At 37.0% G+C, this 288,358-nt stretch overlaps 4 protein-coding genes and 1 non-coding gene across 15 annotated transcripts; 3 read left to right on the top strand and 2 right to left on the bottom strand.

The window, feature by feature from the left end:
- The first annotated feature begins 27,574 nt into the window (after positions 1–27,574).
- LOC149774753 (uncharacterized) lies at positions 27,575–31,859 on the top strand. The gene has a single exon (XM_089944878.1). It carries the CDS (start codon positions 27,706–27,708, stop codon positions 29,689–29,691), a length of 1,986 nt encoding a protein of 661 aa, XP_089801004.1. The 5' UTR covers positions 27,575–27,705; the 3' UTR covers positions 29,692–31,859.
- Positions 31,860–36,270: 4,411 nt separating this feature from the next.
- LOC149774752 (E3 ubiquitin-protein ligase TRIM45-like) lies at positions 36,271–37,557 on the top strand. Its single transcript, XM_089944943.1, has 2 exons — positions 36,271–37,110; positions 37,272–37,557. The coding sequence occupies exons 1-2, from the start codon at positions 36,377–36,379 to the stop codon at positions 37,555–37,557; spliced, it is 1,020 nt and encodes a 339-aa protein (XP_089801069.1). The 5' UTR covers positions 36,271–36,376.
- On the top strand, positions 37,481–38,303 carry LOC149774751 (uncharacterized). The gene has a single exon (XM_089944942.1). It carries the CDS (start codon positions 37,647–37,649, stop codon positions 38,301–38,303), a length of 657 nt encoding a protein of 218 aa, XP_089801068.1. The 5' UTR covers positions 37,481–37,646.
- Positions 38,304–81,335: 43,032 nt separating this feature from the next.
- Trnap-cgg (transfer RNA proline (anticodon CGG)) lies at positions 81,336–81,412 on the bottom strand. Its single transcript has one exon. It is a non-coding gene; the product is annotated as a tRNA-Pro (tRNA).
- Positions 81,413–91,918: 10,506 nt separating this feature from the next.
- On the bottom strand, positions 91,919–252,866 carry LOC149774749 (uncharacterized). Of its 11 annotated transcripts, none has more exons than XR_016416740.1 (20): positions 240,086–241,723; positions 236,401–236,542; positions 229,116–229,257; positions 217,463–218,245; positions 214,183–214,443; positions 181,254–181,787; positions 176,493–176,599; positions 170,481–170,673; positions 167,848–168,002; positions 164,771–165,031; positions 162,674–162,792; positions 160,031–160,197; positions 153,484–153,611; positions 144,354–144,929; positions 141,637–141,667; positions 138,802–138,864; positions 116,948–117,207; positions 115,701–115,977; positions 95,913–104,032; positions 91,919–95,866 (listed from the first exon to the last, which is right to left on the bottom strand). XR_016416740.1 is itself a non-coding variant. In XM_089944865.1 (20 exons), exons 4-20 carry the CDS (start codon positions 229,186–229,188, stop codon positions 102,510–102,512), a joined length of 5,511 nt encoding a protein of 1,836 aa, XP_089800991.1. In that variant the 5' UTR covers positions 229,189–229,257; positions 236,401–236,542; positions 247,905–248,046; positions 252,728–252,866; the 3' UTR covers positions 91,919–102,509. The 11 variants fall into 11 exon arrangements, 10 of the variants coding, with proteins under 10 accessions (XP_089800991.1, XP_089800997.1, XP_089800990.1 ...); XM_089944865.1 differs by lacking the exon at positions 240,086–241,723 and adding exons at positions 247,905–248,046; positions 252,728–252,866 and having other exon boundaries at positions 91,919–104,032; XM_089944871.1 differs by having other exon boundaries at positions 91,919–104,023; positions 240,086–241,726.
- Positions 252,867–288,358: the final 35,492 nt, after the last annotated feature.

The following is a 288,358-nucleotide window of genomic DNA, read 5'->3' as shown; positions in this document are numbered from 1 at the left end:
GGTGGCCCTGAAAAGGGCCTTTGGGTTTATGTTAATGTATCCACTAACATAAAGGGCATCTGCGGCATCTTCTTGTCCTCAAGCTGCGTCTTACTCGAGGGCCATAAATCAGTGTCCTCTTGAGGCAACCTTGTCTTTCTACATACACTCTTCGTATCCACAGACTGGTGTCTGACTTGTCGACAACGGTCCACTTGGACCGGACATACATGAGTATGTCCGTCCTAAACATCATGGAAAACACAAGGGTGGATGATTCGACTGTGGTCCACATCTTGAAGCGACGAGAACAGGCGAATCAATGCAGTGAACTGCGCTTATTTATAGGTAGAGGAAGGATTGAAACGGATTGAGTTCATTCACCAATCCGAACACGCGTTACAAAATTCAGTCAGCCCGCATCCAATCTGAAGAGAGCAGTCTGTGACGTCACGTGGTCTATATAGATTCGCTAGCGCTTGTGTGCAGTCAATCTATGTGACAGTGATTCAACATGACGGAAACTCAGACAACGATTCATTGGGGTGCACCAGCAGTGGAGACCGCCCAAGGGAACCCGGACTTAATTTCAGAAGAGGTAAATTGGGATTTTGTGGATTTTCTTACCTCGCAAGAATTTGTTCCGGAACCTTCGTTACCTTCTTCATTACCGCGAGTGGAGAATTTTAGACAGAGACAGAAAGAAGAATTGGACAAATTTATACAACGACAAAAGGAAGCAGAACAAGCTTTTCTCCTACAGCAGCAGCAAGAAGAAGAGGTAAGAAAAAAACAACAGCAAGAAGAAGTAGCAGCAAAGAAACAAGAGGGTGAAAATCAAACGGTCACGGTACTGTTGGACATTTTAGTGGAGTTAAGAAGTCTGAAACAAATGTATCAGACTTCTTTATTACGACCGAAGAGAATACGACCTTCCCGAGCTAAACACGTTAACCCTGTGACTAAGCCTACCGTACCACCCTTAGTGATTTCAACCCAATCATCATCAACATTACGCAGTCCAGAAGTAGGCCTTGGCCGTGGCAAAGGCTTAAGGTAGTTAAAGTTGATTGCTTAAACTCACCTCTACACCAAAAAAAGGACCTTTTCAGGGCCACCCACATTTCTCGAAAAGAGATAGCCTTTCAATTTGCCAATAACTCAAAATAAACAAAAAAAAACATTTTACCCCCTATAGTACGTGTCTTTGTATGAGTGCGTGAGTGTACGTTCTTATTTTAAAATCATAACTCAAAGACACTTACCTTGTATCATTAATTTATTCTTTTATCCATTGTTACAATCCAATTCACAATTCACAACACAACACTTTAATAAAAAGTTCATTGACTTCTTCTTTCTCCTTGTTTAGTCTCTCTGTTTTTTGAATTTCTTCATCGTCACACCCTTTTCTTCTTCTTCCTCCTCGCTTTCTTCCCTTCTTCTTTTCTTCTCCTGTTTCTTTTTCTTCACCTGTCTGCTTTCTTCCTCTGAAGAATCCCTCTCTTCCTCTGAAGAATCCCTCTCTTCTTCTGAAAAATTCCTCTTTTCTTCTGACTCCTCTTGTTTCTTTTTTGGGCAATCTGGAGACCAATGTCCTTTTTCTTGACAATAATAACAGGTATCTTTACTTTTGTCTTTTTTAGTCCCTGTTTTTTTCTTTTTTGACGGTCTGGACACTCTGAAGACCAATGCCCTTTCTTCTGACAGATATAGCAAGTATCTTGACTTTTATCTCGAAAGGAAGGAGAGTAGTCCGTGGGCTGGTCTGAAGAGAATTTTCTAATGACCCCTCGCAAAGCTCTGACGAAACGTTCGATTTGGCTAGTCTCTTCCATCGTTGTGCTCGGCTTGAGAGTTAAATGAATAGTGAAAAGGACAAGACACACGCCCTTTTATATACGCTGGTCTGCCATGACTATAAATTAGTCTATATCGTTTAAACTTGAGTCATTTGACGTTTTGCATTCAAGATGAAACGATCCTGTTCTTTCGAGAAGAAAGAAGAAGAAGAAAGTAAGAGGCAGTAACGTGATCTATCGCCTCGTACCAGGGCTGAAATCTTGGCACAAATTCATGCCAGTGATTTTGAAGAGGATATGAGTGAACCAGAATCCGAACCCTCTAAACCAAGTTCACCACCCTTAGTCAACCCTGAAAAATACTATTCCATTCGAGAGACGGAAAAGCGCTCCTCTAGAAAATTTAGAACCACGGCTTACAAATACACGGTGAAGTTTAAGGATTTCAAGGCTGAAGTACCATTAGAGAAAGCAGAAGTGTTTATCACTGGGGTGTGGGATTCTTTGCTCACCGCACTCAAGCGACAATGTCAACCCAAAGAAGACGATCGCTTGAGACTTTCCATACAACATGACGGTTTGAAATCCCCTGTTTGGATCGAGTTTAGCACACCTGCAGAATTGACCGCTTCCAAAGTCATGGACAAGATTCAACACGTGCAACAATCTAATGACCAGTTTGACATCACCGATGGAAAAGCCACATTGGACATGACCCACGTATCTCCTCCTCAAGGGACCGGACGCAAAAAGATGTTATTGGTGAACGAGCTTCGCAGCATTAAGCGTAGCCTTGTCCAAATTCACAATCCTCAAGACCAGATGTGTTTAGCTCCAGCGATCGTGGTGGGACGAACCTATGCCAACAAAAACGACACGGTAGAATGGAAAAGAGCCTGGAAAACTATTCGACAATCGGACCGAGCCAAACAACGAAACGAAGCAGAACTCCTGTTGCAACAAGCTGGCCTGTCCAAAGACACACCCTGTGGCATTCCTGAAATGCAAAAATTGCAAGATGCCCTAGCTCCACGCTACACCTTGAAAGTGCACCCTCAAGAAATGCGCGGACCTCTGTTGTTTCGAGGCCAACATTTTAAGGACAGAAAATACATTCATGTCTATTATCACGATGAACATTTCGATACCATTACCACTATCACCGGATTCCTGGGATATGTTTATTATTGTGAGAAATGTGATTATTGTTTTAATAATCGAGAGCAACACAAGCATTGTGGATGGAAATGCCCAGGATGTTTGGCCTCTCCACCCTGTCTGAGCGAAGAACCAATGCCTTGTTAAACTTGTCTGCGCACGTTTGTCAGCCCTACCTGTTACCAACAACATCTGAAGACGCAAGGTTCACAGAAGAAATGTGCTTGTCAACTCCTGAGATTGCGCCCTACCTGTGGACAAGGCATACTTACCAATAATGCCAAGGCACACGTATGTCGAGGAAAGAAAAAATGTCACATTTGTCACCACATCGTGGACTTGGAACACCAATGCTACGCGCAAAAATACCAACCTCCACCAGAGAAAGAGGACGGTCACAAGAAGAAAGGCAATTTCATCTTTTTCGATTTCGAATGCATGCAAGAGACCGGCATTCACATTCCTAATTTCTGCGTGGCTCATCGAGCGTGCGAGAAGTGCATTCAAGAACCTATCTTCAGTCATTGCCCTCACTGCAGCAAGATTCCCGGAGGGCGTGAAAAAATCTTTCGGGGACCGAACACGTTCGCCGATTTTGCCCAATGGGTCTTAGACCCCATCGACAAGACATGGAACCAAGAGGACATCGAACGTTACGGAGATTGTCATCGTCATGCCACAGTGATGGCTCACAATTTCTCTGGATACGATGGACAGTTTCTTTTGAGATACTATACGGAACATGGCACCGAACGTCCTAAAGTGACTTTGAACGGAGCCAAAATCATTTTCATGCAAGTGGGACAAGTACAGTTTAAAGATTCGATGAGTTACTTGGCCATGCCTTTGAGTCGAATGTCTAAAACGTTTGGAATGACAGAAATGGCTAAAGGGTACTTTCCACACTTTTTCAATACGGAAGCCAATCAACACGCCGTTCTACCCCATTTACCTGAGGCTCACTATTACGACCCCGACAACATGCGTACCGAACAACGAGAAGCTTTCTACGCTTGGTACCAGATTCACGCCTCGGACCCTTTCGACTTTCAGGAAGAAATGCTAAAGTATTGTCGTTCCGACGTGGACATTTTACGGCGTTGCTGTGGAAAATTTCGAGAATTGTTCATGGAACACGGAGGGGTCGATCCTTTGAAAGAAGCTTGCACCATTGCCAAAGCGTGTTCCTTAGTGTATCGACAACGATTCATGCCTGAACACACCATGGCTGTCATCAGTCCTCAAACAACCCACTATGTCAAACGTCAATACTCGGTCAAAGCCCTACGCTGGTTACATTACTTGTGCGACAAGGAAGACAAGTGGATTCAGCATGCCCGCAACGGAGGGGGTGAAAAGACCATCGGAACGTATTCGGTAGATGGCTGGGACTTAGAAAACCCCAAGATCGTGTACGAGTTTAACGGTTGCTTATTTCACGGATGTCCCGTCTGTTCCCTTGATCGTAGCACTAAAAATCAGTTTTTACAACGAACCATGGAAGATTTGTACCAGGACACATGTCAGCGGCGCTTAAGGTTGGAACAGCAAGGATACCAAGTGGTGGAAGTGTGGGAACACGAGTACGATCACCGTATGAAAACCGATCCCGAGTTTAAACGCCTCGTGGAAAGTTGCCAGTTCATGGACCCGCTGAACCCGAGGAATAGTTTGCACGGAGGAAGGACCAATGCCACCTGTTTGCTGTACCATGCCGACGAAGAGAAAGGAGAAGAAATCAAATACTTGGACGTGTGTTCGCTGTATCCCTACGTGTGCAAATATTGTCGCTTTCCTGTAGGGCACCCGCAATTGCTGACGGAACACATCGACCTGAAAAACATTCGACAATACGAAGGCTTGATCAAGTGTCAAGTTTTGCCTCCCACGAACCTATACCATCCCGTCTTACCTCACCATTGTCAAGGCAAACTGATGTTTCCACTGTGCCGTACTTGTGCCGAAACGTGCAACCAAGACCAGCCTTGCCATCACACCCAGGAAGAACGTGCCTTGACGGGAACCTGGGTCAGCGTAGAATTGTTCAAAGCTCTGGACATGGGATACCAACTGTTAGAAGTGTACGAAATTTGCCACTTTCCCAAGACACAACAATACCACAAGGGTGACCCCAGTCAGAAAGGCATTTTCGCTGACTACGTGGATGCCTTTTTGAAACTGAACCAAGAAGCCAGCGGCTATCCGTCCTGGTGTCACACTCCCGAAGACCAAATACAATTCAAAGAGAAATACTATGAACAAGAAGGCATCTCTTTAGACCACATCGAGAAAAACGAAGGCAGGCGATCGTTTGCCAAAGTGATGTTAAATTGCTTGTGGGGTAAAATGGCACAACGACCGTGTTTACCCAAGACGGAATATTTGACAGAACCTTCCCGCTACTTCCAGATGATTCACGACAAAACCAAATACATGAAACACGTGGACGTCGTTCGCGAGGATTTGATCTTGGTCAATTACGAAGAAGATCTGGACTTTGTACAAGACGACCCTTTTGGAAATGTCATCATTGCGGCTTACGTGACAGCTCATGCTCGCTTAAAATTGTACGAAGCTTTAGAACTGTTAGGGGAATGCGTCCTGTACTTTGACACGGACAATTGCATTTACATCCATCACCCGAGTCAACAGCACCCTGACATCGAAGGAGACCGTTTAGGAGCCTGGACAGACGAGCATCCCGACGACAAGATTCTAAGTTTCGTCAGTGGCGGTCCCAAAAATTACGGCTACGAATACCGGGACAAACAAGGAGAAGTGCACACGACGTGCAAAGTGAAAGGACTGACTCTGAATTATCGTACCAGTCGAGTGGTCAACTTTGGGGTATTGAAAGAAGCCTTGCAATCGGGAGAGGATGGAAACTTTAAAGTGACCACCTCTCAACCGAACAAGATTGTACGTTTACCCACTCACCACATCGTCAGTTGGCCCTTGGAAAAAGTCTATCAAATCGTGTACCAGAAGCGAGTTCGACTTCCCAATCATTTCACCTTACCGTATGGACACGTTGGTATAAAACATTGGTTGTAAGAGGATAGTCACCCACCAGAAAGATGACTTCGCCACAGCAAGAATCGAGTGAGAAACCCGATGAGAACTCCAAGTTCAAACCCTACCATTTTCCAGTCTTCTTACCTGACTATTGTGATTGTGCGCGTCGATTGGACACGTTTCAGAAATGGCCTACGGATAGAGAAGGATTACCTTCTTCACATGTTTTAGCTAGAACAGGATTTGTCTACTTGGGACCTGAGTCAGGATTGGGATACGAGGTACAGTGTTTCGCTTGCGGACTGAAGTTACGAATGGATCTATGTATCTATAAAGATTCAGCTATTCTGGAACATACTCGATGGTCTCCGCACTGCCCTTACCTTTCTATGGCCTTTCCACCCATCACACTACGGTACAATGTTGACGGTACCTTAGAGACGGTACCTTCCAAAACAAGACATAAAAAAACATAAAAAGGGAAAGATGTACAAGCTGGAGACTGCATTGCGACTAGTATAAAAAGGGGCTATGGTCAAGATCGATAGTTCATTGTGACTACCAAGACCGAGTGAACAAGATGAATACTTTCAGAGAAACACAGAACAAGTTGTATAGAAAGGCACAATTCAAGTGTGAGGCTTCGGAAGTGGAATGCGATTCTGAGCCTTGCGATGGGTACGACGCTGTACGTTGTGACCTTAGCGATGCCGTAAAGCATCATGGGAATTTTGTTCTCACGACCCCTATCATGGAAAGGGATGCTGTGAGTGTCAAACCTGAGGGATGCGAAAGTGATGCCGCTCGTCCTCTTGGACATTTTACTGGGTTTCGTTTTAAAGGGGAATGTTCACCTTCACGTCTACCCCCCCCCCCCACGGATGTCATCCAGCCCTGAGCAAACTCCTGCCCATGTCACTGAACCCTCATCGAAACGAACCTGTGAAAGACGAATATTCGTTCCCTGAGCGTTTGTCAGAATACTGCGACTTTGAAAATCGTCTTCAATCGTTCAAAGGAAAATGGCCTAAGTATCTGGGAGGACCGACCCCCGAAGAATTAGCCAGAGCCGGATTTTTCTACCTGGGCGAAGGAGATAAAGTCAAGTGCTTCAGTTGCGGTGTGTCACTTCATTACTGGGAACCGCAAGATTCGGCCTACGTTGAACATGCTCGATAGTCACCGAATTGTCATTACTTACCCTTAGTGGGACCGAGACATTGAAGTAACTTACCATAATCTGTTCATGGATACTTTGCTAGAGAACATTCGCGCTTTGCCTGTGGAGTTGAGGGAACGCATTTACCGAGAGCTGGTCAAAATACAAGTGAAACGTAAAGAACAATTGCATCCGTTACGTCACCGGTGTTTGAACCACTGGTACCTGAATGCTATACAAGGACTAATTGAGTTGAAAGTGTTGCATTGGACAGACATTGATCAACGACCCCCTGGTTTTAAAAAGGAATGGTTTGGTATTGACGATTCTATCTACTACATTGTAAACGTACTGCATCGAATTCCAGAGGAAGAGTTAACGAATTACCAACATCTTGAACAAAATATCAACTTGGTGAAAGAGGAAACTTCTGAACGAATTGTAACGTGTAAATTAGTAACTAAACGATTTAGATTCGACAATGAATTAAAACCATGTCTGTGCAAACAGTACATTTCTTGTGTCAGACCAAAGAGGATTTAGTATGACCTATTCATGGATACTTTGGTAGAGAACATTCGTGCCTTGCCTGTGGAGTTGAGAGAACGCATTTACCGAGAACTGATCAAAATACAAGTGAAACGCAAACGCAAAGTTATTCAACCGTTTTTAAATTATGCTCTGTTCCAAAGTATAAGAAGACTGATTATGAGTGGATATTACATCAGGCACAAAGGTAAACGAGGCTATTGGCCACCACCCAAGGATTCCAAAAACATTGTATATACTTATGGATACTTTACAAGAGAACATTTTGGGCTTGCCTAGGAGTTGAGAGAAAGGATTTACCGAGAGCTGGTGAAAATACAAGTCAAACGTAAAGAACAATTGCATCCGTTACGTCACCAGATCTTTAACCACTGGTACCTGAATGGTATAAGAAAACTGATTCGTCAGAAATTGTTTCAATGGTCAGACATTGTTCAAAACTTTGAATTCGCCAATGATGTACATGTTCATAATTTTGGTTACTTCGAGATTCACTTACTGCAACGCATTGAGGAAGACGAGTTAAAGGATTACCAACATTTGTTACGTGGAATCTGCTTAGCGGAAGACGAAACTTCTAAACGAACTCTGACGTTTCGGTTACAGTATGTAACATTTAAATTCCCTACTGGAGAATGAAGATCTCTGGCTGGAAAGTACGTGTATTGCATCCGAAAAAAAGAGAATATAAAAACAGGCTGCCATGCCACGAAATATGTCACATGTCATTGAACAGATTCCGTGGAAGGAACTCAATGACCATATTCAAACCGTGGATCATTACCATCGATTATTACAAGAACTGTATCCATTCAATTTGGGTCGACAAGTGGTGTGTGTCTTAGTGACTTGTTTTCTGGGATTTCGTTTACCAGCCGATTCTTTGTGGACTCTTTACGATCAGTACTTACCACCTCAATGGCCTTAAATGGCACGAAAAACTCCTTTTGCTCAAAGCCTTGCGTTTTCATCTGGATACTTCTCGACCTCAACAGGAAAAAAAGATTCGTCAACTTTTAGCTACCCAAGACGTGTATGACGACGTGTGTGTAGCTTGTGACTTGCATCCCCATTGGACAGATGTCCGTGCCTGGAAAGAATGGGATTTTGAGATTTGGACCCAAGAAGTGGCCCAGTATGCACAAGAGTTGTTCAAGGAAAAAAGTTACTTTTCAACCCGTGTTAGTGACGGTGCCAGAAGAACAACCCGTCACCCAGGACGGGACTGTCGTGGACAGGCCTGAAAGACCCTTTCGGGAGGACACTTGTGTGACCTTACCCCCTACTATAGAACTGGTTAGAACATTACCCAAAACATGTTGTACATACACTTGTGTTTATTCCTCGTTAATGGTTATCATGTGCCTTTTATCCTTGTACTTAAGCCTTTGGCTTTTATGTATTTTTGTCTTTCGTATTCATGTTTGAAAAAACATTCAATAAACGTGTTCTGAAAAAAGTATATAAACTCTTGTCTTGTTTGTTTTCGTGTCACAAGTGACATTTCTCACACTATGGCTACCTCTTCTGTCTCTGCTCCCTCTTCCTCTACTGTCAAAGTCATCGACGAACACTTAGATCGTGCCAGTTGGGAGGCTTTGTATCTTCGCCATCCCTTTAACATGCTCATTGCCGGACCTTGCGGTTCAGGCAAAACCGAATTCGTCAAACGTTTGATCGAACATAAACATAATTTGATCGATCGGCCACCTCAACGGATCGTGTGGTGTTACAAAGAGTGGCAATCGGCGTACAGCCTCTTGCGAGAAAGTCAAGGCGATTCCATCGTGTTTGTGGAAGGCATTCCTCAAGAAGACGACGGCATCGTCTCTGACTCCCGTCAAACCCATTTGGTCATTTTTGACGACATGTTAGGAGAAGACGAAGAAGAAATTAATCTGTGGTTCACGCGCAAAGGGCATCACCATAATGCCAGTGTCGTTTACATCACCCACAATTTGTTTCAACAAAGTAAAGCCCATCGCACCATCAGTCTCAATGCGCATTACGTGGTCTTGTTTAAAAGCCCTCGAGATAAATCGCAAGTGCAAGTCTTAGCCAAACAGTTAGGAACGCCTTGGCTGACTCAGGCGTACGACGATGCCACTCAAACGCCACACGCCTATTTACTCGTCGATTTGAAACCTACGACCCCCGAGGATTTGCGATTTCGTACCCACTTGTTTCACCACTGGTGCCAAGACGGAGGGCCTGTCCTGTACACGTCTCCGTCCTCGACTTAATTTCACTCCACATAAAAAAAATCTATAAAAACCTCAGACCCTTTCTCGTCTGTCTCACACAACGTCAACATGACGTCCCTTCAGTCGCATCTTCCCGTCAAATTGATTCGTGCCTTGTATGGCATCAGTCGAGAAAAAAATCCACAAACACGAGCTCGTGTCTTAGAAGCTAGTCTCAAAGAAGTCTTACGATGATTCACGGTGACGGCACGTCAAATACTCCAAGGAATCATTCAGATTCCTCATCAAAGCAAACGCTTTTTCGATCGAAACAAAGTCACTTTGGTCCAACTGGCCGATCCCCGCATCGACACTCAAACCAAAAAACAAATCATTTTGAAACCTGGAGGGAGCGGTACTCTAGGAGGGGTCATCATTCGCTCTCTCTTAAGATGGGATCCTAATGCCCCCAAACTTCTCCCCAAGAAAAAAGTCCAACGAAGCCCCAAGAAGAAATAGAAAAAGACCAGGTCCCCAAGAAGAATAACTTCTCCAGTGGCAGGACCCTCCTCTTACCAGACACCACCACCCCGGAAAAAGAAAAGAAGCCCCCAGAAAAAGAAACAGAGAAAAAGTCCCCAGAAAAAGAAAAGCCCACAGAAGAAAACTAGTCGCAAGAGAGGCACTTCGGCCAGGACGCAACTTTACACTCGCAAACCACGACCTGCCACGGCGGTGACTGCGTCTCCGGCATCCTCACGTTCATCCACTTCTCCGTTGATGACACCAAGAACTGAAGAGTACTTGGAGACGTTGATCACACCAAGAACTTCTCCGTTGATGACCCCAAAAAGAACTTCTCCAGTGGCAGGACCCTCCAATTTAGCGGCAGTGGCTGCTGCTCATAAAGTACCTTCTCCCAAAATCAAAGTCCAAGAAAGATCGGGCATGTTACAAAGTTTACTGGATTTGTCCAAGCAAGAACTGGCTCGATTTAGTCCGTTACGTACCCCTGCACGACGTGTCATGCCTGTCCTCAAACTAATACGACGTAAAGACAATCAGTGGCGACGCGTTCCAGTATAAAAAAAGGCGTGTGACCAAGTAGGGTATCAGTGTTTTTTTGGTGCTCCTGAAGACTCAAAGATGTCACCCTCCAGAAAACCCCAAGGAAAGAAAAGGAAAGGACTGCCACCACGTTTAGTCAAACATGGGGACATGTTATCTGTCCTGTCCAAAGCTTCTCCACCTCTACGAAAAAAACTCATTCAATCGGCCTCCAAAGAGGTCATTGATACCGTGTGCGAATGTTATTTGAACGTCTTGAAAGGCACGATCCCTTTGTCCAAACACCAGAAACAATGCTTAGGCAAACATCGTCACGTTCTTCGCCAAATGGTTCAAAAGAAAATTCCCATTCGTCAAAAGAAGAAGATGTTGGTCCAACGTGGAGGCATTTTACCCCTCTTGTTAGGTCCCATACTGAAAGGAGTCTTGGGAACCATGTTGGGAGGACTGGTGGGAGCAAGATAAAAAGGCCCTCGGAAGTCCCAAGATCTCAGAATCGACCCCTGACAACCCCATGGAAGGACGAAAACTGGCTTTAGTGCCTTACAAACGATGGATGGAATACCATCGGTGGCAAGAACAACGCACCCCGCATTTACCTCCCAATCCCAATTTGAGCGAGATGTCCCAATTACAACACGAACTGCAGTCCTTGATGGATCGCCAAGATTTATCCGAAACAGAAAAATCGCAAAAGTACGGTCAACTCTTGCAACGACTGCAACTCTTTCACCAGAAAGCTTTAGACGAAACAGCTCTATCCACTCTGAAAGATTTTAAGACCTTGATGAAATGTCCAGCACCATCACCAGTACCAGTACCAGTACCAGTACCACCACTACCAGTGACCAAGACAGAAAAAGGAGAAGAAGAAGAAGGGTTTCAAACTCCACCAGAAAAAGTACGCAAGTTAACAACACCACCTACCTCCAGAATTGGATGGATTAAAAAGATGATGGCCACCCCTTCTTCATCACAAGAGAAAAAGAAAGTGAAGACAGAAGTGAAGACAGAAGTGAAACAAGAACCGATATCCCCCGCTCAGACATCCTCCTCTTCAACACCTATTTCCGGTCGCACACGCAAAGCATTGCAATCCAAGAAAATACCCCAAGAGAAAAAGAGTAGCATGCTCCAAGAGTGGGTGCCTTATTAACACACAAACACAAAAAATGGAAAAAGTCTTAGCCAGCATTTACTACGATCCCTCCCATCCTGCAGGATACGCAGGAGTTCAAAAATTGTATCGTGCTGCCAAAACGCGACTGAAAAGTCTCCGTTTACCTCAAGTGCAACGATGGTTACAAGAACAAGCTACCTACACTTTACACAAACCCATTCGACGCAAGTTTGCCAGAAGTCGCACCCGAGTGGAAGGCATCGATCATCAATGGCAAGCCGATTTAGCCGATGTCTCTCATTTGGCCAGCTACAATCGTGGCTACAAATATTTGTTTTGTGTCATCGACGTCTTTTCCAAATTTGCCTGGGTCGTGCCCTTGACTTCCAAATCGAGCAGCGAGTTAGTGCGAGCCCTGCAACGGGTGTTGAAACAAAGTGGTCGTCATCCTCTTCGATGGCAAACGGACAAAGGCACCGAATTTCTGAACCAAGCTTTCCAAAAAGAATTAAAGAAACGTGACATTCATTTTTTTACCACCGAGAATCCCGAAACCAAAGCTAGCATCGTGGAAAGTTTTCAACGCACTTTGAAAGAACGCATGTGGAAATATTTTAAGCATCACCACACTCTGAAGTACATCGACATCTTACCGCACCTGGTGCAAGCGTACAACCAATCTTACCATCGAAGCATCGGACGTGCCCCGCAAGAAGTGACTCCCGACAACGAAGTGCTGGTGTTTGAGCGCCTGTTTGGTACGTCCCCGACGAGGGCTGTCCCCAAGAAAAGTGGATAGTTGGCCGTAGGAGATTGGGTGCGCATTGGCAAAACCAAACGCACTTTTGACAAAGGTTACTTACCTAACTGGACGACCGAATTGTTTCGCGTCACTAGACGAGTGCATGGCCGTCATCCTACCGTCTATAAATTGGAAGACATGAACGGAGAAGTGCTCAAAGGAACGTTTTATTTGCCCGAGTTACAACGTGTCATCAAAAAAGAAGACGACGTGTACGACATCGAAAGCATTCTCGAACGCAGAACCGGTAAAGTGGGCAAACGACGTGTCAAAGAAGTCAAAGTACGTTGGAAAGGATGTCCACCCAGTTTTGATTCTTGGATCGACGCTTCGCAAGTCATCGACTATAAAAAGAAGTGACCATCATGCCCTTTCACACAGACGCAGCTACGTCGACCACTCCTCCTTCACCTAGTTCTTCTGTGCAAGATTTACAAAAACAACCCTTGTGGGTGTGGTGTGGTGAACGTGTGCCTAAAACGCAAATCGTCTTTTTCTGCCAAATCTTCGTGGTGTATTGTGTCATCGGGGCAGCCATCGCCAATTTGAGTTTGCAACAAGGAGACAAACAATTGTGGACCATTTTATTGAGCAGTTGCATCGGTTACCTGCTTCCCAATCCCTCCCTGAAAATCTCCTCGAACGGGAACCATGGGAACCTTGTGTCCAGTGCCAGTGTCAGTCACCACTCCAATAACAACCACAACAACGACCCCATTTTGAGCGGAGACACGCCTCTGACGTCCAGTAACCCCTCGGACAGCCACAGAACTCTGGAATTATGAGTCGAATTTGTACATCCTCACTATTTGCCGGTCAGCAAGTCGTATTTGGACACGGTCAACATTACTATAAAAGGAGATTTGGGACAAAATATTCCATTCACCAAAGGAAAAGTCACGGTGAAACTCCATTTTCGAAAACGGTTCTCTCACGACTCGTAAGTCATGTATCCAGTGTACCGAGGGGTTGCTCGACAGCGAGGACACGGTTTAGGAGATATGTTAAAATCGGCCTTTCGTTCGGTGGCTCCGGTGTTGAAACCGATGGTGACACGCGGATTGCACGCCTTGAAAGATGCGGCACTGACGCAAGGCAAAGAATTTCTCCAAAATGTCATCATCGACAAACAAAACCCTAAAGAAGCCTTCATGAGGGCAGGCAAAAATGTCTTGCTACAAACGGGCAAAGACATTTTAGGCCGACGAGACACACCTATAAATGCCCTGCACGCTACCGAGTCAGGCATTCAGCAAGGACAAGGCAGAAAGAGACGACGAAGAAAACACCCTTTCACCAGACTTCAAGCTAGAAAGGCCAAGAAAAGAAGAACCGTTCGAGACTTAGACGTTTTCGATTATTGAGAAAGAGACAAAAAATGATGCACCGAGAGTCTTGCGCTTGTTCCAAGACGGAACTGGATCTGTTTGCCATGCCCCCCCCCCCCCACCATGATGACGATGCAAGAATCCCAGTGGGTGGAATTTCACCCGGTCTCCTCATTGACCGATTCCGCTCCCATCGAGTTTGAAATCAAAGGACAGCCAGAAGATTACATCGATCTGAATAGCAGTTACTTGTACTTGAAAGTGAAAGTGATCGAACCACCCAACGCTGACATAGCCGATGATGATGTTGTAGCTCCCGTCAATAATTTCATGCATTCCTTGTTTAGCGAAGTGGACTTGTACTTGAATAACAAACTAGTCAGCAGCAGCATGGATACTTACCCTTATCGAGCCTACCTGGAAAATCTCTTGACGTACGGAAAAGAAGCCAAGAATACTCATCTGGATGCTTACGTGGTATGGAAACCTGACCAAGCGAATAAGTTCAACGGCATTACACTTGCTGGGGATGCTTCAAATCCAACGGGATTTGTAGAACGACGAAAGAAAATTCATCTAAGTCGTAGTTTAGAACTGATGGATCGCTTACATTTGGACATGTGGTTACAAGAAAAGTATTTGTTGAACGGGGGGATTTCGATTTCACTCCTGACCAAGGCAGCGACGAGGGACATTTCCACCCTATAAAATCCGGCCAGATTCGTGTGGAAATTCAGTTTGAGAGTGCACTGCCCCCAGAGAACACAGTGAACGTCATCCTGTATGCAGAATTTGATAATACCATAGAAATCAACAGCTTGAGAGAAGTCATTCTAGATTACTAGAAGCCATGGAAGACTGTTATCTCTCTTTGCCTAGTGGAGAAACTTTGGAAATGGAATGTGAGGAGACCGTGGAAAAAGAAGAAGTGATCATGATGAAGTCGAGATGACCAGAACAAGAAGCCCATTTAGTCTGCTGTCTTGCCAAACACTTGGCCGAAAAAATGACGGAATTGATCATGAAAAATTGCTATGGATGTCAAAACGATCATCCCAGTCAAATTCAACACGATAAATGCCTGATGTTAAGTCAAGAAGAAAAATTGGACGAGTATCTGGACGAGGCTTGGAGTCTCATCTCGGACGAAGACGTGTTGCATCAGTGGTATAAAGACTTGCGTGAACATTCTTGTCCACCATTAACCACTCAAGATATCCAGCGTATCGAAACTCTCCTGAATCAAAGTGAGGAGACGAAACGAAGAAACGGTTATTTGTCAGACATTTTCAAGCAAAAAGTCAGGATCGAATTGACAACGTATTATTACCTGTGAAGAAGAAAAAAAACACACAACACACAAATGGATACCTGGGAACTTTATTACCTTTTGAACCACAGTTCGTATACGGCTTCTTGGAATCCTGTCGTCTGTGCTAGAGATGAACTCCCTCATCGCAAACCTCAAGACCATCTAGCTTATGTGATCAACACGGACGACAGTCATCTCCCAGGAACCCACTGGGTAGCCGTCTACTTTCCTCAAGAAGGATGTGTGGAATATTTCGATTCGTACGGATTGCCCCCTTTGGAAGACGATATCATCGACTTTATGAGAAGAAATGCTCAAACCACCCGATTCAATAATGTGAAATTACAAGGCACAGATTCCTTGGTGTGTGGACAGTACTGTGTGTATTTTTTGCATCATCGCAGCCTGGGCTATTCCTTAGAACATTTAGTGACTCATTTTGATCCTCGTTCTTCTTCTAGAAACGATGTAAAAGTAGATCGATGGTTTTGTGACCATTATGCTTATCTTTTGTCGCAAGCTAGGAAACGTAGTGTCCATCAATGGCCTAATGATTTCCAACAGTGGAAATCACAATTTCATTCACAACGTTGTCAGCCCTGTTTAAAGTAGAGTGAGAATTGAGAACAAATGATTGTCATTAGAAAAAAAATGTTTGATGTTATAATGTTGGATTATTGTTAAAAAATGTTAGAGTTGTTGTTGGTTAGTGTTAAGTGATTTTTGAATAAAAATGTTGTGTTTTGAAAAAATGCCTTTGTCTTTTGTTTAGCTAGAAGAATGTCTGATTGATGCTCTTTAACTTCTTACTATCCCTCTCATGTCACTCATTGAACGTTGCGGCTCGAAAACCGTGTGGGGGATGTTTTCCTTCACGTCCGCGCTTTGACTTTAAGAACCGGGTTGTTTCCAGTCTAACCATCCATTGTTGACTCGTCCTCCTACGAAGATGTGCTCCAAACTAACTAAGCTAAACGACGCCTACGTGAATTTGCATAGGGTCAGACACAGTCTGATACCGAAGCCAGAAGAAATAGAGAATGTGAGAATGCTAAAAGTCACTGAAGACCTGATAGAAGAGCTCTTCAGAGAAGAAGTGAACAGGGAGAAAGAAGAATGGACAGAGAAGTACAGACTTCAGAGACAGCAGCAGCAACAGCAGCAACAGCAACAGCAACAACAGCAGCAGCAGCAACCTGAAGCTGACAGAGGCTTTGTCGATTGCCGTATCGACACCAAAGAGTTCTTCTTCTCTTTCCGAAGAAGCAGACCTATTGCCAAAAAGTCTATCCTCAGAGGACATCGCATTCTTAGAAACTAAAAAAGATTGCCATAGCAAACAAAAAAACAAAAAAACAGCCCTTTTCAGGGCTACCCAATACTCTAGAAAAGAAATAACCATCAACTTGCCAATGTGTGTAGGTAGAGTAGTGTGAATATAAACACTAACTCTTTTTTGAAAAAATGTGAGGGTATGTGTTTGTGTATAAGATTGTGTGTTTGTAAGTGCTCACGTACGTTGGTATGGATAGTAGATTAAAATGATGTCTTTTTTTTGGTGTTTGAGGTGTATATTTGGGGTTAGATTGGATTGCTTTGCGTATGTGGATAGTCTATTGAAGTGGTTAATAACAAAAATTTTTCACAATAGTAAAGGGTAGCATAAAAAGTGAGTGTTTCTTTTAGGTCCGCGCGTTGTTTTTTGGTCATGATCTAGGTAAGATCAATTTTATGTTTTTAGGGTGATGTTTTCCATCACGTCCGCGCTTTCAGTATAAATTGACACTCGCTCTGCAGTCTAGCTACCCTTGTTGATTGATCAACACCACCAGAAGAATGAACACCAGAATTGTGAAACTGCTAGAACTCCAGATGCACCTGGAATATGCCAGGCGCATAGTAAATGAACTATCCGCGGAAGCCATAGTAGAAGAAGCAAGAATAAAGAAGGAAGAGGAGGAGAGAAGAGAGAGGGAAGAGGAGGAAAAGAAAATAGGAGAGAGGATGACTTACAAGATACCAGAGACAGAGGATTGGGGTGCTGAAGCCAATCATCCCGCCTCTGCACTCCCAAGAAGAAAGGTGAAAGGAGACTGGGGAAGAAGATGCGTGTGTGGCGCCAGGCCAGGAAGGTGCCATTATTAGATAGGTGCATCTGGAGTTAAAAAAAACCAACAGCCCTTTTCAGGGCTACCCAATACCCTAGAAAAGAAATAACAATCAATTTGCCAATGTGTGTAGGTAGAGTAGTGTGAATATAAACACTAACTCTTTTTTCATAGTGTGAGTGTATGTGTGTTTGTGTTTGTGATTGTAACTGCTCATGTAAGTTTGTGTGAATAGTAGATTATGGGTTTGTTTATTGTTTCTTAGCGTATGTGAAGAGTATAGCTTGGGTTTTATTATAAGAAATGAGAAAGTAGGGGATGTTTTCCTTCACGTCCGCGCGTTTTTTGGTCATGATCTAGCTAAGATCAATTTTATGTTTTTAGGGGGATGTTTTCCTTCATGTCCGCGCTTTTGGTATAAGAACCCACAGTATTCGTCGTTCAAACCATTCTACGGAATAACAGATACAAGATGGAAGTGTCGGCGTTGTTTAATGACTTAAGAAATGTTTACTTTTGGATGATGGATGGAAAGTATACTATTGAAAGGATAGAAAGAGAATGGAGGTTGAGAAAAAGTCTTGACTATGTCAATGAACTACAATTAGCGAGGAAGATGATAGAGGAGATGATAGAGGAAGAAGTTAAGAGATTGAGAGGATTGATTCAACCAGAGTATGTAAGAGTGGGGACTATAAAAGAGTCTATGGACAAGGTAAAAGCAGTGAGATGCTATTTAGAAGAGCTAGAGAAATGGTCAGAGTGGAAGTTCGTGAAAAGGGGCATTGAACAACTAAAGAAAGCGGAAGAAAAGATGAAAAAGATAATAGAGGAAGAAGTGCAGAAAATTGACAGGTGGGCAAAAGATAGAAAAGAACAAGAGAATAGAAAGAAAAAAGAAGAATATGAGAGACTGAACAATAACTGGATAAAAATCCAACAGAAGTTCCGAGCCATGGGTCACCTGGACTGGATATCGGAAAATGAAAAGAAGAAGAAAAAAGGAAATTGGGGAAAGATTAGGGGCTGGATGAGTAAATGGAGGAAATAGAAGAAAGCCAAAGGCCCTTTTCAGGGCCACCCATATTTCTCGAAAAGTGAATGACTTTTCAATTGCCTACCCCTTTTTTTTAAAAAAATATTTTTAAAAAAAATCCCATGTTCAATTCCCCTTGTCCCTAAATAGACCCACACTTTATTCCCCCATGTTCAATTCCCTTTGAGGCTAAAGTGACCCAAGACTTTTTCTCCATGTTCAATTCCCCTTGAGGCTAAAGTGACCCAAGACTTTTTCTCCATGTTCAATTCCCCTTGAGGGTATAGTGACCCAAGACTATTTCCCATGTTCAATTCCCCTTGAGGCTATAGTGACCCAAGACTATTTCCCATGTTAAATTTCCCTTGAGGCTATATTGACCCACGATTTTTCTCCATGTTAAATTTCCATTGAGGCTATAGTGACCCAGGGGTCTCTGTAATGCTAATTCCCATTGAGGCTATAGTGCCCCACTTCACTACTCCTAAAGCTGAATACCTGTTGGGTGACTGTTCTTGGTAAAAAGTCTTCCACGTGGGACTACTACTACTAATCTGATTAAATAATCACAGTCCATACTACCAGCCCCTCAAGACACAGCCCATACTACCATCCCCTCATGGCACAGTCCATACTACCATCCCCTTAAGCCACAGTCCATACTACCAGCCCCTCACGGCACGGTCCATGGTACCAGCCCCCCAAGACACAGCCAGCAGCAGGGAAGTTCTACAGACCAGGTGGCTCAGATAAAATTAAGCCTCCCACACAACATTTCTCCGTACAAGCCTCAGATTTCAAAAATAAACCCTCCTGCGCAAATTAATCAGCGAAATTTCGACCCAGGATGCAATTTCAGGCATAAAAAAAAACAACAAAATTTGGGGGGGGGGGTATAGTAAGGTTTGTGTGTGATTGCAAGATTGGGCTGCAATTTTATGAATAAATTTGATCAAGACCAATTCGATACCTACTACGAGGATCATGAAGATTAATCGTGACAAAACCGTGTGGTGTTGCCTGAGCGTGACTGAAGAAATTTTTAAATTTATTTATGTCCATGTCGCCATTGCACCAAGTCTGATGAATATTTCTCAGCGTGTGAGTAATAACGCTATTGAAAACTGATAAAATATTACAATTATCTCTAATCACCTTTGGAATTTGCGTATATCGCTGCGTCACGTAAATCACATCGGTGTTCTTATGTCGGCCACGCGAAAATATCCTAGCTGGGTTAGTTTGCTTATCCAGCATCACATCATCGAAAACAACAAGATTATTAACATCACCGTCTAAATTTTCCACTGATGGAGCTTCATTGATATCCGTGATAAATTCTATTGTTCCATCTTCAGTATTATCGCTAAATTCCTTAAGTACCTGATAACATCGCTGATCATCAACAGATGGCGCAACCAAATATAATTTATCCCATTTCAACCATCTCATTATCAAATTCAACAACAACTGCGTCTTTCCAGAACCAGATGGTCCAATGATTATCATTCTGATCGAATTTGGTAATGCCGCGGTGTGTTTTACTTGCTCGCGTTTCTTTGTGGCTGAAAAATCAATTACATTCATGTTATTAGAATATTATGGATTCATATTGTGTTAAGTGTCGCACTCGAACTGCTACGATAAATCCAATCGAAGTCGTTACACGCAACAACAGGAATGCAATCAAGGGAGAATGTGAAGTTTGTAAGACAATTAAGTTTAGATTTGTAAAAAAAAAAGTAGAACCGGAGGAGATATCGCAACCTCCTTAACAAATCTACCTGGAGCTCCCTGGGCAAAATATCCCGGAGAGAAGCATCTACCAGGATATAATTACTGCGGACCTGGTACAAGGCTCGATATAAGACTTAACGATAATAATCAACCAAATCCTGGTGAAGATCCAGTAAACGCTATCGATAACGCATGCTACTATCACGATCTTGCATATCGTAGCGGAGATTTAGAACAACGACATCTCGCTGATATTAAATTAATTCACGCAATAGACGCAATTCCTGATAAAAATTTCAAAGAGAAATTGGCAACTTGGTTAATAAAAGGAGCAATGAAAGGTAAATTAGTACTAGGTGCTGGTAATTTATAATGGAGCAAATATATTATTCTCCGCGAGGATTTTGGCGAGGAAAATCAGCAATAGCTAAACTTGCCAAGGCAGCAAAAGTAAAGCAATCTGTCGCTGAATCGTGGCTATCGAGACAAGCAGTCTGGCAAATTTATCTTCCTCCGCCTAAGAAAATATCATATGCGAGTTTCTCTGTCAGCGTCCCTAATGAAGTCCATCAGGCTGATCTTATGTTTCTTCCTTACGATACCGTCGACGGAGTCACATATAAATACGTGTTGACGGTTGTTGATATCGCTAGCAGATACAAGGAAGCGGAACCGTTATCGAATAAAACAGCAACAGAGATTGCTAAGGCGTTTAGCGAAATTTATTCACGATCTCCATTAACATGGCCGAAGCTTCTCCAGGTTGATCCAGGTCGAGAATTTCTTGGCGCGGTTACTTCACTGATGAAAAAGAATAATGTTAAAATCCGTCGCGGTATTGTAGGTGTTCATCACAATCAAGCTATCGTTGAGAGATTCAATAAAACTCTTGCAGAACGATTATTCGGATATCAGTACGCGAGAGAATTTATCCAAGATAAACGATCTCACGATTGGGTAACAAGATTACCTCACGTGATTAACGCACTAAATAACGAAGTAACACGAACAATATCAATGAAGCCCGCAACTGCAATTACAAAACCAAATATACCACTAAAGCGAAGTTCCACAATTCCGCCTGTGCTAGGTAGCGTTATTGTAAGATATTTATACAAGGAAGGAGAAGCGGAGGGTGGCAGAAAAAGAGCAACCGATCCAACTTGGAGCGTTACGACACATAAAATATCAGCCGTAACAAGATCATCGGGAAGACCAGCAATTTATTTTCTAGATTCACTAGCTCCACAACGAGGATTTACCAAAGAAGAATTACAAATAATACCGAGAGATACTCAATTACCGCCATCGTCACTTATGTGAAATTTAATTCTACCTAACTGAGATAATTTTCTTACTCGAGACACAGCTAGATAAACTAAATTTGACCAGGAAATTCTATCATCGACGATCCAGACCTGGCCATCTACTGTTAATCCCTGTGATGAATGTATCGTTGCTGCGTATCCGAGTTTCCATGGCGATCTTTCCGCGTTTATTGCATCATTAACAAGATTAATATCAACGAAAATAATATCATTCAAAACTAATATTTTTCCTTCTCCGCGTGGCAAAGTAACATTAATATTTTGTTTCCTGGTATCAGCTGGCCTGTAACACAATGGTACCTGCAATGTTGGAAATTTCTCACAATGAAGTTTGAATAATATTTTCTGAATAGCATCGCGAACAATTTTTCTGCTAGCAACAATCAGATGATCTGGACGCCACAAATTTAGAAAATTATCCATCGAAGTCTCGTCGATTATTCTTCTCATTACATCGCATTGAAACTTATTAGGTTGCAACCGAATTATTTTTTTAAACTCGGTCAGTAAAATATCATTAGATCTATAATCAGCGTCAATTTCTTCATAATAATCTACAAAGTTTCTAAGCCACTTATGAGGAGATTCACCATCAATAGGATCAGGTTGACCGTGATCTCCGCACATTATCACAGCTGTGTTTTTTTCTTCTAGCCAACCCAGGATTGATTTTAACAAAACTAAATTTACTGTACAAATTTCATCAAATATTATAATCTTGTTGATATATTTGTTTCCCATTCGAGCCGAATCCCACAATCCACCGCTGTACTTAAAATAACTGTGATACGTGCAAGAATTAACACCACGTTGTATTATTTCTCGCGCTAATCTATGAGTTGGAGTCAACACGATCATATCAGATTTTGAAAATAAATTTATCGCTCGTGTTGTTTTACCACTACCACCAGGACCGTTCATGTATACAAATTTATTTCGTGAAATCGGATCAAATGCGGATGCAGCCGTTGATACTTCATCGCATTTATCTTTATGAAATTTATCGCAATCTTCAACATCCGCATCCTCACAATAATCTAGAATATCTTCGTTTTTTATTCTCCAAGTTCCCCAAGATCCGTCAGTGATTAAATTCTCCAATCTATACTGAAATTTTTTATCGATATAAAACGAATCCGTTGCAACCCTTACCGCGATATCAGAAAATTTATTTATCATTGATAGCAGATTGATACTTACATAGGCGAGCATTGATGATCTCAAATGAGTATACTGCGCTGATTCTCCATCGAGATAGCTAATCACGGTACCTAACTTCGTTCCATCAATGATAATATTTTCTCTGTTGCAGAATATTCCACGCGATACCGTATCGGCAATAATAAAATCCATCTCGGCATCATTGATAAATAACCTAGCGTGTCTGTTTATGATCAACTGATCCTCCTTGAGTAAATTTGCCAATAATTTTTCTTCCAATATCTTTCGCATTTTCACAATCTGTCGGCAACCACACCTCGGTCTGCTTTCTATACGATATAATCGCTTCACTTACCGTCAATGATATTAACATCGACGAATCCAACATAAATCTCAACAATACCGTAGGGACCCATCTTCGCTGAGATAAATGCCGACCAAACCAAATATAACAAATTTTATGCAAATTTTCAGCAAACTCGAACGAAGTAACATGAGCGAATCCGGTCATAACAAAATCAGGTAATGGTCCGTTAATTGCAACTCTCGTCATCTCGCTAGTAGGATGGCCAAATTTAGCAAAGTAATCCGCACAATCACCATATCCAAGGAAACTTCCAGGATAACACGCGCTCATGTCAACGGAAATCATATCCTCGAAATAATACTTGGTATTCCATAATCCTCCATGGCCGTATTCGATACAACTAAGTTGAATATCATTAAGAAACTCATTTCTCGTAGGTTTCCACGAATTTCTTTCTCTGGCAGCGTGAGCAGCAACAGATGGAACAGTAAAACAATTTGTCAGTAACTGATCTGGATTTGATGAATACTTCTCCGCGATATTTCTCATTGATTCATGTAATATTTCATCACGGTAAATATATCCTCGTGGCAGGATAAACTGATCGTATCTTTCTTCACTAGAAAATAACCAAATCGATATTGGATCGGACTTGGCTAATAGTTTGATAAACCTAAACATGGCATCGGAATTGTCTTTCCCAGATTCCACGGGATAAAATTTAACAGAACGATCTCGAGGAAATATCATCACTGACTGTGCCCATGCGTGCGAATTATGATCAACAATTTCGATTGGTGTTCCTCGAGAATTATACGGCGATGAATATAATATTTCTCCCGATAGTGTTTTAACCGTGATAGGAAATTTAAGTTTCGTGCTCAACGCAGCAACATCGTCAATCGATGCACCATCAACAACTGTTTTTGCCCACGTGTTAATTTTATCCAATCTCATTTGAGTCAGACCAGATCCTCGTCGTGCGTTTTTCATGTGCTCGATAACTCGCTCAGCAACGCAATTTATTTTCGGCGATTCTTTCATCGCAGGTAGATTTTTCGCATCAGGATTATTATTCAGCCGATAAATTCCATAAACAACAGCACTAGATGGATACGCCCTAGCATAATAAGGACCGTCAATTCCCAATAATAATCCCGGCTTCGAATTTTTATCAAAAACAACATTTTTCTTACCGCCACGTACTGGATCTCGTTTATCGCGAATGATCCAAGTATCATCGGGCATTTGTGCAATAAATTTTATTCCAAAGATAAATCGTTCTTCCTTGTGTTCAGATTTTATATGCTCGATTATCTTTTTTGCTCGCTCCAAATTCATCGTGGCATCAATGAAGTTAGTTTTCCAAGTTGACCAAACATGAATCGCTCCATCATCGAAAAATTCTCTCTTGGCACGATCGACCTCTGGAATAATATATTCTGCCTCGTCAAGATCAAATAAATCCATTATTATATTTTAGACAAATGTTTAAATTATATAATGCAATGTAAATGGATAACAGTCGGATCAACAAAATCATGCGATAAATCCTGCAGAGGTGAATATTGTGGAGCTCATATATACGCAATTCGACAAGGCAGCAAAGGACCACAACGGTGTTTAGTTTGCCAAGTTGGCACTCGAGGAAAAACTCGATTGTGTTTGTCCTGTGGAGGAAAAAAATATTGTGAGTTACGAAGATATTATGAAAGAAGATCTTCCTCAGTGATAAAATGCGAAGAAGATTATATTAATCGATTCAAAGCAAATTTCGATTTAAACAAAGAGAATATCATATATGGAAATGAAATCAGCGATTCCCACAATGAAAATCATGAACGAGTATAGATCGCATCCAACCATCGAGGGATACGAGGCATCTACCGATGGTGCAGTCAGAAATGCTAGAACGAAACATCGTGTTGGTAGTATTTGTAATTCGGGATATCTCAAATTTACAGTCCATAAAAGAATGGAAAGAACAGAATGTTATTACAATCACAGATTCATATACGAATGCTACAAGGGACCGATAGAAATTGGACTTGTTATCGACCACATTGACGGTAATAAACTTAAACTTTTACGAGAATTATATCTTCTCATTCCTATTTCAGTCAAATAGTCATTTCGAATAACAATAGTCATTTCGAATAACAAACGTATCTTCCGCAAATTGACCAATTTTTTCTAGACTATACTTATCAGGAGATACGTTTGTTGTTATTATTTCCCATCCCTCATCGGTAAAATTTTCTCTTAAATCATTGATATCAAACATCCTTTTTGATTCATCTCCTCCAGGTCCTCCTCCAGGTCCTCCTCCAGGTTTTTTCCCTCTAGGTCTTGCTCCAGTTTTTCCTTTACGACCTACTTTAAAGGCAATTGCAGGTTGTCCACCCTGTTGCGCTGCTGCTGCTGCTATTGCTAATCGATCGGGTAATGTTCGTGATTGCTCCTCAATACCTTTCAACGCGAGAAGAATTCCACGTTTCCTGACATCTGAATCTTTTTCGTCACCATATACAGTTTGTTCGATTGTTTTAGTTACTGGCTTCAACCATTTTGCTGAAGTTTCTGAAATTCCATATTGCATATCTTCGTAACCACGAACATTTCTCTTAAATAATTGTTTTGTCGGAATGAACTTCTTTAATGCGGCTAATTGCTCTCGCGCTAATCTAGCAGAATGAGGTTCTCCAACTGTACTAGCTTTCGGACTCATCTTATTTTCAACTATATTGTTTTATTGCGAGATAAAATTAGTATCAACAACCTTTCCTTGCAATCACACACAAACCTTACTATACCCCCCCCCCCAAATTTTGTTGTTTTTTTTTATGCCTGAAATTGCATCCTGGGTCGAAATTTCGCTGATTAATTTGCGCAGGAGGGTTTATTTTTGAAATCTGAGGCTTGTACGGAGAAATGTTGTGTGGGAGGCTTAATTTTATCTGAGCCACCTGGTCTGTAGAACTTCCCTGCTGCTCACAGCCCATACTACCAGCCCCTCAGTACACAGCCCATATTATCAGCCCCTCAAGGCACAGTCCATACTACAATCCCCTTAGGGCACAGTTCATACCACCAGCCTCTCAGGGCACAACCCATACTACCAGCCCTCAGAACACAGCCCATACTACCAGCACCTCAGGACACAGCCCATACTACCAGCTCCTCAGAAGAATTACGATAATGACAGATGAACAACGTCATTCTATTTCACACAGTTGTTTCCTTAAAAGAAAAAATAATACTTAAGAAAGACACGCAGCTGTCTGAGTGATAACTCGATTTCATTTTAGGAGTGGGTCAGAAATCAACGTTGAGTTTTGATAACAGACAATTCTACCATAAGGTCATAATTTCACCCGAGTTTGTGTGCATGTGTGAGTGTGTGATTTGGATTTTTAACGTAGCTTTAACAATTTTTCAGTCATATCGCTACGATATCTGTAGGGTTGCGGTATATAGTGAATCGTGCCGCAGACATGTAGCATGATGTCTCATCCAGTCATATTATATGGCCACCTGGCCGACCAGTCCTAACACTAGCCTCTTGATGCTGATCCTACGACTTCCCGCATCCGAGGCGGACGCTCTACCTACTAGGCTAGTCCTATAATGTAAGACGTACCACATATTACATATGTTTTAGTAGACGCCACAAACATAAATATCAGCGTCGAGGTCTTACATGTAGGACTAACCATTAGGCCAACGAAGGGGTAATTTCACCTAAAGGGGTTATTATTTACCAGGACATTAGGAAACAGGGTCAGTTGTTAACGTGAAACGTTGATCACAGCCGTTGAAAAATGACTCGACTGGTTCAAAATTCAACGAGGGTCAAAATTTAATACTACACCTGTACAATTATTTGATATCCGAAGCAGGGAATCATACTAGCGGCTACACGTATACAGGTGTCGATTCAAAAATTAACGAAATATATTCAGAACGACTAGTTGTTGTAGTGGAATCAAACAAAAAGGAGCGGATATAAATAACCTAATACAATAAAGAGATATCTAGTAGTGCTACGAAAGGGAACATGGCAACACCAAGAGCCGATTTTGAAACCGATGAGAAGCAAAACTGTCCCATATGTCTATACAAACATCTATATATATATATATATATATATATATATATATATATATATATATATATATATATATATATATATATATGCCGTAATATAGATGTTATCTGTTACATTGACAGCAGTTGTTTTTATCACGACATAAACGGAGCAAAGATTTAGAATACTTCTGAGAGCTGTAACCTGTTCTGATTTCTTAGCTGAAAACTCGTGAATTTTAAGCTTTTGTGTACACTAGACAAACAGTGACGATGATGTAAAGTTATAAAGCCAGTCTAAAGATCACGCGCCTACATGTACATATCAGCCTTCACTCGACCAGGAAGAAATATTCTCAAAGTGACGTAAGTTTGCAGTACCAAGAAAGGAAAACTAATCACAAGAAAACGAATAATATTACATCAAATATTCGAACGATATATCTTCTAACAGGACGAAGGTGACCATGGCAACTTCAAGAGCTGATTTTCAAACCGAGGAGAAACACACTTGCCCCATCTGTCTGGGTGATTTCAAGATTCCAAGACAGTTACCTTGCATGCACTCTTTCTGTGAAAAATGCTTACAGGACTACTTATCGTCTCAAGAGGAAAACTTAAAGAAACTGGAACAAATCAAGTGTCCGATTTGTAGGCAAGATGTTCGTATTTCTCAACAAGGTAAACCCTTATCGTGCTTGGCATCCCAATTTCCTATTAATTTGATTTTACAGTCGATTATAGGTGATAGTAAAGTGAAAGTAGTCCAGTCCTGCGATGCTTGTCATAATGCTGGAATTTCAAGCCAGGCACAAGACATCTGTGTGGTTTGTGAGGAAACAATGTGTAAAACTTGTTCAGCAGTTCATCGAAATCAGAAGTTTTCTAGAAATCATGTAATAATTTCCGTAGACGAAATTTTGAGCAATCCACAACATGTAATGAAGATTGCAAAAGGGTTCAGCTGCCCAGAACACGATGGGGAGGCTATTGATTTTTATTGCCAGGAACACAAGGCTGCTTGTTGTAGCAAATGTTGTATTGTGAGTCACAGAAACTGTGCCAATGTTTCTGACTTAAAGAAAGAATTGCCGAATCTACTGCAGGAAATGAATGCAGACAGTATAAATGAACAAATGAAGCAAATAGAGACTCATCTGATAACGTTCACCGAGGTCAATGAGTCTAACATCAATCAACTTGAGTCCCAGTTGAATGACTTCACCAATCAAATCAGACACCTAAGAAAGAAAATAAATGATGTCCTAGATAAACTAGAGAGCGAAATTAAGATGGAAGGACATAGAATTTGCAAAGAAGAGATACTAAGAAAACAGGAAGAAAACCACCATTGTCAAAGTCTAATCAGCTCAATTAGAAATTCATATACACTCTTGGAAACAGTTAAGAAATATGGAACAGACACACAGATGTTTCTTATGACAGAGAAGATAACATCACAACTAACTTCATACCTAGAACAGATCCAACAAAAGTATGCAAAGACAGAGACTACTACAGTCTTATTGAAAGTGGATCGCCAGGTCCAATCCATACTGTCAGCAGGCCCAGATAGCTTGGCAAAGATAATAAGCAGAAGGGAACTCCAGTGGATGCCTGTTCCACGTATCATGAATTCGCCCAGAAACTGTCTGGTTCAGATGGATAGAATTATTGAAATTAAAGATGATGATGATTCAATACCTAATTATGCAGGTATCGTGTATTTGTACTCGGGTCATGTGATGCTAACAGATTATACCAACAATAAAGTATGTCTGCTGAACTCCTCCGACAACTCTATGACCACCTACAAAGTGTCATGTGGCCCTTGCGAGATCTGTGTTGTCAATGATGCTGATGTGGTGGCTGTGACTTTACCGGCACTGAACACAGTCCAATTTTTCTCTCTCACAGATGGGAAGATAACACCCACAGAGAAGATAACAACGAGATATAGATATGATGGAGTTGCTGCTGCTGGAATGGGGAAAATCGTTGTGTCTGGTGAATATGCTGAAGGAGGCAAATACTACTGGAGCCTTATCAGCAGTGGAGGGAAGGAGGAGTTTTGTCATCAGTTTGATTGTCATTGTGACCCCTCATACACGTATGTCGCTCTGGACTCATCTTTTACTCGTGTCTACATTACCGTGGATATGGCAAATAACCTGTATTGTTTTGACATAAGTGGCAGCCAGAAGTTTGTTTACAATCATGCAAGTCTTGATGGTCCCTGTGGTGTTGCTACAGACAGATATGATAATGTATATGTTGTTGGATGTGGTTCTAGTAACATTCACCAGCTGACTCCTGATGGCCTTGTTCTTCAGGTCATCTCTGATGGGGTTCCAGATAGTCCTATGGCTATTTGCATTAGAAGGGACAATGACAAGATTCTGGTCACAAATGATTCAGACCAGTCGAAACTTTACCAATATCGACTGAGGTAAAATGCACATCTTTTTTTCCATCTGACTTGAGGGAATTGATTTTTCGAGATGTGAAGTGTTAAAATCTTCATTTTTAAATTGAATGTTAATGCTGTGCATATTTTCAGCTTTGTGCAAATGATAATTATACATCGAGCTATTTGTTTTCATTTCTAATCACAAATCTTACAGACAAGAGAAAACGCTTCCAATATTGATGAGAAAAGAAGCTCAGCTTTTATGTTTCTGAGCTGAAATGATTATTCTTAAATGGGTTGATATCTTAAGATATACATTGTTAGATTATTGATATTTAATTAAATAACATTAATAATGTGTATATTTTCACAAGTAAATGTAATCAGGTGTTTTACAACTGTGTTACGAGTCTATGCTCTTAAATTAAGTAAGAAAAAGGATGAAAGACAACAAGAATTTTATCAGAGCACTTCTGTATTTCCAGAGAAAGTAATCACTTGAATCCAGAGAAAGTAATCACTTGAATTCAATAATTTGAACAAATAAGGATTCCAGCCCAAAACTCCTGGTCACAACATATAATACAACTCAGAAGTGCTAGAAGTTAAAGCACGAATGAACTAATGAGCCTTGTTTACTTACAACACAATAACCTGTAAATTTCACTTAGAAATTTCCAAACATCTCACTCAGATAAACATATTTACTCCTTGTTTACCTGAATAATAATCCTGACATTAAACTCATGCACATAGAAACTAATTTAGCTATGATTAGTTGTTGACATAAAATGAAATTAATTTTTTTTTAAAAGTCAATCAGGTCAAACAGAAATGAATTCAGTTTCGGAGAAGGTCAAGTCCAGGACTCAATGTTACATTCCAATAACATACAATGAAATAAAAAAAAATTAAACCAATAAACAAACAATTAAATTAAATATACATGAACGAAATAAGTACGACAATTTCAAACAAAAATACTCAATACTTATAGATTGCACTGATTTGAGCACGTTGATATGTTTATCTATATTATTTTAAACTCAGATGTAAACAGTTTACAATCTTAATATCTGTCTCTCAATATTCATAACATTTTCATAATTTAATTTAAAGAAGGGATATTTCATTTATCAGGTGGAACATTTCAAATTCCTAGTTGTCTGCATGCATCATGGCTGGGTCAACATGTGGATCACCTGATGGGGTCACCCTAATTAGTGGACAGAGCATTTTCCTAAACTTCAAGTGTCTACATATAAACTTTCCAATACTAGTGCCCAGCATAATCATCCAGACAGATATCAATGTTTACCTAATTCGATTTTTACATGCATGATTTTGATAGCCGGATGAGATTTTACCAGACTAAGTAGGTCACCTATATAATATTTGCGATATACAATATTTGTAACTTTAACTACCTCTGCATCAAAACATGTATATACATTTGCTCAAATTAAAATGATTAAACACGGGCTCGTAGGAGCGGCAGGGAATTGGGAAATACACTTCATCATGATGACATATTTTGATAAATAGAAACGTATCACTGATAATAGATTAAACTGAAATAGCACATGACGTTTTTACTAAATTAGTTTTGTACATAATTGAATAAAATTGTCAGTGTCCTGATTTGTCAACAATAGTGCTTGACATATATTGTGGTATTCAGTTTAGAAAGTTGTGAATGTCTTGACTGGCAACATTTTTAAAAAATTCTTTGCAATTCATCGCTAGTTTATTTCCTTTATGAAATGAAATGTTAATGCGAAAATTGACAATAAAGCAGAGCATGTCTAGACTCTGAGCAACTAGATTTTATACATTGAGACTAATTATCTATCCTCTCTACATTTACTCCTTTTCTCATGTACAAAGCATTAACTTACTGTCTTTTCACATTAATGTGCAAAACAGGTGTTTCCTGTTTATTCAGTTCAAACAATTTTAACAACCCTCTCTCTACATATATTAACACACATATCTACAGACTTGCAAACATACTTGTACACATCTGTTTTCAAGTATATATCCCTGAATGTTCTCCTTTTTTCATATTCACATCACTACCTTCATACTTCTCTAGCTTTATACATGTATGCAAATTCATAGACAGAATCTAATCATTTTCCCAAAATGTATGATCTTGACGTTAATAAACATAAATCGTTCTGAATTATCAATAAATACATATAAAACGGTGCAGTTTTGTAGTTTTATTCGATACATATACATCGGTTCAACTTGTTTGATTCGAGGACCAGTATCAATCATTTCTTTCCACTTTGGTCATTATACCATCATTCATATCTAAATTACAAAAAAGTTCACCTGAACATCGCCCTTCAACCTATCAATCATTTGTTTAATCAGTTATCAATAACAGATTAGTTACATTGGTAGAAAGATGAGTGACTATATAACTAACAAAACCACTATAACGATTTCACAATGACCTTGACCTTTGCATTTAACCGCAAATTTCACCAGGCCTCTTCCATGTCTATCACATATATATCTAAAAATTTTATGCAAAAAAATACATTTTTCTTCTTTCCGTCAGTGACCTTGAACTTCAACTCCAAATGAACAAAAGTATGTCTTACCTAAGGTGTACATTATCCACAAACGTTGATATAAGTAGTTTTTTGATATTGGAAAAAAGTGTTAATAAACCTTTATTTATATAAGCAAAATGACCGGGACTTATGCCTTTTTCAGCTCAGGATCGTTAGTCTTCCTCCCTATCTCAATGTAGAGCTAATGTTATTGTGAGGACACCATGTTTATTTTTATTGTTGTCAAATTCAAACAGTCTTCTTTAAAGAAAATGCAGCCATCCACTTTTACAACTGTATATGGTGTAGAACACAAGTAATTAATTTTCTTCTTCTAGTCATAATCAGCCTTGATCAACAAAGCTTGGTAGTTTTAGACAGTGGACAACTCCATATTTTGTGTAGGAATTATTTTTCTTTCAGCCACAGTGATTTGATCTTTGACATTTTGATCTAAACTTCAAAATTGTTCCTTTTTACCTCGAGGGCAAGCCATCCCCATCTGGTAACTGTGGATGGTGAAGCAATTGACTCTCAGGAAACCTTTATTGCTCTTTCGGGCAAAATGACCTTGACCTTTGATTTTTTATGCAAAAAAATTCAGTAGGTTTCATCCTTACTCGTGTGCAAAACTCCACAAAGCTTGCTTACAATAGATGGTGCTTTGCTAACATTTGTGTGTAAACCACTTTTACGTCATAACAGTGAGCTGTGAAATCAGTAGAGCTCTTCCTAAACCGAAGTGCAAGGCATCCACTAAATTCGGCAAATGCTGATGTTGGAATCCTCTAGTCATTCTGTGGAAATCAAACTGATAACTGAGAGACTGATGGTTTCCTTGTTTTTGAGAGTTTTAATGGCACTATTAAGACAAACTTGGCGTTAGCAGGAGAGATAGATAAACAGTCAGAACATCCAGAATGTCAAACACACAGTCTGCCCATTGAAAACAACAAACATACAATGTTACCTTATCAATAGCATATATTCAAATAAAAAAGATTTTAAAAATACTAACAATGCAGTTTAAATAAGTATAGATATGTATATATCATTCCTAAAAATTATACAGCTGAGGCCACACTGAGTCACAAAACTCACCATAACAGAATTTTAACGAAAGATTTCCTTTTTTTGAGTGCGCCATTTATTCCTTAGAATGTTAAACTTACGGCCAATGTATGCCTGATATCGCTCACCAGGATTATTTAACTCTACAGTTGATCATTTCATTAAGCAGCTTCGTGTATTATAACCCTATGTAAACCATCTGCTAAAATTGACATGCCAATATTACTTACTGTCCTATATAATGCTAAAAATACTTTCATAAAATAAAGGCATAATTAATTTAAATAATTGTTCATTGCTGAACAAACTCATCCAGTATTTTGATTATATAAACATATCTACCAAGCGCTATAAAAACTAAATGGCAAATATAGTGGCCAGATCTAAAGATGAAACAAGCTCATGATATCTTATGCATATGCTATTTTTATCATGTTACGAATCTATGGTCACAAAGTAAGCAACAACAAAAAGCAAATCCAACAAGTTTTATAAAACTTAGCAAACAATTTAATTATCAGTCACAAATGAAAATGTGAGATGAAATTTCAGTATTATGTAGTCAATCCAAACTAATCCTTATAAAGGACTACGAAAAGTCCTAAATTAATGATTAATGAAAAGTTCCTTATAAATTTTAAAACCGGAAATGTGCTTCATGATCCGTGACGTCGTCAAGATGGCGTTGTCCAGAATTTCTAAGAATAATTTATCAGTTCCAGAATAATAGTATGGTCCAAAATGAGCACATTCTATTTTTAATGAACAGCCCAAACAAATATATTTCCTCTCGAATAATATCTAAGTCCAACATAAAACACGCATGCAGACTTAGAACAGGAACACAAGAAGTGAGAATGACTCCAAAATCGGAATGAATCTGATAGCTTAATTCTCTCCTTATATACACCGTCTTCTGTGACTGTATTTCACAATAGACACCACGTGACAATACACTACTCATTTTATGCTGATATTGGTTATTCACGTGACGCTGCCCAACTAATGGAAATTTACTGAATTTTTTCCAGACACCATCAAACCTCATGAGCCAATTAGAAATTAAGTCAATGGCACCATTAAGTCTTATTATTAATAACTGTCAACATATACGTAAACATCTATTTATAGATTCTATGTATTTTGCGTTCTTAACTGAGTCAGGTAACGTCCACAATTTTTTAACAAAAGATAGTATGTACGGCGTACAACCATGAATAAAAAATACGAAAATTAAATAACAAAATGTGCTAGGAGTTACAAAAAAATATAGATATATCATATACAAGACATATCGTCTAGAGTGGTAAAATCCCAACATCACGTCAGTACTTATCTGAGATCTTCTTGAGTGGTAAACTTCCAACATAACATCAGTACTCATCTGAGATCTTTCACATTTTTGCCAACTTCAAAATAAAATTGCTTTAAGTCCTATTTAAACGGGGATGTTGATCCCTACCAGATATATTTAGCTTAAAATATATTTATGAACTACATTCAAAATATATTCAAAAATATTGCCTGACAAGAAACTCTGCCAATCAGATTCAAGATCAATTTATTAATAAATATATATTTCACTGGCTTTTGGAATTTTGGGAGATCTTAATCATACAAGTCTATATTTCAAGTTTAGCAAAGTCCAGTCAGATTCACGATCACCCCTTTATTATGAATGGATGACACTCATTATCATGCCTGATCAAAAAAGTCAATATTCCAGATTTAATTAAAAATCATATTAAAAGATGTCTTCAAGATTGGAGACAAGCTCAACCAATCATATGCAAATTCACATCATTGATATGAATTTAGCTACCTTATTATCTAAATTTTGTGATACAGATATAATATTCCAAGTTTAATCAAGACTGGATTAAAAATATGACTTCCTGAGTGGTACAAGCTCACATAATCCGATGCAAGATCACCTAATTATCAAAAGCATTAAATATATTGATGATATATGCCAACATTTCAAGTCTGACCATCAGGCCCGTTCCAGTGGTTACAAGCACCTGCTGACAGACACACGACGAATAGTTACAACAGATGATGGCAAATGTATGATCCACACAGTGACGCACCATTATTCACTTGACTTTACGACAACAAGGCCACATAAGCAGGTAAACTAAGAATGTTAACGTCGAAATTAACCTAACAACATTAACACTAAACTTTCATATGCATGATCAAACAAAAGAGGTACTCAACAATTACATAAAAATTCTGGTATATGCAGTAAGTGCAGCGCTCTATATAGTCACAAAATTAAAGGTATGGGAGTGATCCGTATATTTGCCTGAAAAGTATTTTGATAATATTTGTAAGGATTGCACTGCCAACAAAATAATGCATCAAGGAAGAATAGAAATAATGTATCAATGAAGATTAGAAAATACTAAGAATAGAAAAATAATTACTAGAAGTATGAAAGCAGCCATTTACAATAATGCATCAAGGAAGAACAGAAAATACATACATATAATTCCCTCCATAATAAAGGGGTGGTAGCAGTGTTTTTTCAGTGTAAAAGTTATCAACACATCACTAAATTCGTTTAATATATTTAGTTGTTCATGGACAGTTCTGTTCAATCTTCTTTATCCATAGAAGTTATAAAATAAAGAGACATTATTTTTTCTTTATATATATATGCATATATATATATATATATATATATATATATATATATATATATATATATATATATATATATATATATATATATATATGCCGTGTAAAGATATTATCTGTTACGTTGACATCTGTTGTTTTTAAATAAACACAGCAAAGATTTATAATACTTCTGAGCTGTAACCTGTTCGCATTTCTTAGTTGAAAACTCATGAACTTTTTAACTTTTGTGTACACTAGACAAACAGTGACGATGCTGTAAAGTTAAAAAACCTGCCTAAAGATCACACGCCTACGTGTACATATCAGCCATCACTCGACGAGGAAGAAATATTCTCAAAGCGACGTAAGTTTGCAGTACCAGGAAAGGAAAACTAATCACAAGAAAACGAATAATGATACATCAAATATTCTAACGATATATCTTCTAACAGGACGAAGGTGACCATGGCAACTTCAAGAGCTGATTTTCAAACTGAGGAGAAACAATATTGCCCCATCTGTCTGGGTGATTTCAAGATTCCAAGACAGTTACCGTGCATGCACTCTTTCTGTGAAAAATGCTTACAGGACTACTTATCTTCTCAGGATGAAAAAGTAAAGAAGCTGGAACAAATCAAGTGCCCGATTTGTAGGCAAGATGTTAGCATTTCACACGAAGGTAAGTCTGGCCCAAATTTGGCATCTCTATTTCCAATCAATGTGATTTTACAGTCAATTGTAAGTGATACGAAAGAGAAAGTAGACCACTCATGCGACAGTTGTCACTCTGCAGGCATATCAAGGCCAACTCAAGGTGTCTGTGTACAGTGTGAGGAAACTATGTGTGAACATTGCTCAGAAGTTCATCAAAAGCAAAAGATTTCTCGAAATCATGTTATTATTTCCATGCAAGAATTCACTAGTAATCCACAGAATGTAATGAAGCTTGCAAAGGGGTTCAGCTGTCCAGAACATGACGGGGAAACCATTGATTTCTATTGCAAGGATCATCACACAGCATGTTGTGGAAAATGCTGTATTGTTAGTCACAGAAGCTGTTTTCATGTTTCAGATCTGAAGAAAGAATTACCAAGGCTACAACGGGATAAAAACTTAGATAATATAATTGACCACATGAAGATACTTGAGAATATGAAAAGAATTCAGCAAATCAGTGAGTCCAGTATCTTGAGTCTCAGGTAAATGGCATGACCCCTGAAATTAGAGAACTGAGGAAAAAGCTGAATGATGTGCTTGATGAGTTAGAGAGAAGAGTGCAGATAGAAGGAAATAGAATTTACAAGGAAGAAATGATGAAAAAAGATGAAGAAAGAAATTGATTTCAGTCCTTGATCAATTCGATTCGAAATTCACAAATACTTCTAAAAACAGTAAAGAAATATGGAACAGAGACACAGATATTTCTTATGACAGAAAAGATGATGTCACAACTTACTTCATACATGGATCAGATTCAAGAAAAGTACACAAAGACAGGGACCACTACAGTCCTGTTGGAAGTAAATCCCAAAGTTCAGTCCATACTGTCATCAGCAGGCCTGGATAGTTTGGCAAAGATAATATGCAGTAAAAAAATCAATATCTGCCTGGTCCAGTTTTCAGGAAGCCATCCAAAAACTGTCTGATTCAACAAAATAGAATTATTGATATAAAAGGTAATTATGATGAACCACCAGACTATGTTGGTGTCATCTATTTGTTCTCAGGTCATGTAATGCTAGCGGATTTAAACAACCACAGCTTGTGTCTGCTGGATTCGTCATACAACTTAATCACCAGCTACAAACTGCAATACTGGCCAGCTCAAATCTGTGTTGTGAATGATAATGATGATGTAGCTGTGACTGTACCATTTTCAGAAAGAGTCCATCTCCTGTCTGTCAAAAATAGGAAGATCACACCCACCAAGGAAATATGCACCAGACATGAATGTGAGGGTATTGCTGCTGCTGGAAATGGGAAAATCATTATATCTGGTTGCTGCGACGATGGGCAGAAATATTATTGGAGCCTTATCAGCAGTGAAGGAAAAGAGGAGTCCTGTCATATGTTTGAATGTGATTCATATGAATATTGCCTACAGCAGATCTGTGTTGTGAATGATAATGATGATGTAGCTGTGACTGTACCAGGTACGAAAACAGTCCATCTCCTGTCTGTCAAGAATGGAAAGATTACACCCACCAAGGAAATACGTACCAGTTTTGAATGTAAGGTATTGCTGCTGCTGGAAATGGCAAAATCGTTGTATCTGGTTACTGTGACGATAGGCATAAGAGTTATTGGAGCCTCATCAGCAGTGAAGGAAAACAGGAGTCCTGTCATATGTTTGAATGCGATTCATGTAACTCATGGATCTATGTTGCCCTGAATTCATCCTTCACACATGCAAATTCTTCAATTATTTTCCTAAAAGGTTATTAATGCTTTGTAGATTTTCAACTTGGTGAAATAACCATTTGATAATTAGGTTTGCATTTTTAAATGACTATGCTCAATACTTACAGGTTGTAGTGATTTACACTGACAAGTAATTTCTGTTTTTTGATTTAAATGTGAATGATCTCTCAAAAGACCCAAGTATCATTTAAGCATGTTTCCATGTTCATATTTTTTAAAATGTTAACCTAGTGAAACTTTCATGAATCACCATCGCCATTCCAATCCTTTGTACCACAATATTCCCCCTTCATTCCTTCCAAGTCATCTACTCACCCCCCTACCAGATTTTTACTCAGGGGTCAAAACACAAAATCCTCACATTTAAATGCATCTACATGCACTTTAGACACTTTGTCATTGAACTATAGCCTGTGAACTAGTGCGTGTCATAAATTCCAATATCCCACCAGCCGAAGTAATTGATTGTACTAATTATATATGTACAATTTAAAAATCATTATGGCAATATTCTTCATAAAAGTTTCACCACTTTCTTAAAACAGAACTCTGGCATACCAATATGATTTGATTTAAAGTTTTAAAAACATGCTTTAAAGTTTCAATTTTGCAGTTGCAAGAAATAATTATGCTGATTGCTGGGCAGATCATTCTCCTCAAATCTGATTGCTCAGCAGCCATCTTGAATATGCATGGTATGTTAATTTGAGCTTTCTCAAGAATCTAAATGGTCTTCAAACAATTAAGCTGGGCACTGCATGTTTCATTCAAATGGTTCACCCTAATTAGCTGATGGAGCATCACTCAGAGCCATCTCCACTAAGTATACACCTCCACTAGACATCTGGTCATTCTAGTTTTGGACATTGTCCATATGCTGAGTTCTTTATGTCACATTTTCCTGACATCAGGCCATTCAGTCCTAACACTAACCTCTTAATGCTGAGCGTCAAACGAGGCAGCTGCTAGTACCCTTTTTATTAGTCTCTGGCATGACTCAGCTGAGGTTCGAACCCGTGACCTCCGGTATTCAAGTCAGACACTCTAACCACTTTGGCCACCGACGCGGTTAGCAGCTGTGTTACTAAGCCTTTGAAAAATTTGTACATGACCACCTTACAAATGGATGATAAGAACGATTTCATTTTTGAATGACATTTTTGCAGCCAAACCTGAAATGGTATTAATGTGTATATGTTAAATTTAGCGGATATCATTCAGAATATTTTGAATTTATCCCTAATGCCTTGGCCAGTCACAGTATAGATTGTCTTTTTATTTAGGTCACACATTCAGCATAATTAGATTGGTAATTCTTAAACCTAATTTTATTTTGCACAAGAAACATAAAATGTAAGTAACTTTTTTCTAACAGTAGTTGTGAATAAACAGGCAAAATTATCAAAATCTGCACCCTTGACACTAGAGTAATAGCAATATCTGACAAGTTTGTAGACACTTTGTTATTATACACATGCCATTTATTTTATTGTATTTATTCATCTTAGTTATAGTCTGTCTGTGATACACTTTCTGTAATATGTATGTACATGCAAATATGTTCAACGGCACTTATTTATGTATGTATATATGTATGCATATGTTTCTTCTTTTTAAGAAAAAATAATTATATAAATGCCTAGTCTTACATCACTTGCATTGAAAACATGATCCAGTGATGTGTACCCATTCCAGCACCCTTCTGTTCCCATTGTCTACACATATTTTTGTGCATAAGTTAAATAAAAATTTTGCATCAGTCTTTCACATGTGCTGCTTTCTATGTCGTTGATAATATAGTTAAGGCAGAATAGTGACATCATTGATAATATAGTTAAGGCAGAATATTGATATCACTGATAATATAGTTAAGGCAGAATATTGATATCATTGATAATATAGTTAAGGCAGAATAGTGACATCATTGATAATATAGTTAAGGCAGAATAGTGATATCACTGATAATATAGTTAAGGCAAAATAGTGATATCATTGATAATATAGTTAAGGCAGAATAGTGACATCATTGATAATATAATTAAGGCAGAATAGTAATATCACTGATAATATAATTAAGGCAGAATAGTGACATCATTGATGAAGATCATGATGGTGACATTTTGAATGATGAAGACTGGTTTTGAATTTGTGATGGGTTTTACTCGAGACAAAAACTTACTGTACAACTGACTTTCAAATGTCTTTTCACCTAATGTAAGAAATACCTACTTATCTGTCATAGTAACTGTGAGACTGAGAGACAATAAAGCTTAGGAATATGATGTGAATGATGAATGATAAGTTTATCTCATTTTTATTTTCAAATGTAATACACTGAATGTGTGCAAGTGGATATAATTTTAATGTAGCTTTAACAATTTGAGTCATATCACTACAATGTCTGCAGTGTGGCTGTTGATAGTGATATCTAACAATGGGGCATCATGCCACAGACATTTGGTACCATGTCCCACCCAGTCACATTATTCTGACACAAAGCTGACCAGTCCTAAAACTTAAATGTTAATGCTGAGTGCCAAGCGATGCAGCTGCTAGTACCATTGTTATAAATCTTTGGTACAACTTGGTCGGGGTTCAAACCTGCCGTCTCCTGCCTCGGAGGCAAATTCTCTAACTACTTAGACCACCAGAGCAGTCTGTATTACATTGATAATGATGATGATGGTGGTAATGGTGGTGATTATGATATTTTCAATGATGAATACAATGGTTTCTCTCCATTGTTTCCAAAAGTGCAAACTTTGTTTCCATCCTAACATGTCTGCAACAGTTAGTTTGTCACCATTTTTAACTTATTTGCTTTCTCGTGTGGCCCTGGATTTAATATAAAGAAAAATGAGGTTTTGTTCTGTTCCATTTTTACAGACATAATTTTGGTGACCAAACATTTGTCCAACTGACTGGGTCTCCTGGACACATTTACATATTTGTATATACAAATGGTTATATGTTTACATATTTATTTGTATATTCACATAGTTATAACTCCAAAAGTTTTGACAAAATTATCTTACCTAAATGTAGTATGTCAACCATCCTGTACTTTTTGTCTTTGTTTTCATAAATAACTATGCCAATTGATGGGCAAACCATTTAGGGGAGATATGATTAATAATGTCAGAAAGACAAGCAATATTGTAATATCTCCATGCTTTACATTACGGTATTGTTATTAAAAAAAATCAAAGAGCTACAGCCTATTATTAAATACTTTGCACAGCACTTGGTGGGGTCTGGTTACTTTGAAGTGAAGGAAAAAAATGACCAAAACATAGAGCTAATATTGATATCTTTGGACATGGTTGCCATTGAAAACTAACTTGGTATAATTTCCTAGCTGGACTCAAATTAGAGCAATTATCAATTGTCCTTTTAAATTTTTAAATTTTCAGCACTTATTAACATTTCAGATGTTTTCATTTCGTAGCATTCATTAACCTTACAAATTTGTTAGTATCTAAAGTGGTTAAGATTTAAAGAGGACTTAAAAATTAAATATTCCTTGTGTGATCTTGAAATTCTTGGTGTGTTAAAAAAGGACACTTGGTTATCACTGAATGACTTCATTTATTTATTCCCCATAATATATATCAAGTTGTAAATATGATGATCACATTTTAACATTTTATATTTTAACAAATCCAGGTACTGGATTCTAATAAAATAATGGGTATATTGCATTCAGTTTTGCACATAATCTTGTCACTAGCTTGAATATCAGTGACTCGTTGGAATTCAATGCAACTTGATTTTATTTTCCTGTGCCTTATCTTAAATGAAATCCTAAATAACATCAATTTCGACAGGCTATACTCCTTTTAAGTAACTAAACGTGAAAATACCTAACTGAAAATAAATCCGTAAGTTTTTGTATTCTCAAACCAAATACACACATTAGCTCTAAACACTAATATACAAACGGCATTTACTAAATGCATACAAAATATAACAAGACTATCTCTCTCAAGATACTAAAATAATCATGCACATCTACCCTTAGGTAAACATGCCTAATGTTCTCCTCTTCTCATATACTGTCTGCACAGTTCGTTAGCTTTATAAATTCACGCATGATTCACACTCATTTTTTCTCAAGGAGGCTTGACTTGATTGGTAAGAAGCCTAAATAATTCTGCATTTTCATTAAAAGCATAACTGCTTTATTTGCTATTTGTATTAAATAGACTGATAAATTAATAAAGTTCCATATCCACAAATGATAAAAGAAATACTTTTTATCACCCTAGAATAAAACTTGAATCAATCAATCATGTAATCAAATTTTAACTCTGTCTACCTATATTTTTAATGAGAAATATAGTTCTAGTCGCAGACAGGTGAGTGATACAGAATATAACTTATCTAGTCTTCATCCTTAGAAAGCTGTAGGCAAGGCCTCTGCATAATGCTGGTACATGTTGTTATATAAAATAGTTGTCATGCTACTTAACATTATCGGAGTTACTTAGTAGCATCATCTGTAATGCATAACTTATATTTTAAATGTGAGAACTATGTTTATTTAATGTCTCAGTAATTTTTGGGGGTGTGTTTAATGACACAGCAACATCCACATGGTTATATTTTGCCAAGTCATGTAAAGTAGCCTGGCCAAGAATATGTAAGCAGTTTGTCTAATCATAGAAATCAAACCTGAACCTTGTAATGTTTTGATAAATGAATACCTCTATTATATTTAAATATCTATGTGATATTCAAAATGGATTTTAAAAGTATAATTTAAAAGGATAACCATGACATTCATGACCACGACATGAAAGACACCACATAGGAAAAGGCTGACATTTGTTACTACTGATAGGAATAGTTATTTCCCTTTGACATGGTGTACATGCATTGCACCTCATGTCCAGAAATTGGCGATCACACCACTATTAGAAGGCATCACATCAATGTGCTGACCAATGAAATCTTTATATATATATTTGATTAATTCATAACATTGTCAAGCTAAGAGACAATTACACTATAAGTGTATATACATTCTGCACAGCACTACATCATGCTACAAACTGTGTTGGCAATTACACTGGAAGCGTGTATGCATTGTATACATCACTACCTCATGCTACAATAATTGTGTTGGCAATCATACTGGAATTGTGAACACATTCTTCACTACATCATGTTAACAAACTCTTTTCCACATTTTCAGCCACAAATCATAAACTATTAAAGAACCTCAAAGATATATATATATATATATATATATATATATATATATATATATATATATATATATATATATATATATTATGCTTTTAACTTCAGAACATAGAAAGTGTTATTCTTGACACTATGCTTCAGAGGAAACACAATTACATAAAGGCGCATGCCTTTATTTCATGTTGTCTGTAAATACTGTATTGTTCTTATAGTTTATATTTGTGTACATATGACTTCAGTGTCAATAAATACCATGTAACTGTCGGAAATGTATTGAATACAGCTTGCCTTTATTTATAGCAGGCTTTTATTGTGTCCATGGTTTGTATTTGATGATAATAAAGAGTCATAAAAATGTATTGGCACTTGGCTAAAACTGCACATATTTAACTCAATACCCATTAAGCTTTATCACTAGATAATGAAAGTAAAAAAGCAAAAAATGTGCTTATTGCCAGTTTTTAACAGCATGAAATGTTAAGTTTCTAGAACATAGAAAATTAAAGAAACTTACTGCAAACCCTAGATTTCTGTGTGGTTTATGAGTGTCTATACTTTTGGGAACCAAAGATAGCTTATATAACATAGAAATACCAGAAACTATGAGAATCTCTTTTATTTGCCAACTGTAGCAACTTATGCAACATGGAGAAGTCAGGAAGTACAAGCATCTGTTCCTTGCCCAAAATGAAAGCCATCTACAAAGTTTGGTAAACTGTAAATGGTGGAAAAGTAATTTACAGAACCATTTCTTTTTCCAGTTATAGTAAACCTTGATATTTCCCCTCTGAACCCCAAAGTGAGTAAGCTTTTTTGTCATCAGTGAAAACCATTCACAAAGTTTGGTAGCTGAAGAAGGTGGAGACAGAATTTTTTCTTTTTTTTTCACAGGAGCAAAGACCTTTAACTTTTGCCTGAAAATCAAACAAGTTTTGTAACCTCAAGGACAAGTCATCTGTACTTGATAACTCAAGTAATTATTAGAAAATAAGTATTCACTTTCATTTTCAGATACCTTGACTTTTGATCTTTGACCTTTTGATGCAAACATGTACAGGTCTCTTCCTTTCCCCATATACAAGCTGTCCACAAAGCTTGGTAACTACAGTTAATGCTCAACTAGAATTTTTTTTTATGGAAAATATTCTTCCCTTATAACAGTGACCTTCAACTTTAACCTTTTGATTGTGAAATTAGTAGTGTTTTTCCTAAACCCAAGTGCATGTCATCCATAAAGTTTGATTACTGTTGATGTTGGAGATCTGTAGTTATTCTTGCAGAAATTAAATTTGTGAATGGCTGATTTTTGGACAGACATATGGATGGAAATTCCCATAAAAACCACATGCGTTCTGCTTTTGATAAACTGCGTAAATATAATGTCTATGCCAGGTCTGAAATGTGGGATAGTTGCACAAAGCAGGGTATGATGAAAAAACAAAACACACAACGAAATGACAATTTTCTCTTATTTATCATTACATTAAGATTATTATTATTATTATTATTATTATTATTGGGAAAGATAGCACAATGAATCTTAAAGTACAACTTTTACAAACGAAAAGCATATTTCTCTATTTTCCCTCTAGATGTATTCATCAAAAATTCTGAGTATAAGTGAGGGTTGTTTCTTTTATAACAGCCCAATTATGATAAACTAAACACTGTTCTGACATTTTACGATTAAAGCAATGAATTATAATTACGTGATGATTTAAGAATATCTTAATTTGAAACAACGACATGAATATTCATACAAAACAAGCATCATATGTGTGCTTTGAAAATTCATTGAACTATTATAAAAATAACAAACATTGTTTACCCTAAAAATTGTTCTGGTATTTCGTATTTCTGCATCTTTATGCTAAACCTATAAATATAGACCTATACGTTACAACTATTTGTATTTCTTTTAAAAAGTGGGTTAGAAATCAACAATGAGTTTTGATAACAGAAAATTCTACCATAGGATCATAATTTCACCAGTGTGTGTGTGTGTGTCTTTGTGTGTGTGTGTGTGTGTGTGTGTGTGTGTGTGTGTGTGTGTCTGATTTGGATGTTTAACATAGCTTTAACAATTTTTCAGTCATATCGCTACGATGTCTGTAGTGTTGCAGTTTATAGTGATGTCTTGCACTGGGGCATGATGCCTCAGACATGTAGCATGATGCCCCACCCAGTCACATTATCCTGACACCAGGTAGACCAGTGCTAACACTAACCTCTGTATGCTAAGCGCCTAGCAAGGCAGCCCCTAGTACCATTTTTGAAAGTCTTTGGTATGACTCGGCCTATGTTTGAACCTGCAACCTCCCTTATCCTAGGCAGACGCTCTAACCAGTAGGCCACCAGAGCGGTCTAGCCCAAAAATGTACTTTAGGAAGCTACTGGTTTTCAGTCAGTATTTTAGTCTGTTCACCCCAGTTGTGTCTACTATGATGCGCCTAAATTTATACCTATAAATATTGATGTATATGCTATACCTATAAATATAAACCTAACAACAACTTTCGGCATTCAGTGGCTGCTTTGTTACCCTCAGCACTCATCTAGTCTTCACCTCTGCGCTACAAGAGCCCTCGCATCTGCCTCTCTTTATATCACTAACACACCTTAAATCAGTTGTTGTTTCTAATTTCCCCCTTATTTTCCTGTTTATTTAATGTAGAATCTACTAATAAATATTATTTTTTATTTCTGCTTCCAGACAGACATCAAGTTTTTGATACAATAACTGTGCCCTTTCGTTCCACAAATATACCCCTTTTGCTAAATTTGGCACTCTTTCCTTCCACTCTGTTAAACATTCTTCGCTGTAATGCGGAAAGTACAGATATGTAATGCAACCTCATTTGGATTTCACTTATTCATGCTGAAAGAATCTTTTCAATAAAGACAAGTCAAAGATTTTTAAATGTTTACAATATTAAAATGTAATTACCCAAACATCAAATCAGATCATGTGACATGAATAAAAACATGACAACCAAACTTGACTACATCAAGTTATTTTAGAGAAATCATGCCAACAAATTTCTCTGCATGCATGCATCGATGTACGGATGTTTGGATCAACAGAATGATGGATGGACAGGACACAGTTATGACACAATTAATGTCCCCACTAATGGTAGAGAGAATGATAGATGGACAGGACACAATTAATGTCCCCACTAATGGTAGAGAGAATGATGGATGGACAGGACACAATTATGATGACCCACTAATGGTAGAGAGAATGATGAATGGACAGGACACAGTTATGATGTCCCCACTAATGGTAGAGAGAATGATGGATGGACAGGACACAATTAATTTCCCATATAATGGTAGAGAGAATGATGGATGGACAGGACACAATTATGATGACCCACTAATGGACAGGACACATTTGTGATGTCCCCACTAACGGTGGAGAGAATGATGGATGGACAGGATACAAGTATGATGTCCCCACTAATGGTAGAGAGAATGATGGATGGACAGGACACAATTAATGTCCCCACTAATGGTATAGAGAATGGTGGATGGACAGGGCACAAGTCTGATGTCCCCACTAATGGTAGACAGAATGATGGATGGACAGGACACAATTAATGTCCCCACAAATGGTAGACAGAATGATGGATTGACAGGGCACAAGTATGATGTCCCCACTAATGGTAGAGAGAATGATGGATGGACAGGACACAATTATGATGTCCCCACTAACGGTGGAGAGAATGATGGATGAACAGGACACAAGTATGATGTCCCCACTAATGGTAGACAGAATGATGGATGGACAGGACACAATTAATGTCCCCACTAATTGTAGAGAGAATGATGGATGGACAGGACACAATTATGATGTCCCCACTAATGGTAGAGAGAATGATGGATGGACAGGACACAATTAATGACCCCACTAACGGTAGACAGAATGATGGATGGACAGGACACAATTAATGTCCTCACTAATGATATAGAGAATGTTGGATGGACAGGACACAATTATGATGTCCCCACTAATGGTAGACAGAATGATGGATGGACAGGACACAATTAATGACCCCACTAACGGTAGACAGAATGATGGATGGACAGGACACAATTAATGTCCCCACTGATGGTATAGGGAATGGTGGATGGACAGGACACAAGTATGATGTCCCCATTAATGGTAGACAGAATGATGGATGGACAGGACACAATTAATATCCCCACTAATTGTAGAGAGAATGATGGATGGACAGGACACAAGTATGATCTCCCCACTAATGGTAGAGAGAATGGTTGATGGACATGACACAATTAATGTCCCCACTAATGGTAGACAGAATGTTGGATGAACATAACACAAGTATGATGTCCCCACTAATGGTAGAGAGAATGATAGATGGACAGGACACAGTTATGATGTCCCCACTAATGGTAGAGAGAAATATGGATGGACAGGACACAATTAATGTCCCCACTAATGGTAGACAGAATGATGGATGGACATGACACAATTAATGTCCCCACTAATGGTATAGAGAATTGTGGATGGACAGGACACATGTATGATGTCCCCACTAATGATAGACAGAATGATGGATGGACAGGACACAATTATGATGTCCCCACTAATGGTAGACAGAATGATGGATGAACAGGACACAATTAATGTCCCCACTAATGGTAGAGAGAATGATGGATAGACAGGACGCAAGTGTGATGTCCCCACTAATGGTAGAGAGAATGATGGAGGGACAGGACACAGTTATGATGTCCCCACTAATGGTAGAACGGGCATAATAAAATTAAAAATTTTAAAGGTCACGATCATTTTAAAAAATTCTCGTAACAAGTAGTGCAATAAAAACTGGGGGTGGGGGGTAATAATGGTGCAAGAAAATTGTATCTCTTCATCTCAAAAAAGCTTTCTGCATAGCAAGATTTTGTCTAGTGCAGATAAACTTCATTTAAATATTTATACAAAAATGTTACAGATTTTACATAAAAACTTTAAAATCATGTTATTGTGGAGTACATGATATATACATTATGAACAGCAGCAACAGTTATTTGGTGGGGAATCCTGTCAAGTTAAAATCGTGTAATGGTCCATTAATGGCCACTCGCCTCATCGAGTTCGTGGGGTGCCCAAATCGTTTATAGTATCCTGACCACTCTCCCATCCCGAGAAAACTGACAGACAATATACTTGTTTTGCTGAATCCGTCTGGTTTTCTGGTTCATCTGTATTTTTTCTGCGATTATATTTAAGAAATACAAAAACAGCAAATAAGCCACGCCCATCGCGTGTGGTATTCTTGAATTTCAAAGTATCAGTCAGTTTATATACCATAGGGTCCGTATCATATACCGGGGTTTTCGAAACTCAACAACAAAGACACATTTTCGCCATATCACCACGTGGCGGTGCATTTTTCACCTCACGGGGTTGATTTGGGGGATGGTGTGCAAATCTGTTGAGCGTATAATCTAACCCCATATCTGTTTGTAGAGTCCTTGTTGTAAATACCTGTAAATATATATGTTGTGCTGTCCTTACCATATAAAGTGTAAATACTATGTGTTGTGATGTCTCCAGAAACACGCCCTCTGGAGCCGCTAGACTGTTGTTTGACAGGTTTGAGGCTCACAACGGTGGTTTGTGTTTTGTAATGCCCCTGAGACTGGTAGGACGTTAGATAACACCCTAGAGGCTCATATGGGTTTGTGTTGTCCTCTGTCTACACCGTTCTGGACTTGCTAGGATGTTATATGAGCAACCTAGAAGTTCACATAATTGTGTAAAAAAATTTATTTTAACTAAATAATATATATACATACTAAATAATGAACTATGAAGATATCAACGATGTAATTTTTGCTATTGAAAAATTAGAAGAAAACCGAATTAATATATCTGAGGAATTAAATCCTAAAAAAATTATTTCTGAGCTTGAAACACTGCAGGAAAGAAAATTATACCTAGCATGCACGTTGCCGGCTCAGTATAGATTTATAAAGAAAAATTAGACGGAGTTGTATCAATCACTGGCTGCAGTAGAAGAAAAGCGATTAAAGGAATTTGTTTCGCTTTCTCGTACAATCGGAAAAATTAGATCAGAATTATCTCATGGATATGAAGCAATAAAGATGATTAATACTCGTGTGAGGCAACTAAGAAAGATTATGTCAGAAAACGAAAGTTAGACCCCTTGGTCATGGAAATGAAATCAAGGTCGTGGAAATGAAATCGAAAGTAGTATGTCAGTCAATTTTTGATGGCGCTTACAATCTTTTTTTTTTTTTCTTTTTCACTGACAGATTTCAGATTTTTCACTGATTTTACATAATCTTTGCAAGTGAAGGACTATTCACGAGTAAGTAAATTTATTATATATTTTTTGTATTTTTCATGAAAATGTCACATTTGCACGACTTTTTGGGGTAATTACCCCTAAAAATCAAGGAAATCACATTGGATGCTTAATTTTATCGGGTAATTACCCCTAAAAATCACGACAATCATCCGCGGCGCTCAATTTTATCGGGTAATTACCCGTGCAAGTTAAAGTAAATCGTCGATGTTGCTCAAAAATATAATAATATATAACTTTGCCAACGTCCCCCGCGGATTTAAATAAATTTATTATATATTTTATATTTTTCATCGAAAATGTCACTCTTGCACGATTTTTTCGGGTAATTACCCTTAATAGTCAAGGAAATCACCAACGGTGCTCAATTTTGATGGATAACCAATCATGCACATCGACTCATTTGTTAATTTTGGTAGACAGAATCAGAGAAAAACAAAGAAAAAAATGTTACTTGTAGGTTAAATAATATTTTATTTTACTCGTTTCAATCTAATGAGTTAAATATTATTTCCTTAAGCCGGTCAGATTTAATGCAGGAATGTGTATAATTTAGAATCTGATCTCTGTTACACGTGATCATAGAAGTATGTTCTCGCCGCAGTTCATTTAACTGTTCCCGTGTCAATAAACAATCTTCTTTGCCATAGTCATCAATAACCAAGTCAACTGTGTTGACTGAAGACTGTATAAACACCTTTTTGATGTAGTTTTCAAGTGCTTGTTTGTCGTATGTGAAAACCCTCACGTGTTGGTACATTATATAATACTGCTTTGATTAATTTAAGATGAAGATCTAATCGCAGATTTTTAGGATGAAAGTCCTAGGACAGAAATCCTAGGATTTCACATACAGACTCGCAAAAAAATCTTCCCCACGCAGGTCAATTAATCGTCCTAGGTGGTCAGTGAGTTTGAAATGTATTCGTGATAACAGATTACTATGACACCGTAGATAAACAGGATTGGTTGGTTCTTGCAAGATCAGACGTCCAGGAGAGACTTGCAGAGTGAACGTGTATAAAATGCATCCATGTTGAGCCTGATTCGACTTTCCAAGATTTATTTGATAGCTGCCATCTATTACATCGCATACAGGATTGACTGCGATTGTTGAAGTTATTTTAACGATTCCTGGTGAGACGTGGCGTCCGCCTCCATATGGATCATTATCATGTCTGAGAATAATCAAATGTGGAGGTATTTTTCTCCCTGACTCAACGATTTTAGGAAAGTTTTCGTTGATAAGATCGCTAATTGATTTCTTTATTTCGTCGGTTGCATGTGCTGGTATTACAAATTTTGTTAATTGTTATTAAGTTTTTTTTAAAAATAATCAAGAAATACATTATACTCTTCGTTAATTGTCATGTCACGAATTTCTCGATTAATATGCTCGATATCGTCCACAACTTGATTTACATGCTGAATTCTTTCAATAATTTGTTGTTTTAGGTCATCAGAATAATATTGCGTAATAATTGTAAATAAATTCCTTAATTTACCAAATGCGCTTGTAAGTTCAGGAGTAATTGTGGTTGTAAGAAAATTAAAATATTCTCCTCGGACAATCAGACGAGTCGCCAACGCGAAATCAAATAACTTATTTAATAAAATCTTAATGAATTACCGTAATCAGTAAGAACAATAATCGTCAGAAAGCTTTTTTATCTACTCTTGTTCCATTATAAATTTTTTGGCATCAGTGGTAAATTCATCCCGGACGGGGTCAGGTGAACGTAGTGGAATTTCAGGCCATCCTAAAACAGTTCTTACCGATGACTGATAAATATCCACAGCATAATCAGGTGAATGCATTTCAAGTGTAGCAGATGGCGTCGGTTCATGAACATTAATCGATATTTTTGCTTCTTTTCCTGCTATTGATTTTATTCTACGCGCCAATTCTTCATTAATTTCTTCAATTTCTTAACTGCCAGTCTGTATTTCGACATCGACCAAGTCAGGTGGTCCATCGGGTTTGTTCTTATCAGCGAATACAAGCGAATTATTTGCTGGTAATCCACCGAACGATTCCGATCTGATGTTTGGCCAGTTGTAATATGATCGTAATTGTGCTAGTGCGATTTCTTTTACTGGAATCGAAGTTGGAAAGTTGATAATGAATTCAGACTTGGTGGAACTTATTGAGATCATCGTGGTTCTTGCCGGAGTTGTATTTGCGGCTATCTGTTGTAGTAGTTCTGCCATTATTTATTTCATTTTCTTTCAAATGGTGAATTTCATCGTATGTCTTAACCATTATCGTGAATTCGGAATCTGATATTTTTCCTCGCTGAGGCTTGATGATATCAACGACAAATTAGAAAATGCGCTCGTGGCTGTTTTTAATTTTACAACTGCGTCGTTGAGTTTTATGTGCGTGCACGTTAATATCTTTTTCGCGATAATATTAAAGACACCTGCAATTACCGCTGATGATGAAACGCATATTGTTACTGCTACTGCAGTTGTTACCGGGGTCAGCGTTGATAATACTACTCAGGTGGATGCAACTGACGCGGACACTGAATAAACTGCTGCATCCAGCACGATTACACGACCCTTGTATTTTTTACTTTTGTTGTGCACGTGTTGATTATATTTTTTTAAACTCTGACTGCCACTCGCGTACTTGATTATATCTATATTGTTGAACACTTAATGTCATCATTGACTCCGTTTTTGTTAACGCCATTATTATTTTACGCAGTAACCAATTGAGGCGTTTCAGCTACAAATTCCAGACACCACCAGTAAGATGTTGCGGTTAATTTCTTATCAGCTGCTTCCAGCATAAATGCTTCTTCGGTTCCGCTAGTTAAGATAACAGACACAACCCGGAAAACGTATCGGTTCAATGCCGCCAGGGATATGTTGTATATATCTTAAATTTTGCAGCACTGAACACAGACAGCCTGTACACACCAGTGACTGTTGCGGTATATTTGATAGTATCATTTTGTTTTGACCATGTTGCGAATCCCGATGATACTGTGTATACGATGTTGGTAATATATCCGGGAGTTACTCTGTCTGGAATTTTAATCAGATTAATTTTGTTAACGATATCAGGAATTCCACTTACGATGTCCTCTTGTGTTTTCTTAATCATATTCAATGTTTTGTCGGTATCAGAAAGTTTCACGTCAATCGTGTCAATGTTCGTCTTGATATCAGAGAGTTTTGTGTTAGCGGTCAACGGAGTACCAAAGAATTCCTCTGCGGTTTTCTAAAATTTCTACGAAGATATGCAAACGCGTTTAGGTGAACATCATACTCGGCCCGCAACGTGTATAGTTTACCATCTACGGTGCTTTAGTTAACGTTAACATATTTTTTCGTCGCGGCATCTTCATCAGATGTTGGATCTGTTAAAAACACTATTTTGTTTCCGTTCATGCTTAGTTCGCCCGTCATTGTGTCGCCAGTGTTTTTTAAACGACTAGCGGTACTTCTTGCAATTTCATCTCTGATAGTTGTAAACGATATACCTGAGTCACTGATTCAACCGCCGTCGGTAAACAGAGGGATGTTATCCGTGACAGCACCGAGTACTCGTCGAACTATATCATTCCACTAAATGTTACTCGTTTTTAGTTTGCCATATTTATCCTGAAAAACAACAACTTCATCGCGGTCAACTTCAACAAGACTCATGATATCAGCAAGTTCATCTTTAGTCGTGTATTTTGACAGATTAATATCATCGCGTTTTTTGCTTTAACTTTTGCTGAGAGATCTTCTGTAAATATCAACCATTATAATTTAAGGTCTGTTTAAAACGAAGCGGTTACTTGTATAATCATGCACGACTTTATGAGGTGCCGCGGAAGACTTTGAATTAGCGTCTAGTACGCTAATTACTTCACGTCCGCATATTCTCCGCTCTGTCATTGTTTGTGTTGGTAGCGTTCAATACCAAACTCGCACGTGAAGCGGCGCGACATATCCGATAAACTCAAGCGGTGGAGCTAACCCTTACAAATCAAAATAAACTATTCCACGTGGATCAATTGCATATGATACCCAGTGAGTACCGGGGCCTGAATTCGAGTCAAGATTAATAATACCCGTTTCAACGTTGTTTGGTCGTTGTGGTAATTGATCTCGCATGAAAACACTTCTGAAGGCTTTCATTTTTAGTTTTTTAGCTGCATCAAGCAAATTAAAATTTGATGCTGAAATAATCAACGAAGTGATCCTGGAAGCCTCAGACCTTTTCCCCAACGAGATCCCGGCAATCTTAGGCTGCTCCTATTTTTTTGTATCCTTTCCCAGTTGCTTTCTTTAATGCCATTCCAGCAGTGGTTCCAACAGCACCTAACGCAGCTGCCTTTCTGCGGCTGTATCAGCAGCAGCAATTAGTGCTGGTATTGCTGCGAGAAGTGCAAATATACCACCTGTTTTAACCATGTCTTTGATGGCACTCGGTAAAGATAAAGTTGAACTCCAGTTTTTAATTTTAGTGCTTTACTGAAGTGTTTAATCTGAGTCTTGGATTGATATAGTGTATTTGGACCACCACTAGAAATCTGATCCTGTTTCAACGTTATTTTTGTTCCACATGCGCTTGCGTTTTTTTGATTGCAATTGTTTCACCTGACCTGGAGTCAGAGTGACATTAACGTGACTATATGACATCTTGATAATTAACGCGATTGATCTAATTGTCTACATCTTTTCCACTGGGGCATCAACGACTCTCATTTTACCACTACCATCTTCAAGTAACATTTCTTTGTCACTGAGTATAACCGCGATTGCTCTGTAATTAACACCACCACCTGGCGGGTTTGTTACTTTAGCTCTGAAGTGTATATCAACGACAGATTGTTTGGATAAATCAAGATGCTCCAGTGAAAAGTAATAAATCGGATACGAATTTGTGAAATCTAACTGTGATATTTGCATCCCAGTATCCATATTTAGATTACGTGCATGGAATGTCAACAAACGATGATATACGCGTGCCACATGATTATCTCTGAAATTTAATGATATATCTTCGGATGGTTCTTGTTGTCCGTTTATTCTCAATGAAACATCGGTAACGCCAAATTTGTCAAATATCATATGTGAATGTTCTTGACTACCCGTCCGATTACTATGTTGCACCGCAACAAAAATATGTCGTGGCGCAGAAAGGCTTTGTTGTGATGATATATGCCATGTGAATACATCTCCAACAGTACTTTGAGTAGTATCTGTGGTCACTGTAAGCCATGATAGTAATGTTTTACCGCCTTGATCCATACAAGACAATAATTTATGTTCTTCTGCGAATGACAGAGTTAATACTGGCATCCACAGTTAGAGTTTTGTTATATTTACCATACCAGGATCAACACCAGCACCTTGCCATATTGCATCTTTATCATCACCTTTTCTTACGAGCACAACTGTGTGTTTAGCTCCAAAGATAACCTTTCTAATATCTCTGCAAAATCCGAAGAGACAGTGGAATTGCACATGAAACATTTTTACGATTTCCACCCAGAATTGCTCGGCGTGTTGCAAATCCTAAGTTGAAATCTGGGTTACCATCGATAATTATCGACTGTACATCAGCATCAGCGTTTTTAGCAAAATTTCTTGGACGTGCTATATTATATTGAACATGATCAGCATGGTTGGTAATATCCTTGGCAAACATCATTGATGGACCGGCTGATCTTGTAAAGTCGTCAGAATACCTTGCTAGACCAATTATTGTTGCAGCAACATCGACATCCTTCTGAATTGATTCAATATTTTTTTCCATCAATCATGTATGAAGCGTTATCAAAAAATACCATGATCCCGCTGTTGACAAAATCAGCTCCTGTATTTGCATCGTATACGGTATTATCTGTTTTTACAAGATCTCCTTCTACTTCAATAAAAGCCTCAGCGGGTAAAAAATATCTACTTCTATCATGAAATTGAAGTTCGATACGTTTCCGTTCATTTGGTTGTCTTGCATCATAGGAATAAAACGGATAATTACGTACTGATTTATCTCTGGGAACCGGTTTATTTATGTTAAATGCTGTGTCGGATATATATCTAAACATTTTATTATGATTGCCATAATCTAAATTATCGTCGTCTGTCACCAAGTCCGCCGCCTGCTATCAAATTTGCAGTAATATTTCATTGTACTTGTACAGATCCTTGATCCATCAGCGCTGCCAGTTTTTGATTTGCAGCTTGATTTATTATTTTACTGACATTTGCAGGCATAATTTCAGTACTTGGTAATTTCACTGGCTGTGATTTTCGTCTTATTAATCGTGCTAGTCTTTCTTTTATTGCCGAGAACGCCTTACCAGCAACATTGACGATTGCACCAGGAGTTTTTTCACGAAGAACATCAATAGCTTTCATCGATAATTGTTTTGCAAGAGGTCCCACTTTTGGTGCTATCCTTGCAAATAATTCCTGAACAACATCACCAAGTCCATCTCCGTACGTTGCTCTATAGATTGGTAATCGCGAGTGTACTGCTCTGACCTGTACAGGCATGTAGTGTCTATTATACATAACCATTTCATTCTAATCGCGGTGACAACTAGTCATCAACGAGTTCATTAATAAATTCTCGGTAAACGCCGATATCCATGATACCACCTTGGAATAATCGCTGACAAATATCAGCTGCTTCATTAATTATTTCTGGTGAGTTATTACCAACCAGCGCTCCTCCTATGAGAATTTCTAACCGTTGTACGTCATTAAGAATATTATCAGGACAAATAATATTACTTCCCAGACCACTACCAGTAGCACCTGGTGCATCGTGAGATTCTTCCTCATCTGGATAATACATTTTTTCTTTTGTTTGTTGCAGAGGTGGAGGAAATTGATATGAAGGATCTTGCTGGTGTTGTTTTCGCTGTTCTTGCTTGCTTTTTTGTTTTCGCTGTTCTTGCTTGCTATTTTGTTTCTGTTTTCGCTCTTCTTGTTCTTTCTGTTTCTGTTCTTTTTGTTCCTGTCGCATCTCATCATGCAATGCTCCTCCGTGTAAAAATGTGTAATACAATTTGTCTTGTTTGGATATCCGACTAATACCAAGGTTTATTTTATACACCAAATCAATCCACATATCACGACTAATTTATTTTAACATATTTAGATTTTAAAAAATGTTGTCTTAATAAATAACTTGAAGCAGCAAATGAACCAAAAGTCACTACATAATCCCTAGTTTTTAACATTATTTTTTTTATTTTTTGTATACCACCATCAGTAAATTTTTCCATAAAAACAGTTTCTTTTTTTACCAACATCTGTATCCCCGACAGGGTCAACGTCAACATCTTGTGTCTGGGGTTGTGGTTGTTGTTGGGGTTATGGTTGTGGTTGGGGTTGTGCGGCAGCTACTTCAGTTGGAAGCTCCTGTAAAATCTTTTTTGTTTGTTTAGTTCTCGCTGCTATTTTTTCAGCAGCTGTTGCGACTGTTTCAGTAACTTTTGTGACGGGTTTAAATAACTCTTCTGCATCCTCTGCGAATTCCACTTGTGCTTCTTGTCTCGCCTGTAGGTTTTCTCTAAAAGAATCTCTCACTGGGAGAAATTTTTTAATTGCTTCTAGTCGCTCTCAAGTTAACCGGGCAGTATAAGATTCTGGATGAACCATTATTTGATATAACAATTTTTAATTAATAGCAGCAGGGAGGGTGCGACAGCGAGTTGGTTTAGTTTCGTAATATATTCCCACCCTCCATGTGTTTCCAGTAAAAAAAAAAACTAACCCCAAGAGGGACTCTAGGAGAGGGACTCTCAGAGAGGGACTCTTGAGGTTAGTTGATTTTTTATTTCGTCATTTTAATCCTTTTCTTGGAAGGCTTATTTCGGCATTTGGAACCTTCTAAAAGTTGGTCTGTTCGCCCTCCCTGCTGCTTCATCTTTTTAGCCAGAGCGGTCATAGATATATTCAGTCACATTTTGCTGACGAGTTAAACTTATTCTTAACCAGTCAAGATCAACAATAAATAGATCGTCTGTACATTGTTACTAACAATAGTCTTTATTTAGATGCAAGAGAAATGTAGGTGATATTATCTAACTTGACAAACCATCTTCTTTTTCAAAAGACCACCACCACCACCACGACTACGACAGAAAGGCCTATCAAGTAAGAAGACGAACCAAGGAACGTTCCCATAATTGTGTTGCTGGCGGTGGCGGTATTGGTGATACTTGTTTTGATCACGTGTCTAGCCTTCCGATACATAGAGGGTATGAGTGAACAGAAGTGGTACCGGTGCTGCCGATGTAAAAAGAAGGGACGCTGGATCGGTTTTAAGGGATGCTGCAGGAGAGGCTCTAGATTAAGGGCCAATTACGTGTGTCTTAAGTTAAAACTTAAAGAATTTAGAACGTCACCTGTTTGACAACAAGTTCTCATGGCGGCCATTAAGTGGCATATCGGTCTATTTATCTATATAATACCTCTCTCTCTCTCTCTCTCTCTCTCTCTCTCTCTCTCTCTCTCTCTCTATATATATATATATATATATATATATATATATATATATATATATATATATATATATATATATATATTTGTGTGTGTGTGTGCGGTGTTATTAAAGTACTTCGAGAAAGGAAGCTTGATAATTCGTACCAGTGACGGAATTAAGAATTTAACGCAGAACTGCAAAGGTGTGAAGCGAATTTATTTTCGCCATGCTGTGCATGAGACATCTGCGAATTTCACAGTATTGCATCTAAATATGTAAAACTTGATCCTCTCTAAATAAAAAATTACTATTTAATTAATTTCACTGACATTTTATAAAATTTTAATTTAAGTTTCAGTCATTAGTATCTTACGATAGTCTTCCTCAATTTCAAGTACGTCCTTATATGATATTGTTTTTTTTTGTTGTAAATAAAAACAAGACTGCACAAAAGTTGCCTAGAAGATTAAACTCATTCATAAGGATCATATCAACCCCTACCCCCATCGCCGTTTTCGTATGTTCAAGGATTTAAGATGCCAACGGGATTGGGATGACTTAATCTGTCGCAGCAAATAATACTTATTTTAATTATGTAAACTGTTTTTCATTTCTGACCACAAAGCAAATTTCGATTAAGCTAGTATATTGAGTTTATCACTGTTGTCAAGGAAGTAAGGGAAATAACCTTCAAGAGACGCGAACGGTGTCGAGTCAGATTAATTGGCATGTTTATTCTATTTATTTGTTCTAGCTCATAACATTCTCCTATTTTGCTGCTGCAGATATAACTTCTGTCAGCACAGACAAGCAAATGTCGCATGACACAGTGGGAATATAAAGATATATTTGCCACATGTGAATATAGGGATGAAAAAAGTACGAACCTTATTTCGCCAATACATTTATATATTTCACACTTAAGTATACAATAAATATAAAATAATTCAAAATGAAGGAACTACATATCAAATAAAAACGACGAAACTCGGGGCAATTATATAGTTTAGATGTCAACCTCTAATTATTGAACTTAGACAATATTACGTCTTTTCTTATGTAGTATGGAACACAAAAAACTAGATACATGGGCAGAGGAAAAAGAAGAGAAGGAAAGACAAAGAAAAGAGGATAAAATACGACAAGAAGAAGAAAGGCAAAGAAAGATGGAGGAAAAGAGACAACAAGAGGAGGAGAGAAATCAACTGCTAAAAACAATACAAGAGGAGGAAAAAACGAAAAGGAGAATGGAAACAGAGAGATTACTTAGGGAGGAGAATGAGAGGAAATAAAAACTCGAACGACAGCGTGCAGAGATGGATGATGCAGATGATGGGAGAGAATCAACGCCACTATGCGAATCAGACAAAGAGCTATCCATAACAACAAAGTAAGGGAACTCTATAGTTACCTTTGTAAATAATAATAATAATAATAATAATAATAATAACAATAATAACAATAACAAATGGATGGTACGATTTCTTGTCCCTTATTCATTATCTAAATTTTAAAATATTTAATTGGACAAAATAAAATTTTGCATGTTGTGGGCGTGCGCTCATGAATGCTGAATCTGAGCCTCTCTTATTTTCAAATGGTAGTTCTTTAGTGTGGGTAACCGGAGTGAAACAATGACGCTCTTCCTCCCTCTCCATCCCCGATGGCAAGGACCCTTCTTTGTTTCTATTCAAAGTTAAGCAAATACGTATAGAATGTGCAATTCAGATTCGTTTTTATTGTACTAAGATATCCAATCTTAATACAATAAATGAAATCCAGAAGAAGTGAGCTGCTTCTTACATTTCCTATCGCAATTATTTTATGCTGTAAGTTGAGGTTTTGTCAGTAAACATCACTTCCCTGATCCAGACAATGGATACATGTATAATTAAAACACGCCAACGTCAGTCAGATCATGTTTCGCCAAGTTAGAGAGGAGATAGCTGCAACATATATCTATGTAATTTGATGTGATTTGGATTTTAACGTAGGTTTAACAAATGTTCAGTCATATCACTACGATGTCTGCAATGTGGCAGTTTATAGTAATGTCTAGCCTTAGGGCATCATGCCGCAGACATGTAGCATGATGTCCCACCCAGTCACATTTTCTGACACCAGGCCAACCAGTCCTAGCACTAACCTCTTAATGCTGAGCGCCAAGCGAGACAGCTGTTAGTACCATTTTTGTAAGTCTTTGGTTTGACTCGGTCGGGGATCGAACCCACGACTTCCCACATCCGAGGCGGGCACTCTAACCACTAGGTCACCGGAGCGGTAATTGAATTATATATATATATATATATATATATATATATATATATATATATATATATATATATTGTGATTGACATATATTTGGAGAATTAATTGCAGGTAACACAGACATAATATTACTTAATACATACATTAATAGACATGCATTTTGAAATAATAAGAGATACAAACATAAGATATACCTATTTATATAGTACGAAATGTAGAGGAAGTCATGACGTCAGACAAAACAAAATCTGAAATTACTAATATTCAGTCAAATTTAAAATTAAAATAGAACTTGGAGAAAAAAATATGTGATAAATGAAAAAAAGTACGAGAGAAAGAGAGAGAGAGGATATCTGGGTGAAAGTTGCCTCAACCCAAATCGTGCAATAAATTTGCAAAACGCATTCATATAACATAAATATTTTCTGCCTTGTTTTCAGTTATTAACACTTTGATCACTCTCATTTATGAAATTCAAATCCTCCAATACGTAACACGACTGTGAATATATAAATACTTCAGTTGAACCTTAGTTACGTATGTTTTATTTTTATTTTTTTCAGTCCTATGCCAATTTTCAGACAATAGAGACGTCAGACGTAGGCCACAGACGTAGGCCACTGGATCGAGAAGGAAAATAAACGTTTTTATTTCTATGCTTATCTTTACTGTTTTAGAAGAAACATATTTTCACTGGTGTTAGAAATATTCTTGTTTTTAAAAAGATCAACTATTATGACACGCAACCCATGCTTGACTATATTATTATTATTATTATTATTATTATTATCATCAAAGTGTTTATTATTATTATTATTATTATTATTACATGCTAGACAATCGGATACACCAGTTGTTGGATTAATAAAGAAACCGTTTCAAATTTTGTAATGATTATTTATAAATATCACAAATGATACATCGTTGTTCTTTATGAAACATCAATTGATGGAAATTTTGTATTTTTATGCTTTTTAATATTTTTTTCTCTATCCATTAAGTTTTTGTTTTATCAATACGATATTCAGCAATCAGATTGGCCGGATTCTTTCGAATTAATTTGGTTCACACCAGTATGAGCCAACCAAACCACAAGTATTTTTTGTTATCGTGCATTGAAAGACCTTTTCATAGCAATCGCAGAGAATCATGGGTAAAATAAGTTAAAAGCAAACTTTTGTTCAAAGTGACTACGAGGGCAGCGTATCGTTTACAATGTTTAGAAATACAAATTTAAAAGTTCGACCTATCAACAATAAAACAAATAAATAAAACTGCGAGAGAATTGGGGGTGGGGGTAGGGTGGACGTGCTAGATATTCCGCATTATTCCGCTCCAAGTTAAATTGAACAAATTTGTTAACAAGCAGACATACGATTTAGAATTATTAAATCATCAATCATGGTCTATTAGCATAACGGTAAAGAATGGGTGGGTTTGCCTTACGTTTAGGTAACTCGCATTTTTAGGTTTCTTATGCAACAACAAAATTAAAAGTACGTATTCTATTTAGTGTTATTTGCAAACTAAATCAATACAGTACAGTACAGACAATAAGTGTAAGCACTTTGTCTGACCCAAAGTCTAGAAAGTTGTTGTTGTCCTTGTTGATGTTAAAGCTGTTCTTGTTGATATTGAAGCTGTTTGTCGTGATCTTAAAGCTGTTATTGTTAGTCTTCTAGTTATTCTTGCTGATATTAAAGCTATCCTTGTTGATCTTAAGCTGTTCTTGTTTATCTTAAAGCTGTCGTTGTTGATCATAAAGCTGTTCTTGTTGATCTTAAAGCTGTTCTTGTTGATCTTAAAGCTGTTCTTTAAATTATTTAACTCCATCTATATTGGTTTGATCATATTAGATTTTGGACCCATTAGTAGATGAAATTAATCCCTCTCCCATTCCACATATTGAAGTGTCCTCAATAAGAAATGTTCTTGAAAAGCGCTAATAACAGACATTTTTGTCGGGTGGAGAAAAGTATTTTAGTGAAATACATCCATTATTAACTCAAAGCCAGCAAATATTATTTTTAGTTTATGTTCTAAACATTGGCTAGCAATATTTATCGCAGGATGAAGTAGCACATTTCTTGCTGTATCCCGACAAGACATCTAATGATATATTGTTTGTCTTAAAGAACAAAGTCCTCTGACAACCATCTTGAAACTGTTGTTATAAATGAAGAATATCAGAGATAGTTGCAACACTAAGAATAAAAAGAAAAGAGATGGTCTTATCATTGATAACTGGGGAGAAACTAAGTAGGCATATAGAACATCATTTCTTTTAGAGTGACTCCTGTGTTTGTTATAGTCAAAGAAACAAATAGCAATTTCAAGTTTACGATGCAATGAAATTACTATGTTTCAAATATCAGTACGGGTGAAACGACACGCATGTGCCGGGTATCAATACTATTCACGATACACAGGGTACGAAACGATATATTGTCGATACACATGAATTTGATGGACTTTCTATCGTTAGGAAGTCTGAGAGTGATAAATGGTGCCTTGTTTGTGATTTGCTGATTGTATTCCCAGTATGCATAAAACAGACATATACTTAGCATGCACTATACTTAGCATCTATTTTTTATGCCATTCTCACCTATGACATGGATACATACATAATTTCGTACATACATACATACATACATACATACATTTACGCTTTTGTTTTATGTAGCTGTGAACAGCAATCACTGTATTATCATTAATTATCATAATCAATCAAATAATTATATTTCAACCACTTGCATCTATTAAAGGCCGTTATTCCGCTACGTCGCCGAAAAACGTGTGAAGTTATTCTAATTGCGACATATCCCTCACGCTCAAGAAAATTCTCTCTCTCTCTCTCTCTCTCTCACATACACATAATTAATGACATACATCCATCATCATGCATACATTCCTTCAAACATAACGTATATACATACGCACGTACATATATACATACGTTCGTACCAATATACATACATTAATGCATGCATGCATACATACATACATACATACATACATACACCCGTACAAAGATACTTTCACGCTTTTGTTTTATTTGCAATTGTGCACAGCAATCAATTTATTACCATATATGATCATTATCACATCATTAATTGTTTTCTTCCACCTGCATCTTTTAGAGGTCGTTATTCCATGTCATATTGCTTGTGCTAATAATAATAATAATAATAATAACAATAATAATAATAATAATAATATTGTGGGTTTAGTAATCTTTAGACGCTCTAAGCGCTTTACAATATTAGAATACACGTAAAAACATATACAACGACAATATTACAAAAAGAACCACTATGCAATTACAAAACAAAAGCATCCTGACTATAATTAAGAAGGTAAACTTTATTAAGTCTTTAAGTGTGAATAGATCAGAATCTTTGTTTAAGGGTTATTCCTGTCAAACAGCACAGACCCATATTTGCAGACGAATTATGCGACAGTTAATTGGGGCATATGTTATTTGCTTTCTGATCTGAATTACATGAGAAATTACAGTGCGTAATTTCATATTCTTTCTTTCAATTGTGATGAAGATCATCTTCTACTTTAATTGCTACATCATGCATAATAGACGGTGGCCTGCAGTTTGGTTTGTCTGTGTTTAACCTCATGGTAACATAAATCCAACATATACGTGGTTACTTTACTAGACTGATTTAAGTGGGGAATCAAGAAGTGCATTGAAAATGGGACAGAACTCATCAACTTATGCATCGGAAATTAAATTATTTCAAACAAAATGTTTTTTTTCCCTTGCATTGTATTGGTTACATTAGATGAAACGCAAAGTTAAACCAAATAAAAGCTGTATTCGCTGTTTTAAAATTAGCTATTGATAGTATCAAAGATAATCAGAACAATAAAGACTATTGTTTATGCAGTTCCAACGAAGCTTGAGATAACTAACACTGGACAACAAATTTTTACAAAAGTCATGTTACTGAAATAAAATTAGTCAATTCTTATCAATTTTTATGTGCTGAACACGAATATGACAGTCAAATTGCAAAATTGGCTCTAGTTTTTTTGTAATCTGCAAGAAATTAATGTTTACATGACGAAATGCATTCCAATAGTAAAAGGTCAACTGTAATAGCCTACCTATAAAAAATCAAGTCATTGACTACATCTTAGATTTCTTCGCCTGTCTCTTGTACAGCTGTTCGGGAGCATCTCTGAGGAGTGTCCAGCAGTAGTCAGCCAGCATTGTAGTGGACCATTTTCCCTGGTATCTTTGTTCCATTGTTGCGATATCTTGATGAAAACGTTCGCCGTGTTCATCACTAACAATACCACAGTTGCTAGGAAAGAAATCCAAATGGGAATGAAGGAAGTGAATCTTTAGAGACATATTGCAGCCAAGTTTCTTATACTTCATCAACATGTCTTCTACTAGTTCCTTATAGTTTTCTGCCCTAACATTTCCGAGGAAGTTTGTAGAAACTAGGCGAAAAGCATTCCATGCTTGTTTCGCGTCACCTTCCAGCAAGTTGTTGAACCGGTCATCTTTGAAAAGCTCTCGAATCTGAGGACCCACAAAAACTCCCTCTTTAATCTTTGCTTCGCTGAGTCGAGGGAATTTTTCATGCAGGTATCGGAATGCTGGCAAAGTCCGGTCAATGGCTTTCACGAAGTTCTTCATCAAACCTAGTTTGATGTGAAGGGGTGGTAGCAAGATTTTCTGAGCCTCAACCAGAGCTGGGTGTTGGATATTCTTCTCTCCAATGGCTACATTCTGCCTGTGAGTCCATTCCTTCCTCATGTAGTGCATTTCCCTTGCTCGGCTATCCCACTCGCATAAGAAACACATGTATTTTGTATATCCTTGCTGCAGTCCCATTAAAAGGGCAACTACCTTCAAATCACCACAGAGGTGCCAGCTGTACTTGTTATACTCAATGGAATTCAGTAGCTGCCTTAAGTTATCGTATGTCTCTTTCATGTGGACAGCATACGCTACTGGAATAGATGGAAGAATGTTTCCATTGTGCAAAAGCACAGCCTTGAGACTCAGTTTCGAAGAGTCCACAAATAGTCTCCATTCTTGTGGGTCATGAGTGATTTTTAAAGCATTCATGAGGCCCTCAATATCGGAACAGAATATCAGATTACTTTCCTTTCTGAAGAAAGGCTCCAATTGCTGGTGGCGCTTTCGATATGCAGTAATTGTGACATCTTCTTCTAGAAGATTCCATTGTTGGAGTCTTGATCCTAGCAATTCTGCCTTGTTCTTTGATAAGTCCAAATCACGAATCAGGTCATTTAGTTCTTCCTGTGTTATTCTGTGTGGGGTTGATGATGCACCACAGTGAAAATCTGGATCACTGCATGCTGATGGACCAGGAGAAGAACAGGTCGACTCACCTTTGTCTTCGTCAGATGAATCAAGAGAATATTCTGCTGGAGGTTCTGGAATAGGAAGTCCCTCACCATGTGGAACTGGTCTCAATGCAGACGGAATGTTTGGGTAGACTATTCTCGACTTCTTTCGCTTCGTTATTCCGCCGGAAAGAGGAGGAACCAAGCAGAAGTAACAGTCATTTAGGTGGTTGCTTGGCTCTCTCCACACCATTGGGACTGCAAACGGCATTGATGACCTTTTGCAATTCAACCACTGTGAAAGCTGTGTTGTACAGGTAGCACAGCATATATGCGGAGCCCAAGGCTTGTCTTGGTCACCAACCTTGCATCCGAAGTAAAGATGATATGCCTTCTTCACTTGAGAATTGATACTTTTCTTCTGGTTGGCAAATGTCACTTCCCCACAAATATAGCAAAAATTGTCCGCGGTATTAACACACTTTCGAGGCATTACTGTTCTTTATTGTACGTAAATGGATAAAATAATAAGTCTTATGTAACAGTAGCTTGAACTGTCTCGCACAACGTCTAAAATATTTTAAATGCTGAACCTATCTGATTGGGCTTTATATAGTACACTGCTTACGTCAGCTTCAGCAGCCGCCTGGCATTAGTATAATAGGCCTACACATGTATAGTACACTGCTGACGTCAACTTACTTCAGCAGCCGCATGGCATTAGTATTGCATTGCATCAGAAAATGATGCAATCAACTGTGGATGATGTGAGAATGATGGTATTATGCAATGTTACATCATTATTCCGGATGTTGCTGCAGTCCTACTGGAGAAATTTACACAGTGAAACATAGAAAATGAGGTATATGAATATCTTCAAAACGAGAGCCAATACAAATTTTTCACGGTTATATTCGTGTTCGGCACACCAAAATACTACAGATTAGGGCCTTTTCAAGTCAGTAATGATTTCACTGTTGACCAGTGTAATCAATAAAAGCCACCGAATGGCAGCCACTGGACGGTCTATTGTCAAGGTAGGCTTCGTTGCAGCCACTGAAAGGCATAGTATCAAGGAAGGCTTCATGACAGCCACTGCACGGCCTATTGTCACGGAAAGCTTTATGGCAGCCACTGGAAAGCCTATTGTCAAGGAAGCATTCATGGCAGCCATTGTACGGCCTATTGTCAAAGAAGGCCTCAGTCATATTGCCCCATGTTATAGGTCTCAGATCAGTCATATTGCCACATGTTATAGGTCTCAGATCAGTCATACTGCCCCATGTTATAGACCCAGTTCAGTCATACTGCCCCATGTTATAGACCCAGTTCAGTCATACTGCCCCATGTTATAGGTCTCAGATCAGTCATACTGCCCCATGTTATAGGTCCCAGATCAATCATACTGCCCCAGGTTATAGGTCCCAGATCAGTCATACTGCCCCATGTTATAGGTCCCAGATCAGTCATTCTGTCCCACGTTATAGACCCAGTTCAGTCATACTGCCCCATGTTATAGGTCACAGATCAGTCATATTGCCACATGTTATAGGTCACAGATCAGTCATACTGCCACATGCTATAGGTCACATATCAGTCATACTGCCCCATGTTATAGGCCTCAGATCAGTCATACTGCCCCATGTTATAGGTCCCAGATCAGTCATACTGCCCCATGTTATAGGTCCCAGATCAGTCATACTGCCCCATGTTATAGGTCTCAGATCAGTCATACTGCCCAATGTTATAGGTCTCAGATCAGTCATACTGCCCCATGTTATAAGTCTCAGATCAGTCATACTGCCCCATGTTATAGGTCCCAGATCAGTCATACTGCCCCATGTTATAGGTCCCAGATCAGTCATACTGCCACATGTTATAGGTCAAAGATCAGTCATACTGCCCCATGTTATAGGTCTCAGATCAGTCATAATGCCCCATGTTATAGGTTTCAGATCAGTCATACTGCCCCATGTTATAGATCCCAGATCAGTCATACTGCCCCATGTTATAGGTCTCAGATCAGTCATACTGCCCCATGTCATAGGTCCCAGATCAGTCATACTGCCCCATGTTATAGGTCCCAGATCAGTCATGCTACCACATGATATAGGTCCCAGATCAGTCATACTGCCCCATGTTATAGGTCTCAGATCAGTTATACTGCCCCATGTTATAGGTCCCAGATCAATCATACTGCCCCATGTTATAGGTCCCAGATCAGTCATACTGCCCCATGTTATAGGTCCCAGATCAGTCATTCTGTCCCATGTTATAGACCCAGTTCAGTCATACTGCCCTATGTTATAGGTCACAGATCAGTCATATTGCCACATGTTATAGGTCCCAGATCAGTCATATTGCCACATGTTATAGGTCACAGATCAGTCATACTGCCGCATTTTATAGGTCTCAGATCAGTTGTACTGCCCCATGTTATAGACCCAGTTCAGTAATACTGCCCCATGTTATAGACCCAGTTCAGTCATACTGCCCCATGTTATAGGTCTCAGATCAGTCATATCGCCACATGTTATAGGTCTCAGATCAGTCATACTGCCCCATGTTATAGACCCAGTTCAGTCATACTGCCCCATGTTATAGACCCAGTTCAGTCATTCTGCCGCATGTTATAGGTCTCAGATCAGTCTTATTGCCCCATGTTATAGGTCACAGATCAGTCATATTGCCACATGTTATAGGTCACAGATCAGTCTTATTGCCCCATGTTATAGGTCACAGATCAGTCATACTGCCCCATGTTATAGACCCAGTTCAGCCATACTGCCCCATGTTATAGGTCCCAGATCAGTCATACTGCCCCATGTTATAGACCCAGTTCAGTCATCCTGCCCCATGTTATAGGTCCCAGATCAGTCATACTGCCCCATGTTATAGGTCTCAGATCAGTCATACTGCCCCATGTTATAGACCCAGTTCAGTCATCCTGCCCCATGTTATAGACCCAGTTCAGTCATACTGCCCCATGTTATAGGTCCCAGATCAGTCATACTGCCCCATGTTATAGGTCCCAGATCAGTCATACTGCCGCATGTTATAGCCCCAGTTCAGTCATACTGCCGCATGTTAGAGGTCACAGATCGGTTACACTGCCCCATGTTATATGTCCCATATCAGTTATACGGCCCCATTTTATAGGTCTGAGATCAGTCATACCGCCCCACGTTATAGATCACAGATCCGTCATATTGACCCATGTTATGGGTCCCAGATCAGTCATACCTCTCCATGGTATTGAACCCAGTTCAGTCATACTGCCCCATGTTATAGGTCACATATCAGTCATATTGCCACGTGGTAGAAAACCTAGATCAGTCATATTACCCCATGTTATAGTTCAAATATCAGTCATATTGCCCCATGTTATAATCCAAACATCAGTCATAATTAAAATCTGTGGTAGTTTTGTTACTTTATATCATATATTGTATTTGTTTAAGCTTACTGAAGATCCTTGAATGGCGATCAAAACGATAGCAAGATATTTACGATATCTTTCACATTACAATTTGAGCAATCTTGTATTGTTACGATCCCTTAATATGTATGCCGTTTGGAACGAAATATGTATCAATTTTTGTTTATAAAACTCAATTCTGAGATTAAATTTGTATATATGTTAATATATTTTTAAATTCCTCACATAACGTAACCCTATTAAATAATGAACCGACTTTATATTCTTTATTTTTAAAACACCAATGAAAAGGCATCTTTTCCTCGTTTAAGCTGCACTTGATTTTACATCCTAGAGTGACTTTCTTGAAACTAAAATATTTTTATGTTTGAAACATTTAAATAACACATTTTCAATTTTTTAAAAATGAATAAAAGTACTACTTTTTAAAAAAAAAATATCTTTTTAATCAAGGTACAAGTAATATTGATGAATATTAAATTTTCTATGAAAGTCTAGCTTCAAGTTGTCTTCTTTTACCTTATTATACTACTTGTTCTGTCTCTTCAATCACTGGCATTAATCAGTCTCATGATCATGTACACATACTGTACAGTGTCAGCGGTATATATATATATATATATATATATATATATAGATAGATAGATAGATAGATAGATAGATAGATATCAACAGTGATACTTTTGTTACATATATTATAAATCATAGTATTTATAGTACATCTTATATATAATTTTTGATATGGCATATTGCAACAAACGAACTTATTGTCGTATGGTATTTCTTCGATCCCGTGTATCTACTATATCTACTATCAATTCAAAACAGCATACGCCTCAAATCAACTGTTTATTACTGATAAGTTGATATCTTAAGTGCCCTCATTTCTTGTTTATATTTTTTATCTCGTCTAAATTTCGCATTGATAAGATTCATATTATATTTTTTTTATTGATTATGTGATGCATGCTGATTTACGTTGTAATTATAGAATTAATTTTGTATGAGCGGGCCACACAATATATATATATATATATATATATATATATATATATATATATATATATATATATATATATATATCTGGCCTGCGGAAATATTTTGTGTGTGTCTGTATTTATGCGTGTTTTGTTCATGAGGTTGTATGCTGAGGACAAAGTACAAAGTCTTATCAGATTAAATGATATAACTTGTGGTGTGTGTATTACTTTTGTTGCTATATTTAATATTATGTATTGACCGAGTGAGCTCGTCAGGCTTGCCTTATTTGTATAATAATTTTTAACATTTGTGTGTTATATGAAACAAATACATTTTGAAATATGTTTCAAAAATTGGCTTTGTGTATTAAACCAATTTCTACTACTATCCAGTATCCCATACTATTCTTCCAATAGCAAACTGGGTTTTGAAAACGGTCAACGAAAGACAGAATGATTTGACACGCCATTCTCGCATGTTTCTGTGCATTTCGGCCATTATCGCGCATAATTCACGGTAGTTACAGTTAAACTATACATCTGTTTCACCTGCTCGTTTGCGGAAATCTCATACATCACGGAACTTAAGATAATAGGAAAACTGTATTTATTGATAACTACAATATAATAATCAAATTAATAAATCATTATTACTATGTATTCATTATTAATAGCTGAAGAATAAACTCATGTATAAATTGGAATACACGCTGTTAATAATAAATTATTTTTACTTTCCAACATACGCAGTTTCCAGCTTCATTTTAATTTGATGTTGCATCACTTGCAGAAAAGAACGTATATATTAATTTATTATATAACTAATATTAAATGTTACAGATATGAATTATACATACAGAACCGATATACACTAAGGAAAATACGATATAATTGAAGTACGTTTCGGTGTTTGTATTACGTTCCGGCGTTTTGGTGCGTTTCGGTGTTTCTATGCACCCCTAAATATCAAGGATCAGTTCTACATATTTTATCTTCAACATTTTCAGTGAAAATATTTTCAAAGTTCTGATCCGAATTACAGCTAGAAGACAACATCATTAATTTCTAGTCCAAAAATTAGACATTCTATAGAACTAATCCCCCGGGTTGTGGTGTGAAGATTTTTTTTTTTTTGATACTGCAGTCAAACTTGCTTGAAGAGATTAAATGTATTACTACTCTACAAAATGACACTGTTCAACTATCAAACCGTACAGCCAACCATCCGTACTTACCCATACAGCCATCGACCCATCCACTGACTTTTTCACGTTTTCAATCATTTTTCCAATGCAGTTCATTGTTATACATCGAAGATGTATCAAACAGTATGTATGATTTTTTGCAGTAATATGTGAGCCAGTGTGTGTGTGTGTGTGTGTGTGTGAAATAGAGAGCGAAATGAATACATTTTTCGTCATAGCTACCCGTTTAATAGCATTGGGCAGATACCAATTGTATACTTTGTTCACGATCGTGCCTAAGATGTTATGAAGTTTGTTCACTGTACTAGTACCTTATAATGTCACATAGTAATCATCGATGTGGTGGATTTTTCTGATTTTGTTTACGTATTGCAGTTGCATAGACTTGTTACGAATTCACACTCAAGAAAGCTAATTATCATATACTCACTTAAAAGTTAGAGCCAACTGTAAAACAAAACAACATTGACCTTGATCAGAGTGTGCGGTTTGCAGTCGAATCTAGTTTAGAAACTATTGCAACATACTCTTAGAACGTGTACTTTTCAATATGTATTATTAGAATCCTATTTAAATGGAAGGATTAATTGATGGATGGGAATTCGAAAAAAATAAAACGTCAGATGAGGTAAAGAAAATAATTCAAGTAAGAAATTGATACCACATTTACAATATAATCGTTTTCACAAACATTTGCTCTCATTAACATCTCACATGAGTATGAACATAGAGGTTGGATAGTAATTGTAGAGAAAGCTACACAGGAAGTAACAAGCATGTAGTACGAAAAAAAAAAAGTAAATCTAAACTGTGGACAAGTGTAAATGACAGGAGATTATAAATAAGTAAATAAGTAGGGTAAAAGAATATATGTTGAAAAGAAAATAATATGGAAGTTATTAAAACATAAATTTGGTATAAAATAAATAAATACTTAAATGAGATAATAAATCTAAACTTACCTTCAGAAAATATGTAATAGAATGTACAATATTGCCAGTTGTATATATTTATAGAGGAATTAGTTGTTTTGTGTGAGTTTTAATTCTGTTTCAGTCCTTTTACTTGGATGCATGATGTCTATTCTTCAAAACCTCCTGTTCGATTATTAATGATTAATAACTCATTTGTTATAAAAGCGTGCTTTTTTCTCAATGCTTCTTCTCTAGAAATGGATTAGAATTCAGAATTGTTTCGTTCATGCATGACAATCTTTTTAAAGTGACTGTCAAATGTTTAGGATTTTGTCAGAGATTGAAAACGTTAATAAATGAACTGATGGTATATTGGTATACTGATATTTTGACAAACAAGTGAAGAGAATAGTCACTTAGAGAAAATTTGTTTAATAACATTCGAAAATCGACTGAGTGATTCATAATATTCCGTGGTTGGTCCTTGTCAACATACGTGACTAATGGGGGGGGGGATCCTTGTTCAAAAGTCACTTGACTGAGCAATACTGGGCGTTTAGTGTCGAATATAGTCAGATCATTAGCACATACATCTAAGCTTATTTCATCTGCACAACCAGAATAGTACGTAGCATAAGAACGCTTTTATCAATAAAAGTAGATGTCAGGCCACACGCAAGCGGCATGCGAGAATAGCACACCTAGTACTGTCCAATCGTCTTGAAATTGATTGACGTGTTATCACATCTTGACAAGGATTAAAACCTATCGCACACTTGTGGCATGAAATCGGCTTCAGAACAAAACAAACGATCGATTATTTGGAAAGTCGAAGACCAGAAAAAGAAGAAAGTGAGAAGCGCTGCAGTTTTTGGTCAACTAAGATGGACTGCAAGACTGATTCGTTTTAAACAAGTTAGTGGACATCACATTTTTTCATAAATTGATCGAAAGGCATGTGAAGTGGAAGAAGTTTGTATCCAGAGTCACAAAACTTTGAAAGAATATCTACCCAATATATTTTTATTGGTCTGCAGCATCACAAGTAGTTGCTATTAGAAGAAGAATTGAACAACATACCGTTTAAACAACGTATTCCCTTCATCTCTCCACAAACTAAGAAAGCAACAACCACGGTGAATGTATTGTGGAGAACGTGTTCATAAAAATAATTAGATCTTTGCGGCGCATTGTGTCATTGGAGAAACTATTGCTAACATGAGTCTGAAACAAGGAGAGATAGATAACCGTGGATTATTGTACTCCGTTGTTGTATTGACCATCTTCTATCTAATCAAATTAGAATTGTGCACGCTATTTCTTTCTACTATCGAGTTTGAAGTGGTAGGATAATGCGAGGATTAGATTTCGTCCGAATAAGAGATACTTGTACCTGAACGTTAAAGACAATTTCCTTATGTGATGAAATGAAGACAATGACACACATCTCGATACATTTTCTGTGGGGAAACATAATATCATGGGTGCTTTCTGCTATACCGAGTTGACTGACGATGGTTGTGCTGACAATGCTGCTTTTAACAACCGCCAGAAGAAAATCAAACAAGCTTAGAAATGATTGATCATTAACACTCGGACATGTGGTCGCAAGAGACGTATTTGTAGGAAAAGAAGAACATCGCTTAGTCTCCTGTTATGTCTGTCACTTTGCTGACAGAATCACATTCCTGACCATATAACCTTGATATTATTGTTTGACGGACTAGCGTAACAACATACAAAACGAGATATACTTGATGATGAGTCGATGAGAAACGTTGAATAGGTATTTGGAAGAAATTACGTGCATTCATGCCAGACGAGATCTCGAAAGAACGGTATACAGGTTCAAGCGACATTGGCCTACCTCCGGTGAGAACGATGGATTCGAGATACTCTAAAGAACTGTAATAATAAAGTATACTGGCATCCCGTTCATCTACTTACTTGAAAAATCGCTTTAAAAACAATGTCAAGGGTGAAATCATTACTTATCATCATCTGTGATAAACAAAAGGAATAAATCGGGACTTGATTACCTTCTGCCCACAGATCGTACACATCGTCTTAGTACTTAGTACCCAGTAGGGTTAGGTAAAGATGAACGGGTTCATCGCAAATCTAAATGGACGTCAAACTTATGTCATCAACACAGACAACAATCATGGATCAGGAAGAGTTTCCAACGACATCAGCGTGGAATGGCTTGATTCATTTGGAATATCTCCCAAAGACCCGTGCTTGTAAGCTGGACTGACATGCATATAAATAAAAGTTAAAGACCCGTGCTTGTATGCTGGAATGGTCAAATACATTTAACAAACTAGCTACATTTGTCATTAACATGTTGGAAACGTTTAGAAGATGATAATATATACGACTAATTTAATTTTTGTTAAATAGCTGAATAAACTCCCATGAGCAAATATTTGGTGCTTGTACACTATATCATAAACAGCTTCTAATACTGCCGAGGTAGATGGACGGACAAATGTTTTGGCAAAGTGGGGTTGCGAAGAAAGAAAGAGTATTATTTAAAAATATAAATCATCGCTTGGAGTTCAGTTCAGGTATGACTGATTTCCAGTTGACTATAATATGACTGTCATGTGAATTTAAATACTGCTTTGTTTTCAATCGACCACCCATTTAACGCAGATCACAATTATTTTAGACGCACATTCATGGACATCTTATGACATAATATGTTCAAGTAATTCACTAATGAAGCAAGTACACGAACATCTTAGTAAAGTCCAACGCTAGTTACGTTCTAGTTAATGGGTTCGGCATCCCAATGTTTAAGAGATGAATAGACAGTGTGGTTTGAATCATATGAATTTTGCGTTCTCTATAAACATTTGATCACAAAGAAACAACCGAGATGTCCCGAGCCTTACATCCACAATCTGCAATCAGTAATAATTTCTGACTCGTGTGTTACTTACACTAAAATAAAATAATATATTGTTTTATGTTTGAGTCATTCTATTTTGAATTTCCAATAATAAAGTAGCATCAATGTAATGCAGATGTTTATCACTCGGCCTCTTATAAACTTTAAGAGTACGGAAAAGGTGGACTTTGAATCACTTGATACAGCACTTCGTGTTGCAAAACTGGAGGGAAATGGCAAAGAATTAACAGATTTGAACGGTCGATGATTTTTCAAGTTTGCATTGATGCTATGTACCATCTAATTAAACAGAACGTGTATTAACTTTTTTACTCGAAATAATAAACTGCAAACTGCTATTAATCTCTCTGTGGGAAAAAATTATAACAAAAACCGTTTAGCATTCGTCTTTATATAGAAATGATAGAACCCGTTCCATGAATTGAAGTACCAGCGAAAATGCCATTTGGCAAAACAGCACGACAATCAAAATTTTTAAAAAAAAACTGTTATTTGACGGTTGGTTGATTTGGACAGGTAATATAGGAACAAAAGCGTTGATAATGGGAATATCATATTTATTAGCAAGAAAAATAAAAACCATAAGGATCAGCGTGGTTAATAGTTACGAATGAGACACGTTGTTTGCCTATATGATTTGTTATATTACTCTCAAAACAGACAATTACAGACACTTTTCACGATGCAGTTCAAATTTCGTTACATCTTGTCATTTCATTTCCAGTTAAGTTCAAATTTTCTTTCTTTGTATATTCTTCTTCTTCTTCTTCTTCTTCTTATTATTATTATTATTATTATTATTATTATTATTATTATTATTATTATCATTATTATTATTAATTTATTTATATAAATAAATAAAAATAATTGTTTTAGCTTGTCGAGGTAATTGTGACCACATCTCTATAATCACTGATTGTCCATTTATCACTTCATGCATTGCATTAATTTGATATCCGTCAGGCAATCAATCGATCCCCATAGTGGAAAGTTTATTCTAAGATATTCAGCTGACAGAGCATTGCCTAAATTGTAAAATCGTTGTAAAGAAAAGCTGCCAAAACTGACATAAAATGTAGGTCATTTGAATGAGAAAACTTTGGCTGATTTTTCAATCGTAACTAGTAGCAACTAGAAGTATAAATAAATTCAAGTTATTTATATTATGCAGTGTTCAACCATGGGGATGGGGAGTAAACAATCAATAGATATATTAGTTATCATAAAGACGCATTCAAGCGTTTTACCTGAATCGATGTACACGCGTGTCCCAGTCTAAGTTATTAGCGAACTTGAACGGACGAACATCACGTTACCAGTTTTGTTTATGTTGATAAATCATGAGGTAGACGAGAAGGAATAATTCATTATAGCTCTCTTAACGATAAAACGATAGTTTTATTTCATTATCCATTACTGTAAACCCAATCTGCTATTTGAATTAAGAGCCAGTTATTGAGCTACGAATTCATGTACAACGGTATACATTATTTACATGTTACAAGTCTATGAGCTTGAAATAAGTAACATAAAAGAGTGAAGACAACAAGCTTTGTAAAAGTAAACAAATAATTTATTTCCCTAAAATACTAAGCGCAAAATAAGAAAAGTAGCTTATGGCATTGCGAATTTAGTCCGAAAATAATCCAAGAATTAAAAAACACAAGTCCCATCAATGAAATGTTCTAAGTGAATCGAGTTCAAATTCCAATAGTATACAAGACTTCTGTAATCGTCAGCGTTGTACTATTGATTCAACAGTCTCTTGTTGAATCACAGAAAATATTATTCCATTTTGTTTTACATCTGTATAAATTTCAAGGAATGTCTTTGTCTAAGAATTAACAGAGCACTATGCATTTCCAGGGAAACTAATCACTTTAAAATTCAATAATTGAGGAAAATAAAAAAAATTCAGCCCAAACTGAACACAACATAAAACAACTATAGTTCTCAAGTGTTAAGGCATAACGAATAGAAATGCTTATCATAACATCAGCTATAAACCTAACTACAACGCAAAACAGATTCCGGTATGGGGGTCAAGAGTTTTACCTTCTGGACGAAATGGAAGCTTGTTACATGATAAATATCACGTGGATCAGATGTGACATTGACTCAACTAACGATTTTTACTTTTGGAAAGAAAACAAATGTATTTTACAAAAAGTGTCACTGATTGTGAAACAAGTTCAGCGAAAAGATAAAATGTATCATTTTTATTAGTTATTTATATCGAAAATTAAAAAATTGAAAAAATCAGTCAGAACTGAAATCTATTCTGAACAATATCAAATCCATCGAACAAAATTACATTACAGTAGCATGTAATGGAGCAAATATGTATTAAATAAAACAGACAAATGATTAAATTATATATACAGAACAGTTCCCCCATGAAAGAGAAATAAAGATGTATACACTAATGCTTTCTTTTACCATACGTCAGTTATACATGTGGTTTATATAAAAAATAACATAAGAAAAATCACATGACTGATACAAAGTATATATGAAATAATACATTTCTATACACGGGAAAGTGCAACTGATCTTAAATTATCTTTTCCGTTGATGTGTCTGATGTCAATATTATATTTCTGTAACAATAAATTCCACATTAATACAATTTGATTTGCTTTTCATCTTGTCGATGAAAGTAAGTGGTGGGAATGATCATTTAACACAATAATTGCAGAAGGAGCTGAACTAATGTAACCATCAAAGTGTTGCCATGCCAATATTAAAGCCAAAGATTTCTTCCCTATTGTAGAATAATTACTCTGATGCTTATTTAATTTCTTAGAAAAAATAACAGACGGGGTGATCAACACTGTTTTTATCTTCTTGAATCAATATTTCTCCAACCCCAACATCACTTGCATCAAATGACAGTTTAAATAATTGACTTAAATTTGGAGCTCTAAGAACTGGTGCACTTTTAAGTATAGCCTTTATCTTTTTAAAAGCCTGCTGACATTGTTCAGTCCGAATAAACATGGTTTTCTTACTCAATCAATTTGTTAGATGTGCAGCAATCATGGGAAAATTGGAACAAAGTTTCCGATAGTATCCAGCCATACGCCAAAATCGCATCTATTGTTTTTTACTGATAGGCAAAGGGAATTCAGAGACAGACTTGACGTTAGCATCCATATGTTTAACTTGTCCATGTCCGACGATATATCCGAGAAATGTTACACAAGCACGGCAAAACTCACTTTCGGATAAATCAATTGTCAAACTTACATCAGTGAGCCTGTCAAAGAATTTACAAACTGTTCTTTCCAGGCGTCGTTGTTGATGACGACATCATCGATGTAAGCATCAAAATGTCTAGACCAGAGGTAATCATGTTCATTAACCGTTGAAAAGTACTTGGCGAACCCCTCTTCCCTAACAACATCACTTTATATTGATAAATTCCATTTGGAGTCACGAATGCCGAAATTTCCTTTACCCTTTCTGTCAGTGGAATTTTCCAAAATCCTTTTAGAAAGTCAAATTTAATGACATATTTTGCATTTCCAATTTTACTAAAGCAGTCATCGATTATTGGTAATGGAAATGAATCTGTTTTAGTCACAATTTTCACTTTTCTGTAATATGTGCACATGCGGAAAGTTTAATCTGGTTTCGGAGCAAGTATACATGGTGAACTCTAGTCACTTTTACTCGGGTCCATGAAACCATTTTCCAGCAAAGACTGAATTTCTTTTTTCAAGTATTCATGTTTGACAGGGTTCATCCTGTACGGGTCTTGTTTCACAGATGTTGAATTTACAATTTCAATCTCATGGTAAATATTTTTTTGGAGTAACATCTGGAAATAGGAGATCATATTCAAGTAATAACTGTTTGAGTTCATTAATTTCTTCCTGATGCAATGTTAATATTTCTGGTCCAGATTATTCACAATTTCTGAATTCCAAAGATTCGTCACTCCAAAATCAGTAGAGTCCGATGGTATTACTTCATTTAAATCCTCAATGAGTGGGGTATGTATAACTAAATTAATTGCATGTTTACCTGGATATCTCTATCAAGGTACTGGCACTCCTATAATTTATTTTCATCCCATGAGTACTATTATTATACTTTAACTCAGTCATCTTCTTCTTAAGTTTCTAAGGGCCGTAATACGTAATCTGAATAAAATTTTAAAGAATGAACAAGAGAGACAGAACTCTATTACCAGACTCAAACGTTCTCTCTACCGTAGTTCTGTCAAACCAACATTTCACTCTTGACTGGAATTGTTGCATGCCAAATTCAAGCAAAATGGCTGGAGAATTCCAGACCTAAAATTTTACCCTTGACCAGATTGGACAGATTGGGGAAGGCCAAATTGAGTTGGAAAAAAAAAAAAACGTTATCAAAGCTTTTACTATTGTTTTAGTTTTAATGTTCCTCAAACAAATTGCCTCTGGGAATCTTGTTGACGAACACATAATGGTCAAAAGGTATTGGTCACTTGACTTGGTCTCAGGTGAGGGACTAACGTAATATATCATTATTCTGCTAAATGGTTCGTCGAATGCAGGAATAGGTTGCAGATGAACCTTAGGTATCTTCTGATTGGCTTTTCCTACCATTGGACAAGTATGACAGGTATTTATACACATAACGTTTAATTTTTGACCAGTATACGTGATTCAAGATCTTGTGATAAGTCTTATTAATCCCCAAATGACCAGCCAACGGAGTTTCATGGGCTAGACTAAGCATGTCCTGTCTGTATGATTTTGGAACTACTGTTTGATATTTCACCGACTACTCGTCACCATCTGGGATCTCGGGAGGTCTCCATTTTCTTATAAGAATTCCAGTTTTAATGAAATAACAGCCAGGTACTTCCGTGGCTTCCGTTTCACTAATAGCCCTTTGAAACAAACAGGACATCTCAGGATCTTTTTCCTGTTCAACGAAAATGATTGTCGTTTGTCATCCTGATTAAAATAAAGAGAATAAGTAGTTAAAAGAGGATCACCGTTATCAATACCTTTTGATTGATCCAAACAAGGAGTGAAAGCAACCTCATCAAAAATCTGTCCGTTACATGTGTCAGCTAAAGGAATACGTTTCTGATCAACATTATTCTCAAGTGCTTTATTTGTCATGGCTCTAGTAACTGCACAATCTGGGTATAAATCAGGGAATACTTTTTCAATAGGATCGACTTTCCGATCCAAACAAGGCTTGTCAGTTACAAGTGGATCTCCAACCAGGTCGTTGCCTAGTAATGTTCCCACTGTCTTGAAACTAAATCTAATGACAAATTTACACAATGAAGATGAACATTAACAAAGCCGGACTCTACTCCCTGATTACAAATACTCTGATTAGAAGACAACCTCTAAAGAAGCAAAGTACTTGATAATACAAGACTCTGAGAAGCTCCTGTGTCCCTTAAAATTTTAATAAAGATAGGATTGGATGAATCACCCAAGAGTGATATAGAACCCTTCAACATGAATGGTTGATAATTCTCCATAATGAAATCAGACTGGGATTTATTAGACCAAACAAATGTATTGCTTTGAATACAAGACCGTGACCTTGACCTCTTAGAAATAAGAGCATTTGGAATAGGTTTGTCTTGCTTCTGATGCTTATTTTTCAATTTGTGATAATTTGAAATAACGTGTCCTTTCTTTCTGCTATATGTACACGTAGGATGTGATGAGATATGATTTGGATTTTTAACGTAGCTTTAACAATTTTTCAGTCATATCGCTACGATGTCTGCAATGTGGCAGTTTATAGTGATGTCTAGCACTGGGGCATCATGCCGCAGACATGTAGCATGATGTCCCACCCAGTCACATTATCCTGACACCGGGCCGACCAGTCCTAACACTAACCTCTTAATGCTGAACGCCAAGCGAGGCAGCTGTTAGTACCATTTTTGTAAGTCTTTGGTATGACTCGGCCGGGGATCGAACCCACGACCTCCCGCATCCGAGGCGGACGCCTTAACCACTAGGCCACCGGAGCGGTCATGTACACGTAGGAAGTGATAAGGATTTTTCATCAAGAGTATCAGAGGATTGATTTCAAAAAGTTGTGCCAGTTTGAAATTTGGCAGGGCTCGTGTTAGGCTTAAGTACTTTTCAACCAGACGACGGCTGAGTGGAAGACTTACTTACAAAGGAAACTGTATGAGCTAAAGAATACTCGTCAGCAGTACGAGTGGCATTGTCCATGGTTTCGACCTCATGCTCATCAAAATAAGTCTTAATGTCACTATGGATACAGCTCGGTAACTCTTCAAGTAATAAAAGTTGTCTCAGATTTTCATAATCTTTATTAACCATTTTAGAGGAGTACCGTCTATCGAATTGTCCTGCTTGATCCCATGCAAATCCGACATAGGTCTGGTCAGTTGATTTTCTAGAATTCCTGAAACACTGTCGATAATCCTCGGGTACCAACTCATAACACTTTACGATATAGTCCTTAACCAAAACATAATCAGTACTCTGCTGAAGTGAGAGTGAAATGTAAATATCACGAGCTTATCCAGTAACTACACATTGCAATAATAGAGTCCAGAACTCTCTTGGCCACTTTAAATTTTCAGCGATTTTCTCAAAATGAATAAAATATTGATCTACTTCTTTTTCTAAAAAAGGAGGTATTAATTTGATATTTCTTAAAACATCAAAAGTGGGGGAGCGTTTTTCCTTTGTCAGCTCTATTTCTTTAAACTTAATCTGAAATTCCATTTTTTCTTATCTCCTTTTATTTGCCAGCCTTTCTCTCTCCTCCTTTTGCAATTGTAACTTTGTTTATCTTTTTTTTGTAACTGCATTTATTTTTGTAACTGCATTGATTATTTCTGTAACTGCATTTGCATTTGTCTCTCTCTTCTCTTTCCCCAAGCTGCAACTGTATTTGTTTTTCTCTCTCTCTCGTCTTTCTCCTTTTACATCTTCATCATTTCTACCTGTAACTGAATCTGTCGTATCTTTAATTCCAAGGTTTTTAGCTGTATTTCCATTTTCAAAACTTCTGTCCTGAGTAAAAGTAAAAGAATACTACTTTTGATGTTATTTTAAAAAGCCTCTTCATTTCACTAAAGATTTCTAAAATTTGAAATAATACTTGGGATTTAATTTCGAAACAAGGGAAATTTAAATTTGAAAACAAAGTTTTCTTAAATATTTTAGCCAATGTTTGTATATTCTAAGAACGATCTGTCCAATTTTCTGTTACGAGTCTATGCTCTTGAAATAAGTAGTAGAAAAGAGTGAAGATAGCAAGCTTTGTAAAATTAAACGATAATTTATTTCCCTAAAATATAAAGTGAAAAATAAGAAAAGGTAATTATGGTATTACAAATTTAGTCCAAAATAGTCCAAGAATTGAGAAAACACAAGTCCATTCAATGAAACGTTCTAAGTGATTCAGAGTACCAATCATGATGAAATCCAAGATGGAAGGCGATGACGTCTGTAATAGGCAGCGTTGTACTGATGTGTCAACAGTCTCGTGTTGAATCTCAGAAAATATTATTCGTTTGTTGAATTCTGTATAATTTCCAAGGAATGCCTTTGTCCAAGAATGATCAGAACACTTAGGTATTTCAAAGGAACATAATCTCTATAAATTGCAATAACTCGAAGAAAATAAACATAAAAAACTCATCCCAAACTGGACACAACAGAAAACAAATTGACATCTCAAGTGTTAAGGCACAACTAATAGAAATATAATCATAACATCAGCTATTAAACTAACTAAAACGCAAAACACATTCCAGGATGGAGGTGAAGAGTTCAACCTTCTGGATGAAATGGAAGCTTGTTACATTATAAATATCACGTGAATCAGCTGTGTGACCTTGATTCAACTTAACGTTTCTTACTCTGAGAAAGAAAACAAAACATAACAAGTTGTTTACCAAAACTGTCACTGATTGTGAAACAAGGACACCGAGAAGATATATTGTATTATTTATTAGTTCTTTACGTCAACATTAAAACAAATTTTAAAAAATCAGTCAAAACTGTATTCTAATGTGGACAATATCAAATCCAGTAAACAAAAATATATTACAGTAGCATGTAATGGAAGAAAAAATGTAAATCTAACAGACCAATAATTGAATTACAATTACATAACATACGGATCTTCAAATTTCCCTTATTAGCGTTACAGAACGTAACCAGAAATCCAACGATACGTACACAAAATTGTTATTACAGATTGCTGTCAGTAAAAGCACCTTTGCGTTTCAGTCATTAACTTCATAAATTATTTGGGTGACATTTTTCAGAATAAAATCTTGGTTTGTTGCATGATGAATGTTATGAACATACATCACTGTCAATATTTCAAATTGTTAACTCTGAAGGAATGGTATTATCTGAGAACAAATTGTTTATATCTCAAGGTGTTTAACATCCTTGAATGCCTTATGTTGTTAAATTGGACCATGATATCCAAGAGATGAGTTAAAACATCATAATTTTCTCGAAGTTAGAAATCGATACAAAAAGAGTGATGATTTGAAAATAAATTTACATATTTAATAACATTGGCTTGAGAAGATAAGACGTTCTTAAATATTAAATCCAACAATCGTTTCTGGGTAACTGTTTGGTAGCTGGCGCTGCGTGAGAATCCACTAGATTTGACAACTTCTGAGCATGTCCGCCGAGCTGTAACTAGTTATGACGGTTTTAACATGCTACAGTTGACCTCAGAGAGAAGAATAGTTTGTATAAGTGACGTCATCTGTTAAATATAATCTCTGGCAAGTCGTAGTTGTCTCATAAGTGGCATCATCACCATGTTCTATTTGCAAACGAGTCCCTTGAAATCACCAGTATGTTTAACGGTACGAGTGCATATTTTGGGCAAGGAGTTTGGTGTAAAAATCTACATCTAGTTTTGCGCCAAAGGTGACATTGCAAACTGTACATTTTAGTGTTTGACGAACGGTCTTAGTTCTTGTTCGTATTGCCCAGAACTGTAACAACCCTAAAGATTGTAAAGATTCCCATGAACAGATAAAGTTACGCCTGTGTCTATTCCCACCAAAGGGAGAGGAAGGCCATGTTATTGCCCATAATATACGGGAACTTATTACAGATCATGGCAATTCACATTCGTTTCTTGACTTTGTTATTACTAAACCAGCACATAGAAAGACTTAGCAGACTAACTGACAGATAACAATCTTCTTCTTTTCCGAATAGTAACGAATGTGACCTACAAATTCATTCTGTGTGCTATTTTCGTAGTCTCTTGGAGATACCAGACTAAGTATCCTTCCACTGTAACTTTGATGCAGCCATTATTTCATAGCTACACCAAAGTTGTTAAAATATGTCTCTGCCACAAAGCGTGGCTGAGGGATATTGTCCCAGATTTGGTTAAAATAGTCGTCATTGAAATTCAACTTCTCACTATGACATCAGAGATTCGTTCAAATCATAATTTCTGCTTGAAGACGGCACTACTAAACAAGGATCAATAGATACGGAATTAATCCAGTAGACACGCTTTTGCTGGCACGACAAGCTGCAGCAAGACACACTAAGTTTTAATTCCACGCAAACTCTTTGCCCTTAAAATAATCCTGTATCACTCATAGTACTGTTTTGTTACAGAACTCTGTCGATTGCTGTTTGTGTTTCTTGAGGTAATCCTTATTTTCTTATTATCCAAACATTATTCTTAGAAATTTTAGTTCTATAAATTTCTACTCTCTTTCTAGTGAATGGAATCAGTTCACCTATTCTGCATTCACTATCTTCCGAGTGCAAGTTTCAGCAACCTGGTCGTGGATCGAATATACTTCACATCATTCTCTAAAATGATCAGTTAATGCTATAACGTACCAGTTCATTTTGCGGGATCTAACCACAGCTTCTAATATGTCCAGTGACAGTCTGTCAAGCGGCGAGCCGACATTCATATCCCGCTAAGACACGAGGGCTTGTTTTATGCCGCGATTGTACAAATTTTCTGCATTAACATCCCATGCATATTATCTATGTCATTTCTGCACGTAAATGGAACTTGCATTGATCAAAAGATGGAGGTGGGGCCGGGCTATGTCATATACGTCCTCAATTAAACAACGTAATGCCATATGTGAACATCGTAATAAGTATATTGCAATGTGTTCAAATGTCCTGCCAACGTAATATGAACATCACCTAATTTAACAATGGAGAATGTGTTTTGAGTCAAACTTGATTTTAAGACAACAGAATGCTGAAAATAAACAGAACATTAAAGCCTACTAGATCTAGTTGGTTTTCAAGATCTGAAGCAAAATACTATACAAGAGAAATCTAATTTATATTTCATTTATTCGCAGTGTTTTCTAAACTTCACTCGTAGTCCATTGAAAGAAGACATAGCAGTGAGGCACAACAAACTCTATCAACTGTGAATGTATCCTGAGCAAGTATTGTTACCATGAATAATTTTATAGCGTTCTTAAACTCTATGATCACAATGTATTGCTACGATGTTAATTAGAATCAATCGAAGAATTATTACGGTATGAACAGCTAGAACATGGCACACAGTGTGCGTACATAAGCTATTTAGTATCTTGGTTTTATCACGTCGAGCAGTAATTGAAAATGAGTTTCTTATATAAATTGAAAAGTTAGATGTACCAAGTGTACCAAATTGATACAATTGCCACATAGGAAAAGTAGTGGAACAAATGCCAAACTTCTCCTCGAAATCAAACCAAGCACGAAATACAATGCAGCATATATAGTGCCAAACATGGGAGATTAGCATGGTACTACGGTATGGCGAATTAAACAATACGACTCTTATTTTACGTTTAGGCTCGAATAAACAGAAACACAAGATAAAGTGAAGACAACAAGCTTTGGAAGATACAATGATTTATTTCCATGGAAAAATTCTGTAAAAATGAAAAACTATGAACTTCCGGTTTTATAGAATCAATCCAAAAGTAATCCAAGAATAACATTTTTGAAGTCCTAATAATAAAATTCTCTAATGATTTCATGTTCGAGTCCCGACAAAGAATCCAAGATGGAGGACGATGTCGTATGCTGTAATATGCAGTGTTGAAGTCTACAGTTCCTTGTAGAAACAAGAAATATCACTCAGGGTTTGGAAATCTGAAAACATTTTTTATAAGAGCTGTCATTGTTCAATAATCTCACATGAGCACTCGTATTTTAGGAGAAAAAAAGAAGAATTAATCATTTTGAAACCAATGAATGTGAAATAAATCGAGCAGCACAACATACAACTTGCTGTGTTAGAGCACAACTACTACTGAGAATATCTCCCCCAAAACAAAGGTTATATATATTTCTAAAACGCAAAAAGGGTGTCACGTGATCATGTCCCAGAAAGATGTCGAAATTATGTACCTGTTAAAAATCACGTACACCCAGTTTGGCCCTGACAGAAACCAATCGTTTGACTCTAACAAACAAAATATTAAAACATGTTTACATCTTAAACACGTAGTCCCATCATGACCTCGACAACAACCAATCAGTTTAAAATTAAAATAGAACTTATTTACGTCGTTGCAACTAATTTTGAATCAATTTCAGAATCTAGATCAACACTTGGTGTTTACAAAACGAACAGTTAAGGTCTGTATATTTTCTGAAAATTATCATCTCTAGTGAACAAATTTACATTACAATAGCATGTAATGAAAAATAAATAAAACGTAAAACTGACAATTAAATTGAAATATATATATATATATATATATATATATATATATATATATATATATATATATATATATATATATATATTAAATCAGTTATAATTAAATCGAATATACGTAACAAGAAGATCAAAATGAATAAAAATTATACGTAAATGGGGATAAATAGTAAATAAACGAGCAATGTATTGGCACAAAAGAAGCAAATTCAACATTAATTTCTTTATTTTAAATAATTTGCTCCAGATGGTGTTTTAAACATATTTAGTATAGGACCCTACCTTTGTTCTGCAGCTCAGTTTATGTCTTATTGAAGCGCGACACATATCAAATATTTTACAATACAAATTTGCAACAATGACATTCAATTTTCACATACACGTCACTTAACAGTTGAAAAAGAAATCATCTTATAGTGATAAATATATATCAATGTGACGTGACATTAAGGCAGGGTTATAAAAGCTGGGGAGTGTGGATGGTAAAATATGGATGAAGTATTTCATATTATTATTTTAACAAAGAAACATACATGAGCTATCGAAATAAGTATTCAAGTCTCATGTTTATTTCCAGATGCGATAGCATGTGCTATAGTGTGAAATACGTCTGCTTAGTTATGGCAATTTCAAACTGAGAAGATGCAACCCAGCTTTTATTTATTTTAATCAGTTTAATCTGATCTCCAAGAATTTTAAAATTCCACTACCGCGTGTCCGAGATATCACAATGTTAAAAACAAACACGTGATCAATAAGAAATGGGCCACATTAAATACTATCTAGTTTAAATAAAGTCTAACATAGTTCGTTATCTGCTACTTGGATACACCGATTTAATATAGAACATGTATTACTCATTCACAACTACAAATCATAGGAAGGCAAGGTTACGATGAAAATATAATTATTAAATTGTGCGCAACAGATTCAGCAATTTGATTCTGTTGGATGTGACAGTATATATACGCTACCAGGTATTATGGTAATAAAATGGCTATTGTTGTTGGATGCAAAACCAAATTTAGAAAACTAGGGTTAAACCATGCCATTATTACCGTGGTAACCTAGACAGTTAGTCCAGGGATTTTTCCAGGGGTTATTCTGAAGCTGCACTACAGCTGTGTTAGATGATCAGCTCCTACGCTTTCACGGTTTTAACCCATTCCAACTGTTATTGTTTCATATGGAAAATTTCCAACAAAAATCGAAAGTTACTATTATTCCAAATACCAATCTCACAGTGTAGAGTAGCAACTACAATGCTGCATTGATACGATTCAACGGCAAAGGCATTATAGGAGTATCTACTGAATGAAATAAAGTTTCCAATTTTAGCCTTTTGAAATCCAAATTCTATACATTTTCCTACACCAAATTAATAGTGCAATAAATTATATTATCGACGATTAATAGAGTTTACTGCAGTCTTCAAAATTTAGCAAAATGCTTCACAAAGACTTCGTTTGACAATGCTCATGATACTAAGAATCAATTACAGAGGGGTACAATTAATATACTAATTATTAGCAGAGACGATGAAGATGGAATAGTTAAGATTTAAAAGGTACGATTGTAACGTGCATTCTCCTAGCAAAATAAATCGGGTAAGGTACAAAATAGTAGGAAAAATACAACTTCCAGGTCTCACTGAAACTTTACACATTGAGACAAAAACAAACGTAAATCTAGCACACTTGGTCAAACAAATAACAGTGATGTAAAACTCAGTAATAACCCTATAGTCACTTTAAATGATCCTGAAAAATTAACGGATGCAGCAAATAATAGTTTTCTTTTGTGGAGAGTTGATAACACGTATCAAGTTCATTTAGTAACGATTGATTAACTGACATAGATGGCAATGAAACATGACAAAAAATTGAAGATCTGCAAGAAAAACACTGTCTCATGGGAAGAGTAAAGCGATTTAAGAGGCTCAAACCTTGTTTAAACAGTAATTCATAGCATTATCAACTGTCGAACAAAATCTACCACTAGTAAAGGTAAACATAATTTACCCAACAATAGAAAACGTTTAAGAACCAACTGAACAGAAGATAAACATATAAGATGATGTTTTGGAGTGAGATCTAGAGAAGAAAAGATATGTAATCTTGCAGCCTAAGTTGAAGTAGTTAAATGGTGACATCAGTACCAAAGCAGATAGGACCGTCCATGACCTAAGCAATATTTTTCAACTAGACCGCATACAATGAAACGTTGTTCAGAGTTACAGAAACAGGATGATTTAACAGATATAGCCAAAATAATTCATGACTCCAAAGACAAACTGAATGTTAATGAAAGCATGATCGAGCAAAAGAAAACCTTTGAATTACCCTGGCTTGATTTTAATGATATAATAAAAGCCAAACAATATGATACATCCACTGAGCTGTATATCAAATTGAGGTTGTACGTACTAAAGAGGTTGCAAAAGAGTACGCAGGTGGAGAATTGTTAAATAGCATAGGCAAAGACAATCCATTAGTTAGAAAAATGATGCAGAAGGTCTAAGAAAACTGAGATAGCTGTCCAGCAATGTGCATGTCATTATATGAATGTACTAGGTGTGTTTCTGTCCAGTAACATCAGTTCTACATCACAGACCTGGCCCAAAGTTTGTGCATGATTTGGCAAAGGTCACAGTCAATAAATTTACTTTATCAACATAAAAAACTGATAAATCTTTAGTGGGTATATAATGTTCCATGCATATTACTGTTGTTCATGAGTTGTGACTCTTTCTGGTGATAACGTGTATACTATTTGTCATACTTCTTTTGTGTGCAACTAGCAATTGGTGAATTCTCCAGAAACGTGACAGTGATTATTGAAAGCAGTTGAATATTGCAAATGTTTATTTCATGGGGCCCCGAGTGGCCGAGTGGTTTAAAGCGCTCACCGTTCCGGATCACTGCCATCTCACCTCTGTCTGCGTTGGTTCGAGTCCAAGGCTTGGCTAGCGTGGGTTCGTGGGAAAGCCTGCCAGTAGCTTCTCGTGGGTCGGTGGTTCTTCCCTGGGTTTTCCAGGGTTCTTCCTCCACCAGTTATACTGGCCGCCATGTATAGCCTATCTTGTGCTGAAAAATGGCGTTAAACCCTAGAACAACAACAACAACATGTTTATTTCATTATGCGCTTATAAGTATTTCCAGAGTTACGTCCCTTTCTCAGTCATTGTGTATGCTTTGGACAGTTTGTATATGCATGCCAGGTGTGCTTTATGGACGCAGATCTATTTTTTAAAAAATATTTTTGTCAACATATATGGTATATCTAAAATGTTGGTGAATTATGTTTTTGCAATTGCAAATCCCCTACACCCCCCACATGAGTGTGAAACATCTACCTAGAATGTTTGCTAATGAAAGCTTTCTTTATGGGTAGATGTTTAAAGGTATGCCTTGCAAACACTTTCAATGCAATGAATCATCTTTGTAGAGGTTTGTCTCTTTTGGACCCCAACAGGAGTTCCATCTTACAGACTCCTTGCCTACCTGTGTATATTCCCCTGCCAAAGAAAACCCCCACTTAAGCCACTGGAGCAGTCAGATCAAATAGATGCTGTGTGATAAAATACAAAACTTTGTTTTGGAGTTTGGCTATCATTTGATAAATAATGTATATGAACATTGCCCCGAATAATTTTCTCTAATCTTTCCTAATGAAAGCTTTCTTTATGGGTAGATGTTTAAAAGTATCCCTGGAAATACTCTCAACGCATGATCTTTGTGGATATTTGTCTCCTTGTGCCCCCAATAGTGGTTTCATCCTACAGACCCTTTAATACTTGCTTATACCCTCCCTACCAAACAATATTACTACATCTGCCCCAGAATGGTATTTTAAAGCCAGAACAGCAGTTAAATGGAGGGTTAATATAAGATATGGAACTAAATATTTTGAGATGTACCCATTGTCTAGTAAATTAAGTAGATTTTTTTCTGTTATCCATTTTACGGACTTTAATCTATATGCTAGGGTTGAGAACAAACTATTTCATTTCCTGCTGACAAAATAGCATATGGACTCCTGGTGGGAAGCTATGTTATTAGGTACATACCAGGGAGTGTCCTGTTTTAACCCTATCTGGCTTCCCATTATGGTGGGTGTCTAAAAATCAATTTATTCATTTGCATGGCAGTGGTCACAATTGCAGAGTCTGAGCTGCTAACAAATTAATTTAATCATAATGCTTTACAGCTTGTTCAGGTTAGAGGCAGAGAACCATATAGCTGTCTTTGTTATTTATGTTACAGGCAGAGAGCCATATTGCACAATCTTTATCCATTGGTACAACAGTACCTTACTGTGATGCATTTTTTGTTCATTAAGATTACAGACAGATAGCCATATTGCACAATCTCTATCCATTAGAACAACAGCGCCATGCTGTGACTCAGTCTTTGTTCATTAAGGTTACAGGCAGAGCCATCTAGCATTTCTTTGTCCATTAGTATAACAGTGTATTACTGTGAACTGTACCTGAAGATCACAGCAGAGGCAGACATCACATGGCTCAGTAAATCTTTTCTCAGGTGACTTTGGTGCAAATTTAAATCATCTTAGAATGATTGAGAGATACAATGAATGGTATGTCACATGAAAGTTCTAGTACAGAACAGACTGAAAGAGTGATTGAAAGATAAATTGAATGGCAGGTCACATGAAAGGTCTAGTACAGAACAGACTGAAAGAGTGATTGAAAGATAAATTGAATGGCAGGTCACATGCGAGTTCAAGTACTGGATAATAAAAAGGATAATATGAATATCTACTTTAAAATGACACGGAACATTATAACTGGAAATAAAAAATTATTTATCCTGGTTCAACATCTTTTACATTTGAAAATCGCATGATCATTATTAATGTGAAGTGTTATAGATAATAAATATTAATAAAGGGTTACAAGAGACACTTAGATGTTGACAAATATGATGCAAAGTGGCATACAGCATATATAGTAATGGCATTAAATAAATACATATAGAATGTTCTATACTCACCATAAAAACTTATAATTATCAAAGTTATACACATATCAAAGCAGATCGTTAGAAATGCCTTCAAGTTGATATTGTTATTACTATATATGTATACAAGTTTGGTAAAAATGTACATAAGGACAATGAGGACGTGGTATCATTATTACTATATATGCATACAAGTCGCAATGTACATATAAACATTGAGAACTTGGTATCTATTATTGCTATATATGTATACAAGGCTGGTGAAAATGTACCGAAGGACAATTAGAACTTGGTATCAGTATTACTATAAGTGTATATTTATACAAGTTAGGTTAGAACGTATATAAGGATAATTAATACTCTGATGTTTCCTCTAAAAAGAATTCAATGAATCTGACCAACATACAATATAAATTTAAAGCATAAACTGTCAAGAACACAGATGCAAGAATATCACATTTTCACTGGTGTACAGTATAACAAGAGTCCATAGAAGGAACTGAGACTCTACTGGTTGACAATAATTTAGAGAAATAAAAAATAAAATCATTTCTTTTTTAAAACGATGAATATTAAATTATCTCTAATTCTAAGGTCAGTGGTCTGTAGGTGTTAAATTTACTGGCAGGTGCACATGATTGGCATAGGTTCCAGCCATTATGCAGGCCATGTGGTATATCAGATTCACATAATTTCCAGTCTTATTGGTGGAGGTTCCTGCCATTATAAAGGCCATCTGGTATATCAGATTGGCATAATTGCCAGTCTAATTGGCATAGGTTCCAGCCATTATGTAAGCCATATTATGTCAGATTGCAATAACTTAAAGCCATCATGCTGACGATACAGTACATCAGACTGGCATAATTTCCAGCCATCATTTAGGACATATTGTATGTCAGACTGGCATAATTTCCATTTAATATCAAGAATACATAGGGTATGTAGCTATGACAATCAATTTAAATTAAGTAGCAACAACAAAGATTTGGTTCCCAAGTTCTGATCAACACAACTTTCATTTATAGCTAACTAGATATAACAAGCTTTTTTAAAAAGTGAAAAGTCAATATAACCATCAATTCAGGAATTGTAGCAATGACATGATTTTTAAGATGGATGCCATGGTTGCCATATTGGGTGTCAGATAAATGCCATTTGAATCTAGATCGAACTAGACATCACATGAATATTAATGAAAATCACATGTTGATATGAACATCCATTCAGAAAAGGTAGTGATACCAATATTTGTAAGTTGGCCACCTTAGAGTCAAGATTAGTTGTAAGACAGACATCATTTTGAAATATTGTCCAGAAAATCTAATGTTGACATAATCACCCATTAAATAGGAATACAGATAACATTTTCATTATGGCCAATATTGCCATACTAGATGTCAGATGTAGAACCAATGTTTGCTTTGACCTACTATGTTTATTTTGATCTTATCCATTTTGTATTGGACCTACCAGTTTTATTTTGGGCCTAGCAGTCGTTTGGATGTGCCCAAACATTTTTATTGCAATCCTCCCTGTTTTTTAAGTTGGATCGGTTTCGATAATCCTTAAGAACACAAAAGATATAATTTAGTGCTGAAGCAATTTAGGTATGTTGCAATGTGAATTCAGTGTGCTAAACAATGAGCCACCACAGCTCACATCACCATCACAATATTTAACTTCTACATGACTTGTAAATAATGAATATTCAAGTTTAAATCCTCTTAAGTTTTGTCCAATGCTGCTTTCAGTCTGTGATAATGTCTACACTGATGAACCATTGGGTTGAGCTGTTATCATGGCGTTTGGAGCCAGTAATAAGGACTACATTGATTTAGAATTCTGGAGATCAGTTGTCTAATTAGTCCAATAATATTTCTGGCCAGAAATAATTTCTACATTCATTATAAAGTATGGAGGGTTCTTGTCCTGAACAGATTTTACAAGCAGAAATATAATCACTAGGTTGAACGAATATATGTAGAAACACTTAAAATTCATTTCACTAAAAAGTCCATTATTATGATTCAAATGTATACCATTGTATTTTAGATGGAAATTATTGGTTACAAGTTGATGGAACAGAAAATCGCTTTATACAGCCTTCATGATGTGTTTACAAGCATAGTAATTTATGTCTAATTGGAATCTCCCACACTGCCAATTTAACTTTTCCATTTGGAGGCTAGTTTTAAACTATCATCAACATGACTAAGATTAACTTCTATTCTTCTCACACCATGTTCTCTCTCTGCATCAACATGGTGATGTTTCCTCCACTGTAAAAAAAAAGTATGTTTTAATACTCTATTTGTCTACAAGCAATTCATCCAGTGTAAAACGTCGGTACAGACATCTGCATCGGTCCACAAGTAATTCAGTTCTAACAAGTCCTTTCAGAAATGTGTATTGGTCCACAAGTAATTTTCAGTTGTATTAAGTCTGTTCAGAAATCTGCACTGGAAAGCAAGTAATTCAACTGAAAAAATACTCTCTTTAGAAATTTGTTTGTCCGCATAATATTAAGCTGTTTAGTCTCTTCAGAATCTGTTAGTCCACAAGTAATTCAGTTTTAAGTGTGTTAGTCCAGAAGTAATTCAACTGTAAGAAATATGCTTAGAAATTTGTATTAGTCCACAAGCAATTCAACTGTGAGAAGTCTTTTCAAAAATCGGCATCAATCCACAAGTAATTCAATTGTAAGACGTCTTTTCAGAAATCAGCATCAATCCACAAGTAATTCAACTCTTGGAAATCTATTAAGAAATATGCATCAATCCACAAGTAATTCAACTGTAGGAAATCTATTCAGAAATCTACATCAATCCACAAGTAATTCAACTGCAGGATATCAATTCAGAAATATGTTGTTGTTGTTGTGGGCTTAATGCCATATTTAAGCACATAATATGCTATACATGGCAACCAGTTATCTGGTGGATGAAAAATGCATACAAATCTAAGGAAGAACCACTCAGCCACTGGAATCTACTGGCAGGCTTTCTCACATACCCTTGTTGGCCAAGCCTGAGACCTAAAAGCTATGCAGACAGTTGTTAAAAGCCAGTGATCTGTATAAGCGAGCACCTTTGACCAGTCAGCTACCTCGGGTGTGGATCCAGAAATTGGTTTAGTTCATAACTAATTCAACTTAAGCTTTCAGTGAAGCTGGAACAAATCTTGACTTTTGCTCAAATGGTTTTATATGCCTAAAACATGTGGTATATAATTTTTACAAATTACATTGGTATGCCCCCAATGTATTAGAAAATGGGAGCATATTATTTTGATGCAATCTGTTGAGAGGTCTGTCCTGAATTCATTTTACTACAGAAGTTCATATTTTTGTGTCTTCTAGACTTGATTCTTTCAACTTTCTTAACTGTGTTTTGTTCTAAAATATTTTCTATAGGTATATTGGAATTGATCTGTACATTTTCTGACATTATTTAGTGCATTTTAAATGTGCTGTCAATCACCCTTCTGAAGGTTTTTCCTGCACACTGCAATTCCAACCCCAAATCACAGATTTATATTAAAAGGTTGATTAGTCTGCTCATGTCCATGTTTTGCTGACCAATACAAGTGCAGACCAAGTGCTTTAAGTTGAAGCTACTGACCACTGTCCATACGGTTTATACACCTGCTCATTTTTATGATAAAAGTCAATGATATGGGCAAAGTACATGTTATTGTCAAGGGAGTTAATACATTATGAACAAACTAAAAACAATGGCAAGATTTTTCATGAAACTGTATTCTAATTACCATACCTACATGACATTATAGTATAATACTATAGTATTCAAATTACCATACCTACATCACATATTATAATACTATAGTATTCTAATTACCATACCTACATCACATAGTATAATACTATAGTATTCTAATTACCATACTTACATCACATTATAGTATAATACTATAGTATTCAAATTACCATACCTACATCACATATTATAATACTATAGTATTCTAATTACCATACCTACATCTCATTATAGTATAATACTATAGTATTCTAATTACCATACCTACATCACATAGTATAATACTATAGTATTCTAATTACCATACTTACATCACATTATAGTATAATACTATAGTATTCAAATTACCATACCTACATCACATATTATAATACTATAGTATTCTAATTACCATACCTACATCTCATTATAGTATAATACTATAGTATTCTAATTACCATACCTACATCACATATTATAATACTATAGTATTCTAATTACCATACCTACATCACATATTATAATAATATAGTATTCAAATTACCATACCTACATCACATATTATAATACTATAGTATTCTAATTACCATACTTACATCACATTATAGTATAATACTATAGTATTCAAATTACCATACCTACATCACATATTATAATACTATAGTATTCTAATTACCATACCTACATCTCATTATAGTATAATACTATAGTATTCTAATTACCATACCTACATCACATTATAGTATAATACTATAGTATTCTAATTACCATACCTACATCACATATTATAATACTATAGTATTCTAATTACCATACCTACATCACATTATAGTATAATACTATAGCATTCTAATTACCATACCTATATCACATTATAGTATAATACTATAGTCAGTATGCTGGTCACAAGATCACAAGCTCCAAGTTTTATGGTGAGTATGATACTGTAGTCATTAGACTCGTCAGTATTTTAGCACTATCACAAATCACATGCTCCATGTCTTACAGTGATATATATTGTAGAAACATATCCATAGCTTTACAACTTTTCACGTTGATAATAAATGTTCAGAGAGCTGGGTCGTAGAGAGCAATCACAAACCCTAGGGTAAGAAACACATGTGCCTCTCCTGGTCTTGTTCAAGCAATTTCTCTTTTATAAAATTAAAAAGTGTTGTTCGGTCCGGTCCCTAGCATGAATTTCTATTGATATCATGCTTCATTTTTCCCATATAATAAATAATATCGAGTCCCTTAAAGGGACTGACACTCTATTGTCTGAATATTGTGGCAGACATGTTGGATGTAAGAATGTTACCATTTTTGTTTTGGACCAGCTAAATACAATATGTCTTTTGGTGAAAAACCCATGATGTTATGGCCATCAATTCATGAACAGTGATTACACAATTTTCAAGTTGGCTGTCACGGTGTTCTACTAGAGTGTAAGATGGGCATTGTTTTCATTTACAGCCAACCAAATGACATAAATCTTCTTAATAAAACTCCATGTAGATATAATCTTCCATTTCTATGCAGAAGTGAATACAAGAGTTTCAAGATGGCAGATTTAGTGGATGTCAGAGTGGACCATTTTCATTTAGAATAAACCGAAACATCTAGGCTATAAATCAACAGAGATAAAAGACAATACAATAATGTAATGGATAACCATACCATAAACTCTTCTGGCGATGAGCAACAGATATACAATACTATAGAACAACTGTAATGGACAATCATATCATAACCATAAGCAATAGAGGTAAAAGACTGTAAAACTACTGTAATGGACAACAATATCATATGCAATTGAGGTAAAAGACTATACAACAATTGTAATGGACAACAATATCATAAGCAATTGAGGTAAAAGACTATACAACAACTGTAATGGACAACTACATAATAAGCAATAGAGGTAAAAGACTATACAATAATTGTAATGGACAACTTATCATAAGCGATAGCGATAAGAGACTGTACAATAGTTATGATGGACAACTATCCCCTAAGCTATTTTGGCATATGAGCAGTAGAGACGAGATTGTACAGTAAACATTCTACAGCATTTGTCATTTTCTTAACTTCTGTAGATTAGTTTGTAATCAGCACATACATTTTTACAATAACTGTAATGGACAACTGTCTTTTAAGGTCTTCTGCCCTATGAGCAATATATATTAGTTTGCACAATAATTGTATATATTAAAGATCTACAGTCTTTCTCCTTTCCTTAACTTCTGTAGTTTAGTTTGTAATCAGCACATATATGCTGAGCTTGTAAAACTACTGCCATCAAACGAGTCTTGGCTTTAAAACACCATAGATAAAAAATAAATCTCTTGAACAAATTCACTTTCTATCAAAAAACTTCAAGGAAATAATTCAACCCATCCAACACCTAATAACAACTTTTACTCCATTTCTGTCAAAAAATGAAACAATCATTTTACATACAAAATACTTATAGAAGTAATGCAGTTCTCTGTCAGCTATTTTAAACATATCTCAGTCTAAATACTTTCCCTAACTTCAAATAAAACTGCCACTAAGCAATCTGCCATTTAATATTGAGAAGCGGGAGTCTGGTCCAGGATTTTTAATAAAAAAATAATGCTTCAAAATAGTTTAAATAAGAAAATCAGAAACATAACCCATTCTCCATATTAAATGGATGTTTCTTATATCAGTACAGCTGGTTAACAATGCAAACTGGAAAATTACTCAAACCTTACAATCTCACAAAATGTATATTTCCTACTGTAAAAGAACTACTATATGCAAATGAATTGGAAATAATTATCAAATCGTAACTATACTAAATGGGCAGAAACAAGAGTACCAAGGTAGCCTGACATCACTTACCTGGCCAACATAATGTAACCAAAGAGCAGGCATATGTAGTAGTGTAAGAACATAACAGTAACACTGTATATAAAACTAGGGCATACAGAGTACTAAAAAGCTCAATAAATAGGATGTAGACTGTCCCACTGGTTTATGCGGAACTTGCTCAATATCAAACCTGTGTGATAAAGACTTTTATCCCAAGTTGGAACAAATTCAAGCCAGAAAATTGTCCGAAAGCATGGTAACAAGTTCAGTCAATCAGATTCCAAATTACCTCAATTTTGCTCTTTATCAAACTCATTCATGATCTTAGTAATGTAAGTTTATATTCTAAGTTTTATCAAATTTCAATCAGGAATATGGCCTCAATTATGAGTGTATTTTGTTCTTTATCGAACTCATCCAAGATCTTAGTGAATAAGTTTATATTCTAAGTTTTATTTGAATTCAATCAGAAATATGGCTTCCAGAATGGAACAAGCAATTATGGTTTAATGAACTAAAAATGTATAAATGAGTTATTCTGCATTGAATAAAGCTCTGAACCATTCATGAACTGACACTCTTCTACACTCAATTAAAATTTCATTCCAAATTGAAAATGCCATCGTTTTTCCTATTGCTAACCATGTTAATATTAAAAAACCATATGCTTCTTATTGCTAAAATATTTAAAATATTTATGCATATCAACATCCAACAACACAAAAACAATCACTTACCAGTATATCAAAGCAAGTAAAAGAACAAATAACTGCAAGTATGGACCACTCCAGTGGCTTATTGGTTAGACTGCCCACCTTGGATGCAGAAGGTCTCGGGTTAAAACTCAAGCCGAGTCATACCAAAGACATAAAAATGGTACTAGCAGCTCCTTCGCTTGGTGCACAGCATTAAGAGATTAATATTCAATCAGGAATATGGCCTCAATTATGAGTGTATTTTGTTCTTTATCAAACTCCTCCAAGGTCTTGGTGAACAAGTTTATATTCTATGTTTTATTTAAATTCAATCAGAAATATGGCTTACAGAATGGAACAAGCAATTACTGATGGATTAATGACTGATTCAGGGACATGATACAATTTCAACTGGCCTTGCGGTTTAGTGAGCTAAAAATGTATAAATTTATGTTTATATTAAACAAACATATGTTTCTTATTGCTACAATATTTAAAATAGTGATGCATATCAACATCCAACAACATAAACAATCATTTACCAGTATATGAAAGCAAATAAAAGTACAAATAATTGCTAGTATCGACCGCTCCAGTGTCCTAGTGCCTGCCTTGGATGAGGAAGGTTGCGGGTTACAACCCCGGCCGAGTCATACCAAAATCTTGTAAAATAGGTACTAGCAGCTGCCTCGCATGGCGCTCAGCATTAAAAATTAGTATTAGGACTCGCTGGCCTAGTGTCAGGATAATGTGAGAGTGGGACAGATGATACATAACTGCGACATAATGCTCAAGTGCTAGACATGAATGTAGACTGACACATTGCAGACATCATAGCAATATGACCAAACTATTGTTAAAGCTATGTTAAAACTCCAAAAACACACACATTCACATAAACACACACACACACAGGTATCGTGAACAGGAGCAACATACAACACTTATAAATTCCCATTATGAGCAGTTATTCTGTCTTTCCTGCATGGCCAGATGACCACTAAATTTAATAAAATAAAAGATAAAATCAGAAAAGTACTTGACAGTTCATAGAGAACTCTAATTGTTTTCTCTCTGCATCACACGTGGATCATATCATAACAGATGATTTACTGGTATTACAAAGCAAATACAATATGAATGATATCACAGGGGCAGCACTGTAACCAGTAGTAACGCTCAATACAAACTAGTTTTTATCAAGTATCAATCTATAACTTTCTTATTTGCATGGCTACTCAGGTTAGTGAAATATTAAAGCTAAGAACAAAAATGTGAAAAATTTACTTGTTCTAATTGAATCCTAAATGCATCATGAAGGCAGCCATTTCATATTCTTGTAATATTTTTGATCAGCTGAGATGATCATGAGTGTTTCAAACCCGAATGGATGATTTGTCCCTAGAATGGAGTCATCTGATTGGTCAATTTAAGCAATCATATCTTTTGCATTAGGTTAGAAGATTAATGTTTATGTACTGCAGGTTCAAGTACATAACATATGTTGAGATTATAAGACTATGACTTTGATAATAGATAATTGTTTGATATCATGCATTTTGAATGTGATAAAATTCCTTCCTATTCAAACCTAGCAGAGTGAAATGACAAATTAATAGTTTATTCAAGAGGAAAACAAAACACCGCTGAACAGTTTGAATGGTAACCACATCAGCATAGTAAACAGCCATATGCCAGGTAACCACATCAGCATAGTAAACAGCCATATGCCAGGTAACCACATCAGCATAGTAAACAGCCATATACCAGGTAACCACATCAGCATAGTAAACAGCCATATACCAGGTAACCACATCAGCATAGTAAACAGCCATATGCCAGGTAACCACATCAGCATAGTAAACAGCCATATGCCAAGTAACCACATCAGCATAGTAAACAGCCATATGCCAGGTAACCACATCAGCATAGTAAACAGCCATATGCCAAATGTGATTATCATTAAATCTATCCAAGGATCCAGGGACTTAATTCTAGATTTAAGGTAATAGTCATGACATATCTGAACTCAGAATCCAGAGGTTTACAATCAAGTCTGTAGTCATCATCGTGATATATCTGAACTCAGAATCCAGAGGTTTACAATCACGTCTCTAGTCATCATCACGATATATCTGAACTCAGAATCCAGAGGTTTACAATCACGTCTCTAGTCATCATCATTATGACATATCTGAACTCAGAATCCAGAGGTTTACAATCACGTCTCTAGTCATCATCATTATGACATATCTGAACTCAGAATTCAGAGGTTTACAATCACGTCTCTAGTCATCATGATGATATATCTGAACTCAGAATCCAGAGGTTTACAATCACGTCTGTAGTCATCATCATGATATATCTGAACTCAGAATCCAGAGGTTTACAATCACGTATCTAGTCATCATCATCATGATATATCTGAACTCAGAATCCAGAGGTTTACAATCACGTTTGTATTCATCATCATGACATATATGAACTCAGAATCCAGAGGTTGAATATTAGGTTTAAAGTAAAAAATTATTGCACACCTGAACTAATGATCCTGGGGCTGATCATTAAAGTCTGAAATCACACTCATGTCATATGTGAACCCAGGATCCTGGAGCTGAAAATTAGGTCTTAACTTTAAAGTCATAATCACAGCATTGCATGATAGCTTATTGTAGCTATAAGAGTTGCCACTAAGAGATACTAATGCAGAATGCATACAGTTATATTTACAACTTATAATGATGTCTGTAATCAAGATTTGCAAAATCCTCTAGTTAAGAGGTTGACAATTAGGTCTGGAGATATATTTATTATTTATCTGGACTCAAGATCAAGGGGCTCAAGGTTAAATATGAACTCTTAATCGCATCATTGCATGATAACTTATTTATACTAATTACAACCAATAACAATGTCTGCAATCATGTATTGCAAAATCCTCAAATTAATCTAGTGGACTGGCTTACTATACGAATGCCACAGTGATGGAGCTTGATTTTGTGCAATCACATATCTGTACACTAACTCATGTTTGCATGACATAATCTGTTGGTTTTCCATACTGATTGGTTCTCCTGATTTCATGACATCAACTATAGCTTTTCCATACTGATTGCTTCTGACGAAGATTACGAATCACTGTCATCCGATTCTTTCTTGGATGCTTGAGATTGGCTTGAAATCAAAATCTGCACAAGTCTTTCAAGAGTTTCAATCCTTCTGGGGTGTGTCTGTAGTGTGTCAAGGAAAGATGTACCTTGAACTGTTGATAACTGGATGCATTGAATCTCTCGTAATATTTCATTTTCAAAATCTGGGTCTCCACACTGCTTACTCAGAGCCACCAGTGTTATGCATATGTCGTTCCAAAATGTCTGGTAATCATTTGAACCCACCGTAACTGATTTTGCATGAGCAAATATTTCATTTCTTTTGTCTCTCAAAACATGTATCATGTTCAATTGCTGCTGACTTACAGTAAGCACAATGTTTGTAAATAAGGCAGATAAAAGTGTAATATCATAATCACCCAGGTTGGTACTTCCGCCCTGTGGAAACAAGATGTTCATTTGTGATTTATTTAGTATTCTGCTCTTCCTTAGATCGTCAATATCTATTTTGTTGTTGGCAAGAAACTGGTCAAGAGTGCAGTTTGGAGTAACTGTATGATAAAGCAGGAGCCGTCTAAGGACCCTCGATCCAACATTTACCAAGAGACATGCAATGTGCATAAACCTGTCAGTATCATCAACTGATGGGGGTTGTGTGACATGAGTTGTTGTGGAACTGGATGTTGGGGTTTGCTTGACATTAGTTGTGGAACCAGATGCTGGGCACTGCATGACATCCGTTGTTGTTGATGCTGATGTTTGGGATTGCATGAGAATAGCTGTTGTGGGAGTGGATATTGGGCATGGTGTGGATCCAGTTGTTGTGGATGGTATGGAACCAGATGCTGGGGCTTGCATGACATCAGTTGTTGTTGATCCTGATGCTGGGGCTTGCATGATAAAAGCTGTTGTGGGAGTGGATGTTGGGCATGGTGAGGAACTTGTCTTTGTGGCTGGTATGGAAGCAGACATTGTGGCTGGCATTACATTAGTTGAAGTGGATCCAAATGCTGAGGCTTGCATGACATCAGTTGTGATGGAACTTGATGCTGCTGTTTGCATGACCTCAGCTGTTGTGGATGTTAGGGATGGTGCAGAACCAGTTGAGGCTTGCATGAAACCATTCATTGTGGATAGTGCGGAACCAGATGTTGGGACTGACATAACATCAGCTATTGTGGAAGCTGATGCTGGAATGTGTATGGCATCAGCAGTTGTGGATTCTGATGCTGGAATTTGCATGGTATTATCTGTTGTGGATTCTGATATTGGAGCTTGCATGACATCAATCATTGCAAAACTGGATATTGAAATTTGCATGATATCAGATGTTTTGGAACTGGATGTAATGGGTGAAGCAGATCCAGTTGTTGTGGATGGTGAGGCATTTGTTGTTGGGGCTTGAATAAGACCAACAGTCGTGGATGATGTGGAGCCAGATGCTGGGGCTTGCATGACATCTGCTGTTGGGGCTGGAGTGGGAACATCCATTTGGGCTGGTGTAAAACGGTTTGATATGTCTGGCAGAAGAACTACAGGGGCTGAAATAGAAAGAAAATGATTCTGATACTATATTTAAACTGCTTTCCAGGTAAGAAAATATTTTAATACAAGATGAGAGATGTAAACAACAAATCAAATTTTACAGTTCTACCATAATAAAAGAGATATCTATGAAATCTATCTATCTATCTATCTATCAGTTGTTATTTTAACCTATCTCATGAAATTTTAACTTTCGACATGCAGTGTGAAGATTGTGGAACCTCTCCTGGTCATTTGTGTCAGGGAGATTTATTCTTTTGCATGAAAAGTGAACTGAAAAGATTTCCTAGGGTGACGAGAAGCCCTGTAAATATGGTGGCAGATTACGAACGACTATGGTTCGTTGATAGCTCGTCAATAATGGTGAATGAACTTATTTTGTACAAAACAAAATGATCACATTGCCATACGATTTTATTGTGAAGCTGTGTGTGGACACATACTGTGACAGTGACACTGAGGCTGCAAAACGGACCTTGCTCTCAGTGGTACAAACAGTTGAGAGAATGATAAAGAGGAAGGGTACGGATAAATATATTAATAATATGAAAGATATATTGCATTTATTTCTGTCCACAGACCCAAATGACATACCATGTTTTTGTGCATTGGATCTTTCAAAGTTGCCACCTGTATCTTACAATTATGTGAGCATGTCAATTTTATTGAAGGACATGGAAAATGTGAAACATTCGGTGGACATACTTAAGTCAGTCCAGGTGGAGACGTTATGTGCAATGCAACGTTTATGTGAAAAACCCAGCCACGTTCGACAGTCAAAAGTACATTGCCTCCCCACGTTGACAATTAGAACACAGTTCAGTCTGACATTGTTCTCAATAAGACTTCATCTGCAATCGGAGGCTACAGTATAACAAATTATGAGCTGAAAAGTCAACCATGTAGGTCAACGTCGAATATCCCTGATCCCAGCCATTTAAAAGAAAGAACTGTTACTAGTAGCACACGCGAAGATGTGCAATGCATGGACTCAAACTGCAAAGAGACTCGGGTTAGTGCAAATAAGACCTGCTCTGCTTAATGGGATACAACAGCAGAAATTCATGATAATAATAAATCAGATGATGGCAAATTTAACCACAGCACAACCACATTAAAAATGGTCGCGTGTTCAGAAGACACCAACGCCCAAGAAAAGAATTTGGAAAACGATAAAACTTTTGCTAAAGTCACAAGCTCTCTGCAGAATAACGACCTCTGTCAGCATTTCCACATAAAACATTGCGCACAAATCTGCATCAAAGATGGCTTAATATGTTCATGAATGTCCAATCCACACACTAGTTTCTAAGAAGGTGTGGAAGTGTTATCATAGGAAAAGCAGCATCTTCAAATTTGTGTACAGTGCATCCAATGCGACAGCGATGCATATTCGTGACAAGACTTGCCCCTGAAACGAGGGAATATGACATTTCTTCGCATATTGAGCATTACTCTGGAGTTAAGCCCACCTAGGTGGAAAAACTACAACCGAAATTTATTACCTATGCCAGCTTCAAAATCACATGCAATAACCCTACGCGCAATGTGATGATGAACGTGGGTACATGGCCAAGAAACGCCTTAGTTAGAGACTAATATCAAAGTTGGAATTGAGCCATCATCTCCAAAAATTGGACTCAAATATACGTAATGGATACTTTACGTATTTCTTTTTATAACTGTCGTTCACAGATTGGGGGCCCCGAGTGGCCGAGTGGTCTAAAGGACTCGCCATTATGGATCACTGCCATCTCACCTCTGTCTGCGTGGGTTCGAGTCTAAGATTCGGCCAATGTGGGTATGTGAGAAAACTTGCCAGTAGCTTCTTGTGGGTCGGTGGTTCTTTCCGGGGTTTTCCCAGGTTCTTCCTCCACCATTTTTACTGGTCGCCATGCATAACCTATTGTGTGCTGAGAAATGGCATTAAACCCCACAATAACAATAACATTAACAAGAAATATACAAAATGTAAGAACTTTATGTGATATTTCCGATATTTGTTTTCTTACAAGAATTGTGGCTTCTCGACAGTGAGTTAGACTGTCTCTCATCTGTACACGATGAGTTCTATGGATCAGGGGAATCATCGATTAAATCTTCTAATGATATTCATCTCGATGATCCCAGACTAATAGGTATTACTATCCATATGGGGGATTCCTCCTTGCTTTTTGTCAATATCTATTTACCTTGTGATCTTGTGGAAAATTTTGGGGAATTTATAGATTATTTGGGCAAAATTAATTCTACCATAGAAAATGCTAATACTCTACATGCTTATGTAGTAGGAGATTGGAATGCAAATATGCTAGAATCAATACCCTTTGGAGATGAACTTCGCCTATTCTGTGACAAATATGGTTATATCATATCGGACTTAAAGCTAATAGTAGACCACACAACAAATTTTACTTACGTCAGTGATTCACACAATACAGTGTCTTGGCTGGATCACTGTGTCTCTACACAGTCTGCTCATTCCGTTATAAGTGATACGAGAATACATCACACCCTAGTAGGGTCCGACCATCATCCTACTTTATTTAATGACTATCAAGACTGATTTGCTTCCCAAATTTTTACCTTGCCCCAATTAACTCTTAAACTTGAAATACAACATCAACTGGTCAGACCTTACTTCTGACAAAAAACTGAATTATACTCAGACTTCTGCATTCTTATTAAACAAGACTGAGGTCCCACATTGTGTTGCGATCTGTAATGACCATGGCTACACTAACCAGGCGCATATGAAACAGATAAATGGTTTATACACTGATATAGTAAAAACTTTGTCAAACTCTGGTAATAGCTTGACTAGTAAATCCAAACGTGGTCACCGGGTTATTCCAGGCTGGAATGACTGTGTCAAAAAACTACACGATTTCGCATGAAATGCTTACCTTATGTGGCGTGATAACGGTAAACCTCGTCACGGCCATCTCAGTAACCAAATGCGCCAAACAAGAGCACAATACAAATATGCTCTTAGATTATGTAAGAAGGAGGAAGTAAAACATAGAGCAGACTCGCTAGCACAAAAATTTGAAAATGTCGACCAACGTGAATTCTGGAAGCAAGTTAAACAAAATACTATGACAACTTCAAATAAACTACCAATCTGAATTGGGAACCTTGGTCAGAATAATACATGCAACACGTGGAAAAATCATTTTGAAGACTTGCTCAATAGTGTTAACAATGAATCGAATAAGAAGCATGTGCTTTCAGCATTGAATGCACCTTCTGCTTGTACTGAAGTAATCACATTATCTGATCTGAAATCCAAAGTGCAATAACAAGGCAAAAAGGTGGTAAATGTCCAGGATCAGATTTTTTATATGTGGAACATTTTATATTTTCAGATACTAGACTTCATGTGCTTTTGATGATTTTATTTAATTGTATGTTTGTGCATAACATTGTACCAGATGATTTCACAAAAGTTACCATTATACCACTCCTAAAAATCAAAATGGGTAACCTGGCAGACAAAAATAACTACAGACCAATAGCTCTTACGACTATTATTTCAAAAATATGTGAATGCATCATACTGCAAAGATGTGAAGTCACAATCTCTGATAATCAGTTTGGTTTTAAAAAGCAGCATTCAACAGATTTATGCATATATGTTTTTAAGGAAACTGTCAGCTATTATGTAGAACATGGCAGCCCAATGTTTGCATGTTTTTGTAGATGCTAGCAAGGCATTTGATAGGGTCAATCACTGGTCACTCTTTAAAAAGTTGATTGACATTAAAATACCTGTCTACATAGTTCATACGTTAGTTAACTGGTATGGGAAACAGTTGTGTGCAATGGGGAAGTGTAATATCCAGCGCTTTCCATGTAACCAATGGGGTGAGGCAGGGGGATATTCTATCCCCTTTGTTTAATATATATAAAGATGAATTAAATCGTAAGCTTGGTCATTGTTATTTATATGGGGTTCCATCGGCCACCAACGGTGTTGTTTCTTAACAATTTTAGTTTTGCTGATGATATGTCATTGATAAGTCCTTCTATTACAGGTTTAAGGAAATTATTAAAGATATGTGAACAATACGCATTTGAGAATGATATAATCTATAATACAAAAAAATCAGCATGCATGGTCTTTCAGCCAACTTCTTTCAAATTACCATCTCCTCCCCCTGTACATCTTAACGGCAATGATCTTAACTATGTCAACAGTTATGCATGTTTGGGTCATATTCTGAAATCCAATTGGTCAGATAATGAAGATATGATGAGACATTACCGATTTGTGTGTACTCTAACAAACATGCTTCTACGTAAATTCAAGAATTGTTCATTGAATATCATAATTAGATTATTCAAATCTTATTGCTGCACTATGTAATGTGATCCTCTGTGGACAAACTTTGGTGAATATATGAAAAGAAAACTAGTTATTGGTTATAATAATAGTCTTCATTTTCTATTAGGTCTTCCTAGGTGGAACAGTGCCTCCAACATGTTTGTAAATTATAATGTATTCAGTTTCGATGAAATAATGAGAAAGTATGTATTAGCAATGATGACAAGAATATCTAATAGTAAGAACTGTATCTTGAAATCTCTTTGGAACTATGACATTCATTTAAATTCTCATATTATTTGATGGAACAAATTACTATTTAATTTTGTTGTTTAATTTCATTCTCAATAATGCATGTCGCAGTTAATAGTTGTAGATGTATATGTATACTTGTAGGTATGATATATATGTTCTTTTATGTTTATAATGCTTTAATTTATATTTTATTTTAGAGATATGGACTTTGTAGTCTGAAATAAAGAATTCTTATCTTATCTTATCTTATCTCATCTTATCTTATCTTATCTTATCTTATCTATCTATCTATCTATGTGTGTGCTACTATAATAGGATTAAAGTCTATTAGTATATGCAGACAAGAGGCCCAAGTTGATTTTATATCACTTATCTGGCCTATGTAGTACTGTAATATATAAATATACCTTTGATGTATGTGCTAATAGCTTTGAACTCTACCATCAGCTGCAGGAATATCTTATTATTAGTGGCTGAAGCTCAGCAAATCAGATGCAGCATGACCATGTAAATATGCATAGGGTTTGCACAGCCAGTTAGATGCTGGATTATCATATAAAGATGCCCAGATTTCGCTCATAAAAAATGATCTAACATGTTCATTATTTAAGTCCATTAACATCATAGTTTGCTTACTCATACAGAGATATTTTGATCAAATAAACTTCTTTACTTCTTAATCTAAATTTGAGAGACCTGTTAAATTTATATTAAACCTTATTCTAGGGCTATATTGGTTTGTAGTACAAGATGCTGCATGGCTAAACTGCTTGAGAAAAGAAATGAAAATTGCACTCTACTGTTAATTTTCTGTATTTGAATTTGGCTTGTTATTTTGCCTTTCCTACATTATCTTTTTAAATACTGTTGAAATAGTGGGTGATCGGCATGCCACCTATTTTGTCCATCCACCGTGTACACTGCACTCCCACCTTGTACACTGCACTCCCACCTTGTACATTGCACTCACACTTAACACCATTTTCAGGTTTAAAGTCACTTGTATCTCCACTAACACTTTCCGAGCTCCAATAATCTGATCCATTTCCAAATGTTAAAAACAGACTGCCTTCATCATGTTTATTAAACAGTATCTGCAAAACAAAACTGTCATCTGAAGACGAACTATGCTGGGAATAAGACATTTTTGTTTTTTATTTGGGTAGCTGGTATTAAACACACATTTGTAAAACTTTCTTGAGGCAAGTTTCAAATAACAACAGGATGCTTGTTTCAGGGACCAATGTACCAATCAAACTTAGTTTTTTTTACATCCATTCATGTCAAGTCGAGGAACCCCGATGTGAAAAAAGTTTTGAAAAAAAGAAATGTGAGAAATGCTATGATACCTCTACCGATATATATATATATATATATATATATATATATATATATATATATATATATATATATATATACTGATTTCACACACAATGACCAACTATGTCTGCATATTATATATATTTATATCCTGATTTTATACACACTAACCATGGTCAATATACTATATATATCTCTATTTTGATTTTATGCACATTGACCAACCATGGTCCACATGTTGCACATATCTCTACCATGATTTTATACACACACACCAACCATAGTCTACATGTTGCATATGCCTAACTTGATTTTATACACATTGACCAACCATGGTTCACTTGCTGCACATATGTCTACCTTGATTTTATACACATTGACCAACCATGGTCCACTTGTTGCACATATGTCTACCATGACTGCATAACATGGTCCACATGTTGCACATATCTCTATCTTGATTTTATACACACTGACCAACCATGGTCCACATATCTACCTTGATTCTATACACATTGACCAACCATGGTCCACTTGTTGCACATATGTCTACCTTGACTGCATAACATGGTCCAAATGTTGCAGATATCTCTATCTTGATTTTATACACCAACCAGTCATGATCCACATACCAGGTTATATATCTCCTGGTCTTTGTTAAAGTCACCACGAATAACATTATGATGATTATTTTCATTGTTTGATACTTATTCACACTTTTACAATCATTCCTATGACATTCTTATGCATTTGAATGTACACTTTTACAATCATTCCTATGACATTCTTATGCATTCGAATGTACACTTTTACAATCATTCCTATGACATTCTAATGCATTTGAATGTACACTTTTACAATCATTCCTATGACATTCTTATGCATTTGAATGTACACTTTTACAATCATTCCTATGACATTCTTATGCATTTGAATGTACACTTTTACAATCATTCCTATGATATTCTTATGCATTTGAATGTACACTTTTACAATCATTCCTATGACATTCTTATGCATTTGAATGTACACTTTTACAATCATTCCTATGACATTCTTATGCATTTGAATGTACACTTTTACAATCATTCCTATGACATTCTTATGCATTTGAATGTACACTTTTACAATCATTCCTATGACATTCTTATGCATTTGAATGTACACTTTTACAATCATTCCTATGACATTCTGATGCATTTGAATGTACACTTTTACAATCATTCCTATGACATTCTTATGCATTTGAATGTACACTTTTACAATCATTCCTATGACATTAAAATGCATTTGAATGTACACTTTTACAATCATTCCTATGACATTAAAATGCATTTGAATGTACACTTTTACAGTCATTCCTATGACATTCTTATGCATTTGAATGTACACTTTTACAATCATTCCTATGACATTCTTATCCATTTGAATGTACACTTTTGCAATCATTCCTATGACATTCTTATGCATTTGAATGTACACTTTTGCAATCATTCCTATGACATTCTTATGCATTTGAATGTACACTTTTGCAATCATTCCTATGACATTCTTATGCATTTGAATGTACACTTTTACAATCATTCCTATGACATTCTGATGCATTTGAATGTACACTTCTACAATCATTCCTATGATATTCTTATGCATTTGAATGTACACTTTTACAATCATTCCTATGACATTCTTATGCATTTGAATGTACACTTTTACAATCATTCCTATGATATTCTTATGCATTTGAATGTACACTTTTACAATCATTCCTATGACATTCTTATGCATTTGAATGTACACTTTTACAATCATTCCTATGACATTCTTATGCATTTGAATGTACACTTTTACAATCATTCCTATGACATTCTTATGCATTTGAATGTACACTTTTACAATCATTCCTATGACATTCTTATGCATTTGAATGTACACTTTTACAATCATTCCTATGACATTCTTATGCATTTGAATGTACACTTTTACAATCATTCCTATGACATTCTTATGCATTTGAATGTACACTTTTACAATCATTCCTATGACATTCTTATGCATTTGAATGTACACTTTTACAATCATTCCTATGACATTCTTATGCATTTGAATGTACACTTTTACAATCATTCCTATGATATTCTTATGCATTTGAATGTACACTTTTACAATCATTCCTATGACATTCTAATGCATTCGAATGTACACTTTTACAATCATTCCTATGATATTCTTATGCATTTGAATGTACACTTTTACAATCATTCCTATGACATTAAAATGCATTTGAATGTACACTTTTACAATCATTCCTATGACATTCTTATGCATTTGAATGTACACTTTTACAATCATTCCTATGACATTCTTATGCATTTGAATGTACACTTTTACAATCATTCCTATGACATTAAAATGCATTTGAATGTACACTTTTACAATCATTCCTATAACATTCTTATGCATTTGAATGTACACTTTTACAATCATTCCTATGACATTCTTAAGCATTTGAATGTACACTTTTACAATCATTCCTATGACATTCTTATGCATTTGAATGTACACTTTTACAATCATTCCTATGACATTCTGATGCATTTGAATGTACACTTCTAAAATCATTCCTATGACATTCTTATGCATTTGAATGTACACTTTTACAATCATTCCTATGACATTCTTATGCATTTGAATGTACACTTTTACAATCATTCCTATGACATTCTTATGCATTTGAATGTACACTTTTACAATCATTCCTATGACATTCTTATGCATTTGAATGTACACTTTTACAATCATTCCTATGATATTCTTATGCATTTGAATGTACACTTTTACAATCATTCCTATGACATTCTAATGCATTTGAATGTACACTTTTACAATCATTCCTATGATATTCTTATGCATTTGAATGTACACTTTTACAATCATTCCTATGACATTCTAATGCATTTGAACGTACACTTTTACAATCATTCCTATGACATTCTTATGCATTTGAATGTACACTTTTGCAATCATTCCTATGACATTCTTATGCATTTGAATGTACACTTTTACAATCATTCCTATGACATTCTGATGCATTTGAATGTACACTTTTACAATCATTCCTATGACATTCTGATGCATTTGAATGTACACTTTTACAATCATTCCTATGACATTCTGATGCATTTGAATGCACACTTTTACAATTATTCCTATGACATTCTGATGCATTTGAATGTACACTTTTACAATCATTCCTATGACATTCTGATGCATTTGAATGTACACTTTTACAATCATTCCTATGACATTCTGATGCATTTGAATGTACACTTTTACAATCATTCCTATGATATTCTGATGCATTTGAATGTACACTTTTACAATCATTCCTATGATATTCTTATGCATTTGAATGCACACTTTTACAATCATTCCTATGACATTCTAATGCATTTGAATGTACAACATGATGTTTTTATTCTCACAAAAGCATTCTTGATTTCTCTCTAAATACACACTCAGAAGACAATTTTATTTTTTAAATATTTCCCTTACATTGGTAGCCATGGATAGCTCCCCTACCCATCCCAGGAACTATCCTATATCTATCTCTATATATATATATATATATATATATATATATATATACACACACACACATGCATACACACAAACACAAGTTTTGTTTCAGGGCACAAAATATATGTAACTTTTAGATATGAGAAATATAAAATTAATTGCAATGCCTGACTCTAACATAGCTACAATTATTCTCTTAAGATAAGGTATACAAGAAATTAGTCTTATTTCAAATTCACTGGCTTAAATCCTGGGTTCATAGCAGCAGCAAGGCACACAATTTAAGTATAATTTTGATGTTTCTTAATGGCATTAAGGCAATTTTTAAGGTCACCCTACCCACCCATAAATTACTAAAATGATCAAATGTACAACAGTAGAAGTAAAACTTCATGAACGAAAAGCACATATAATATGGCTCTAAATGAAGCTGCAATGCACAAAGGCATGTTTTAAAAATGTGTCTGACTCGCACTGTCAACAGCAATGCTAAAACGTAAGCATCCTCTATGCCGGAAACCATCATTTAACATTAGCAACCTTGCTATCAAATACTGCTTCATGCTTCAAATCACTAGATGTACATTATAGTCGCGTAACAAGACTCTAAGATAACAACTATAAGATACTTATAAAACAACCAATGGTTGGTTTGTAAGTTTTTTTTTTAAGGCTAACATCAAGCGAAGTTAAATCTTGAGGCTAATGTAAGTTTGTTTTAGGCTAACGGTTAAATCTGAGGCCTTTTCCTATTTTTGAGGTCAGTTTTGAACCCTGTTAAATCCTTCAAAAGCTGTTGCACAATCCCCCAAAACTGAATTAATGTTCCATACAAAAAGAATATTTGTCATTATTTGCTATTTCCGATTGTTTCTAGAAGAGTGTTTCTGGCAAGAACTCTATGCAGTAATTTATACTCCAAATCAAATTAGATTAGAATCTTTTGTAATTATGGATGTTAAGGCAAAATGCCTTGTCCAGACCAATTGGTCTGATAGATTAAGTTGGTTTTCCATTCAGTTAGTTCATTTTCTGCAATCCTTTCTTAGTATCAGGAAGAAGTAAAGGGTTTTTCTTTAAGTGTTGTTTATCTGACCACCATGCATGATACTCAGGTCACATGCTTTTGTTTGCTGCTAAATATGATATACAAATATTATAGCTGGTAGCAGTTAATATCAGAATATTTACTGATGTACATTGTCCATTTAAAATGCTCTGTGTTACTCAGTTTTGTCCTTTCATAGATGGGTCAGCTATGTTATGTACAGTATGATATATGATCTCCATGACAGACTGCATGTTTTGAGTACAGTATGATATATGATCTATGACATACTGCATTTTTGAGTACAGTATTATATATGATCTCTATGACAGATTGCATGTTTTGAGTACAGTATGATATATGATCTCTATGACAGACTGCATTCTTGAGTACAGTATGAGATATGATCTCTATGACAGACTGCATGTTTTGCGAGACCACTTTCTGTTGGTAGATTTAGGTGGTCTTTCTTCATATGATCTCTATGATAGAAAGCATGTCTCAAGTACAGTATGATATACAATCTCTATGACACATCATTCTTGAATACAGTATGATGTATCATCTCTACGACAGACTGCATAATTTGAGTACAGTATGATATACAATCTCTATGTCAGACTGCATTCTTGAGTACAGTATGATATATGATCTCTTTGACAGAATGCATTCTTGAGTACAGTATGATAAATGATCTCTTTGACAGACTGCATCTTTTGCGAGACCACTTTCTGTTGGTATGATAGAACGCATGTCTCAAGTACAGTAATACACAATCTCTATGACACACATCATTCTTGAGTACAGTATGATGTATCATCTCTATGACAGACTGCATATTTTGAGTACAGTATGATATACAATCTCTCTATGTCAGACTGCATTCTTGAGTACAGTATGATAAATGATCTCTATGACAGACTGCATGTCCTCCGAGACAACTTGCTGTTGACAGATTTAGGTGGTCTTCCTTCAAAATGCCTTTGTTTGAATTTCAAAGGAATGTGACAATAAAATCATTATTATTCAAACCAAATAATAAGAAATTACCAATTTATTGCATTACTTAACTACTCTACTCCTTAACAACAGGATCTAAACAGAACTAAATATACATTCTAGTTACTTTGAATCTTACCTATGGGTTGTAATGATAGATAATGTGACTCCCAGATGTGCCCTAGGAGAATGGGCGTCCCCTGAAAACCTGTCTGTCCAACAACCCACACAATGATGTCATCAGGGCCTGATGATGGTGAGCTCGTTACAATGACAATATCCATTTGTAATTTCCTAGCCATTGCAACCACCACCACATGGTCTGCCCATTCTCCATCCTTCGCCATTCGTGTACAGTAGTCATCGTATGTTTCATTGTAAACGAAACCATCCAAATGAATGGTGCCTTCAGATGCCTGAGTAGGAGAGAAACATTCACTTAAGTACTAGGTTAGCTGATAAAAATTGGTATTAAATTCATCATAATAAGACAAGGATGATGGTGTTTTATTACACCATCTCTGATTAGTTTGTGTTCTCAGTGATTAATGTACATAAAATGCAAACATAATTCTGTCATAAAGTCATTAAATGTTTCTATATGTATTTCATCATGTACGTTATAGTAAACTACTATGAAAAGATTGTCATGGTCATTGATTGCATGGTGTGTTACCTGGGATATGATTGCTGAAAGTTCATTGCTCAGTAAGTTACAAACTCACACAATAAAAGTCGAAACTCACATGCAGATCTTGTATGGAGTGATACATTTCACTAGAATCAAGTGCCTGCCTGACCAAACGAGCTTCTTAATGACTCCATATCTTTCCACAATGGATCATTAACAAACCGTATGACTAATATAACTGAATTTTCTTTAATGTTTTCGACTCTTATACTTTAAGAACATGGCAGGTACTTAACAGACATAAATATTTTCTAAGTGTGTGCATGTATACATCCCGCTCTTTATATACGCAAACATTAGGATCCAGCTCTGCAGGTAAGTGGCATCCATCACCTTTCCTTTAAGCACATGCCCCTATACAGTCTTGATCATGCACAACACCACCAAAAATGATGCGATAGAATCAATGGTACATGCACTTGTGCATAGCGGTCACACCCACATGTCGACCAAGTAATTAATTCTTATCTGTACACAGTAATTCTGGATTCCTATGACAGAAATGTGTGTGTGCGTGTTATTTGATTGTAAGCTGAGAATGGATACATTTGTGATGCAATACAGCCATAAAAGAAGTGCCTTTCCCATATTGCTTACAGCTACTTTCCACTAAACCTTTAACGTGTTTCTCAAGAAAAGTAAAAAAGTTCTTCAAATTCCCCATTGTGAATCAGACAGCATACAGTTTTACTCACATGCAATACTCGATTAGTCCTCATGAAGGCAACTACCTCCTGGCGTAGCTGTTGTGGGGATTTTTGTACACCACAATTTAATCGTTGAAGCTGACTGGATACAGCCTCAAAAAAGCAGTTCCCATTAGCGGGTGTTTCATCATGAAGTTCCAGCCCCACTGATTGACAATTTACTTCCAATGTAGCTTGGCTGGAAGAAGCAGCTTGCTGTGATTTGTTTAGAATCTGCCACAACAATTTAGGGTCAGAACAAGGCACTCCTGTAAACAAAATTCCATATAAGCTTACACACTTAAATCTGGCGCTACAATTTAAGGTTTGAAGAAGGCACTCCTGCACACATAATTTCACATATGCATGCTCATTTGATCTTGATCAGACAGAAGCTCAAGTTCCTGTAGTTAAAATTTAAAATTAAATTCTGCTATATCATCACTCCAAACACCTATCATACTGTTGTATCCAATAGTAGCAAGAGGTTGAAAAGTTTAGTGACCATTACAAATTTAGGTCACTGAGGCATAATAATTTGGTTACTGCCTGGTACAAATGACAGTTGTTGTTGCTGTAGGGTTTAACGCCATTTTTCAGCACAAGATAGGCTATACATGGCAGCCAGTATAAATGGTGGAAGAAGAATGTGTGAAACTCCTGGAAAGAACCATCGACCCACGAGAAGCTACTGGCAAGCTTTCCCACATAACCACATTGGCCGAATCCGAGACTCGAACCCCCACAGACAGAGGTGAGATGGCAGTGATCTGTAATGGTTAGTGCTTTATATTACAGAAAAGGCAGAAGTTTATTTCAGTAACATTCAGATCTTTTTACCATAACAACTTTACATATTACCTGAAGATGGCTGAGTGTGTGACTTTACATATTACATGAAGATGGCTGAGTGTATGACTTGACATATTACATGAAGATGGCTGAGTATATGACTTTACATATTACCTGAAGATGGCTGAGTGTATGACTTTACATATTACCTGAAGATGGCTGAGTGTATGACTTTACATATTACATGAAGATGGCTGAGTGTATGACTATACATATTACCTGAAGATGGCTGAGTGTATGACTTTCTATATTACATGAAGATGGCTGAGCATATGACTTTACATATTACCTGAAGATGGCTGAGTGTATGACTTTACATATTACCTGAAGATGGCTGAGTGTATGACTTTACATATTACATGAAGATGGCTGAGTGTGTGACTTTACATATTACCTGAAGATGGCCGAGTGTATGACTTTATATACTACCTGAAGAAAGCTGTGTGTATGACTTTAAATATCACATGTACCTGGACTCAAACTGACTTAATAAATCACTATTTGAAGCCTGCTAAACCATGTCTTTATATATTGACTGGAATGAAATGGATTTACAGATTTGTAGCACACTAAACCATGTCTTTATATTTTAACTGGAATGAAACTGATTTTTAAATTTATGGTTTGTAGCAAGCTAAACCATGTCTTTATACATTTACTGGAATGAAACTAATTTTTAAATTCACGGATTGTAGCATGCTAAACCATGTCTTTATATACTGACTTGAATCAAACTGATTTTTAGATTCATGGTTTGCAGCATGCTAAACCATGTCTGTATACATTGACTGGAACGAAACTGATTTTTAGATTCATAATTTGTAGCATGCTAAACCATGTTTTGTTTCATACTGACAGGACAAAAATTTACTTATAGATTTAGTGTCTAACACATGATGAGCAATGTCTTTAAATTTAAAGTCAGTAACTTGTCGGATAAAGGATCTATACTGTCATTCCACTGACAGCTTTTAAATTAATAATACCTAAAACATACATGCATTTTTGATAGTTCCACTGACAGTGTTTTTACTGCAAACTAAATGTCCTATATCTGTTTGCATGTACACATTCTTCCAGTCACATACCATTAGTTGAGGTCAACTGTACATGTAATTTCTTACACTTGCTATTATAGGATGTCAGCCACACAAATCACATGTACAGGTAATATATAACACTTGTCTATTATAGTATGTCAGCTACACAGGTAGCAACTTAATACAGGAACCAGCAGTCATGCAATTATAAAAGGATTATGAATTAAACTGCATGTTCCAACTATCTGGTATGTGACAAATGGTGAACTAATGAAACATTAGAAAGTGCTGATGTCATTTTCAATTCTCAAATTACGATTTTTAAGTTGAACAGTTGAGAATTTTCAATCTGCATTCTGAGCATTTAGTTGTAAATGTGATTATTTTACTTGCAATGTGGAGTGCTCTTTATTTGTTATAAATAAATCAGTCTCAAACTTGATATAGTTTTAAAGTAATCACTGAACAGTAGAGAATTGAACCTGGGCTGCATGAGCAGCCATTTGTTTCCAAATAAAAACAATGACCTGCAACTTAATTAAAACATAATCAGATATACAGTTGATATATGCTGACAAACTCAACCAACAAGATGCTTTATTCATTGTTAACAAGCTCAGTCAATCATATGCCATCACATCAATCAGGTACTTGATATATTCTTAACAACCTCAGTCAATCAAATGCCATCACATCAAACAGGTACTTGATATCTTGTTAACAACCTCAGTCAATCATATGCCATCACATCAATCAGGTACTTGATATATTGTTCACAACCTCAGTCAATCATATGCCATCACATCAATCAAGTACTTGATATATTGTTAACAACCTCAGTCAATTAGATGCCATCACATCAATCAGGTACTTGATATATTCTTAACAACCTCAGTCAATCAAATGCCATCACATCAATCAGGTACTTGATATATTGTTAATAACCTCAGTCAATCAAATGCCATCACATCAATCAGGTACTTGATATATTGTTAACAACCTCAGTCAATCAAATGCCATCACATCAATCAGGTACTTGATATATTGTTAATAACCTCAGTCAATTAGATGCCATCACATCAATCAGGTACTTGATATATTGTTAACAACCTCAGTCAATCAAATGACATCACATGAATCAGGTACTTGATATACTGTTAACAACCTCAGTCAATCAAATGCCATCACATCAATCAGGTACCTGATATACTGTTAACAACCTCAGTCAATTAGATGCCATCACATCAATCAGGTACTTGATATACTGTTAACAACCTCTGTCAATCAAATGCCATCACATCAATCAGGTACTCGATATATTGTTAACAACCTCAGTCAATTAGATGCCATCACATCAATCAGGTACTTGATATATTGTTAACAACATCAGTCAATCAAATGCCATCACATCAATCAGGTACTTGATATATTGTTAACAACCTCAGTCAATTAGATGCCATCAAATCAATCAGGTACTTGACATATTGTTAACAACCCCAGTCAGTCAAATGCCATCACATCAATCAGGTACTTGATATATTGTTAACAACCTCAGTCAATTAGATGCCATCACATCAATCAGGTACTTGATATATTAACAACCTCAGTCAATCAAATGCCATCACATCAATCAGGTACTTGATATATTGTTAATAACCTCAGTTAATTAGATGCCATCACATCAATCAGGTACTTGATACATTGTTAACAACCTCAATTAGATGCCATCACATCAATCAGGTACTTGATATATTGTTAATAACCTCAGTCAATTAGATGCCATCACATCAATCAGGTACTTGATATATTGTTAACAACTTCAGTCAATCAAATGTCATCACATCAATCAGGTACTTGATATATTGTTAATAACCTCAGTCAATTAGATGCCATCACATCAATCAGGTACTTGATATATTGTTAACAACCTCAGTCAATCAAATGCCATCACATCAATCAGGTACTTGATATACTGTTAACAACCTCAGTCAATCAAATGCCATCACATCAATCAGGTACTTGATATACTGTTAACAACCTCAGTCAATTAGATGCCATCACATCAATCAGGTACTTGATATACTGTTAACAACCTCTGTCAATCAAATGCCATCACATCAATCAGGTACTCGATATATTGTTAACAACCTCAGTCAATTAGATGCCATCACATCAATCAGGTACTTGATATATTGTTAACAACATCAGTCAATCAAATGCCATCACATCAATCAGGTACTTGATATATTGTTAACAACCTCAGTCAATTAGATGCCATCAAATCAATCAGGTACTTGACATATTGTTAACAACCCCAGTCAATCAAATGCCATCACATCAATCAGGTACTTGATATATTGTTAACAACCTCAGTCAATTAGATGCCATCACATCAATCAGGTACTTGATATATTAACAACCTCAGTCAATCAAATGTCATCACATCAATCAGGTACTTGATATATTGTTAATAACCTCAGTTAATTAGATGCCATCACATCAATCAGGTATTTGATACATTGTTAACAACCTCAGTCAATCAAATGCCATCACATCAATCAGGTACTTGATATATTGTTAACAACCTCAGTCAATTAGATGCTATCAAATCAATCAGGTACTTGATATATTGTTAACAACCTCAGTCAACCAAATGACATCCCATGAATCAGGTACTTGATATATTGTTAACAACCTCAGTCAATTAGATGCCATCACATCAATCAGGTACTTGATATACTGTTAACAACCTCAGTCAATCAAATGCCATCACATGAATCAGGTACTTGATATATTGTTAACAACCTCAGTCAATTAGATGCCATCACATCAATCAGGTACTTGATATATTCTTAACAACCTCAATTAGATGCCATCACATCAATCAGGTATTTGATATATTGTTAACAACCTCAGTCAATCAAATGCCATCACATCAATCAGGTACTTGATATATTGTTAACAACCTCAGTCAATCAAATGCCATCACATCAATCATGTGTTTGATATATTGTTAACAACCTCAGTCAATCAAATGCCATCACATGAATCAGGTACTTGATATATTGTTAACAACCTCAGTCAATTAGATGCCATCACATCAATCAGGTACTTGATATACTGTTAACAACCTCAGTCAATCAAATGCCATCACATCAATCAGGTACTCGATATATTGTTAACAACCTCAGTCAATTAGATGCCATCACATCAATCAGGTACTTGATATATTGTTAACAACCTCAATTAGATGCCATCACATCAATCAGGTACTTGATATATTGTTAACAACATCAGTCAATCAAATGCCATCACATCAATCAGGTACTTGATATAGTGTTAACAACCTCAGTCAATTAGATGCCATCAAATCAATCAGATTATTGACATATTGTTAACAACCTCAGTCAATCAAATGCCATCACATCAATCAGGTACTTGATATATTGTTAACAACCTCAGTCAATTAGATGCCATCCCATCAATCAGGTACTTGATATACTGTTAACAACTTCAGTCAATCAAATGCCATCACATCAATCAGGTACTCGATATATTGTTAACAACCTCTGTCAATTAGATGCCATCACATCAATCAGGTACTTGATATATTGTTAACAACCTCAATTAGATGCCATCACATCAATCAGGTACTTGATATATTAACAACCTCAGTCAATCAAATGCCATCACATCAATCAGGTACTTCATATAGTGTTAACAACCTCAGTCAATTAGATGCCATCACATCAATCAGGTACTTGATACATTGTTAACAACCTCAGTCAATCAAATGCCATCACATGAATCAGGTACTTGATATATTGTTAACAACCTCAGTCAATTAGATGCCATCACATCAATCAGGTACTTGATATATTGTTAACAACCTCAGTCAATCAAATGACATCACATGAATCAGGTACTTGATATACTGTTAACAACCTCAGTCAATTAGATGCTATCATATCATTCTGATGCTTGATATATTGTTAACAAGCACAGTCTATCAGATACAAGTTCACATCTTATCAAATAATGTGCTTGAGTTTCAGTCGCAATGATTCTGAACCAATAATGTGATGGCAAAGGCTTATTTAACAAATTTGAACAACAGTAAATTAGCAACAGTCTCAAAAGTGATTTAAAATCTCTATATCCAGCACAAGACCAACTCAAAGATATATGCATGTCTCGATCATAATTAAAGTCAGCCAACAGCTTGATGAGATTAATCTATTTACTATTGGTGAAATGATACAAAAGTCAGTATTGATATGATTCATGATACACATCCTACAATTTGACATATCATAGATACACATATCACCTAGATGGTCCTTTCATCTTTTTAAGGTCTATCAGTGGTAAGGTTTGAACACACAAAGTAGCCACCATCATAATTAAATTTATCATATTTCCCAGTGGGATAAACCGAAAGTTTAATAAAAGAAAAAGAAGACAAGAAATAAAGCAACATAAAACCTTCACATAAAAGTGATTATTAAATGATCAGTATTTAATTTATACAGAAGGAACAGTTTGAGAATATCTCCTTTATATTGACATATCAGAGTCTGAACATAGTTACGGCATACAATTATTAGCATGGAATTGCCAAGGAGGGGCAGATTTCAAACTTTGTGAATTTGTGACCTGATGCTAATTTATAGATGGAAAGTGGGTATTCATAATTTTGTTTTAATCTGACAGAAATAAGTCCATGGACGCAGGACCATACCATAATGCCAGATGTATGATGAACAGAACATAACCATATATGGATACAAAGCCATACCATAAAACCAGATGCATGATGGACAACAAGCAGCAGAGGGGGCGAATCCGACAACTTTTTAGACAAAATTTGATTGAGGCTTTAAAACGACAAATAGAGCCTTCCTTCGAAATCTCACTTTTCGAACAAAAAAAAAATAAAGTCTCCGTTTGGCAAATGGAGCCTTAGCGTTTTTTACTCGAAAACGCTATATTTCGCCACAACATCTCGTTGGTGTTTTCCCGTGGTAATCATCGGGCGTCCCGCGTCGATGTCATCGCCCCCTCTGCTGCTATGATCTTACAAACAGAGTGATCACTAACTCCTCCTCTTGCAGATCAATTAGGTTATTTGACTGATCGGTAATTCTAAAATTAATTCTCGTTAAAAACCGATCATGGCATCGCATATAGACCGGATTAATCGGACTCTCAACGATTAAAAATCCCGGAGGGGCTGTTGGTGAAAATGAATAAAGGATATATCCCTGTTGAGCCTGATTTGATTGCTTGGTATCCACCTGGTAACTCCCTTCGATAACATCACATACTAGATTGATCGCTATCACCGATGCAATATTTACGTTGTGTGGAGCAATATGCCTACCACCATCTCCGTTATCGTATCTGAGGATAGTTGATGGGGGGGCGTCCGCGGGTGGATTCTTAGGCCATCCTAGTATGGTTCTTATTGAACTGTTATAAATATCAACCATATACCCCGGTGTGCTTATTTCAATCGTCGACGATAACGTCGGTTCATGAACCGTAATAGCGATTTTTGATTCTTTTCCTGTGATCGATTTTATCCTGCGTTGAAATTCTTTATTGATTTGCTCTATTTGGTATGACCCAGTTGGTATTGTAACCTCCTCCCAGTTTGGGGTCCCATCGGGTTTATTTGTCCGTGCAAAAACCAGCGAGTTATTAGGTTGTTGTCCGTTAAATGCGTTCGCTCGAATATTAGGCCAACTGTGATATATTCGCAATTTTGCCAGCGCTATTTCCTTCACTGGAACCGGCGACGGGAAGTTCACACTGAATTCGGGTTTCGTTGACGTTATCGATATCATATTTGTTTGTACCGGAGTGGTGTTCTCCGCGATCCGTTGAAGCAACTGAAACCCTTCGGGGTTCAGCGACATTATTATTATTCGTTGTCTTTAGTGTCTAATTTCAGCAACCAGGTGGTTCCGGCTTCCAGTTAAAAATCCTCGATTTTTGACATCGCGGAGCTATACAACTGGACCATCGTGGAGAATTCAACATCGGATATGAACGAATTATCAATCGACAACGAGATCAACCCGGATAATTTTGAGTACGCGTCGGATACTATTTGATGTTTTACTGTATACTCGTTGAGTTTTTTCTGAGAACACGATGATATCTTTTTAGTGATTGCGTTGGCGACTCCAGCAATTGTTGTCATCGCGGAGATAGCGATTGGAACAGCGATCGGGGCTATCGTGGTCACCGTGGATAAAATAACACCGGCGCCAGCTACTATACCCGACACCGAGTACACGACCGCGTCGATGGCGGTTATTTTTCGGCGGTATTTTTTTATTTTTGCACGGTATTGTTCGGAAAGCGTTTTTAAGTTCGCGGAGAATTCTTTTGCGGTATCGAATCGATATTGATGTGACGTCGGTGATACCTCTGATTCAATTACCCTGGTGGTCATTTTATTCTAAAAGAGCTAGTGTTTTTAATTACCTAGATTCGCTACAAATTCCACATACCATGTGATGTTTGCCCGGGCTAAATTTCCATCAACGGCATAAATTGTAAACTGTTCAGTTGCGTTCTTGTCTATAATTGTTGATATTGTATTGTTAAACCCAGATGAACTCGACGATAATATATTAAACTGCATCATTGAAACCAGTGTCAATCGGTAAATGCCCTTAACAGTTGCGGTAGTATTTACTGTATTCTGTGTAGGAGTCCAATCGAATGATCCATGCCGAATTGTGTATACTGTGTTGATGATGTTCTCATGAGGGATTTTTATTTTTTCGAATTGCTCTGCTACTCTCGGTAGTCCGTCTTTAATCGCTTCAACATCAGTTCCGATTATTTCTATTCTCCGCAAATTCGCGTCTATATTATTCTTGTTCGCTGCAACCCTAGTAATGAGTATATCTATTTCCTGTATATGCGCGTCCACATTTTTTTTGTTCGCTGCAACCTTAGTAATGAGTGTATCTATTTCCCGTGTATGCGCGTCCACATCTTTTTTGTTCGCTGCAACCTTAGTAATGAGTGTATCTATTTCCCGTGTATGCGCGTCCACATCTTTTTTGTTCGCTGCAACCTTAGTAATGAGTGTATCTATTTCCCGTGTATGCACGTCCACATCTTTTTTGTTCGCTGCAACATCAGTTTTGACTGTTTCTATTCTCCATTCATGCGCGTCTATATTATTCTTGTTCGCCACAATATCAGTTTTGATCGTTCCTATTCTCTGTTCATGCACGTCTATACTTTTTTTATTCGCTACAATATCAGTTTTGATCGTTTCTATTTCCCCTGTATGCGCGTCTATATTTCTTTTGTTCGCTGCAACATCAAGTTCGATTGTTTCTATTTCCCCTGTATGCGCGTCTATATTCCTTTTGTTCGATGCAACATCAGTTTTGATTGTTTTTATTTCCTGTCCATACACGTCTATATTTCTTTTGCTCGTTGCAACATCAGTTTTGATCGTTCCTATTTCCCCTCTATACACGTCTACACCCTTTTTGTTCGCTTCAATATCAGTTTTGATTGTTCCTATTTCCTGTGTATGCGCGCTCATATTATTTATGATCATTGTAACATCAGTTTTGATTGTTTCTATTTTCCGTCCATGCGAGTCTACATTATTTATGATCGTTGCAACATTAGCGCCGATTATTTCTATTTCCCGTTCATGCGCGTCTACACTCTTTTTGTTTGTTGCAACATCAGTTTTGATTGTTTTTATTTCCTGTCCATACGCAGTGATATCATTTATAGTTGTTGTAATCTCATCCAGCTTGGTATTTTTTTTACCAAAGAATTTATCAAAGTTGTCATCGATCCTGTTAACATTTTTTCGTAACGTGTAAAATTGGCCCGACAGCGTTGTAAACTCCGAAATAGTATTTTTTATTGTTGCAAGATTCGGTTCGGTTACCGTCGGGGTCCCGAAAAAACTAGCGGTAGTGAGCTGTATATCGGTGATAGATTTTTTCACCTCGGTGGCAGATTTTTTCACCTGCGCGTCGAGTTCGGTCACCGATCTATCCAACCTTATAAAACCGTCTTTGACTAATGTTACCGCCGATATATGTTCACCCGGTTTGAGTCGTCCGTCGCCGGTATACAACGCGATAGTGTCCTCGGCGGCATCACGCTGTCGTGTTAAAACATCATCCAGCGACACATTACTGGATTTCAATTTACCCTGGCGGTCTTGAAATACGACTATTTCACCTGGGTCAACACTGGTTAAATTCAACATATCGGCGATTTCATCCTCGATTAGTTTTTTTATGTCATCGGTGGCGAGCGTTTCCGTGGATTCCTTCAGCGCCGAAACCGGTCGTCCCCAAATATCAATCATCGTTATTGTAAAAAAAAACGGCGTTTCTAATTAACCCGCCGGGCCTCTACGACCCCACTAGTGTATTCGTTTACAACTACATGAGGTGGTTTTCGCGATGATGAAATCGCCGCAAGTACGTTTAATACCTCACGGCCACATATCGGTGGGTCACTTAATCGCTGTGTTGGCAACGTGGAATAAAACGCCCGGGCTGAACACGCCCGGATATACCGCATGAACTCGTTCGGCGGGGCTAACCCGTATGAATCAAAATAGACGATCGCACGCGGATCAATCGCGTATGCAACCCAATGAGTTCCCGCTCCGGAGGACCCATCGAGGTTAATTATGCCGGTTTCAATATTCCTTGGTGCCGACGGTAATTGATCCCTCATAAAAACACCTCTGAAGTTTTTTATCGCTAGCGCGTTTGCGGCGTCTATTAAATCAAAATTAGACATTGGAGTCATTGACTCAGGAGTCATTGACTCCCGAGTCAATAAACGGTTCCCGGTAGTCTCAGACCCTTTCCCGAATACCATGAATACGGGGTTCCCGGTAGTCTTAGACCCTTTCCGGCCACGGGTCGTTTTTTTTTGTAGCCTTTCCCGGTTGCCTTCTTCAATGCCATTCCCGCCGCGGTACCAACGGCCCCCAACGCAGCCGCCTTAGCCACTGCTGGTGCGGCCGCGGCAATCAACGCTGGAATCGCAGCTAACAGCGGAAATATCCCACCGGTCTTTTCCATGTTTTTAATTGCTGCGGCCGAGAAATCTACCTGAACACCCTTTCTGTTCTTCATCGCATCATTGAAATGTTTTATTTGACGCGCCGTCAACGATATCTTATGATTACCGCCCGCCATCTGCGACGGCTTCAGCGTTATTGTGGTTCCGCATTGTTTAGCCGACTTTGATCGTAATTTCTTGACTTGACCATCAGTCAACTCTACACTGACGACACTATACGACATTTTATTGTAAACGCGTTTATGTTTTCAATTACATGTTTTCCACTGGTGCATCAACGATTCTCATTCGTCCACCAACGCCTTCTAGCAGCATTGATTTATCGCTGAGAATGACAGCAACCGCTCTATAATTAACACCAGCCGGGTCTATACGAGCTCGGAAGTGTATATCAACGACGGATTGTCTCGTTAAATCAAGATGTTCCAACGAAAAATAATAAATCGGATACAGCTTTTTAAAATCAAGTTGTGATATTTGCAAACCGGTGTCGACGTTTTGATCACGACCGATGTATGACAGCAATCGATGATACACACGTGCGACATGGTTGTCGCCGTAATTAAGCTGTATATCCTCGGATGGTTCCTGTTGTCCGTTTATTCTCAGCGAAACCTCCCTGACTCCTAATTTATCAAATATCATATGGCTGCGTTCTTGACTGCCCAATCGTTCCCTATTCTGTAGCGCTATAAAAATATGACGCGGGGCTGAAACACCCTGTTTTGATGCCAGGTGCCATGTAAACGTATCGGCGACGTTATCCTCTTTAGCATCAGTTGTTACCGCTAGCCAACTCAACAACGATTTTCCTCCCTGTTCCATAAATGCTAACAATCGTGCTTCCGTGGTAACTGATGGAGTCAGCACCGGCATCCACAATGCCATTTTAGTTAAAATGACTTTACCGGCAGCGACGCCAGCAGCATGCCATATTGCATTGTTATCATCGCCCCTTCGCGTCAGCGCGATTGTATGCTTAGCCCCATAGATAACCCTCCTGACATTTCTGCAGAATCCAAATATGTGATGGAGTGGAATCGCGCATGAAAACTGTCGGCGTGGTCTTTGCAACATTGTTACTCGTGCTGCGAATCCCATATTGTAATTATCGTTAAGACTTTTTATAACAGTGAAATTAGCGTCTGGTCTTGCTCTGCGGTCTGGGTTATTTGCTTCAGCCTGTGGGTCAACTGCGGTATCTCTTTCCACCAGCACGTTAACGTATTGAAGATGATCAGCGTTATCGGTGGTGTCCTTCGCAAACATCATAGATGGGCCAGCCGATCTCGTATAATCGTCCGAGTATCTCGCTAACCCAATTATCGTCGTTGCAACATCAACCTCGCGTTCTATTGATTCAATTTCTCGCCCGTCAATAAGATATCTGGCGCTCTCAAATAACGCCATGATACCGTTGTTAACGAAGCCAACTCGAACACGATCGTTATCTGCGTATGGTGCATTATCGGCGGCATTTGTCACGAGTTCTCCCTCAATTTCGATAAACGCTTCACATGGCAGAAAGTATCTACTGGTATCTTGGACTTGAAGTTCAATTCGCGATCGTAGGTCGGGTTGCGCTGCATAATAAGAATAATATTGATAATCACGGACAGAATCATCCCTGCGCACTGGGGCATCCATATCAAACGCGGGATCAGCGGTTCGCGCAAACATTTTATTATTTATCATGTTGATGTTTTCAATTGCGATTTTCTTTGAATTCTGTTTAAGACCACTCCCCCGCTATTGTGTTCATGGGCGCGTTGGTGGATGACTCAGCCGCCAACGACTCTAGTTTTTCTTCCACGGCGTTATTTATTACTTTACTGACATTTGCAGGCATCACCGTCGTTGATGGCATCACCGGTGGTTTCTGTTTTTTTCTCCTGGATTTCACCAACGACATTAGTTTGTCCTTTGCTGCAGAAAGCGCCCTTCCGGCAACATCTCCAATGGCACTAATACCCTTATCACGAATAACATCAATAGCCTTCATTCCTAATTGTTTGGCTAACGGCGCTACTTTTGGAGCCATTCTTGTAAATAACCCCGCAATGGTGCTACCGAGACCATCTCCATAGTACGCGCGGTAAACAGGCAATCGCGAGTTTACCACGTAGACGAGTACTGGTTTATCATGGTTGTAGTGTATGATCATCCTTATTAAAAACACCAGTTTTCCAATTAATCATCCACGAGTTCGTCTATGAGCGTTCGATATGAATTAATGTCTATGATACCACCTGCAAATAACCGCTTGCAAATATCAGCAGCCTCATTGATTATTTCCGTAGAGTTATTTCCGGCTCGTTTTCCTCCGATTAGTACCTCTAGCCGTGATATATCACTGAGAACACTACCAGGACAGGTAACACTAGCGTTTTCAACTAGACCACTACCACTTGGATACCCCTCTCCGCTTGTTTTTTTAGAACCAGCTTTTTTTTGACGTTTTTCTCGGACTTCTCCTTTTTGTTGTTGTAGTAGTATATCATAATCATCAATTCCCCTTCTAAATTCTTTATATCCCAATTCTTTTGTATCCAAGCGATCAACCCTTTTATTCGTTTTATACAACCAATTAACCCAGTCATCTCGTTTTATATTACTGTTTTTATACTCGTCTTTTAAAAAGTCTTTTCTTGAATGATAGCTTTGAGCGGCAAAATTACCAAAAACCCTATACTCGTCGAATTTCAGTAATTGAAATCGTTTTATTTGTGTTATAGCCTCTTCAGTGAGTTTATCTATAAAGGGGATCCCTTTTTGAGTGGAAATTTTTTGAAGTTCACCAACATCACCCTGTTCAGAATCATCAATATCAGCTAATCGTTCATACTCTCGTTGGGTTTTTATATCACTGGAAAGTTGTTTTATCCGTTGCTGTGTTTGTTCTGTCTCTGCTGCTATCTTTTCAAGCACAGGAAGAAGAGGTGCCTCTTTCCGTTCGCCTTCCTTAGGAATATCCCCATATATTGCTCGTTCTGTTGCAGCTGTAACATCCTTAGTCGCTTTAGTTACCGGGGCAAAGAGTTGTTCGCTTCCAACAGTAAAATCGGTTTGTAGTTGCTGTCGCGTTTGAAGTTGTTCTCGGACCCTGTCTCGTAACGGTATGAACTTTTTAAGCGCTGCTAGCCGCTCTCTGGCTAGCCGAGTAGTAAGTGATTCACCTACCATTATTGTAAATTGATCCGCAATTTTCTAATTTTCCGCCGAGTGTACCATCGGGGGCTCCACGGAGTTTTCGTCTATAATCCTTCTAATGTTTTTGATCTTACTAGAAATCTCCCGGCGTCGTTCATAAACACGTCCGAGTTTTTTTCGTATTATTTCAACGGCAGTAAATAGTCCAATGAATGCATTTGCGTCATTGTGGTACAAGTTTTCATTAATCGTATGTTGTAATCGTTTTACAAAAAAATACTCGCGGGCCAGGGTAAAACGCCCCCGTTTCGATTGTTCGTTAATAATCTCATAATCGGATAATATTTTTTCACTGTCGAGACCATCAGATAATTCAATTCCTTGATTTTTTAATTTTGAAATCTCGGCTAATATATTATTGATGTCTTCGATATTCATTATTCTTATAGAACATCTTGTTTTTAAATAAAAAAAAATGAAAAACCCGTGTATCAATCCCGAGGTGTTTAATAATTCGTTTTCTTCCGGAATGGACAATTTATTGTCAGCGCCATAGGCGCCGGCGACTTCGTCAGCGCCATAGGCGCCGGTGACTTCGTATCTACATATGAAAATCGAATTATATGCCCGGTCTTTTTTGAGATTGCTGTTTGATATACTCGTTCTGCTACTTTTCGTATTGAGGCGATACAAATGTCAAAGTATCTACTGGCTTCATTCATCGACTGAAATATTTTTTCCTCGTGAGTTGTTGTATCAAATGACTTTACGGATTTTGCTTTCTTTGGGTATTTACCGGTTTGGCCTTTTTTGGTATTTTGACTCTGAGAGATGGCTTGCAAGTTTATAAGAGAATTATCAGTCTTATTATTATTAATATGATCAATCACAAGTCCATTTTCGATTAATCCGTTAAATGCTTCAAATACCACCCTGTGAACATGGTACTTCTTCTTTCCGGCACCAAACATCAGATACCCCTGATTACTTACGGTACCAACCGGCTTCTTCAGTTTGCGGTTTCTAACAATGCCGTCGCGAGATGCCTCGTAATTGACGACCACAGGATGCGGCTGAAATTCTTGGTCCATTTGTATAATAATACTACTTGTCTAATTTATTATTTGGTTTAATTATGAATCTTTCAACGTAGTCTTGGGGGGTTTTGATGACGAAGTCAGCGGTGGGGTCAATGACGGCGTTTTTAATTCGCTTGTCATAATAGCGTTTTAGTTCCCTGTATCGCTTTCCGCCACAATTAATACACAACTGCGATTTTCCTCTTACACCGACGTGGCAAACCAAGCACGGGAGGGGGCCAAGAGAACCATTACGAACGCTTTGTAAATGATATCCGCAGAATTCACCTCTACATGATTTATTGCACGGGGTTGTCGACCCAATCATCAACCATTTGCAGTGATTCATTATACTATATTCTTTCATTTAAATACTTGTTTTAATTATATGGATGAGTTCGAGAGATTGGCAGCAATTAAGCCCCGGAAAAATATTAAGTTCAATCTCGATAGAGTCCTCAAGGACACACCAAAAGCGTTAATAAACGATAGAACCCTGTTGAGTAAAGTACGCGATTGTATCGATGAATTCAAGCGTGATGGCGCATCTCATAGTTGGTCAACATTTCGAATTGATGGCGTTGTTGATGCTACCATGAACGACAACCGCGCAGCAACGATAATATCACAACTTGACGGTAAAAGGTATTTCTTCAGAGTAAAATTCATTGTCCGGGTGGAATCAGGTAATTGGATCATACGTGATAAATTTGAACCAGTTCTCAGCGACAAGAAAACAGTCATTGTCAGCCGCGACTCCAAGCCGGGGTTGTTAACCGGAATTGACAGACCATACTATGAACGAGCGTATCCTGAAACAGCAGTTGTTTATGGAATATACCCGTTAAATAAGAAACCTGATATCGGAAAACTGAAACCAATGAAACAGTCAACGGGGATAAATTGTGTAGCAGAACGAGTAATAGAGCATTTTACAAATGCGTGTCAAGGAAACAAATTGACTGATTTACGACGTAGCAAAATCAACCAGTGGGAACTAACCGTAAAAGAGCGTGGAGCAACCATCAGCGACATAGCGAGATTAGAAACGTCGTTGAGATTTCCAATAACCGTTACAACGATAACCGGTGAAGTATTATACGAATCAAAGTACAAATCAAATGGGGCTCCAATCAAAATTATTGATCATAACGAACACGCATGGACGCCCGCGATCACAATATTTCCACGGGATAGAACAGTAAAGTATATACCCGAAGAATTCCTGGGAGAACAATTCCTGGGAGAAGAATTCTCCCGGGATGGTTTTCTCGCGGAGAGGAAACTATTTGATGCTATTGCTTGCTTGTGTAAAAATGACCCTGTATCAGTGTGGTTACTTCGCAGCGCTGAAAACGATGCGGATACCTTTGATCAGTTTGTAAGACCAAACGGTGAATTATATCGCACTGAAGCATTTCACAACAGGATGAAACAAACCGCCATGGAATTTGAGGAGCATGATGAACAACTGCTAACAAATTGTTTTACGATTCCATCGGTTGTAGCTCATGTTGCAGCAAGGAAAAATGCGTGGAGACCAACGCGCAAGGAATTTCTGCCGGATGTACAATCCAGTTGTTTGGAGTATTATCACGGTGGATTATGGAACACTGAATACAACCGCGACGCTATGATCTCGGTTGATATGGTTGCCTGTTATCCAGCGAGTTTTCTCGGGTATGGATCCGCCGCTAAGTACTTTAGACGATTTGGACACCCCAGACATGAAATGACTCGTGTTGCTATTAATGGACCACTGCCTGATTTTGATTTAACCGGATTCGCTCGCATAGTATCATTTGAATTCGCGGCAGGACTCCATCGCTGTTGTTATATTTGGATCGGTAGACACATGGCTGAAAAGAAGTGGCTGCCAATAGCGCTGCTACGGTATATGATTGATTGTAGCATGCTTGTATCGTTGATTGTCAGTGACGCGATTATATCATACCGGGCGCAGACTGAAGTCTGGTTACCAGAACCGGAGCGTCTAGATAGCATAATTGACGAGTCCAGAAAACACATTGATGCCGACGAGGAATATATCATCGAATGGTCCAGGAGGATATTCAACCAACGAAACCGCGAGGCAAAAGATCTCGGTAGAAGAATAATTGGTAAGTTCACACAAGGTGGAAAAAACCACGACTACAAACGATATTGCTCACGGCTGATTATAGATGACGCAGAATATGATTTCGTAATCAAGGACGCAGTGGCCAAAAATAGATACGTGAACTGCAAAACAGCTTTCTTGTCCAATGGAACAAAGTTGGGCACAGTTGTTACTTACAGCGATGGAGACAGCCCGGCATATCCACATTTGAGGGCGTCTATGCTGGGTTACGCCGCTATCAATTTATTCTCGATGATAAATAGATTTCCCGACACCGCGGTTAGAGTAGCCGTTGATTCGTTTTATATAGACGTAGCGTATAAGGGAAACTTAGCCGAGTTTACTAGTCCGGACGAGAGTTGGGGTACATGGAGAATTAAAAATGAAATACGACGCGATTATTCCCCGTCAGCAGATGTCACCGTTGAGAACGACTACTTACGCGGTGATAAATTGTCAGAATGGTCTAATGCACCACCGTGTTCTGATCCAATTTGTAGACACAAAACAGTTTATTTAAGCGGCTGTGGCGGGTCAGGAAAGACGACTCGGGCAATTGAATTATTTCGAACGCGGGCAAGTATAATCGTGCTTACACCGACCCATAGACTAGCGCGAGAAATAAAACAACGAAATGTTGACGCCGTTACTTATCACAGCTTTTTTCGATACAGCGGTGGTGAGTGGACTCCTGATCGAATGGGTGAAAAATTTATTCCTGGGGTTATCATTTGGGATGAGATATGTACTGTTTCGTTAGATGTTTTACAAATGTTTCTTGATTGGTTGCTGCTCGCGAATACAGCGGTGATCATGTGTGGCGACCATGGTCAACCACCACCATTTGTCGGCGAGGGTCCACATGATTGGTTAAAGGGTTTTGTGGACTATTATGAAGAAACCGATACTGATTACCGAGCACTTGATGAACAACTGCGCGGGGTTAAAAAATTAATCAGATTACAGCCGGATAGAATTCAGTGTGAAATAATCCGCGAGGTGATTCCGGAAACGCCGTTAAATGAATTCTGGGAAACATGGAGACCAAACGATTTGATTGTAGCGAGTAGAAAGATAGTCAGAGACACACTTCAGCGGAAGTTGTTTACGTTGCATAAGGAAAAGTTTCCAACGCGTCCAGTGCCATTATGTTATAGACCCGCGGACACACGGCGGCAGAACATTGAAGTTGAAATTCCAGGCCTGACAGCGTCAGGGACAGAAAAACAAATTCTCGTGCTGAATGATATCGTGCTCGTTGATATCAGCGTCGTCGAGGACGCGCTACGTGCTGATAAATCCCCGTGGACGCTAGGATACGCAACAACAATACATTCCTCGCAGGGACTAACCATCACGGACACAATTGTTTGGATGGTTGATAATCGCATCGAATGGTCGAATCTAGTCTATCTTGCAGTGTCCAGAGTACGAAGGATAAATCAGCTTCGAAGAATTGTTATTGACGGAGTCACTGACGAAGCCGGCGACAAAGTCACCATCGATGCAAGCGTCATTGATAGAAAACTCTCGGGTTACCGCCAACAGGATAAAAAAAAACAGCGGCGTTTTGATATTGATGCCGAATTAATAATCTCGCTACGACAACAACAGAATAATCACTGCGCGAGTTGCAATTGTATAATGAGTTGGCGTTATTCGGATAAAGACACTCGCCAATTTACCGTGGATAGGATCGATAACAGTCTCGGTCATGTCAAAAACAATGTGAGGTTGACCTGTCTTGAGTGCAATAGACGCAACGGCGCTAGTTAAGACCACGTGGTGGCAATTGAGTATCGTTAGGTATCACTTGTAGTTGCTCGCGTGTAAATCCACGCTGAGGAGCAGTTGAATCCAGTCTATAGATCGGTGGTCTACCAGTTGATCGTGTTATCGTTGATATGTTATGTGTGGTAACACTCCAAATAGGATCAGTAGCTCTTTTTTTACCGCCTTCAAGCTCTCCTGGTTCATACAGATATCTAACAGTGACATCGCCGAGAATCGGCTTGGAAACGCTATTTATTTTTGATTTTCCGGGTATATACTCGTATTTAATCGCGTCGCTGGGCTTCATGTTGATTGCTCGGGTAATCTCATTATTTAACGCGGCAATTACACCTGGCAACCTTTTAACCCATTCACGAGATCGTTTTTCTTGGATGAATTCCTTCGCGTATTGATATCCAAATAACCGTTCAGAAAGAGTCCGATTGAATCGTTCAACAATTGCCTGATCACGATGTAGCGCAGTATGACCTCGTCGTATCGCGACGCTATGATGTTTCAGCGTTGATAAAACAGCGCCGCGAAATTCACTACCGGGATCAACTTGTAATAGATTTGGCCAGCGCAGAGGGCCTCTTCGATAAATTCTTTCAAACGCAGCGGCTACTTCAGTTGCCGACTTTGTTTTTAACGGCTCCGCTTGTTTGTATCGACTCGCAACATCAACTACGGTTAGCGCGTATTTGTAACCGTTGTCATGCGGCAGAAATAGTATATCAGCCTGATGAACTTCATTAGGTACGCTGACATCAAAGCGCGAGAAGTTGATTTGTTTAGGCGGTGGTAGATAGATTTGCCATATAGCCTGTTTGGATAACCAATTAGCCGCAGTGGTCTTTGTTACCTTTGCAGCGCTTGCAAGCTTACCAATTGCGGCCTTCCCCTTCCAGTATCCTCTCGGAGAATAATAGATGGAATCCATGTTGTTATTATAAACGCTATCGTTTTCAATTACCAGCGCGAGAAGCTCCGCTTCCAATCATTAATTTACCTTTCATAGCCGATTTTACCAACCATGAGGCCAATTTTTCTTTGAAGGATTTATCAGGAATAGCATTTAGCGCGTGAATTAATTTTACATCCGCGATATGACGCTGTTGCAGATCGCTACTTTTGTAGTAAGCAACATCATGAGCATGACACGCCTTATCGATAGCGTTTATTGGATACTCACCGGGTTTGGGCTGATTTTGATCATCGAGTCTAATATCTAATCGTGTTCCGGGGCCACAGTAGCTATATCCTGGGAGGTGTTTTTCTCCTGGATACTTTGCCCACGGTGTTCCGGGGAGTTTTGCCAATTTGGCTGCAATATCACCTCCTCGCTTTTTTTTAAAACATCCCCGGGTTTAATAGAAATAAATCTAAATTTCTTTGTACCGCATTGTACACACTTACCAGTAAGCGCCGATGTGTTATTTCTTGTTGTAGCGGTTGTCATATCATTTGTGCCAGTACGCACTCTACACTTCACACAATATAGATCCATAATTTATGTATAGAAATATGAATATAATTGATTTTTCGGCGACTAAAACAAGAGAACCAGTTAAGCATGTTGCAGCGTTACCAAACTCGATCCGGATGATTATCATCGGACCATCTGGATCCGGCAAGACGCAATTGTTACTCAATTTAATAATGAGATGGATGAAGTGGGATAAGTTGTATTTGGTTGCTCCTAGCGTGGATGATCAACGATGCTACGAGGTGTTGAAAGATTTCAACGAGAATGCATCAGCGATCGCTAAAAAAAATGTCATCGAGTTTATTACAGATATCAATGATGCACCGGGTATTGATGATATTGATGGCGACGTTAACAATCTAGTCGTGTACGATGATGTTATGTTAGATAATCAAAAAAACCCAGCTAGGATATTTTCCAGAGGCAGGCATAAAAACACTGACGTGATATATGTCACTCAACGATACACTCAGATTCCAAAAGTAATTAGAGACAACTGTAATATTCATGCTGTGTTCAACGGCGTTGATACACACACGCTACGAAATATTTGGCAGACATGGTGCGGCGGTGACATGGACTTTAATGTTTTTCGAAACTTTTTTAGTCATGCTCAGTCGACCCCACATGGATTCGTAACGATAAATTTACATGATCCTCGGACACGATATCGTATCGGACTTGACCAAATATTCGGTTAGTTGTAAATAATTTTCATTGTAAATAACTTCTTAGCAGCAGAGGGGGCGATGACATCGACGCGGGACGCCCGATGATTACCACGGGAAAACACCAACGAGATGTTGTGGCGAAATATAGCGTTTTCGAGTAAAAAACGCTAAGGCTCCATTTGCCAAACGGAGACTTTATTTTTTTTTTGTTCGAAAAGTGAGATTTCGAAGGAAGGCTCTATTTGTCGTTTTAAAGCCTCAATCAAATTTTGTCTAAAAAGTTGTCGGATTCGCCCCCTCTGCTGCTCAACATATAACCATATATGGATACAAAACCATACCATAAAACCAGATGCATGATGGACAGCACATAACCATATATGGATACAAAACCATACCATAAAACCAGATGCATGATGGACAGCACATAACCATATATGGATACAGAACAATACCATAAAGCCAGATGCATGATGGACAGCACATGACCATATATGGATACAGAACCATAAAGCCATATATGCTAACTATCAGTACAGTATTTAATTCATACAGGAAGAAGACAATTGATACTTTTTGACTGATAAGGTTTACCTGGAATTTTCAATGTTCTAGCTCTCACATCTTGGACTTGAGGCAGGATCAGGTCTTGTTTAGCTGAATAAGAAAATGGTGTCTTAAAGAAAAATAGATTTATTTATTGCTACAACAAGCTAGTCATCTATTACCTTAAGAAAGCAATGTCTTAAACAATGAGATATATCTATCCATGCATGCTAGTCAACTATTGATGAATGTGCTGCATTAATACACACAAAGAGATATCTATCAATAAAACAAGCTAGTCAGCTATAACTTAAAGAAACATATATCTTACACACGAAAAGATCTCACATTACAACAGGCTACTCAGTTATCTATTGAGCTTAAAAGTGCAACTTATATTGAAGATTTAACAAACAAATTTAGAGACATTTTGTAAAATGGCTACTGTGATGAGGTCATCAAAAGTATACAATGGTGAAATTGGCTTCGGCTCTTGTGATAGAAATGTAGAGTTACTACTCAGACATTAAAGAGTGGAAAGGACAGTTTGATGGAAAACTTAAAATATTGACACTTCACCAAGCTGATGAATATGAAACCCCCAATAAAGTACACAAGTCATGTTTGAACAATAATACATAAATATACTAAGTTTCTTCACTAAAGCTGAAGGAGAGTGTTTGACACTATAGAATGGAAATAAAAGGGTGATGGAAAACAAATTACTAAAATCACCATAAAGATAGGACACTAATGTAGGGTACAACACTAAATGACAACATAGAAATATACAAACCTTAACTACATAATCTTTAACAGACTGACCAGTCCTAACAATAACCTCTTAATGCTGAGCACATAGCAAAGGCAGCTGTTAGTACCATTTTTGGAAGTCTTTGGTATGACTTGGCCAGGGCTCATTTGGTCTAGAAATTCTCTGTCAGTAGCATGTTTTCTATTGAAATTTCATCTGCTGATTGCAATTGTTATACCAATAACTATTTCAAAGTTAGTCTCTTAGTTTAATAACATATACTTAAAAGCCCCTTATGATATAATAAATTTAGTAAAATTTGCACAAATTGTGTTGGGTGATTATGAGAAGCTTTTTAAAGCGTTGTTCAATTTTAATAACGATGGCCATATTTGACAGCTCTGTATACGTAATTTATGCATAAAGCTGTTGATACTAGATTATTTTCTGACAAACATAGTCAATTTCTGTTGAACAGTTTCTGAGAACAAATCCTTTTAAGCTGTTACTTCTGTTTAGCAACAATGACTTGTGATCATTTCTAGAAATGTGAAAACCCTTAATGTTGGGGTGCTTTCTGCAAGAGTTAGCGTAATTATGTTGCTCAGTTCTTCAAATGTCATTTACATGTTTTTCTATTGAATTAAATGTGGTCATATCGTATGGATGGACATCACGAGCACAAAATTCAAGCCCATTACACAAGGGTCTTACGACAGATTTGTAAAATTCTCTTGAGAAATAATTGTGAATCAACTGATTAAAGTTTTTGGGCTGTTTTTGTTTTCAGTCATATTGTTGTTGTTGTTGTTGGGTTTAATGCCATTTTTCAGCACAAGATCGGTTATACATGGCAGCCAGTATTAATGTTGGAGAAAGAACCAGGGAAAACCCCGGAAAGAAAAACCGAGCCACAAGAAGCTACTGGCAAGCTTTCTTACATACCCACATTGGCCGAACCTGAGATTCGAACCCACACAGACAGAGGTGAGATGGGAGTGATCTGTAACGGTCAGCACTTTAGACCACTTGGCCGCTCGGGGCCCCATTTTCAGTCATGTGGTTTAATTTTAGTGCTATTTAATGTCAGTTGTACACACTGAAAGTCCTCTGTTCCTGGATCCCTGAGTTATATTTAGTATGTCCAATTGTATTTGGTAGCTTTCTGATAAAATCTTACTTAATGGTCTTCTTAATTTTAATAAATGCCATACTGTTTGAAGGTATAAGGTCTTCCTGCCAGGATGCTTTGTATTAAAGATGAGCAAACTATGTCAAGAACTCCAATGTTACAAACTGTAATTCCAAGTCTGATATAAATTGGATCAGAAGTATTACTTCTAGGGTTCTAAATGACTTTAAGCCTAATTATCTCCCTGGCACATTTTTATCACGCAGATTAAGCAATAAGGAAGATACAATATAATATGACACAAAATAAATCTGGGAACCACAGCTCTGATAATTACCCTATTGGAAACATTTATAAATGGTCGTTACCAGTTTGAATCATAACAAAAGTGAGTTACATTTATCTATCAGAAGGTAAGGAAATAATCATTGGAGGAAACATTAATTTCTAATGATAAATTCCATTTTATTTATCTAATATGGCTATCACAAGAAATATTTTTATTAGAGAGAACAATGCTACAATGAGAAAATATTATTCTCTACTAACCCCTAAAAGTCATTGTTCCTTCTGTGCTTTCATAAGTTTTCCTCTTTGATAAAAGCAAAAGCTTTTCTTAAGGACACTTAGGCTTAATGCTTCAACATCCATAAATTTAGAGGTCTCTTTCAATTTCCTAATCTACACTGCATCGTCTTGCTTGTCTATCTAATGTGCAAGGTACAGAGATGGCTCTTTCAATTTCCTCATCTACACTGCATCCTCTTACTTGTCTATCTAATGTGCAACGTATGGAGAATGCTCTCTTTCAAAACCACCGAGAATTATATATATATATATATATACTGAAGACCTACCAAATGAATATTAATTTATCTATTCCTGGGACAAGAAGACCTGCCTAAAGAATACTGCCTTATCCATTCCTGGGACACTAAAATACAGAGTAAGACTTCTGCTAAGGAGACTGAAACATCTTACACTTTCTTTTGCTTACCTGTATTTCCTCCTTTTCCTCCTGGATTCCCCTGCAGCACAGAAAGTGTATCATGAGAAAAAATTAACTAATAAAAAGATTAGATGCATCTTTCATATTTGTTGCCAATGGACTATATGTTAATTTAGTATGTGATTGCTTAATTTTGTGAATTCTATGCTTAGTATGTGATGATTATTTGTGTAGACTGTATTCCGATTTATCATGTAATGCGTATTTATGTGGACTGTATTCTGATTTATCATGTAATGCATATTTATGTGGACTGTATTATGATTTATTATGTAATGCGTATTTATGTGGACTGTATTCTGATTTATTATGTACTGCTTACTTATGTGGACTGTATTCTGATTATTATATAATTCTTATTTATGTTGACCGTATTCTGATTTATTATGTAATGCTTATTTATATGGAATACAAGACATTGATAGTTATGGGGATGAAACCACTAATTTATTTCCATAGACATCTTTTTCTGGGAAAACAAAACTATTTTCTGAACTACCTGTCCCAGTACAAATTGTTATAACCATATGTTCTGAAACTAAGTAAAAATAAGAGCACAAACCATGAAGATGAATGAAATCCTGAATAGTCCTAAAATGTTATATCAAGTCAAAATGTATTGAGTTTTCCAAATGAGTTCCAGTAGTATTCTAAATAGTGTGCACTACTGTAATGATGTACCAATATATGTACTGATGCATCACAGCGATATAATCCTAAAATGTCTTTAAATGAATTAAATTAATTCTAAAATAACCTTAATTCCAAGTGATCTGAGCACTATGTAATTCCTATAAATGATTGATTTAATGAAATGAATCCCTCAAGCAAACACATCTAAACATTTTCTAAGACTGATACTAATACTAGGCATGCTTAAAGTTTAAGCAGGCAACACAAATGGACAATACACATTCATCCTAGAATGGCAAGAAGCTGTAAACAATGTCACATGCTTTACACTAACCAATCAGGAATTAAGTCACCTTGACATTTCAGGAACTCATGTCCTGAAGTTAGATCACATGATGTTTACTTAATAAGGGTACAAATCAACCCTGAGTCAATGAATGAATCCACATATTATGATCACAATAATAACCACTCATAAAAGTCTCTGAAAATTAAGCAAAAGTTTGTTTATATGAATGAACTTCCAAAAACATGGTAGTGGATGTTTGCAATGCCCCACGTAATGAGAGACATAATAACTGACATATTCATGTGGTTTGGTGCCAATCCCTGTACCAAGGGTACATCACTCTGCCCGACCTTTGGCTAAATGTTTTTAGCCTGGGAGGGCTGGAGGTAGCAGTAGTTCTCCTAAAGTATTGGGTAATGTATTTAAAGAAGTGGCAGTGGTCTTGGAAACAATCATGCGTATTTGGATGCAATTTATTTTACATGGGACGCAGAAAGTCACTTATACAGGAGTCCTCCGTGCGCATACATTTGCCAGATGACAAATTCAAGGGCTTGCCAGTCCTGCTTCAACCATCTGCTGAGGTTGAAAATGTGTTAATCAAATGATCATTTTATCTGTGATTATATTTACAATGAGAGAATTCAGTAACTGGAAGATCCCCAGATGTACGTTGTCAGAGTACTAGAAGTTGCTAGAACTGATATTTCATATAGAACACTATGTGTGATGTTTAGCTTTGAGAATGGAGTAAGACGTTTCCTTTGCCTGACATAATTCACTCTAACTTTAATGGACAAACAAGATTTATATGTCACTGGTGTAAAGAAGTTAGAAAATTAAACTCAAAGGCAACCACTGGTTCTACTCATCTGGAAATTTAGCCACTTCAGGTATGCCCAATACGCTTCTGGGAAGGAAATGCAACTTTTGCTGGAGGGATTCCTGTTTTTTTTCCAAAGTAGGAGTCCTGCACTCCTAGTTTTAAAATCCTAGCGAGACCTCCAAGTCTATGTTTTTATATAATGTGGTTGTGATCATGTGAGCATTTGCACATAGGTGTATGTGTATGGCAGTGATGATTGACAATATTAACTCTACCAACTATTCATTTTTGTATGTGTATTAAATGTTTAAACGAGACAGAAAAAATACTTTAAGATTTGAATTTCCATTCATTTTCTGAGGGTTTAAATAATAATGGCTTTATTGTCAGTTGGACGACATCACCATTTTGGTCACTGGCACCTCATGGGACCACAGAACACATTTTGAGTATGAAAAAAAAAACCAACATATTTTGGTATGGGATTAAGGCAAGTATGTGTCAAAACAGTTATCCATTCAAGAAGATTAGTGACAACAAGCTTTTGTAAGCTCACTGTATTAACACAAGTCAAATCATAACCAGGTTCATTATCTCACCAGCCAGGATATCACAAGAAGTCTTTAGATAATACTTCATATTAATATTGTTTAAAATATGGCAATATGACGAGTTTAATGTTGCTTTTTCTCCCATTTTTAAAAATCTATTATGATATCCAGTTATGAAGTGATTAATGTCTGTAAAAGTTTGGATTTTACAAGGGTATATGTTTCTCTTTAAGCAGACATAAACTCTCTTTGTGTAATTCATATTCTTATCATCTACAATGTGGTACAGCAAAACACATATATCCTACATGTCTAATATCTATTTCAACATGTATCTCTGTTTCAGTTTTAACATTTTTATACTTTTGCATTGAGGAGATCTCTAAAGGACTTCACTTGTACTCACCATATCCTCAAACCAAAACTTCAACAGTTTGCATGACTCAATCATATTGTCATGGAGTTCACAACATACTTCTGCATTCTCACTGAGCAGGGACACAGGAATCAGACTGTTGATACTTTCTCCATTGTATTCAGGACACTGTATGAAGTACTCAAACTTCAGACTCTGGCCCAGATAACCAATGATCTTGATGAGAGTGTTAGTGACAAACTCTCTGACCCCAATGCACAATTTTGAAGATGGCGTTCTGTCTTTGATGCCCATTCTTGTGACCCTCATAAATATGATGTAGTCCTTAACATGAAGGGTCAGTTTGTGATAATGGTCCAGCTGAAAAACACCACACCCACAGAAGATCAGATTCTCTAGTGTCTCCTCTTTCTTCTTTGTGGCTATTGGCCAGTGTGCAACGCAGGCAGCAAGAAGTCTATGGAAAATGGGAGACGGCAAATATTTTCCCACGAACAGAAAACATAGGACTGAGGAGCTTTCCATCTGAGGGTGTGGTAATGGGCAGATGACCTCTCTCGGAGTTTTCTGACGGAGCATGCATGGAGCAAGAAAGTAATTCTCCTCCTAAAAAGTAAAAGGATTCATTTTAATGTGAAAATTGTCAGGGAGATAAATGTTTCATTTTTAATAATAAAGCCCCATAAGAGGAAACATAAATGAATCCTTTATCTCCATGAGGGCCGCAGCAGAAAACTGAAAAGCAACAACTATATAGCTATGCTAGTTCTGGTGGGTCATTCAAAATCAGCCTGTGGGCCGCATGTGGCCCACGGGTTTGACAGCACTGCTTTAGAAGGTGTGAATAGATTATTAGATCTTTTCAGTGTCTTTATAAGGTGTGTTTAGATTATTAGATCTTTTCAGTGTCTTTATAAGGGGTGTATAGATTATTTGATCTTTTCAGTGTCTTTATAAGGATTGTACATTTATTAGATCTTTTCAGTGTCTTTATATGGTGTGTATATATTATTAGATCATACCAGTGTCTTAGAAGGTGTGTATATATTATTAGATCTTTTCAGTGTCTTTAGAAGGTGTGAATAGATTATTTGATTTTTTCAATGTCTTTATAAGGATTGTACATTTATTAGATCTTTTCTTTTGTCTTTATAAGGTGTGTATAGATTATTTGATCTTTTCAGTGTCTTCAGAAGGTGTGTATAGATTATTAGATCCTTTCAATGTCTTTATAAGGTGTGTACATATTATTAGATCTTTTCAGTATCTTTAGAACAGTGCTGTCCAAACTTTTTGACACCATGGGCCACTGAAAAATGTTTTTTCTTGAAGTTGAGGGCTGCAGCAGAAAACTGAAAAGCAAGAACTATATAGCTACGCAAGTTCTGGTGGGTCATTCAAAATCAGCCTGCGGGCCGCATGTGGCCCACGGGTTGGACAGCACTGCTTTAGAAGGTGTGTATAGATTATTAGATCTTTTCAGTGTCTTAATAAAGTGTGTATAGATTATTAGATCTTTTCAGTGTCTTTAGAAGGTGTGTATAGATTATTAGCTTATTTCAATGTCTTTATAACGTGTGCACATATTATTAGATCTTGCCAGTGTCTTTAGAAGGTGTTTACATGTTATTAGATCTTTTCAGTGTCTTTATAAGGTGTGCACAGATTATTAGATCTTTTCAGTGTCTTTAGAAGGCATCTATAGATTTTCTGATCTTTTCAGTGTCATTATAAGGCTTGTTCATTTATTAGATCTTTGCATGTGTCTTTAAAAGGTGTGTATTGATTATTAATTCTTTTCAGTATCTTTATAAGGTGTGTACATATTATTAGATCATATCAGTATCTTTAGAAGTTGTGTATAGATTATTAGATCTTTTCAGTGTCCTTAGAAGGTGTCTATAGATTATTTGATTCTATCAATGTCTTTAGAAGGTGTGTATAGATTACTGGATATATTCCAAGTATGACTGAAATTAGATCATAACTGTGGGTTCCAGATTTAGTGGTAGCAAGCAGCTGTTGACAACCAGATGACACAATGAATGACAGGTGTAGACCAATATTATGAACTGAAGGTGTACAAATGATATTCATAACAAGCAAATTTTGACAGGCAGATGACACACAATGAGTGAAAGATGTAGAGTCATAATATAAAGTCACACGGGTACAAAGTAAAAATTATAATTTAATTGATTAAATGTAGTTTAAGTAATACACAGTGCATCCTTCTCTGGCCCCTTGCTGGGACTATCTTTGTCTACTATGGTTTCTCTGCCCAGACATGATGTCATTGCAGCTAATATATGTTAACAATCTAGTAACTAAACTTAGATACGTTGTCATGTTGAACCAATCAGATGATTGTGTCAGGGCATCAGTCATACAGCCTGTAGAGATAAATTCCTTCATTAAGACAGCCGTTACAGTAGAGTCGACCCTCTTGTTCGCCATTAATGGCTAAATATGACTTGACACTAATGGAGAATTAGTCTCTGCCCAATATAAGACAAATATTTTCTAGACAAAGCATTCATTTCAGCTGGGGATAAAGGAAATGCTTAATTCGTTTTTTTGGGGGGGTGGGGGAATGTAGCAGCAACATTGATATAATCAGCCAATTCTCAGAACAGACAAATTCCCCCATGTGCAACCGGAACTACCTTCAATAAAGCCTAATGGATTGACAGTTATGTGGTGGTGGCATTGCAAAATATCATGGCTATGTTGGCCGAAAGTATTCACTCCTTGATTGACTCTAGGAATATTGGCACGAGGGAAGCACGGATCCATCGGACATGCTATTCTTTAGACATCCAGAGTTATTGCTGACGGATGACCGTTTTGACAACAAAGCAACACTAGGGGAAGGCAACTGCCACCCCTTCTGTCACAGTTCCAACATAATCTCAGACCCATTTGGCGTTTGAGCTAACTTCAACCAAGTTTGTTAAAAGAATAAATGGATATGCAGTGGAGTCCTTGCCGTTCATGGAGATAGTGCATCTGAATCATCGCTAACAAATTAAAGAAGGTTCACAGATTCCTCTAGCTCTCATCTTCTAGGTTTGGTCAGCATGATATCATTGTCTTTTCTACTTCTTTCTGCCATATTGTACAGTCACCTAGAATAATGGAGGCTGTTTTCACCTTGGTGGTCATAACTATGCATTGATACTGCCCGGATATGAAAAAGTGCAGGGATCTGCAACCCACCTTAAGCAGAAGAAATCACAGAACAGGTTCCGGAACTACCAATATTACAAACAGAGTGTAATTTTGTTTAATTTTACCACAAAGTGCTCTTTCCATGTTCGATGGAGGTTTCAAGTGCAGTTGAATATACTACATCAATTTAACGATAAATCTCCACAGCACGTTCCATGTTTCAAGCACCAATTTGGCACTTTTCATTTTGTATCTTTTCGCAAAACACTATGCTCTGTCTATCAAACCTTCCTATGTCATGGCTATTGGCTATGTGCACAGACTGAACATTATATCTCCCTGATCCAACCAACTCCTTTCTTATTCCAAACTTCTGCAATTGCTTCATAAACTTTTACAGCACACAGATGCCAGACTACCAACTGATAATGTATACAAAACGCCAATTCCTGTCCTGCTATGACTCAATCACAATGCCTTCCATGTGGCTCTATTTAAGTCCATATTTCAACTTGCATTTTGGGCATTCCTGTGGGTAGGGGAAATGACAACCTCCAAACTTAACTTCAGTTCTCTCAGGTTCAGATCAGTGACAATTGTTTAGTTGTCGAGTTTACTACAACACTCCAAGAGTGCCCTTTATTGCCATACGTGTCATGGCCACCCTTAAAAATAATGACAGGACCAGTGCACTATCCATGCACTATGTCAATGTTTACAACTGCTGGGTTGTCATTTGGACCCACGCTTCCTTACCAAGGAAAGGGTTTCACATAACTAAGCAGTGGAACCAATCCTTGCCCACACTGCTCTTGCTATGTGATTGTAATCCTCAATTATTCAAGACTCATAGTTTTAGGATTGGAGCAAAAATGGAGGATACTAAGCTGGCTTTATCGGACAGTCTTGTTCGGATCTTAGATAGGTGGCAGTGAGATGTTTTTAATACATCTGCCTGAGCGATAGAATTTCTAGTTTGTAATTCAGTGCTGACTTCGGTATTTCTACACGTTTTCATAGCACTTTCTACTGCCTGGTTCTGCTTTCCAATTATTCTGCTTTCAGGTTTCATGGGTGCACAGACCGATACAGCCATCCACATCATTGAGGATGTGACCATCTTACAACACATTCTTCCACTGGTGTTCTGTGACATGGAATAAACACGTTTATGGATATCGTGCGGACAGTTCAGAAGTCTCATGGGTGCACAGACCGACAGAGCCGTCCATATCATATGGCACAGAACTTCATACGGGTTCATTGCAGAGCACATCATATGGGTTCATTGAAGACGTGACTATCTTACAACACTTCGGTTTCACACTGGCATTCTGTGATATGGAGTTCAAATGTTTTTGGATCTTGTGTGCCCCTTGAATTCAGAATTCATTCTATTTTGACACAACATGTGCAGGAGTTTGAGTTTTTCTGTGTCCGATAATATTAGGTCAGTGTACAGAACTGGCTTCAAGCATTTTTTGAATTTTGGCACTTTCAGATGTTGTTTGTTCGTACTCTTTACATGAACTCTCAAATGTTTTGATTTATTTTGTCACATGCTGTCACACCCTGCGATGTGATGAGAAAATTCCACCGTATTTGGATATTAGCTGGAACTCTCCTTTGTGATCAACTGTTACTCATGGACAATGGTTGCACCTTAAGTAGAACTATCTTTATTGCTACCATTAAGGCTGTTTTGTTCAGGTTAGGTTATGATTCATATCACTATAATGGATACACCTTCCACATGGGGGCAGCTACCAGTTACCAGTGCTGCAAAGGCTGGAATTCCAGACCATCTGATCCAATCTTGGGTCGATGGTCTTCTAATATATGTTGTAGATATATTCAGGTGCACCCCAATAGTGTTATCTTTGTGTATAGGCAGATGTCACAGCATGTGCGTCATTTGTCAGCTGTGTATAGGCAGATGTCACAGCATGTGCGTCATTTGTCAGCTCACACTTGTGTTGATCAATGCACTATTCTGCTTCAATACTTGCTGATACCATCATTCAGTTTTGGAACACTTCAGAGATGTTGTATAGCTGTACATGCCAATCATTTATTTTCTCATCTTAAGCAACATTGTCTTTTCAGCTGTATCTTCAATGAGTGGACATGTGACTTCCTAACTGGTTATCTAATACATATATCTAATAATGATACATTTAGGCACATAAGGATGATCATGTGTTTCAAAACCTAGTTTATGTGCTTTCCACATTATTGCATTCAAAATCATTATTATCTTTACTTATCCTTACATTTCCTTAAACTGTGGGTCTTCGTTACCGTCACACTGTTTGATAATCACAGGGCTTCATTCACTTTGGGCCATTGCCAAGTTTCATGCATTCACAACTTTGCTTCTGACCCACAATTTGCATCAGTACTTAAATGTACTCAACTATTATGACCATATACTTCATACCCTCTTCCTACGGTGCATGTATCGGCTAATGTTTGTTATCATAACAATTCTCAGGATCAAACTTATTGATTTTTCATTATCAGTGTCCCTATATACTTCGTATCAGCCCTTTGCGGCACCACATACAGGTGTCGGACAATTTTCACAAACCTACAAACACCCCCAAGTCTGTCTTCCTGAGGTATTCTTACAGAAACAATTCAGAGCAATGTGACAGGGTATGCCCCATTATGCCAAAGATTATTAATATTTACAATAATGTTTACACTGAACCTATTTAGTGTGTATTATTTAAACTTCAATATCCATCCTTATGAAAATGTGATTTAGAGAAATTCCCCTGTAAAAACAAATCCTGTAGAAATCATTGTCCCCTATGTGATATTTCATAGTAAAAGTGGCATTGTAAAATCGGCGGGGGGGTTGGGTGGGGTGGGGGTGTGGCGGGGGGCAGTATTCATACCTTGAGTACAGTTTTGTCATAAAAGTAAAATGCATTTTTGAGTTTGAAACTATTAGCAAGAGTAATAAGAAATTCACACTGAATATCTACTCCATATTTCATAACCATCTGCATAGGTACTTATACTGTAGTGTTAAAGTTGCATTAAACACATGTCCCACAAATTAATAATCCTGTTAAACACTCATACAATAGTGTGAATGTCACATTAAACACCTGTCCCATAATGCAATAATCCTGTTAGACACTCATATAGTAGTGTGAATGTCACATTAAACACATGTCCCACAAATTAATAATCCTGTTAAACACTCATACAATAGTGTGAATGTCACATTAAACACATCCCATAAGGTAATAATCCTGTTAAACACTCATACAATAGTGTGAATGTCACATTAAACACATGTCCCACAAATTAATAATCCTGTTAAATACTCATACAATAGTGTGAATGTCACAATAAACACCTGTCCCATAAAGTAATAATCCTGTTAGACACTCATATAGTAGTGTGAATGTCACATTAAACACATGTCCCACAAATTAATAATCCTGTTAAACACTCATACAATAGTGTGAATGTCACATTAAACACATCCCATAAGGTAATAATCCTGTTAAACACTCATACAATAGTGTGAATGTCACATTAAACACATGTCCCACAAATTAATAATCCTGTTAAATACTCATACAATAGTGTGAATGTCACATTAAACACCTGTCCCATAAAGTAATAATCCTGTTAAATACTCATACAATAGTGTGAATGTCACATTAAACACCTGTCCCATAAAGTAATAATCCTGTTAGACACTCATACAGTAGTGTGAATGTCACAATAAACACCTGTCCCATAAAGTAATAATCCTGTTAAATACTCATACAGTAGTGTGAATGTCACAATAAACACCTGTCCCATAAAGTAATAATCCTGTTAAATACTCATACAGTAGTGTGAATGTCACAATAAACACCTGTCCCATAAAGTAATAATCCTGTTAAACACTCATACAATAGTGTGAATGTCACATTAAACACATCCCATAAGGTAATAATCCTGTTAAACACTCATACAATAGTGTGAATGTCACATTAAACACATGTCCCACAAATTAATAATCCTGTTAAATACTCATACAATAGTGTGAATGTCACATTAAACACCTGTCCCATAAAGTAATAATCATGTTAAATACTCATACAATAGTGTGAATGTCACATTAAACACCTGTCCCATAAAGTAATAATCCTGTTAGACACTCATACAGTAGTGTGAATGTCACAATAAACACCTGTCCCATAAAGTAATAATCCTGTTAAATACTCATACAGTAGTGTGAATGTCACAATAAACACCTGTCCCATAAAGTAATAATCCTGTTAGACACTCATACAGTAGTGTGAATGTCACAATAAACACCTGTCCCATAAAGTAATAATCCTGTTAGACACTCATACAGTAGTGTGAATGTCACAATAAACACCTGTCCCATAAAGTAATAATCCTGTTAAATACTCATACAGTAGTGTGAATGTCACAATAAACACCTGTCCCATAAAGTAATAATCCTGTTAAATACTCATACAGTAGTGTGAATGTCACAATAAACACCTGTCCCATAAAGTAATAATCCTGTTAAACACTCATACAATAGTGTGAATGTCACATTAAACACATGTCCCACAAATTAATAATCCTGTTAAATACTCATACAATAGTGTGAATGTCACATTAAACACCTGTCCCATAAAGTAATAATCCTGTTAGACACTCATACAGTAGTGTGAATGTCACAATAAACACCTGTCCCATAAAGTAATAATCCTGTTAAATACTCATACAGTAGTGTGAATGTCACAATAAACACCTGTCCCATAAAGTAATAATCCTGTTAGACACTCATACAGTAGTGTGAATGTCACATGGGTGGATGGAAGTATATATGTATGTTTAAGTATGTAGTATGTAGGTGGGTAGGTGGGTAGGTATGTGTGCCAGGCCTGAAAATTTGGTTTTTAACTCACTAGTCCAGGACCAGTTAGACCCAAGATTGTCAGGTCCACAAAAGCCAAGTACCAGTCTAGCAGCTATGTCTGACAAGTAAATATTTACTACAGTTTCTTAACATAAATGACAGGCAAAAAGAAAACATGATTACAAGCTCAAAATGCAGACAAATACTTTACAGCTCATTCAAAAACATAATTATCAATCTTGACATTTTAGAATTTTAAAATGACATGATCATGTCTTTGTGTGACATATCACATGTGTAGCTATTTTTAGGATTAGGTAATCACTCAAAATTTGAAGTTCATGATCAGCCTTAATCTTCTGTTCTATAACCTTAAATCTGAACAAGTTTATGATATTTGTTACATTTAAATATCAACAGAAGGTATAGTGGGAACAACACTGGAGGGTCCTATCTTCAAGATCAAGTGTAGGATCATGACTAAGTATTTAACATTTGCATCACACTTTCCCATTAGCATCCTAACCCTTAAGCCATTTGAGATAAGGGATGAATCTTTATCTAATTATGCACCATCACTAGATAATGTGTTGCACTACTTATGCACTATCACTAGACAATGTGTCGCACACCACAATATGCTTCCTAGATATGTCACACACTTTTCAATTACGTATAAGCAAACCAGGTTCACATCTAAGACACAAACAGCTTTAAAGTTATGGAGCAGAAACAAAAGAATGACAGATGGAAGGAGGGATACTATGTCCCCAAAGTTTCTTGAACTCAGGGAAGACAATAGTTATTGATGCCAAAAGAAACTTATTTGTCATGTAAGGACCAGAATACAGTTACAGTTCAATTTGGAAATGTGAAAACTGAACTTCAGTATGCCTTTATTAATATTCTGTTCTTTCATACCAAATCTGATTTGACATAATAAAGTACAGACAAGTTTTCCTTTAGTCTCCATCAGTTTTATGATATATGGAGTGAGGGAATGGAACAGCCACTGTCCATAAACATGCTATATGTCTACTCAACAGAATGTGGTTTATGCTAAACCAAATGCAATACTAAAATTTCAGCTTTGTATTAACAGACCTTGAACTCCTTTCCATCTTCATTGTAGGATCTTGTCTTGGCAATTATGTTCAATTGTTCCATGATAAGCAACAGGTGATCCTTATTGTCATGGAAGTCTGGATTTTTCTCCTTCATCCAGATGGCATCTAAAATAACAATCAGGAAATATATAATATTTACAGTCAAACTTCATTAACTCAAACAACAATCACTCAATCACAAGTCATCACATCAAATACTCACTTTGACCTGTGTGAAAGAGCCACAGATTCAAGCTAACATGCTGGACTGAAATCAGAGTCTTTAAATTTCTCTGTGATTTTAAACTTATTTATGAGTGAAAAGTACACTGAGACTTTATCTACCAACCACAATGGCACAAGTGCAAGACTTCAACCCATGTGCTCACATGCTGGACATGTGCTCCATGGATAAAATAAGGAGAGGAAATATTCAACATTGTGTATTATAAACATGAACATGCATGGTTGAAGTGACCTTGTTTCACCTTTTTCCCCCGAACATCTGACCACCACTAAACTGTCCCACATTTTCAGGACATCACTAAATGAAGATGGTCCTGCCAAGGATGGAATGTGATGAGGCTTTCATTTCCAAGAATTTGATATGATGGGTTCACTTTTGTTGTGTCTACTTGGCACTGACCATCTTGAAATCTGATAGAAATTGGGCTCTCTAACCTGATGAGCATGCCTGTAGGCTTGAGACATTTGGTTGTAAGGCTTCAAAGGAAATCCACATTGTTAACCATTGTCTATTTTGTAACAGAATTAGGACACGCCTGATTTTCATTGAGATCTTACTCTGCTGATCTAATCAACAAGAAATTGACACCCTGAGAAAAGTGCCAACTGCATGATTTGCTACCATATTGAAGAGACCAAAGGGTTTTAGGAATTCCCTCGCCACAATATTGGTTAAGAAGCTCTCTCTAATGCTCAGACAATATTTTTGATTCATCTGGGAGGAAAACAGATTAGACTGATATTGGTGAGCAACTCAAATACCAGATGGATGAAATGTTGTGAAGGAACAATTGCTGACTTGTCCACATTGATTATCCACCACAAATGTTGAATGGGACAGATAATGTTGTACAATCGTGAAATGAAAATTCAACTTAAAAAATGTCAAGTTCCTTCAAGAAATGTAAAATACAAAAGACATTACCAAATCATAAAGTTCCTTCATATGTTGAACACTGTAGTAATGATTGCATGTAGGTTGGAGATCGAAAAAACTTATCATAAAGTGCGTCATAGTGAAGGGTTAATTGTAAGAAATGCACCCTTTTAATATGCAAGAGTGGGTTATGACAGATTCTTTTTATAGCAATGACTACTTTGTCCCTGTGGGTATTTCTGTAGGAAGGTGGCTATTTGGAAGGTTGGAAAACAGAGAGCTTGTTATTAACAGTATCATTCCATTATTCGTGCCACTTTCTAAAGCAATAAGCATCCTTTATATAAGGTTTTATGTCAGTGTATGATATTTTAAAATCAGAATGTTGTACAGATAGGGCTATTGTAGCCATGCGGTGTGCTTTTTCATTACCTTTACCACCATAGGTACGCAGCTATGTCTGTTTGATGAAAATGTTGGTCAGTAGTGGGTTTCCCAACTTCTTATTATGTTGTGAATGAAGCAATGATAGTGAATTGGGAAAAATGATAGCATTTAAAATATGTCTGCATTTGATATATTTTGGGGGCAAATTATACTTCCCTGATTTATGCTGATAATAGTGATGCCTCCTCGATATCCTCTAATTATGTCTGCAGCAATCTTTTCCTTCAAGCTGTTGATGAAATTTCTTGAGCAGTTCTTAAATTTGCAGAGAAGTTCCTTATGAGATTTATGACAATTGAAGGAATCTGACTTTTCCCATTCATGACGTGTAATGGAAGGCAGGGAGGTGTTACAGAAAGAAACAACTTCTGGATTTTTGAAAGGTCAAATTTTGTGCTGTTAAGACAAGATATTCTAATGCCAAAGATAGGTAGGACATCTGGTTTATTTTCTTTCATAAAATGTTTTGCATTTGGGTTGGAAAACATATGCAAAGGCTGAGTTTAAATGTCTGGCATACCTTAAAATTAATGTGTCACTGTGATATGATAGGGGTAACTCATTCACTTGAGCTGAAAGGTTTCATATGGGTGAGTCCTAAATGCCCACAGAGCAAGTCATATTACTTGATTGTGAATTGAATCGAGGATCTTGAAGTATCATTTTCTGGGTGAACTGTAAACAATACAACCATAATCCAGCTTGATGTAAAAACGGTTCTATTCAGGTTAAGAACAGTCTTTCTATAAGCACCACAGATAGAGTGTGCTATTACTTTGGCTTAGACAAAAACGTTCAAGCATTTAGCTGTCAGTTCTCAAAGTGTGGAATGATGAGTTTTCTGTCATGTACAATACTGAACAACTACATTTCTAAAACTATTGATAAGGTGTTGCGACTAGTATTAGTTTAGGATCATCCTACCGTCTTCATAGCTGACAGAAATGCACACATATTGTTTTTCATTTTCAGAATTTGAAGCCTTTGACAGTGGCACTATCCTAAGTCTTTTTTATAATCTGTTGAAATTGTCTTCTAATTGTATGCAAGTGATAACATATTAGGAAATCATCAAAATATTGCTAGCAATCCACACCAAGGGCCAAATACTCAGTAGTGTTATCAATTTTTATGTTAAATTGTGTAATAGATAAAATACTAACAGGGGCACATTCATCTCTCGTTTGAATATATTAAAAGGTGTTGGTCCCACCCAAACCATGAATTCCCTATTTGAAAAGATGTTTGATATAAAAGTGGGTGGATGACCTTTCATACACAGTTCATGCAAGTCATTCACTATTCTGTACTAATGGTGATCAAATCATTGGACATTCTAAAGGAGAAATTCGGAAGGGTTCCAGAAGGTGCTTCAGAAAATGGTATTTCTTCAGCACCAGCAGCTGTATTACAGGTCTTTTTTACTGCATCCATAAGTTCCAAAAGTGAAAAGGGTTGATTATATTGGTCTGAATTATTTGATGTGAATTTTAAATGTTTTTTCTCTCTTTGACCTTCCTGACTTTGACACCTGATGAATATGTACATGATGAATTGTTAGAAAAGTTATCTGCAAGTACAGCTGCTATGTCATGATTGCAGTTGAATATTGTATTGTTAAAACTTATATATTAGAAAGATTGAATTTGTTTCCTCTACCATTTTTTTTATGGATTATGTCCCATACTTTATTTTAGAGGAATAAGACATTAAAGCAGAAGATAGTTTTTTCTGATGCTCTTTTACAGTTTTAACTGTGTGGCATATGCCATGAATATTACCTACATAAATTTTCAGGCATCTGATGAGTGTCAAATTTTCTCAGTGCTTCTTGGCACCATGTTTTCTTTAGTCAATAGTGAACCATTACTTTGGCTTCTTTATCGTTAGATACAGACTTAGGAATGGATTCGGTTTCAATATCAGGTAAAAGATGTAAAATGCTGAACAGGATGAACAATTAATAAGCTATATTTGTTCAATCTAGTTATGACATGTTTTTCACACCCGACATGTTTGCCGTCATTAATTTCCACCATGGAATTGGTGCATTGATGGTAGAGCTAATGTTATTTAGATAGACTGGGAAGTGATCACAGCTGTGAAGGTCAACAATGACCTTCAAATTATAATCAAAATGAAGAGATGGGAAACAAATTCTCATATGCTTATACTGAAATCCCCAAGTAGAACAAAATGGCATAGGCAGCTATTGAATGAGGTGGTCAAATTCACTTGGTTGTAATTTGGTACCTGGTGGTATATAGGTGGAATAAAATTTTATCACTCTATGACGAGTATCACTTAAAATAATGGTTTGTAAATGTATGGGCAAAGGAAGGACATTAAGATAAGCATTGTTGTTCACAACAAAGAAAGCTCCTCCTGAGGCCCTGTCAGCATTTTCTGCAAAGGTGTTTCGAAAAGGGGTAATTTTAAGTCACCTTGAGAGCAGGTTGCGTTTTATTCTGCATCCATGTCCTGAAAGTTGCAAAAAATATTATGCAGGTTCATAAGGTCATCAGACACCTTGTGCTGCCTGTTAGGGTTCCATTTCTTTTTCTTATTGGGTAATTTGGGCATTGGGGCATCAATGAATGCTGCCTGTGCAGAGATTGTGTTTTTTTTCTCAGGCCCATCATGAGGGATACTTGAAGATTCGGTTTCATCTGGTAGACTTCTCTGAGTGTGTGCACCCTTTGTTACCTTTAGACTTGTCTCTGCAACAGTTGAGGAAGACGTGCCATGATACTGGGAGTTATACATTCTACCATCTTTCTAGCCTCTGGAAAATGGATATTTGAGCATATTTCACCCTTTAAATATTCTCCCATTTCCAGGTGAGTAAGATGGAGTCAGTGTCCAGCAAATTTCTGACAAATTTCATAGGGTTTGGGCAAATGATAGTGACACATTGGTTCTTCAGGCCTTCACTTATTTCCGTGTCATTGACTCAGTCCAGGTTACAATGAAGAATCACATCCTTGGATGAGTTAGGTGAGTTCAGTGAAGTGTGTGCAAAAGATACTACTGGAAGATCATGGAAAGTCTCAATTTCCTGGATATTTTCATATTTTCAGTATGTATTCTTTGCCCACACTCTACAAGCACACCTGATTTCACTTTTTCACTTTCTTCTGTGTGCTGACTAACCCAAGTACAGTCTTTTCGACTACAAATGGAGCTAGTGCAACAAGCACTCTATATGCATATTTTGACTGAATCATAATGAATCAGGAACATGAATCCAAACTACTTGGTTCATTGTCTGTATTTGATAGCGGTTTGGATGATTTTAGTCGATTTTTCTTTTGATATTTATTATGTTTTTGTGCTGCATGCTCACCTACCAGCAAGATGACATTTATCTAGTATCAGAAAAAAACAAGTGATAGGACTTTAGAATTAATGTGATGTGCCACCCTATTTATGACATTGGAGATGTGACTGACCGCATCCCAATCATGATTGTACTTGGTCTTCTCTACCATGTGAGAGGCCAAATCCAGAGAGAGAATATAAACTAAATAATGTACAAATTTTAAAGTAGTTAAAAACCTGTCTGTAAACATTGCACCATTGAGTGGGTTACATACTGATGCAGTGAATCTTTGACAAGGCTAGGCAGTTCCTTACAATAGGTGTTACTGTGCAATTGTGCAACCTGTACCAATAAAGAGAAAAGGTGGCCAGTGCTTCAACAAAATGTCTACCAGCCATAACTCAAAGACTGGTGAAAAGCTCTGAAGGATGTATGTATGTCATCTTCAAACTTATTAACTGGCTGCATTGAATATATTATGCATGGGGGCATTGGTGGACTTGTAACAAATGGGTAGCCTAGATTTGCATAATGCAACTTTGTTGTATTGGCTTGTCGATGTTCTTTTTGACAAAGCTTTATGAATCATATTCAACACCCTTTATTCTGGATCTTTATTGGTGTTACCAGCAACGTGTCTTCTGTATGATGCAGTTTAATATGTGGAGTGGGAGTCATTCCTGCTTCCTTAATAAAACTGATAAAGAGCCAAAGGAAAGGTGTGCACTTTACATGTCTTGTTCACTACTTTTGGATTGACCCTATTTTCTTGCCCATGAGAAAACTTGACCATGTATTCCGTGTATTTAGTGGAGGCAAGTCACAATTCATAATGTCTACTGTCACCATAAAAGTTTCTGAAACACCTGCATTTCTTTGCATTTAAAATCCATTTTGTCCTAGACCATGCCAGAATATTATGAGCAAAACATATCAGGCGTAAATACAAAGTGATGAATGTATGCATCCATGAGAGGTCCTACATAAACGATAGTCGACTAATGGAAAGTGAAAATAGGTATCAATGAGCTTAGCAAGAACAAAAGGGTAATTAAATATATACTGACAATATCTTATAAGTGTATCATAATAATGAGATAATGTGTACGAATAGTCATAGGTATGAACAAGAACAGCTCTACTGTGGTGCATAGCTGGTAATATGATGCTACTGATATAAAGAAATTTCAAATGAAATAGTAACAAATTTATTTGCACAAAATATCTGATTCTATCGCCAAAAATACAAAAAATGAATTCTGCATTATATGTGATGATTGTTTGACTTACTGTGCCCCAAAAAGACTTTTGGAGTTAATACTAATGATACATAATATAAGGAACAGAGCCTAGTGGGGTAAGGGGAAGTAATATGCAAGAGTTACTTCCTTTTGTTTATCTGAGGTAATAGCATCTTTTTTCAAGTTAAATGGGAGGGCTTAATTCTGGTGAAAGCAGAAGTAATTTTTAATGTTAACATGATTGGGTACTATAAATGATGGATAAATGTTAAAATGCTAAGTTTTTGTAAATAGCAAATTTCTACACAGTTAATGTTAAATAAAATACATTCGTCACAATCAGTTTAGAGAAGGTTTAGAGTGAATGTAATATTTTACAAAATAGTTTAAACAAAATAAGAAATTTACAAACCAATTAATTCCTGAGAAAGCTTTCCGTTCCTCTTAAATTCAATCCACTTGTCTGAGACAGCTTTGTTGTTTCTCAGGATGAACATGTCATCAGCAGTGATGAGTGATTTAAGGGCATCAATCAACCACTTTGGGTCCAATATAATCTTGTCCCTCAGTACATCCATGCTGCAGATGGGAGGTAAAGATTATGTAACAAAATAATCTATAAACATCACCTGGTTCTACAATGTATCTACTACTGTTTCTGTTGCTGATTTATATATTTTCATCATAACTAAATCACTAACAACTCATCAATCTGACCTTAGGAGAGAGGGATCTTGATGCTTTGTATCACATAATAATAGAGGTCAACTGCATATTCCAAGTAAATATTTACACTACAGTCCAACATAAGTATGTATATGTGTATCTGTATGTATGCAAATAAATCCCAACTATACAGAGCTAAATTAAAGGCAGGAAACTGATAAAGTCAGAAATACTCAAAATCCTCAGGAAAATTATCCTTTAGAGCAGATAATAAAGAGGTTTTCATGCAAGATGAGCAACAAAGAAATAATTATTTACAATGCAAATAAACAAATTGTTAAGAGTGAGAATTCATAAATTACATTGATAGAATGCATTTTATATAAACAACATTTTGTTCCATGATTTCCTGTAGTAGCATATTTATCAAAATATTTAAGCTGAAAAACAGTAGTCCAATGACACAGCATGCACTGTGGTCAATGTTCACCAATTTTGGTGTGTGTGTGTGATTTGGATTTTTAATGTAGCTTTAACAAGTTTTTAGTCATGTCGTTACATTGTCTGCACTGTGACAGTTTACACTGATGTCTAGCACTGGGGCATCATGCTGCAGACATGTAGCATGATGTCCCACGCAGTCACATTATCCTGACACCAAGCTGACCAGTCCTAACACTAGGATCTTAATGCTGAATACCAAGCGAGGCAGCTGTTAGTACTATTTTTGTAAGTCTCTGGTATGAGTTGGCAAGGGATCGAACCCATGACCTCCTGCATCTGAGGTGGATGCAATAACCACAAGGTCACTGAACGGTCCCTTTCTGATGTAAGTAAGTGTAAGATATGTGTGTCTCATACTCAAGCAACATTAGGTCTAAGTGTGTGCTCAATCTGCAAAATAGGCTGCATTGGGAATATTCCTATTTTCACATGTCAATAACTTGCAAAGTGTTTCAGTAATATATTTCATCACAATTTAGAAGTCTTATTGTATTTAATAGTATCAATCTTCCCGTAATAGATTTCATGCCAATATAGAAAGCGAACTGTTGTATTTAATAGTCTGCAGTGTTCCACTAATACATTTTATGTCAGTGCAGACTTTGCTTTGTATTTATTAGTATACAGTGTTCCACTAATACATTTTATGTCAGTGCAGACTTGGCTTTGTATTTAATAGTATGCAGTGTTCCACTAATACATTTTATGTCAGTGCAGACTTGGCTTTGTATTTAATAGTATGCAGTGTTCCACTAATACATTTTATGTCAATGTAGACGTGGCTTTGTATTTAATAGTATGCAGTGTTCCACTAATACATTTTATGTCAGTGCAGACTTGGCTTTGTATTTAATAGTATGGAGTGTTCCACTAATACATTTTATGTCAGTGCAGACTTGGCTTTGTATTTAATAGTATGCAGTGTTCCACTAATACATTTTATGTCAATGTAGACGTGGCTTTGTATTTAATAGTATGCAGTGTTCCACTAATACATTTTATGTCAGTGCAGACTTGGCTTTGCATTTAATAGTATGCAGTGTTCCACTAATATATGTCATGTCAATGTAGACGTGGTTTTGTATTTAATAGTATGCAGTGTTCCACTAATACATTTCATGTCAATGTTTGCATACTATTTTGTATTTAATAGGATGCAGTGTCCCATAATACTAAATGTGTAAGTGACATTTTGTATTTAATAGTCTGCAGTGTATTAACAGGGAATCCTTATAAAAATGTTTATTGGAGAGCTTCTTTAAAATCTGAACCAACTGGAACAATTTGCTGAAGAATTTAAGAAAAAGTCTAAGATGCTCAGACAACAGAATCAGCCAGAATAAATAGCTACATTTTTGGAAAACTGAATCAAAACATTATTTACAGAAAACCTAGATGCAAATGTAAACTCTGATGTCATGTATGAATGAAATTTATGTAATAGCTTGAAATCACCAAGCATTCATGTCAAAGAAGCTCTATTTATATTTGGTGACAAAAAGACATTGCCAGAATATCAGAGGCAATCAGCATGCTCATGACCTAAAATAGTGAGACCGATTACCTTTCCAAGGAACTGATCTAAAACACATCCCCCAAAAGCAATCTGACTGATTAATTTTTCATGGAATTTTGATAAATGTCAAACATGCACCAAAATTAAGTTCTTCTTAAATGAAAACAAGGAAGAATAAAACAGACCAGTCCTGAATTGTCAGAGAAATGAATAATTACATGCATCCAGCCTTTCACTCATAGTAGAAATTTATGTGTCTTGTCTGCATAAAGCTAAATCACTATCATCTCCATTCTCACACAGTTATCTCCCTTTAATACGAAAATAATACTTTTATTTCTTCAGAGAGGAAAACAATTCCATTCTCACCTGAAATAAAGGACTGTCCCAATATCATGCTGGAACCTAAGAAATAAATCCAGCTCATCTATGGATATTGGAATACCACCTGTCTGGTTCAATTCTGTCAGTAAGCTGAGAGGAATCACCTGCAGACACAAAGAAAGACAATCATGTATAGGATCGTATTCTACATTAATTTGATGCTGTTTTCATTGTAGAAATATATGTTTCTGTCATGATCTTCATATTTGTATGTGAATGATATCGCAAGATCTACACTCATACAACATTATTTTCTTTTTCAATTAACTGAACAGTAACTCAAATGTACAGTATTACCAATATATAAATTTAATGTAACACAATTCAGTTACATGGAAGCTGTACAAATGCATCATCGTATGTGCGTAATTTAAATATAAGTCAGTTACATGTGATTATGATGTAGAATCATTTTCAGATTTCTCACATATTACATGCATGTGGAAAAACAAGCATTTCCGGCTAGAAAAAAAAAAACACCCCACAGTGTCCATGACATGAAATGTGCTTTCGGTGATGCTCAGTAGATACCAACTCAACATGCATTTGTGCCTCTTGATAACTGCAATTTAAGCTTTCAATTTTCATCACATTAAATACTCTCTCTCTCTCTCTGTATGGCTACCATAGATACTGTTGATACATTTCAAAGTCATTGTGTAAATCAGTGAATTATTAAAATTAAGTCACAATGATATAATTGTAAGAAAGACCACAAGCTAGACATGTTGAGGAAAATAACCATTGTATGAAGGAAAACTTTACAAAACACAACGTGCATAAAACCAATTTTAAAACCTGAGCTGAACAAATACTAATCTGGAATAACTTTATTGAAACCCTGCAAAACCTACATTTTGGAAGAAAAGGATTTATGGTCATTTATCATGTCAGATGTTTCAAGATGAGATACGACGCTTTTCCAGACGAAACGTTTTTAGCAATGTTACTATCTGGGAAAATGCAAGAAAAGACTTTTAAAGGAATAACTCCTATGCTTTGAAACATTTTGCAAAGTACAAATAACTTCAATCCAAGCTATGTCATGAACTAAGAGGATGACTAAATAGTGGCTGTCAAGTTCACAGAGGTTGTTATGTTGATAGCCTTTTGAGAATCCAAGTTGGCTTTGGGATGTGGAACACAAAAAAACAAATACAGTATCTACTACTTCGAATCACTTTTTGCATTAGTTTTCAGTTGCATGGGGTTCCTGGAAGAATTCTAGAATACTATTAAAATTTAAGCCTTTTTCTAGTTTTCATGGAATTAAAGAGTTCTGATGTTTCTGAAGGACCACTATGGACCCTGAATAGATGATATACACTATTTTCATCTCCTACTTTAATACCGATATATTTCAAAGTGATAATTTGACAAATGGCAAAGCCACTAGTGAAAGTTTATCCTTTTTGGTAAATTTGCAAACTCACTTCACTTTCATCATACAATGTGACATAAAAAAAGTAGCAGGATTAAGTTGTCTTAATCTGACACAGTAAATTACACTTTTGTCTTTTTGTAAACTATCTGACTCGGTCTGAAATAAATGCAAGTCCTATTCAGCAAATTCTCACAGTGGTTTTATCGTTGATGTCAAAGGAAGTAATGGGGCATAACTTCAGAGACTGGAAGGGTGTCTCATCAAATTTCTTTCTAGAATATTAATTTCCATGCCTGAAATGCATGACATGTTCTATTTAGTTTGTCTAGCTTAATGACTACTAGTCTTCCTGCAAGTAAAACTTTTGTAGGCACACAATCAATTGTTGCATGGCATGATCAGGTATGTTACATTTTCAGATATGAAAATATAAGGATATATTTTTCACATGTGAAAATATATCAATAAAAAACATTAAAATTGTTTTGCCAATAAGTCTCTCTATTTCACACATAAAGTATATAAAAAATGTTGATAAATCTCTTTACGTTAAAAACACATGAAAAGTTGTTTTGAATAAAGAGTGGGCTTCTTTACCCTTGTAAATCTATCACAGATGACTGAATATGAATTATTCCTCTAACACATAACAAAGTATTTTCAAATAATGTTTTAAATCATGTATGTAAAATGTGTACCTTCACTCCAGCTGCTCTCAGCTTAATCAACTGCTGTTCCAGAGGAATCCACCTTGCAGGTATTTTCTCACCCCAGTATGGCTGTTGTGATGCCACCTCTACAATTTTCCTCTTCAAATTCTCCAATTTGCTGTCTACAACAGTGTTGTCAATGGCAAAGTCCTCATCAACCAAGTGAAACCTGGTCGGTTTGTCACCAAGATAAATGCGGATGGTTTTGAAGTATCTCTCACAGATCGCATGTACCTCAGCCTGGTTGCTCTGGAATTATAGGGAGTAAATTGGCACAAAGTGTGAAATGGCAAAGTCACATAGTTTATGAATAAAAGCAATATTTATATAGCTTCCACGTTCATTCATCCGAATTTCTGTATTTTCAATCATTGGCACAATGAACTGATATTAGTTTTAGTAATACAGTTGAAAACATGATCTGTACCATAAATTATATTTTTGTCATAATCTACTTTAAAAGTTCTCTTCAATACAAAACATTATTAAATAACATACTCCCATGATTCTACCCAACATATAATTTATATTAAGCCATCAGTTATTTGTGATAGTAGGAACATTTTATCAAATGATTTTAATTCATATCTTTAAAGTTCTTTTTTTTCTTTTACTTCCTGTATCATCTACCCAATCATTTTATGAACCTCAAGTTAGATTACTGTAAGCTAATTAAAATAGTTTTAAATTTGTATATGGTAAAACTTCCCTGATTGATACATCTGTAAATCCTGAAGACTGGCTATATCTTTTGTATACAGTGAAACGTCCCAAGACAAACTTTCTGTAACCCCTGCAGAGTGGCTGTTTGGTTCCGCTACTTTGATAGTAATCAAATATATGTAACTATGCAAAATTATGATAAGGATGAAATGTTGGAGAATGGAGTGACCTGTCTTTAAATATGAAGATCTAACATCAACCTCTTTGTCTGTTTGTCTGGACTAACTGTTAAATGCAACATGTTTTCCTCTACTTTATGCCTTGCTCTTTACAGTTGCATCACGCAGAAATAAATGTCACTGTCCCTTTCAAAACATGACTACACAAATCTCGCAACCTTCATGCCCATGACATAAGAGATCGCAATATTTACATTATATCAACAATAAACCCTTTCTAATGTTGTTATACATGAATTCAAAAATATTAAATGAATGTTACATACTGTTTGTTGAAACCTAAAAGGACACGATTCTCAACATATTTATTCCAAGAACAATTACCCAAAATTTGTCACTATCAAATCAATCTGGACATAGCCAGACAGCATATGTAAATGCAGTAGTGATGTAAGACATTAAAGACATCAAAATATTGTTTCAAAATGCCACATTCTTGGTAAAGCTGACACTATCCAAGTTGTTCTCTCAATAGATATATTGAAAATTATGCATCCTTTGTTTCTTTTACAGACTTTGACTGTCATGTCCTATTTTTGACTTCATGCAGGTGTGACTTGATGTAACATTGTTTAAGTTTGCTTGGCCCAATGGTTAAGTGGCCACCCCATCTGGCTACTGGGTAGTGGCAGCAAATTCCAATGTTTTGCCAATCAATAGACTCTGACCTCACATCCTAACATAATTATTAAAATATTCAAAATGTGGTGGGAAGGATCAGAATAAACTCAGATTACTTGTTTTCCAGTGGTACAACTGGATTTGGCCATTATCACGCTAACTTAATATGCAAGTGAAGCATGCTGAATTGAATCCTGACCTCTCCATGGTCTACAAAAATACGTTCATCTGGTGCAGCATTAAGTATTTTGCTTGACCATTAAGTTGATATATTTCCACATATTTAGCAATATTAGAATTCATTGTAAAGGTTGAATGTGGCACATTTCCTGTTAACAATTATGTTTAACACTGTGTTCTCTTTCCTAACTAACAGACAATGAGCTTTATGACAATGTATTTTTGATAACTTCAGATATCAAAACAAAACCTGGTTACGAAAGATTGTGTAATTTGCATCTTAGACTCTGTGAGATCACGTCATAGATGTGTTGGCTTCTTATGAGGCTAGTCTGGTCTTTAAGCCTTCTAATTAAGCAAAGCAACAGATATGGAGCTATCCATGGGTAAACCAGTCTACAAGATGAATTTAAATTGCAGATTACCTGGATTTGCTATAAAATATTTACGTCAATGGTCCATATTGCAATCTCCAAATATGCTCATCGGAACTTCATAAATTTAACTCACAATTAGTTGAGTTATGACTAAATTGCATAAATGTTTTTGTCATCAAGCAGTGGTGAAAACCTCTCACGTTTTTCATGACTTTCAGCAATTTTCCCAAAATTCAAGAACTCTTCATGGTTTTTAAAAACTTATAACTTCTCCCAACATTTTCCCAATTTCACCCCAGCATGGTTAGCCTGCAGGGAAGACACAACAGTTAAAATTTTCAAAAATATCTTCAAAGGGGGTGCAACTGTTGCTCTGTCTAAAATTGTAGATAACAATATGACGTTATGGGTCTATCAAATGAATGATAGAATACAATGGTTAGATGTCTTTGACTTGCTAATTCAAGTGCATTCACAATTTTTTCAAATCTTTAGTTTTCATTTTCTTATTTAGGTTTGCTTCAGTTTTCATATACCCTTTAAGGTTTATATGGACAGAATGAAATTGTAGGTTTCTGAGGTCAGGTCTGCTGTATAATTCTAACATATTATATTGTAAGTATAGTGATTTATTTAAAGCATTGGCCGGCAGCATTGTAAACAGTAAACATTTTGTAATGATAAAACATGACCATTGACAACTAATCTAGTATTTTGCCTAGAAAGTGAATCCAGACAATTCTGCCAACCACCCAAATACATATTCATGAGTATATAAGCTGTCATTCTTAATGGCTCTAAATTGGGGACTTTAAATTGGACAACCAAATTTATCATTGGTTTTGTGACAAAACATTATTAACTGCATTTTCTAGTCAGCTACCAAAGGTTAACAACCTGGTTGAGTCATTGGCAATAATGCATGGAAGCGAAACAAGATATCTTTTCCTCTGCTCTTGTCAAAATCTTGTAATCGAAACTATACCTTTCTTGCATCCACACCTACAGTCATCGCCCCAACAGGTTTCGCAGCTGAAGGGGCAGTCAATACATCTGCTTTTACTCTCTTCTTCCTCCCTGGTGCCAGTTTTAACTTTTTATGTTTTTTGAGATGATCTTCAGCAGCGAAGGTATGGACGCCTACAAAAGAAATCGTTTTTCTTCAATCTTTACCTTTTTATGAACTTAAACATCGTAACACAAAACCAATTCTCCAAAACAGTTTTTAGTTGATGGAACAGTTATCAACACACTGCCTCTGTTTTCTGAGATGGCATGGGCACTTGTAAAATGAATTGTTTACACCACAGTCTTCAGTTTTATGAGTCAAACAAACCTTAACTCAGAATATAGATTTTAGCACTATATATGAATTTGGAAGCTAGATGTTAAGCACTATATTTGGATGCCTGTAACCATAGCTACCTCGACTACTTCTCTTTGGATGCTATTGTGGGTTTAAACAGTTTACAATGAATGTTATTCAGAGTCATTATAAACCAAATGTCTTATGATCTATTTTAAGACGAGGAATTTGTGACGGATCGTTTGCTGCTCAAAAGTTACGTCTATTCACAACCAATATTTAGACTTCAAACTTCTTTTTCGTTAAGGAATATGAGAAAAATAATCCTTCAATATCCGTTTGTGTTAGATATTAAAATTCCACATTTAGGTTCAGAATTTAGTGCCTACACTGACACAACTGAATCATGTTTATTCACCAGGGGTAAAGTGATTCATCAACATATCACAGTATGAACAATATCGCCATACACATGTATCAATACAGGAGGCGATGAATCAGTACAATGTATACTTACCCTATACAATTATATTCAAGTATCTTTAAAAGGCAGAGAAACTCATTTATGTCAGAAAAAATATTTACGACACACACTCCCCTGCTACAAGTTATAAAAGGTTACTAATGCGTGTGATTCAAAACCTGCTTCTCTATATCCTGAATCACCAATTCCATGATATTTGTTTTTATCCCACCAGCATATTCAGCCACTGATAGCACATGGGACTTTCCAAACTTGTCCCCCCATATGATTTAAGTACTTTACTGATCATTAATTTTCTCTGTTCTTTATATCTTGTCTACAAAAATTAATTTGAAGGCCTACACGTCTGGGGAATCACGTGGTGAAATATGCTTTATTCATTTCTGATTAGTGGTTACCGTCTGTTCTAGAACTGGGGAAAATGATAACCACCAATCAGAACTGAATACAGCTTTTTCATTGCATGACAAACCAGAAGTGTAAGAATGAAAAACTGGATCCAGGTAGATGTAAAGAAACACAGTCACTTCACATTAGAGTGTCTATTTAAATGATTAGTAACGTACTTGTATCATCAATCAGAACAAATCAGGATTAAGTCCTTTGTGTTGACATTCTTGCAAAATGACTGAATGTGCCAAGAGGATTTGCAAAACTACCATAGAATCAGCGAGGAAGATGATTTCTAACTTCACCAGTTAGTCATCTTGTGCTATCAGGTTGAATGGGACAGGGAGTTCCCGCAAGTTTTGCTTTTTCAATGACAGAAATAAATTCCTATGGGGTATGTCACTTGTTTTGCATCTGCAGGAAATACAATATGAGGGATTATACTGACAGTAATTTCTACTCCAGCATCCTTACAAGTTCTAGATAACATTCTCAAGGAAAATGCTATTTCTTCTGTTTTTTAACATAACATCGGAATACCTTCCAAATGTAACTGAATACATAAAATTGGTAATAAAATGTTTTTAATCCATTCATTCTGTGCAAATAAAAAAAACAGGTGACAAAATAGTATTGCATGAAATCAAAATCAGCATCCTGAAGTGCCTTAAAATGTTGAATTAGAGCCACCAACTACAACCAGGTAGTCTGTTTGGAAATATTTTTTTAATCTTGCATCTGTCATATCTTGTCAAGAAATAGAATGACATATAAACAAGGTGACCAGTTTAGTACCGTCTCTAACCTGCATACTGGAAATACAATCAATGTATGGAACATATCAATATGGCTCAATAATACTAATAATAATAATAATACTTTGCTTACAGAGAGAGACTCATTTACTCAAGCACTATTAGCCCTTGAGGTACTCTTACAAAGGGTATGCTCATTATATGAAAACTAACAGCAATTACTGTTCATTTTAACATGTTTTGTATTAAAATACTAACTTCCATTATAGAGCTATGAGATCAAACAAAATAATAGGTGTACATTACTATTATCTGTTCATGGATGAGAAATGGTAAATAAACAAGATGACAAGTCTAGTCAGTTTTATAATCTGCATACTGGAAATACAATCAATAAACAGACACATATGAAACTGCTCAAGATGAGGCCAGACAAAGTAATAAGTAAAGTATGTGTTTCTGGTTGCACTGGTTTTAAAATTAGGGTAGGGGAGATCATTTTTTAAACATTATAATGTATTTTATGGGATTTTAAATATTATTAAAAAACTAGCTGTTAGAAAATCCCATTTATCTCCATTGTGATTGAAATGAATGAGAAAACCGACCGAAACACAGGACCATACATGTGCGGAGGAAAAGTGCATCTCATACAGCAAATTTCATGCTCCCTTTTTACCTACCTGTTATACTTGCAGCAGAGGTCACCTCTACTATTCCTTTTCTTTTCCTCCCAGCTCCAAGGACAGTCAAGACCCTGGGTTGTTCATTGGAGACTGTAGCAGAAGGTGTTGATGTGGTTGGCAGTGTGAACTCTCCCATTTCCATGGTTGTGGACTTTGTCTCCGACTCTTTTCCTTGTGCTGATGATTGTTTCTATGAAGAAATTAAACAAAACTAAGGTCTTAAAATCACCCTGTTACTGAGCCAGTAACACACTCGTGGCTTAATCAAATGGTTGTCATTCAAGAAAAGAAACTAAGGGATTAAGATCAAGATTCAATGGAATAGGCAGATATCTATTTGGTACTGAACAAGTACATGTATTAAACTTGTGGCTCAATCAAAAGGATTGTCAGCATGAAAACAATGTGATTGTTGCCTTTATAAACCAAAGGCTTATGGGGACACTTGCATTGGCTGAAGATCTTTGAGAAAAATTACATCTGAATTGAACATAATAATTTGTGGAAAAAGGAAAATAAAACTTTAATCAAAACTTGTACTGCATCAAACGAAGTATTTGTGCAGCAAGGCACAAACGATACAAATACAGCTGGTCAGTTCTGACACGAAAATGAAAGCAATCACATACAAGCAATGTACGTTGTAGTAAACACCCATGGTAAACAGTGTGGTGGGTAGTATTAAATTTCCTCATAATATTTTCAAATTATCAACATCCAAATAACTGTATTGATATTGAATAGTATGGTGAACTGTATAAACATTGTGCATAATGTTACAAGTCTATACTCTTAAAATAAGTAACAGAAAAGATTGAAGACAACAAGCTTTGTAAAATTTAACAAATAATTTATTACTCTAGAATACAAAATGAAAAAATGGGAACAATGACCTTATGGTACTGCAGGTTAAATCCAAAAATAATCCAAGAATTATAGTCACAAGTAATAAAAAGTCCTGAATAAAACTCAGTTCAAGTCCCGAAGAGATCCGACATTGAAGGAGATGATGTCTGTAATAACCTATGAAGTGCAGATGTGTCAAAAGTCTCTTGTTGAATCACAGAAAATATTATTCCAGTTTTGAATTCAGAATAAATTCCAGTGAATGTCTTTGTCCAAGAATTCTATCAGAGCACTTTTGTATTTCACACTGGGATTTACTGTTTACTACTCCTACAAATAGGGCTTTATCATCCCAAAATAGCGGTTTTGTTATGCATTAATTTTAGCACATCGGCATGAACCAGCATCTGCCTCTATGTTAACACAGAAAATCTGCTGATCCTACAATGCTTTGCAAAGACCAACCTGAACAAAGTGAAGTTTGCTTTTGTTGCTTATTTGACCGGTGTGTGTGGGGGAGAATCTAACTTTAACTATGTAATAAGTTAACACATATTTGCCATTATTGCGTTGCATTATATCTTTCCATGGTCCTAGTCCCAGTCGAAGAACATTATTCCCTTCACCAATTAGTAATTACAGGTCTTGAAATATAAAGTAACATAATCCTAGTCTGATACCTTGGCCTATTCCAACATCTGGAATATAACCCTTCTCTTACTTGGGTTGAAACTGAAGACATGAATAAGGCTGAAGTCATGAAAGTCTCATCATTAGCTGGTAAGTATTGCCAAATTAGTGTTATTCCCCATATAGCTACATTTGTATCGCAATAACAAAAGTCTCTAATTTGCCAATCTGGTGAGAGGATAGTGGGTGAAGATAAACTGTAAGGTGTACCATTAATCAAAGATATATATATATGGATCTGATAAAAATGGAATATCAACTTGCATAGAAATTTGTACTCTGTGGACCTGGGTTCGAATCTCAGTAGAGTACGAATTAAAAATTCTCTAACCTGTATGATAGTATTATTTGTATTAAAATATTAATTCTGCCTGTTGTTATGAAGCACTCTTCTACAGAATGCAGGGATAGCACTTTCAGTTAATCTTGTGTATATTTATAATTTTCAATAAATAATTCTATATATCTTGATTTCTTTCATACGAATCTGGAATGGCTGTGTAGATACATGAGAATCAATTACTAAGCCATCATGAGAATGTGTCTGCTACACACGAGTGCATATAACACTGAATGAGTAACATCAATTTTTGGGTGATGTGTGCTTCGTCGTGAAGGAATATGGGCTCATGTGTGCAGGCAAGGTGATGGGTGCTGTTTACCCATAGACATGAGTTCATATCTCCATAGAGTACGAATTAAAAACTCTCTAACCTGTATGATAGTATTATATATATATATATATATATATATATATATATATATATATATATATATATACACACACACACACACACAGAGGAGTACAGATATATACTGTCCGTGTTGTCTAGTCATTAATTTGTTCTTACAGACACGCGACTATAGCAAAGTAGGCAAATAAATTTAAGTCTATAACTTGAAACGGCAGCAGTTATCATTTTGTCTGAGTACCTTACAGGCACATGGTATATTTAGATATGTGTAATGCATGCTGAAATTTATCAATTAAGACTGAAACCAGCAGCATCTTTTATGGATACAATCAATGGAAGCAATCAATACTAGTTTAACTGACATTTTTTTATCGTTACATAAGAATGATTTTCATTGGTTGGACATAGGGCTTCCCCAAAATATCATTTTTTTTTTAAATCCGTTATGTGCAACCTGTACAATTCAGGTAGCAACGTTTAATACATTCTGCATGTTGCCTATCAACTGGTCCCGGCTGAACCTTTAATGTGCCAAACATAATTACAATGTATTGGCAAGTTCTATCTCAGCAGCAATATATAATTTAAATGTGTCATGATTCAACAGAACCCAGAATCAGTGAACTTTAAAATGGTCCTTGTAAAAATACTGGAAAGATATATTTTCAATATAGTCACTTTATTCATTCTTTCTTATAAGATAACTCTAAAATAAGCATTGTGAAGAAAACCATTTTCATTTAGGCCCTACTGGATGCAAGTCTTTTTCTGATAACTCAATGTGTATGTGACCGTACACACAGAAGGAGTAGTGATAATATTTTCAAGATGGTCACAGTTATGGCCATATTGGACTTCAGATCAATATCTTTTTTATTTATGTCCAACTACTCCAATCCCTCGATAACTCACACCCTGTTAACTCCGGAACCCGCTTATAGCATGGGATCAGGCGTACATCCCATTTTTTAAACCAGAAAATACCAAAACATCTATTCCTATTTGTTGAACTTGAAGAAAATCATGATCAAAATTGGTAATGGAAACATATATTGCTCGTTTTATCATTGAATATGGTAGAGAGGACCTGGAAATTTTCATCAACATTATGAAATATCAACTTTAAAAAAAAGTCACACAATTTGTTACACTTTTTTCTAAATGACATTCTTTGTACTGTAATTATCGATACTCAAGGAAATTTTTATGAATGAAAATGTCACTTACGCCTAGTGGAGACAGTTGTTGTTGTTGTTGTAGGGTTTAACGCCATTTTTCAGCACATGATAGGCTATACATGGCGGCCAGTATTAATGGTGGAGGAAGAACCCGGAAAAACCCGGAAAGAACCACCGACCCACCAGAAGCTACCAGCAAGCTTTCTCACGTATCCACATTAGCCGAATCCGAGACTCAAACTCACGCAGACAGAGATGAGATGGCAGTGATCCGTAATGGAGAGGCTTTAGACCATTCGGCCACTCGGGACCCCGCCAGTGGAGACAGTACTTTGATAAATAAATGCCAATTAAATAATTTTTTTTTTTGCATCAATTGAAATTTTTGTTCTAGTTCATCATAAATTAAATGTGTCCTGCTGTAATTAAATATAAAATGTTTCAATCTAAGTGTTTCTATGAAAACCTAGTTAAGTGCCAACCGTGTTTTGATATCGGAGTGGCGAAAACATTTGTTGCATTTTTGCAATAAATAAAAAGCCCCTCCTTTTCTATTATCATTTGATTACGTCTCTGGAATCTAACAAAGGTTGTGGAATAAACAACAAATTTAAAAGGCATACAAATCCTACATGCTTAAGAACCAGCGCCTTCGGTCATATGACAAGTAACTTAATTCAGTTGATCATTTGAACACTGTTATAAACGTTATTGTGTACATAATCTAATTAAACTACCTTACATTAACCTACTCAATTATAACTGTGATTAAAGATAGCAAGGCAACCAAGTGAAATGAGTACTTAGTAAAAAAAGTGCATTGTTTTAATGATATGGACCATTGTGGAGAAAACAAGCTTCAGAGAATTCCTGAACTTGCACAAAGAGATATGCTCAAGGATGATAAGAAGTTTCGCTGTTACTTGTAATGAAATCACAGCATCAATATTAAAATAACTGAACAATTAAAAATTCAGTTTCAACCTCGACAGTTGTCTCACAAAATATTGCATTTATTTTATAAAAAAAGGGATTTTTTTTATTAGTGTATCAACTGATTCACCAATTAGTCTGGTTCCTATCTTCGAAGACTACTTGTTTCAAAAAAGATATCATAAACCTCTCCATGAACCAGACTAAAAACAAATTAAAAAGTCATGACGTAACTCATGAATGTTTTCACATACCGTGTTGGTTGTTGAAACCAGCTGGAAATGTTATCAATCTTTAAGATGTTGGACATTTTGAAAATAAATGTGATTTATAAAGAATAACAAAGAACATCAGAAAAAAGCGATTTATTGACAATTATTCTCAACACGATTTTAAAACAAGAATTCAAACAGCAAACAGTCCAGTTCCCCCCTCAACCCCGTGGTTCTCCAGATGTCTTTGTCTAGCTGAATTCTGGCAGGTCCCTCAGTAACTTGCACCCTTGCTTATAGTGCGGTCTATGTTTTTGGACCCCGTTGTGCGTGAGTTATCGAGGGAGAGGTGTATACACCAAGTCATCTAGTGAAAACCCCATACTGATAAGACTTCCCATTTAAACAGATTGGTAACAACATTTGAGTCAGATTGGATACATGTGCGCTAAAAAGAAATATAAACAACCCCATGTCAACATGACCTTCTGTTCAAGGTGGGGGCACCAAGTGGCCTAAAGTGCTCAGTGCTATGGATCACTGCCATCTAACCTTTGTCTGCATATGTTCGAGTCTCAGGTTCTGCAAACGTGGGTATGTGAGAAGGCTTGCTAGCAGCTTCTTGTGGGTCAGTGGTTCTTTCCAGGGTCTTCCCAGGTTCTTCCTCAACCATTTATACTGGCAGCCATGTATAGCCTACCTTGTGTTAAAAAATGGCATTAAACCCTACAACAACAACAAGCTACTACTTTTCAAGGGGAGTAGAGAGAACAAGATTTTAAAGATAGCTCCCAAAACATTCACAGTGGATATCAGATGGGCAACAGTTTTACATGAGATCGACTAGACACGATAATAAATCTTAAAATGAAAACCTTATGTCTGGATACCATCCATTCTGGACAAATAGTGAAAGCAAGATCTTGCAGATGGCCACCATGGCAGCAATACTGACTTTAAGACTGGCATCATTTCCATTAAGTACCATTTTTCATTAATATTCCATGTTGATCATGACTTTCCATTTAGAATGGTGACAGCAATTTTCAAGCTGATTGCTATTGCTGCCATAATGGCCATAAGATCGGCACTATTTTAATTTGTTTTACCAACATGATAAGAAATTGATTATTGAAAAGCCCATTATGATATTAACATCCATTCAGTAGAAATAGTGATAGCAAGATTTTCAAATGGCCATACTGTATGTCCAACAGGCATCATTTCCATTCAGGATCAACCAGACCATTGAGATAAATGCAGGTGTAAAATTTTATAGCAATCATCCAAGCAGTTTAAATGAGTCATGATAACAACTGTATGATAATGGACAGACGGACTTTTGACAACAGGCCTTACCATTTGATCTTCTGGTCTATGACCAATAGAGCTAAACAGGCAGAGGAGGAACAATCTAACACATCTGACATTAATGTCCATAACCATAATTTGTACCTGTGAAATTTTATCCACATGTGTTCCCACCAAAATCACAGGGGGGATGCTGACTTCTGATGCTGTTGCACAGGAGTGTATAGAGTTTAGCCAAACTTCAATCAGTTCTGAAAATAAGTTATAAACAAGAGTAGTGTCAATGGCACATTATTTACCCACCCCAAGTCATTTAACTGCTGATATATATATATATATATATATATATATATATATATATATATATATATATATATATATATGATTTCCATGATTTTCTAAAGCTATAATTCCAGGGTTTTTACAGGATGAAATACAGTTTTTCAAGGTTTGCAATATGACCATAAGTGAATGGAATTAAATAAATTTTAGATTATAAAACATGCATTTTCTAAATCTAAAGATGTTTCTCTTTCAAGACTCTTCAAAGCATCTAAGTTGGAACAGACGATTATGTACAAAACCACAAAAGGTATCATACGAAACAAGTTTGATTATATTCCTATAAATTGTCATATAAAGCCAATTCAATGTACAGAATAAAAATTCTAACTTTATCTCGCTCACCTGCATCATGCTGCTATGTGGGAACAACATAATGAACATAAAATTAGTTTTGTTTCCTTTCAAACCTTTAATTCTAAAGAATTCTATAGTAATATATATTTGCATCTTATAGCAAGTAAACATTTCCTACTACAGTATAAAAAACAATACATGCAAATAATTAGAATCTTGTCTTGTAACGAAAACAGTTTAACCATGAATTTATCTGTCCCAATAAAATCCCAAACAAGATTTTTCAAACAACCTAATCTCTTTAAGACGATCTGGTTAACAATCCATCATTTAAGAAACATTCAAAAGGGTTGATTTAAATTTTGACAAAAGACCTTAAAAATTATGCACTTTTGTATAAACAAGGACTGAATTTTCTGTCAAATCAATTTGTCTTGTAATTCGTTAAAGCAGTCCCCAAACCTGTGTTGATACAGGGGCCAATACAATATTGTTTCTGATATATAATACAAGGGATGACAATTTCTCATTTCAGCTCTGAGATTCAACAACCTGGACAAAAAATTTCGCTTAAAACAAATGGCAGTCCCTTTCCTAATCCGGATTTTCTCCAAATATTCCCATCATGTTTTCATATTTGGGCATTTAGGTTGGGGTGTTGGATCATTGCAATTGCATATAGAAAATTTGAATTTGCTGCCACCGTGCCATAGTGACATATGGTAGTAGCTTACCAGAGAGCCTAGAAAATTTAAACTTATGTTACATCAACTTATACCTGCACGAAATCAATGGGAAAATAATTTATTTTCTCAGAAATATTAAGTATTATAATCGTTATGTCTTTAATCTGCTGAGAGACTAGACAAGACTGTGGCATAAATAAAACCTGACCCAGTACTCGCCATTTTCATTACTAGTCATAAAACTTGACAAATCTCAAATGACAACATCGGAAGTCCAATAATCATGTGATATCAACAACAAACTCCTTTCTAATGTTGCTGTACAGAAATTCAATTAAATTAAATGAAAGTCAGATACCTTTTGTAAAAACCAGCAATATGGCCAGTCTGATTTATCAAGCAGAAAGCAGATGTCAACGTGGTAGTCACGTGATACAACAAAACTCCAGAAGTTGTTCTTGGTATTCATAAACATGGAAAATTTTGTGTTCTTTCATTTTTGTATTTTTATTACAACCAGTATACAACTTTCATTTAATATTTTCCAACAAGATTTAAAATTTGCTAGGCCATCTGGTAAGCGGCTATGCTTTGCCACCACCACGTTGGCCTCTTGTGATGCTAGACTGGTATTCATACCTTCCATGTAAGGGAAGATATGGATATCGAGCTGACTTTGAAAATAAAAGTCTAGTAGACGAATCTAATCCACTCAGCATTGGGACTGACTGAGCATATATGTTTATTGCAAGCACCCAAACGATCCATACTGCACACTCCAAATATTCAGGCTAGAACTCGATAAATTAACTCGCGATCAGTTTAGTTGCAACTCAAATACATGATTGTTTCAGGCATCAAGCGAAGGCAGAAAATTCCCATGTTTTCCCCAAACTTTCGTTAATATTTGTGCAATTCAACGACTTTTCATGTTGAGGAAAAAAATTATAATTTCTCCCGACTTTTTCCCCAATTTCCTGGTAGCGTGGGAACCCTGTACGTGTGTGTGTATGTATACTTTAGTGCAAAATCTATTCTCTTTTTTCAGTAACAATAGCGCTGACCTTTGATCTTTAGACCCCAGTATCAATTAACTTTTTCGTTACCCTAATGAGTTTGGTCCATGTTATTACTTGACACCCAGTGCACGCCATCTACAGCTGTTGTTTGAAGGATGTGATGTAAAGTTTATGTCATTGTGCAAAATAACATTTTTATTCTTTCAGTCTCAGTGATTTTGACCTTTGATCTACTGACTTCAAATCAATAGCAGGGTTTTCCCACTCCAAGTATAAACCATCTACATAACGTGGTCACAGAAAATCAGAAAGAACACAAATTATTGAGAGGAAACTATTATTTTCTAGTTTTTTCTTGAAGCACTTGGGCTTAAAATTGATGCTGAATATGGTAGAAAACTCAAGTTATTGTGTGGAAACCATTATTGTACTTCAATAACACTGACCGTAACCTTTTAATTTCAGTATTAATAAAAGTCCTTTTTTATTCTTCATGCAAGCTATCCACAATATTTTATAACTATATATTTCAAAAAACTTGAGTTATTTTAAGGAGACAGCTGTCTTCCCTGAATCAGTGACCTTGACCTTTAAGCCAAAATTCAAGATGCAAAAGGTGATGGACTCGATATTTAATGTGATATATGTGAACTTGGAACAAAAAGATGCTCTGACAGATGGACAGTGTGATAATAAATTGCTCTCCACTTTACAGTGGGCATATAAAGGGCCATGTTTTAAATTTCAAATTTCCATAATAGTCAAATAAAATACTGCTCTTTCAACAAAACATATCCCCTTTAAATATTTCAATTCTATATTTCAGAGGCTATATTGCAATAAGTTCAAATATTGTAGTGTAAAAATGAATTATACAAAGAGACTGTATACAAGGTTTACACAATACGTGAAATAAAAATTTACTGGTGTTTTCCTGGATGCAATTCATTTCTTCTAATGTTAAAATCATTTTGGTTGATAAAGCATGCATTGGGGACAAATGAGTCTCCATAGATACTTGTCGAAGTCAGTTTATCACTTTACTCAACACAATAAATATGTCACAATCTAATTACGCTGTTACTAAAATAAACACTGGCAATCAATACAAGCTTGATACTAGAAGAGGTCTTCATATACTGTCATCACTCTGAATACAATACGTTCATGACCAGAAACCGATATTGGTGACAAGTTTGCAACACATGCATGTGTAAAATGCAACTTTCATTGTGACCTGTTCTGGACTGACAAATTGGCATAATTTATATATGCCATATGTTAAGTAATACTAAGCTTCAAAGCTTGCTTAAGGTTTAAAATTCACAGCTATTCTCAACATTCCTATTTGCATCTACTTGATTCAGGGATAAGTAGTCAAATTTCCTTGGCACTGGACAATGAGTAGGAGAAGTGGTTTTGATGAAGCCTGCCTGTGTCTGGTTGGTGTCCAAACATCGACTTTCAAATATAATCTGATTATTGACAGGTATGTTTGATACATTTTCAAACCCACTTATAAGATGGGATTCTACGTTGAAAATTCATCGATTTCTAAATATTTAGCAAGGACTGACAGTAACAATCACTTCAAAGATGGGGTGGGCAAGGGCTGCTATTGATAATAATGCTTAACAACATGTTCCTAGTGTCAACTACCTTATAATAGCAGTGACTTTTTGCAATAAATTTTCATTAAATTTACAGACTAGTTGGAAACTCGGCGAGATTAGATTTACTACCTTCCTCCAATATTTACAAAGATTTTCTTATCTTCCACATAGGAAAGGACACTGATATAGAGTTGGACCAAGATGTAACTACTACTTTACTATTCAAATTGCCTGAGCACATGAATTGACTGTACAAATATATTTAGGGCTATCAACCAAATGATTCATGCTGTATCTGAACTGAATGGAGAGTCCTACAACCCTGAAAATTCCAGTAAAAATTCACTAAATTATAATCAGCTTCCTATGGGTCAGTGTTTCTTACTGGGACTTTCCTGGGTTCTTCTGCCACCATTTATACTGGCCACCATGTTTATCTCATTCACTAAACAATGGTAGTAAACCTGAAACAAGATATTCAATTAGGACCCAATTATGTATTTTTTTTTCTGTCATCAAGTGTTGGCTTAAAATGTCCAGCACTGCCCCTCTTCCCCCCACCCCCCAACTTTTTCTCAGAATTTCATGGCTTTTCCTGGATAGGAACAAATCTAATTTGTCTCCCAACTTCTTTCCAATAGCTCAATTAATACTTATGTATAATTTACATTTTTTATCTAGATAAAGATAAATGCAAAATGAAGTTACATTCCATATGCAAAGAAGGTGACAAAATTTCATGTTATTAAAAGGAAAGCACATGGATGCCAAAGCAACTGCCATGCCAAGGTTCAACTAAGCCTGGATTGACAAGTTTTTCTTTACTTTCTATTGTCTCTTCTTTCCTCTTGGGAAATAAAACTGTGCTGACTTTGCATTATTGTATAAAATAATTAAGAACATATAAATTTTATTATTTAAGTCAGGCAGAGTAGTAGTAGAACTCACCATGAACTTTGCACTTCATTATTCCATCACTATCAAAGTAACACTCATCAGCTACAAAATCAGCGAGCTCTTTGCTTATATCTGAAACCAAGAGGTAGATGGCTCGTCTTGTCAGGAATGTCTGGTGTGTCGTGTAAAAGGCGAACTGGCCTGCAAAGTCCCACATTGTCAGTGGTGAAGTTGTGTCTGTATCTTGTTTCAATTTATAAACATTTTCCTGCAACAATTTTAGCATGGCTATCATGTTTGTTTCTGACTGAATGGTTGCCATCTGAGCTAATGCTGGGGGGGATTCTTCTTGCTGACTAGCAGTAGATGAAAGATCTAGGCCAACATCATGCTGAGGAGAACGGATGTATAGTACTTCTGATTCCTTGCCTTCAACAGCAATATGAGCCACTTCATGGCTCATATGAGTTGTCTCTCTTTGAGGAGGAATTGTCACCTGGTCCTCATGAGTGGCCTTGTCCTTCATTGATTGCTGCCCATTGAGGACTCTGGCAAGGCGCAGTAATCGATAATCCTGTTCAGAATCTGAATAAATAAGCAAATAAAGCTGAATTTTAATTTACATCAAGCAATGAAGTTATCAATGAAATTTAAACAGTAAACTGGGCACATTTACCATCCCAGTAGGATTTTTTTATGATCTTTTATTCAAATAGCAGCAGAGGGGGTGGACAGACCAAAACAATTTTACCAGTAACCCCTTCCAGGAAAATATTCCTCGATAGAAGGCTTATTTCGACGAAATAAACCATTCTATTCAGACCACAGAACAAAAAAAAATATCCCCGAAAATTCGGAGAGTCTCTCCTCGAGAAATTTTTCGAATTTCCCCAGGGATGCAATGCATTTCCGCTGGCAACTTGGTTTACTTCAATAAATCTGAAACAGTTTCCGTGGCGGGGGTCGTCATTGAAAAATCCATGATCGGTCCAGCCCCCCCCCCCCCTGCTGCTCTACGAAATGAGTTTCCAAGGAAAAACATTTTTATGTTAGCGGAATTAAATCATTGACAAATAAATAATGGCAAATATCGGAGAAGCACTTACTACTAGATTAGCTCGAGAACGTCTCGAAGCAATTCAGAAATTTCTTCCTGTCCGTGATAGTGTCAGACAAAAATTACAATTAAGACAGCAAGCACGGGAAGTCTTTGCAGAATCCGCGGAGGAATTATTTAAACCCGTCACTGCAGCTACTGAACGGGTTACAACTGTCATCAAAGAAGATCTTCTTCCGGTATCAAAACAAACTGCGACGCAGGCTGAAAAAATAGCAAGAAGAACTAAACAGACAAAGAAGATTTTACGAGATCTTCCAACTGGTATAGCTGCGGCTCAACCTCCACCTGTCGGTGAAGAAATACTTAAGGGTACTGACGTCGCCGATGTGGGAGAAGAACCAAAACCAGTAAAAGAAAACGTAGAATTGATTAAAAAATTTAAGGAAGGTTTTATCGAAGATATTAGAAATACTAAAGGGGAAGAATTACCTAAAAAAGTATTAATTAGTATATTTAAAAAATCTAGTATTTTAAACCCCCCCCCATGAAAAAGTAACTGATGATAATCTTATCAAATGGATATATCGAATATATACAAACAAAAGGCAAGCTAGAGATGATGATTTAGATTATATAAGTCTTAATAAAGAAGTAATAAGACTTTATGACGAGCAAATAAAACAACTAGGACAAAAACAACTCGCCGGGTATCAACTTCCTCCATCTCTGCAACAAATAGAACAACAGCAATCTTCTTCACCGCAAAAACCATCTAAAGAGAAAAGGAGGCAGGTGGTACAGGAAATGAAGCGAAAAGCAGAAGAAAAATGGAAACAAGAAGAAAAAATATTAAAAAATATAGAAACTAAACAACAGGAGAAATTACTTTCCCTAGGTAAAGAAGGAGATCCTGGTGATGATACTCCTCGACCGCAATCTCCAGAGGAAGAATTTCACGACGCACCAGCCGCTACTGGTAGTGGTCTGGGAAATAATTTTATTTGCCCTGATAATATCGTCAATGACGTATCACGGTTGGAAGTTCTCATCGGAGGAAGACGTGCCGGAAACAACTCTCCGGAAATTATAAATGAAGCCGCAGATATCTGTCAGAGACTATTTCAGCGTGGCATTATGGATATCGGCATCTACCGGGGGCTCATTGATGAACTCGCGGATGGTTACTACAGCGACTAGCAAATTTAGTTAGAGAAACAATAATTAAATAAAATGATCGTGCACAATTCTCAACCTAGACACGCTAGTGTGTTACCAGTCCGCGTAGTGAACTCGCGATTACCAGTCTACAGAGCAACCTACGGAGATGGTCTCGGTGATACAATTACTGGTTTGTTTTCAAGAATAGCCCCTAAGGCATTACCGATTGCAAAACAATTGTCGATGAAAGCTATTGATGTCATTAAGGATAAAGCCCTTGGATCTGTTGGTGATCTCGCCGGGAAAGCATTCGCGTCAATCAAGGACAGACTGTCACGGTTAATTCGCAGATCAAAAAAACCACCACCGGTGAAACTGGCGAGTACTGAACTTATGCCAGCGGATGTCGGTAAAATAATAAATCAGGCTGCCAGTCAAAAACTCGCAGAGTTAGTAGCCCAAACACCCGAACAAATAAATACAAGTCTGATATCAGGAAGCGGATTTCGTTTTAGACGACAATAATTTTATATAAAATGTTCAAACGTGTATCTGATCCCGCGTTCGACATGGACGCACCAACACTCAAAGACGAATCCGTGCGCGATTATCAGTATTATTCTTACGAAGCACGAACACCTAATCAACGGGGTCGAATTGAATTGCAAGTCCAAGACACAAGTAGATATTTCTTGCCCGCGGAAGCATTTCTTGAAGTCGAAGGTATTATTTTGAAAAATGATGATACCGAATACGACATTGATACCCGAGTTGGTTTTGTTAATAATGGCATCATGGCGCTATTTAAAAATGCTTCATACAGCATTGATGGGAGGGAGATTGAAACAATTCAGGATAATGTTGACGTTGCTACAACTATTCTTGGATTAGCACGATATTCAGATGATTACACTAGATCAGCTGGCCCAACAATGATGTTCGCTAAGGATAATAGTCAATTTCCCGATCAAAGAAACGTTATTGTAGGTACTGTAAGAGCAGGAGGAGGAGCAGCAGATACAACCGCAGTAATATCAACAAATCCTAATTATAATCTTGGGTTTTCTACGCGTAAATTAATGCTAACAGGAGCTCGCAGAGATTTTTCATGCGCAATTCCGCTGTCTCACATTTTTGGGCTCTGCAGAAATGTCCGAAGGGTTATTTTTGGAGCCAAGCATTCAGTTGTACTCACCCGAAAAGGTGACGACAACGACGCTCTCTGGCATCAAGTAGCTGATACAGTTGCTAACACGGAAGCACTTCACGGTAAGGTAATATTATCAAAACTTGCATTGTGGATGCCAACAATGACACCATCGCTCGCTGAGGAACAACGACTTCTCTCTTTTATGGACCAAGGCGGCAAATCATTAATATCATGGTTAACAACAACAACAGATTCTATTCAAGGTTCTGGCGTTGGACAATTTACTTGGCATATATCATCACAACAGGGTGTATCAGCACCGCGTCACATTTTTATCGCACTTCAAAATAGTAGCAGAACGGGTTCGCAAGTAAGAAGTCACATGATATTTGACAATCTTGAAGTCACTAATGTTTCGCTGCGGATAAACGGTCATCAAGAACCATCCGAAGACATAACAATAAGTTTTAGGAATAATCAAGTTGCACGCGCGTATCATCGTTTGATGACATTTATGGGGCGCGATCAGAATGTCGACACTGGTCTGCAAATATCACAGTTGGATTTCACAACGCTGTACCCGATTTATTACTTTTCGTTGGAACATCTTGATCTAGCCAAACAAACTGTCGTTGATATTTATTTTCGAGCTAATGTCGGTGTGTTTCCCCCGGCAATCGTTAATGCAAATCAAGTCGTAGGTCCCCCTCTAGTTCCAACTACAATTGCAGGCCCTGCTGGGTTTAGAGCTGTCGCGGTTATACTCTCCGATAAAGCAATGCTGCTTGAAGGTGTTGGCGGACGAATGAGAGTTATTGACGCTCCAGTAGAAAACATGTAACAATTAGATTAGTTTCTGAAATATAATGTCATACAGTCACGTTAACGTCACCTTGACTTCCGGTCAGACAAAGAAATTGCAATCGAAGAACGCAAGCACGTGCGGGACATCAATAACACTAAAACGAGATCAACTTGTTGGTGGTCCAGACAAGCTGTCGTTGACTAATACTCAGATTAAACATTTTAATAAGGCACTAACAGCAAAAACCGGTGTCCGACTTAATTTCTCTGCTGCAGCTATCAAGGACATGACTAAAACCGGTGGAATATTTCCTCTTCTCGCAGCAATACCGGCATTGATTGCAGCAGCAGCACCAGCCGTAGCAAAGGCAGCATCACTTGGTGCAGTTGGAACCGCAGCTGGAATGGCACTAAAGAAAGCAACCGGACACGGGTACAAAAAAAAGGGGAGATCCGCTCGCGGATCAGGGCTAAGACTACCGGGAACTCCCGCATCATGGTATCCAAAAAATTTCTAACGCTGAAACACAAAGTGTCCCCGATGTTGAAGCTTCCAGCTTCTAATTTTGATTTACTCGATGCTGTTAAAAAATTGCGCATAAAACATTTCAGAGGAGTATTTATGCGAGATCAATTACCGCAACAACCGAATAATCCAGAAACTGGCATTATCAATCTCGACAACAAAGATGGTCCTGGAACTCACTGGGTTGCTTACGCGATCGATCCACGCGGAATTATTTATTTCGATTCGTACGGTTTAGCACCGCCAGTTGAGTTTCTCAAGTATGTCCGCGGAGTGCCTCGCACTCTCAACAGCAGATTTTATAATGTTCCAGTGTGGCAGTCGACGCTACCAACACAAACATTAGTTGATCCGCCCATTTGTGGGAACGAGGTTTTAAATGTTCTTGATGCAATCTCAAGAAATCCAGCAACTCCTCCTCATAAAGTAGTGTATGAATATACCGCATCGAGAAATGCTTAGCATTTTCATGCTCGCATTTAAAAAACAGCAATAAGAATAATGGTGGATATTTACGGAAGACCTTTCACAAGAAAAGTCAAACCTGGCACAGATGTTGATCTCTCAAAATATGCGACCCGAGATGAAGTCGATAATCTTTTGAATATAGCTGGAGTTGACCCAGATGAAGTTGCTATTTTCCAAGACAGGCAAGGAAAACTAAGAACGAGCAACATTAAGTGGAATGATATAATTCGCAGAGTTCTTGGAGCTACCAAGGATAACTTCGTTGCATTTAGTGATGGCGGCCGGATCAAGGACTCGAACATATCAATCGCAAGCATCAAAGACAGTATTGATAAAGGTGTTGATAAATGTGTGAAAAAAGCCGGTGACACGATGACAGGCGAACTCAGCATGAATGGAAACAAAATAACCGTACTCAGAGATCCAGCCTCGAACGACGATGCAGCAAACAAACAGTATGTGGACACAGCCGACAGCGTCATAGATACCAAATTATCCACGTTACGAGCTGAGTATGATGTTCATGTGACCCAGTTTGGAAGACTTCGCAGAAGCGTTCTTAACACCGTAGATGAGTTCTTCGGGAAACCTAATGCCGTCAGTATGAAACTCACCGAAATTAAGGAAACATTAGATAACGTAGTAAATGGAATTCCTCAGATAATGGAAAAATTTAATTTAATTAAAATTCCTGCCGGAGTAACCCCAAAAAACCTTGTGTGTACGATAAAATCAGGAAGGGAAACATGGTCACAACAAAACAAGACTATTACACATACTGCAGATGTTACTGGAATATACAGACTGACAGTACTCTCTGCTGTAGAATTTAAGATATCTACCAGACATGATTTAACTAGCAAGTTTTCCCGAGTTGCGTCTGTGGTGATAAACAAAAGAACCGAAGAAACTTTTACGCTGGAAGCCGAAAATCCGGAAGGATTAGCCACAGTCAATTACTGGTATTGTCTGGAATTTGTCGCCGAAACACCTTAATTGGTCACCGGGTAAAGTAATAATGGAAGCATCCGCGTATAGATACAATCAAGTCCGTGAGTGGCAATCTGAGTTAAAAACTGTCATCGAAGTAACCAGTCGAAAGGTAAAAAAATACCGCAGACGCATAACAGTGTTAGACATTATGGTTTATTCAGTATCTGCCGTTGTTGCATCCGCGGGAGTAATACTATCAGCGGTCACTCCGGTAATTGCAGTCGCGGCCACAATCTCTGTTTGTACGGCCACTACCGCGGCAGGAGTTTTCGGCATCATAGCAAAAAAAATATCCTCGTGTGCTAACACAAAATTACACGATTACACGACAAAATTAAATACAGCCACGACCGCATATCAGAAATTATCATCACTGATATCATCATCGTTAGACGTGCAAAGTAGCGATGCTGCGTTGATATCAGATTCTGAATTCAAACTAATGTCAGATGCGTACAATGACTATTTGAAAACTAAACAAATAAATAATGTCAATAGAACTGCTTCAACAAATAGTCACAAACACAACACCGGTAAGGACCACAATGATCTCAGTGTCCTCGACGACACCAGAATTCAGCATTAATTTTCCAACTCCAATTCCAGTGAGTGAAATCGCGTTGGCAAAGCTCAGCGTGTATCACAGCTGGCCCAATATCAGGTCGGCATCATTTGGTGATCTGCAGCCGAATAATTCGTTCGTGTTCTCGTGGAAAACCAAAGCCGACTCTGACGAATTCGACTGGGATACAATTACGCTACCCACTGGGAGTTATCAGATCGAAGAAATCAATAATGAGATACAACACCAAATAAAACGAATCACCGGCAAGGAAGCCAAAATATCTATAACAGCTCATGAACCAACGCTGTCTGCGGTCATTGAAATCTCAACACCGGGATACGCCGTGGATATTTACAACAGCTCAATTCGGACCGTATTAGGATGGCCACGATCCCGACCCGAACCTGAACCGGGCCCACCACCACCCCAAAAATCAGATTTCGAGACCGTTAAGCAAGACCCACACGACCTCGTCGGGGATTATTTATTATTTGTAGATAAATTAATATCCGGAGAAGCCTGGTTTTCAACATCACCTAGAATTCCCGTAGATATAATAGGGGCAGCTTTCACGGGCGGGGAATACCGTCAATACCGGCCAGAAGATATAGAAGCTCATTTTTTTAATCTGATCAAACAAGCACATAAACAACAGCTAGAACTGTTGCGAGTATATTTTCAAGATTATATTTCTGATTTAACAAGTTCGCGCAATAAAATTATCACAGCCATAGAAAAACTAAACAAACTCGCATCCGCGATGGAAATTATAAATCAAAAAATAATTCAGCATCTACTGAATCTCAAGGGCGATTACGGAAACGAAAAAAGATCCAAGTTCGCATCCCAATTTGGTATTCCCGTGGAGAAGATTTCAGAATTTACACTTCCTGGATATAACGCGCACACGCTGAGAAAATCGGTCTCTGATCTCATCGCGGAATCTTTCGAAGATATTTCTGCCACGTACACGCGAACAAAACCACAACCTGTTATTCTCAAGCACGACAACAGTACAGCATCCGATGGCAGACACATCTCGCCGGGGATCGTAAATATCACAGATGTTATTGCGGTCAATCTTGTATGTGACGTCATCGACGGTAGCTACAGCGCTGGCAGCGCTAGCGCTGACACAACGACGGCCCAACAGGGGTTTATCCTGTATACGTTCACACCAAAAGACCCCCCTGGTTTTCTGATTGTGCAAGAACCAATCAATGTGGTCTATCTGCGGTGTCATACCGTGTGGTTGTCAACGATAAATTTCAAACTCACCGACCAACGGGGGAATTTGTTGGACCTGCGTGGCGAGACTGTCTCCGTGAACTTACTGGTGAAATCCTAAAATGCTCTCCCGAGTGGTTCGGCATAAGTTATCGTTGGAAACTCAAAGCATTTCTCAGGAAATGCAAAGCATTTCTCATCGAAGAGTTTCTCGTGCTAGCGCGCATTTAAAAAAAACGGTTGTATATAATGTATCAATGTGAATACATTCACGCACGAGTTCATATTCATGATAAGCAAATTCTTTACGAGGCAATAAAAACCGCATTTGGAAACTCGAAGAGTTTCTCGGGACAGCCCCCGGAACAGTATTTCCCCGTTAAAATAATAGTTGACGTGTATGGTGACGAAGACTTCTTGTTAACTCCGTCACAATTGACTTTATTACAGCAAAATCATATGATCATAGTTTGGTGTCAACGAGAACAGATTATGAACTATTCTCATTGTTGTATTGATGCTGAAACGCTCGAGTTAATCCTGAAAATGTAAAACATTTCCAAAATCTGAAAACCCCCCTGGAACCGTTAACGGTTCCCAGAAACTCTTCGAGTTGAGAAATTCAAAGAATTTCCAGGGCAAAAAAAAAAATAATACACTTTTTTTTTACCCGGAATTCATTCCCGAATGTGCTTTACATTTGCGGAATATAATTCCCTGGTGGGTCACACGCGGTGGTATTTATACTTAGGCGTCACAAATACTAGTATTCGTAGGCATTTCCCCGTCTAGATTCTTTATATACCCTTTTAACAGTCTCACCCTGGTGTTAATTAATTTTCGAGTCTCATACTCGGATGACAATCCAAGACGAATCTTCTCAACTGCATGGCACAGTGGAATAAATTCAGATACCTGATTGGACGTTATCCCGGCAAGTGATTTGTAAACACGATTCTGTATATTTTTAATGAACCTATAACACGCAGGGAGATTGTTCTTCCCTGACCGTGATAGCTCATTCAGGGATTCAAAATCTGACATAATTGTTTCAGTGTCTAGTAAAATATTAAAACCCCGCTGGTATAATTCTTTAATTTCAACAAGTATGGTATTTATGTTTTCGTGATTCATATTATTATGTATTTTCATATTTTTAAATGCATGAGAAGTCCCTTGGACTTCCACAGAAATGCTTTACTGAGCGATGCTAGCACGAGAAACTCTTTGAGTTTCCAACGATAACAAAAACACACACGTAGATAAGCGGTTATCACTGGAAACACTTTGTGTTTCTACCCGGTACTCTTCACCGGGTTACTGTTCTTTGTTAGGATTTTTTTTTTGTGATTGCATTTACAGGTCTTATATTATATCGTTGTTTGTGTCAATGATATAACAGAATGAAATCTTCTGTTTGAGCTTCTTTGAAAATGCTGTTTTGTAGATCCCGGTTGCGACATGCTGTACAACAGGTGGACAAATACCGAAATACCTACCGGCGGCGTTTATTGACTGGAATACAATTTCTTCACCTGTAATTGCGTTTATAGATTTAATAGCTCTTCTTGCAACTGTTTTACAACGCCCTGTGTTACCCAGTAGGCAGTTCTTGCTCTGAGTGACCACGCGAAGATTGTTTATAGAGTTATCAAGTATGTTACCGTTAATGTGATCAATGACAAAACCCTTAGGGATCACTCCAAAGAAACATTCGTAAATAAAACGATGACATAAATACCTCTTTCCGCACGTGGCAGTAAATCTTAAATAACCACCATTATCAACTCCACCAACTGGTCGTCTTCGCGTGCAGTGTCGTACTATGCCATCTCGGTTTGCCTCATAATTTGGAATAGTTGGATGTGGAACAAATTCTTGATTCATTATACTATAAGCAAATCATTTGTCTAATTCATAATTTGTCTGAAAACTTATTTATGTAATCACGCTCCGAGAGAGTGTTCGAGTCTGGATTTTTTTTATCATAATACCGTTTTAGTTCTCGATAGCGTTTTCCACCACACGCTGAACATAATTGCGTTTTTCCTCGTACTCCAATGCCGCATCTGATACACGGTATCGGTCCTAGACTCCCACCGCGGACCTGTTGAGCATGTTGTCCACAGTATTCGCCTCTGCAACGTCTGCTACACGGCGCTGATGAATTTAGTTTAATCCACTTGCATCGGTTCATTATATATAATATTTTTGTCTATTTAAATACTTGTCTTAATTATAATATGGAGGAATTTGAAAGACTATCCAGAATAAAACCCGTATCAGGTTCTCGATTCGATCTTGACCGGTTAACCGCTGATCCACGACGAAGAGAGTTAGCATCGGTAATTGGTGTTATCAAGAACGCCAAAGAAGAGTTTCGTCGTGATGGTGCCGCACACACGTGGTCTTCGTATAAAATTATCCCCGACGCGGGCATTTCTCGTGGCCGTATCATTGATGCTACCATGAACGATACAATCGCGCGTAACATAATTGGGTATCTCGACGATAGAAGATATTTCATACAGATAAAATTTATTGTTGGAGTCGACGACGGAAAGTGGATTATCAGAGACAAACTAGACCCTGTTCTTGATGCCAAGGGGGTTCGTGGAAAAACCGTTCTGTTAAGTAAAGACTCAAACCCGGGAGTACTTGTTGGGATTGATATACCATATTATGCCAGAGCGTATCCTGTGACCGCAGTCATTTATGGAATTTATCCGATGAAGAAACCACGCGTTGATAAACTCAAACCGATGAAGGTGTCGCCGTTGACAGAGTCAAAGATGAATTGTGTAGCTGAGCGAGTAATGGAACATTTTAAAAATGCAATGCGAGGAAACGGCCTAACACCGCTAAGACAAACTAAAATAACAGCGTGGGCGACACGAGTAGCGGATAAAGGAGCGTCAATAAATGATGTTGCTGAGCTAGAGCGATTACTAAAATTTCCTATAACGGTTTCATCGTTAACCGGTACGGTATTGTATGAGTGTAAATACAATTCCCGTGGAACACCAATAACTATTATCGATCATAACAGTCACGCCTGGACTGACTCGGTTAGGATCTTCCCGCGAGACCGTGTTGTGAAGTATTATCCGGAATTGCCGAGCAAGGGAACCGCTAGCGGGGAGAGTGCGAGGCACTCCACGGGTATGTTTGATTTTATTTATCAGATAAGTAAAACCGATCCGGTGTCTGTGTGGTTATTCAGAAGTAGTGAAGATGGAGAATATGATCAGTTTGTGAGACCCGACGGGGAAATATACAGAACAACGGCGTTACAGCAGGAAATGAAAAAACTCGCAGAAAAATATCATGCGGGCAACACTGATATATTACTGACACACTGTTTTACTGTCCCGGGTGTTGCCGCACATGTAGCCCGGGAACGAAATTCATGGAGACCAACTCCGAAAAGTTTTCTTGCGGATATCCAACAGAGCTGTGTCGAATACGGACACGGCGGTTTGTGGAATACTCGATATGATCACCGCGGTATGATATCCGTGGACATGACGGCGTGTTAGCCAGGAAGTTTCCTTGGGCGTGGAGAATGCAGCGAATATTTTAAACGGTTTGGCCACGTTACAAACTCGATGACAAGAGTTGCTGTAAACGGACCATTGCCTGATTTTGACTTGACCGGATTTGCTTGTGTGTCGTCGTTTAAATTCGCTAAGGATTTACATCCTGTGTGTTATGTTTGGTTTGGCAGACATTTCGTTGAGAAGCGATGGGCACCGATAGTGTTATTGCGATACATGCTTGACAGTCGAATACTGTTGTCACTGACGGTCAGCGAAGCGATTATATGTTATTGTCGTCAAACCGAAGTTTGGTTGCCAACTCCAACGCCGGTTACGTTAGAAGAAGTCATCGAAGATTGGTCACGAGAACATCCGGAAACTTCTATCGACGCTATCATCAAGGAAGCTCCTGAAGTACTTAAAAACAAACTCAGAAATGACGAAAGCACAGCAAAAGATCTAGGACGAAGAATAATAGGGAAATTCACTCAAGGTGGAGCGTATGATCATAAACAACATCACAGTCGATTAATCATGGACAAGACTGAATTGGATCTTGTTGTCGCTGATGCAGCCACGAACAACATGTTCTGTAACCGCGAAGATGTGTTTCTGTCAAACGGGGAAAAACTAGGAACTGTTTTTAGTTATATCGACGGAGAATCATCTCAGTACACACATTTGAGATCTTCGATGCTAGCTTATGTATCCATAAATTTGTTGTCGATGATTAATAGATTCCCTGTTGTCGCAGTGAGAGTTGCAACGGATTCATTTTATATTGATAAAAAACACTTAGCGGTGTTGAATAATGTTATATCGGATGATCCATCGTGGGGCTCGTGGAGAATAAAGAATGAAATGTTACAAGGATATTGTGAATCAGCTGACGTTGAAATCGTGGATGAGTATCGCAGCGCAGAAATGTCTTCGACGTCGTTGTTGCCGCCGGTGCACGATCCTGTTACAAGACACAAAACAGTTTATCTAAACGGCCCTGGTGGTTCTGGTAAAACAACTCGGGCGATTGAATTATTTCGCGGTTCTGACTTGGTCGTGCTGACTCCCACACACAGACTTGCCAGGGAGATGAGACAACGGGATGTTAACGCGTGCACGTATCACAGTTTTTTCAAATACAGCGGCGGCACGTGGACACCTGAACGAATGGGAACGAAATATATTCCCGAGAAAATCATCTGGGATGAGATAGACACTGTGCCGTTAGATATATTAAAACAGTTTCTGGATTGGTTGCTAAAGAAAAATACCGCAGTGGTGATGTGCGGCGATCATGGTCAACCACCGCCATTTACAGGTGAATCTCCACACGAGTGGCTGAAAACTTTTGTAGATTATTATGAGGAAATAACTAACGATCACAGAGCACTCGATGAAACGCTGAAAGAGTTTAAGGCACTGATCAGGCTACAAACCAATAAAGTCCAGTGTGAAATAATGCGTAAAATAATTCCAGAGACTTCGCTGAGCGACTTTTGGGAAACGTGGAAACCAGGTGATTTAATTGTGGCAAGTAGAAAGATAGTCAGGGACACACTTCAGCAGCGGTTATTTCAGTTACATCAGAAGAAATTTCCCATGTTGCCAGTGCCGTTGTGTTATAGACCAGCTGATACGCGATTGCAGAATATTGATGTTGATATTCCAGGGCGCCTGACTGCGTCGGGGGTGGAGAAACAGAATTTAGTATTAAATGATATTGTTATCGTTGATGTTGATGCTGTTGAACAGGCACTGAAAATGAGCAAATCCCCGTGGACGCTAGGATACGCTATGACCATCCACAGTTCGCAGGGACTAACTATTTCAGATACAACAGTTTGGATTGTTGATGATCGCATCGAGTGGTCAAATTTAGTTTATTTAGCCGTGTCAAGAGTAAGAAGGATAGCTCAGTTACAAAGAATTGTATTAGATGATGTTATCAACGACAGCATCAACAGATCAATCGCTGATGATACAATAAGAAAGAAATTAGCCGGTTACAAACAGAGCGACAAAAAAAATGGTAACGAGTTTGATCTCGACGAAGCATTTATTATACAATTACAACAACAGCAGAATAATCACTGCGCGAGTTGTAATTGTTTATTGCTGTGGCAGTATTCGAAAAATAATCCAAGGCAATTTACCGTAGATAGAATAGATAGTAATCGCGGTCATACGCGTGAAAATGTAATGCTGACCTGTCTTGAGTGTAATCGACGCAGAGGTGCTGCTGCAGTTATTTAAGTGATCGAGGTGGTAATTGTGTATCCTCGGGAATCACCTGAAGTTGCTCGCGTGTAAATCCACGCTGAGGAGCAGTTGAATCTAATCTGTAGATTGCGTTTCTCCCAGTTGATCTGGTTATGCTGGATATCTTATGTGTAGTAACACTCCATATAGGATCAGTTGCCCTTTTTTTTCCTCCTTCTAGTTCGCCTGGTTCGTATAAATACCTAACGGTGACATTACCCAGCAGTGGGAACGCTAGCGTCCCTGGCTGCGTTGAAACATTTTGTTGCTGTTGTCCGCGTTCACTGACGCGGGGTATATATTTTTTTGTGATTGCATTTACAGGTCTCATGTTTGTTGTTCTGGTAATTTCATTATTCAGTGCGGCTATCACGTTTGGCAGTCTTGCAACCCATTCACGAGATCTCGTATCGTAAATGAATTCCCTCGCGTACTGGTATCCGAATAATCTCTCAGCGAGTGTTCTATTAAATCGCTCAACAATTGCCTGATCCCGATGAATTTCAGTATGTCCTCGTCGTATGGTAACGTTATGCTGCTTTGTCAGTGATGATACCGCGCCCTGAAATTCCTTGCCAGGATCAACTTGTAATAATCGGGGCCAGCTTAGAGGTCCTCGCTGATAAATTCGTTTAAACGCAGAGGCAACTTCAGCGGCTGTTTTAGTCGCTAACGGTTCTGCTTCTTTGTATCTACTAGCAACATCAACTACTGTTAGCGCGTATTTGTATGTTTTTCTACGGACAGTATCATGAGGAAGAAATAGTATGTCAGCCTGATGAACTTCATTGGGGGTACTAACATCAAAATGTGCAAAATTGATTTGTCGAGGTGGTGGTAGGTAGATTTGCCATATTGCTTGTTTTGACAGCCATTTTTTGGCAACCTTGCGTGTTACTTTTGCTGCGCTGGCGAGTTTATTAATTGCTGAGTTACCTCTCCAGTATCCGGCCGGGGAATAATAAATCGCTTCCATTGTTATTAATTATCCAGCGCCTAATGCTAATTTAGATTTCATCGCTGATCTTATTAACCAATTAGCGAGTGACTCCTTAAATGATTTATTTTTTATGGCGCTTAGTGCATGAATTAATTTCACATCCGCGATATGCCTGTCTTGTAGATCTTTACTTCGATAAGCAACATCATGTATGTGACACGCTGCGTCGATAGCGTTTATCGGATACTCTCCCGGTTTTGGTTTAGATTGTTCATCAAGTCTGATATCTAGTCGGGTCCCTGGACCGCAGTAATTGTATCCCGGAAGATGTTTTTCTCCGGGATATTTAGCCCAAGGGGTACCTGGAAGTCGTCCGAGGGTTGCTGCGATGTCACCTCCGCTGACTTTGTCAGGCTTTTTTTTTGAAATCTAAATTTTTTTGTGCCACATCGCGCACACTTACCAGAGAGTGCTTGTCTGTTATTTTTTGTTGTAATGGTTGTTATGTCGTTTGTAGGGGTTCGTGCCTTGCACTTTACACAATATAAATCCATAATTATTATTCTTTATATACAAATGGAGATCACTGATTTTTCTGCGACGCGAAGGAAAGAACCAGTCAAGCATAATTCCGTGCTACCAAATTCTATCAGAATGATCATCATAGGACCGTCAGGATCAGGTAAAACGCAACTGCTACTGAACATGATAATGAAGTGGATGAAATGGGACAAACTATACTTGATAGCTCCGTCTGTGGATGATCAACGTTGTTATGATGTTATAAAAGATTTTAATGAGAGTGCAAAAGCGCTGAGTGAAGACGGCGACGAAGTAGTTGAATTTATCACTGATATCGAAGAAGCTCCCAGCGTTGAAGACCTTAACGGGGAAATAAATAACCTAGTAGTGTATGATGATGTGATGCTGGACAAGCAAAAAAATCCTGCAAGAATATTTTCACGAGGTCGTCATAAAAACACTGATGTGATTTATGTTACTCAACGTTACACACAAATACCAAAAGTAATCAGGGATAACTGTAATCTTCTTGCTGTGTTTAATGGAGTTGATGTTCACACGTTGAGAAATATTCATCAAACCTGGTGTAGCGGCGATATGGATATTAATAAGTTTAAGAATTTCTTTAGTCGCGCTCAAAGAAACCCGCACGGATTTGTGACAATAAATTTACACGACCCACGGACACGATACCGTATCGGACTTGATACATTGTATGGTTAACATAAAAATGTTTTTCCTTGGCGTCGAAGCATTTCTCGCACGCTAGCGTTTCTCGAATTTTTTTAGATATTTTTTTTTGTTCTGTGGTCTGAATAGAATGGTTTATTTCGTCGAAATAAGCCTTCTATCGAGGAATATTTTCCTGGAAGGGGTTACTGGTAAAATTGTTTTGGTCTGTCCACCCCCTCTGCTGCTCAAATGAAAGACACCAATGCTGCATATTTCTAGAAAATAACAATAAAATCCAAGACAAAACAATGGCCCACAGAATGCACATATCCCTGGATTTCATTATTAATATGTAACGGTTAAAAAAAATATTTCTCCACCTTTTCAATGAAATAGTTTTGATGATTTCTCCATTGTTTTTCCTGAGCTTTAAGGTATCACAACACAAACTGAGTCATTAAGCTGTTATTGCAGCTCACTGTCCCTAAGTAAATAGTATCTTTTTTTTCCGAAAGTTACTTGTAATAAACAGAAAGCAGCATCGTTACAATCTAAGCAGAAAATAATGTTATTATTTATTCCCTGACTTTTATTGTAGATTTTCTAACCAGTGAAGAAAGTTGCTCGCGTTCCACAGAGATCAAGAATAAAGTTTATAAAGAAAAACAAGGTCATTATTAGGTTCATCATGTTGACTTAAACCTTTGAATGCCTAAATTCCATGAAGCTGGTGCAGCCACTGTCTCCAATAATTTAGTACAAATTTTAGGATACACAACTTACTCTATGCGACCTCTACGTTACATCAATATTCACTTTGATAACAGAACAGGATATTAAAATGTCAAAAATATATGAAAAATCCAGTATTGTTAAAATTCTGGACACATTCAAATCTTACCCAAGCAAAATTCCATCCAAAACATGACCAAATCTATCAAAAAGAAGGACGATTGCAAGAATGATGCTTGCTACATGTTAACATGTGATGCACATACGTTTTATCATAAGATACTCAACATAAATAAAAATTAATTCTTCTGTCATAATTAAAACTTCTTTAATCTGGAATAAAAAAAATATTGCTTTACTCTTCCTGTATATAAAATAATACTGCTTTACAGAAATAATGTTTTATGCATAATTCTGGGGTATATTTAGCATATAATCTTCATGTAATCATTCACAGAGGCAGGAGGAAAACGTTTTGTACCATATCAAATTCTTGATGGCCTTGTTTAAAATGTATGACCATTACAGATCACCATGGTAGCGTAGTCCTCCAATGTAAGACACATCACGCAATATTTTTCTTCGGGGGGTGGGTGGGTGGGTATGGGTCTTACAGACTAACTAACGGCACTGTGTAGCATGTTTTGATGTCGACTAAGAGTGTAACAAAAGTCAAATGTTTAGGAATATTACACACAACTGGCAACCAATAATGATTATTCACAGAGTCAGGAGGACCATATCAAATTCTTGTTGGCTTTGTTCAAAAATTATGATTAATATAATAATGATTATTCACAGAGTCAGGAGGACCATATCAAATTCTTGTTGGCTTTGTTTAAAAATTACGATCATTACAAATCACCAGGGTAGGGTAAAATGCTTTTTAATACTGCAACATAAAGTATCTAGTGATTTGAGCCTTCCCTCACATCTGTACATAGTTCACCACAGTGCGACAATGTCTGTATAGAAGCCAAGCACTTAATTGGAAGAAGAGTGCTTGTGTATAAACACACGCACACACACACATTAGAAATTGTCAAAACTAGTCTCGATCTTATTTAATGAAACCATTCATAATGAATTTCTCATAGGATTCAAAATTAAGATTCTCCTCTTTTTATGTTCTTATTTGCTTCAAATTTTACCTTCAGCTGATATAGTCTACAGGTGGCAGGGTCCAGTTTTGTAAATTGGCCCCTGGCAAATTTCTGAACTTAAGGCTATGGTGTGACTTTTTCAGCTATTATTGTTTAGTATTTATAGATATGGATATATTTGTGAACTAGGTGTTTTGGGCTTGTGTTGTTCTTGAAATTGATGTCAGGCATGTACACCTTCCATAGTTGCTCTGCAGTATGTTGATAGTGAAATACCAATAGTTGGCTAGGAAGAAGAGCTAGCCTCCCATAGCAGTAAACACGTGGGTTCAAGGCAACTAGAGTATCTAAAAAACGGCTTGGATAACAACTATTCTGAATTGCATCAAACTATTTAGCAGACTTTTTTTTTCAAAATTTTCATGCAGGGAAAGGCTTGTGTTTGCACTGTGAGCACCACATGCTGTCAAAATTGGCATTTGGATGTGAAAAATGCAGGTATAAAATAGGGGTTGGGGTGCATAAACCTCTTCTGCTGTGAACTGCCATTGACTTCTCTCGTCAAGTGAATACTATTCTTATGCTTTGTTTTAATATAGGTATCTAAAAATATGGACTTTTTTGACCTCACTTGTGTATTTGATTTTGTATGATTTTTTATACTAGGTCACTGATTGCGGCATTAAATTTGTACATAAAAAACTGGACCCTGCCCCCTTAAGGAAAATTCATAATTTTTGGATGGTGCAGTCAGCCACATCTATTATACTTTTTTGTTTCTTTGTGTTTATTTAAATAATGTGTATGCATTAACTTTATTATATCTCCTTCCTTTTTCCATATATCACTTAGTGTTGTATGTAATGCTCTTTGGAGAGGGAGGTAACTGTGTTTTGTACCTCCATGTGAGAACTGTTTACATCATGACAAAGTAGCATATTTTGGACTTAACTTACTAAATATGGGAACAAAATGTTAACCATAATGTATTGTCTTGCATTTTCTGTAGCTGTCAAGGTTTTGCACCCCTATTTTTATGAATAATATTCACATTTCAATACAGACACACCTAAACAATTGCATAGCATGCCAACATGTATTCTTTAAAGTAATTTAACTCCACAGGAGCAGATAGAATTCAGATGAATCATACGTAAACATACTGTTGTGAATATTGAATGTCACCAGTTGAACAGTCTTAGAAATAATGATGCATATGGCATATTACTTGCTATATTTTGGGTGAAAAGAATGAAAGTTTTAGCACACTGACATAGTTTCTACCTTCATGACCCCACTCTGAAGTTGACATAAGAGATTCATATCTCACACTTAGGTGATAATAGAAATGTTTCAGTGTTATGTATGTATCTTGAAATTTCTAGCTTCAGTTAACAAAGGGGGAAAAGCTTAAAATTAAGTGGCAGCTTCATGCATTTGACAATACACATACAGATTCTCCTCTGAAAGTCTTATGTTTTCACTGAATGTTAAAAGTACATCAATATCACTGGTTTCTTTTCTTTTTGCAGGTCTCAGTTTGCATGGTAGGAGATTAGGATTAATCGGTTAGTCATGCTGAAAGAAACAATAGCTTCAATCTCATCCAGATACTCATTCTGATCTAAGTGCACAAGAGAGTGACTTTGACAGACAGATTTAGCTTCTGCAGGAGTTGTTTTATGGTACGTGCTTATCAAAAGCCAAGCCGGTGAAATGATTTTTACCTTGAACTGAAATTTCCACTTTAAATATTTGTTCTATACCTTATCTTATTATTTACTATGATTTTGTAAACTCCAGAAAACATTAAAATCAGTTGTAAGTAAATTGGTGTCTGAGAAGAAATTTCTCTGTTAAATTGTATTGAGTAATTTGTATATGTATGGTCAATTTCATTGGCTATGTATCAATTAATTTATTTGATATGTCACTTTGTAAGTTTTAGGGTCCCACACATCAGTATATCAATATTCCAGCATTGTCTAATGTTAACTGATTAAACTTTGACTTATCCAGACTAGCTAGACTTGTGTTGCGATTACCCCCCCCCCACAACACACACTGACACAACACTGATGCTACTATTAGCATCTCCAGAATGATAATGAAAAGTTAGGAACCACTTCTTTTATATCAGTCTAAGAGTACTTCTAAAGCACATGATTTACTTAAATGTGTGATTTCTTTAAGTTTGCTATTAGAGTTTATAGAAACTTTTCACTTCTGTCACTGACACCTAACATAGCATTTCTGTCATTCCCTCCTAAAATTTATAACTTCCAGATCTCTTCTTGACATTCATGAAACATTGTAAAGGAATTTTGATTTTGTACTGACGCTATGGTGGTAAACAAAGACCAAAAGCATTGTAGGTTGCAAACAATTTGAAATCTTTCAAGAAATGCAGTCAGTCATAATTCACAATGTAAATAATGCAGTGCTTTTTGCCACAAAGAGGTAACTTTTTCAAAAGCATAATACCATTTTTAGTTTTGTGCACAAAAAGTTTTCGTTTATACCATTGTACTAGATCATGTCTAAATATGTGATATGTACACAACGTTTGACATAAACCATTTTTAGCCAAATTCTTAAGGTGGCAGGGTCCAGTTTCGTAAATTGGCCCCTGGCAAATTTCTGAACTTAAGGCTATGGTGTGACTTTTTCAACTATTATTGTTTAGTATTTATATATATGGATATATTTGTGAACTAGGTGTTTTGGGCTTGTGTTGTTCTTGAAATTGATGTCAGGCATGTACACCTTCCATAGTTGCTCTGCAGTATGTTGATAATATAGGTATCTATTGTTTTAATATAGGTATCTAAAAATATGGACCTTTTTGACCTCACTTGTGTATTTGATTTTTTATGATTTTTTATACTAGGTCACTGATTGCAGCATTAAATTTGTACATAAAAACTGGACCCTGCCAAATTTCGACGGTTATCGAAAATAGAGGGTAAAGTGTCCGCTGCCTTGAACATGTTTGATTTGACCAAGTACCAATTTTTAGTTAACCATTTCAGACCACACGATACCCAATGAAAGTGGTTAAATTATCCGTTCCTCAGTTTTGCTATATCATTGCGTTTAACTTGTGATTTTCTCTTAATTTTTTCTCTCGCTCCGAACACATGTTCACTTCCTTGCCATGCGGTCTTCTTCGGTAACGTTCGCGACTTAATACGTGTCCCAAACTGTCATTTTTAGCAATTTCAGTAAACACATTATTTCGGTGTAAAAATCTTTGTAGAAATTATCTAAATGTACACTTGGGAAATTAAAATCGATTTCGGGCGTTTCATTGGAGGAATATTATGACGTGGTTGGTTGCTTGTCGTGATTCAGCTCCGAGGCTTCCTATTAGATTGTAACGTTTTTAACTCATGTTCATTATTATTATTATTATTATTATTAAGCACCAGAAAATATTTATTCAGCCAAGGCTATTCACACAGATTCTATGCTGGGCTCCAACCTGGAATAAAACTACAATTCGGAATCCCGAGTCGTTGCGCTCATTCTCAAGAAACTGTACGACTGTGTCAAGCAAGATAAAAAGACAGAGCGGCTGGTTTTTGTAACAAAACCTACGAATACGAGGAAATAGATGACACCATACCCATGCTCTATGTGGAAAACATGACCACAAACTCCCCCCAATTAGACCAAAACATAAACATCAATACAACTCCAGCATAGAACAAACAACTCAGCAGCCAATCAAAATGAGACATATCCAACCAACGCCAATCAACAAATTACTTCCCCCTCTATACTCAATGCAACAAACCATCTAATACTAATGAATTATATGTCCCCAACAAAAAACAAAAAGAAATAATTAAAAACAGTCAAATTCCTGGCACCTCAGGGATCACATCAGGGAGTAAAGCTATTAACCAACTCCATCAGGAAAAATCTACCAAATCAGGCTACCTCTCCAATAAAGACAGCCCCAATGAAAAAAAAAAATCACCTACATAGGAAAAGGAAAGCTTCCCATGAAATCTGAAACTCCAACCACCTCAATCCAAGATAGGAACTAAAGCACAAGGGGAAATAACTCCCAACACAATAATCATGAAGCGAAACCCAAATTCCACTCACTTGAACACGCACTATACATCAGTAGCAGGGACAGACAACTAATTCATTTAAACTTCAGCAGTATCTTAAGAGCCCTGTCTAGAGCACACCATAGGCAATTCAGACTGATAAGACCAAAAACTGATTATTTGATCGTCCAATGCAGCCCACTCAGCCAGGTGGAAAAATTCCTACAGCTAGAAGGCATAGACCATATCAAAATTAAAGTAGACATTATAAAATACAAAAAAACAACAACTTGTAAGCCAAAACTCCACCCACTCAAAACCACCAACTGAACCTAACACTAATAATGAATCCACCAAACCACCTCAAACAACAAATTTCAAAGCAGTACTAACTACTTAAAGGATATAAAGAGGACATAAACAACCAAACATTCCTCAAAAAAGTTAATGAGAATGGAACTAAAGTAGAAAAAACCTACAGAATCAGAAATCATAAAGGGCAGCCAACATCAAAAGCAGTAATTGAAACAACATAACCACTCTCAACCCTGGTTTAGCTAGGCCCCTATGGGGTGCACCACAAACTGGAACCTTTCATTAACAAACCCCGGTTCTGCACCACTTGTCAACATTGGGGACAGTATCCCCTCAAATTTTGTGACAAACCAAAATGTGATCATTGCGGGGGGGGGGGGGGGAACAGAGGGTAACATGCAACAAACATTATTAAATGCCCTAACTGCTTGGAACCACACTACCCTAGAGCATCTGAATGCCCTCATACCATCAAAGAAAAGCAAATCGTAGAACTCATGAACACCAAAACAATTGTCTTATTTAGCAGCCAAAAAACTAATTAAAAACACCCATCCAATACCCAACAAATCAGAGTCAGGCAAACACCCAATAACCCAAATCCAACCAAGACAATTAAAAGTTCCCCCCCCCCCAAATAATCTCAAAACTATATTCAAATCATCAAACATGCAACCAGACTTAACCCAGGGAACTAAAACTAAAAACCACACCAAATCAGATCAAACTGAAAACACCCCCCCCCCACAAGGTATTCCAAAAATAATTACATGGCCAATGCAGCTAGAACTATTTAAGGAGATAATCAAAACTTATAGCACTAAACCCCCAACATTAGAAACCATAGTTGTGCACCTAAATTCAATTGTAACAAAACATTTTCAACCAACACTCTCGATCACTCCCCAGTCTCCCATTATAACCACAATGACCAATAATTACAATGGATAGCACAATAAAAAAAGACCTAACAATTTGGCAATAGAATTGTAGGGGATTAACTAAAATCCTCCCAGAATTAATACATAAAATCAGTCATACAATCAATAAACCAGATATAATCTGCCTCCAAGAAACTCACTTACTAGATAATCCAAAATAGCTACCTAAGATCCCAGGGTACTCCCCAGGCATATTTAAAAGTCTCACTAATGGGGAAAAAGGGAGATGGACTTGCAATTTTTCTCACTGATACCCTACTCAGAAACTTTAACAATTCCAGTGCCAACTGATACCAGCAAGACCTTTGAAATCCAAACTGTCCTAGTCAACATTGGATCAAATAATATTCAAATAGTAAACATATATGACCCAGGAGGCAATGACAACTTAAATACTTACCCTCAAATCCCCACAAATTTAACAGACAACTTAATCATCTGGGGCGACTTCGATGCACACAATGAACTATGGGGAGAATGTAGGAGGGATAATAGAGGCAAGTTGATTGAAGCATGGATAGCTGAATCCAACCTAATCATCCTCGATGACGGATCAAAAACAAGACTCAACCCTGAGGATGGCTCCCTCTCAGCAATTGACCTAACCATATGCACACCCAAACTAGCCCAAATTACTAATTGGTGGGTTGATCAAGAAAATAAATTAAGAAGTGATCACTTCCCCATTATCATCTCCCTCCACATGTCAGTTCAACACAACCCCTTTGAAGCCCAATCCAAATGGAGATATGATAAAGCTGACTGAGATAACTTTAAAAACATCCTAGTTGTTATTAATACCAAAGAATTAGAAAGTACAGATATAACTACATTCCATGATAATGTAATTAACACCATACACAATGCAGCCATATTAAGTATACCTAAAACAACAGATACCCAAACTAAGCAATCAGCACTCTGGTGGAATGACCAATGCAAAAAAGCACAGAAGAATAAAAACACAACAACTGTGTGTGTGTGGTTAGGATTTTTAACGTAGCTTTAACAATTTTTCAGTCATATCACTATGATGTCTGCAGTGTGGCAGTTTATAGTGATGTCTAGCACTGGTGCAACATGCCGCAGACATGTCTCATGATGTTTTACCACACAGCCACACTATCCTGACACCATGCCGACCAGTCCTAATACTAACCTCTTAATGCTGAGAGCCTAGCGAGGCAGCTGTTAGTATCATTTTCAAAAGTCTTTGGTATGACTTGGCCGGGGTTCAAACCCACTACCTCCAGCTTCCATGATGGTCGCTCTAACCACTAGGCCACCGGAGCTGGTCCCCCCAACAAGTATAAACACACAGGAAACTACCTTGATCTCATCCAATACAACAATAAGGAAATAAACCTAAAACGAACAATAAAACTGGCCAAAGAGAAATCATGGCATCATTTTTGCTCCAAGTTAAACTTAAAAACAAACCCCATACAAGTATGGGACAGGATAAAAACTATCCGGGGAAAAACATGTAACCTAACACCTAAGTTGCCAAAACAAACAAAGAAAAGACTAATATGCTTGCTGACATGAGCAGTAATGCCAACCACTCCAGAAACTACCAAGAACACCAGGAAAAAACAGAAAATACCCTTACTCACCTCTTTAAAGACCTAGGAACCAAGGTCTCAGACTTAAATAGTGAAATTACCTTATGTGAATGAGATATAGCATTAGGGTCAAAGAAAGAGAGATCACCTGGAAAAGATCAAATTGGATATATCATATATAAGAATCTCCCCAACAATATAACAGCAACCATTCTAAAACTACTTAACCTAATTTGGAATAGCGGAAAATTAACCAATAGCTGGAAACATGATACCAATTCCTAAACCTGGCAAAGACCCTAATAATATAAACTCGTACCATCCCATCTCCCTCACTAATAACATCTGCAAACTAATGGAAACTGTGTTAGCCAATAAATGAAACCACCATCTCGAAAGCAACAACCAGCTATCTGAAAACCAGTGTGGCTTTCATAACACGTGTTCCACCACAGTCCAGCTATTAAGGCTAGAAGTAGATATTAAACTAGCATTCAACTCCAAAAGAAAATGAGACTGAAACCTTATAGTTATCTTCCTTGACTAGAAAAAGTTTATGACCTTGTCTGGACAAAAGGATTGATTGCAAAACTCAACCACTTCAGAATTACCGGATGCATGTATAACTGGATTGAAAATTTCCTAACAGGTCGTAGAATAATCACCAGAGTAGGAAACACTACCTCGAAAGAAATGGCACCCCACAAGGGAGCATACTCAGCCCTACACTATTCAATATCATGATCAATGTCCTGAACCTTAATCTAGCAACCAAAAAGGTTAACATCTCACAATTTGCTGATGACAGCATCATCTGGAGGGCAGGAAACCCCGCTAACAACCAAATTATCATGGAAATCCATCAAAGCTTAGATAACATAGGGAGATGGGCTGATTAATGGGGTTTTAAGATCTCTCATGATTCCTGTTGCAATTATTTTCACCCATAAACATAATAACCAACTAGCTACCTAACCTTTATATACAAAACCAAATTATCAAATATGTTAAGCTGTAAGGTTCCCAGGCATGTGCTCTGATAACCACCTAACCTGGAAACAGATCGAACTACTAATCTAACATTGCAGTATAGACATAAATCTTCTAAGAAATCTTAAAGGGACCACATGGGGATCCAACCAAGAAACAATGGTGACCATATATAGAGCACTTATAAGATCAAATCTAGATTATGAATGTCAAGTTTATAACTCAGCAAAACAACCACTCCTGAACAAACTGGATGCTATCCAAAGAAAAGCATTAGTTGTCTGCACTGGCACACTACCCTCAACCTCACTGGACGAATTCCAAGTCATCACTGGAGAACTGCCAATAAAGCTGAGAAGACAAGAAATGCTCCTCTGATACTCAATTCAACTAGCTAATCACCCTGACAAGCATCCAACAAAAATCACAATTCGCAAATGTAACACAACTTTTAGTCGTAAACTAGTTCCAAACATAACTGGTCATAAGCAAATTTTAGAACTCGGGGGAAAAACTGCCAATACTAAACCAACAGAAGAATATACTGAACCCCCTGACCAATCCCCCTGGATAAACTCTAAGCCAAGGATTAATACCAAAACCACCGATTATTGGAACAAATTGGAACAAGAGTCTGAACTAAAAAGCATCATTGCAATGGACATATTTGATACCTGCCCTGGTTTCGTTAACATATACACTGATGGTTCCAAAACAACTGAACCACCCAGAATGGCAGCTGCACTAGTTACCCCAGAATACAACAACCAAATGGGAACCAGGCTACCAGAAAACTGCTCTACTTTCACTACAGAATTATGGGCAATTACTGAATCAGTAAAATGGATTAAAGACAACAACATCCAAAAAGCAGTAATTATCAGTGATTCCCATAGTTTAATAAAATCCCACAACACTACATCAAGAGAGCAGTTCCTTGCTAAGACTTACTATATGCTTAAAGAATTGTCCACAGGGAATCAGTTGAATTCATGTGGATACCATCGCATGTAGGGATCCCTGGTAATGAGCTAGCTGATAAAGTTGCCAAAAGCAAACTAGGAGACTCAAATCCTGCCCTCTTAAATATAGTATCACAGAAGCCTAAAGCTTTACAAAAACCAATATTTACCAAAAATGGCAGAATCACTGGAATTCCACCCCAAAGGCAGAAAACTACACTCCACCTTAAAAGACATTAACAGGTCCATCAAACCACCTAAAGTAAACAGCTTGGACTAAAATATCATTAACCGTATCATCACAGGCAAAACTAAACTAGCAGGAAGTTTGGTAAACACCTAGGACACAAACCTGCTAACATTAACTGGTACCATTGTAAGACCATCAAAGACCTGCAAATGTATTCAATAATTGCACCAAATACCAGCTGGCAGGAGCTAAATTCCAAAAAATCTGAAAAATAAATTGGATCTCCTCACACCTACCCAGAAATTCTAGGTAATAAAAACCCAAACATAAATATAACATTCCGAAACATCCTAAACTTCTTAGACACAACTGGGCTAAAAGAGAAAATATAATCCACTCAAACCAACCCTGCCAGGGAGTAAGCCAATCATAAATAAAACCTAATGTTAACAGCATCAAAAAATTCTTTAAAAAACCAAAAAAAACATGGAAGGACTTAAAGGGGGAGCAGCATGCCTTCCTAAGGTGAGGGACAAGGGCATGCATGTCGCTAGGATATGATTTTTGCCAGTGCTCGAACTTGAATCCACCACGGGTGGGGGGACATAATGCACCCCTTAACTCCCTAAATGTTGTTTTAAAAACAAATCAAAATAAAATAATAGCTCAATAAAATTACCTGTCCCTAATCCATTATAAACCATATAAACCTTAAACTAAAAGATGGGCGCCTTTGATACATCTCATGGGACCTGAACACTCAGAAAAAGGTGTCCACCTTTCTAAATCATTAAACAAATATACCCCCACTCAACAATAAATTTTTAAAAAAATTCTTTCTCTCACCCCCTACTCCTACCAATCTCTCCCTTACTTACTACTCACCCAAAGATGATAGCCACTACCGTACCTCCCCTCCACAAAAGAAACAGAATGAGTGAATGATGGTTCTACTCCCATTCATCCCACTAGATTCGTACAGACGACTCATACATCAGTGTGTGCTGGGTCTACTCCCACTCATGACAGCCTATCACTCAGGTAGCATGAAACATTATGTTTTGCTATCTGACGGCTCAAATAACAGCACTCCTTGAGTGCATAAATGCCTGGGGAATGTGGCTCTGACTCCTTTACCTAGGAACATGTATTAAACGATACTCTTAATTTCATATGTAATGAGTCCATGTTCATTTAATGAAGGTTCAGAGTATTTCAAACTCAGAATATATTTTGTGGTTGCTGTGAGGATAGTCATTTCCACAGAGGGTACACAGCACTCATGCAAATAGTATTTACAAAAATTCAGTACATAGCCACCATGCAAATAGACACTATTTGTTTAGGGAATTTTATGGGTTTTTTTCTTACTCAGAATTACATAAATTCTAATTCTTTTAAAACTTTTTGCAAACTAAAGATTGTTATATCAGTTTCTAAAAGAAGAACTGAGTTGTATGGTCAAATAAAGGTGACAACTGGAAGAACTTGACAACACTGGACACTCCTCTACACCCCGGTGGTGGTTAGGGCATCTGCCTCAGATGCAGAAGTTTATGGGTTCAAACCCCACCCCCCAAGTCATACCAAAGACTAATTAACAATTGGTAATAGGTTCTGCATCTCTTGGCATTCTTCATTAAGAGGTTAGTGTTAGGATAGTTAGTCTGGTGTCAGGATAATGTGACTGGGTGGGACATCATGCTACATACATGTCTGCAGCAATGATGCCCCAGTGCTAGACAGCACTATGAACTGCCACACTGCCAATATTGTAGCAATATGACTGGAAAATTGTTACAGGTATGTTAAAAACCCAAATCACAAACACACACTCACACTCCCCTTGCCAACAAAAATACACATGTAGAAACATTGTCAGTGTTAAGGCCAGGCAGAATTAGGGCCTTTGACATAGCCCTGACCCAACCTATGTAAGGGTGTTAATTTTTTTTACCATAAATTATTAATAATATGGTGCTAATATTAACTGTGACCTCAGGGATGGCCCGAGGGTTTTTGGCACCCAAGGTTAACAACAACTTTGAGGCATCACCTACCACTCCGAAAAAATAAAAATCACTTCCATCTAATTTGGCACCACTTACACCTGGATCCCCAGGCAACTGCCTAGTACACCTGTATGTCCAGGCCAGCACTGTATGACAAAGAAATACCAGTACATAATATATGATAACATTCAGGCCATCGTATAAAGTAAAGACCTTTATAGTTATGCTCTGCATTTTTATTGATGTCTATATTAATGCATGAATAATTTTGTATTGTGGTTTTAATGAAATCCGGTGTTTGAGTTTCCTGTGAGTCATTAGACAGGAAGCATACTCATCCCTGTGATCATATTCTGATGTAGTATTACTATAACCAAGCTTGGCAATTAGTTATTTTGTTCAAATGGACAAGCAGTGAATGATGGAAAAATCTCAAATGACTTGATATTTAAATCCCCTATGAGGCATTTGAAAAGAATGGAATCAGAACTTATACAACTTGAGAAAGACAAATAGTGAATGTTCATATTTTTCCAGAATTTTATCTCTTTTGGCAACCAAAATAATTATTGTGATAGTTTGAAAACCTTTGTCATTGCTACGAAGAAAACTTAGTAAATAAGAACCTTACGCATTTGTACCATTTACAAGATGAAGAAAATGATGAGTACTTTAAGCAGTGTCAGACACTGATAGATAACTGTTAAGTCAAAAGTTTATCACTTTTAAGAATGCTAATTTTACTCTTAACAGCTTTGCTGGTAAAGAAAACGATGGATCATTCATACCAGCATTATTTGCAATGTAATGGATGAGGGGTATTTTCATGTTCAAATGAATGCCCTGCTTTTGTCACATTCCCAAGATGAGGAATCTAGTTTTAATGGTGTATAAGGATACTTCAAAAGTTGTGGTTCCTCCAAACCTTAGTTGAGAAGAGAGAGTCTAGATTGGACTACAGATTTAATATCTAAATTGTGTTTAATAAAATCTATTCAGGAAGAAATGTTTCTTGGTCTTTAAGCTAGCTAAGAATCATAAAACAAAAATAGTGATGTTCGCACAAAAATCATTCAGTGCAATCCTTCTAACCTGAACCCCCAGGTCTTTCTGTAAATAAAGTTGCCTGGTTAATGGCTTGTATGGTGTTAGTACAGATCCCACTCACCATATAGCTATGTTACAAAGCAGGTTAGCAAGCAACAGAGGGTGATTAAAAGCCAAAAGGTGCATACAGGATGTACATTTATGCAAAGCAAAGAAAAAAGCACACTAAAAGATAAAATACAAATAACATTAGGCAACTGTGTTACAAACATAAAATGCAGTCAAAGGTGAATATCAGAATTATATTGATTTATGGTTATAAAAAGTCATGGTCATACGACAGAAGAAAAGTTGGTTTCCGTCATATGACAGAATAAAGTTGGTTTCTGTCATATGATGGAAGAAAGCTGGTTTCTGCTAGTAACTAAAGTTCTCCACAATATACATTTACCAGCATTGTAGGAATGGCTAGTACTTGTTATTGGAAAGAATCCAAACAGATCTGGGCTCAAAAGCTTAGCCAAGGTCACTTAAAAACAATCAGTTTCCACATAATAAGTGGACTTTTCCCACCTTTACACCTACCATGTCAATGGCTTGCAGTTGATGCAAGTATTTTAGAGTCAAAAGGTAAAAAGTCAAGGTCCTGACTGAAATAATTTTTAAAATGTTTTATGTACAATAACAAATAAACATTAGTTATTACCACTAACATTGTCCAAATATCGTTGATGGCTTGTATTTAGGGTATCAAATTTGGGGTCGAAATCTCAAAAGTCAAAGTCACTGACTAAAGGAAGAAATATGGTTTCCTCAATAAATTGTAATTCTATCTAACAGAGCTGGCCAACATCTTGTGGATGGCTTGCACTAGGAATAAAGAAAAAGCCAATAAATCTTGGGGGTGATGGTTCAATGGAATATCCTAACAGATAATTAACTACTTAACAAACTTTGTTTTATTTGCAGTAGTTATAAACCTTCTGATTTTTATACATATTTATTACATATTCACTGTTTTCAAGACTATCATTTTCACTCATAAAGTGATACATTACAATTTAGTTAAATAATGTAAATAAATTTAAATCATTAAAAATTATAATGAATAATTAATGTTAATTACTTTCATAATATTTGGGCTTGTTGGTAGAAATGACTTCTCTTCAAAACTTACAACTGACCCTTTGAGCCAGGGTGGGCAACCTTGTTACCAAGCGGCAAATTGGACAAGAAAGGTTGGCTCAGTTTTATGCATGGTGTGGCTAATTTCACTTCTCATTTACAATACCTGTGGCTACATTGAAAATAGGTTGCCCACACAGGCCCTAGAGAAATAAATTGTCAATGGATATCAAGTAACCCTCAAGAAAATCAGCATTACATTTCTGTATAACAAATAGAAGTTTATGTGGAGAGAGCCAATTTGGTCATGAAGCAGTACTGATTTCACCATATCCTTGTAGCAAGTTTAGGTAATGAACAATATACTCCAACAAGCAATGGGCAGATTCACCTCCCATGTAATTTCTGTAAATGAATCCTGATTTCATGGCTCAAGCCATTTCATGAAAATACTGGATAAGAAATTTGTAACAAAACAAGTCTTGAATGTAAGGTCCAAACATCATCAAAACTTGGTATATCCATTACCTCTATTCTGAAAGAGTGTACGGATTCTTTCGAGGTATACTGTTTGGTATACTGACTTTTATTTCCTGCTTCCAATGAGTTCTTTGTTCATCATGAGATACACAAATATATCAGAGTAACTGTCATGATATTACTGATGAAAAAATTAAACAAATAAAAACTATTGACTTTTTAATGAGTTGTCCTTTTTTCCAAAGTAAGCACTTCTTCTGGTCTTAATATGATTTAATAAAAAGTAAGCATATTTCCAATTTGTAAGGACTGGTATGAACCATGTGATTAGCGCTCCAGCAATGACACTAGAATCAAGTTATCAAAGCCATTTTAACCGCCTTTGATACAGACTGCAGCAGTATTGGATGAAATGAGTATGTGAAAAGTGCACATCAATCCTTCATGACTGGCAGTGTCTTGCATACAACATTTCTGACATTTGAAATGGACTGTCTGTGAGGACATCCAATACTACCAAAAATTGTAACAGTGGACAGTTTGTTCTTGACAGTGATAGTCATCACATATTGCCAGCCTTTGCGACATGCACAATTCAACATAAAAATAAGTCTTCATATGTTATTTGTATTTAAAACTCAGAGTGCATGGGACACTTCCAGTGTGATTGGATCGAAAGAAGTACCTTTTCATATTAATCTCATGGATCTCTAACTTTTTGTAGCAAAGGATACTACTGTCCCTATTATTTTACACTCCATAATAAAAGTTATGTAAAAATAATATATGCATAAATATAGCATGCTTTGCATGTTTTGCCTCTTTAATTGGGTGGTTCTCTTGAGCTAGGAAACTTTTCCCTGATAGCTGAAGATAACTGTTTTATTCTAAAATAAGGACAGATTCAGGAAATTCAATTTGAAGTATATAAAAACTTTTTTTGGGTAAATGTTTTACTTATTTAATATTAAAATGAGTTTTTTAACAATATTTTCATTTTCAACCTTTATTTTATAATTTATGCTCTTTTTCTGCATCTTGTGTCCTTTCCGATTGAATTCTAAAGCATAAAATGAAACTTGGAAATATACCATGTCTAATCCATTTTGATACTTGTAGAGTTAGTTTATGAGTACTCAAGAAAGCTTTCGTTTACACATCTAGATAATAATCATGGCTGAGCAGCCAGTTGGTATATTTATAAATTAATAAATTGAATCAGGAAGGCATCAAACATAATCAAACATGGCTTGTAGCTTTTGTGAAAGGCATTTACTCTGATGATGCTAATATAAGCACACTGTCATACACTCTTAAGATTTCCTAACAAGTATAATCCTTAAAAGTATGAAACAATGCAGTATTATACTGTAAGCCAATTGTAATTAAAAGCAAATATGTAACTTGTGCACACACAGCTTCACATACATGTTAGCATGATGTAAAATCACAAAAGACATAATTCTGACACTAGAATGAGCAGACAAGAGTATAATATGATAAATTTCACTGCATAGCCTATTTATAAATACATAACAGAGGACCTTTTATGATTGTGTATACGCATATACCTTGTGTTCGTCTTGTCCATTCCAAGGTCGATAAAGAAACATCACAGCGGTTGACATAGACATCTATGCCCTCTGTACTACATCTGTCAGAAATGTTTACTTCCTCCCCAAGAAGTCGCTTGACCAGGGTGGTCTTGCCTACACCAACATGTCCAACAACCATAATTCGTATGCTGTATACTTCCTCCCTTCCATCTTTTAGAGCCTCTTCAAAAAGTTGGATTGATCTGTCATCCATGTTTAAAATTTCTACTGGAATACCTGGGCAAATGATTGATAAGTTATATATATAGTACCAACATTGTAGCAGTAGCTTCAGTTAGTCCAAAATTCACAAACTTAAGTTATTTTAAAATAGGAGAATTGATTTTTACCGGAGTAGGCAGTACCAGTTTCTAAAAGTACAATGAAAAATAAGGTTATATAAACTGTTTTAAAGGCAAAGTTATGATCTTCTTATTTCCAAGTTAACTTTGAAGTTTGGGAAATCAAAAAAGCAAAACAGAGCTAGTAGTTGTTTGAAAGTACACGTGTGAAGCAAGGCAAATCTTATCTTGTCAAACCCAAATTATACCCATCACACTCATACACCAAAAAATAAACAGAATTTAAATTTGTTTTAACAATTCCCACAAATACCTAGCGTCTTGTTTTCAACAGCAATGATTATATTTTTCTTGACAAATTAAATCCAAAACTGCATAGCCAACCTAAAGGGTCTTGTTTCTGCCAACTTTGGTATTCCAGGTCCATTGATATGTTTTAGTAACCTGAGAGGCACCAACAAAGGTTCCTGGTCTGCCAGACATTTAGTTTTATTTTCATTAGTTAATAGAAATCAATCACTGCATATTATGTTAAGGAAAATTTTTACCATTCCATGTGCAGTTTTTCACTGCAATATATGGAAAAGCACTAATCTGATTGGCTAATCAAAAAGTCACTAGAATATGGCCTCATATCAATGTCATTTAGATCGGTACAACACAACTTGAGCTGTAACACTGAGCTAAAGCAACTCATAAAATATTCTATCCATTCACATTGAACAGAAACTTTACATTTCTTTCTGAAGCACAGAGTTAAGAAGATTGCATTACTGAAATAGGCCTAGTTTTATCATGGGCTAGAAAAAAAAAATACATTTTTGAGAATTCAACTGTTAAATGATAGTCAAAAAATGTGGATACTCTCCAGCTATTTCTGACCTCTGTATTCCCAACTGATAAACCGTTATATTTATATTAAACGTTTATAAAATGATTTATGTCTAGGTACCACGGGAACTCATATCATTGCTTACAATTTACCTATAAATCATACATGTACTATACTACTATTATAGTAGTACAGTATATAGTGCAGGTATAATTTATAGGTTAATTGTAAGCAATTATACAAGCCCATGTGGTGACCGTTACTGATATTAGTGACAAGTTCTGCAGGGGCTCTTTTCATTGTCCTTGAAGGAAAACACTATTTTTATAACCATTACATCACAAGTGATGTGATGTGATTTTGATTTTTAACGTAGCTTTAACACTTTTTCAGTCATATCGCTATGATGTCTGCAGTGTGGGAGTTTATAGTGATGTCTAGCACTGGGGCATCATGCCGCAGACATGTAGCATGATGTCCCACCCAGTCACATTATCTTGACACGGGGCCGACCAGTCCTAACACTAACCTCTTAATGCTGAGCGCTAAGCGAGGCAGCTGTTAGTACCATTTTTGTAAGTCTTTGGTATGACTCAGCCGGGGATCGAACCCAAGACCTCCCACATCTGAGGCGGATGCTCTAACCACTAGGCCACCGGAGCGGTACATCACAAGTACATGATCGTGTAGGCTAAGACCACACACCTATATTGATAACTGAATGAAGTCCACAAATTATCCATCAGTACTAATACAGATTTGGCGGTTTCATTTATGGTATGAAGGACTGTGGGGCTGATGTATTCAACATGCAATATACCAGCTGTTATAACAAGCATAATCAAAATAGTTTATGAAACTCTAATCACAGTAAGAAAAATCTCTAAATCATAAAAATGAAATCTTAAATAAGATAACTTATTTGTTAAATTACATACCAAATAATCCAAAATAATGCTTGCTGCATAAAAACAGATGTATAATATTATTGTAAAATTCATAATTACACATTTCAAATGTTTGTGCATTAAGTACATCTGAAGTAATTGCATTTGTTGCATGCCATTAACGAGTTTCTTTTTCCAAAGTTTAAAAAAAAATTGCAGAGGAAAACATGGTTATAAAGTTTCCAGAGATCAAACAATCATCATTTTTTTTGGTAACTATGCCATGTAAATACTTTTGAAGACTGGTGGTGGGGCATAATACATAATAGCATTGCTGAATTTTAGAGCAGATACACGAACATGTAGCGTATATATTCATGATATAGCATTTTCTATTTTAATTATCCACCATATTCGCTCTTCTAAAATGTACATACAATTACAGACTTGTCTTTTCAGTGTGCCATATAAGGTCATTGCATCCTCTGGAACTGTAAACAGATCCTAGTAAATATGGCGCGCATTAAACAATGTATTGTAAAGCATCCAAATATGGTACAGCAAACATTAGACTGGTCCCCTGTTATACTCTCATATCACCGTAACATTGAAGAATTTGATTAAACCTATTTCCATTTCGATTAATCACCTTGTTTTTCTTTCTGTTGTGTTTTTTTTTTTTTCTTTTTTTTTTATCTAGTTGATAAATGTCCGCATAGAATCGCTCAGAATGTCAGAATACGTGGGAATTTTGAACACTACAACTCTATATGGTGACCCGGTCTAAACCGGTTTCAAGGTCGCGTGCCAGGAGATATCAATGAAAGCGCCACCTTCTGGGAGAAAAGTTTATTACTCTAGAATGACAGAGATACGACTGTACTAGCCAGCCGCCATTGTTACAACTTGTAGTAGATATTTAAAATGTTTATATTAAAATTTTGTGATGACAAACAAGGTGCATATCATTTAATAATCAGGACTGAATGGACTTAGTACACGTATATTAGTATTAAATTTTAAATTGACGAATAATATTTTATTTATACTTAAATTCAATAAAGAATCCTAAAAATCATGACTGACGTACGTAGGAATCATGACAATAAAAATTAATTTATTTCATTTTTAATTTATTTGACATCTTTTAAACATGTTTGTCTTATAATAAAGTTAAACCGTATCATTTATAATTCATACATATTGTTTTTAGAGGTAAATGAAATCATTCATACCTGGTTGATGTGAATACTCCAGTCTGTACACTGTTATCACATTACTGTTCCAGCTTGTGGTGTACATAACTCCATGCTGGTCATCATAGAATATTCTATAGGGCTCTGATGACACTGTGTGTATGGTCACTAGTTGACCGCTGTCTGTCAGCTGATGAATGCTGTTAGAGTACAAGTCACACACGTAAATGAAATTCCTCCTATCAACCATTATTGAGTTCGGTTTAAATCCATCATGTTGATACAGAAACTTTGGTGTGTGTGGATTAAAAATATCATATGCATACACACCGGTAGTAGTAGTGTAGTTACGAGTCCGACACGAGATGTAGACAGTGTTGTCTTTTACGGTCAAGTGACTACCACCAAAGCCCCCTTGACAGACCTTGTGAGTTGAGTCTACACGTCCATCTGTAAGGTTTACAACACACCAGTACAACATCCTGTCGTCCGATTTCCAACCGCTGACAACGAGTTTGTCTGAATTCAATTTTGCCACTGAATGACATAAAATAATTCCTGTCCTTACATTTAATGTTTTGACCCGTTTTACGTCATGTATAGATTTCAATGACATGATTATAATCGTACTGTCATACAGACACACAGCAACTTCCGTCTTGCTAATAAGACAGACACCCGTGGGAATGTCCTCCAGTTCGTGTGATGTAAACAGTTTGCCGTCATGGAGTCTGTAAAGACGGAGATTCCTCGCATTCCAGTCTATGACCAGCAACTTGTCTTCTGTCACCACAACGCCATTGTAGTCGGTTTTACGGCCGGCTGCGGATACAAATTAAAGACGTAAGGTAACGGAATACACAAAATATAGACATATATACTTTTAGTAAACAATGTAAAATAAACGTGTAAATATCTATAAACTCATTTCTGACCTAAAACAATAGTCAACTGTCATAAATTTAGCCAACACCACCATTATCGTAATAGTCGTATTATTTGCATTGTTATTACTGTTAGCATAATTGCGATTTCATATTGTTTTGCAACTACAACAACTATTGCTACTACTACTACTACTGAATAATAATAATAATAATAATAATAATAATAATAATAATGTTCGTATCTGCAAGGAATACACTTAATGGATTTTTTCAGTTAATAACTTTAATAAGTCATTACTAAATAGATTGAAATACGTATTGGTTTTGTTTTTACTTTGAGTCAGTAGATAGAGAATATTTCCTTCAAACGAGTGTATAACGGATATCTTTCATAAGGTGGGTGAAAAACTTATTTTCACCAGTGGCGAATCTAAAAATAACAAGTTTTTTGTAAACGAGATGAAATGAATCAGTTATTCATTTGCAGCAGGCAAACATTTATATCTGATGCTCAAACCTATTGGCTTAATTAAGAAAGAAAACCAGTAGTAAATAAACGGTAATAGAGCAAGATATCTGCTACTTCAGTCTGATATAAATATCACATGACAATATGCTTGAATATAAAATAAACTGAAAAAAAAAACATCGGTCAAAGTAAAGTAGGGATAAACAGGTGGCAAGTAACGCATGAGAAGTTGACATCTGATTTATGGCCCAAGTATCAGCACGAAACCCCATGATGAGATAGCCCGGGGTCTATCCCCACCCTAAAAAATCATCCCTTGGGTCATATCATAAAAACTATTGAGAAACCCACCCTATACACATAATACACACTTATTCGGCACGAAAAGACAAATTTACACGTACAACCGGCATTTACAACGATGGCCAATCCCTACTTATAAAGAGACTTCATCCTTGGGTAATTAATTGGGAAATATTCAGAACCTAGCGTTCAAGAAAAAAGAGATTCATGTTTGTAATTATTTCGACCACACAGACCGCCCATACTATAATGGATTTCTTTTGTGTGACCCTGCATGACAACTTGGAAACCATTGAAATCCACACCATATACCTTCAGTATGCATGAAAACTCAAATCAAAATTTGTAACCGAAATGGCCCTTACTCCAGTAGACTTAGCTCTAGGTATTTAACACCTTATAACCACATACAAATTGCATAACGTTACTTGCTGGTTATAAAAGACACATGTAAAGACAAACACAACTATTGTTTGCATATAGATTAGTTCTTATCCACGGGATCGAGATCTACACAATATTAGGTTCAATGTTCAGGCTTTCGGTGAAAACTGGAACAAGCTAAGATTATGACAGATGTTTATCATATACAAATTTCAACCTGTTCATTGTTGTTAGGTAAAATTACCAAATAAAATCATGCACAAAGTATGAAGTAAATTGAAACTATATTTTCTATTTTAAAAAAACCAGGGAAAAATTACATGAAGGATAGAATGTCAGGCGAATGATGAAAAAATTATATGTACAATTTATTTTCAAAAACCCGTAAACTTTTTCTTTCGAAAATATAAAGAATCTGCATTCATTTAGGGCACTAGTTAATGTCAGTGAAAAGAGAAAAGTTAATGAAAACACCCGTTTCCTTCTAAAAATTAATAGAATGGAAATGGGTGTAGCCCATATATTTAATTTTACTGACGGAAACACGCAACCCTAATATTACCCGTGAAACTTAAAACAATAGTTTGTAAAAATAATAATAATAATAATAATAATATTAATCGATAAATATGAAGGATATATCATCCTCCAATATTTGCCAATGATGTTCAGCATTACATGTATATACTACCCTGACTACTTCAAAGAAAAGTCCTGTCTGCATGTAAACTTCTGCACTCTCCATGATTCATGTCGTCTGCTACAAAATCCAGTTACGCGTTCCTCATAGCTCGCGCTTCTTTAACATTGGGCGTCTCTCAGCGCATTAATACATAACCACGTTCATTGGAACCTCAGGGCCATATTGCATCAAGGCTAATAATCAAGAACCCGACTATTTGGCGGTTTAGCCTCGCTCCCAGATGCTCGGTAGTTACCGACGCTCTTTCAAAATGGTGGTCGTCTTTCGTAGCACACTTCGAGCACAGGTTTGTTCATACAATCTCAATAAAAAACAATTAATTTCAATTGTCCATTATTTATATTATAAATTATAAAACTGCACATTTATTTCATGTATAGAATGCTTATGTTGCACAAAGAGCATAAAGTGGTGAGCAGCGTATGTGAATGTTGTCATAGATTTCAAATTTGCTCTCTGTAAGGACGGGTTAGATTCCTATACCCTTTAGACGTTTTTGCATGTATTAAATGCCTTTAGCGTTTTAGTGACTAGGATGAGCGCAGCTACGAAAATATCTTAAAACCAAGTACTCTGTTCTAATAATAACAGGAGTCCATGTGGCTAATTGGTACCTTTTTACAAAGGCTTTTGATTCCGGGGTAAACTAATGTGTACACTCACCAATTAACAGTTAATTGGCGAGTGTACACATTAGTTTACCCCGGAATCACGTGAATGTGCCTTTTTACAAGCCTTACCATTTTTGTACTTTGACTTAGTTAAGTTTTATTCCAAAGAAATTATTCAGTCTTCCCCAAATTAAATCACTTAAAGTATTGTATTATTTATTGAAGTTCACGTGCACATTGTATCAAGTTTAATCATGGGAGACCATGGGAATGGCCCCAGGTGGCTGAGTTACCTACATAGCTCTCCATTACCGATCATTGCCATCTCATCTCTGTCCATTTAGGTGTGAATCTCAGACTTGACTAATATGGGTATGTGAGAAATCGTGAAAGTAGCTTTTGGTTAGTTAGTGGGGTTTACCAGAGTTTACCCAAGTTCTTCCTTCACTAGTTATAATGGTCAACACATATTGTCTATCTTGTACTGAAAAATGGCTTTCGAGCCACAACATCTCATGAAAGAGAAGTTAATAGTCTGTGTATTTTATTTACTGTTTGAGAATGAATTTCCACACATTGTAGCAAAGAAGGACACACTCTGAAGAATATCTCCTCCCCAATCTCCACTCCAAACTGTTCTGAAAATACCTTACATTGTCAGATGCTATGTTTTATATACAATTCAATTGCCAGTTCTAATCAAAACATAGGTACATAATACTTTGATACAAGTTTTTTTTGGTATTATTCTTGGACTAGTTAATAAAATGTTTTCCCCTCTTTTCACAATCCAATTAAAGAAGTTCATTTAACATACTGTCATTTACCATCACCACCCTTCCATTCCAGTAAATATGTAACATGCTTGTTATATGAAGTGATGAAGGGAGATAACTTTTTCCAATACGATACATTGACATGGAGGAATTGAGAAACTGTATATGTACTTTTTGATGATAAATTTGTCTTCACCATCAAATAAAATGATATTTAAACTTGAAATCAACTCAGTACAGAAGTCTTATTAGTACCAATCAGGTTATCAATTAACACTTGTGGAAACCATATGGTCTGTTAGAGAACTTGATTGTTACTAAATATTTTATTACCTAATCAAACAATAAAAAATAATTCACACAATATTTTATCATATATATTAATTGCAGTCATACTTACCATTAAGAAAATAAAAGTAAGCTGAGAGAACCATCTTTGTTGTGGTCATTTTATTGGTGGGATATACATTTTTTACTTTAACTAATAATAGGAACCTCAGAGAAATTTGGCCCTACTAAACCCTTTATATGAAGAAACAAAGAACATTAATTAATGTAGCTATTTCCAAGGAAGCTGTTTTACTCCATCATTTTTCCCAAACCACTGTTCTCATTGGTGATGTTTGGAAGACATTTCATTCTGTTGACATACGTAATTCGCAATGTCTCAATCTGGTATTTATCTCTAGCAATACACAATAGTTACTAATACCACAAAAGCATCAACAGTAATTAATTGTAGGATTGAAATATTTATGTTTCAATGTAATATGTACTAAGCATTACATAAATTGCACTCATAATTTAGGTGTCTACCCAAGGAAGAGTCAAATTGGTTTGGGGCTGTCCATTTTTGATTCTGGCTATAACCTGTAAGCATCCTATTAACAACCATTAAGTCAGACAAAACCAGCCTGGATATTTATATATTTTGAGTGGGTTCAAAGACTTGATTTGTTTCCAGTAACTGACCTTATTTTTAAATTATTTGTATACACTTTATCATTTTTATGTGTTTGGAAAAGCGTTATAAGCAACATTAATAAAAATCATTTCTGGTTGACAAATGGCATTTGATGGGCATATTAACCTTAAAGGAAATAACCTGATTACACTTGCATGCCCTGTTGGTAAATTTTCTTCATTTACCCATTTTTAAACTGTTGAGACTTTGAATTCTTGCACACAACCTTGAAATGAAGATTAAGTCAAAATCATTTGAAGCAGAAAATTGAAATTATTAGGCATATTTATAACATACAGATAATCTGATTAGAAATTGAAGTCATTATAGCTATTCATTTCATTTTTTTTTAAAAATATTATTGGACATTTTTTTTTATACCAAAAACTTGTTTTCCATTTACATGTAATCAATCTATCAACAAAAAATAACAAAATAAAAACCAAAAACAAAAAATAAATTTAATCAAACCAGGCAATATCAGATACTTTAGATATATTCAGTAGGCATTCATATCTGCTTAAGTTCAGGTGACTAATTTCTTGTCATTTAATTTGCACACCTATTTAAAACTTTTAATGAGGTTTATTTCAAGAAAACATGCTTACATGGTTAATCAGCAATCACTTATGTCAGACAAATAACATGTATAAACATATTTTGCTATAATATATGAATGACCTGAATAGGTTTCAATGCCATTCAAATTTGTACACATTTAGTAAAATATTTAAGTTGACTCTTTTGACAGTAACTGTTGGCTCCATTTAAAACCAATTACTTGATACAGGCAAGGTATATATGTTGGTATACATAGGTGGATTAATTCAATAGATTTTATGTTATCATACCAAATTTCACATATTTTACTTTCTAGGAACAAAAATGTTTCCCTTTGGGCTGCAAATTCAGCATATGTATGCTACACTATTTATAACATTCCCTTAACTTCACCTTGGTAAATGTTTCCTTTCCATGTATTAAGTAACAATAAAGCAGAATGACATTAGTATGTGGCTAGCATGGAAATATACTTTTTTGTTCCAAAACAACTTGCTTCGATTTCACCAAATTGTAAGGCTATAATATAATTGCTCTGCTAGATGAATGCATTCTAAAACGTCCCATGATATGGGTCATTTAAAAATCTCTGTTATATATATATATATATATATATATATATATATATATATGCACCCCATGCATTATAAATAATATGGCATTTAAGGTGTTGGTATAAATCAAATTCATATACCAGTACTATTAGTACATAAAATTGTGAACCGCACCTGGTGCAGTAATATGCATATGTAAACATTCTCGCGGAAGTAAAACAGTGTCCTATTAAATCTAGATCAACGATGAATTTCCACACATTAGTCATTAGTGACAAACAAAAACAATGATAAAAAGGGTTAATAATCCCGTTTTCTAAATAAAATTGATATGGTACACAATTTCATCTTTCTATTTTCTGTTACCCCCCACCCTCCACTCTAATGCATAACAGAAAAACTACGCAGTAACCTGGGGTAGGAGAGAAAAAGGTTTTGAGTTAGATGAAAACCATGAAACTGAACTTACACCAAGTATTCTACAAGGATATGGTTCATCATAATGGTATGTATGCACTTTCCTTGGGATTTATCTCAAGTGTTTATATAATCAATGATACAAAGTTACAAAACCTGTCGACATTGTATGGTAAATACCTTGGTTACATGGACCACATACTGTGGTATATTTAATGTCTTGTTGTTGATGTTTCTTAAACCTATTAATTTACATTTGAACAGAGTGCTAATTCATTGTAAAGCACGCCACCCTCACGGGGTAAATAGTTGTAACATCATTAGAGTCTATGATGCGACCTTCCCAGGCAGTACAACTGTTCAATCACTAGGGTCTATGACTATTACTCCACCTTCCCAGGAAATACAACTGTACCATCACTAGAGTATATCCTCCATAGAGAATACAAATGTACCATCACTAGGGTCTATGACTATGACTCCTAAACTAAAGCTTGCAGTAACTTCTTGTGCCCCTGTGACTGGTCAAGGTTTGAACAGAGTGCTGTTACATTGTAATATGCTTCCCCCTCTTTACAGGGAATACAAGTGCACCATCATTATGGTCTACATTTCTGGTGCCATGCTTGTCTATATGTTGGTGATAGCTGCATCTCATTAAGGTAGACCAAAGTCTAAAGTTGGAGACATCTATAAAAACAAGTTAATAATGTGGACTTCCTTTTCTTAATATTTGATTATTTAACCTTTCCATTTTTGTTGCTTTATCTTACAGATCATTTTTCTATCTAGGTATGAAATTAAATGTTTAAGTCTTCAACTTGAAATCAGCATCACAATAATTCATGAAAATAACTTTTAATAACTTGCACAATTAAAACTGTTCATTTTATATCACTGAACTTTGGATATAGAGGAACCTTAGTGAATGGATCCATCAAGTGGAACACATATCATCATGTTTAGAATAGGTCACATAACAACATTGTTTGCACAATTGCTGGTACTTTTATTAATATCGGTTTTCACATATGTGTCACTCAAATTAATTATACTGAAACTTAATGTATGAAACTGAAAGAAGGCAATTTTATCTGTGCCAATGGCTTACAGGAGCCAAAAGATATTTTTCAGGGATTTTTTGTGTGTATTAGATTTTATTTTCACTGTCAAATCGTATTCCTATATATTAGATCAATATTTTTAGGTATAGGCCAAAAGGTCGTATTTAAACCTAGCGACAGTAATACTGACTTTTTTTTACTGATATATCATTTTGCAAATGAACTGTATCAAAGCAATATAATTTACTGTATACAATAAAAGAAAATATGCAAAGCTTCCATTGTTTTTCCTTTAATTTATTTCTGTCCAAATGATTGTTAACATTATACATGTCCCTTCGTAAAAAGCAACACGTATATTCGTTGTTTACAGATTGCGTAGGGGTGGTGGTAGATATATAAAACAAACGAAAATTACTGTTACGTAAAACATTTTGCGTCCTGCAATAAAAAATAGGTTAAATATAGCACTTTAACCGTGTGAACTACCTATTGTCAATAAATAAATAGAACCGTTTTTATTTTGTAACATCCCGAATGCAATTGTTGTGTTCCAGAGCTTCACGCCAATTTTTAACACATTCCTTAGTAAAACAGTCTCCAATAATTTTATTTCGTTTGCATCAGGGCATAGAAATTGCGTGATCATCTACGCATCGTCCATTTTGTTTACATTAGATACAGTGTTCGTGACCATGTGTTAGGAAAGGTTAAGGCTGACCAGTGCTCCTACCAGTTGTTAAAGTACGACATGGATCCAGTCAACCTGTTGGTTCATTGTGACGTCATCAGGATATAGTGACGTATGGCCTTCAACCGTTTAACACAGTCAGACTTGTGTTCCATCGCCGCAAGAAAATAATTACGCGCTGATTCAACCGAAGAATTTTGAAAAATCTTACCATTCTGCATCATAATCACTATAGGCACCATATGCAATCCCAACTAAGTGTGCTGCATTTTTCAAAGGGTGTGATTTTCTCCATTGGCGTTTTACTGCATAATTCATAGTACCTCTGTACTGTGATAAGTGTACTCAATGGAACTGAATGCCAGGTCAATGGGGTGATCAAGTGTGACGTACTAGACTGGATTCTAAACTTTAACAAGAACAATAAACTGGAACTTTAGATTTACGGGTTGGGTATGGACATAACTGAGGAGGAACGTTTTTAAGAAATGTTATCATCATCCTCGTCATTGTCATCATTGTCAAATTATTCATCAAAATAATCGTCACAAGTATAACAGTATCTACATCATTGCCACCAAATTTGTATAATCATTATCATTGTTAATATGGTCACGTACGATGATCGTTAATTCTGTTATTTCTGTAATGTTGTTGTTGTTGTTAATCTTATCCTTCCTGTGTTTTCTTTATGTTCGAGGGGTGGGGATGGGGCCTTTCAACGGCTAACCGAGCTTTTTGTGTTATGCAGTTTTAAAGTGTTTCAGGGACGTTTTTTGACAAAATACATTATTTGTGCACCATTGTTTCAAGTATAAAAATAAAAAAATTGTGCGAAAAGCAATGTTCCATTTCTCTTTCTTCATTATAATCATATTTGTTTGCCACCAGAAAATGATATTGTGTAGCAAATTAAAGGTCAGTGAACTTACTGTTTTCAAAACCATCTGCACGTTTGGTCAGATATTTAGTTTAGTATGATTTTGTGTTTTTACACACAGCAACACAAGTAGCTTATTTAATGCTCAAACAATTGGGTTAAAGTGACTTCGCAAAGATTGATTTTCGTTTCCGTCTGTCCGTCATTCCCCTGTTCTTGTATCCTGAATTGTTCCACTGATTAAGAGAGAATTATCATATTGGGTATCATGTTTCAAGAGGATGAGTATATAACAGGGAAAGTGTCGGATATTGAATTTCCGAGAAAGGGGGGGGGATGGGGGTGGAGAGTGCGTGTAGGTAATCGGAATGCTATCAACAGTGACAGATGTAATACGGAGACAAATGTAGTAAAGTCTCTTTTCCAAGAACATGATATCAGTCATATTATGATTGAAGGTGGCCGGGTATTTCCCTATTCTAAAAATAAATCCGTAAGTATAGTCATTCCCATAGCCTTCACGCGAAAGAAGGGGTTACCCAGATTCTTTTCTTAAACGTACGAAATATTCTGAAGAAATATGTTTGTGAAACGTGAAAGATTTTCTTACGCTTCAAACTTAAGACCATTTGTGAGTACACCTGTGTTAGTTTGTGAAATAGAGGAGGACGGCCTAATCTATCTGGCTACAGAATTTTCTATAATTTACCATCTCGGTTCTGAAATTAGGTTCCTTTTACCAATTTTTCATTTCCATGAGAATGTAGTTTTTCCTTATTTTTATTTCAGAAATAAAATATTGAAATTTTCCGGATAATTATTAAGATTTGTGGTATGCACGACTTTGCTAATAACTGGAGAAGTTTTAAAGTTGTATGCAGTAGACCTTTTTAATAAAAGAACTGTGTGAAAATTGATTTGGGTTTTGTAGAGTGTCTTATTTTACATGTATCAGTATTTCTTATTTTTCTCGTAGGGAGCCTGATTTTTTCCTCTACTCAGTGATATATATATATATATATATATATATATATATATATATATATATATATATATATATAGTAATTTATTTATGCATGTTGCAGTTTATCTACCATTGATCTCGTACACTTGAACTTGTTTTTTTAGTTACTTTCGCTTTCCAAGAGAATACTTGAGGCCACAAAATAAACTTTGATATAAGTGAAGAATAAATAAATAAATTCAAGATTTTCTTTTATTTAATTCCTAGTTTTAGACTTTAAAGAATATGATGCTGGTAACATAAGTTTATAATCTAAATTTTCTTGTTTAAATGCAGTTGATTTTGTTTATTATATCAATTAATCGAAGTTATGATATATTATTTTACGATATCAAAAAATGATTGTATGACATTTAGTTAAATGTATAATATCACACATTGAAAATATTTCTGATAACCCAAACGTGAATATGTGTTCTCGTAAATTGATTTATATCATAAATTGTATATATAATATTTTCAAAAGGTATTTTAAATTCATCAACATTTTTTGTATCAAATATTTTCGCTAATATTCATAGGTGAACTTTCTTAACTATGATTAACCTGGCAATGATATGTACACTGATTTATTTTCTAACATATAACCATATATATTAAGAGCACAGTCACGATTTACTTTGATTTAAAGGTGCCAAGCACAATCATTTACAATTTGATAATTAATGGATTGTCCATTGAAGCTCCGTGGAGAATGCAATTCCCAAAATATATTCATCTCACATCTTTGTCCTCAGCCAGCACCACACATGATATTAAGCATGGACACGGAACGAATATGTACAATCATTGATCATTGATTTTTGTTGAAAATGTTACACTGCATTTACTAGACCTAAATACTATTCTTCATTTTACATTTAGAAGATCAAAAAATGAATGGAAAAAATATACATATTATAATAATGACTCATTACAATATTGTGAAAATTCAAATATTTTTTTTTGGGGGGGGGGTTGACGAAAATAGTTTACGAGTTAACATAAAAACAACAGTGTGAGTATTAAGTGATAATGTGTATTTGTTTACAAGTTTCGATGGGATAAGCGTGTGGTCAAAGATAAATGTGCTACAATATAACATTCAGGAGAATAAAATGTTGGTTTATCAATTTTAAACCAAAAATATATCAAACAATATTGTAGAAAACATGAACATTTATATAGTACATCAAGTGATGGCAACATTGAAATAAGCTGCGTCAAACCTGATAATAAAATTGATACAATTTTTCGGTATAAAAAGGAATAAATTACGTTCATGTGCAGGTTAATAGACATAATTGACATTATACTGGTGAATTTCAAAGGATACTTCTAAATGCTACTTTTCTGTGTTTAACGATTAGGGTGGATCGTGTTATCAGTGTCCAAGTTGTTATATTCTATTTATCTATCACATACCTGTCGTTTCTAGTTCCAGAGTCCTATCTTCGACCAACCTGCAAGCAGCATATTGTGACATTGATGCGGCCATCGTGACGTTTTAATTTACTGTGAATCTAGGTGAAATAAATTGTCAACCTAACACACTGCTAGGACTCGGCTGCAAAAGAAAGGGAACGAGCTTCAAGCCAAAATCCATTATATAACAACTATTTAATTTAGAAATACTTATTGAGATATCACCTTGTGTATAAAAGAACAACGTCTTAAGAATCAATTAAATATCTACTGCTTAAAACTAAGTCTAGACTATATGCATGTGCGCATTGAAACACCATGTATTATTGGTGTGCAACCAAAGTGAGAAGGCCACTGAATTAATAATCTCCAGCATGAATGACTATTTAACTCTAAGTGGATTCTACGCACAGGTCACTGAATTAATAATATCCAGCGCGAATCGTTAAGTAGATATAAGATATGAATTGTTTTCGAGTCTGTACACTTCCACCCTATAAGACAGAATTATTATGATGTGAACGCGATGAAGAGACTGTATTATGATGTAGCATCCGACATCATCTTGGACAATTTGAGCAGGTTAACAGCACTTGAGTTCAATTTATCTATGGGTTCAGTTCCTCTGATATTTCCTTGCCCCAGCTGGAGTCCTTTGACATATCCTATCCCGTGTTTGGTAATATTAGTTTTTACAGTTATTATGGAGTGTGCCAACCATAGTAATTTGCCAAAATTTAGATCCAACATGGGATGGGATCTACTTCGTAAGTCAAGGTTCAGATATGTTAGCCTATCTACACCTTGGCGGATCAATCAGATATTTCATTGCTTCGAGTCTGTTGACTTCAATGGATGCGATAACAAGCCACCGCATCCAGTTAAAATGAAGTTTTTCAAATCTGAATACTGTTCCTCCATTATCAAGACAAGGGATGCACACTACTGGAATGGATTCTGGTATTTAGTCAGCCGTTCGATATTAAAACCGACAAAGTATCCATTTGAAGTCAGCTGCCTACACCATCTGCTGCCGCCGCTTTTACACGCTACTGGTGAGTTGGTATTGCATATTAAGGGAAGAAACTCGCAATGCTAATAGATGGTATAACGGTACCAATTGCGCAAGTCCAGGTGGGTGGAGCTTAGGGGTAGGGAACATTGCATTCATAAATAAAGAACAACACTTGCTGTGATTGGTGCATTATGTAAGAGTTGTACTTTCTGTTAGGCTTTTAAAAAGTTAAGCCTCTTGGCAGCATGTGAGATTATTTATGTTAATTCCTATCTAGATCATATTTTATATTTTTTTATATTTTTTTTTTTAAATGTGGTACACTTGGCTGAAAATGTGACTGTTGTGAGTAGATAACGCTTACCCCTGCCTAGTTCCAGCAGAGCTATCTCTCTTAAATTCATTGGAGTACCTGGTTTTGTCCTTGTCAAATTGACAGTCTGACATTGTTCTCTATGACAGTGTGTGACATGTATATTGAGGTAGGCTACTAAGTATACTTATTTCACAAAACATTAGCATTGAGGTGTATAGAAAAACAATTGGGACCGTGACACCAGATGTCTTTATCATGTATATTGCAGTGCACTTAAATATTTAATATATCCGCCTAGGTGTAGATCTGCTAAAATATCGGAAATTTGGTTTCCGAAGATGGGGGTGACAGCGGTCAGAGGAAACTAAATTTATATACAAACGACAAGCCTACAAAGAGATTATGATGTATGTACATTTTCATACACAATCTTCTCTCATACCCGGGGCATTATTTATGAATAATGACAGCAAGCCGTTGTATATCTTCAGCTGCTTCTAGTCGCCAGATGTCGTGCCTGAAAGTCACTCGAAACTGTACCATAGTACTGCCGATGAAATATGTCGTACACGATAGTGACGACTAGAAACTGTACCACATTGCTATCATTGAAATGTGTCGCACACGATAGTCACTAGAAACTGTACCATATTGTCGCCAATGAAATCTGTCGTATACGATAGTGACTAGAAGCTGTACCACATTGCTATCATTGAAATGTGTTGTACACGACAGTCACTAGGAACTGTACCACATTGTCACCAATGAAATCTGTCGTACACGATATTCACTAGAAACTCTACCACACTGCTGGGAATGAAATGTGTCGTGCGTCAGAATTTCAATTCAGTTCGTATATTTGAAAACAATAACCATTATAATTTAAGAAAAACTTCTAGTTAAACACACACGTAATGAATGTAATGGATCATAGTTTTTATTGCTTAGTTATTTATGTATTTCTTGTATCTATTGTAATACCAATTAATAGTATCTAGCGATTTCAAACTAGAAGAAATGTATAAAACTACCTATCCATACTCTGTTATTTATGTATTTCTTTATCTATTGTAATACAAATTATTAGTAGCTAGCGATTTCAAACTAGAAGAAATGTATAAAACTACCTCTCCATACTCTGTTACTCCTTTTAGTTTCCACAATATCAAATTTTACAAGATTAATGGCATTTCAAAACTGCATACAGCAGAGTACTTTTTAGGATCACTACCGTCCTGCACTCAAATCTGTAAAATCGATTGGAAGTTTATTGATTGTTGTCTGAATTCAACCATGATATTATGTCAAAACTGGATAACAAATACCTACGAAAATAATATTCCATTAACAGTTGATATATTTCTTTAATTGTAAACACTGGCTATATGAATGCGTATCTGTGTAGTCAGGCTTATATTAGTTTCTGTTGTTGTTATGGGGTTTAACGCATTTCGGTATAAGATGGGACATACATGGAGGAAATTTATACTGGTGGACCTAGAACCCAGGAAAAGTCCGGAAAGAACTACCGACCCCACGAGAATCTACAGGCAAACTTGATCACGTACCCTCTAGAAAACACGCAGAGGTGAGATGGTAGTGATCTGGAACAGTGAGCACTTGAGACCACTAGGCCACTCGGGGCCCCCGACTGATACTTGCAAAATAACATTGACTAGACAGAAGTTACCGTAAATATGAATACGAGTAATATGACTGAGTTTGTATATATTTAGACTGACACTGACAGGTAACTGCCCCACACCCACTGTGAACATAGGTAAGATGAATCTACATTTGTGTAGTTTGGTAATCAGACAAAGAAGACTCATACTTACAAAATTTATATAAATCCCTTAAAATGTAAAGTTTCTGAAATAGCTGGCATGTCAATTCGGCAACATGTCTTTTCTACCTTCCCAGGCAAAGTTGTGACGTTTTAAACGAACACGCCAATCACTGCAGTGAACTTTTGTAACATGTATGAACAAGCTAGATAACGAACAGATTGCACCATACCTGGCTGATTGTGTTGCAAACTTCTATTTCAAAGATGTTTCAGTCTCCAAAATATTTGTCTCCAGAATATAAAATATGTCATTTAACAAAGTGAATACACCAGAGAGCTTCTTAGAATCCCCACCCTCCTCCACAAAAATCTCTAACAAATCGATTATAAGTCGATAGATCTGTTTAAAGTCTGAACTCGGCCATGATATGTGTACATGTAAATAGAGGATAATAAGTACCCTCGAAAGTAATGTCATTCCAATATCATTTTATACACTGACTGGGCATGAGATTCCGTAATTGTGTACACGGGTAGTAGGAATGTCTATTTATGCAGTCATACTAATAGTTGCAAAATACATTGACTAAATGGAAGTTACCGTAATTGTGAATACGGGTAACATGGCTAAGTTTGTACGTAGACTTACCCTGGCTGATAACTGGCCAACACCCATTATGAACACGTATAATATGAATGCGCATTTGTGTAGTATAACAATCACAAACAACATGATACTTACAAAATTTTTACAAATCCCTCAAACTGTAAGCTTCCTGAATTGTCTGGAAGTTGACATTTGGACATGTATTTTTGGTACCCTCCCAGGCAAAGTTGTGACGCTATAAACAAACCCGCCAGTCAATGCATACAATTTCTGAAGCATGCAGCAACAAGCTAGCTAGGTACTGAATAGATAACTCCGTACCTGGCTAAGTTATGCTGTTGGGAATTATTAGTTCAAGGACATTTGAAGAATAAAAATGAAATGTATCGCTCTGTCACGTGCTTTATTCAAACTAAGAAAGGCAGGTAAAATAAAATAGCATGAATAATGAACAAGGATCAAATTATGATAAGAAAACCTCGACCTTTGCATACAAGTCTTTCTGATTATTTGAATTTAGTAACTCAAATATTTGCATCTATCTGTCTATCTATATATCTATCTTAATTTCTTTCTTTCTATTTGTCCCTCTGCCAGATACAGCTACTGTATATTAAAATCATCCTCATCCTTTTCCTTTTCTATTAATGTTACCACCAACACCACCAAGACCATGACTACAACAATACCAAATACTACTGCAGCTACCACTACTACTAGTGCCGCTGTTGCTACCAGAACAATCGGCGCTCAGCATCTCACCAAATATTATCAGAACTACTGTCAGACACCCAATCTGGTCGAAAAACTAACACTGCTAATGCTGCGATTATAGCTTTACTCTCTCACTACAAAGAAATCAGCACTTATCACATCATCACAAAATATTATTGGAATCATTGCTACTGTTAAAGATGTATTTATTGCATTTGCTCCTAAATTAACTGCATGCAATGTTCTACACAACATGTCTGCCTGCTGTCGCTATTAACACCTCGATGATATTCATATAAACGCCACCGTTTCAATTTTTTTCTCTTACGTTATTGCTCTTCTTTTGTGTTGTTGATACCATCAAAGCTGCTGCAGATTTTAACTGACAGATAAAATAAAATCCACCAATAAAATCACCAGAGTTGCTTCATCTGCTTTATTTATTTCATCATATTTGAAAATACCACCAGCATCATATGTACAATAAATAGATGGTGCTCATATGACATATTGGGTTGAATATATTAGTTAGTCCACTTGAAATTACGGCGTTCAGGACGGTCTTACAGCAAAGTAGTATGAAACAAAATCATACGATATAGCCACCCGCCTAGTGTATAAGCCTCAAGTCTGGCTGTGCTTGACAACACGAGTCATGACAGCGTTATCGACATTGTCCCCTTTATGCTAACAAACGTGGGCCATTATACCGTTCGCGATATTAACCTCGATACCTTTGCTAACGTTGGCGACATTGACCCCCTTGTGTTTCTTAACGAGGGCCATTATATCATTGTCGACAATGACCTCGATTGGTTAGCTGGTGTTACCATTACAGCTCTGAAGACATTACGCCAATGTGTTTGCTAATGTGGGCCGTTACAGAGTTGTAGAGCTTGACCCAATGTGTCCGCTAATGTGGGCCAACGTTGTAGACATTGATCCCGTTGTGTTTTCTAACGAGCATTATTACAACTTTGCCAATTTAGACGTTCACGCGATCTTGGTGACGATGATTGTGGTGGTGATGTAATAAGAGAGATTATATTACTATTGTTAATCCAACTCCACTATTTCTACATTTGTGTACCTATTTAGCACAATATATCTGATATCGTCTGATTTTTAGTCACTTGTGTATTGATTAGTCTTCAAGCAAAATGATAATTACATTCCAATATTTTAATACGCTTACAATGCCGTTATCTATTGCGCGTAAATTACAATATCAAATTGCCTATTTTAGCTCAATGAAATATATGTTCCATAAAACAGGTTGTCCATGAACATTTAAATGACAGATTTTGGGGTTCATAATATATAACTTTACTCTCATTTCGTTCGATACGTGATATTTGACTATACCACACCGACCAACCCATTAAGTGTGCTCGAATTATCAATAGCCAAGGTCAGAAAGAGGCGGGGCAACCGGGAATATATCCCCTGGCCGGTAAGGGGGCCGGACCGAACAACACTTTTTAATTTTATAAAAGAAAAAAATGATCATATATGAGAGAGAGAGAGAGAGAGAGAGAGAGAGTGTCAGTCGGCTTGACAGATATACCTAAGTTTCCTCTTGGACAACTTTTCTATTAGGCTGTTTATTTGGTGGAGGATTATGTGTGAGCGTGATATCGATTTTTAACGTAGCTTTAAAAAAAGATTTCTAGAATATCGCTACGATGTTGGCAGTGTGGCAGTTTATGGTGATGTCTAGCACCGAGGCATCATGCCGCAGACATGTAGCATGCTGTACCACCCAGTCACATTATCTGACATCAGGCCGACCAGTCCTAGCACTAATCTCTTAATGCTGATGGCATAGTCGGGCAACTGTTACTACCATTTTTAAAAGCCTTTGCTATGACTCGGCCGGGATTAGAACAAACGGCCTCCAGAATCCATGGCGCACGCTCTGACCACTCGGCCACCGGAGCAGTTTGGTATGTGCATTAGTTATTGTAGCCATAACCTTGTGAGGTTATATAACCATATATATAACCATATATATTAAGAGCACAGTCACGTTTTACTTTGATTTAAAGATGCCAAGCACAATCATTTACATTTGTATAATTAACGGATTGTTCATTCAAGCTCCGTGGAGATTGCAGTTCCCAAAATATATTCATCTCACATCTTTGTCCTCAGCCAGCACCACACATGATATTAAGCATGGACACGGAAGGAATATGTATAAAATGTACAGTCTCTGCCCGTCATTGATCATTGATTTTGTTGAAAATGATACACTGCATTTACTATACCTAAATAATATTCTTCATTTTACATTTAGAAGATCAAAAAAAAAAAAATGAATGGAAAAAATATACATAGTATAATAATGACTCATTACACTATTGTGAAAATTCAAATATTTTTTTTGAGGGGGGGCTGATGAAAATATTTGACGAGTAAATATAAAAACAACAATATGAGTATTAAGTGATAATGTTTATTTGTTTACAAGTTTCGATGGGATAAGCGTGTGGTCAAAGATAAATGTGCTACAATATAACATTCAGGAGAATAAAATGTTGGTTTATCAATTTTAAACCAGAAATATATCAAACAATATTGTAGACAACACGAACATTTATATAGTACATCAAGTAACGATAACATTGAAATAAGCTGCGTCAAACCTGATAATAAAATTGATACAATTTTTCGGTATAAAAAGGAATAAATTACGTTCATGTGCAGGTTAATAGACATAATTGACATTATACTGGTGAATTTCAAAGGATGCTTCTAAATGCTACTTTTCTGTGTTTAACGATTAGGGTGGATCGTGTTATCTGTGTCCAAGTTGTTATATTCTATTTATCTATCACATACCTGTCGTTTCTAGTTCCATAGTCCTATCTTCGACTAATCTGTAAGCACCATATTGTGATATTGATGCGGCCATCGTGACGTTTTAATTTACTGTGAATCTAGGTGAAATGAATTGTCAACCTAACGCACTGCTAGGAGTCGGCTGCAAAAGAAAGGGAACGAACTTCCAGCCAAAATCCATTATATAACAACTATTTAATTTAGAAATACTTATTGAGATATCACCTTGTGTATAAAAGAACAAAGTCTTAGGAATCAATTAAATATGTACTGCTTAAAACTAAGTCTAGACTATATGCATGTGCGCATTGAAACACCATGTATTAATGGTTTGCAAACAAAGTGAAAAGGCCACTGAATTAACAATCTCCAGCATGAATCACTATTTAACTCTAAGTGGATTCTACGTACAGGTCACTGAATTAATAATATCCAGAAACGAATCGTTATGTAGATATAAGATATGAATTGTTTTCGAGTCTGTACACTTCCACCCTATAAGACAGAATTATTATGATGTGAACGCGATGAAGAGACTGTATTATGATGTAGCATCCGACATCATCTTGCACAATTTGAGCAGGTTAACAGCACTTGAGTTCAATTTATCTATGGGTTCAGTTCCTCTGATATTTCCTTCCCCCAGCTGGAGTCCTTTGACATATCCTATCCCGTGCTTGATAATATTAGTTTTTACAGTTATTATGGGGTGTGTCAACCATAGTAATTTGCCATTTAGATCCAACATGGGATGGGATCTACTTCGTAAGTCAAGGTTCAGATATGTTAGCCTATCTATACCTTGGCGGATCAATCAGATATTTCATTGCTTCGAGTCTGTTGACTTCAGTGGATGCGATAACAAGCCACCGCATCCAGTTAAAATGAAGTTTTTCAAATCTGAATACTGTTCCTCCATTATCAAGACAAGGGATGCACACTACTGGAATGGATTCATAAATAAACGATTTTCCACTGCTGGTCTATGATTGGACAAATACATCCTTTTCATCAAATACACCTGCAATGGCTTCTTCCTGGTATTTAGTCAGCTGTTCGATATTAAAACCGACAAAGTATCCATTTTAAGTGGTGAGTTGGCATTGCATACTAAGGGAAGAAACTCGCAATGCTAATAGATGGTATAACGGTACCAATTGCGCAAGTCCAGGTGGGTGGAGCTTAAGGGTAGGGAACATTGCATTCAGAAATAAAGAACAACACTTGCTGTGATTGGTGCATTATGTAAGAGTTGTACTTTCTGTTAGGCTTTAAAAAAGTTAAGCCTCTTGGCAACATGTGAGATTATTTATGTTAATTCCTATCTAGATCATATTTTATATTTGTTTTAAAATGTGGTACACTTGGCTGAAAATGTGACTGTTGTGAGTAGATAACGCTTACCCCTGCCTAGTTCCAGCAGAGCTATCTCTCTTAAATGCAGTGGAGTACCTGGTTTTGTCTTTGGCAAATTGACAATCTAACATTGTTCTCTATGACGGTGTGTGACATGTATATTGAGGTAGGCTACTAAGTATACTTATTTCACAAAACATTAGCATTGAGGTGTACAGAAAAACAATTGGGACCGTGATACCAGATGGCTCTATCATGTCTATTGCAGTGCACTTAAATATTTAATCTATCCGCCTAGGTGTAGATCTGCTATAATATCGGAAATTTGGTTTCCGAAGATGGGGGTGACAGCGGTCAGAGGAAACTAAATTTATATGCAAACGACAAGCCTACAAAGAGATTATGATGTATGTACATTTTCATACACAATCTTCTCTCATACCCGTGGCATTATTTATGAATAATGACAGCAAGCCGTTGTATATCTTCAGCTGCTTCTAGTCGCCAGAAGTCGTACCTGAAAGTCACTCGAAACTGTACCATAGTACTGCCGATGAAATGTGTCGTACACGATAGTGACTAGAAACTGTACCACATTGCTATCATTGAAATGTGTCGCACACGATAGTCACTAGAAACTGTACCACATTGTCACCAATGAAATCTGTCGTACACGATATTCACTAGAAATTCGACCACACTGCTGCGAATGAAATGTGTCGTGCGTCAGAATTTCAATTCAGTTCGTATATTTGAAAACAATAACCATTATAATTTAGGAAAAAACTTCTAGTTAAACACACACGTAATGAATGTAATGGATCATACTCTTCATTGCATAGTTATTTATGTATTTCTTGTATCTATTGTAATACCAATTAATAGTATCTAGCGATTTCAAACTAGAAGAAATGTATAAAACTACCTATCCATACTCTGTTACTCCTTTTAGTTTCCACAATATCAAATTTTACAAGATTAATGGCATTTCAAAACTGCATACACCAGAGTACTTATTAGGATCACTACCGTCCTGCACTCAAATCTGTAAAATCGATTGGAAGTTTATTGATTGTTGTCTGAATTCAACCAAGATATTATGTCAAAACTGGATAACAAATACCTACGAAAATAATATTCCATTAACAGTTGATATATTTCTTTAATTGTAAACACTGGCTATATGAATGCGTATCTGTGTAGTCAGGCTTATATTAGTTTCTGTTGTTGTTATGGGGTTTAACGCATTTCGGTATAAGATGGGACATACATGGAGGAAATTTGTACTGGTGGACCTAGAACCCAGGAAAAGTCCGGAAAGAACTACCGACCCCACGAGAATCTATAGGCAAACTTGATCACGTACCCTCTAGAAAACACGCAGAGGTGAGATGGTAGTGATCTGGAACAGTGAGCACTTGAGACCACTAGGCCACTCGGGGCCCCCGACTGATACTTGCAAAATAACATTGACTAGACAGAAGTTACCGTAAATATGAATACGAGTAATATGACTGAGTTTGTATATATTTAGACTGATACTGACAGGTAACTGCCCCACACCCACTGTGAACATAGGTAGGATGAATCTACATTTGTGTAGTTTGGTAATCAGACAAAGAAGACTCATACTTACAAAATTTATATAAATCCCTTAAAATGTAAAGTTCCTGAAATAGCTGGCATGTCAATTCGGCAACATGTCTTTTCTACCTTCCCAGGCAAAGTTGTGACGTTTTAAACGAACACGCCAATCACTGCAGTGAACTTTTGTAACATGTATGAACAAGCTAGATAACGAACAGATTACACCATACCTGGCTGATTGTGTTGCAAACTTCTATTTCAAAGATGTTTCAGTCTCCAAAATATTTGTCTCCAGAATATAAAATATGTCATTTAAAAAAGTGAATACACCAGAGAGCTTCTTAGAATCCCCACCCTCCTCCACAAAAATCTCTAACAAATCGATTATAAGTCGATAGATCTGTTTAAAGTCTGAACTCGGCCATGATATGTGTACATGTAAATAGAGGATAATAAGTACCCTCGAAAGTAATGGCATTCCAATATCATTTTATACACTGACTGGGCATGAGATTCCGTAATTGTGTACACGGGTAGTAGGAATGTCTATTTATGCAGTCATACTAATAGTTGCAAAATACATTGACTAAATGGAAGTTACTGTAATTGTGAATACGGGTAACATGGCTAAGTTTGTACGTAGACTTACCCTGGCTGATAACTGGCCAACACCCATTATGAACACGTATAATATGAATGCGCATTTGTGTAGTATAACAATCACAAACAACATGATACTTACAAAATTTGTACAAATCACTCAAACTGTAAGCTTCCTGAATTGTCTGGAAGTTGACATTTGGACATGTATTTTTGGTACCCTCCCAGGCAAAGTTGTGACGCTATAAACAAACCCGCCAGTCAATGCATACAATTTCTGAAGCATGCAGCAACAAGCTAGCTAGGTACTGAATAGATAACTCCGTACCTGGCTAAGTTATGCTGTTGGGAATTATTAGTTCAAGGACATTTGAAGAATAAAAATGAAATGTATCGCTCTGTCACGTGCTTTATTCAAACTAAGAAAGGCAGGTAAAATAAAATAGCATGAATAATGAACAAGGATCAAATTATGATAAGAAAACCTCGACCTTTGCATACAAGTCTTTCTGATTATTTGAATTTAGTAACTCGAATATTTGCATCTATCTATCTATCTATCTATCTATCTATCTATCTATCTAAATTTCTTTCTTTCTATTTGTCCCTCTGCCAGATACAGCTACTGTATATTAAAATCATCCTCATCCTTTTCCTTTTCTATTAATGTTACCACCAACACCACCAAGACCATGACTACAACAATACCAAATACTACTGCAGCTACCACTATTACTAGTGCCGCTGTTGCTACCAGAACAATCGGCACTCAGCATCTCACCAAATATTATCAGAACTACTGTCAGACACCCAATCTGGTCGAAAAACTAACACTGCTAATGCTGCGATTATAGCTTTACTCTCTCACTACAAAGAAATCAGCACTTATCACATGATCACAAAATATTATTGGAATCATTGCTACTGTTAAAGATGTATTTATTGTATTTGCTCCTAATTTAACTGCATGCAATGTTTTACACAACATGTCTGCCTGCTGTCGCTATTAACACCTCGATGATATTCATATAAACGCCACCGTTTCAATTTTTTTCTCTTACGTTATTGCTCTTCTTTTGTGTTGTTGATACCAGCAAAGCTGCTGCAGATTTTAACTGACAGATAAAATAAAATCCACCAATAAAATCACCAGAGTTGCTTCATCTGCTTTATTTATTTCATCATATTTGAAAATACCACCAGCATCATATGTACAATAAATAGATGGTGCTCATATGACATATTGGGTTGAATATATTAGTTAGTCCACTTGAAATTACGGCGTTCAGGACGGTCTTACAGCAAAGTAGTATGAAACAAAATCATACGATATAGCCACCCGCCTAGTGTATAAGCCTCAAGTCTGGCTGTGCTTGACAACACGAGCCATGACAGCGTTATCGACATTGTCCCCTTTATGCTAACAAACGTGGGCCATTATACCGTTCGCGATATTAACCTCGATACCTTTGCTAACGTTGGCGACATTGACCCCCTTGTGTTTCTTAACGAGGGCCATTATATCATTGTCGACAATGACCTCGATTGGTTAGCTGGTGTTACCATTACAGCTCTGAAGACATTACGCCAATGTGTTTGCTAACGTGGGCCGTTACAGAGTTGTAGAGCTTGACCCAATGTGTCCGCTAATGTGGGCCAACGTTGTAGACATTGATCCCGTTGTGTTTTCTAACGAGCATTATTACAACTTTGCCAATTTAGACGTTCACGCGATCTTGGTGACGATGATTGTGGTGGTGATGTAATAAGAGAGATTATATTACTATTGTTAATCCAACTCCACTATTTCTACATTTGTGTACCTATTTAGCACAATATATCTGATATCGTCTGATTTTTAATCACTTGTGTATTGATTAGTCTTCAAGCAAAATGATAATTACATTCCAATATTTTAATACGGTTACAATGCCGTTATCTATTGCGCGTAAATTACAATATCAAATTGCCTATTTTAGCTCAATGAAATATATGTTCCATAAAACAGGTTGTCCATGAACATTTAAATGACAGATTTTGGGGTTCATAATATATAACTTTACTCTCATTTCATTCGATACGTGATATTTGACTATACCACACCGACCTACCCATTAAGTGTACTCGAATTATCTATAGCCAAGGTCAGAAAGAGGCGGGGCAACCGGGAATATATCCCCTGGCCCGTAAGGGGGCCGGACCGAACAACACTTTTTAATTTTATAAAAGAAAAAAAAATGATCATATGAGAGAGAGAGAGAGAGAGAGAGAGAGAGTCAGTCGGCTTGACATATATACTAAGTTTCCTCTTCGACAACTTCTCTATTAGTATGTTTATTTGATGGGGGATTATGTGTGAGCGTGATATCGATTTTTAACGTAGCTTTAAAAAAAGATTTCTAGAATATCGCTACGATGTTGGCAGTGTGGCAGTTTATGGTGATGTCTAGCACCGAGGCATCATGCCGCAGACATGTAGCATGCTGTGCCACCCAGTCACATTATCTGACATCAGGCCGACCAGTCCTAGCACTAATCTCTTAATGCTGATGGCATAGTCGGGCAACTGTTACTACCATTTTTAAAAGCCTTTGCTATGACTCGGCCGGGATTAGAACAAACGGCCTCCAGAATCCATGGCGCACGCTCTGACCACTCGGCCACCGGAGCAGTTTGGTATGTGCATTAGTTATTGTAGCCATAACCTTGTGAGGTTATATAGCCATATATATATAACCATATATATTAAGAGCACAATCACGTTTTACTTTGATTTAAAGATGCCAAGCACAATCATTTACATTTGTATAATTAACGGATTGTTCATTCAAGCTCCGTGGAGATTGCAGTTCCAAAAATATATTCATCTCACATCTTTGTCCTCAGCCAGCACCACACATGATATTAAGCATTTAAATGACAGATTTTGGGGTTCGTAATATATAACTTTACTCTCATTTCGTTCGATACGTGATATTTGACTATACCACCCGACCTACCCATTAAGTGTACTCGAATTATCAATAGACAAGGCCAGAAAGAGGCGGGGCAACCGGGAATATATTCCCGGGCCCGTAAGGGGGCCGGACCAAACAACACTTTTTAATTTTATAAAAGAAAAAAAAAATGATCATATGAGAGAGAGAGAGAGAGAGAGAGTCAGTCGGCTTGACATAGATACTAAGTTTCCTCTTCGACAACTTCTCTATTAGGATGTTTATTTGGTGGGGGATTATGTGTGAGCGTGATATCGATTTTTAACGTAGCTTTAAAAAAAGATTTCTAGAATATCGTTACGATGTTGGCAGTGTGGCAGTTTATGGTGATGTCTAGCACCGAGGCATCATGCCGCAGACATGTAGCATGCTGTGCCACCCAGTCACATTATCTGTCATCAGGCCGACCAATCCTAACACTAACCTCTTAATGCTGATCGCCTAGTGGGGCAACTGTAAGTACCATTTTTAAAAGCCTTTGCTATGACTCGGCCGGGATTAGAACCAGCGGCCTCCAGAATCCATGGCGCACGCTCTGACCACTGGGCCACCGGAGCGGTTTGGTATGTGGATTAGTTATTGTAGCCATAACCTTGCGAATTTAGGAGTATATATGTATGTATGTATATGTATGTGTGTGTATATGTATATATATATATATATATATGTATATATATATATATATATATATATATATATATATATATATATATATATATATATATATATATATATATATATAATGCTGAGCAGCAGAGAGGGCGAACAGACCAATAGTCGAAATGGTCGAGAAACTAAAAATAACCCTTCCTACGAACAAATAAAAAAAACGGCATCGACACAAATTTAACCAAAAGCGTCGACACAAATTGTAGCAAAAATAAACTTTCCAAAAGATTCTCAAATTCGTGTTACTTTACCGTCGTTGTCTTTTTTATTTTTTTTTGTTGTTGTTCGTAGAATGGTTTATTTTACCACATAAACACTTTATTGAGGTCGAGCCCTCTCTGCTGCTAATAATTTATCCAAATATTTTATCAAGACCCACACGATATCTTGTTCTTGGATCATGTAAATTTATCGTTATAAATCCGTGTGCAACTTGAGCTCGTGAAAAGAAATTTCTGAATTTATTATAATCCATGTCACCACCACACCAGGTTTGATAAATATTTCGCAGCCTATACGTATCAACTCCATTAAACACAAGTAAAATATTACAGTTATCTCTGTTCACTTTCGGAATTAGTGTATATCGCTGAGTAACATAGATCACATCTGTATTTTTATGTCTTCCTCGAGAAAATATCCTGGCTGGATTTGTTTGTTTGTCTAGCATCACATCATCATACACAACTAAATTATTAATAAACCTATCAAGATCATCTACGGACGGTGCTTCATTAATATTTGTTATAAAATCAATAATATCATTTTTTTTTCATTTATAAATCTTACATTTTTGTTAAAGTCTTTTAATACTTCATAACACCTCTGATCATCAACGGATGGTGCTACCAGATATAATTTATCCATTTCAACCATCTCATTGTCAAAATTAAGTAATAATTGCGTCTTACCCGATCCAGATGGTCCTATGATAATCATTCTGATGGAATTTGGTAACGCAGGGTGGTGTTTAACTGGCTCTCATCGCCGAGTTGCTGAGAAATGAATTATATCCATATATTTTATAACATGAATCTATATTGTTTACGCTGTAAAGTTAAAACTCCAACTACTGATTTAGCTACGGTTATCACGAAAAATAAAAAAAATAGCGTATGGTGGAAAATGTTCTGTATGCGGTAAAAAGAAATTTTCGTTTTTACCTAATAAGCGCGGTGGTGATATTGCTAAATCGATGTCAAAGTTTCCGGGCACTCCATGGGCTAAATACCCAGGAGAAAAACATCTACCTGGATATAATTATTGTGGTCCTGGTACCAGACTTGATATCAGACTTGATAATCAGGATCAATCAAAGCCAGGTGAGTATCCTATAAACGATATTGATCGAGCTTGTCATGTTCATTATGTAGCGTATAAAAGTGAAAATCTACAAGACATGCATATTGCAGATGTGAAATTAAATCATGCGTTAAATTCTATAAAAAATAAAAATATAAGAGAAAAATTAGCTAACTGGCTAGTAAGATTGCGATGAAAGGTAAATTAGCACTAGGTGCTGGTAATATATACATGGAGTCTATTTATTATAGTCCAAGGGGATCCTGGAGAGGCAGAGCAGCAATTATCAAACTCGCTGATGCAGTAAATGTTGCGCGTTCTACTGCTGAAGCGTGGTTACCCAGGCAAGCGATATGCCAAATTTACCTACCACCATCGAAACGAATTCAGTACGCGTATTTTGATGTTTGTGTTCTAATGAAGTTCATCAAGCAGATATTTTATTTTTACCACATGATACTGTACGTAGAAAAGCATACAAGTACGCGCTAACTGTCGTTGATGTTGCAAGTAGACATAAAGAGGCAGAGCCGCTATCAACAAAAACACCTTCTGAAGTAGCTGATGCATTTGAAAGGATTTATCAACGAGGTGGTCTGCGATGGCCACAGCTGCTACAGGTTGATCCTGGCAAAGAATTTCTTGGCCCGGTATCATCGTTGATGAAACGACATGATATAAAAATACGACGAGGGCATACTGCGATTCACCGTGATCAGGCAATTGTTGAACGATTTAATCGAACACTTGCTGAGCGGTTATTTGGATATCAATACGAGAAGGAATTTATTCAAGATAAAAGATTTCGCGAATGGGTCGCAAGATTACAAAGCGTGATAACTGCGTTAAATAATGAGATTACACGAACAACCAACATGAAACTCATTAATGCAATTACAAAAAAATATACCAATACAACGAAAGTATATTGAAAAACAAAAAATACTGGGTGATGTTACAGTTAGATATTTATATGAACCGGGTGAACTTGAAGGTGGTAAAGCGAGAGCAACTGATCCTATCTGGAGTGTTACCACACACAAAATATCCACCGTGACAAGATCCTCAGGTAGACCTGCAATCTACAGATTAGATTTAACTGCTCCTCAACGTGGATTTACACGTGAACAACTACTGGTGTCCCGAGGATACACAACTACCACCGCTATCACTTAACTAGCACCCCGACGCCGATTACACTCGAAACAGGTCAACATAACGTTTTCTCGTGTATGACCGCCATTATTATTTTTTCTGTCTACGGTAAATTGTCTTGAATCATTATTCAAATACCGCCATAACATTACACAATTACAACTTGCGCAATGATTTTTCTGTTGCTGTTTTAACTCAATAATAAATTCAACATCAAGATTAAAATCGCGTTTATTTTTTTAATCAGATTATTTATAACCAGTTAATTTTTTTCTTATTGTGCTATCGTCGGTTACATCATCAATAATTTCTGTAGCGTCCAAGATAATTCTCCATAACTATGATATTTTTCTAACCCTTGATACCGCTAAATAAACTAAATTTGACCATTCGATACGATCGTCTACAATCCAGACTCGTGTATCAAAAATAGTTAAGCCCTGAGACGAGTGGATCGTCATAGCGTATCCCAACACACATGGAGATTTGTCAGCGCGTAATGCATCTTCGACAACACTGATATCAACAGCGACAATATCATTGAATACGAGATTTTGTTTCTCAGTCTGCCCTGAAATATCAACATTAATATTCTGTTTTCGTGTATCTGATGGTCTATAACGTAACGGTAAGGGCAATTCTGAGTATTTTTCTTGATGCAGCTGAAATAACTGCCGTTGTAAAGCGTCTCTAATTATTTTTCTGCTTGCTACTATCAAATCGTCCGGTCTCCATAAATTCAAAAATTCGTTCATTGAGGTCTCTGAGATCACTCCTCGTATTATTGTAATCTGATTAATTTTTTTAAACTCCTTTAAATTTTCATCAAGAGCTCTATGATCATCATTTATTTCTTCCTAATAATCAACGAAATTTTTTAACCAATCATGTGGAGACGGTCCAACAAAAGGCGGCGGCTGACCATGATCGCCACACATTATTATAGCGGTATTTTTCGTCAACAACCAATCAAGAAACGTTTTTAATATATCCAAAGACACCGTACATATCGCGTCCCAAATAATTATTTTAGGTATATATTTTTCTCCCATTCGTTCAGGAGTCCATGTATCTCCGTGCCACCAAAAGAAACTATGATACGTGCACGATTGTACTTGCCGTTGTTTCATCTCTCTTGCAAGTCTATGTGTGGATGTCAGCACGATCATATCTAAATTTCTAAAAACATCAATTGCTCGAGTCGTCTTGCCGCATTCTCCAGGTCCATTGAGATATACTGTCTTATATCTAGTTATTGGATCACTCACCGACGGCGCTTTCGACATTTCTGATATTTTATTACCTTTACGATAAAAATCTCTCATCGAAATATCTGCTGATTCTGTATAATTGTGTAATATTTCCTTTTTTATTCTCCACGAACTCCATCGTTCATCACTACTTATAAAGTCCATAATATAAAAACAACACTGTGAATATTAAGTGATAATGTGTATTTGTTTACAAGTTTCGATGGGATAAGCGTGTGGTCAAAGAAAAATGTGCTACAATATAACATTCAGGAGAATAAAATGTTGGTTTATCAATTTTAAACCAGAAATATATCAAACAATATTGTAGACAACACGAACATTTATATAGTACATCAAGTAACGATAACATTGAAATAAGCTGCGTCAAACCTGATAATAAAATTGATACAATTTTTCGGTATAAAAAGGAATAAATTACGTTCATGTGCAGGTTAATAGACATAATTGACATTATACTGGTGAATTTCAAAGGATGCTTCTAAATGCTACTTTTCTGTGTTTAACGATTAGGGTGGATCGTGTTATCTGTGTCCAAGTTGTTATATTCTATTTATCTATCACATACCTGTCGTTTCTAGTTCCATAGTCCTATCTTCGACTAATCTGTAAGCACCATATTGTGATATTGATGCGGCCATCGTGACGTTTTAATTTACTGTGAATCTAGGTGAAATGAATTGTCAACCTAACGCACTGCTAGGAGTCGGCTGCAAAAGAAAGGGAACGAACTTCCAGCCAACATCCATTATATAACAACTATTTAATTTAGAAATACTTATTGAGATATCACCTTGTGTATAAAAGAACAAAGTCTTAGGAATCAATTAAATATGTACTGCTTAAAACTAAGTCTAGACTATATGCATGTGCGCATTGAAACACCATGTATTAATGGTTTGCAAACAAAGTGAAAAGGCCACTGAATTAACAATCTCCAGCATGAATCACTATTTAACTCTAAGTGGATTCTACGTACAGGCCACTGAATTAATAATATCCAGAAACGAATCGTTATGTAGATATAAGATATGACTTGTTTTCGAGTCTGTACACTTCCACCCTATAAGACAGAATTATTATGATGTGAACGCGATGAAGAGACTGTATTATGATGTAGCATCCGACATCATCTTGGACAATTTGAGCAGGTTAACAGCACTTGAGTTCAATTTATCTATGGGTTCAGTTCCTCTGATATTTCCTTCCCCCAGCTGGAGTCCTTTGACATATCCTATCCCGTGCTTGATAATATTAGTTTTTACAGTTATTATGGGGTGTGTCAACCATAGTAATTTGCCATTTAGATCCAACATGGGATGGGATCTACTTCGTAAGTCAAGGTTCAGATATGTTAGCCTATCTACACCTTGGCGGATCAATCAGATATTTCATTGCTTCGAGTCTGTTGACTTCAATGGATGCGATAACAAGCCACGGCATCCAGTTAAAATGAAGTTTTTCAAATCTGAATACTGTTCCTCCATTATCAAGACAAGGGATGCACACTACTGGAATGGATTCATAAATAAACGATTTTCCACTGCTGGTCTATGATTGGACAAATACATCCTTTTCATCAAATACACCTGCAATGGCTTCTTTCTGGTATTTAGTCAGCTGTTCGATATTAAAACCGACAACGTATCCATTTTAAGTGGTGAGTTGGCATTGCATACTAAGGGAAGAAACTCGCAATGCTAATAGATGGTATAACGGTACCAATTGCGCAAGTCCAGGTGGGTGGAGCTTAAGGGTATGGAACATTGCATTCAGAAATAAAGAACAACACTTGCTGTGATTGGTGCATTATGTAAGAGTTGTACTTTCTGTTAGGCTTTAAAAAAGTTAAGCCTCTTGGCAACATGTGAGATTATTTATGTTAATTCCTATCTAGATCATATTTTATATTTGTTTTAAAATGTGGTACACTTGGCTGAAAATGTGACTGTTGTGAGTAGATAACGCTTACCCCTGCCTAGTTCCAGCAGAGCTATCTCTCTTAAATGCAGTGGAGTACCTGGTTTTGTCTTTGGCAAATTGACAATCTAACATTGTTCTCTATGACGGTGTGTGACATGTATATTGAGGTAGGCTACTAAGTATACTTATTTCACAAAACATTAGCATTGAGGTGTACAGAAAAACAATTGGGACCGTGATACCAGATGTCTCTATCATGTCTATTGCAGTGCACTTAAATATTTAATCTATCCGCCTAGGTGTAGATCTGCTATAATATCGGAAATTTGGTTTCCGAAGATGGGGGTGACAGCGGTCAGAGGAAACTAAATTTATATGCAAACGACAAGCCTACAAAGAGATTATGATGTATGTACATTTTCATACACAATCTTCTCTCATACCCGTGGCATTATTTATGAATAATGACAGCAAGCCGTTGTATATCTTCAGCTGCTTCTAGTCGCCAGAAGTCGTACCTGAAAGTCACTCGAAACTGTACCATAGTACTGCCGATGAAATGTGTCGTACACGATAGTGACTAGAAACTGTACCACATTGTCACCAATGAAATCTGTCGTACACGATATTCACTAGAAATTCGACCACACTGCTGCGAATGAAATGTGTCGTGCGTCAGAATTTCAATTCAGTTCGTATATTTGAAAACAATAACCATTATAATTTAAGAAAAACTTCTAGTTAAACACACACGTAATGAATGTAATGGATCATACTCTTTATTGCATAGTTATTTATGTATTTCTTGTATCTATTGTAATACCAATTAATAGTATCTAGCGATTTCAAACTAGAAGAAATGTATAAAACTACCTATCCATACTCTGTTACTCCTTTTAGTTTCCACAATATCAAATTTTACAAGATTAATGGCATTTCAAAACTGCTTTCACCAGAGTACTTATTAGGATCACTACCGTCCTGCACTCAAATCTGTAAAATCGATTGGAAGTTTATTGATTGTTGTCTGAATTCAACCATGATATTATGTCAAAACTGGATAACAAATACCTACGAAAATAATATTCCATTAACAGTTGATATATTTCTTTAATTGTAAAAACTGGCTATATGAATGCGTATCTGTGTAGTCAGGCTTATATTAGTTTCTGTTGTTGTTATGGGGTTTAACGCATTTCGGTATAAGATGGGACATACATGGAGGAAATTTGTACTGGTGGACCTAGAACCCAGGAAAAGTCCGGAAAGAACTACCGACCCCACGAGAATCTATAGGCAAACTTGATCACGTACCCTCTAGAAAACACGCAGAGGTGAGATGGTAGTGATCTGGAACAGTGAGCACTTGAGACCACTAGGCCACTCGGGGCCCCCGACTGATACTTGCAAAATAACATTGACTAGACAGAAGTTACCGTAAATATGAATACGAGTAATATGACTGAGTTTGTATATATTTAGACTGATACTGACAGGTAACTGCCCCACACCCACTGTGAACATAGGTAAGATGAATCTACATTTGTGTAGTTTGGTAATCAGACAAAGAAGACTCATACTTACAAAATTTATATAAATCAATTAAAATGTAAAGTTCCTGAAATAGCTGGCATGTCAATTCGGCAACATGTCTTTTCTACCTTCCCAGGCAAAGTTGTGACGTTTTAAACGAACACGCCAATCACTGCAGTGAAATTTTGTAACATGTATGAACAAGCTAGATAACGAACAGATTACACCATACCTGGCTGATTGTGTTGCAAACTTCTATTTCAAAGATGTTTCAGTCTCCAAAATATTTGTCTCCAGAATATAAAATATGCCATTTAAAAAAGTGAATACACCAGAGAGCTTCTTAGAATCCCCACCCTCCTCCACAAAAATCTCTAACAAATCGATTATAAGTCGATAGATCTGTTTAAAGTCTGAACTCGGCCATGATATGTGTACATGTAAATAGAGGATAATAAGTACCCTCGAAAGTAATGTCATTCCAATATCATTTTATACACTGACTGGGCATGAAATTCCGTAATTGTGTACACGGGTAGTAGGAATGTATATTTATGCAGTCATACTAATAGTTGCAAAATACATTGACTAAATGGAAGTTCTTCGACAACACTGATATCAACAGCGACAATATCATTGAATACGAGATTTTGTTTCTCAGTCTGCCCTGAAATATCAACATTAATATTCTGTTTTCGTGTATCTGATGGTCTATAACGTAACGGTAAGGGCAATTCTGAGTATTTTTCTTGATGCAGCTGAAATAACTGCCGTTGTAAAGCGTCTCTGATTATTTTTCTGCTTGGTACTATCAAATCGTCGGGTCTCCATAAATTCAAAAATTCGTTCATTGAGGTCTCTGAGATCACTCCTCGTATTATTGTAATCTGATTAATTTTTTTAAACTCCTTTAAATTTTCATCAAGAGCTCTATGATCATCATTTATTTCTTCCTAATAATCAACGAAATTTTTTAACCAATCATGTGGAGACGGTCCAACAAAAGGCGGCGGCTGACCATGATCGCCACACATTATTATAGCGGTATTTTTCGTCAACAACCAATCAAGAAACGTTTTTAATATATCCAAAGACACCGTACATATCGCGTCCCAAATAATTATTTTAGGTATATATTTTTCTCCCATTCGTTCAGGAGTCCATGTATCTCCGTGCCACCAAAAGAAACTATGATACGTGCACGATTGTACTTGCCGTTGTTTCATCTCTCTTGCAAGTCTATGTGTGGATGTCAGCACGATCATATCTAAATTTCTAAAAACATCAATTGCTCGAGTCGTCTTGCCGCATTCTCCAGGTCCATTGAGATATACTGTCTTATATCTAGTTATTGGATCACTCACCGACGGCGCTTTCGACATTTCTGATATTTTATTACCTTTACGATAAAAATCTCTCATCGAAATATCTGCTGATTCTGTATAATTGTGTAATATTTCCTTTTTTATTCTCCACGAACTCCATCGTTCATCACTACTTATAAAGTCCATAATATAAAAACAACACTGTGAATATTAAGTGATAATGTGTATTTGTTTACAAGTTTCGATGGGATAAGCGTGTGGTCAAAGAAAAATGTGCTACAATATAACATTCAGGAGAATAAAATGTTGGTTTATCAATTTTAAACCAGAAATATATCAAACAATATTGTAGACAACACGAACATTTATATAGTACATCAAGTAACGATAACATTGAAATAAGCTGCGTCAAACCTGATAATAAAATTGATACAATTTTTCGGTATAAAAAGGAATAAATTACGTTCATGTGCAGGTTAATAGACATAATTGACATTATACTGGTGAATTTCAAAGGATGCTTCTAAATGCTACTTTTCTGTGTTTAACGATTAGGGTGGATCGTGTTATCTGTGTCCAAGTTGTTATATTCTATTTATCTATCACATACCTGTCGTTTCTAGTTCCATAGTCCTATCTTCGACTAATCTGTAAGCACCATATTGTGATATTGATGCGGCCATCGTGACGTTTTAATTTACTGTGAATCTAGGTGAAATGAATTGTCAACCTAACGCACTGCTAGGAGTCGGCTGCAAAAGAAAGGGAACGAACTTCCAGCCAACATCCATTATATAACAACTATTTAATTTAGAAATACTTATTGAGATATCACCTTGTGTATAAAAGAACAAAGTCTTAGGAATCAATTAAATATGTACTGCTTAAAACTAAGTCTAGACTATATGCATGTGCGCATTGAAACACCATGTATTAATGGTTTGCAAACAAAGTGAAAAGGCCACTGAATTAACAATCTCCAGCATGAATCACTATTTAACTCTAAGTGGATTCTACGTACAGGCCACTGAATTAATAATATCCAGAAACGAATCGTTATGTAGATATAAGATATGACTTGTTTTCGAGTCTGTACACTTCCACCCTATAAGACAGAATTATTATGATGTGAACGCGATGAAGAGACTGTATTATGATGTAGCATCCGACATCATCTTGGACAATTTGAGCAGGTTAACAGCACTTGAGTTCAATTTATCTATGGGTTCAGTTCCTCTGATATTTCCTTCCCCCAGCTGGAGTCCTTTGACATATCCTATCCCGTGCTTGATAATATTAGTTTTTACAGTTATTATGGGGTGTGTCAACCATAGTAATTTGCCATTTAGATCCAACATGGGATGGGATCTACTTCGTAAGTCAAGGTTCAGATATGTTAGCCTATCTACACCTTGGCGGATCAATCAGATATTTCATTGCTTCGAGTCTGTTGACTTCAATGGATGCGATAACAAGCCACGGCATCCAGTTAAAATGAAGTTTTTCAAATCTGAATACTGTTCCTCCATTATCAAGACAAGGGATGCACACTACTGGAATGGATTCATAAATAAACGATTTTCCACTGCTGGTCTATGATTGGACAAATACATCCTTTTCATCAAATACACCTGCAATGGCTTCTTTCTGGTATTTAGTCAGCTGTTCGATATTAAAACCGACAACGTATCCATTTTAAGTGGTGAGTTGGCATTGCATACTAAGGGAAGAAACTCGCAATGCTAATAGATGGTATAACGGTACCAATTGCGCAAGTCCAGGTGGGTGGAGCTTAAGGGTATGGAACATTGCATTCAGAAATAAAGAACAACACTTGCTGTGATTGGTGCATTATGTAAGAGTTGTACTTTCTGTTAGGCTTTAAAAAAGTTAAGCCTCTTGGCAACATGTGAGATTATTTATGTTAATTCCTATCTAGATCATATTTTATATTTGTTTTAAAATGTGGTACACTTGGCTGAAAATGTGACTGTTGTGAGTAGATAACGCTTACCCCTGCCTAGTTCCAGCAGAGCTATCTCTCTTAAATGCAGTGGAGTACCTGGTTTTGTCTTTGGCAAATTGACAATCTAACATTGTTCTCTATGACGGTGTGTGACATGTATATTGAGGTAGGCTACTAAGTATACTTATTTCACAAAACATTAGCATTGAGGTGTACAGAAAAACAATTGGGACCGTGATACCAGATGTCTCTATCATGTCTATTGCAGTGCACTTAAATATTTAATCTATCCGCCTAGGTGTAGATCTGCTATAATATCGGAAATTTGGTTTCCGAAGATGGGGGTGACAGCGGTCAGAGGAAACTAAATTTATATGCAAACGACAAGCCTACAAAGAGATTATGATGTATGTACATTTTCATACACAATCTTCTCTCATACCCGTGGCATTATTTATGAATAATGACAGCAAGCCGTTGTATATCTTCAGCTGCTTCTAGTCGCCAGAAGTCGTACCTGAAAGTCACTCGAAACTGTACCATAGTACTGCCGATGAAATGTGTCGTACACGATAGTGACTAGAAACTGTACCACATTGTCACCAATGAAATCTGTCGTACACGATATTCACTAGAAATTCGACCACACTGCTGCGAATGAAATGTGTCGTGCGTCAGAATTTCAATTCAGTTCGTATATTTGAAAACAATAACCATTATAATTTAAGAAAAACTTCTAGTTAAACACACACGTAATGAATGTAATGGATCATACTCTTTATTGCATAGTTATTTATGTATTTCTTGTATCTATTGTAATACCAATTAATAGTATCTAGCGATTTCAAACTAGAAGAAATGTATAAAACTACCTATCCATACTCTGTTACTCCTTTTAGTTTCCACAATATCAAATTTTACAAGATTAATGGCATTTCAAAACTGCTTTCACCAGAGTACTTATTAGGATCACTACCGTCCTGCACTCAAATCTGTAAAATCGATTGGAAGTTTATTGATTGTTGTCTGAATTCAACCATGATATTATGTCAAAACTGGATAACAAATACCTACGAAAATAATATTCCATTAACAGTTGATATATTTCTTTAATTGTAAAAACTGGCTATATGAATGCGTATCTGTGTAGTCAGGCTTATATTAGTTTCTGTTGTTGTTATGGGGTTTAACGCATTTCGGTATAAGATGGGACATACATGGAGGAAATTTGTACTGGTGGACCTAGAACCCAGGAAAAGTCCGGAAAGAACTACCGACCCCACGAGAATCTATAGGCAAACTTGATCACGTACCCTCTAGAAAACACGCAGAGGTGAGATGGTAGTGATCTGGAACAGTGAGCACTTGAGACCACTAGGCCACTCGGGGCCCCCGACTGATACTTGCAAAATAACATTGACTAGACAGAAGTTACCGTAAATATGAATACGAGTAATATGACTGAGTTTGTATATATTTAGACTGATACTGACAGGTAACTGCCCCACACCCACTGTGAACATAGGTAAGATGAATCTACATTTGTGTAGTTTGGTAATCAGACAAAGAAGACTCATACTTACAAAATTTATATAAATCAATTAAAATGTAAAGTTCCTGAAATAGCTGGCATGTCAATTCGGCAACATGTCTTTTCTACCTTCCCAGGCAAAGTTGTGACGTTTTAAACGAACACGCCAATCACTGCAGTGAAATTTTGTAACATGTATGAACAAGCTAGATAACGAACAGATTACACCATACCTGGCTGATTGTGTTGCAAACTTCTATTTCAAAGATGTTTCAGTCTCCAAAATATTTGTCTCCAGAATATAAAATATGCCATTTAAAAAAGTGAATACACCAGAGAGCTTCTTAGAATCCCCACCCTCCTCCACAAAAATCTCTAACAAATCGATTATAAGTCGATAGATCTGTTTAAAGTCTGAACTCGGCCATGATATGTGTACATGTAAATAGAGGATAATAAGTACCCTCGAAAGTAATGTCATTCCAATATCATTTTATACACTGACTGGGCATGAAATTCCGTAATTGTGTACACGGGTAGTAGGAATGTATATTTATGCAGTCATACTAATAGTTGCAAAATACATTGACTAAATGGAAGTTCTTCGACAACACTGATATCAACAGCGACAATATCATTGAATACGAGATTTTGTTTCTCAGTCTGCCCTGAAATATCAACATTAATATTCTGTTTTCGTGTATCTGATGGTCTATAACGTAACGGTAAGGGCAATTCTGAGTATTTTTCTTGATGCAGCTGAAATAACTGCCGTTGTAAAGCGTCTCTGATTATTTTTCTGCTTGGTACTATCAAATCGTCGGGTCTCCATAAATTCAAAAATTCGTTCATTGAGGTCTCTGAGATCACTCCTCGTATTATTGTAATCTGATTAATTTTTTTAAACTCCTTTAAATTTTCATCAAGAGCTCTATGATCATCATTTATTTCTTCCTAATAATCAACGAAATTTTTTAACCAATCATGTGGAGACGGTCCAACAAAAGGCGGCGGCTGACCATGATCGCCACACATTATTATAGCGGTATTTTTCGTCAACAACCAATCAAGAAACGTTTTTAATATATCCAAAGACACCGTACATATCGCGTCCCAAATAATTATTTTAGGTATATATTTTTCTCCCATTCGTTCAGGAGTCCATGTATCTCCGTGCCACCAAAAGAAACTATGATATGTGCACGATTGTACTTGCCGTTGTTTCATCTCTCTTGCAAGTCTATGTGTGGATGTCAGCACGATCATATCTAAATTTCTAAAAACATTAATTGCTCGAGTCGTCTTGCCGCATTCTCCAGGTCCATTGAGATATACTGTCTTATACCTAGTTATTGGATCACTCACCGACGGCGCTTTCGACATTTCTGATATTTTATTACCTTTACGATAAAAATCTCTCATCGAAATATCTGCTGGTTCTGTATAATTGTGTAATATTTCCTTTTTTATTCTCCACGAACTCCATCGGTCATCACTACTTATAAATTCCATAACAGATTCTAAATATTTACTCGAAATATAAAACGAATCCGTTGCGACTCTGACTGCGGTCTCAGGAAATCTATTTAATCATCGATAATACATTTATAGAAACATAAGCCAGCATAGAAGATCTTAGATGTGTGGGGAGATATCATTTATGTAACTAACGATCGTACCAAATTGTGTTCCGTCAGATAAATAAGCACTTTCTCGATTTACAAATATAGCTCTCGTTGTTGTAATAGCGATTATAAAATCGTATTGGGCATCATCTAGAATTAATCGTGCGTAATGTCTTTTATGATCATATGCACCACCCTGAGTAAATTTACCTATAATTCTTCTACCGAGATCTTTTGCGGTTTTTTCGTTATTTTTAAGTTTAAGCTCGAGTATTTTAGGAGCTTCTTTGATAATATCATCTTCAGAAACACCAGGACATTTTTCCTTAAACTCGCTAATAACTTCATCAAGACTGATAGAATCTGGCATGGGCAACCAATTTTCGGTCTGCGCGTGATATGATATAATTGCCTCACTGACAACCAACGATGTCAGTACCGCGCAATCTAGCATATATCGTAATAAAACTATAGGCGCCCAACGTTTTTCACAAAGATGTCTACCAAACCAAACATAACAAATTTGGTGGAGATTTTCGTTAAACTCAATGATTCAACACAAGCGAGTACAGTCAGATCAAAATCAGGTAATGGTCCATTAATTGCTACTCGTGTCATCTCGTTTGTAGGGTGACCAAATCTAGCAAAATATCCAGAACAATCTCCGTATCCTAGAAAACGTCCCGGATAACATGCATCCATATCAACTGAAATAACATCATTGTAATTATACTTGGTATTCCATAATCCACCGTGTCCGTATTCGACGCAACTTGCGTGTACGTCCTCGAGTAAATCAAATCGTGTTGGTTTCCATGAATTTTTTTTTCTCTTGCAGCGTGGGCTGCAACAGATGGAACGGTAAAACAATTAGTAATTTGTCAGTATTTTCCGCGTGCTTCTACTTGGAAAACTTCTCTGCGAGATTTTTCATCTCGTCGTGGAGAGATTCTGTTCGATATATTTCACCGTTTGGTTTAACAAACTGATCAAATTCACCTTCCTCATCAATTTTAAATAACCATACCGATACAGGATCGTTTTTACTTATTTCGTTAATAAAATCAAACATGTCTCCGCGGTAAATCCTAACAGTTCGATCACGTGGAAATATTGTTACTGCGTTAGTCCATGCGTGCGCGGTATGATCAATAATATTTATTGGAGCTCCTTTCGATTTATATTTCGATTCGTATAATATTTCTCCGGTTATCGTTAATACTGTTATTGGAAATTTTAATATTTTTCCTAATTCAGCAACATCTTTTATTGTAGCACCGGTATCCTTAACTGAATCAGCCCACGAGTTTATTTTTTCATGTCTTAAATCAGTTAATCCGCTTCCACGCATCGCGTTTGTAAAGTGTTCTATTACTCGTTCGGCCACACAATTTAACCTTGAAAATTTCATGGGGCCAGTTTATCAACGCTTTTTTTTATTTATCTCATAGATTCCATAAATAACTGCTGTTACAGGGTACGCTCGCTCATAGTACGGTTTATCGATACCAGTCAATAGACCCGGTCTGGAATTTCTACTTAATATGGCAATTTTATTATTACCAAGGACAGGATCATATTTGTCACGGATAATCCATCTATATGTTTCTGTTAACACAATAAAATTTACTCTGAAGAAATATTGTTGATCACCCTCGTACTCAGCGATGTAGTTAATGATAGTTGCCGCTCGTTTGTCATTCATTGTAGCATCAACAACTTTGTCCTTGACAGAGTCGACACTAACTTCGTCAGCGTTGCGTATAATCTTGAACGTTGACTATACATGAGATGCACCATCCGTGTAAAATTCTTTCTTGGCATCATGAATTTTCGAGATCAAACTTTTATTTTTCGGATCAACCAGATCTCGTACTGGTAAGTCAGGACATAATCTGTCGAGATTAAATTTATATTTAGAAGGCCTAGTTTGGGATGATCTCTCGAATTCGTTCATATAATTAAAACAAATATTTAAATAAAAAATATTAGATATATATATATATATATATATATATATATATATATATATATATATATATATATATATATATATATATATATATATATATATATATATATATATATATATATATGAAGAATCAGTTCAGGTGGTTCATGATCGGCTCAGTAACTCGCTGCAACAAATCCTGTAGAGGTGAATTTTGTTGGATGCACTTACAAAGTATACGGCGAGGGAGTCTAGGACCATTACCGTGTCTGCGATGTGGTGTTGGAGTACGACGAAAAACAGGGTTATGTGCAAAAGCTGTGAAAAACGGTTCAGAGAACTTAAGAGATATTATGACAAAAAAATAATAACAGTGAAAATGATATAAAATCCGTGGAGGATTATATATCAAGATTTCAGACAAACAATGATTTAAACAAATAATTATTATATAATGGAGCAAGAATTTGTGAGACATCCTATCATAAGAAACTACGAGGTTAATCGTGATGGTGTTATCAGAAATTTTCTGTTGAAGAAACCAGTTAGTACTGTTACTAATACTGGTTATCTTAGATTTATTGTTGGGAAGAAAAGATATCTCTGTCATCGATTCACGTACGAGTGTTTCTTCGGAGTGATCAAAGATGGTCTTGTGATCGATCGTATTGATTCAAATCCTCAGAACAACTCCTTATCCAATTTACAAGCTATCTCACTGAGCGAGAATAATACACGTGGTAATACTGGTAAATACTCAAAAATTGCAAGATCAGTTAAGTCTACAAATCCAGAAACTGGTGAAGAAATAATATTTCAGTCGATGCGTGCTGCTGCGAGATATTTTGATATATGCATGCCTTCAGTACAAAAAGTCGCAGAAAATATAACCAGATCTGCTTTCTCAAAAAATATAAACAGAGAATCACCTTCGGATATCAATAACTATCAAGTAATTATATTTATTAACTATTTATTTAATTATTTATCTTTTGTCAGAAATTCTCATTATTATACTACTTATTTTTTCGACTTGAGCGAAGAGATGTAATTTTATGATATATTGGTTTTCTCGGTAGATCATGATTTTTTATGGTCATAATTAGTTCGTTAATCATCTACGTAGTAACTGTACCCGTAGAAAGATATTTGTGGTTTTGTAGCATGCAACCCGGTCTAGATCTTACAATGGACTCTCTTATACTAACTTAACTGCTAGATTTTCTCAGATTTTTCCATCCTCCCTATAACTGTTCCTGACAGTGACATATTACAATCTTTTCCAAGATCACAAGGTCATTTACCTTATATCTGAAGCCTATAACAATATCACTGCCTAGAGAACACGCACCAGCCAGCCTCTGTCCTTATCAGATCGTTTCTCCATTTTACGGCACCATTAGACAAACACACTGACCTAGTGTGACCTCTATCACTTAACAGGCTAGCTTTGGGAACTATTTACAAAGTCAGCAAAGATGCCTTGCTACAGTTTCTAACTTACAAAATAAACGGTTTATGTAATACAGTATTTTAGATCTGCTACGGTATATTCGTGTATTTTCTGCTCTATTCGTGAAACATTAAATTTTTTTTAGAACAGCGCACATTTATATATATAAATACTGAAGACAGCACATAAAATGCATGTATCTTTCAACTAAAATACAAAAAACCGAGCGTAATATGACACATATATTTCAGCTTACCTTGCAGAAACCAGAGTGTAACTACATGTATTCACCGTCTAGTATGTATCGATCGAGACGGGTTAATTTTAGATCCACAGTGCAGGGATCCTGCATATAATTTTTTTATTGACTCGATTACAGAAATACGTGCATAATAGTGTTTGGAATTAAAAATCAGTTGCATTTTCCTTGTTCAGTGCAGAAATATATATAATATGTGTTTGTGTACGTATGTGTGCTAATTTTTCTTTTTTTTATCGAGTAATATTTACAACTAAATACTCCCTTTGACTGTGTTTTTCACGGATACAGATTTATGAGTGGGAAATCTCGTAATTTCCTATGATATATATTTCTGATACTTTCTCCATTCATGATATAAGTCTCAGATTGTTCTATCATAGATGGCGAATCTCGTAATTTGCGAGTTTCGCTATTGTTCTGGATCATAAGCGGCATAGTAAATAGGGAATTTAACAGAACACCCACTACAATGTCAAACGTGGTAGATACATGTTTTTGTATTTCACGGGTTGATTTATTGTTGGTGGGTGTTTCTGTTGCGCGTAGAGAATGGCCCCGTATATGTTTGTACTGTCCTTAATTAAGATTATCATTCATTATACATATAATCTGGGGCCCCGAGTGGCCGAGTGGTCTAAAGCGCTCTTCGTTACGGATCACTGCCATCTCACCTCTGTCTGCGGCGGTTCGAGTCTAAGATTCAGCCAATGTGGGCATGTGAGAAAGCTTGCCAGTAGCTTCTCGTGGGTCGGTGGTTCTTTCCGGGGTTTTCCGGGTTCTTCCTCCACCATTAATACTGGCCGCCATGTATAGCCTATCGTGCTGAAAAATGGCGTTAAACCCCACAACAACAACAACAACAATATAATCTGAGCTCGCTAAAACACTCGATTAGGGGCTTGTCATTCATTCATAATATATGTTGTGTTGTCCTTAATTAAGATTATCATTCATCATGCATATAATCTGAGCTCGCTAAAACACTCGATTAGGGGTTCGTCATTCATTCATAATATACGTTCTGCTGTCCTTGAAACATCCCTCCAAACTCGCTTAAACACTCAATTATTGGTTCCATAGGGATATATTTTTTTTATTTTAAAGATTTATATATTATATAATGAACCATGAAAATATCAAAGACATTATTTTTGCTATTAAAAAACTAGAAGAAAACGGAATTAATATATCTGATGAACTAAATCCTGAAAAATAATATCTGATTTTGAAACGTTAGAGGAACTTAAAAATGAAAATGAGTATGTTCTATCATCTCAGTACAAGTTCATAAGGCGGATTCAGGCAGCTATGTTTCAGTCACTATCTATGGTGAATGATGATAAAGTAAATGAAATTGTTCCTCTTTCTGTTGCAGTCGAAAAAGTCAGATGGGGATTATCCAACGAGTACGAAACGAAAAAAACAATCAGTACTCGCAAACGACACTAAAGAAAAATTATGTCAGCAGGTAACGAAGTTACAAGTTACCAAAGCAACCCTGAGTAACAATATTCTGAAATATTTTTATTTTTTTATTTCTGAAATATTATTTTTATCATAAAATCTGATTGATTGGCATAATTTTGAGTACCAATCACCCTATCAGAATACCAAATTTGATTGAATGGCATAATTCTGAGTACTAATCACCCTATCAGAATTTCAAATCTGATTGATTGGCATAATTCTGAGTACCAATCACCCTATCAATAATTTCAAAAAATAAAATATTTCTGAATAAATAAAATAAAATATTTCTGAATAAATAAAAATATTTCTGGAAAAATAAAATATTTCTGAATAAATAAAATATTTCAGAATAAATAAAATATTTTTTGTAGTATTTTTTGGAAAATTGATTGATTTGTATAATTTTGAATACCAACCACCCCATCAAAATTACAAAACTGATTGATTTACACGAATTTGAGCACCAATCACCCCACTGGAATTAACAAACTTATCGATTTGCATAAAAAATAAAATATTTCTAAATAAAAGCTTATTTCATAATAATAATAAGATATTTCTGAATTAAAAAAATATTTCAGAATAATCATAAGATATTTTTTTGTAGTATTTTTTGCAAAGCTGATAAATTTGAGTACTAAACTACCCATCAGAGACAGAAACTGATCGAATTCATAAAAATAAAATATTTCAGAATAATAATAAAATATTTTAAAATAAATAAAATGATTAATTTACACGATTTTAAGTACCAATCACCCTATCAGACACACAATCTGATTAATTTGCATAATTCTGAGTACCAATCACCATATCAGAATCAACAATGTGATTAATTTGTATAATTTTGAGTACCAATCACCATATCAATAATAAAAAAATATTTTATTTATTCTGAAATATTTTATTTATTTTGAAATATTTTATTTATTCTGAAATATTATTTTTTTAAACTTGATCGAGTTTAACACAAGAGTGTGCATAATTTAGAATCTGATCTCTGTTACACGTGATCGCGACAATATATTCTCCACGGAGCTCATCTAACTGTTCTTGTGTTAATAAGAAATCCTCGTTCCCGTATTCATCGATAACTAAATTAACGTTAAATTGCTCTGTGTCTGGAGGTTGTGAAAACGCTGTTCTGATGGCGTTTTCAAGTACTTCTTTGTCATATATAAAAACCCTCACGTTTTGGTACATTATATACTATTTACTTGATTAATTCATGGATCTTTAAGATCTTCATCTTAAGATCAAAGATCTACGATAAAAGTCCTTAAGATTTCACATACAGATTTATTACAAGCTCTTCTCCACGTAGGTCAATTAAGCGATTAAGGTGGTCTGTGATCTTAAAAGTTATTCGTGTTAACATATTATTGTGACACAGCAGATACACAGGATTAGTTGGTTCTTGCACGATTAAACTTCCGGGGAATACTTGTGGTGTAAATGTATATAAAATTTATCCCTGTTGAGTCTGATTTGATTTTTCAAGATTTATTTGATAGCTGCCATCGCTTACGTCACAAACGAGATTGACCGCGATCGTGCTGGTTATATTAACGATTCCAGGTGATACATGTCTACCGCCACCGTGTGGATCATTATTATGTCTGAGAACAAGCGGAGGTGGGGCAATTTTTCTCCACGCATCTAGTATTTCAAAAAAGTTCTTATCAATGACATCATTGAGGGATTTTCTTAATTTATCTGGATTATAATCAGGGAACTGAAACGTTGCAATATCAGCTTCGGGTATTTTGTATTTGGCTGCGAAGGCTTTTTTGTAATCGCTTGATGACTTAAGAACCATATCTCTAATTCTATACGTTCTATGTAATCTAACCAATCTGAATTAATTTTAATATCGTGACGAAAACTATTCTTCGACGTAAAATCACCCCTCGTTGGTTCTGGTGGTCCTTCATGCACTGGGGGAACATCCGGCCAACCTAGTACGGATCTTATCGTGGACTGATAAATATCAACGACGTAATCAGGAGAATGTATATCAACCGTAGAAGATAGCGTCGGTTCATGAACTTTAATTGATATTTTTGCTTCATTTCCCGTTATTGATTTTATTCTACGTTGAAATTCCTCATTGATCTCTTCAATCTCATAACTACCTGTGGGTATCCCAACAACAATCCAGTCAGGTGTTCCATCCGGTTTATTCTTGTTAGCAAATACGTATGTATTGTTTGCTGGTGTACCATTAAATGATTTTGATCTGATATTTGGTCAGTTGTAAATATACCCGTAATTGAGCCAGTACGATTTCCTTTACTGGAATTGCAGAAAGTTAATACTAAATTCAGGATTAGTTGAACTTACCGAGATCATCGTTGTCTTTGGCGGAGTTGTGTTAGTCACGATCTGCTGGAGTAGATCCATTGACGTTATTATTAGTACTTGTATCTTTAATACCGATACCATCGTGATATATTTTAGTCATCGTTGAAAACTCAGAATCAGATATAATTCCATCACTGAGACTCGCTGATAACAACGAAGACAATTTCGAGTATGCGACCATCGTTGTGTGTAATTTTATCATGTAATCGGATAATTTTTCATTTGTGCAAGTACAATTATTTTTTGCAATAATATTGAGAACACCTGCAGTTGTTGTTGCTGCTGAAATACATAGTGTTACGGATACTGGTGCCATCATTGTCATTGCTGGCAATATAACACCTGTTCCAGCAACAACAGCGGATACTGAATAAACAATCACATCAACGATAACTAATCGTCGTCGATATTTTTTTTATTTTTACCGTATATTGTTCGACTCGATATTTTAAGTTTGTTTGCCATTCACGTGCTTGATTGTACCTGTATTGTGCACCGTCCATATATTTTTTATGCAGTAAATAATTGAGGTATTTCAGCTACAAATTCCAAACACCACCAGTAAGATGTTGCGTTTCATGTTTTATCGGCTGCTTCCAGCATAAATTCTTCTTTGGTTCCGCTATTTAATACAACAGACAACGCCGGAAAACCTATCGGTGGAATGTCGCCATAGATACTTTGCAAATATCTCAAATCGCGCAGCACTAAACACAGATAGCCTGTACACGCCAGTAATTGTTGCGGTATATTTAGTAGTTTTATTTTTCTGTGACCATGTTGCGAATCCAGATGATACTGTATACACGATGTTGGTAATATGCCCTGGAGTTACTCCGGCTGAAATTTTAATCAGACTAATTTTATTAACGATCTCAGGAATCCCCGCTACGACGTCTTCGAGTGTTTTTTTGATCGTGTCTAATGTTTTTACGGTGTCAGAAAATTTCACGTTGATCGTATCAAAGTTCGTCCTGATATCAGAGAGTTTTACATCAACAGTCAACGGATCACCAAAGAACTCATTTGCGATATTGTTGAGTGTTCTAAAATTCCTATGGAGGTTTGAAAACGCGTTTGCGTGAACATCATGCTCGGCCCGCAACGTAGATAATTTACCATCAACGAAGTCAACGTATTTTATCGTTGCAGCATCTTCGTCGGAAGTTGGATCTCTAAGTACTACTATCTTATTCCCGTTCATGCTGAGTTCGCCCGTCATTGTGTCTCCGGTGTTTTTCAAACGTCCAGCGACGCTTCTTGCAATTTCATTTCTGGTGGTTGCAGACGAAACATCAACTCTTCTTGCAATTTTATTTATGATGGTTGCAATCGATATACTCGAGTCTCTGATTCTTCCGCTGTCAGCAAATTCTGGAATGTTGCCCGCGACCGCACCAAGTACTTGTCTAATTATATCATTCCATCTGATGTTGCTCGTTTTTAGTTTTCCGTATCGATCCTGAAAAATAACAACCTCATCTGGGTCAACTCCAGCAAGATTCATGATATCAGCGAGTTCATCTTTAGTCGCGTACTTTGACAGATCAACGTCGCCGGGGTTTTTTTTAACGCGTGCAGAAGATCTTCTTCCGTAAATATCAACCATTATATTTTAAGATCTGTTTAAAACGAATCGGTTGCCTGTATAATCATGCACGACTTTATGTGGCGGTTTGGATGATTTTGATATAGCGTTAAGTACATTAATTGCCTCACGGCCACATATTGGCGGATCTGTCATTGTTTGTGTGGGTAGCGTTGAATACCAAACTTGCGCGTGAAGTGGCGCAACATACTTGATAAATTCAATGGGTAGAGCTAACCCGTATGAATGAAAATAAACGATTCCGCGTGGATCAACCGCGTATGATACCCAATGAGTACCGCGTCCTGAATTCGAGTCGAGATTAATAATGCCTGTTTCGAGTTTGTTTGGTTGTTTCGGTAATTGATCTCGCATAAAACACCTCTAAAGTTTTTTTTAAAATCGTTTAGCAGCATCAAGTAAATCAAAATTTGATGCTGGAACATCTAACGTGGAAGCCTTAGACCTCTCCCCCAACGAGATCCTGGCAATCTTAAGCCACGTCCTTTTTTGTATCCATTTCCTGTTGCTTTCTTTAGAGCCATTCCAGCAGCTGTTCCAACAGAACCTAACGCGGCTGCTTTTGCTACGGCTGGAGCAGCAGCAGCTATTAACGCTGGAATAGCCGCAAGAAGTGGAAATATACCACCTGTGTTAACCATGTCCTTGATGGCGCTAGGAGAAAGATGAAATTGAACTCCGGTTTTTGATTCCAGCGCTTTATTGAAATGTTTAATCTGATTATTTGTCAACGATAATTTGTTTGGACCACCACAAATCTGATCTCGTTTTAGTGATATTTTAGTTCCACATTTGTTGGAGTTTTTTGACTGAAGCTTTATGACCTGACCTGGGGTCAGAGCAACATTAACATGACTATACGACATTTTTATATAAATATATTTTTCTAAATAACACGATTAAAGATTTTCCACTGGTGCATCAACGACTCTCATTCGACCACTACCACCTTCAAGTAACATGGCTTTATTGCTGAGTATAACCGCGATTGCTTTATAATCAACACCACCACCTGTATTTGTGTTAGTTTTAAGATGTGTATCAACGACAGATTGTCTTGATAGATCAAGATGTTCCAGTGAAAAATAATAAATCGGATACAAAGTTCTGAAATCATGCTGTGATATTTGCAACCCAGGATCTACATTTTGATCACGTCCCATGAATGACATCAATCGATGACATACACGTCCTATACTATTTTGTTCATAATTTAGTTGTACGTTCTCTGTTGGTTCTTGTTGTCCGTTTATCCGTAAAGAAATATCTGTGATACCTAGTTTATCAAATATCATATGAGTACGTTCTTGATTACCTAAACGATCATAGTTCTGAAACGCAAAAAAAATATGCCGTGGTGCAGAAACTGTGATGCTATATGCCATGTAAACTGACCGTTAACGTTAGTTTGTGTACTATCTGTGCTTGTTGTTAACCATGACAACAAGGATTTACCACCTGTGTCCATGAAAGAAATCAACTTGTGTTCTTCTGCGATCGTTGGAGTCATTACCGGCGTCCACATCGATAGTTTTTTAGTATTACTTTACCAGCATCACCAACAGGTCTCCACGGAACATCGTTATCATTACCTTTTCTCACAAGAACAACCGTAAGTCCAGCTCCAAAAATCAAAAAATATGCGATAGTGGTATTGTACATGAAAAACTTCTATTGGCTCCTAGCAACATATTTTTACGCGTTGCAAATCCCAAGTTGAAATCTACGTTAGCACCATGAACCACCGGCCACACATCAGCGTCGTTGTTGTCGGCGAAGTTTCTTGGTCGTCTTATATTATAGATTATCATTGAGGTGACCAGAATTATCTTTCACAAACATCATTGTGGGACCTGCTGATCTTGTATAATCATCAGAATATCTTGCCAACCCTATTATTGTTGTAGCAACGTCATCATCTTTCTGAATTGATTCAATATTTTTCCATCGATCATATATGTGGCGCTATAAAATAATGCCATGATACTGTTGCTGACAAAGCCAACTTTTACTGCATCCGCGTAATTAGCATTAGTTCTTACAATTGTACCTTCTACCTCAATAAAAGCCTCAGCGGGTAAAAAGTATCTACTTGTGTCATGAACTTGTAGTTCAATTCTTCCACGTTGATCTGGTGTTCGTGCGTCATAAGAATAAAACTGATAATTACCTACAGACTCATCTTTAAGCACAGGTGCTTCCATGTCAAATCCTGTGTCTGATATACGCTTGAACATTTATTATAATTATTTTCGTCTAACACGAAGATTACCGCGTTTGGAAACTCCGCTTCCTGATACTATGCTTGAAATATTATTCCCTGATTCACCGAGTCCTTGATCTGCTAACGCCGCTAGTTTTTGATTTGCGGCCTGATTTATTATTCTACTGACATCTGCGGGCACCACTTCAGTACTTGGTAATTTTACTGGTGGCTGTGATTTTCGTCCCAATAATCTTGCTAGTCTTTCTTTGATTGCCGAGAATCCCCTACCAGTAACATTGATAATTGCACCTGGAGCTTTTTCACGAACAACATCAATAGCCTTCATCGATAATTGTTTTGCAACAGGCGCTACATTTGGGGCTAACCGTCTAAACAACCCCTGAACACCATCACCAAGCCCATCTCCGTAAATTGCTCGATAGGCTGGTAATCGCGAGTTTACTGCTCTGACCGGTATGGATTTACGATGATTATTATGTATGATCATCTTATTTAATTTGTTATTTATCTAATCACAGTGACTAATCATCAACAAGTTCATCGATAAGTTCTAGGTAAACGCCGATATCCATAATACCACCTTGGAATAATCGTTGGCAGATATCAGCTGCTTCATTAATTATTTCTGGTGACTTATTTCAGGCACGTTTTCCTCCTATAAGAACTTTTAACCGCGATACATCATTAATGATATTATCAGGACAAATATGATTATTTCCTAAACCACTACCAGTAGCACCTTCACCAACGGGACCAGATGGTGAATCCTCAGGAGATCCACCTATTCCCTAGATTTTTTAATTAACTCCCTCAACCCGGAACGTCGTTCTTCTTCCTTTTGTCTCAGATATAAAGAAAGTTCCTGTGCTCGCTGTGGTGAAGGAGGTGTTAGTTGTGAAGATGAAGGTCCCTGCTGGGAAAGTTGTTCTTGTTCTATCTGTTGCAGAGGTGGAGGAGGTTGATATGAAAGTTTATGCTGGGAGAGTTGTTGTTCTTGTTCTAGTTGTTTTATTTTCTCTCTATAAAGTATTTTCACTTCTTCATCAAGATTTTTATATTCTAGATCTCTAGCTTGTTTTTTGTTACTATATACGCGATATATCCATTTAATATGATTATCATCACTTACTTTTTCATGACGGGGTTTTAAAATATTAGATTTATTAAATATATAAAATAATATTGTTCGGGTAATTTTTCTATTATGATATTTCTAATTTCTTCGACAAATCCTTTCCTAAATCTTGCTATAAATTCTACGTTTTTTCTACTAGTTCGGGTTCAGGTGCAAATTCTTTTCTCACGTCGGCGACTTCAGTATGAAGTTTTCCAATACCTTCAAGTATTTCTTCACCAACGGGTGGAGGTTGAGCCGCAGCTATATCAGTTGGAAGATCTCGTAAAATCTTTGTCTGTTTAGTTCTTCTTACTATTTTTTCAGTTTGTTCTGCTGTTTGTTTTGATACCGGAAGATCTTCTTTGATGACAGTTGTAACTTTCTCAGTAGCTGCAGTAACGGGTTTAAATAACTTTTTAGTATCTTCTTCGTATTCAACTTGTGCTTCATGCTGTGCCTTAAGTTTTTTCTAAATGAATCTCTAACAGGAAGAAATTTCTTAATTGCTTCTAGTCGTTCTCGAGCTATTCTTGCAGTAGGAGAATCTCAATGAACCATTATTTTGATATAACAATTTTTTTTAATTGATATCAGCAGAGAGGGCGCGACCTCAATAAAGTGTTCAGGTGGTAAAATAAACCATTCTACGAACAAAAAGAAAAAAGTCAACGACGATAAAGTAACACGAATTTGAGAAATCGTTTGGAAGGTTAATTTTGCTTCAATTTGTGTCGACGCTTTTGGTTAAATTTGTGTCGACGCTTTTTTTCCTTGTTCGTAGGAAGGGTTAGTTTTAGTTTTTCGACCATTTCGACTATTGATCTGTTCGCCCTCTCTGCTGCTTGCTGTCGGGCATTTCTGCTCTCCAACAGTGAAGCAAAACGCATACCGAATTCGACGGATTCACGAAATAAAATACAGCAATGCTTTCCAGAGGCAATTGTTACCAGAATATTACATTCAAAATAATGTTAGTTTTGGACACAGGGGATACAACCCGCGTGTTTTCTTCACTCACCATATGTCTGCTTATTCTGCACACAGCGTTGAAAAGATGTAATATTTATTAATTGGGCAATATAAATGAAATGCATTACTTTGGACTGTTTCTGTCAACGTTTCAGTCGAGTGTTCAGGTCACATTTATAGCTAGTTCGACAAAATTCAACTTAATAATTCCAATGAATGGCAAAATATATTATGCAAACAAAACCGATCTTTTAAAAAAAGTTAGTAGAGTTCAACACACAAAAAAGCTATTACGTGGAAGAGAAACAATAATGAATAGGATGTAATGTGTTTACAACGTCTTGTTCATGGGGAAGAATCACTAAAGAATTTAGAAGAAGACTATGCATGGGTGAATTTCATATATATATATATATATATATATATATATATATATATATATATATATATATATATATATATATATATATATATATATATATATATATATATATATATATGTATATATATATACGACTATTTGCTACGGTTTGTTTTCAGTCATAACATATTCTGTTACTGGCTTGAGGTGAAATATATGTCGAATTTTGATTGTAGTGTTGGTATTGACATTTCCGTCCAATCAAACGCTAGAACGACAGAGGAGATTTTAGAGAACGAAGAAATGTTTGCTATTTATGATGTAAATAAATACAGAATAAATAAGTTTCCTTTTTCTAATACTCACTAGATCACAATTACACTGACATATGCAATAATAATTTTACTTCATGACCATACATGCACTATACAAGAAAAGCAAACAAAATTGTTTTTTAGACACATTTTTGTATACTTTAAGAAACAACAATTTTAGCATAAATGTTTTATAAAGCAGCAGAGGGGGCGAATCCGACATTTTGTCCAATCGTTATTTTGCTTAATTATTACTTTCTGCACTCAGCGGATCCGGTGTAGTCAGCGCTGGTAAAAAAAAAACGACGACGTCGTTGGGATATCGTCCAATCGTCATTTGGTTTAATTAACACCTTCTGCGCGTCGATCCCCAGCGTCGTCAGCGTCCGGTAAGCACATCGACGACCGCGTCGATGTCATCGCCCCCTCTGCTGCTAAGTGGTTATTTACAATGAAAATTATTTACAACTAACCGAATATTTGGTCAAGTCCGATACGATATCGTGTCCGAGGATCATGTAAATTTATCGTTACAAATCCATGTGGGGTCGACTGAGCATGACTAAAAAAGTTTCGAAAAACATTAAAGTCCATGTCACCGCCGCACCATGTCTGCCAAATATTTCGTAGCGTGTGTGTATCAACGCCGTTGAATACAGCAAGAATATTACAGTTATCTCTGATTACTTTTGGAATCTGAGTATACCGTTGAGTGACATATATCACGTCAGTGTTTTTATGCCTGCCTCTGGAAAATATCCTAGCTGGGTTTTTTTTGATTGTCTAACATAACATCATCGTACACGACTAGATTGTTAACGTCGCCATCAATATCATCGATACCTGGCGCATCATTGATATCCGTAATAAACTCAATGACATTTTTTTTTAGCGATCGCTGATGCATTCTCGTTGAAATCTTTCAACACCTCGTAGCATCGTTGATCATCTACGCTAGGAGCAACCAAATACAACTTATCCCACTTCATCCATCTCATTATTAAATTGAGTAACAATTGCGTCTTGCCGGATCCAGATGGTCCGATGATAATCATCCGGATCGAGTTTGGTAACGCTGCAACATGCTTAACTGGTTCTCTTGTTTTAGTCGCCGAAAAATCAATTATATTCATATTTCTATACATAAATTATGGATCTATATTGTGTGAAGTGTAGAGTGCGTACTGGCACAAATGATATGACAACCGCTACAACAAGAAATAACAGATCGGCGCTTACTGGTAAGTGTGTACAATGCGGTACAAAGAAATTTAGATTTATTTCTATTAAACCCGGGAATGTTTTAAAAAAAAGCGAGGAGGTGATATTGCAGCCAAATTGGCAAACCTCCCCGGAACACCGTGGGCAAAGTATCCAGGAGAAAAACACCTCCCAGGATATAGCTACTGTGGCCCCGGAACACGATTAGATATTAGACTCGATGATCAAAATCAGCCGCGACCCGGTGAGTATCCAATAAACGCTATCGATAAGGCGTGTCATGCTCATGATGTTGCTTACAAAAGTAGCGATCTGCAACAGCGTCATATCGCGGATGTAAAATTAATTCACGCGCTAAATGCTATTCCTGATAAATCCGTGAAAGAAAAATTGGCCTCATGGTTGGTAAAATCGGCTATGAAAGGTAAATTAATGATTGGAAGCGGAGCTTCTCGCGCTGGTAATTGAAAACGCTAGCGTTTATAATAACAACATGGAATCCATCTATTATTCTCCAAGAGGATACTGGAAGGGGAAGGCCGCAATTGGTAAACTCGCAAGCGCTGCAAAGGTAACAAAGACCACTGCGGCTAATTGGTTATCCAAACAGGCTATATGGCAAATTTATCTACCACCGCCTAAACAAATCAACTTCTCGCGCTTTGATGTCAGCGTACCTAATGAAGTTCATCAGGCTGATATACTATTTCTGCCGCATGACAACGGTTACAAATACGCGCTAACCGTAGTTGATGTTGCGAGTCGATACAAACAAGCGGAGCCGTTAAAAACAAAGTCGGCAACTGAAGTAGCCGCTGCGTTTGAAAGAATTTATCGAAGAGGCCCTCTGCGCTGGCCAAATCTATTACAAGTTGATCCCGGTAGTGAATTTCGCGGCGCTGTTTTATCAACGCTGAAACATCATAGCGTCGCGATACGACGAGGTCATACTGCGCTACATCGTGATCAGGCAATTGTTGAACGATTCAATCGGACTCTTGCTGAACGGTTATTTGGATATCAATACGCGAAGGAATTCATCCAAGAAAAACGATCTCGTGAATGGGTTAAAAGGTTGCCAGGTGTAATTGCAGCGTTAAATAACGAGATTACCCGAGCAATCAACATGAAGCCCAGCGACGCGATTAAATACGAGTATATACCCGGAAAATCAAAAATAAATAGCGTTTCCAAGCCGATTCTCGGCGATGTCACTGTTAGATATCTGTATGAACCAGGAGAGCTTGAAGGCGGTAAAAAAAGGGCTACTGATCCTATTTGGAGTGTTACCACACATAACATATCAACGATAACACGATCAACTGGTAGATCACCGATCTATAGACTGGATTCAACTGCTCCTCAGCGCGGATTTACACGCGAGCAACTACAAGTGATACCTAACGATACTCAATTGCCACCACGTGGTCTTAACTAGCGCCGTTGCGTCTATTGCACTCAAGACAGGTCAACCTCACATTGTTTTTGACATGACCGAGACTGTTATCGATCCTATCCACGGTAAATTGGCGAGTGTCTTTATCCGAATAACGCCAACTCATTATACAATTGCAACTCGCGCAGTGATTATTCTGTTGTTGTCGTAGCGAGATTATTAATTCGGCATCAATATCAAAACGCCGCTGTTTTTTTTTATCCTGTTGGCGGTAACCCGAGAGTTTTCTATCAATGACGCTTGCATCGATGGTGACTTTGTCGCCGGCTTCGTCAGTGACTCCGTCACCGGCTCCGTCAATAACAATTCTTCGAAGCTGATTTATTCTCCGTACTCGGGACACTGCAAGATAGACTAGATTCGACCATTCGATGCGATTATCAACTATCCAAACAACTGTGTCCGTGATGGTTAGTCCCTGCGAGGAATGTATTGTTGTTGCGTATCCTAGCGTCCACGGGGATTTATCAGCACGTAGCGCGTCCTCGACGACGCTGATATCAACGAGCACAATATCATTCAGCACGAGAATTTGTTTTTTTGTCCCCGACGCTGTCGGGGCTGGAATTTCAACTTCAATGTTCTGCCGCCGTGTATCCGCGGGTCTATAACATAACGGCACTGGACGCATTGGAAACTTTTCCTTATGCAACGTAAACAACTTCCGCTGAAGTGTGTCCCTGACTATCTTTCTACTCGCTACAATCAAATCGTTTGGTCTCCATGTTTCCCAGAATTCATTTAACGGCGTTTCCGGAATCACCTCGCGGATTATTTCACACTGAATTCTATCCGGCTGTAATCTGATTAATTTTTTAACCCCGCGCAGTTGTTCATCAAGTGCTCGGTAATCAGTATCGGTTTCTTCATAATAGTCCACAAAACCCTTTAACCAATCATGTGGGCCCTCGCCGACAAATGGTGGTGGTTGACCATGGTCGCCACACATGATCACCGCTGTATTCGCGAGCACCAACCAATCAAGAAACATTTGTAAAACATCTAACGAAACAGTACATATCTCATCCCAGATGATAACCCCAGGAATAAATTTTTCCCCCATTCGATCAGGAGTCCACTCACCGCCGCTGTATCGAAAAAAGCTGTGATAAGTAACGGCGTCAACATTTCGTTGTTTTATCTCTCGCGCTAGTCTATGGGTCGGTGTAAGCACGATTATACTTGCCCGCGTTCGAAATAATTCAATTGCCCGAGTCGTCTTTCCTGATCCGCCACAGCCGCTTAAATAAACTGTTTTGTGTCTACAAATTGGATCAGAACACGGTGGTGCATTAGACCATTCTGATAAATTATCACCGCGTAAGTAATTATTTTCAACGGTGACATCTGCTGACGGGGAATAATCGCGTCGTATTTCATTTTTAATTCTCCATGTACCCCAACTCTCGTCCGGACTAGCAAACTCGGCTAAGTTTCCCTTGTACTTTACGTCTATATAAAACGAATCAACGGCTACTCTAACCGCGGTGTCGGGAAATCGATTTATCATCGAGAATAAATTGATAGCGGCGTAACCCAGCATAGACGCCCTCAAATGTGGATATGCCGGGCTGTCTCCATCGCTGTAGGTAACAACTGTACCCAACTTTGTTCCATTGGACAAGAAAGCTGTTTTGCAGTTCACGTATCTATTTTTCGCCACTGCGTCCTTGATTACGAAATCATATTCTGCGTCATCTATAATCAGCCGTGAGCAATATCGTTTGTAGTCGCAGTTTTTTCCACCTTGTGTGAACTTACCGATTATTCTTCTACCGAGATCTTTTGCCTCGCGGTTTCGTTGGTTGAATATCCTCCTGGACCATTCGACGATATATTCCTCGTCGGCATCGATGTGTTTTCTGGATTCGTCAATTATGCTATCTAGACGCTCCGGTTCTGGTACCAGACTTCAGTCTGCGCTCGGTATGATATAATCGCGTCACTGACAATCAACGATACAAGCATGCTACAATCAATCATGTACCGTAGCAGCGCTATTGGCAGCCACTTCTTTTCAGCCATGTGTCTACCGATCCAAATATAGCAACAGCGATGGAGTCCTGCCGCGAATTCAAATGATACTATGCGAGCGAATCCGGTTAAATCAAAATCAGGCAGTGGTCCATTAATAGCAACACGAGTCATTTCATGTCTGGGGTGTCCAAATCGTCTAAAGTACTTAGCGGCGGATCCATACCCGAGAAAACTCGCTGGATAACAGGCAACCATATCAACGGAAATCATAGCGTCGCGGTTGTATTCAGTGTTCCATAATCCACCGTGATAATACTCCAAACAACTGGATTGTACATCCGGCAGAAATTCCTTGCGCGTTGGTCTCCACGCATTTTTCCTTGCTGCAACATGAGCTACAACCGATGGAATCGTAAAACAATTTGTTAGCAGTTGTTCATCATGCTCCTCAAATTCCATGGCGGTTTTTTTCATCTTGTTGTGAAACGCTTCAGTGCGATATAATTCACCGTTTGGTCTTACAAACTGATCAAAGGTATCCATGTCGTCTTCAGCGCTGCGAAGTAACCACACTGACACAGGGTCGTTTTTACACAAACAAGCAATAGCATCAAATAGTTTCCTCTCCGCGAGAAAACCATCCCGGGAGAATTCTTCTCCTAAAAATTCTTCGGGTATATACTTTACTGTTCTATCCCGTGGAAATATTGTGATCGCGGGCGTCCATGCGTGTTCGTTATGATCAATAATTTTGATTGGGGCCCCATTTGATTTGTACTTTGATTCGTATAATACTTCACCGGTTATCGTTGTAACGGTTATTGGAAATCTCAGCGATGTTTCTAATCTCGCTATGTCGCTGATGGTTGCTCCACGCTCTTTTACGGTTAGTTCCCACTGGTTGATTTTGCTACGTCGTAAATCAGTCAATTTGTTTCCTCGACACGCATTTGTAAAATGCTCTATTACTCGTTCTGCTACACAATTTATCCCCGTTGACTGTTTCATTGGTTTCAGTTTTCCGATATCAGGTTTCTTATTTAACGGGTATATTCCATAAACAACTGCTGTTTCAGGATACGCTCGTTCATAGTATGGTCTGTCAATTCCGGTTAACAGCCCCGGCTTGGAGTCGCGGCTAACAATGACTGTTTTCATGTCGCTGAGAACTGGTTCAAATTTATCACGTATGATCCAATTACCTGATTCCACCCGGACAATGAATTTTACTCTGAAGAAATACCTTTTACCGTCAAGTTGTGATATTATCGTTGCTGCGCGGTTGTCGTTCATGGTAGCATCAACAACGCCATCAATTCGAAATGTTGACCAACTATGAGATGCGCCATCACGCTTGAATTCATCGATACAATCGCGTATTTTACTCAACAGGGTTCTATCGTTTATTAACGCTTTTGGTGTGTCCTTGAGGACTCTATCGAGATTGAACTTAATATTTTTCCGGGGCTTAATTGCTGCCAATCTCTCGAACTCATCCATATAATTAAAACAAGTATTTAAATGAAAGAATATAGTATAATGAATCACTGCAAATGGTTGATGATTGGGTCGACAACCCCGTGCAATAAATCATGTAGAGGTGAATTCTGCGGATATCATTTACAAAGCGTTCGTAATGGTTCTCTTGGCCCCCTCCCGTGCTTGGTTTGCCACGTCGGTGTAAGAGGAAAATCGCAGTTGTGTATTAATTGTGGCGGAAAGCGATACAGGGAACTAAAACGCTATTATGACAAGCGAATTAAAAACGCCGTCATTGACCCCACCGCTGACTTCGTCATCAAAACCCCCCAAGACTACGTTGAAAGATTTATAATTAAACCAAATAATAAATTAGACAAATAGTATTATTATATAAATGGACCAAGAATTTCAGCCGCATCCTGTGCTCGTCAATTACGAGGCATCTCGCGACGGCATTGTTAGAAACCGCAAACTGAAGAAGCCGGTTGGTACCGTAAGTAATCAGGGGTATCTGATGTTTGGTGCCGGAAAGAAGAAGTACCATGTTCATAGGGCGGTATTTGAGGTATTCAACGGATTAATCGAAAATGGACTTGTGATTGATCATATTAATAATAATAAGACTGATAATTCTCTTATAAACTTGCAAGCTGTCTCGCAGAGTCAAAATACCAAAAAAGGCCAAACCGGTAAATACCCAAAGAAAGCAAAACCCGTAAAGTCATTTGATACAACAACTCACGAGGAAAAAATATTTCAGTCGATGAATGAAGCCAGTAGATACTTTGACATTTGTATCGCCTCAATACGAAAAGTAGCAGAACGAGTATATCAAACAGCAATCTCAAAAAAGACCGGGCATAGAATTCGATTTTCATATGTAAATATCAGCGAGTGACGAAGTCACCGGCGCCTATGGCGCTGACGAAGTCGCCATGACAATAAATTGTCCATTCCGGAAGAAAACAAAGTATTCAGTATTGTTGAACACCTCGGGATTGATACACGGGGTTTCATTTTTTTATTATTTAAAAACAAGATGTTCTATAAGAATAATGAATATCGAAGACATCAATAATATATTAGCCGAGATTTCAAAATTAAAAAATCAAGGAATTGAATTATCTGATGGTCTCGACAGTGAAAAAATATTATCCGATTATGAGATTATTAACGAACAATCGAAACGGGGGCGTTTTACCCTGGCCCGCGAGTACTTTTTTATAAAACGATTACAACATACGATCAATGAAAACTTGTACCACAATGACGCAAATGCATTCATTGGACTATTCACTGCCGTTGAAATAATACGAAAAAAACTCGGACGTGTTTATGAACGACGCCGGGAGATTTCTAGTAAGATCAAAAACATTAGAAGGATTATAGACGAAAACTCCGGCGAGAAATTAGAAATTGCTTCGCAATTGCAATAATGGTAGGCGAATCACTTACTACTCGGCTAGCCAGAGAGCGGCTAGCAGCGCTTAAAAAGTTCATACCGTTACGAGACAGGGTCCGAGAACAACTTCAAACGCGGCAGCAACTACAAACCGATTTTACTGTTGGAAGCGAGCAACTCTTTGCCCCGGTAACTAAAGCGACCAAAGATGTTACGGCGGCAACTGTACCCGTCCTCGATGCGCTTGAAAAGATAGCGGCAGAGACAAAACAAACAAAAAGGTCTTTAGAAACACTCCCTGCAAAAATAGCGGCTGCTACAACACGGAGGCCACCACCACTCGCTATAACCGAACCACAAGAACCTTATGTTACAATGGCCGACGAGGAAGAATTAGGTGCTACTGCGAAAGAACCAGAAGAAGAAATACCGGAAGAAACACCAGAAAAAGAAACACCGGAAGAAAAAAAGAAAGAGGGGAATATACCCCGTAATGTTCTTAAAAAGTCCGCAATAGATCAAATTAGAGACATCGACGACGATGAAGAATTAATTAATTTTGTTGTTACAACATCAACTAAGAGCCTTCGAGATGAGTATATCAATGAAGGTTACAAGAAAAAAATAACCTCGACGGAGAACTGGGCAAGAATAGTGTATTTAGCGAGTAAACATAGAGACGCATTACCACATCGTGGTGATCCCGATTACGATGAATTCCTCGAGAAAGTTAAGAGTAGAACACCAAAAAAAGGAAAAGGATACTCTGTTGGTAAAGAATCCTACGGCGTTACCTGTCCTGGTAGTGTTCTCAGTGATATATCACGGCTAGAGGTACTAATCGGAGGAAAACGAGTCGGAAATAACTCTCCGGAAATAATCAATGAGGCCGCTGATATTTGCAAGCGGTTATTTGCAGGCGGTATCATGGACATTAATGCATATCGAACGCTCATAGACGAGTTAGTGGATGATTAAAAAAATTATAAAATTATAAAATTATAAAATTATCGTTTTTGTTAATTTTTGACCGTTTTTTGACTGTTTTTGGCCATTTTTTGACTGTTTTTGGCCATTTTTTGACTGTTTTTGGCCATTTTTTGAGGGCAAAAACCCAAGGAAATCATTTAGAGAAAATCGATGTTTTTCTGAAAAATCGAGAAAAAAACGACTATAGGCAACAAAAAACGACCAAAAATGACTAAAAATCAAGAAAAAAACAGAAAAAAACCAGATTTTTATCGAGGGCAAAAACCCAAGGAAATTTTGATAAAATTTATTCCGGTTTTTGATTCGGTGGGGGGGGGGGGGTGATCACAATCACTGGTGATCACAATCACTGGTGATCACAATCACTGGTGATCACAATCACTAATTGGAAAACTGGTGTTTTTATAATAAGGATGATCATACACTACAACCACGATAAACCAGTACTCGTCTACGTGGTAAACTCGCGATTGCCTGTTTACCGCGCGTACTATGGAGATGGTCTCGGTAGCACCATTGCGGGGTTATTTACAAGAATGGCTCCAAAAGTAGCGCCGTTAGCCAAACAATTAGGAATGAAGGCTATTGATGTTATTCGTGATAAGGGAATTAGTGCTATTGGAGATGTTGCCGGAAAGGCGCTTTCAGCCGCGCGGGACAAACTAATGTCGTTGGTGAGGAGAAAAAAACAAAAACCACCGGTGATGCCATCAACGACAGTGATGCCTGCAAATGTCAGTAAAGTAATAAATAACGCCGTGGAAGAAAAACTAGAGTCGTTGGCGACTTCGCCATCCGCCGATGCGGCAACCAACGCGCTCATGAACGCGATAGCGGGAAGTGGTCTACGACGAAAACGACGTTGATGGATTTCAATTGAAAACATCAACATGATAAATAATAAAATGTTTGCGCGAACCGCTGACCCCGCGTTTGATATGGATGCCCCAGTGCGCAGGGATGATTCTGTCCGTGATTATCAATATTATTCTTATTATGCAGCGCAACCTGACCTACGATCGCGAATTGAACTTCAGGTCCAAGATACCAGTAAATATTTTTTGCCGTGTGAAGCGTTTATCGAAATTGAGGGAGAACTCGTGACAAATGCCGCCGATAATGCACCATATGCAGATGACCATCGTGTTAGAGTTGGCTTCGTCAACAACGGTATCATGGCGTTATTTGAGAGCGCCAGATATCTTATTGACGGGCGAGAAATTGAATCAATAGAACGCGAGGTTGATGTTGCAACGACGATAATTGGGTTAGCGAGATACTCGGATGATTATACAAGATCGGCGGGCCCATCTATGATGTTTGCGAAGGACTCCACCGATAACGCTGACCATCTTCAGTACGTTAACGTGCTAGTGGAAAGAGATACCGCAACTGACCCACAGGCTGAAGCAAATAACCCAGACCGCAGAGCAAGACCAGGCGCTAATTTCAATATTATAAAAAGTCTTAACGATAATTACAATATGGGATTCGCAACACGAGTAGGGATGTTGCAAAGACCACGCCGACAGTTTTCATGCGCGATTCCACTCCATCACATATTTGGATTCTGCAGAAATGTTAGAAAAGTCATCTATGGGGCTAAGCATACAATTGCCCTGACGCGAAGGGGCGATGATAACAATGCAATATGGCATGCTGCTGGCGTCGCTGCCGGTAAAGTCATTTTAACTAAAATGGCATTGTGGATGCCGGTGCTGACTCCATCAGTTACCACGGAAGCACGATTGTTAGCATTTATGGAACAGGGGGGAAAATCGTTGTTGAGTTGGCTAGCGGTAACAACTGATGCTAAAGAGGATAACGTCGCCGATACGTTTACATGGCACTTGGCATCAAAACAGGGTGTTTCAGCCCCGCGTCATATATTCATAGCGCTACAGAATAGGGAACGATTGGGCAGTCAAGAACGCAGCCATATGATATTTGATCGATTAGGAGTCATGGAGGTTTCGCTGAGAATAAACGGACAACAGGAACCATCCGAGGATATACAGCTTAATTACGGCGACAACCATATCGCACGTGTGTATCATCGATTGCTGTCATACATGGGTCGTGATCAAAACGTCGACACTGGTTTGCAAATATCACAACTTGATTTTAAAAACCTGTATCCGATTTATTATTTTTCGCTGGAACATCTTGATTTAACGAGACAATCCGTCGTTGATATACACTTCCGAGCTCGTATAGCCCCGGGTGGTGTTAATTACAGAGCGGTTGCTGTCATCCTCAGCGATAAATCAATGCTGCTAGAAGGTGTTGGTGGACGAATGAGAATCGTTGATGCGCCAGTGGAAAACATGTAATTGAAAGCACAAACGCGTTTACAATAAATGTCGTATAGCGTCGTCAGTGTAGAGTTGACTGATGGTCAAGTCAAGAAATTACGATCAAAGTCGGCTAAACAATGCGGAACCACAATAACGCTGAAGCCGTCGCAGATGGCGGGTGGTAATCATAAGATATCGTTGACGGCGCGTCAAATAAAACATTTCAATAATGCGATGAAGAATAAAAAGGGTGTTCAAATAGATTTCTCGGCCGCAGCAATCAAAAACATGGAAAAGACCGGTGGGATATTTCCGCTGTTAGCTGCGATTCCGGCATTGATTGCCGCGGCCGCACCAGCAGTGGCTAAGGCGGCGGCGTTAGGAGCCGTTGGTACCGCGGCGGGAATGGCATTGAAGAAGGCAACCGGGAAAGGCTACAAAAAAAACGACCCGTGGCCGGAAAGGGTCTAAGACTACCGGGAACCCCGTATTCATGGTACTCGGGGAAGGGTCTAAGACTACCGGGAACCGTTTAATGACTCCAATGTCTAATTTTGATTTAATAGACGCCGCAAACGCGCTAGCGATAAAAAACTTCAGAGGTGTTTTTATGAGGGACCAATTACCGGCGGCACCAAGGAATATTGAAACCGGTATAATTAACCTCGATGGATCCTCCGGAGCGGGAACTCATTGGGTTGCGTACGCGATTGATCCGCGTGCGATCGTCTATTTTGATTCATACGGGTTAGCCCCGCCGAAAGAGTTCATGCGGTATGTCCGGGCGTGTTCAGCCCGGGTTTTTTATTCCACGCTGCCAACACAGCGATTAAGTGACCCACCGATATGTGGCCGCGAGGTATTAAACGTACTTGCGGCGATTTCATCATCGCGAAAACCACCTCATGTGGTTGTAAACGAATACACTAGTGGGGTCGTAGAAGCTCAACGGATTTTAGAGAATAACATTTACAATAATAATGATTGATATCTGGGGACGACCGGTTTCGGCGCTGAAAAAGCCCACGGAAACGCCCGCCACCGATGACATAAAAAAACTAATTGAGGATGAAATCGCTGATACGTTGAACTTAACCAGTGTTGACCCAGATGAAATAGTTGTATTTCAAGACCGCCAGGGTAAATTGAAATCCAGTAATGTGTCGCTGGATGACGTTTTAATACGACAGCGTGATACCGCCGAGGACACTATCGCGCTGTATACCAGCGACGGACGACTCAAACCGGGTGAATCCATCTTGACGATAAATGGAAAAATAAGTACACTTGGCGACAATTATATAACCATGTCAAATTCGTTAAAGGGTTTACGTAGTGAAATTAAATTATATGAAGAACGGATCGTGTTGACGCTAACGCATTTCGACGATGTGCGACACATTGTCGATAGTTTTTTTCGGGGACCCCCGACGGCAGACGAACCAAATCTTGTAATAATAAAAAATGCTATTTCGGAACTTACGGCGATGTCGGCCAATTTACCCCCGTTGCGAAAAAATGTTAACAGGATCGATGACAACTTTGATAAATTCTTTGGTAAAAAAAATACCAAGCCGGATGAGATTACAATAACTATAAATGATATCACTGCGTATGGACAGGAAATAAAAACAATCAAAACTGATGTTGCAACAAACAAAAGGAGTGTAGACGCGCATGAACGGGAAATAGAAATAATCGGCGCTAATGTTGCAACGATCATAAATAATGTAGACTCGCATGGACGGAAAATAGAAACAATCAAAACTGATGTTACGACGATCATAAATAATATGGACGCGCATACACAGGAAATAGGAATAATCAAAACTGATATTGAAGCGAACAAAAAGAGTGCGGACGCGCATACACAGGAAATAGGAACAATCAAAACTGATATTGAAGCGAACAAAAAAAATGTAGACGCGTATTGGCGGGGAATAGGATTAATTAAAACTGATGTTGCAGCGAACAAAAAAGGCATAGACGTGCATACATATGAAATAGAAACAATCAAACTTGATGTTGCAGCGAACAAAAAAAGTATGACCGAGAATACACGGGAAATAGAAACAATCAAAACTAATGTTGCAGCGAACAAGAATAATATAGACGCGCATTGGCAGGAAGTAGGAATAATCAGAACTGATGTTGAAGCGATTAAAGACGGGCTACCGAGAGTAGCAGAGCAATTTGAAAAAATAAAAATCCCTCATGAGAACATCATCAACACAGTATACACAATTCGGCATGGATCATTCGATTGGACTCCTACACAGAATACAGTAAATATCACCGCAACTGTTAAGGGTATTTATCAATTGACACTGATTTCAATGATGCAGTTTAATATATTATCGTCGAGTTCATCCGGGTTTAACAATACAATATCAACAATTATAGACAAGAACGCAACTGAAAAGTTTACAATTTATGCCGTTGATAGAAATCTAGCCGGGGCAAACATTACATGGTATGTGGAATTTGTAGCGAATCTAAGTAATTAAAAACACTAGTTCTTTTAAAATAAAAATGACCACCAAGGAAATTGAATCAGAGGTATCACCGACGTCGCATCAATATCGATTCGATACCGCAAAAGAATTATCCGCGAATTTGAAAACGCTTTCCGAACAATACCGTATAAAAATAAAAAAATACCGCAGAAAAATAACCGCCATCGACGCGGTCGTGTACTCGGTATCGGGTATAGTAGCTGGCGCCGGTGTTATTTTATCCACGGCGACCACGATGACCACGATAGCCCCGATCGCTGTTCCAATCGCTGTCTCCGCGATGACAACAGTTGCTGGAGTCGCCAACGCAATCACTAAAAAGATATCATCGTGTTTTCAGAAAAAACTCAACGAGTATACAGTAAAACATCAAATAGTATCCGACGCGTACTCGAAATTATCCGGGTTGATCTCATTATCGATTGATAATTTGTTCGTATCCGATGTTGAATTCTCCGCGATGGTCCAGTTATATAGCTCCGCGATGTCAAAAATCGAGGATTTTTAACTGGAAGCCGGAACCACCTGGTTGCTGAAATTAGACACTAAAGACAACGAATAATAATAATGTCGCTGAACCCCGAAGGGTTTCAGTTGCTTCAGCGGATCGCGGAGAACACCACTCCGGTACAAACAAGTATGATATCAGTGACATCAACGAAACCCGAATTCAGTGTGAACTTTCCATCACCGGTTCCAGTGAAGGAAATAGCGCTGGCAAAATTGCGAATATATCACAGTTGGCCTAATATCCGAGCGGACGCATTTAACGGACAACAACCTAATAACTCGCTGGTTTTTGCATGGACAAATAAACCCGATGGAACCCCAGACTGGAAGGAGGTTACAATACCAACTGGGTCATACCAAATAGAACAAATCAATAAGGAATTTCAACGCAGGATAAAATCGATCACAGGAAAAGAATCAAAAATCGCTATTACGGTTCATGAACCGACGTTATCGTCGACGATTGAAATAAGCACACCGGGGTATATGGTTGATATTTATAACAGTTCAATAAGAACCACACTAGGATGGCCTAAGAATCCACCCGCGGATGCCCCCCCATCAACTATCCTCAGATACGATAACGGAGATGGTGGTAGGCATATTGCTCCATACAACGTAAATATTGCATCGGTGATAGCAATCAATCTGGTGTGTGATGTTATCGAAGGGAGTTACCAGGTGGATACCAAGCAATCAAATCAAGCTCAACAGGGGTATATCCTTTATTCGTTTTCACCAACAGCCCCTAAGGATTTTTGATCATTGAGAGTCCGATTAATCCGGTCTATATGCGATGCCATAATCGGCTTTTAACGAGAATTAATTTCAGACTTACCGATCAGTCAAATAACCTAATTGATCTGCAAGAGGAGGAGTTAGTGATCACTCTGTTTGTAAGATCATAGCAGCAGAGGGGGCGATGACATCGACGCGGTCGTCGATGTGCTTACCGGACGCTGACGACGCTGGGGATCGACGCGCAGAAGGTGTTAATTAAACCAAATGACGATTGGACGATATCCCAACGACGTCGTCGTTTTTTTTTTACCAGCGCTGACTACACCGGATCCGCTGAGTGCAGAAAGTAATAATTAAGCAAAATAACGATTGGACAAAATGTCGGATTCGCCCCCTCTGCTGCTTATAAACTAATTTTGATAAAATGAAGATTATGTTTTTATAACATCAAAGGATAATCCTATTGGTGGAGACTTGTACTTATCCTATTTATAGAAACTCCCTATAAAATGAAACCTTCAAATGAAAATCTGGGCAGTTCGAAATTTAGACAAACCCGAAATTTGTATAAATTAAAATCTGGGCAAATCCAAAGTTTTGCATTGTGATAACATAACAATATCAGACATTGTTTTTACCTGAAGAAAATTAGTCAAGACTGATACAAATTTGGATTTAGAATTTTGACATTTTGGTCTCAAAGGAGACGGGGACACTCGAGATTATCCGATTCAGGTTAGAAAGGGGAACGCTACCACCTCGCGCTCAGGTCTCACTGGATAGTTTCGTATTGTGACACCTCCCTAATTTTTAAGGTAGAAGGCATAAACCTAATTTTCACAAGCCTAGCATTTATAAATTCACACAGAAGCTAAACCTGTAATGTGGTTTAGACTTACTTTGAGTTAGGCTTGGAAATGGGTTGGCTTGTTGCTGACTATCCGTCACAGATGAGCATGGGAGATCAAATGCGTAACTTTGGCTGCAAATGAGCAGCCGACTTGTGTCTGCTACAGAGGTAAATATCTAAAAATCTAGATGGTTAAGGGGTGATGAAAAGTATGCTAATTTGTTATTGTACTAGTAAACTTTATTAATGCATAAGGCACATACTGATTCTTTTAGCTGCCTTGTCACAGGAAAATATTCAAAATAGCTCTTTGCTGTCAAAAATGAATGTACAAAAGAGGGGTTGGTGGCAGTGTTGGTTCAGTATGAAAACCACAAGTTGTATAAGGAATTAACCTGATTGCCTCAGTCAAAATCTCACAAGCATGCTTTCTACAAAAATCATTAGTTAGTTTTTATTTATACCTTCAAATAAAATTATTCTCATTTTTTCTGCCATAGGTCATAGTCAGATGAAAATTCAGCAAACAAACTGTCCAGTGAGACATAATAGTAAAAAAAAAACCGCTGCCTGGGAGACTGAGACAACTAAACATTAACGCCAGGCGACCATTCTTTCCAGTGTGAAAATATTGCTAAAAATGATTGTTAAAATTATAATGGAATGCTGTATACCTTCCCGAGACAAACATGATCACTGAATTGATGCTGGGAATACCTAAAGCTGAATACCTGCTGGGTGACTGTTCTTGGTAAGAAGTCTTCCACGTGGGTCTGCTACTACTTATCTGATTAAATAATCACAGCCCATACTACCAGCCCCTCAAGACACAGCCCATACTACCATCCCCTCATGGCACAGTCCATACTACCAGCCCCTTAAGGCACAGTCCATACTACCAGCCCCTCAGGGCACAGTCCATGGCACCAGCCCCCCAAGACACAGCCCATACTACCAGCCCCTCAGTACACAGCCCATATTATCAGCCCCTCAATTCACAGTCCATACAACCATCCCCTTAGGGCACAGTCCATACCACCAGCCTCTCAGGGCACAACCCATACTACCAGCCCTCAGAACACAGCCCATGCTACCAGCACCTCAGGACACAGTCTATACTACCAGCCCCTCAGGGCTCAGTCCATACCACCAGCTCCTCAGGACACAGCCCATACTACCAGCCCCTCAGACGAATTACGGTAATGACAGATGAACAACTTCATTCTATTTCACACAATTGTTTCCTTAAAAGAAAAAATAATACTTAAGAAGGACACGCAGCTGTCCGAGTGATAACTCGATTTCATTTTAGGAGTGGGTCAGAAATCAACATCGAGTTTTGATAACAGACAATTATACCATAAGGTCATAATTTCACCCGAGTTTGTGTGCATGGTGAGTGTGTGATTTGGATTTTTAACGTAGCTTTAACAATTTTTCAGTCATATCGCTACGATATCTGTAGGGTTGCGGTATATAGTGAATCGTGCCGAAGACATGTAGCATGGTGTCTCATCCAGTCATATTAGATGGCCACCTGGCCGACCAGTCCTAACACTAGCCTCTTAATGCTGAGCGGC

The sequence above is a fragment of the Sinohyriopsis cumingii genome, unplaced genomic scaffold (assembly GCF_028554795.1).
Source record: "Sinohyriopsis cumingii isolate HCF-2022 unplaced genomic scaffold, ASM2855479v2 utg000160l, whole genome shotgun sequence".
In the NCBI taxonomy this organism is placed as follows: Eukaryota; Metazoa; Mollusca; class Bivalvia; order Unionida; family Unionidae; genus Sinohyriopsis; species Sinohyriopsis cumingii.
Note: the sequence above shows the minus strand (reverse complement) of the source record. Positions and strands in the feature narration are given on the sequence as shown.

Excerpts from the sequence above, each read along its gene's own strand:
- LOC149774751 (XM_089944942.1), top strand. The coding sequence starts at position 37,647 with ATGCTAGCGGATTTAAACAACCACAGCTTGTGTCTGCTGGATTCGTCA.
- LOC149774749 (XM_089944865.1), bottom strand. The coding sequence starts at position 229,188 with ATGGCCGCATCAATGTCACAATATGCTGCTTGCAGGTTGGTCGAAGAT. Across the intron at positions 181,788-214,182 it reads ATGGACAAGACGAACACAAG|ATTCTGAACAGGATTATCGA; the intron begins GTATATGCGTAT and ends TTATTTATTCAG. Across the intron at positions 168,003-170,480 it reads CTCTGCTGCAAGTATAACAG|GCGTCCATACCTTCGCTGCT; the intron begins GTAGGTAAAAAG and ends TTTCTTTTGTAG.
- LOC149774753 (XM_089944878.1), top strand. The coding sequence starts at position 27,706 with ATGGCAACTTCAAGAGCTGATTTTCAAACCGAGGAGAAACACACTTGC.
- LOC149774752 (XM_089944943.1), top strand. The coding sequence starts at position 36,377 with ATGGCAACTTCAAGAGCTGATTTTCAAACTGAGGAGAAACAATATTGC. Across the intron at positions 37,111-37,271 it reads TCCAGTATCTTGAGTCTCAG|GATTCGAAATTCACAAATAC; the intron begins GTAAATGGCATG and ends CTTGATCAATTC.